Source organism: Amblyomma mixtum, chromosome 7 (genome assembly GCF_055824585.1).
Source record: "Amblyomma mixtum isolate Tamu chromosome 7, ASM5582458v1, whole genome shotgun sequence".
Classification (NCBI taxonomy): Eukaryota; Metazoa; Arthropoda; class Arachnida; order Ixodida; family Ixodidae; genus Amblyomma; species Amblyomma mixtum.
Genome location: NC_143018.1, coordinates 13,496,385 through 13,783,350, shown reverse-complemented (window position 1 = coordinate 13,783,350; position 286,966 = coordinate 13,496,385). Strand labels below are relative to the sequence as shown.

Below are 286,966 nucleotides of genomic sequence, written 5' to 3'. Positions count from 1 at the left end.
GCAAATAGTGATCGGAGGTTGTCAATGACTGCTGCCGAAGTCGTCTGTCCCATTTGCCTTATCTCAAGCCACTTTGTGTAGGCATCTACGACCACAAGGAAAGTGCAGCCCTCCATTGGTCCTGCAAAATCAATGTGCAGTGTGTGCCATGGTGTGTCTGGCTTTTCCCATTCTGGGACAGGAGCTTTCGGCGGGGCGCTCCGGCTGCTCTGGCAAGGCTTGCATTCTCGCACCACTGTTTCGATGTCGTTGTCAATGCCAGGCCACCACATGTAGCTTCTGGCACACTTTTTCATTGCAACGATGCCCCGATGTCCGGCGTGGATGAGAGACATAGCTTGTGCGCGTAGTTCTCTCGGCATCACAACTCGGGACCCAAATATGATGCAGCCGCGATGGGTGCTCAACTCTGTAGCTCGCCTGCGGTAAGCGTCGAAGTTGTCCCCTTTGAGTTTATGCACGTTGCCTTGTTGAACAGCTGTGTAAACTAGCCGGAGAGCTGCGCACTTCTGCGTAGATGCTGCAACTGTGCCTGCTGTAAGCGGAGGTTCTGGCAGTGCTTCGAACATCAGAACGTCTCCTGGTGGAAATGGTTCGTCAACAGTTGCGTCTAGTGGCAGACGGCTTAGCGCATCGGCGTTTTGATGTTTACTCCCATTGCGGTAGACCAGAGCGTAGTCGTACGCTGAGAGTTTGATGCACCAACGTGTCATTCGCGGAGACAAAGTTGGTGGCATAGGCCTTTGTGGTCCCAGAATGCCCAATAGCGGTCGGTGATCGGTTATAAAGGTCACCTTCCGGCCGGCAATGTACTGGTGAAAATGTGTCGCCGCGTAGACGATGGCTAGCCCTTCTTTGTCAAGTTGCGCGTAGTTGCGTTCTGCTTGCGACAACGTACGTGAGGCGAAGGCGATGGGAGCTTCCCTTCCTTGCTCGTCAGTTTGCGATAGAACCGCGCCGACTCCGTACGGTGATGCGTCGCAAGCCAAAAGCAGAGGCTTCCTTTCGTCGTAGTGGCGGAGGACTGTACATCTTCGAATCAGGTCTTTCAGGGCATCGAATGACTGCTGATGGCGTGGCGACCATGTCCATGTCACATCTTTCCGAAGGAGTTGGTATAAGTCGTTGGCCACGGTAGCTCTTTGTTCCAAGAACCGGTCGTAGAACGTCAAGAGTCCGAGAAAAGCTTGTAGCTCCTGCTTGTTTGTTGGAGCTCGTGCTTCTGTGATCGCTCGCACTTTGTCCTCGGTAGGGTGAATGCCTTCCGCATCAATTCGGTGTCCCAGAAATTGCACCTCTGGCACCGCAAAACAGCACTTCGATTTGCTTATGCACAAATTAGCGTTTGCTAGCCTTTCGAGAACGAGCTCTAGGCGCACTGCATGCTCTTCAGTGGAAGTGCCACTGATGATGACATCGTCAAGGTAGACACAAACTCCTGGGATGCCCTGAAGCACTGTCTCCATGAATTTTTGAAATATGGCCGGGGCTGCAGCTACGCCAAAAGGCAGTCGCTTGACTTTGTACAAGCCTTTCAGTGTGTTAATTGCCAATAATTCAGCAGTTGACTCGCTCACCTTCAGCTGCTGATACGCCTGGGTGAGGTCCAATGTGCTGAAGACTCTTGCGCCACGTAGTACACTGAATACTTCTTCAGGTGTCGGTAGCGGGTAAGAGGACGCTTTAGTCGCAAGATTGACGGTGCTCCGGTAGTCTCCGCAGAGGCGTATGGTTCCGTTCTTCTTGCGAACTACGACAAGTGGTGTGGCCCATTCTGAATGCTGCGTCGGCTCGATGACACCTTGCTGCTCCAGTTTGTCCAACTCTTTTTCAACTGAATCTCGGAGAGCAAACGGCACCGGCCTGGCCTTCAGAAATTTGGGTTGCGCGTTGTCCAACAACTCCAGTGTGACCGGGGGCCCTTCGTTTCCTGGAATCTCTTCCGAGAATACTCTTTCGTATTTCTCTTGCAGTTGCTCAACCATGTTCTGGCTCGGCGTCTGGTGTATGCCGCATATCATCACGCCTAGTGGAGAAAACCAGTTTCTCCCTAGAAGGCTTGATCCTGTGCCCTTCACAACAAGCAGAGGTAGCGTATGGGTCTGGCCGTTGTAGTTAACCTGCACGTTGGCAGAGCCCAATAGTGGCAGATTCTGTCCTGACCACGTTCGCAGGTGCGTGTCGTCTTGTTGCAGGGCGGGTGCGTCAGATGGCCATGAAGTTCGGAACGTGTCCTCACTGATCAGAGTACAGGCTGCGCCGGAGTCCACCTCGAACTTAATCAGCTGGTGATGTACGCTTACTTCTGTAAAAATCTTCGGTCGCGTGCCGAGATTCATGGTGTTCAGGTCGTACAACACAGATGGTGTTGCTGATGTTGCTCCATGGAGATCAGATAGCGGCGTATTCTCTGAGGCGTTGACGCTGTGATTAGGCTGGGAAGGTGACTTTATCTTGGCAAGTCTCCGTTTCGTAATGCATGCTCTTTCGATATGCCCTCGCTTGTGGCAAAAATTACACGTGGCTGACTGGAATCGACATCCCTGGGGGTTGTGTTGGTCGTCACACCGCCAGCAGCGTTGTGCCTTTTTGACCGATTTTACAACAACAGAAGGCTTGCGCACCTGGTTGCTTGTCTGGTGTACCGGCTCGGTGTTCCGGCGAATCCCTCTCTGCTGGTGACCGGCGCTCTCCGCTCGAACGGCGATGTCGTAAGCTTTGCTGAATGTGAGGTCCTTCTCAGCGAACAGGCGCTGCTGCAGTGACTCGTCACTCAGTCCGCACACAAATCTGTCGCGTAACATCACGTCCAAGGGAAGCATGGTGGTGTTAGCAGAAGAAGCTGCGTCTCCCTCCTGCCCGGTAGCTGTTGTCGACAGCGTTCCAAAATTGCAGTCGGCAGCGAGCTTCTTGAGCGCGGCTACGTAGGCGCTCACAGTTTCTCCTCCCAGTTGATCTCGTCGTTGGAAGCGAGCCCGGCTGTAGACCTCGGATGGCCTTGGGTCGTAGTGCTTTTGCAGCGCTTTTACGATGTCGTCGTAAGACACTGCCGCTGGTGTGCTTGGCTGAATAAGGGCGCAGACAGTATCGTAGGTCTGCTCCCCGCACAGCGTCAGCAGGTTGGCCCTCTTCAAGGCTGGGTCTGTGATGTTGTTAGCTTCAAAGTAGAACTGAAGGCGTCCAACCCACGATGACCACGATGAGCCGTTGAACTCTGGTATCTGATTGGGAAACCCTCGCGTAGCCATGGCTTGTCAATAGCGTTGCGTAGCGCGGGTCGAATCCACTTTCTCGTCGCCACTGTCGTGTCCGGTCGCTGTGTTGAATGCAGCGAAAGACGCACACGGTACTTTAAGACTTCGTTTATTTAAAGCCGATGAGGGTGCGACCAGCGTCGACCGAGGCAGGAGCCGAACTGGCCGCCCGAAGAAAGGAGGGAGCGGAGAAGCGTCCACGGGAGGGAGTGGCTTCCCAAAACAGGAGGAGGATGCGGGGGCGCACCATGGGGGGGGGCATCTGGCGACAGCGTGCGACGAGGGGCAAGTGGTCGTTAGGAGGAGGATGCGAGTGGTCGTTAGGAGGAGGATGCGGGGGCGCACACACACAAAAGCAATAAGGGGACACAACACATACTGAAAAAATTGCGCAGAAAGAACGAGGACAAAGCAAAGGCACGACAAGGACGAGCGCTATCCTATGATAGCGCTCGTCCTTGTCATGTCTTTGCTTTGTCCTCATTTTTTCTGCGCAATTTTTTCAGTATGCATATCAACCAACTTTGCAACTGGAAGTTTACTTCTAAAAACTGGGTTGTGATGCTGCTGTTGGGCTGTTGCACTGGGCTGAGTGAAAGGGCGAGACACCGCATGGTGTGTGTGCTGATCGCAGCCATATGGAACCGCCATTGAACTGTAACAGCAGCCAGAACATGACACTTTTTGGTAACATTTATTCATAGTTTCATGTCAGTGTCCTCATATGCAGTTCAAAAATCTGCTCAACTAAGTATCTGCCCTAAGCAGGCAATGACACTCGGCAAACAGCGCTACACTAGCAGACGACATATGGCGAGGAGATGAAACCAACCAGTTTGCTTGGGGGCAGCGGGACAATGCTGCAAAAAGCACCACTGCACAACCTAATTCAAAGGTACAAGGGTACAACCGTCTCACCACGCTCCCCGCTTTCAGTATTTTCATTTTCTCCTTCCACCGAGTATGACTCCTACTCAATAGCCAGCTAGCTATGGCACGGATTTGGTTAAAACTGAATTTAGTACAAATTTATTAGTATTTTTTTTTTCATACAGAAAAATCTAAACCTCAGTCAGAGTCCGTGCGTCAATTCAGGATGCCGAACTCATACACCGTACTGCAACATACCATACCAAGTATGCTGCCACCTAGAACTCAAAGAAACTGTAAATTTCGGAAATTAATGTCCCAAAGTGACACATGGGCTATTAAAAAACAAACTATATCAATGCGGATCTGCGTGGCCTTAAAGACATTTCCAGTGCCCACATGGGCTGAGGCCATTGCAATGACCTCGTTATCTTGGAAAGAAACTAGAGCAACTGTTATGTTCATCTAGGGTGGGTTTAATGTGAACTGAAACCAAACGCTATAATAGCAATGCTTCTTTACGTAGGAAGCCTCGGCGTAGCTACCACAGCCTACCTTTCTCACTTTTGTTTCTATTTTCACTGCTCACCCTACCACGCGGTTTCCACAAATAGTGCCACCAGCCAAACTCTCAAACCTTTTCCTGCTAAGGAAAAAATTTCACCAAATGAAGTAGCCATACATGTGGCATCCGACGTGTTCGCTTCGACACAGTTCCTGTGTGCTGCACTACGACAGATCTGCCATGTCCCCAGTGGAGACATACACTATTTATGCTTGCTTCCTTCCAATGATTCCAACAGCAAGGCCATCACAGTTGGAGCAGACAACGATAACTGTTTTCCTTTGGCTTTTTTGGCTTTCCTTTGGAAAATTGCTATCAAGCAATGCACTTTGTCAGCTGTATTATTCAGTTATTAATGCTTCGTTCCAAATGCACAAGCAGCAAGCACTGGTGTCTGACAGCTGCCAGCAAAGGTTTGACTTTTGAGGAACTAGTTCCTGTTCTTCGGGCCCCTTTCTGCATTTGAATCTGTACATCGAAAAGCTCCAATTTTGAAGAAACAACTCATGCTTAAACAGGTATGGCAGGGATTCTGGCAGCACTTTACACATTTCCGTGCACAGATATTAAAGAAACAAAACAAAAACCAACAATAGGAAAACACACTTCGTAGCGCAATCTTTGCGCTTTTCAAAAGCGCAAGCTCTGCTCTCTCAAAGTAATGCGACAAAAGTGCACAAGTCGCCGACGCAGGACCCTCCTTCCAGCTCACAGTGGCAATCAATGTCACAGGGAGCAAAGTACAAGTGCCGACACAAGTTTTCGGGACACGCAAATTACAACAAAATTTATTTTCTGAACAGTTTCAGCATGCATCCACGAACTGACGGATGAACTACGTGTTTTCCTTCGCGAACAACACGATGCACTTCTTAATGCCAGGCTGGGCCTCTACGTAGAGCGAAAATTGAGGCTCTTTGTGATTTCGGCATTCCGAAAACTTTCGTGGGCACATACACGTACATACTTCTCTTTCCACTTGGGTGCAACTTATGCCCCATCGAAGTCGCCTACGGCACTGGGACCGTGGCATGTGACGAGCATTGGCCACAGACGCACTCGCCTTACCATGTGACAGCGCAATGGAAGTGCCATTCGTGCATGGGGAGTGCACTTCGTGAAAGTATCACTAAAGTTGCCCGTGTGACAGGAGTATAAATCCCCGCACGCACGCGCACAAACACGGAAAATGGCACGGTTTCAAAAACAGCTTTGACTTGTGTGATCATACACGGTAAACCATTTCTGAAAAGTCACTAAATTGCATTTGAAAACTATCAAAATGTAGCAATTACTACTCAAACATGATGCCACTTCATTTTCAGAAATTAGGGTTTAAAACCGTGAATTATCGTCACGTATATACAAGTACGCTGGACGAAGTTCCTACGGTAAACTCAGATTTCTGGATTTCCTGCAGCGCACACAGACCCCCCACCCCGGCGGCGCAACATGTAGGCTCTCAGCCCTCATACTGCTGCCGAAAAAAAATCGACTAATTTCCGGGTGGACGGTCGCTTTTAGATAATGGGACTCTGTCAGCTAGGGGGATAGGGGAAATGAACAATAACGCCCCTGCAGACTGCTTTGTTTTCTTTCTCCACATGGACTCAACCAACGCACTCGCGCAAGGCTCGCAAGGCCTCGCGTATTTGTGTGTGTGTAGCTATTTTCGTCTTGTTATATGTCCGCAGCTGCATCCATGAGCAGGCATACCGGGGAGGCTAATAGCGCAGAGAGAAAAAAGGAAAAAAGCTGCTGTGTTGGTACTATCATGTCAGCAGTTCGGATACTCGAGCCTGTACTAACGGCTTACTTTATTGCATTATGCCAAGTTTTCCATTAGCGTACCCTCCTAGCGGCCGCCAGGCGGATCACATTTTATGTTAGGTTGGTTGGTTGGTTAGGGGTTCAACAGCGATACCAGACACTCACAGAGAAAAAGGCGTCGTACAAGGAGGCTCCTTCTGTGGGTCTTATCTTATTCTCTGTCAGTCCACTATAGATCAAGTCCACTCAACCCCTATGAATCAACTCCAGTAGCCCCATCTGCCGTTCTTCAGAAACGCGTTTGCAGGGTTGCCTGAACGCCCTTGAATGTTTTCTGCGAATATGCATTTATAATTGTGGGTGCAGGTGGTCTCCAGAGCAGTAACGGGCAGTGCTGGCTTCAATAGCCAGAAATGAAAGGGATGTGACAGAAGCCAACAGCCACAGAAACCAAGGGGCACAGGTTTTTTTTTTTAATTTATTTATTTTGTGGTGTTGATCAATTTAGAATATTACTGAATATGTTATCGCTTAAAGCTAATTGATTAGAAAAGCAGAAGAAAAACAACCACACGCCGCCGGTGGGATCCGAACCCACGACCTCCGAATTACGCGTCCGGTGCTCTACCTCTGAGCTACGGCGACGGCTGTCAAATCTTCTGCTTTCGGGGGTATTTGTGTTTACAAGTAACCTAACTTTGAGAGTGTTCATCAGCGCCACCCACGTTCATAAGCGGCGGACGTAGAACGTCCTGAGTTACCGCAGGTGTGACGTAAACGTCATCGAACGGAGAGGGTGGAAGCTGCGTGAGAACCCTCCACCCTCTCCGTTCGATGACGTTCTACATCACACCTGCGGTAACTCAGGACGTTCTACGTCCGCCGCTTATGAACGTGGGTGGCGCTGATGAACACTCTCAAGGTTAGGTTACTTGTAAACATAAATACCCCCGAAAGCAGAAGATTTGACAGCCGTCGCCGTAGCTCAGAGGTAGAGCACCGGACGCGTAATTCGGAGGTCGTGGGTTCGGATCCCACCGGCGGCGTGTGGTTGTTTTTTCTTCTGCTTTTCTAATCAATTAGCTTTAAGCGATAACATATTCAGTAATATTCTAAATTGATCAACACCACAAAATAAATAAATAAATTAAAAAAACCCTGTGCCCCTTGGTTTCTGTGGCTGTTGGCTTCTGTCATATTTATAACGATCCCCTCATCCCCCTTCCGTTGTTTGCAGAAATGAAAGGGGTGAGTCATCTGTGGACACGCCTTCCCCGGTGCACTTTACAAGGCTACGCTGGCGAACCTGACCGCGTCTTGTCGCTCGAGTCTGGTGACTGTCAGGACCACGCATGTAACTGCGAGCGCCTAAAGGCTACTGGCAGTGTACATTCCCCCCACCCCCCGCAGTTGTTGACCGAGCAAGCGTCGTTCCTGGAAAGAAACGCGGAACGCACCGCTTCACCACGACGGTGAGAGCAAGGGTTGGGTGCTGCGCTAAAGATTTTTATTACAAACCCCACTGCGCCCAGGGTGGGTGCGCCCTGACAACTTCTACCCACTCCCCGCAGCAGAGGCACACAGGTCTGTCTCCTCTTTCTATCCTGGCCTTGGCTGCAGAAGAAGTTTGGATTGGAACGGCCGCATTTCAATCGCCTTCGCAAAACATTAGCTTCGCGGAACTGTGAAACCCCTCCCTATTGTAAGCAGCATGACGTCAAAAAGTTGTGGCCCGGTGGGCAAAATTGACAACTTTTGGTTCTGAGCCGGTGTTGTTGGTCCCAAGGGCTGCTTCCCCGCCTTTCTACCCCGATTCGAGACGCCTCGCCGGCCCTCACAGGAAAGAAGAGGGGAAACGCTTGCGCTGAATGACTTAGGACGGGGGAAATTCCTGCCATGACTAACAACGAGGGACACCACCCCTTTTGAGCACCCGCGAGCAGGTTGGCACGTGCACATAGAGGAAGTTCCAGCGGTGCGAGCAGCAAGCGCACCATAGCAGACTTCCATATTTATGCAACTCACCTACTCCTATCTAGACTCTACACGCGCATTCGTGCAGCGCCATGCGCAGTAAATGTCGCTGTACTATTGCGGAGCAGCTCTTCCGGAAACCGCGCCATTTACAAGAGCTAGTTTTGAATCATAATACTCTGTAGCCGAGACTGACAACTAATTGCATTTCTAACGATTTCGGTATCCGTGGTTTGCACACCGCTGAGGGAAGGTACTGGTATTTCATGCAGTGCAAACAATGGCAAGAGATGCTGGCATTGTTTTTGCTGCATTGTGCGCATGCATATCACCAGCTACGCTCCCATATACCTTTCAAGAATGTTATCCGTGCATTCTATTTTTCTTGCAGTGTGTGATTGACATATAATTTTGGGGGCATGCTTTTGCATTCACTACAATGCTATGGGCTGCTGACCTGAAAGACGCGGGTTCGATCCCGGCCGCGGCGGTTGAATTTCTTTGGAGGAGAAATTCTAGAGGCCCGTGTACTGTGCGATGTCAGTGCACGTTAAAGAACCCCATGTGGTCGAAATTTCCGGAGCCCTCCACTACGGCGTCTCTCATAGCCTGAGTTGCTTTGGGACGTAAACCCCATAAACCTAACCTAACCTAACAATGCTAGTGAAATCACACTGTCCACACATGCACTTCGCCACTGGTAGAGGCAAAAGCGGGGCTTCATTCACTTCCATTGATGTGCATTTTCAAAAGACAAACGCATGTTCCTTATAAAAACAGGACCATTTTATTGCAACATCTGCTAAGCACGTTCAGATGCCTTGCACAACTCCCCCGCACATCTTGATGGCTGCCTGCAAGCAAACAAGTCCATACCAATGTCATATGCGAGTCTATTTTCAGGAAGTGACAGGAAATGTCAGTGCTCAAAAGCATCACAAGTTTTGCTTTCTGGCCCCTTTTCAACACTACAGTCAATAAAAAATGAGAAGTTGGGCTTCTCGACATCCCTGAATTGTACTTCACGATCGCAATAAACTGGGATGATTAACTGAAGAAGTATACACACAAGCAACTTATTCTTGCAGCGAAGTAGGAGAAGAAAAATTTACTTGCAGTGAATACGAAACAGAAGCATGCACTGACTAGCGCATTTCTCTAGCCACAGTTATGCAGTGAATTTCACGAGCACAATTATATTTCTTTAAAAGCACCGGCCTCCTAGCACGAAACTAGAAGATAATCAGCATCATAGGCGCGTGCTAGGTGCATGAATGAAGAAAATTGAACCTCCTCAGCAAAAAATTTCAAGTGCTAAGAACTACAGTTTTTCACCGGTACTAAGGTATCTGCAGTAGCTACGGCTCGCAGTGCGCTTGTACGATTTTTCATCACGCTTTGCCCCTCCCTCATCGTAATCTACACATAAGCTACCAAATGCCACTCGCATAGAAAGGTGTCCATCCCCCACAACGCAAACTGCCGCTTCCACGCACTGCGAGCTCCTAACAAACTCAGGAGGAATGCAAAACGCAAACGCGAAATATTTTGCGCAATACAGAATCAGCAGGTGATTTTATCGCCATAGATAAGCTGGAGTAGATTCTTTAGAAATGCCAACAGTTTATAGACTTACTTCAGAGCGGAGTGAAGAAAAAAATTCCATCTGCCACATCTGGGATCCAACCCGCGACGTGCGCATGCTGAGGACGAGAGTCGTCATATACATAAAATATCCCTCAATGCCCTCTGGGACTTTTAAAACTCATCGCTTATTTCGAAACACAAGCCCCTCAACTCTCCAATTTAGAGCCACTTCTACAGGCCCCCAGCTAAGGAACAAATAATTATGCAGCAGGTTTCTGCTCTCGCCTTACGAAATGTCACAGTGCCGTGACACTGGTAATCTTGCACACGCGTTCATGAAAAACCGCACTCGGTAACATACACTACGAGGTAGCTCACGCACGCGACACAGGTACAGTTGGGACTTCAATGCAGATTCTAATAACAAAATTGCGGTCCGAATGGCTCACCTGCGTTTGGCCCTGACATCAGGCATGCGCGTACGAAGCTTTGTCATCGTCGACCTTTTGCGCTGAAGGCATTTCCGCCGATTCCCCATTTGACACTTTTACACACACAAAAAAAATGGCAAGATAAAGTGATAAAAAACGGCGTTGCACACAAACACAAAAGCACATTAAAAAAAAAACACCAACAAGCAAAACAGCACGATACGCCGATGACAGCCTGCTGAGCAGCCGAAGAAACAACCGAAAGGTAGGACAGGTTTCAGCGAAGTCAGTCGTCTGTCTCGTAAGTCTTGCTTCAAAATGTTTGACAGCGCCACTGTCGTTGACCGGCGGAACTCCATTGTTGAGTCAAAACGCCCGCGAGATTCAAATGCAGCAGCCCCGTCGACCAACAAAGTGGCGAGTGCGAGCTAACATGAGTCGTTTATCATACCCAAATTTACATCACTGGCAGTATTAAGACCAGCCACTTCAGTTCCTGTGAAAAAAGCCTGGAATATAACAGTGATCTTTCGCGCTGGATGTATTTTGCGGAGGCTACGGCGCACCAAAAAATGGCGCAATTGAATGGCGCAGTACTACCGTTCTGTTTGTCATAGCGAAATGCCGCCTTGAGAGGATTTCGAATATTTTCTAAATATTTCGTGTGCCGAATTTGTTCCCTATACGACGTTTACTTGCTTCTAAATCTAAGATCAAAAAAGCGCAGTTTCTAGGTTACGACCAACTTTGAACAATGAAAACTAAAAAATTATGACATGTAGCTCAATGAAATTTTCAAGAATTAACAACATGGGTACTATCTACAATCCTTCTAAATATGTTTGTGATTTATGAACAGGACTAGGAGTTATTAATGCGTCATTCTTTTAAATTTCACACTTATTTATGGCACCAGTTCTAAATAACTACCCAATATAGCTCAATAACTTGCCTGCAAGGTTCTCGAGTCACACTTCATCTAAAAGCTGCAGAAGCAGTTTTCTTTTCGGAGCAGTAGTTTTCGTAAACAGCAAGGCAAACGCAGGAAAGTTGAGCAAAAATATCGTTTTATGCCCCTCGCTCTTTTGCTCACTGTTATTATACTAACGTGTATAGCTTTTAGCGACACACACCATCGCAAAGAAGATACAATTATCTTTACAATGCGCTCAATATCATTTTTCTAGCGCAAACGGATGAGCCACAACGCTCACACAAACATGACGAAAAACGGCTGCTGACCGCCGCTAGCGTCGTACCGCCGCCTTAACAGCCGTCGCTGCAAAAGGATCTCACACTTTTTTGAGCGCATGCAGCTCTTCGGCGTCCGTTCCCTGGCTGAGCGGCGTGCCTCAGCGCAACCAAGCGCAGGTAGCAGAGGATGAAAGACGGCGATAGCGAAGAGAGCACCAAGTGGAAACCGCTGGAGGGTACTGCGTTATCTTGAAGGCAAGTTGCGGGGCGGCGATCCGCGGCATCAGAGTAGCGCGCGTCGTCTACTTGCCGATGACGTCATCAGGAAGGTATGCGTCGCTCGCAAGAGATGGCGCTCTCTGTCGCACCAGTTCTTGCTTGACACTGAAGTAATGCATACAATTAGTGTCCTGATAAAGTTCTTGGTGCAACCTTACCGGAGATGGCTTCTCATAAGATTTTCGGTTTCTCATAGAGATTACACTGTATTGTTTCCAGGGGTCCTCACCCCAAGACACCGCCTTGAAGTGCCGTGAGTATTTTCGGTTCCTCATGTTTCTGTTCCTCGTGTTTTCTGCTCCACAAAAGCATGCCGAACTTTGCTCGCGCATCACGCGCATGAAAAGAAGAGCGGCTTGAAGAAAAAACATGCCAAACAATTTGTTGATTGCTGCACGGGGTCATGTATAAAATCCGATTGACCTGCGGAAAAGCCTACATAGACCAAATTAACCGCCAAATTAAATCCCGAAAAACGTACCAAAATTTGCAAAAATGTTTGAAGTACTAATTTTTTCTACGTAATTCTGACTCTGAAAATATATTTCATTACACCTGGTTTCAAGGAATCTGTGGCTCCATTTTAGGTATCTGCATCAAGGTAGAGAATTTACATTCATCTTCCTCCTCCGTGAGCACGCGGGCGCAGCGCCACGAGACGCGTGCAGCAAACCGATTGTTCGGAACGAGAAGACCCCTCCCGTGGTGCCATGAACAGCCCCGGCAGGAAGTGCGACACTAGCAGAAGCCAGTCGAGGAGTCGTCAGCCTTCCCGAGCATCGTCCGCAGCCCATGGTCACGCGATGCCTACGCGACCTGTCGAGGACGCTGCTCCGCCGAATCGCCAGGCTTCGGCACAACTCAGTTCCGAGTCTTCCAGAGCTTCAAGGTCTCCTACGAGCTCCCCTCGTGCCCGGAGCTTCAGATCCCCTGGAGGTGAGGTTTCCACCAGGAATTCGACTCTGTCGATGGGCCGCTTGTCGCCGAAAGGCTCGGCTGGTTCTCCTTCACCAGATGAAGCTTCGTCAAAGGCAACTGCAAGGGGTTACTCGCCATCAAAAAGACACGTGCGCCTGGGCGACGAGCACTCACGACTTGTACTGCCACAGAGCTCATCATCCCCGGGAGCTCTTCACTCTGAAAACACTAACCGCTCATCACCGTCAAGTAGCCACGGCGCGAAGAAATCCTCGACACCGAATAGCTCTGTCTCTTTTCGCGGCCGCGACGCCTCTCCCAGCAATGCACCTCCGCAGAAGGACTCCGCGTTATCAAATCGCCCAGTGCACTCTACCAGGAGCTCACTTATCAAGCAGGAGCGTGTATCACCCAGACATTCTACAGAAGCTAACGATGACTGTCCTGGCCCTGCGAAACCACCACCGCGGACAGGCCGCGTCCTCACGACAGATCCTCATACGTCAGACGTACCGGCGAGCTCACTGTCTCCGGGCCTGCGGCGGGGAAAAAGTCCTCAACTTCGACTGGGCGACAAAGATTCGCCCTCGAAGGAATCCACCTTAAACATAAATCGTGGCTTTCCGAGCGCCAGTGGCTCAATGGTCAACTCCCAATTGTCGAGGCGTTTCTCACCACCAAAGCGTCCCAGGAGCTCTCCGACACGCACAAACCGTCGCTCCGCAGACACCTCGAGGGGCTCACAGGGTTACCGAAGGCTTCTTTCTAGGATCCCCTCCAACCCAAAGAAGTTCCTCTCCCTTAGAGGTACCGTGCCTAGCGGTGGCAGACGCCGGCATCTGGCAGATGTCCCGAATGCGCGCAGCAGCCGACTGCCGTGGAGAGGAGAAGAGTTCGGGTCTGCAGAGCGGATCTCGGAAACCAGGACATCGCTCCGTGATGCTTGGTGGCCTTACCCGAGTCGAACCACCGCTTCGCTCAGGTGAGTTACAAGAGAGAATGGTTTGGTTTATTGGGGTTTAACGTCTCAAATCGACTCAGGCTATGAGAGACGCCGTACTGAAGGGCTCCGGAAATTTCGACCACCTGGGGTTCTTTAACGTGCACTGACATCGCACAGTACACGGGCCTCTAGAATTTCTCCTTCAAAGAAATTCAACCGCCGCGGCCGGGATCCACACCGCGTCTTTCGGGACAGCAGCCGAGCGCTATAACCACTGAGCCACCGCGGCGGGGCGTAACAACAGAGGAAGCTAGAGCGTGGGGAGCATTGCATCTCTGTAGAAAATTGATGAAGTCTGCTTACATCTTCTGGGGTGCATTGAATGATGCGCTCTACATCGAACACCCGCAACTCGAAGTTTTATCGTAAAATAGACCGCTTGCACCGTTCGGGACATAATTGCATGATCTACAACCTCCTTATCGCAACTCTATTGGCTCCCCCAGGCGTGTCTAGGATCACTGAAAATTCCAGCTGAGCAAGAAGTTACGTTGGTAACTTCCCGGCTCAGCCTTCACTCGATTACCATGCGCATAGTCCATTCCCTTCGCGTTTAGCCCGAACACTGGTATCGCTTTCCCATTGGGCTAGCACAAAATACACAAGCTGTCAAAAATGAATTTAAACTTTGCCATATCATATCATATCATGTCATATCTCGCTTCTCCCACATTTGCGACAGATGGACGAGCCTCAGTGTGTGCTGTTCTCCCGTTGCCGTTATAGTTTGCATTGCTGTTCTTTCACGGACAATTCGCTGCGGCGCGTGCAGGCGCCCATCCGAGAAGTCCCCGTCCAGCTCCGACGGTCTCTCGGGCACGTTGCATTCGCCTCGGATCCGGTCGGCCAGCGACGCTGTCCGTGGTCGGCAGACCTCGTACGCATCTCCCGGGACGTCGGCCGAAACTGCGCAGGCGGTGAGGAGTTTGCATCAGACATGAACGCGCGGCATGAAAGGAACGCACCCATTTCTCCTCGGGAGGGATCGAAGTATGGAAGTGGAGTGTATATTTCACGTAGGTTGTGTACTACCGTGGACTTAGCAGGTGGTGGTCACTACGTATCAGAGAATTTGTATCCCTACTGAAGAATTCCATACGAGTCGCTAGTATGGAATCATGGGAAAACGGAGTACAGGTGCGGACAAAAATAAACGGAGCACGCAACTGTCTTCGAATATTTTTCACGCGTTACCTAATTGAAATTTCCAGCAGTGGTACGCGCATGCTGGTAGCGGAGGTTGGTGGGCTTTCTTGAAGACAAACAACGCTTCTTCATTACCAATGGACAAAGCGTGATTGCACTTCGAACGCAATAGCGTGCTACGTTTACTTATGGCCGGGCCTGTACATGTGCTGCGAAGAAATATATGGACATCTATACTTTTTTTGTCTAGAGTCTATAAACTTTTCATAAGAATTCCATATACGAGGGGGTACCCAAAAGAAACCGGACTTATTTTTGTTTGAACTTATTTGTTCACATTTTCAGCACAGACCTTCAATATCCTTCAAAGTACTCTCCACTTACAATGATACGTTTGTCGAATCTTTCATTCCATTTTTCAAAACATTTTTTAAATTCATCTTTTGTGATGCTTGACAGTCCCTCCGTCGTTTTTTTCTTCACCTCAGCAACATCAGCGAAACGCTTTCCATTCACCTGTCTTTTCATTCTACGAAACAAAGAAAGTAGCACGTGGCAAGGTCGGGTGAGTATGAAGGTTGAGGAACAGAGGTCATGCCATCTTTGGTCGAATTTCTCGTAGAGACAGGGCTGTGTGAGCAGGGGCATTGCCATGGTGGAAAAACCAGTCACCCGTCTGCCACAAATCAGGCCGCTTCCATCAAACACTGTTGCCCAATCTTTTCAAAACATCCAAACAGAAAGCCTGGTTAACTGTCTGACCCTGTGGAACAAATTCTGAATGGACGACTCCTCTCAAGTCGAAAAAACAAATCAGCATTGTTTTGAGGTTTGGTTTCACCTGACGAGCTTTCTTGAGGCGAGGTGAATTTGAAGTTTTCCATTGGCATGGCTGTTGCTTGATTCAGGATTTAATTCAGGAACACTTGAGTTGTCCCCATAGCATCGTCCTTGAACGTCTTTTCTGAATATTTCAGGAGTTTCCGTTCCACTTTTTCCGAGAAAAAATCAGAATTTCACCGGCGCACGCTGTTCACGAAAATCAGCCATTGCAAAAACGACACTCACACAAAACAGTCGTCACTCTAAAACTCTGCCTAAACTAGTCTGACCTCCTTCGACGACGGCACTCGGCTTACTGACTCTGGAATGTTCGTTCTATGCGCTCCTAGCGGCAAAACGCGGTACCACAGAAGCTGTGCCGATTCAAAAAATCAGTCCGGTTTCTTTTGGGTACCCCCTCGTAACTTCCATAAATGTGCATGAAGTCACATGGAGTTCGTAAGTTCCTATACGCACTTTTTATAAAGCTTATACAGACTCCATGCACTTCATACTGACTCAATATAATCCACATGGAAATATGGGACTCGCCTTATGGAAACTTTCAGTAGGGTAGAAACCATTGCGGAGCTGGCACATTGTGCTCCTGCCATTTTTGTAGGGATGAAAGTACCCATGTCGCTCCATCCACGCCCAGTGGTTTACGAACCACTAGTGCACGGCACCGGTTCTTCAGTGCAGCTGGAATAGGCGCCTGTCCAAGCCAACAGAAAGCTACAGTAAAATACATGTTATGGATATATCTATACGCTGTCATTATAAAGGATTCGAAAGCGGTCGCCAGCAACAAAAACACATACTGCACTAATGGCTCTCATGCTTCGCGGAGTTGTCTTGCAGAGAAGTGGTTTCGTCGTCTTGGATATTAGCAACGTCCCGTTAGCGCCAAGGTTAAGCCTTCCGACGGCACCAGATGGTCAAGGCTAGGTCAGGTCAGAGGGATGCACTTGCCAAGAGAGAAAAAAGGTGAGGAGGAAGTGTTACATCAAGCGGCCGGCCTTCGCGAGCCAAGCTACCTTAAAGCCGCACCCTCTTCCGTTCTCTTAAGGCGGCAATGTCAGCCCGATGTCAAGACTGAGACGTGGCCCTGGCCAATAAAACGCGCTTCGCTCTGTAACGTGGGGGCCGACCCTACATCCATTTCAGTTTTTATGAATTTGCTTGAAAATTGCTACTTGACGCTCCCTTGTGGGCTCTTCTTCCTCGGTGGTTCTAAAGTTCACATTCCCATCGCCCACAGAATGCCAAGGCATAAAATCTTGCTCTAAGCGTCCAGAATTGAAAACTGTTTAGTGTCCACATGACACTCGTTGAGGACATCTTACATCGCTGCCACGGTATTTTTTTTGAAGAACTTTGTCTCCTTGCGTGGTTCCACAGGCGGCATTATCGTTCTGGTTGACTGGTTTGGACTACAGTGGTCAAAATCCCGGCTTGGTGGCGTAGATTTTAAACCATGGAGCGTCGCAGCAGCGATACAGAACGCTGCGCACCAGTCATTTCAAAAACCCGGCACGCCTGTCCTACAGCGATCACGGCTGCGCCAGAGTTCGTCGACAACTTCTGGTTACCCAGCCGTAAAAGTTGGAGCAGCTATTTAGAAGCACCAGTACTGGCCCAACTTGCAGCTTTCGCCGAAATCATGAGTGTAAATAGTGACCCGAGCAAATTGTTGGCACAATCTTACCAAAAACCATTTCGCACAAGAATTTAGATTTCTCATAAAGGTTACTCTGCACTGTTTCCAGGGGTCTTCCATCACCGCCTCACCCCAAGAAAGCGTCCCGAAGTCCCGAGCGGCCGTCGACAGGCGGTGGTTCGCGTGCGTGCTGGCCTGGACCACGATCGCCCTCCTGGCCGCAGCATCGTGGACTCTGGTCACTCGCCGCAGACCCTCTCGTCATCTGGCGGCGGAACCCTGCCATACTGCCTCCTGCATCTACTACACCAACCTGCAGCGCCTATCCGCGAACCACAAAGTCGACCCTTGCGACGACTACTACAACCACGTGTGCGGCTACTGGGGCATGACCGGAAGATTCACCGTGGCCAAGGCGATATGGCACCAGTTCCTCAGCAGGTCCATGCTTCGTATCGCCAGTCGTGCAGACCAGAGCTCTGGCACGGTCACCGGTATGGCCATCCGATACATCAAGGCTTGCCTGAAGCCGCTTGAACACGACAACGTCGCTGAGGTGAGACTGGTGCTCGACGCGGGTGGAATACACTGGCCGTCGCTGCCGAGTCGAGCCGACTTCCTGTTCGCCGTCTTCTACATGGCGCGACGTGTCCTATCCCCGGTATTCTTCGACGCCCACGCCGTGGAAGGCGGCACGCAGCGATTGATGACCATCACGCGAGACAAGACATTCGAGATGGTGGACGCCAAGCTGACCGAGTTATTGAACACCGCACACGCTGAACAGCACTACCGCGTCTGCTGTGAAGCGTTCGCCACCGTGCCCGAGAGCGCTCGCCGCTGCTCCGGACTCTACAAGGATTTCGTCGAGATGAAGGGCTTCCTCGACGATCACGCAAGTAATGTCAGGGAGGCAAAGGTTGAGCTCAACGCGACCCACCTGTTACGGCACACGCCCTCTGTATCCCGAGATCGCTGGGCGGCTGTGGTCCAACGCTACTTCAGTGCCAGCCTTACGAGCCTCAGATTTCGCTTGACCGCCAGCCTCAATAGGTTCAAGTCCGCGTTCCTTCTGCACAAACGCTTCGGTGAAGAGAAAGCGCTGGACCTAGTCGGATGGCTCGCCGTTCAAGTTCTGATCCACTACACGAACTCCACGTTGATTGAGAGCTTCTACCGCGACCCGGATGTCGCGATCGAAGAGCATCACCAGCGCTGCTTCACCACAGCGTATGTAGCATACGGCTACGCTGTGAACCGCCTCCTTATGCAAGACTCAGACGTTGCCGTCATAGATGTCATGCGTTTCGCAAGTAGGATTCGTGCAACGTTCAATAATGTGTTGCGGAACGGCACTCTGCTTCGAAGGGGCTCCTTTCCAGAGATCAGAGCGATGGGGGCCGACCAAACGTTCCAGATCTTGGAAGCGTCATTGGCGGCCTCTGACGACAACGTCAGCCTGCCGAAGTTGGGCAACCACCCTCTACACAGCAAAATGCGGCTGGGCGAACGCGACAAACGTGTGATCTTTGCTTACGGCGCCTCTGATCCGGCGGTGTTCGAAGGCTTCCAGATAAGCCCGCAACACCTGAACGCTCCGTGGAACGACCCCGATGCACCGCCAAGTGCCCTCCTCGGAGGACTCGGCATGAGGCTGGCCGGTTCGCTGTTCCTGGACCGCATCAAGGTCTCGCTTAAGTTTGAAGAAATCTACAAAGAGAACCAGAAGTGCCTCGACCCCGAAGGGGTGAGCGACAGTTTCGGCCTAGACCTGCAGGCGGCCACAGCGTCCGTTAACGTCGTGTTGAGTCTCCAACAAAATGAGAGCCGCCACAGTTCGGCGTCTGACCGGCATTTCAACGATCGTATCGCGCTGACGTTCGCCTGCTGGCTCTTGTGTGGCGACGAGGAGCGTGGCAGGGTCATGTGCAACACCCCCATGAAGCACAGTCCGCACTTCGCCCGAACCTTCGGCTGCGTCAGCGGATCACCTATGAACCCCAGCGTAAAATGTGTGATGAAGGTGTAGCCAGCGGGTTGCGTGGCAGTTTTCACGCAGTTTTTTTTTTGTATGACAGTAAAAACAGCTCGCAGCGCGACATCGTGCGAACAATTTCAACGCCTACGCGTTATTATGACTCGCTCTAAAATGCCTGTGTATTTAGCAATTTCTCAGTCCTATTTAATTTGTAGAGGTGGCACATCATTTCTCAGTCCTATTTAATTTGTAGAGGTGGCACATCATTGGCTACTGTGAGGTGAATACCGACGCAGGCGCTTAACATATCATCCCGATCTTAGCGGAGCTTGCACATATCATCGATGAACCGATGAGTCTGTGCGAGCAATCGAATATACATTAAAACAAGGTCAGTCTGGTTCAACAAGAACTGCGTTGAAACAACCACGCAAACTATGACAACAGAAATTACCTATCGCGGTATACAGAGCGTACGATTAACACAAGGGGAGTGTTTGCGTGACATTTGCAGCGCTGCTCGTCAGCGAATGTACAATGGATGTCGCGTTGAATGCTTATTTTGGGAAATTGGTTTTGGTGCCAAAACCGTGCGTGCACCTTAGGCGCACCTTAGATGCAACAAGGTGTACCGTGATTTACTGGACCATAAAAAATTTCTCGCTCCCTCATGTGTGGCAGGATAATTTTATACTGCTGAACATTAATAAAGCAGCTGATGAAAGATCTTGGGAATTGGACGTCTTGCCACGTCGGTTGTTACACCATCCATTGAGGTGAATGCCGAGGCAGCCAAGGTGATACAGGCTTTCAATTAACCAAACAACAAAGGATGCATGCATGAAAGCCCTAGGATCGCAAGACTGCAGCCGCTCACAGTGCTTTGATGGCGGCTGTGGACTAAGTCATGGCTTTGACTGCGGCTGCGTTATGTAGAGAGCACTTCGAAATGTGAACTATTAATTTGCCGGAGCCATTTCAGATTTCAAGCACTTTCTTCAGTGTGCGCAAACTGCACCAGAAAGGCTACCGTAGCTAAAGAGCAAACATGTTTTAATAATCGAAACTAAACTGGCGAATAAGACATGTTAACGCGGCTTTTCTTTTCTATAGTAGAGTACAATTGTCCTGGTAGAGTAAATTGGGCGATTTGATAACGCGGAGTCCTTCTGCGGAGGTGCATTGCTGGGAGAGGCGTCGCGGCCGCGAAAAGAGACAGAGCTATTCGGTGTCGAGGATTTCTTCGCGTCCTGGCTACTTGCCGGTGATGAGCGGTTGGTGTTTTCAACGTGAAGAACTCCAAGGGGTGATGAGCTCTGTGGCAGTACAAGTCGTGACTGCTCGTCGCCAAGGCGCTCGTGTCTCTTTGATGGCGAGTAACCCCTTGCAGTTGCCTTTGACGAAGCTTCATCTGGTGAAAGAGAATCAGCCGAGCCTTTCGGAGACAAGCGGCCCATCGACAGAGTCGAATTCCTGGTGGAAACCTCGCCTCCGGGGGACCTGAAGCTCCGGGCACGAGGGGAGCTCGTAGGGGACCTTGAAGCTCTGGAAGACTCGGAACTGCGTTGTGCCGAAGCCTGGCGATTCGGCGGAGCAGCATTCTCGACAAGTCGCGTAGGCATCGCGCGACCATGGGCTGCGGACGATGCTCGGGAAGGCTGAGGACTCCTCGACTGGCTTCTGCTGATGTCGCACTTCGTGCTGGGGCTGTTCATGGCATGATGGCCGAGTTCTTCTCGTTCCGAGCAATCGGTTAGCTGCACGCGTCTCGTGGCGCCGTGATGATGATGATGATGATGATGATGATGTCCTCAGGCTTAAGGGCACATATACTACGGCGGGGGATTGGCCAGGGTGCATAGCGGGTACAGACGCACTCATATAAAAGGAGTGGAGTATCTTGATAATTTTGGGACTTAGAGGTGCCCGCGCTCACTGAGGAAGAAGATGAATGTCAATTCCTTTCCGTAATGTGGATTCTTAGAATGTAGCAACTGGTTTATTGATTTTTTCATTTGGTTGTGTGCTATAGGAAGTAGCATAGGCATTTTTTTTTTTTTCAGTAACCTGAGCAAGCCCTTGCTCTTATTCTTGTCGGTCAGTCTCTTGTAGAAGTCTTCCTCCCTTGTTGTCGTGAGTCTCACTTCCTTGAATAGTCGTGTCCCTGCACAAGTCCAGAAAAGGCGGCTAACATACAGTTTTGCAGCCGGCGTGGAACACATCGGGCTGGGTCCTGCGTATCTTCAGAGCCACTGCTGTGCGCGACAGTTTTGATTATAATTACACCCACAGTGAAAGGTTCAGACCCAAGCACCTAACTTACATAATACAGTGCCGAAATATTCGCCGTAACTTACAACATATAGTGCATAAATAAAGATTTAGGAATGAGGGAAGGCGAGTAATGACTGGAGAGATTTTGACTTAGTAGGTATTTGCATCAAGGAAACGAAGATATTAAAAAAAAAACAGCGTTGGAGACGAAAGTAAAGAAAAAGAAGCGTTGATAGAAAAATATCCCGGTTACAGTAATATAACTATGAAGAAAGTCACACACCGGCTTTAGAAAATCTGAAGGTTGCAGCGAAAGAGTGGAAGACGGCAATAGTAAACGTCAGCCCTAATCGAGCGAAGGTAATTTGCAAACCCTTCATTCTGACTTCGGTTGGTCGTTGGGTTCGACTTGCCCTGCCACGGCCGGGCTGCATGCAGCGGAGCGCGCTCTCTCTTGCGGCCTGCGCATTCGCCTGAACGGCAAGGGAAAATATTCTCAGCGCCTCGCGCCCCCGCTCGCCGCGTGAGGGCGCGATCGGCCTACCCTCCGTCAGCTCCCCGGCCGCTAGCCGTCGGGCCTTTGTAGCAACAGAGGAACGCGAGGCTTGAGCGCACGCTTGTTTGTTGCAAATATCGAGCTTTTGAGCACTCCGAATGTGACTGGTTTGTGCGTCACGAGCTTGGTGTACATTGTCAATTACACAAAAAAGGTCACTGACCAGAATGATAGGACATGTACTTATGTTCACAAGCCTTCAAGGAAACATTTCAGGCTCTGATGCTGTGTAAGCGAGAGGTATTGCTGTTTCTGTGCTAGATGCTACAGCAATGTGCAGCTTAGTGTTATGAAAGCATTATTCGTACTTACTTTGACGGCAAATTTTTGAATCAGTAACAGAGTTTTTAGCATTTAAAAACGATAATGAGTCGTGATGTTTCGCCAGCAAGCTCGCATGTAATACCAGATTTGTTGTGTCTTGCTGTGAAATTTTTGGTACTGTAAATAAAAGGTATTTTGCATTTTGATCGGCGTACTTTACTTAGTGAAATGTCAGAGCTTATGTTATTTATTATTAATATTGAGCGCACTGCTACCGTTAACCGGTAGCTTTACCGTACAGCGATGCAGTGCAATCCTTCAATGACCGAGAATGAAAAATACTAACTCTCCAGAAATGCGTGGCGGAGTGGTTGTGTTGCTATTTTTGCGCTCGCCAGCTGCTCCTGTGCGATCCTAGAAAGCGAAAGTCGATCATGGTACATTTCTGCACGCCTGCTATCTCATGCCCGGCAATCCTACCGAGCCCGAAAAACCCGCAGCAAACGCGCGCATGCATTCCGAAGCGCGACGGCGCAAGCGGAGGGGCAGGGCAGCAGCGCCGCCTTCAAGCTGCGGCCGCAGGCGGCAACTGCCCCTGTTGCGCAGGCCGGAAAGAGAGAGCGCGCCGGTGCATTCAGTCCGGCCGTGGCCCTGCGCAATTAACGCAAGCAGTTGGCACCAGGAGGTGATGTATGAATGCGTTCGCGTGTATTTGCGCGTGCGCTCCTCAATGGCGAGTTGCCGGCTGCAGTGTTGAGAGAAACGGCTGCTATGTCCCAGCTGCTGTGTTTGCGGAGGCACCGGTCCCTTTTAGACTTGTGTCTATAAAGTCTATAGACACTCTTTAGACAAATACTAGAGAAGAGACAATAGATACAAATGCTATAGACAGTCTATGGATTTATGGCCATACACTTTTTGTAGACTTTTGTCTATAGACAGTCTACTGACTATGAATATGCAAAAAGAAATATCTATATGAGGGCAGTTTATAAGAAGTCTATAGACTGTCTACAGACCATTTTCATAAGGGGTGCGTCCAAGTACACCTGCAGAGCTTAGAAGCGTATCACAACCCTGGCCTAGCAACGCGCACACAGGGCACCAGCTCGTGTAATATTAGATATCCTAATGCGGCAGAAGCTGCATGAGGCTACTCATGAAACGGCTACCTACCCAAAGAACGGCGGCGGAGAAATGACGAAAGCATCGCCGGCATCACACGCTAGTTGGTTTACCGTTACCCGCCGGCTGGAAAACAGATACGCCGCTGAGGAAAAGGCCTACAGGCGCCTGCCAGGACGAACGGACACGCCGTGAGCGCGGTATTCAGTTTCGCAGCATGCACGAGAAATCGTGGATGCTTGTGGGAGGCTTATGGCGTGTGTGTGTGTGTCTACGTGCACAAGGCCCACACGCAGGGAATCGGGGGCGGGTCTCTATGGTGCCGCGTGAAAAAAGAATGGTTATTTGTGCTCTTCGGTTGGCCCGTGCCCAAGGACGACAGAGTCCTAGGTACTTAGTGGCATTGCATGGCTTAAATTCAGGGGTTTCAGCATTGCTTAGGGCTTTTCCCTTTTCTAACGGCTACGTCATGTAAAATAAATTGTCGGTTTCTTCTGACTAACCGTCTGTTCATTAACCTACACTTAACTCCAAACCCTTTTCCATAAAATGAGAAATTAAATTTGTGGAAACGGCTCCCTCATTATAGTGTTACGCCCTTAAGGTAGGTGGGTATAGGTAACAACTTTAACGATTCATGAGTGCAATTCCTTTTTATATACTTTGCACCTCTGGGGAGAGGTGCGTCATTTCCATACTATACGGCGTGCGTATATAGTTGCCGGTATCACCATATACAGCTACAACTATGTACATTTATGTATAGTATACAGCTGTGTATGCACACCGTTATGTACAGGCCACGGAGATAGAGTGGTACAGGCGTACCTATCCTGTACGCAACTGTACAGGCTCGTGGCCCATCGACAATAGCTTCCATACCAGGAGGGCACTTCTGAGAGTGACCGCGAGCTCTTTCACTGGATTACATGCTGTATGCACACGAACCTGTAAGGCGTGCATGAAGCCATATCTGCATGGGCAGTTTTCTCTGCTATTTTTACTGCCCAACTACGCCTACTGTGTACGGCCCTCGCGCACACAATAGGTGCAGAAAAGGACTCAACGCGGGCTTCCTTGTCCAGTTATCGACTGTCCTCTATTGTCTGCGCAGCAGTCGTCCGCGTGACCACCGGACGCGTGAGCACCTAGATGCCGTCGCCAGAAACGGCGCTTGCTGGTCGTTAAGTGCGTGCTGTCACGGACAGTAGATCCGTGTAGGCTCATCAATCCTGTCGAAAAGCTCCCTTTCGACAAGCTCCCTTGCTTGTCGAAAAGCTCCTGCCGAAATGAATAGAAGACTCCTGTGCTATCAGGATACAAGATAGCCTTCGGCTGCGAACCCCTGATGTACAACTATTGTGTTCCTGCTCAGCAGTTCCTGCGTGGGAACCTATGTTCAAAAATCCATATGCTTTTACGCAGGTTTATACGGGTTCTAGCTGGGCCAGATTCAGCGTATTAACGAAGGGCCGCCTCCATGGGTGTTCTGTCAAGCGAGAAATATAACTTGATAAATTATGCTTACATGTGTTCCTATGGGTTGCACAACCGCCCCGTACTCCCAGCGGCGGCAGACTCCCATCCGCACATTTCGCGGTGTTTTAAAAATACATCCTCCGAAATGACGTTTCATGCTTTGAGCACCTGTTCTAGGATGAATTGGTGAACTAGGATGAACTTCTCCTCGTGTCTCGTACTTTCAAACCTTTATTTCGCACGTTATTGCTTTTGCCGTTTTGTCTGTTTTTTTAATTTTGTTTTGTTCAGTTGTGTCTCGCTTATTTTTTCCTCAAATGCAATTGTTTTGTTAGTTGTTGTCAATATATGTAATTAAACAATTCTTGAAATCTTGTACCGGGGTGCCCGCGCTCAATCAAGCTCCAGTGAGAGCTTTTTGCCTGCGCCCCTAACATCTGGATGATGTAAATAAAGATTTGATTTGATTTGATTTGAAATAAACCAACTAGCCCACGCGGTTACCTTGCTACAGTTTATTTCTTCTTCAGTGGGCAACTTTCTATATGCTGGGTGTCCAGCGTTGTCCTGTGTTCTTCTCCTGGTGTCTCGTACTTTCGCTGGTGAAGTTATGTCTGAAATACATCAACTAACCCCCATGGTTACCTTGTTACGGAACATTATCAGCTTGAAGTGTCACTGAAATGTCTTACAAAGCTACTTAGGTGACACAGTTCAACACAGAAGACTGCATGGTTTAGGGGTTTTTTACGTCCCAAAGCGACTCAGGCTATGAGGGACGCCGTAGTGAAGGGCTCCAGTTAATTTCGTCCGCCTGGGGTTCTTTAACGTGCACTGACATCGCACAGCACACGGGCCTCTAGAATTTCACCTCCATTGAAATTTGACTGTCCTAACCGGGATCGAACCCGCGTGTTTGGGGTCAGCAGCCGAGTGCCTTACCGCTCAGCCACCGCAGCGGCTCAACGCAGAAGACACCACGGCCACGCGCCTTGTATACTTAGCCATGGCCGGCATGTGCTTTCTCCCCATTTACACACGCCATTTCAGTGAGGCCCATTTTTGATCCAGATGTGCTTAAGATCTGAGCTAAAATAATTCAGCTATTTCTCAACTTATGTGGTGAAAACCGCAGTCATCAAACGCATCAAACCTGCAAATATTTTTTAAAAGGACACTAAAAGGGAATACCAAGTCAGGCTAGACTAATAGGCCAGCATCACATGATAGCAAATACTTCATTTTTACCGAAAAAAAAACACGATTTTATAAGCCAGAAAATTGCCTAAGGGAGAGGTCACGTGGCGCCGCCACTTGAAGACTCGTGCAAGGGGCAACGGATGACACATTCATGAACTCTCTGGAGGAACGCTATTTCGCCGTCTGCACGGGCAATTACCATCGGGATACGAGGAAAGCAGCACGGCGAGGATAGCCGATAATGACAACTAGGGTTAATCAAAACAGCGCAGTAAAGACGACGGAGAGAAAGGTTCTTAAGGCGAAAGCCTTTAATGGCTCATACTGTCGTCTGTCAACAAAGCGTGTCACACGCGTTTAACTCGGGAACTAAAAAGATAGAAGAGAACCAACGGTTGCTTCAGATAGAGGAGGAAAAATGAACCTAGAAGCCAAGTTTGATGACTGCAGATTGATCAGTTAATTAATTATAGGAAAAAATGCCGAAATTGCGTTGAAATAGAGCGGACGTCGATAACCCACAGGAACGGTGTGACGTCACTTCCACCGGAAGTCGTCACGGCATAGTGAAAGTTATCACAGAATGGTCGGAAAAAGTTGATTTGTGTCAGATTAGGTGGAAAAAAATTGGTAAATTGGTTTTTGAGGGAAGGAAATGGCGCAGTATCTGCCTCACATATCTCGGCGGACACCTGAACCGCGCCGTAAGGGAAGCGAGGAAGGTAGGAGTGAAAGAAGAAAGAGAGAAAGAGGTGCCGTTGTGGAGGTCTCCGGAATAATTTCGACCACCTGGGGTTCTTTAACGTGCACTGACATCGCACAGCACACTGGGCGCCTCTTGCGTTTCGCCTCCATCGAAACGCGGCCGCCGCGGATGGGTTCGAACCCGGCCGCGACAGATACTGCGAGACAGATACTGCGCATTTGCTTTCCTCAGAAACCAATTTACCAATGTATAATTAAGCGTAATTAACACAAGATTCCCGAAAAATGAATAATTTGGGTATAGATATAGCCTCGGGAACGGTGTGACATCCCATCCACCGGAAGTCGTCACGGCATAGTGTCCTCAGCTTTCGCCTCTCAACACTTTAGTCGCCAAAGTGTCCTCGCAATTTTCGTTCTCACTGCTGCCCTCGAATGGGCTTCTTTGAAAAGGCTGCGGGCCATCTGAAATAGCGGCGCAACCCCCCCCCCCCCCCCAGCTGCTTCCATCCTACTAGGCAGTCCGGCTGAGGCCGAAGAGGCGGCCATAGCACCTGTCATCGCTCACTCGTTGACAACGGTCATCTTCAGCGACTGCGGTCAGACACTTTGCCATGGGAAGGACCTATACCCATCAACTATCCAAGTCCTCCTGTTGTGTCCCCTTATTGCTTTTGTGTGTGTGCGCCCCCGCGTCCTCCTCCTAACGACAGTTCGCATCCTCCTCCTAACGACCACTCAATCCTCCTCCTAACGACCGCTTGCCCCTCGTCGCACGCTTTCGCCGGATGCCCCCCCACGGTGCGCCCCCGCACCCTCCTCCTGTTCTGGGAAGCCACTCCCTGCCGTGGACGCTTCTCCACTCCCTCCTTTCTTCGGGCGGCCAGTTCGGCTCCTGCCTCGGTCGACGCTGGTCGCACCCTCATCGGCTTTAACTCTTTCGCTACCGCGCCATAGGCGATCGTTCGCATATGATCGATTCAAATCGCCCGCGCAAAAAAGCTAATTTTGGAGCGTTGTGGACGTGCTCCGCCATCTAGTTAGCGAGCTCAACAACTGCTCTTTCGATTGCAGCCTTGGTTTCAGTGTTTTGACATGAGGGGGCGCCGTGAAAAATAAAACTTTGAACGGCCGCAGCACCGTCAGCCGGAGAAAATGGCGTCCGCGTCGCCGCGCGCTCCTCGGAAGCGAAAGCTGACACCGAGCACGTCGGCCGGTTTCAGTTTCGTTTTTTGCGACGAAAGCAGCGGTTATTAGTCGGGAAACAATGTACAAACGTTGGATTTCGGTTTCGGCAGCAAGACTTCGCCTCGGGAGCCTGGAACGTCAGCGCGTACTTGCATGTAAGTTCTGTTTTCGTTCGCTGTGTGTTTTCTGCGGTGCTTACGGTTTGTAGTTGATGACAGTGGTTTATTTTTGTGCTTCAGGGTCTTGACAACGTATGACGAAGACAGTTTGCCAAATGCTCAAGGTCGCGCCGCGTTTTTCAACCAAGACGACAGCTAGGTGTCCATATCGGCACATCGCTGCGGAGCGGCGCTCGGAGATTCGCTCGAGTTCTCGACTTTTTTTTGATGCTCTTCACGGCGGAAATGATGAAGATCGTGTGCGGAAACACTAATAAGTATGCATGGATGAAGACTTTCAGCAAATTCGGCGTGACGGCTCATGGGAAGACGTGCATCTGTTGGAGATTCTGATGTTCATTGGAATCATCATATACATTGGAATTGTTGACCTGCCACGACTGTATCTCTACTGAAATACCAGAATAATCTATTCTGGCTCTCTGCCATCAAAAATCTTTTCTCAAAATTGGTTTTTCGCTTTTTTTGTTTTTGTTTTTTTGCACGTAACGGACCCGGATGATTCAGTGGCGGCAGCTTCTATTGGCAACACTTGAAAAGTGTCCTGGCTTTTGAACCACATCGATAAAACTTATTTCATCGATCCTGATGTTTTAGAGCGTGCCTAAAATGCCAAATTTTATCAGCTGGCTTTCAGGGAGCAGCTCATTCAAGAAATCTTCGGGTATGATGAGGGAAAAGAAGTCCACGCCCCCAATCCTCTCATAGAATCCATTCAACACCAACCGAAAAGAATGAAAAAAAGAAGAAACTACAAGCTCGGCTATCAGAGAACAAGGGAGGAACAAAGATAAAACCTTATGTGAAGCACTTGTCAGTCTACCTCTACTTCACATCTTCACCTCTGACTGCTCTTCACAGTGGCACCACAGTCATGACCCCTGACTTGACAAGCCATGGAAAGTGCAGTAAATTTTTCTCATAGCTGAAACTGTGAATAATGACAGCTATAAACATGTGCAACAGTTTGTATATTCCAGTTTTCCTCTAATCAAGTTCGGGCTTAGTGCAGCCGGTAATTTCTGTTTTTGCTATTTACTTTTTTTGTGTTTTTAGCAAATTTCACAAATAAATGTTCATTTACTTTTGCACACACAACTCTGGTGTTTGTTTCATTCAGAAGTGTAACTAATAAGCTACAATTTCATGCATTGCAATATGTGCTGGGTGTATTAGTTCTTGAGAAAAAAAATTTTCTTTCAATACGCTCCAAATCGTGCATTTTTCCGCGGTAGCGAAAGAGTTAAATAAACGAAGTCTTAAAGTACCGTGTGCGTCTTTCGCTGCATTCAACACAGCGACCGGACACGACAGTGGCGACGAGAAAGTGGATTCGACCCGCGCTACGCAACGCTATTGACAAGCCATGGCTACGCGAGGGTTTCCCAATCAGATACCAGAGTTCAACGGCTCATCGTGGTCATCGTGGGTTGGACGCCTTCAGTTCTACTTTGAAGCTAACAACATCACAGACCCAGCCTTGAAGAGGGCCAACCTGCTGACGCTGTGCGGGGAGCAGACCTACGATACTGTCTGCGCCCTTATTCAGCCAAGCACACCAGCGGCAGTGTCTTACGACGACATCGTAAAAGCGCTGCAAAAGCACTACGACCCAAGGCCATCCGAGGTCTACAGCCGGGCTCGCTTCCAACGACGAGATCAACTGGGAGGAGAAACTGTGAGCGCCTACGTAGCCGCGCTCAAGAAGCTCGCTGCCGACTGCAATTTTGGAACGCTGTCGACAACAGCTACCGGGCAGGAGGGAGACGCAGCTTCTTCTGCTAACACCACCATGCTTCCCTTGGACGTGATGTTACGCGACAGATTTGTGTGCGGACTGAGTGACGAGTCACTGCAGCAGCGCCTGTTCGCTGAGAAGGACCTCACATTCAGCAAAGCTTACGACATCGCCGTTCGAGCGGAGAGCGCCGGTCACCAGCAGAGAGGGATTCGCCGGAACACCGAGCCGGTACACCAGACAAGCAACCAGGTGCGCAAGCCTTCTGTTGTTGTAAAATCGGTCAAAAAGGCACAACGCTGCTGGCGGTGTGACGACCAACACAACCCCCAGGGATGTCGATTCCAGTCAGCCACGTGTAATTTTTGCCACAAGCGAGGGCATATCGAAAGAGCATGCATTACGAAACGGAGATTTGCCAAGATAAAGTCACCTTACCAGCCTAGTCACAGCGTCAACGCCTCAGAGAATACGCCGCTATCTGATCTCCATGGAACAACATCAGCAACACCATCTGTGTTGTACGACCTGAACACCATGAATCTCGGCACGCGACCGAAGATTTTTACAGAAGTAAGCGTACATCACCAGCTGATTAAGTTCGAGGTGGACTCCGGCGCAGCCTGTACTCTGATCAGTGAGGACACGTTCCGAACTTCATGGCCATCTGACGCACCCGCCCTGCAACAAGACGACACGCACCTGCGAACGTGGTCAGGACAGAATCTGCCACTATTGGGCTCTGCCAACGTGCAGGTTAACTACAACGGCCAGACCCGTACGCTACCTCTGCTTGTTGTGAAGGGCACAGGATCAAGCCTTCTAGGGAGAAATTGGTTTTCTCCACTAGGCGTGATGATATGCGGCATACACCAGACGCCGAGCCAGAACATGGTTGAGCAACTGCAAGAGAAATACGAAAGAGTATTCTCGGAAGAGATTCCAGGAAACGAAGGGCCCCCGGTCACACTGGAGTTGTTGGACAACGCGCAACCCAAATTTCTGAAGGCCAGGCCGGTGCCGTTTGCTCTCCGAGATTCAGTTGAAAAAGAGTTGGACAAACTGGAGCAGCAAGGTGTCATCGAGCCGACGCAGCATTCAGAATGGGCCACACCACTTGTCGTAGTTCGCAAGAAGAACGGAACCATACGCCTCTGCGGAGACTACCGGAGCACCGTCAATCTTGCGACTAAAGCGTCCTCTTACCCGCTACCGACACCTGAAGAAGTATTCAGTGTACTACGTGGCGCAAGAGTCTTCAGCACATTGGACCTCACCCAGGCGTATCAGCAGCTGAAGGTGAGCGAGTCAACTGCTGAATTATTGGCAATTAACACACTGAAAGGCTTGTACAAAGTCAAGCGACTGCCTTTTGGCGTAGCTGCAGCCCCGGCCATATTTCAAAAATTCATGGAGACAGTGCTTCAGGGCATCCCAGGAGTTTGTGTCTACCTTGACGATGTCATCATCAGTGGCACTTCCACTGAAGAGCATGCAGTGCGCCTAGAGCTCGTTCTCGAAAGGCTAGCAAACGCTAATTTGTGCATAAGCAAATCGAAGTGCTGTTTTGCGGTGCCAGAGGTGCAATTTCTGGGACACCGAATTGATGCGGAAGGCATTCACCCTACCGAGGACAAAGTGCGAGCGATCACAGAAGCACGAGCTCCAACAAACAAGCAGGAGCTACAGGCTTTTCTCGGACTCTTGACGTTCTACGACCGGTTCTTGGAACAAAGAGCTACCGTGGCCAACGACTTATACCAACTCCTTCGGAAAGATGTGACATGGACATGGTCGCCACGCCATCAGCAGTCATTCGATGCCCTGAAAGACCTGATTCGAAGATGTACAGTCCTCCGCCACTACGACGAAAGGAAGCCTCTGCTTTTGGCTTGCGACGCATCACCGTACGGAGTCGGCGCGGTTCTATCGCAAACTGACGAGCAAGGAAGGGAAGCTCCCATCGCCTTCGCCTCACGTACGTTGTCGCAAGCAGAACGCAACTACGCGCAACTTGACAAAGAAGGGCTAGCCATCGTCTACGCGGCGACACATTTTCACCAGTACATTGCCGGCCGGAAGGTGACCTTTATAACCGATCACCGACCGCTATTGGGCATTCTGGGACCACAAAGGCCTATGCCACCAACTTTGTCTCCGCGAATGACACGTTGGTGCATCAAACTCTCAGCGTACGACTACGCTCTGGTCTACCGCAATGGGAGTAAACATCAAAACGCCGATGCGCTAAGCCGTCTGCCACTAGACGCAACTGTTGACGAACCATTTCCACCAGGAGACGTTCTGATGTTCGAAGCACTGCCAGAACCTCCGCTTACAGCAGGCACAGTTGCAGCATCTACGCAGAAGTGCGCAGCTCTCCGGCTAGTTTACACAGCTGTTCAACAAGGCAACGTGCATAAACTCAAAGGGGACAACTTCGACGCTTACCGCAGGCGAGCTACAGAGTTGAGCATCCATCGCGGCTGCATCATATTTGGGTCCCGAGTTGTGATGCCGAGAGAACTACGCGCACAAGCTATGTCTCTCATCCACGCCGGACATCGGGGCATCGTTGAAATGAAAAAGTGTGCCAGAAGCTACATGTGGTGGCCTGGCATTGACAACGACATCGAAACAGTGGTGCGAGAATGCAAGCCTTGCCAGAGCAGCCGGAGCGCCCCGCCGAAAGCTCCTGTCCCAGAATGGGAAAAGCCAGACACACCATGGCACACACTGCACATTGATTTTGCAGGACCAATTGAGGGCTGCACTTTCCTTGTGGTCGTAGACGCCTACACAAAGTGGCTTGAGATAAGGCAAATGGGACAGACGACTTCGGCAGCAGTCATTGACAACCTCCGATCACTATTTGCAACGTTCGGCCTGCCGCGCAAGGTAGTGTCGGACAACGGAACACCGTTTGTGTCTGCGGAGATCCTCAAGTTTTATCGCGACAACGGGATCTCATCAGTTACATCTGCCCCCTACCACCCAGCGACAAACGGACAAGCCGAGCGCTACGTAGCCGAGCTAAAACGCGCCCTTGAAAGAGATCAGACAGGCTCGCTGCAGCGCCGCCTTGCGCGCTTTCTCTTCAAGCAGCACACGACGGTTCAGAGCACAACAGGCGAGACCCCCTCGAAAATGATGTTCGAGCGTGAAATGCGAACCCAGCTCACAGCCATCCTCCCCGAGCCAAAGGCAGAGACGTTCCGGGAAGAAAAAGCAATTCCGCGCTGCGGCACGCTTAATGAGGGGCAGCGCGTCCTCGCCCGACAGTTTCTGAAAAAGCCACGCTGGGAGGAAGCTACAATTGTCAGACGCATAGGCCTGCGCTCTTGGCTCGTCAACATACATGGCACAGTAGCACGCCGACATCTCAACCAGCTGCGTAGATTTACGACGCCGTCTGAGAGCTGTCCGCCAGCGGAGAGAACACGTGCACCATCTTCCCACATAGCCTGGCACCTTTTCCCGGAAGAAGAGACTTCGCCCAGGACAGACCTAGGAGACACAGCGAACAACAGCCAGCCTACAAGTGTTTCTCCCCCGAGCGCACAAAGCCAGCGCGCCTCCACGCGTGAGCGCCGACCCCCTGCACGATACCAGGCAACTTTCTAAGGGGGAAGGAAGTGTTGTGTCCCCTTATTGCTTTTGTGTGTGTGCGCCCCCGCGTCCTCCTCCTAACGACAGTTCGCATCCTCCTCCTAACGACCACTCAATCCTCCTCCTAACGACCGCTTGCCCCTCGTCGCACGCTGTCGCCGGATGCCCCCCCACGGTGCGCCCCCGCACCCTCCTCCTGTTCTGGGAAGCCACTCCCTGCCGTGGACGCTTCTCCACTCCCTCCTTTCTTCGGGCGGCCAGTTCGGCTCCTGCCTCGGTCGACGCTGGTCGCACCCTCATCGGCTTTAAATAAACGAAGTCTTAAAGTACCGTGTGCGTCTTTCGCTGCATTCAACACAGCGACCGGACACGACACCTCCGTAACATCTCCCACGAAAACCGCCAAATTCAAATTAACTGGGTTCCGGCGCATTCAGCCCGCAGTTTCGTCGACCGGGAGGTGAGCTGCCCTCACCTGCGGTCGGCGAGAGTGTATGGTATCTCACCACGAGACCACTTTACACAATCACAATGATAGATTATTCTACCCACTCCGACGAAAAGTTCTCACAAAACCTCGGCAGGTCAAAGAGTTGGGCGGAAAGCACCCTGATTTATTTCCGCTTACAACCACGGAAGGAATTCACCAACGCAGAGATCGTAATTGTGCATCATTTGAAAGAAGAAAACATGCAATAAAAGATTTGGTGCTTATGCTCCTTGAAGACCCCCTCTACACCAGAAACATCTTCTAGCAGATCCAGCATAATGCCTTTTCCTAATAGCGCATATGCATCGCCTCTGCAGCACCTCTTGTGCTGATGACAACCAGGAAACTCAATTCATCAGATCGTTCGGGCAGCTCGAATCAGCAGCTGGGTGATCGCCGCGACAAAGACTGCAAATAGTCGCATCAAACGAGCAGTGGTCTGAGGACTGCTTGTCTCCGCAAGATCAGCAACTCGTCGCTCATTTGCAAGCTTTGCTGCTGAGGTCAAAGCGCCCAATCCCCGCACAGCAGAGGTCGAGGATGTTGTGGGTCGACGCTGTACACTTTAAGCCCGGACGGGCATGAAGACCAGGCAAATGGCGATCACAAATTCAGCTGACCTACGAGAGTAATCAACATGTCTGCTACGGCCGAACACTGAGATGATACCCACAGCGGCGTCCTGGAAGTCATCAAGAATTTCCAGAGGAGAGGCAGATAGATCCACACCGCGGATGACGCTTTAAGTGCAAGCAAGTTTCAGCGGTGAAAGGTTTTACGGGTAAAGAGGCGAATAATGTGCATTGCAGCAAGCCCGATACACATTGCACAACCGACGATCTGCACAGAATGTTCGTCCCGCCGAGAAGACGAATCTCAGAAATTTCCAGGTGATGATAACAGCCTTCAGCTGCTCCTGGTTCATTCTGGGGCTTTTAAGTTTTAGGGCTCTAGCTCTAACAGGCACAAATGCCACTGGAATGGAATCACACTGACACTGTTTCTTCTGAAAGATTCCAGGGATAATCTTTGGGTCAGCAGACTGGCGAACCAGGATGCCGGACCCCCAGCAGGGGATGGCTAAAGACATAGCTCAATGCCTAAGGGGACATTGACCCCAACTTCCGCACACACAAAAAAAGAAAACATTTGGCAAAGCCTAAAAACTCATGGAACTGCTTCACAGGATATTGCAGAGGATGTCAGCACGCAACGGGATCGAAGGCAGCTTGTCCCCACGGGTGTTGTAGACTTCCTGCGCATTTCTCGAGTGTGAGAGAGAGAGAGAGGGAAAGGCAGGGATGTTAACCAGGATTCCGGTTGGCTACCCTGCACAGGGGAAGGGAATGAGGGGAATTAAAGAGGAAAGAGAGAAGTAACGGGAAATAATAACAGTCTGTCAATTAAGGCAGTCGCTCTCAAAAAGCGAAAGAGTGCCTTGTAAGCCTTGATGGCAGTTGACTGTTGTGGCCACGGACCGAGGATCTTGGCCTCTGTGAAAGGGCGAGGGTCCAGGCGGTCCAGAGCACATCGCAGCTTATGTCTTTCGGCTACAAAGGCAGGGCACTCACACAAGATATGGGTGATTGTCTCATCACAGGCGCAGTTCACACAAGAGGGGCTGACGGCCATCGCGATCCGGAAGGCATACTTATTCGTGAAGGCAACACCGAGCCATAGACGACACAGTAGTGTTGCTTCACGACGCGCTACATTACACGGAAGACGGAGGCGCAGTCCAGGGTCCAAAGTCCTGAGGCGACGGTTGCACAACACACCAGAGTTCCACGCTGAAAGTGTGAGCTCCAGCCTCAAGGAACGAAGCCCACACGCTGCGTCAGCTCTCGTTACGGGAATATTAACGGGGATTCCGTCATTGTGGGCAGAACGGGCAGCTTCGTCAGCCTGGTGATTGCCATGAATGACGCAGTGGCCCGGCAGCCACTGGAAAATTATGTTATGTCCTTTCAATGTGGCGTCATGGTAGAGCTTGCGGATTTCGGGCAACGAGTTGTTCGTGTGACCCACGGCGTAGTGCAGTTTGCAGGCCTTGAAGGGCTGCTTTAGAGTCGGTGAAAACTGTCCAGTCATGTGCAGATTCCTGACTAATGAACTGAACTGCAGCCCGTAGGGCAGCTAGTTCTGCACCAGTTGAAGAGGTGAGATAGGTAGTCCTCACCTTCATTAAAATAGACCTGGCCGGTATCACCACAGACCCAGCAGAGCTTGTTGAAGTCACTGAGCCATCTGTGTAGACATGTATGCGGTGTGTATGGTTAAAATGCAAATGATGCAGTGTCAGTTGCTTGAGAGCAGGCAATGATAAATCAGATTTCTTATTAATTCCAGGAATAGATAGGTGCACCCGGGGTTCATGGAGACTCCATATGGGTGAGCATGATCTTGATGGGTGGGCGAACTGCGAAGGAAGATAGGCACGGTGAGCTTGAATTACATTTGCAAATGCAGTATGTGGTCTGAGTACGGGAAGAGCTGCAAGATGATGACTCGGTACTCGCGTGAGGTGCCGAATGTGTGTTCTCATGGTTTCAACAGCAATGTGTGAAGTAACAGGATGCTCCCCAGCGACAAGAATAGTGGCTGCCGTTGAGGCACATTTAGGTAGCCCAAGGCAGATTCGTAGAGCTTGCGCTTGAACACTTTGAAGTGTCTGAAGGTTTGTCTTTCTGATATTGTTTAAAATGGGAAAGCTATACCGCATGTATCCCAGGAACAGCGAACGGTACAGTTGAAGCATCGAGCGTACAGATGCACCCCAGGACTTTCCCCCGAGGAAGGAGAGAATATGAACAATCGCTGTCAGTTTCTTTCGCATGTCGTAAAGATGGGGACTCCACGAGAGGTTCCTATCGATAACAACGCCAAGGAAGCGATGGTTTTTCTCATAGGGAATGGCGTTGCCATTAATATATATGGGGTAACTTGTCATTTTTTTTCGCGTGAACGCCACGAGGGAACATTTCTCGGTTGAAATATTTAGGCCCTGCTGACGAAGGTATAACGTCAGTATCGTTGCCGCCTTTTGTAGTCTCGCACGAACTTGGGGACGGGTCACGCTTGATGCCCAAATACAGATATCATCGGCGTATATTGAGATCTGGACTGATTGTGGCAATGAGTCAACCAGGCCGACGAGAGCTATGTTGAAAAGAGTTGGGCTCAGCACTCCACCCTGCGGGACTCCGCGCGAATTTAGATGCGAAGAGGTTGGTCCGTCTTCAGTCTGGACAAAACACGACCTCCCTGACAAATAGCTGCGTATCCAGCTGAACATGCGGCCTCCAATCTGAGCAGCTTCTAATGCGTCCAAAATGGCCTGATGCGTTACGTTGTCGTAGGCGCCCTTTATGTCCAAGAATAGTGCCGCAGTCAATCTTTTCAAGTTTTTTTGGTGCTGGACGGACGATACAAGGTCAACCACATTGTCAATGGAAGAGCGGCCACGTCGAAACCCAGACATAAATGCAGGGTAAATTTGGTATCGCTCTAGGTACCATTCCACGCGTGTTAACAACATTCTTTCCATGACTTTCCCGACACTGCTGGAGAGTGCAATTGGTCGGTATGCTGAAATGTCGAGTGGCGATTTTCCCGGTTTAAGGAGTGGTACGAGACGACTGGTCTTCCATGCATTAGGAACTATGCCCTCGCACCATGACTTGTTGTATGAGTCCAGAAGAACCCGTCGAGCCTCTTGGCCAAGGTTGGCGAGCGCGGAGTATGTCACACCATCGGGCCCCGGCGATGACGACCTTCTGCAACAAGCCAGCGCAGCGTCAAGTTCCTCCATGGAGAACAAGTTATCCATTCGTGAATCCCGCGAGGGTGGAACATCACTGCAGTGCAGCGTTGTGGATGGGTTCGGTTGGCCTGTTATCCTTGCGCAAAATTCTTCGGCTACCGCGACCTCGCTGCGTTTTTGGTGGAGCGCGAGGGATTTAAACGGGTGGCGCTGTTGAGGGGACGTACGAAGGCCACGGATCACATTCCAAACGCGTGACAAAGGCTTTCGTGGGTCAAGTGTCTCACAAAATGTTCTCCAACGTTGTGTCTGCAGGGCTTGAATTCTGCGCTGGATTTTCTTCTGCAGGCGTCTTGCATCTCTGAGGTCTAAGCGCGACTTTGTGCGTCGGTATCTGCGCTCTGCCCTGCGCCGTAGTGCCCGCAGTCGTTGTAATTCAATATCAAAGTCGGTGTACTTTGCGACGGGGTTGTAGCAACACGTTGCGCTCTCCATGACCTCCTTAATTTTTTGTTCAAGACCTGTCGAGAATCCTTCCATGCATGCATCCTCCATACGCGCTTTAAAAACTGTCCAATCAATGCGCTGCATACGTGTGGCAGAACGGGACGTACAATGGCCGGTAAAAATCAGGTAGGTTGGGATGTGGTCACTGCCATGGGTTTCTACATCCGAAAACCATTGGACGTTGTTGGTTAGGCATCGCGAAACGAAAGTCAAATCTAGGCAGCTGCTATAGGTCACCCCTCGAATATACGTCGGGGTTCCGTCATTTGGGCACTGGAGGCCGTGGTCAGAGGCGAAGGAGACGAGTTTCCTTCCACTAAGGTTCATCCTAACGCCTCCCCACATGGTGTGGTGAGCATTGAAGTCACCTATAATCACCCATGGACCGGAGGTGGCTTGCATCAAATCACTCAACCTTTTTTCGTCAAAGCGGCTTGACGGCGCCATGTACACAGCCAAAAGCGTAAACGTGAGGTCACGGCTCTTCACTGTGAGGCAAACATACTGGTTGTCATTGTGTGGGGGAACCGAATGATGCACATATGTAAGTTCACGTCGAATGTAGACGATGACTTTGCTGGTTCTGTTGCGCGTGGGGGAAGTAAAAGCTTCATAACCGGATAATCGCAAAATGTTGGGTAGATTCGGTTCACAGATAACAAGAATGGGGAAGCGGTTTTCATAAACATAATTTCGAATATCTGAAATCCGGGACTGGAGCCCGCGGGCATTCCACTGAAAAATAAAAGCTTGCTTGACTTTCTTCGTAAAAGATTGTTCCGGGGGAGCCATGGTGCCTTCTAATGAAGAGTGTGACGCTCTAGAACAGAACCGTACCTCACCACTTTCCCTTTAGTAGCATAGCGTACATATATCAAGGGCGAACACAATTTCTTTGTGTGTGTGTGTTAGCTCAAGTGAGAGATGGAAGCTTCGACTCCGGTCCAATCTTCCCAGGAGGAGCGTAAGGGGTGTAACGGAAGGCATACGATGAGCTGGTGCCCTACGTAGTCACAGGAATTGCGTCCATTAGAACACAGCGGCAGGAGTTATATTTTATTTATACGGCCTCCGGGGCCGTGCGACAGGCTGCTGCTGCTGCTCTGCGATCACCTTGGACGTTATATATGCTTTAACAGTTATTCACACATTTAGCTTTGTCCAGACCTAAAGAGTATTACTACGCATTGGTGTTTCCTGTGCGTGAAGACCTCTTCCTCGTTCAGTTACTCGTAATATAAAAAAAAAACTCAATTCCCTCACTTTGTCAAGTCCTTTTCCTGCTTTGAATTTCATCACAACAAAATCCATTTGAGCATTAGGTCATCACCGTCCAAGTCTTGGCCTATTCACAACAGTACAGGTATGTGCCATTTTCCAAAGATAGACACTTGCATGTGCCATGGCGGAAAAGAAGCAGAAGAGACATCTAGGTAAGTTCCGGCCTTTTTGAGCATCTATCTTGGTTTAATTGATGTATAGAGCAGAGTTAGCTATCATCTTTTACCGCTGCTGCCTGAACCACCGACCCCAAGAATTTTATTTTAATCTCTACCATAATTAAATATGGGACATCATTTTTCCCGGATCGGCCGAGCCAGTGATGACACCATGACGCACTGCTGTTATTGATCCCATAAATGAAATAGACCCAAGGTGTACCGATGACGCAGACGGAGAACATCCGCCTCATATTCCCGGTGCCACTGTGATTATCTGTGGCATACCAGACAGCTGAAAACGGGGTGTGGGATAAGGCACGTATCCAATGGGGCCTCATCAGGCCCTGTCTTCTTTTAAGCATGTGCCGCCCGCTAAGCAGCACCGTCCCCGCTCCCCTCCTGTTATTGATACAAACGTTCCCGCAGGCATTGGCAAGGTTGTGCCAGAAACGCGGCGCAGAAGCCATAGGCCGTCGGCGTTCATTGGTGATGTCAACGTTTTGCAGTACGATCATTTTAAGGAAAGGAAGGCGAGCGAGCGCGGCGAGGCACGCCAGCTGCGCGTAGTGACGTCACTTGCTCCTCGCGCATGCGCAGCACAGCTCTCCAGGAGCCACGCGAAACTGCTCAACCTCGGCCAGTGTAGCTCACGCTACAGAAAGAAAATGTCGCGTTGCGTCGTTCTCAGTGTACGACGCGATAGAGCAGGAGCTTCTTCACACGTGAGGAAGCGCACAAACGGCGAACAGCACGCGACGAGCACGGAATTTCGGCGCGTTGGACGAACGGAATTGAGGGAAGCGCGCATCGGTTTCAGAGCCTTGCAAACAAAAAAAATGTCCGCGACAATGCAGCTGTTCTAAACGGTGTGTAGCTCGGGTGGTTGACTGATTAGTGCAGCCGATAGCCGCCGCCACTCCGGGCCAGCGGCGAAGCTCCGAAAACGGAACTATGCGGTCGCCAGACCCTATCTGCCTATCGCCGACAGCCTGCCGATCGTCAATTAAAACACCTGCAGTTGCGCGCATGTCATAGGGGCGCCGGAAGCAATGTAACATGCAGTTCAGGCCTTGGGACAAATATTTGGACGATCGGTTTGTCGAACAGGTCATACCGCGACACGGCACCACTTCGGGGGCTCGTCCTAATTGATCGATGCCAGCCCCTGGGCGTCCGAATAAACGAGCTCCGGAGGCCATAACCTTACACTAGCGGGACTCTGGCGGCAATCCGGATTATCCGTATAACGGCGGTTAAGGACTAGGAATGAACATTTATTTAGTTGGGTCGAATTAAAGATGTTTCATTGTACAATGTTGCAGCTGCTGCTAATTTTACCATGACACATATTCCTCTCTCGTGGCGACGCAAGGTGTTTTTTTTTTGTTGTTGCGAAAGCAACACTACGCTAGTCGCAGAGCCATTTCGCGGAGCCGAGGAAAGACCATACTGCGCATGCGCGAGGAGCAGTGACGTCACATGGCGCACAGCCGGCACACCAGCTGTGCGTAGTGACGTCACTTGCTCCTCGCGCATGCGCAGTATGGTCATGCAAGAGCACGAGAAACGGCGAGGCTGTGGGCAGTGTAGCTCACGCAACAATATATGGCTACGCGCAGATGTTGCTTTCGCAATCCTCCAGGTTTAACCACAGCTAAACCACAAACAATTTTTTTTATAGAAGTTCAGACGGTTTTCGTAAAGAAAACTTATTTTCCATAAAATTTGAGGCAAGATTCTTAAAATCGTAGTACAGGTCCGAATTCGTAATTTTACAGAAAATTCGGACGAGTTGGCAGGTATGGGATCGGCAACTTTGGCGCAAAAGTAACGAATAAGCAGGCAAGCAGGAAATAACTAGGTCGTAGGAACAGCAGACAGAACTACTATAATTTGCAGGAAGGCATACTCTTAGGTCTGGTAAATATCTGATGCCTCACAAAAAGAAAGGTCAATCATCTTTTTATGAAAAGAAAAAAAACATGCTATTTGTCGGCTCCCACTGAAATCTACACACTTGACTTACGACATTCCCAATTATTTCATCTTTTCAGGAAAGTAGGCACAGCCAAAGGCAGTCAGATATGCATTGGCAATGATAAGAATAAGAATTTCTTGTCACCGAGCTCGGTTTCCAAGTCTGCAAGCAGGGACAAGTCAAACTGGGTCAAATCCCAAGAATAGGGGTTGAGGAAACCAATTTGAAGCCTAAGTGGTGCAATATTGCAACCGCAATAGTTGATCCATGAGCAGAACATTGCCTTGGACAACTCTTGTGTGCCACCTTTTGGATGTTGATAATCCTGCATGCCAGTACTTTACTAACACATGCAACGACCGAAAGAAGGCAATATCACGAGCTGATCAACACTGTCTCACTCAGTGCTGGAACAAAAACAACAAGGCAGAGAAGTCTGGGTGTTTCTTTTCAGTTTCTATATTCCCAAAAATAGGCTGTCTGCATCTCATGTACATTTCTATTAATAAGAGGTGCAAGCAGCCAGGCAGTGCACCCAGGTGACTAGCGGTGACCCTGAAAGGAAAATGCAAATGCACCCAAAAGCACAGGAAATGTGTGTCTAAGGCAGCAAAATAGTGCTCAACCACAAACAAATATGTTGGAGTCATGTGAAGAAAGCCTGCACCTCTGGGAATCCTGACTGTACACAGTGATACTTGTACAGACACCTAGATGAACAACGTCTGTGACAGTGAACTGGGAACTAATCCCGCCACAGATATGAAGACTCAAGAATTAAACCAGAATAAATGATTCAAGCCGGTCAGTTAATACACAAGTGCAGGAAAGAGTGAATGCATCACAGAAATAAAAATGGCAAGCTACCAAACTATCCACAATTCAAGTTCAAAACTGCAAAATGACAGCAAGTTTTCACACCATAATGATAAAAAAAAAGTTTCCAAAGCAGCGTCCAAGGAAAAATCCATCTGGTTTCATACTCTGTAAACTGATGCAGCCATTGCTAAGAATGAGTTGTATGTTCAACATGGGAACTTGCTTTCACGTTTTTGACTCCTGTTAATGCAGGATAACAGACTGATGATCTGCGACATTTGTTACTGATATACCTTTACGACGTTCATAGCTTCATCAATGACTGCTTCCTTTCTGCATCCTCCAGCAATCAAATCCTATCAGCTTCTTTATTGCTACTACACATCACAGAGCTACGAACACACAACTACTGGGTGTCAGAGACAGACTTGGGATGGCACGTATGCAATTTTAAGTGAAGCTGCTACTCAGCAAGTCCCCCTTCTGTGCAAAAACAATGATGAAATGGCTTCATTAAATGAGAAAAAAAAAGAAAATCTAGCAAAAATTTAGATGAAAGTGACTGCTGGACTAACAACACACATGTACCCAAAAGCTATGTGACAAGTGTGTACTAGGTAAGGCATCGTTAATATGCTAAGACATGAGGAGCATGCTCCTTTTCAAAAAAGTTACTTGATTGGCTAACATAATATTCTACTTTGATTGAATGCTCTGTGTTATATTTGTTCATGGCTCCACATGCAAACTAACACACTGACTAGTTTTGAGCTACTCTATGCATCCTTAAGCTGCCCAGCGATGCATCACTTTACAAATAACTTGTCATGTTAAAGAATATGCACATGTATTTAAAATCAAGCACTAAATAACGGACCCACATGGTACATAAAATAATGTCTGGTTGTGAATGTCACGACATGATGCAAAGCTGATGAAATTTAAGAGCACAACCCACATTGGTCTTTCAAAAGTGCAGTACAGAAAGCCTGACAAAGCACAAGTGTTCTTGAAGTACTAAGCACTAAAACGTGTTTACAATGACACTGTAACTGTATAAAAAGTGGCACTATTTAAAGGCAATCCACAAGTATGGCAGCTTGCTCTTCAAAACCAACAGGTGATGCAAAACTAACGCTGCATGAAGGTTATTTTTCACGGCACATGGCAATGTCCCATTGGCAGCGTGTAAGAAGTTTACAAAAGTGGCCTCTTTAAAAGAAGTATCTCCTACGTGTTTGTGCACAAAGACTTAGGCAATCTATAGACATACAAACTTATACCATGAATGCTTTGCGAAACATCTGTGCACTCTTGGGTAACCACTGTGCAGTTCTATGTTTTGCGTACATGAAAACTTTTTGGCAGACTGCATCACACGGATGTAAATTCTACACAACTATGTAGTCTTGCCACGGCAAGTAACTGCACGAGAAGTTGCAAGCCCAAATTCGGGAGCTTTAGTAACCGGTCAAGAGACATCACCTGCATTAACCTCTTTGGAATCAAGCTCTCTCTGCAATCTTCTGGGACTTTTATCATCCCGCAGCAAAGCTAGATCACAAACTCTATGCATATGCATTTGAGCAGTACGTGTAGCATATACTATATCTATACATGAAACCACATCCCGAAGTCATCACACTAATATAGTAGGGAGATTCTTGAAATGCTATGATTAAAGCTCAAAGTACATGCATTCACGCCGACAAGCAAATTAACCCATGCACTCCAAAACAGTAAACAAACAACAACTCCTTTGCTGCCAGACGGCTAAACCAGCATGCTGTTTGCATTATCAAATCTTTAAAAAATGACAATAAAATAGCTTCAACTAGCAATGAGGTTAGTGGTTTCATTATGCTCTCACACAACAAACTCAAACAAACGCGAAATAGTTGCACACCAGTAGTGTTCGCAGTCGACACTCTTCTTCAGAATAAAGAACACACTCAGCCTGAAGAAAGCAGAAGCCTGTCTACTTCTGGAACCTAGGCTGCAGTACCTTTCCTTGCACTAAATAAGCCCTTACCAGAGTCTGTACTTCAAATGATTCTTGTGAGGACTGATTCCAAAAAGTTTGCACTTCAATTGCTAAACATGTGGAAGTCGTCATTAGCGTTAGGTTGTAATGACAAGAGCAGCAGTATCATCAGCGATCATTTCCCTATGCAGCAGAAAAGCATGGATCTTCTCTAGCTGCATTTCTGAATTGAAAGCATGACACTTTCGAAAAGCAAATAACATGTCCTGACAAAATACATACGGAAACATATTCAAGATTATTAGTAAAAAGAAACATCTTTATGGTCATTGCTACTGGCTTCAGCTCATACACAACTCCAACTATGTTCTGGTACCCTATAAGGGCGCATTTATGGGTCACTATTGTTAAAGGGGGAAGGGGCACAGTCTGAACTATGGATTTCATGAACTTTCTTCATCAAAAGGAATGGAGTTTAGCACAGTTTCCCCATGTAAAAACCTCCCCCATTCAAATCCAACCCTGGTACTCTAAGCGCTGCTTTCATGTGTTCAGACAAACAAACGATTGTTCGAAAAATGACTTGTCCATGGTACTGCAAATCAGTAAAAAGTCTGCTGTGCCAGAAGAGGGAATAAAAAAAAACACACACTCTGCAACAGACCTGAGTGTTAAGCACATTTTGGTAGTGACATGAATGTCCGTTCCAACAACGCTTTGAGTTATGACCGAACGGCAAAACTTTTTCCACTGCTTCAGCCAATTGCAACACACTTCTGGAGGATCACTTCTCATAGGTACTGATGTCAGAATACGGGCCTAAGTTTACAAAGCATACAAAGGAGCAATTGACTGTAATTATCAACACATAGGAGATTCCCATTCTGTGCACTTCAACGAAAACAAGAGGCAGTGTTAACCAGTCATTTCAGACCAACACTCAGTTGAGGCGCTTCTATTTTGGCTTTTAGTTCAGCCACTTTGGTAATTGTATACGTAGCTATCAGAACCTCAGGACAATAAATCCAGGTTTGGTATAATACCCGTGCCACACAGACAGATTTAATGCCATTAAGTGCTTATTGCCTTAAGTTTTAATGGCATTCGTGCAGTGCCACACGCATAAATTTAATGGCATTAGCTTTACTGCCATTCGCGACCTACTGAGTTCACCTCAACTCATTCGCCCGTGCAATGCGTACTCTCGTTCCCATTCCACACGCAGAAGAGCACACAGCTTTGTTAGTAACAACATCTTAACCAGTAGTAAATGGTTAATTCTTAACTTTCAGTCAGGTGAGGCATCTATACCGCATTTTCGATGCGAAGAGCGCCATTTTAACCAGCCTTATTGACAGTTACTCTCGACTTGGGTGCTGACATGCGAGTTTAGGGCTACTTTTTCGACTTTTAAAGCAGGAACAGCCTTATTTTCTGGAAAATCGTTTTTATATTACATTTCAACAACATTCCCCATATATTGTGCTCATCAGCAGTGTTTATATTCAGATGAAACTTTTGACTACCTTGCAAGCGTTATCGTCATCGTCACTTTCGATAATGGCATTAAATGTGGACGTGTAGCACCAACTCCGAAAATAATGGCATTAGCAAACTTAAGGCCTTAAGTATTTACTGCCATTTCTTGTGAGCGTGTGGCACGGGTATAAGCTTGGTTGTTAACGTTGAGTGCATTCATGATGCCAGTCCAATGCTGCACTTGACCTGAATGCTTGTTATACCTATGCAAAATGGAGTTGTACTGATTCTGCAGGCTGTTACTCCAGCACACTGTTGGCACTACGTGGCTTAAACTCCTGGAACTGAAATATATCCACAGGCTAATCATGCTGTTTTTGCTACAACTATTTTACACGATACACGAGATGCGCTGGGCAATATCAGAGGAGCCCAGAGGCTTCTGCTCTATGCTTTGAGATCTTATGGTGCTATGACATTGTCCCCGGTACAAAGCATCTTTAACCAACACTCAGGCTTGCAACACTACCAAGTTGTTATGGTATCTAGGGCCCAGAGCATGTCCAAATTGCCGAAAGTGAATGACAACAAAAATCCATGCCTATAGAACAACAGTCATCGTAAATTTAAACTCTTACTCACCTAGGGAAACAAAACATAAAAGATGCTTGAGGAAGTACAGGAACCTTGTTTACAATGAAAATGAAGAAAAGGTGCCATGACTCATTTGCAATATAGACGACGTAATGATTGAGCTTAAATATTGGGAATATTTCCAGGTGTACGATTCATCTCGGGCCATAGATGCTGCTAATTTTTACATGTCCCTGATAATAGCCAAGTGCCACTCTATGTTATTGTAACCGGTGCTTTCATGGTGCACTTTTACAGGCTACTTGGCTGTGCAAGAGCTTGACCTTCATCCATTTCACTCACAAATCAAAGCACCTTTTGCTTGCTTTCAATGTTCGAAAAGGGGGCCGCAAGGGTCCTGAAATGTAACTTCCATATTTTTTTTCTCCCTCAGCGAGTGCTTGTTTACCTTTATGATTACTGTTCCTTTTCCCATCAACGTTTTACGGGGCCTTAGCATAAAATAGCTGTCACATACAAAACAACCTGCCATATCGATGAGGTATCTGCTACTGCAGTTCGTATTATTCCAAGATGAGGTCACATCCAACATAAAATGTGCCTCGACACCACATACAAGCAGCCGATAACCTTATATGACCGCATTCAGATCTGCTGAGGGTAGCCAACAAAGTTTTCAAAAAATGACTGCATACACACCAACACGGTACTGGCATTTGTACTTTTTTCTGTCATGCTCACCTTTTTTTAGCATAACAGACCATTCATTACCTGTTTACTGCTACCTTGTGTTGGTACTGCTGCAGAAAACAAAACACTGTGGCCTTGCCCGAAGACTTCCACAAACTATAACTGTAAAGCTATGTGCATTTCATCGCAGCAGTGTACACTATTTTCTCATAATTCAGCACTCGGTTCACAAACCGGAAAACTCCTAACTGCATACAGGCATTTGGGTTCTCACTAAAACACAGCAAACTCCGTTGCCTTTTCAGCACTCTCTGCACTATGTCAGACCATGCCCGAGTCACTAGCCGTGTGCCTTCCCCTCATACTCTGCACATCCACCAGCCCTGGAACACTCTTGCCTGCTGGTAGCGGTGGCGGATCAACATCCACCAGTATCTTTGTGTATAGTGGCCGCTCTTCGAGGGCTAGGACCTGGTACCGGAGGTTGTTGAGACCGTCCATATCGTGTCTCGACTCGGCACTCCCGAGAAGCTCCTCCCTCTGGGCGCTGGGCTCTGCTTTGGCGTGGGCCAGCATAGTGTAACGTGACACGGACGACGGCCACCGCACGATCGACATGCCCCGCGCTCGTATGCGTCGCTGCAAATCATCGTCCTCGCCGCCCCAGCCAAAGAATTCGTTCGAAAAACCGTTGAGCTCGCGGAACTGGTCCGCCCTGACGGCGACGGCGCCTCCGAAGAGGTCCGGATACGGAAGAACGAACCGGAAGACGTCGACGGCCGAGCTCAGGTGGCGAGGGAAGCGCTCGCACCGGTACAGGTTCCGCGCGTCGATGGGCAGAAGGTCGACGTCGTGGAAGACGAAGCAGCAGTAGCTGTCTCGAGCCAGCGCCTCGGTGAAGCCGATGTTGAACAGTTTGGCCCGGTTGAACGCGTGTCGTTCGCTCTGTTCGACGACGAAGACGCCGTACTGAACCATCTGCCGCTGAAGGAACGGGTGCATGTGCTGCAGAAACAGGTCGAGGTGTTCGCTCCGGTCTCGGTACGGGATGACGATTGCCACGAAGTGCTTGGAATTGCAGGAAGGCGGCGCCCAGCGACCGCCCGGCAGGATGCCCCACTTGGTCTCCAATTCCTTCAGAAACGTCCGGTTGACACTCCTCATCACGGGTAGAGTTTTGCGCGGCATCATGGATGGGCGCATGGTACAACTTATGCGCAAATCGACGTTCTGCCACGATAGCTGGTACCCTTCGCGGGGTGTCCAGGGACACTCGCTGGAGGCGCGGTCGATGTCGGCTTCCGAAAGCACGATGTGGTCGCCTGTCCGCCACGTAGGGCAACGCAGCGCACTCAACCAAATCACAGCGAGAAACAGGCCGACCAGCAAGCTTCCTGGGTTGTGCCGGTAGAAGCGAAACATAGTGTAACGCCTAGAAAGACGAAGGACGATCCGCCTGACCCCGTGCAAGAACACCATGGTTGACAAGAGGCGCGCCGCAGCAGGCGAGGCGACGACAGCGCTGAGCTCTTCGGTCTTTAGACCGTGAACGAGAGCCTTAACCCATGCCGTTGTCGCTGGCTTCAGCAGCGCACGTCGCAGCCGCGTGAGCAGGGGTCAAAGATAACATGGCCTCGTTTTGATAATCCGGAAGCTTGTGACTATGTTTGTTGCTAAACTCGTCCATGCAAGCGTCCCGACAGCGTCCCTTTCGCTCGCACGGTGAACGCGAGTAGATGCATCTCACCCGGTCATCGCTGTGTGTCGCACGCACCTTGCCACGAATTTCCCCGCGTTGCGTTCAGTTGCCCGCACGTTTACGCACCACCTGTTCCAAAATATAAAAACATCTGACAGAGCTGGCGAAGTACGGAACCAAAAGTGCAACGTTGCAGACATAACGGTCAGGAACGCGCCAGGAGCAGCAGCCGAATGTGCTGCAAATGCAAAACTTTCAAAACAATTTTTAAAATGCTTAAGTTATGATTCTGTAAAAATTATAAAAACTTCGAACTTAAAAACAATAAAAACAACAACTTAAGGTCGACATGAGCTACGTTGGCAAACTTGAAACTTATCGGCTTAACCCATCATCATCATTAGCGTCTTGTTTGAAACATGGCGGCGCCCACGCGGGAAGCATGCGACGAGCTCAATTCATCGGAACTTGGAACAAAAACATAGTAATAACTTCCGTACGCTATTTGCACTGAGAGAGCAGTCCCCGGCATAGTAATAGCTTTCGTTGCTGTTTAAACTGAGTGCATGACGCGTCATTTCCACTTAGAAGAGTGTAGAGCTGGGCCAGTTGCTGCATGTCGCTAGCCAAAGCGACTTAATTGCAGAGATTGAATGGAGAGGGCCAGCGTCGTCTTGTGTTATTGTCTGCGTCGGTGTCCCTTCCGCTGGTTTTATAGTGCTCCATCATTTGCACTGCACAGGTGTTCAATAGCCACGTATCTTCCAGACCTTGATGCTAAACCAAAAAAAAAAAAAGGAATGTCTGGCGGAGTCAAGAAAATGCATTAGGAATATTACTTTCAACACGTCTTTTAAGCGAGCATCAGTCGTTAACCGTTATTTGCGCTGCTCTTTTTCCTCCTTTATTTTTTACTTTCAAAAGCGTCCAAAGATCGACTCTGCTTTGATTAAATTGCCGCAAAGTACAAAGCGATGACACCTTTTGCATCCTTGCACCCTGCTGTGACTGTACTGTCGTCCACAGACCTGTCTACAACGCTCGAACTCCGTGCCGTGTGCGCTCCGCAGCGCGGAGAGCGACGTCTAGCGGCAGTGCCTGGTTCGAGATAGCGCAAGTCTGATGCTCAGACGATGCTCAAAGATGAAATGAAAATTGGTTTTTGAAGAAAGGAAATGGCACAGTAACTGTCCACACATATCTCGGTAGACATCCACCCGAACAGCGCCTTAAGGGAGGGATAAAGGAGGGAGTGAAAAAAGAAAGGAAGATATAGGTGCCTTAATGGTGGGCTCCGGAATAATTTCTAGCACCCGGGGATCTTTAACGTGCACCGACATCAAACTGCACACGGGTGTTTTGTGCGTTTCGCCTCCATCAAAACGCGACCGTCGCAGTCGGGTTCGAACCCGGTATACTCCGGCTCAGTAGTCGAGCGCCCTAACTGCTGCGGGTACTTAAAGATGCGCTGTCTCGAATCAGGCGCTGCCACTAGAGGTCACTCTGCGCGCTGGCACAGACTACATGGAGTTCTAGCGTTCTAGACAGGTCTGTGGACGACTGTACGTAGTGCGTACAACAGCAGCGGTACAGAGAACTTTGTTTTGTTTTCAGCTGGGAAGAAGCTTACCTAAACGAGCTGAACAACTTCACAGATCATGGCGACGTAGGTGAAGTGTGGTAAGCGCCATCTTCCTTAATGGGTACCTAAAACAGGAAACTGCACGGTGCCAAGCTTCTCTTGCATTTTATGTGCCATACCTGTGCTGCCACTTAGCTTTACATGCCAGTAGTTTAGGTTTTTCAGTTAGTCATACGTAGAGAAAGCTTCAGCTGGCATCTATATGGTTGCAGTGCCAGGGGTGATTGCGTGAATGGTTCTTTTAGTAATCCTTGCCAGCGAATACAGGAACCACGTAGAGTCTATCAAAAAACTTGCATGGCTTCCACATGTGTAATTGTGTCATTAAAATTTACTGAGTCAATGCAGTTTAAGTTAACGAATTGTCTATGTTGTTGCATACACACTCTTGCCATTGTCTTTTATCTACTCAAATATGTGGCATTGTTACTTCAGGTTCGGCAGCCAAAATGAGCATCGCGTCATCAAATGGATGCTGCAACATGCCGAAAAATCAAGCCATGTTTTGGACGTTGGCTCTGGAAATGGGCACCTTCTCATTCGGCTGGTTTGTCATTACTTTTTTATTAGTAATCCCACTGGCTAAGCCCTCCAGACTGTGAAGCTGGTCTGCTCAAGACCATCACCATCCTCATCAGCCTAACTACACCCACTGAAGGACAAAGGCCTCTTCCATATCTCTCCAATTAACCCTGTCCTATACCAGCTGTGGCCACCTTATCCCCGCAAACTTCCTGATCTTATCCACCCACCTGACCTTCTGCGTCCTCCTAGTATACGCTTGTCTTCCGTTGGAATCCACTCCATTACCCTTAACGACCATTGATTATCTTGCCTTCGTGTTACATGCCTTACACATACACATTCTTTTTGATTTCAACTGGGATGTCATTAGCTCATGTTTGTTCCCTGACCCACTCTGCTCCCTTCCCATCTTTTAACGTTGCACTTATCATTTTTTTTTCAACCGATTGCTGTTTTTCTCAATTTAAGTTCAACACTGCATGTATCGATGGCGTAGAGGCAGAGCTTGCGCCTCTTGTGCAGGAAGGCAGCAGTTTGAGTCCCTGTGCCGCACAATTCTTCAGGTGAAAAAAAAAAAATCAGAGTATCGATGGAATTGAATAACCAGGCCTGAAGACCAGACTCTCCGGAGACCATAGCAAGCAACGCACCCTCTGACCAGAAAAGGATTGAGCCACTCCGGTGTAGTAGTACTTGGACATTGCCTCCTATATGAAAACGCCAATTAATGCTGAAGATACGGTGAGGAAAAGGAGCAGCTGGATAAGTTGTGCTGACACATAAAAGTGGTTGCCATTTGAATGCTAATTGGTGCTTCAGAAGACCATGCTTTCCTTTCATTTTCTGACGTCTTGCATGGATTAATTCCGAGATGCAGCTGGATGTGTCGGCATTTGTTTTGGTAGTGCAACTGAGGCTACTGAAAGGTGGTGGAAGTGCAGCAGGCCTGCATTACTTGTAATTCTTTGAGCTCGCAGGTCACTGTGTGTAAACTACATTTTAGGGTAAAATTGTGGCTGTGAGCAAAGCAACTGCAAGATTTCTTTGCCTAAGAACCCATAGTTTAGCACTATTTCTTGAATGAAGCGCCAACTGTCCCTAGGTCGCATTTACGGGCTGAAATTGTTTGTTTTGTTTTCAAGATTCAAAAGGCTATTTCATAGTGTTTATTTTAGAACAGAATTTTCGGTTTCTTTCAGTAAATATTATTTTCCATGGTGAAATATGTGATGGTTCTGTGCGGTAATAAATGATGTAGAATTTACCTTGTTCTATTTTCTTTTTTTTTTAACACAAGCAGCTCAGGTACCAATAATTAACACACAAATGGTCTTATTAACAGCTGCTATCCTTGCAGAAAGAAATCGTAGTGCCATAAATGTAAAAATATCTGAGGTAAATGATCTATATATAAGATGAAAACATAAGTGGAAGTTTAGCTCTAAAAACTTGGTTTTTATGTTCTGCTTGTGCTCTGTTTGAGATTATTTTGCTGTGCTTCTAACTGGTGCTCTGTAATTGTACCTGTGCTCAGGCCAAGGAAGGCTTCACCAACCTGACTGGAACTGATTATGCAAAGAGTGCTGTGACCCTTGCAAAAGAACTGGCAGCCAAGGAAGCAGTCTCCGTAGCATTTGAGGTGAGCTTCTCCTGAAATATTGCATGAGTTTTCTTCTCATCCAAGTATGAGCTGAACAGTTATTTTCCTGACTGGCTGACAAGCCTTGACCTTTTAGTGACTTCAAGGCATAACTCGTGGTTTGCTGGAAGCATGCTCACTGTTTGTACAGATGAGCAACTTCACGTCTAAAAACACAAATACAAAATTTATTTGCAAGGGTGGGTCAGCACCTACTTGGGACGTATCATTTTTTGGTAAAATTCATTTTCCTTCTGAATTTTTTGCACCTCGAAAGAGTTTTGCAAAAATTGAGTCAAATTTGGTTCTTCCCAAACACTGTCTTGTAAAATTGTGCTTCTTGGCTGCAAGCGGTTGAACTGAGCCACTGTATCAAAGCTAAGAGCTGCCCCAAGCTGAACTGCAGTTTATTTTTACCATAGTTTGTCGTCACAAACAGATATGTCCCTCACATACGTAATGCTTTTGGGCCTTTAGGAAACAATAAATAAAATTAAGTGAAATATGGGAGCGGTCTCTGAAGTTAATAACTCGTGAGGTCAAAGTGTCCACCCTGAATGATACAGCTACTTCCCTGCTCATCTCATTTCGCTCTTTCTTCCTTGAATACACGATGCACAAGCACACAATAACCAAGATAGAAAAGAGTAGTGCCAGTAAAATCGTGCGACACGCTATGGCATTAATTGCTGAAAGCAAGAAAATTTGATGTAGTGGGAAAAGCTCTCTGAATAATAGTGCATTCAACAGCTCCTTTCTCTCGTCCTTCAAGCACTGCGACATCCTTGATGATGCTCCCTCAAGTCCCTGCCTTGCGAGGAAGTACGACTTTGTCTTGGATAAAGGTGGGAATTTTTCGTCTGTGTCTTAAATGGCCCCTCCCATGCCTTTAAGAGGGACATTGATGTCAGATTAAAGTTTGCCTGTATCTATACGTCACTGCAGTCTAATGACAAAGACACTACTTTTACTAAAAGCAGAGCTTTTATAAGCTAGAAAAGGACAGCAATTTAAAATACACAGGTTGCCATCACTGGCTGTCTTCATAACAAAACTGCAGTGTGTCGAGACTGTTCTTGGCACATGGATCCAAGAGGTTAGGCTGCACTGCAATTTCTTTCAAAAAGGAGTTCTTTTCACTGCAGACATCACGAGTTTAAATCGAGCAGCGGGAATATTTTTAAATAATTTTGTCACCATTTAATGCGTCTTTCGCTGTCGAGCGAACATCAGCTTACCTCGAAAGAGTAATAAAAATAAATTTTACTAAGAGTGAAGATTGTTTGCTGTAGTCTTCAGTGTCCCTTTCAGAGAAGCTTCATGATATTTTGGGAAAGGGCAGTTCCTCGCGAACCTTTTTCGAGAGCATTTTCTCTAGAGCAGTTTTTCGAGAAAAAAATTTTCTGGAGCATTTTCTGTTGTTGAACTTCATTTCTTCAGTGTTGCTCAATTTCGACATGTGATTTATTTCGACCGATGCTTTGACCTCTTTAGAATTGAGGGTATCAAAAAGGATATCCTTAATTCAACTTTGCACAGTTTGAACAAATTTTTGGCACATTTCTAGTTCCAACTGTCAAGAGCCAACCTTTCCACCAAAGTTACATAGTGGATATACTGTATTTACTTGCGTAGTTTGAGCACTTCTTTCCCTAAAATTAAGGCTTCAGAAAGGAGGTGTGCAAATTACACGGAGATTTCACTAATGCGGCCTAAAAAAAACTCTGCAAAGGTCTTAACGCGACCCTGCTGACCCCAAAGAAAAAATATGTTGACTCCAAATATAAGTCGACACACCCCGCACCCACCCGAGGCTCACGTTATGCAGTTCCCCGCGTAATCGCATGATCGTGTGTGCGCAGCGAAAAACAATAACACGGAACGATAAAATTGCAAAGCCAGCACTCAGAGGCCAGCGGAGATACAAGGCGCTAAAATGGCATTCTTGCATGCGGCCCTGGCCTAGTAGCAGTGAAGAGAACAGCCAACAGTTTGGTAGTTTCGGATTCTGGCTCAATGCACTCTCAAGAGGTTGCCGAAAGTGTGCTCTCGTAGCTATTCGTGAGAGAAAGTGACCGACGGTGTGAGTGAGCTGAGTAGACAGTGCGCAGTTGAGTTTACCGGAACCAATTTACGAACTGATTACCGAAATTTTTGGTACCACCCACTCGCCTTTCGCAGCCGTGCCGATCTTTCCAAGCCTGCCCTGTATGCATGCTGGTGTGCTTGCACTGCAGGGAATGCAAATTATGCGAGTGAAAGTTTATTTTTTATATAAATCCGGGTAATAATTAGGGGTGCACAAATTACGCTAGTCAATACTGTAGTTGTCTTTGGCCTTTTTTTGAACCATTTGTTTTCTTCTTGTCACTTTTCACCTGCTGGATACTGCGAGAGTGGTTGCAGTGATGTCCTCATGGTGTGCTTTATTTCTTCTTTTTTATTTACTTGCATGCGACTCCGTGTGCTCCACAGCTGCATGCAGTTAGGTTGGTTTTTCTCCGCTCACTAAACAGAGACAGCATTGTGGAGGCTGCACGCTGAATTCACACTGCCTCACAGAAGAACGCTACACACTTGAGAAGCGAGTAAATGGCACGAAAGAATGCAAAGGTAGAAATGACAAGGATCGGCACAGGTCTGCGTCGCTTGTCTTCACCATGTGTGACCTCGTGCTCAGCAGTTGTGTGCAGCACACTCAGCTCTAACCTCTACCGTATTCTACCACATAGCTGTTTGCATGCAAGAGCGCCTTGCAACTTTCCTACCGTTGGCTGCAGTGACTAGCGAGCACATGGATGCTGGAAAATGACAAGTAGTTCTCACGACCCAGGAGCTTTCTAAGCCTGGCCTCTAATTAGCTCTAAAAGCTTTACCTTTTGTAACGCTGCGCAGTTTTTTGTGAGGCCGAGTACTGCTCTGGTTTGTTCTTTTGAATTTTCTTTATTATTGCTTTCTCTACCACATCTTTCACTGTATTCCCTGCTATTTTGTGCTGGCATTGAATGTTAATAACACTTCAATGGCGTTATTGTTAAATTTTGTAGTTTTTATTAGTCGTTGACAATTATTTACACACAAATACATCAGTGTGCCATTTTTAGCATGATGCACACTTCAAAGGACAAGTCATGTCCTGAGTGAATTCGTTCATTCTCTGCTGCATATAGAGGCCTAATGCTAGGTAGTGATATTTTGGATATGATAGAACAGCTAGGTGGCTTCAGAAAGAGTGACAGGGCCCACAAGGAAGAAGTTCCGAGCAGCTGTCTTACTTTACTGAAGCTGTCCCGTGTTGTCTCCTTGTAATGACAGTGAGTGATTGCGGTAGTTTTGTGCAAAAATTGTGCAGTATGTGTGAAGTCTTCTGAAAAAAAAAAAAAAAGAAAAACAGTGGAAAAGCTGTTTTATGGCAAGGCACACCACTTGTAGCGATACCAGTACACAGACTTCTGCAATTTATCTTATCGTTATTTTTGCAGTGCAAGGTTGGTATGTCTGTTGGAGCCAGTTTTATTTTGTTTTAAGTGTTTCTAGTGCCATTTAAGTATAACAGTAGAGTTTCTGTTAGATTGCTTGTATGTGAGTGGCAAAAGTGGAGCACCTTGCTTTGTTTGATACTAATATGTATGGTTAAGCTTTGACCTAACAAAGTTCGACGGAGCTGCAAATTATTAGGAGAGATTGCAGTTGGCTTTCTTTTAAGTTGTGATGTAATTATCAGTATCAAAGGGAAAGTGCTGGAAAATGCAAGGCTTGTAGTGAACAGATGGCAAGTTTATTGTAGTATACACAGCAGAAAACACATTTATAAATATATTGCTTGGAAAGGTGTGCCACAATGGCTGAATGGCTAACATGTCCAGGTATGCTTATTATCCTCCCATTCTGTTCTGAAACAAAGCCTTGCACTACACGAGCCATCTGTTCATTTGCCTTTCTTTGCAGGAACGTACGATGCAATCAGCCTCTCTCCCGACAATGCAAAGGCTCAGCGCGAGCGCTACACTCATGCAGTCTCTGAACTCCTGGCAGTTGGAGGCCGATTTGTGATTGTGTCATGTAACTGGACACAACAGGAACTGACTGCACATTTCCAGCCAGGTTGGTATTGCAGGCATATGTCGCATGTGAAGGCGTGGCAACTTTTTTTTGCATCCGTACTCTGCAGGCGCAGGAAACAACATCGACTAATTAATGCCTTGAACACAGAGCTAACGGAATTTGCTGGGGTGCCATTCACCATTCAGTAACTTAGTAACACGTTTGATAACATAATGTGTACTGTTTCTCCTATTTATTATGGAGAATAAGATGTTCTGTTTTAAAAAGAATTTGCATCAGTTACTAAGCATTTAGTGGCTGCTGATTATATGAGCTATGTCTCTTGGAGTTTTGGTGCACCATTTTTACCAACTACCATGCTACCTCTCTGGCTTAATGTGCAGAAACAGTGCTATTATCTGTAGAATTATGCAGTTTGATTTAAACAATGTTTATTGCATCTGAAGCTTATGAATGTGGTTACATGAATAAATGAAAATTTTCAAGTATAGTTCCTTCACACGATCATTGCTGCAGCATAGTTTAAATCAGGATGCATGGCACTGGCTTCAAAAATACTGACCTGAGAAAACTTTAAGCATTTAGCACTCTTCACTTCTTGCTTCCATATAGCACGGGTACTGGAAAGGGCAGGAGCTGTTAGCTGTAATAGGCACGATTTTACTTTCTTGAAGGAAAATGCATGTAATAATAACATCAGTGCCTATTTGCTTTTGTTATGATGTTCCCTTCTAGTTATGGCAATTGTGCACAAGCACAAGAAAAATTATGTGCAAGACTTCTAACAGATAAGGGAATGATAGCAGGTTGCTGATAGTTGAGATTAAATTAAGAGGAAGAAATAGACTTGAGCAAGACATGTTATGTGTAGCACAGATAATTGTCGGACTCACTGAGTCACAGAATGGCTGTCAAAAGAACAAAAACTTAGTTGAGGATCGAGGTTTGTAAATTTGTAAGGATAGGTTAATACGAAGCAACATTACCTGGAAATGAAGAGATCTGTTGTGGAGTGGATCTGGCTGGGTTTACAATGTTGTTCTGACCTGTCTTGTCTCTCTGCAGAGCTCGTGCTTTTAGACGTCATACCAACACCGACTTTCACGTTTGGCGGCAGTCAAGGCAAATCTGTGACGGCGCTGGTCTTTGGGCGCAAGCCTCACACTGAAACGTCCTGACACAACACGCAGCTCGCGTCCCTTTGGTAAAGAGGCGTGAGCTTGTGTGGTGAAGACAAAAGAATTTTTCTACTTCAAAACTGGATACCCCTATTCTTTTACAAAATCCTCGCAGTCCCATAAACAATGGGAGTTGTATGTACCTGTTCTGAATAAAAGTGGTAATTTGGATTGGATTGTAAAACGTTTATTGCCAACAGTCTGAAGGGCATATAGGCCCCCCGCCTAAACGACGGCCAGAAGGTCTTGGCTCCTGGCAGCGTCTTCGGCCAGTTGGACGACTTTTGTTTGAGTCTCCGGATCGGAGCTGAGTAGGAGAGCCTCCCATTGTTCAAGTGACTTTATTTTTTGTCCCTCCAGGGGGGCAAAAGGGCATTTCCAGAGAATATGGTTGAGATTCGCTTTGGCCTTACATTGCTTACACTCGTTTGAATATTGTCCCGGATAATAACGACTACACATAACCGGGTTCGGAAACGTATAAGTTTGGAGACGGTGCCAAGAGGTGGCCTGACTCTTTGTCAATGATTTATCAGCAGCGGGGTACTTTGTTCGATTGAGCCTATAATGTTGTGTGATTTCTCTGTAACCTACAAGACGATCCCTGTCTGCGAAGCCCTCGGTATGGCCACTGGCTCGGAAAGCAAGACCTCGAGCCAGTTCGTGAGCTGCTTCATTTCCAGCCAGGGATGCGTGTGCAGGTGTCCAGACTATGCGAATTTTGCGGTCGTCCCTTGCAGTCCGCAGGATTCCGTTCGTCAGAGGGGAGACCCTCCCCTTGGCAAAGTTCATCACTGCTACCTTTGAGTCACTGACTATCATTGACGCATCCGTGCCCACTATTGCAAGTGCGATGGCGGCTTCTTCTGCAATTTCGGGACTGTCCGTCGTGATCGAAGCGCCGGCTCGGAGATATGTCTCGGCGCTAGCTACCGCTATCACCATTCTCCCCCTCCCGCAATTAGCTGCGTCCACGTAGGCCACGTCTTCTATCGGATAGTTTTTGAAACATTTGCCGAGGGCTTCAGCCCGTTTCTCTCTGCGATCCTTGTGGTGGACGGTATGCATGTTTTTCGGTAGTGGTGGGATCATCAGCCTATCGCGCACGCTCTTAAGCATGTCCACTTTCGGACCTCGCTGACTCTCGTAATTTATTCCTAGTTTCGCGAGGATTTGCCTGCCTGTAACGCTTCCCGACAGCCTTTCGTACTGCGAGACTGTCACGCCTTCCACAATTTCATCCAATGTGTTGTGAAGACCTAGTTCTAAAAGTTTTGCGGTGGGGGTCCGAATTGGTAAACCCAGCGCCTGCTTGACACTTCTGCGAATGATCCCTTCCAGCTTGGACTTCTCCGCTGCCTTGAGATTAAGGAAAGGAGCTACGTAAGCAATCTTACTTATTACAAAGGCTTCAACTAATCTGATTAGATTCGTTTCTTTCATGCCATAGCGCCTATTTGCGATTCTGCGGATGAGCCGCATAGTCTGTTGCGCGCATATCTCCAACTTCTTTATTGCTTCTCCATTGAAACCGTTGTTTTGAATGTACAGCCCTAAGACTCTAATCCTGTCCACCGTCGGGATATCGAGTCCCTGAGCCTTAAGAGATATCCGCGGGGGATCCGACCGTGATTTCCTCTTTGGTTGGTAAAAAAGCATTTCCGATTTTTGCGAGGAGCACCTAAGCCCCCTATCATTTACATACTTTTCAACTTCTCCTATGGCCATTTGGAGAGTCTCCTCTATTTGACCGTCAGTTCCTTTGCCAATCCACATAGTAATGTCATCCGCATACATGCAATGACTGAGACCTTCAATCGCTGCTAGTTTGCTAGGAAGCCCGATCATGGCCACGTTGAAAAGAAGCGGGGACAGTACAGATCCCTGCGGGGTCCCCTTGCTACCTAGCTCTATGTAGTCTGATTTACTTTCCCCGAAGTTAATTTGGGCCACTCTGTCGGAAAGGAAATTTTTAACATAGTTGTAGGTTTTCGGGCCTACTCCCAGGAGGCTGAGATTATCCAGGATCGCCTTGTGCGTGACGTTATCGAAAGCCTTCGCCAGGTCAAGACTCAGAATGACCTTCGCGTCCCGCGTTTGTGAGTCCAGAATTTCATGTTTTAGTTGCAGCATCACGTCCTGCGTTGAGAGATGAGACCTGAATCCCACCATGGAGATAGGATAAAGATGGTGGTCTTCCATGTAGTTGTTGAGACGTGTCTGCACTACATGCTCCATCAATTTCCCTGCACAGGAGGTTAGGGATATAGGCCTTAGATTCTCGATCGACAAAGGTTTCCCCGGTTTAGGAATAAGTACCACCTTAGCCGACTTCCACTGCTTAAGAATCTCACCCGCCTCCCAACATTTCTGCATGTAGGCAGTGAGTGCTGTTATAGAGTTGTCGTCGAGATTTCTGAGCAATTTGTTGCTTACCCCATCCGGTCCGGGCGCTGAATTAGTATTTAATCTAGCAAGCTCTGCTCGCACTTCGGATTCAGTAATGGGTTCGTCCAAGCGATCGTTGGGTATCCCACAGTAACCATGCAGAGGTACCTTCTCGGTGTCCCCTATGTACTTAGATCGAATCTCATCGAGCAGCTCTTGCTCTGTACCCTCATGTTTATGCTGGATCTTTTGGAGGTTTTGCCTCTGGGCCGTTTTACATCCGTCAGGGTCTAGGAGGTATCTGAGTAAACTCCATGTGCGAGCCAGACTTATATTCCCGTCCATTTTGTCGCATAGCGATTCCCAGTTTTGCCTAGAAAGTTTGAGCGCATATTCCTCTATCTCTTGGTAAGAATGCATTATGTATAGTATGCCAGTGAAGTATTCATGCAACGTTGTTAAAATACCCACTTAACTAGTGTTGCTTTAACGTGCAAAAACTTCCAATATTTGTGACGTTAAACCCCCATAAATCAAACCAGAATTAAGCAAGGCATGTTGCGCTTTTATCAAATTGAACAATCGGTCTCTATAAGCAAAAATTAATCATATCCTGAACCCTTTATGCATTGATTGCATGCTTTTTACAATGGTTAACTGAATAGCCCATCATAACTGGTAGAAGTTCATCACATCCTTAACCAGTGGTGCACAAAAAAAATTGGTTTTGAGTAAAGGTAACATATGCAACTGCCTCGCAAGGGTAGGGATGGAAGGAGTGGGGGCCCCGGAAAATTTCGACCACCTAGGGCTTGCACAGCACACAGGTGTCGTACATTTTGCCTGCACCGAAAAGTGGCTGGGACTGAACCCGCATCCTTGGGCTTGCAATTCTACTTTAATTCAGTGAAGTGGTCTATGTCCCATATGTGAAAGTGAACAGGTGGCAGCTTAGTGCGTTCATCATTCCATTTTTGCATTGAACTGCATTTCATACCAAGCATGCAATGCAATGGATGCTATGCAGGGAGTGTGCTCATAAATATACTTCATCGCATATTTCTCGTACAACACTTAGGCCTCTGCGAGTGGGCAGGACAAAGATATAGACATACAGATATAGATACAGATATAGTCTAGCCCGTTTATAACGAAGCCACTTATAGCGAAATAGCGGTTATAACGAAGGGATTTCAATTTCCCATTCCCATTTTTGCATTTTCAATACATTTTGGGTCCGGTTTTAACGAAGTAAATAAGAGTGCGTCAGCGGATATAACGAAGAGATTTAATACCAACCGAAAAATAATCTGCCAATCAACACATTTTTGCGTCCTTGAGGCGATTTTTTCCGCGAAAATAAGAGCAAAATTCGGCTGACAGCGTCCTTTCGTGGCGTCGTCTGCTCTCCTGCGAAGCGAAAGGTTGCTTCACTGCATCGCATGGCACGCCGGTCTCATGTTGCGCCGTCCTTGAACGGCGTCACGGCGTAGAGCGGTAGAGCACGCCGCGCAGGGGAAAAATGGGAAAAAGAACAGCGACGATTTTTTTTTTTCGATGACGTCGCAGAAAGCGGCCGTCTTGGCCAATCTCGGTTCTCTATTTCTCCCAGGCAGTCGGCACCACGGCTGGACTGCAGTCTGCAGGAGGTGTGGCAGCGCGCGCTTTGTTTTATGTCAGTGCCGCGGTGCGCAAGGCAGGGAGAAAGCGCGGCAGCATTGTGCATGTTGGAAGCGCGGCTCATTTTTATCGTTATCGCGGAGTTCGACCAGATCTTTGGTTCGAAGTTGGATGGTATGGAAGCCGCAATCCTGAAGTCCGCGCTCGCGAAACGTGTTCAGGGGACGCTGGACGACTTCTTTCAGCGGCAATAAATCGGTATGCCGATGTTTGCATTTTTTTTTCGTAGTCCACATATAACGAAATAGCGGATATAGCGAAGTGATTTCCGATTCCCGCCGACTTCGTTATAACCGGGCTAGACTGGATATGTGGCACTGTGCCTGCGCACAGTGGTGGGCTGCCCCCTTGCAAGGAAACAATTGCCTGCAAATGTGCAAGGCATAGTTTAGATCGATAGTGCCGATATTTTGAATTTTCTAAGTTGAATAACTTTTGTTCGCATTGTCCGATTTCAATAATTCTTTTTACACAGGTGTCGGGAACAAACGAGGAATCCAGCTAACACAATCGACAAGGAAAAAAAAAAACACCACAGCATCTCTTTAAAAGGAACGGAGCTGCTCTGCTCACTAGTCACATACTGTGGTGGCATCCATGTGACTTAAGTCATGTCCTCGAAATATAGACTCACGTGTTCTAGCGGGAAGTATAAAGAGACCAATGCATTTTTGAAACATGAATGAGCTTGAACTGTATCGCTCCTCTATATTCTTCTTGAGCAATGAAAAGCTTTGAGGGATGCTCATACTCTGCATGCTCAAAATGGTGCACAGAAGGACCACAGGCCTTTTCTCTAAGCAAGCAGTGATCAGAAAGTAAGCCCGACAAGAGGGTTGAGCACATACGAAAGAAATCTGTCTTTCTGTACAGTTTGCACCGCTATTTATTTATTACACGCTGACTCCCGCCGCCTTCTTTGCGGCCAGTGCAGCCTCCTTCTGCAGGGCCTCGTTGGCGCGCATCTTCTTCAGGCCCTTCTTGTTATGCCGCTTGGCAAACCGCATGTTCTTCACAAACTTAGCATCCACCTGGGGAGTGATAAACACACACGATAAGTGTCCCGACGCCAAACATCTGTTAAAACCCTTGCTCACTCACTAGCGGTTCATCACCGCATATGCATTATGGTTCAGTGCAAGACAATGCAGCAGTGGCCCATTTTACAATGTACAGCTACTCCAAAATAAGGAAATTTGCCATTCCCTTTCACACTGAAGCTAAATGTACAGCCCTTCCCCGCTCTACAGCCATCGCCAAGGCCCGGAGGCGGCGAGCAATGTGCCTGTCGGAAGTAGGCATAGCCACATTACACAGTGGGCTCTCCCGCAGCAAACCAAAGGCAATGCATCAGCTGTGGGCATGGCAGTCATAATGCTAACACCAGCATGCAAAAGTGCTTGCACCAAGGTTTGGCAAGCATGGATCTACAACAGGATTGAACCCCGCGGTTTCCCACTTTTGCCAGTAAGGTTTGTGCACACACTACAGTGTGCTGCACAACTAACTCATTGGTACAAATTTTGAACGAGATAAAGAAATCGATGGCTTAAGCATTAAGCAATGCACTTATTTCTGGCCCATGGATCACATCTGCCAGAAACTGTCACACCACTTGCCCTCCCCCTAGCACTGCTGCAAATACCAATGACTTGGAAACAGTAGCACTAATGATCTACTTCTAAGGGAAAGAACTGGCTCAATGCATGTCCTTGCAAGAAATGGGCCACCTCTGTCCAAAGCAATTAGCAGTAAAATACCTAAACACAGATGCTTAGAAATTACGCACCAACTTTTACAGCTGCTTCCAGCTTGAGCATGTTCATTCCGTACCTGAATTTTACAAGACAACCACTGAGGTGAACTCAGAGTGCACACAATTGACATGATCCAAGGCAGAGAATACAATGTTACCTAGAGTGTTACATGCCACTCATTACAACACATAAGCCTTCTACCATGCTCTGTTAACAAGTGCACTAACATGAACTAAGAACATGTTGTAGTTAGCGCAGGATGCCATGTCAGCTTCAAAATATGAAGGCATGGTACACCCAATGCCATGAAATGGAATGGTATGAGGGCTTTTAACACCTTGATGCGACAAACGGGCCCACTACCATCGAATGCCAGCTACAAAATCTGCTAACTGCTATGAGGTATAAGCATAATGTACTGCAGTCATGTGCCAAGTACAATGCCAGGCAAACATTTTATTCCTCATCCATATACACGTTTTGGCCGCATGTAATGCGCCCTACCCTGTGCACGCACAGCATGTTGGCACATCCTGACCCCACCAATGTCATGCAAGACTCCTGCTGGGAACGCCTTTGAACGTGCCTGCTTCAATTTAGCACCCAACAAATACGCCTAGTCCAAGGAATGCGGAGCTGAGCGTGGACACACATAAGGTGCAAAGCATCTTGTAGCAACATCCACTTGATGCAAAGTCACTTGACACAGCCTACTGAATCGCACTGGCTCCAAATGGGAAAGTGTGAGCGCGGCCTCTAGTTTCATTTGTGCACACCAGCAGCAAGGAATGTGCAGCCAAAACCAGCCTCTACAGCACTTGACAAACAATGTGCACTTCCAGCAAGTACAATACTTGCTACATCACTACTGTACAACTTCAACTAACTGATCATGCTGTCAAGTGCTGGTGGTAGCCAGCAACCAGTATCCGTTAAAAGATTAACAGATGAAAACATTAAACGGTGAGCCGCAAACTGTGTAGTGACCCTGACAATTCATCCGAAACATTGTTTCGAAGGTGTTTAGTCACTTTTATGCTGTCTTTCTGCCTACCCACCCTGTGCAAACAGGAGAGTAGCAATCGTCAGCCAGATAACCTTATCCAGGGCTTACTACTAAAGAGGAATCAGTTAAAGGCCTACTTGACCGAAGGATTACTTCGGCTAATTTTGCGCTCGATATAGTGTGCACGTTATACAAACAATGTGCACTTCCAGCAAGTACAATACTTGCTACATCACTACTGTACAACTTCAACTAACTGATCATGCTGTCAAGTGCTGGTGGTAGCCAGCAACCAGTATCCGTTAAAAGATTAACAGATGAAAACATTAAACGGTGAGCCGCAAACTGTGTAGTGACCCTGACAATTCATCCGAAACATTGTTTCGAAGGTGTTTGGTCACTTTTATGCTGTCTTTCTGCCTACCCACCCTGTGCAAACAGGAGAGTAGCAATCGTCAGCCAGATAACCTTATCCAGGGCTTACTACTAAAGAGGAATCAGTTAAAGGCCTACTTGACCGAAAGATTACTTCGGCTAATTTTGCGCTCGATATAGTGTGCACGTTATGAACAATATTTCTATTTAATATTAGGGCTGTGAAGCATCTAGAATTTTAGTTACAAGCGTTCAAAACCCTCTGTAGCAGACGACGCAGTCCCCTAGCGGTGTGCCGGACAACTAACAAACCTGACCGGAAATGACGCACAATTGAGACACCGGCATCGCCGGCTCGCCAGTTTCAGGCGTTCTGAAGTGAGTGTGCGCCCCTTGTAAGCTATTCTTCTGGCGCGTTTCTGGCTGTTTTCACCGCGAAGCTCGATGGTCTCCGAGAAAAATAAACTGCTGGCATCATGTCGACGAAGTGCGTCGCCGCGGAAGGGAATCGAGGAATGCGGAAAGCACCATACATATACCTCTCGGCCACTGCCCTTCACCCCCGATCTTGAAAGCTGGTGTCAGCTGTCTGGAGCTCAGGTTTTGACGTGAATTCCCCTCTCTTCTTCAAAAAAGATAATGGTGGGTGACTGACGTTTCTGCCTCGCGCTAAATCTTGAGCTCCCTTTTTAGACATGCAGCTGTTTTTATTGATTTACGCCGCATTCACAGCACCTGTTGCAAACTTCTATGCACAGGTAGGAATACCTTTCGACGGGGGAGACTAATTAGAAGGAAAAGAAAAAGGCAGGTCATTTCTTTTAAATCAAGATAACAACCATATTACATGCACAGCAGAGCGCGCATATGTCTGTTGACACGCGCGTGTCCACTCAAAAAAGCCGACTTGATAATACAAGCACTCCAACTTGGCCTCCATTTGAATATGCTTCCTTCCTGCGCTATGTCCGAACTTTGCACAAGCTGTAATCGAATACTGCCAGGCAAACAACGCCCACTAGCATTGCGGTGCGATCATCTTCGCTGAGGTTGAGCCAGGACTTTTCTAGTCTACTACAGCAAATAAAACACGTTTAGAACTTTTTCTAGGGCGTTTCATCCGTTTTAAGATGTTTGTTTTCACATATAACCAGTATTTATCGCACAAAGTGCTGCGCGCGCTACCGGTACCAGCGCTTTGCTCGAGCCGCAACAAGCAGACGCTCCGAACCTGTCCGGACTCCAGTCTCAAACACGTGTCACTTCCGGCGGGCGGCAATGGCGCCCGTTTTTCAGTTTCGGTATTGAAAACTCCGATTTTTGCGTGCCTTTGGCACCATAACTGCTTGAAACTGGAGCTTAATGTTTTGTGGGTCGCATAATACGGGGGTATACTATGAAAAAACAACCTTTTTACGGTTTGAAAAATTTCAGTCAAGTAGGCCTTTAAACGTAGTCCTCATGATCAGTTTGCCAATGCATGTTGTGGGCTTTCACTGTGAGATGCAGACAGTCGTAGCCACATCTGCTTTTGGATACGTGCAAAAGTGCAGCACTTACCCCTCGCATGGAAGGCTTCAAACCCTTCTTGGGCCGCTTGATGCCATTCCTGTGGTCCTTGCGGTCTGGAACACGTTGCACAGATGTTAAGTGGACTGTTTCTAAGCAGCGTGAAATTAGTACGCTGCAAACTACTTTAGCTGATGAGTGCGGAATGATATTAGTTGTCTTTCTACACTAACTTGCAAACCCTAGATGTATACTTCCATCTAGCCCAAGAGTTCGACTCGTTTGATCACGATCTTGAGGCATACTAAGTGGCCCATCAGTCCCATAAACTGGACGGGATCAAAAACATGAGCCTGTCGCTCAAGTAGCACTGACCTTATGATAAAGCATAGTTCAGTATACCACACTGCTAACAAGGCAAGCAAGCTTCTAGAAAGAAAACCTGCGCAAAGGACGGAGTTACAGAGCAGGAACATAGGATGACGCTCCCATGTAGCGACTCGCCCAGCTCTCCACTCTACTGAAGCGAGTAAGCTTGGTGGAAATGTGGTTCTTCTTTTTGGAAATGAGCCAAATCCAAAAACCGAAATTAATCAAAATTAAGCTATCTTGGTAAGTTAAGCCACTTAACGACCGACATAAAATGGGGAAATAAGTGTTTTAAGGTATTCCCCGCGCCTTGCAGTGCACTCATCCTTGTGCACTTTCAAGTGGCATACTCCCATGTGATAAACCTTGCCATTAGCACACAATGCATGTTGGCACATTCTGACCCCACCAATGTCTTGTCAGACATCTGCTGGGAACGCCTTTGAGTGTGCCTGGTTCGATTTAGCACCCAATCGATTTGCTCAGTCCTAGAGACATGGAACTGAACAAGGACACTTTTAAGGTGCAAAGCGAAGGAGGCCAAAGCATTTCCACAGTCGCTGCAGATAACAAACTTTCACATTATCTTCAATTCCTATCAAGATCAACTAGGCTCATTTCAGAGGAAAAAAAAAAGTGAAGTGCCACTTTTTAAAACTCACTCTGGTTGTGATTGGTGTGGTTCTTTGTCTTTGCCATTGTGGCACACCTTTAGCACGGCACCTGCAAAGAAACCGAGAACACTTTATTTCATGCTGCCACAGAAAAAAAAAAAAACGGCTAGCGTGTGATCACAAAATCAGTCACAAAAACTAACTTCGCGACTGCGCCGGATTGGCTGGCGTTCTCGTGCAAGTTCTCAAGCACCAATACAAACGCAATGAGCCAGCAATAAGTGCCCTAACAAAAAAGCGTGCGTGCGCAACGCTAATCTCGGAACTGAATACCGCACTGTTGCGTATTTTGCAACAAACAGGTATGGGCTCAGGCACCGAAAGCATGTAGGCACGTCGTGACCCCACCAACGTCGTGCAAGACATCTGCTGGGAACGCCTTTGAGCATGCCAGCGTCAATTTAGCACCCAATAAATTCGTTCAGCCCTGGAAATGCTGGGCTGAACGAGGACACAGGTGCAGTGTTACAGTAAGCATGTGCGTAGTCAACCAGTTTGTGAGCGTAAGCATTCGGTGACATTTAATTTTTCACTATTACCAGCCGCGAAACACAAATGTAGGTGTCATGCATTAAAGCAACGTAAGCGCTTTGACGTGTCGTTCCAAAATTTCAAATGGGCCGCCTAGAGAATACCGAGGGATGCATGTCGCTAAAGAATCTTTGGGATGAGTTTCCAACACCCAACAAAACAAAGAAAACACTACACAGCACTCTGAAATGCATCAATAACGCTCACCGCTACTTCTTTTTATTTAAAATAACGCACTAAAATGTTTGCAGACACGCAAAAGTTGCTTATTTTGTTAGAAGCGTCAACTGCAACCACGGCCGGAGCTACCAGGCCTGTATAAAGCACAGTAACATCAAAATTCAGAAATAACATGCTGTCCACACAGCAGAAACGTCATATATCTGCACTATTCAAATGATCGACGAAAATCTTGAGGTTAACAAAGATTAACTCCGATTACACACGGAAGGTACCGTACCTTGAGATGCCGCTCGCGAAATCCACACACGAAAAGGAGCGAAACTAGCGCACCTGACGGCGAAATCCTGTCAACGCTTAAACACAACTTTCAATACAGAACTTAAATAAAAGCAATAAAAGCATAACTTCTTAATATTATTTTACACCAAGCAAATTTTTTAAATGCGATATAGAGATTCATGCGACTCATATTTGTAATATTTTCCAGAACGACACGAACTACATATAAAAAATCAAGCAGCAACCATGGCAATACAAACAAGAATAAAGCAAAACTTGCAGAAAAAAAAAAGAAACAAAGAAAGGCGAAAACGTGAAAGTTGTGGTCACATTTCGCGTGGTTTCTAGCGGCATCGCTGAGAGTATTTCGCGTGTTCCAGAGACACTGCTCGAATCGTGCAGAAACGCTTGTCAAGCTTCAAGGGCGCATTGGGCTTGCGTTCTTAGCGATCTCTTGCTACAACTTCCGATTTTCACGACTGACTCCGTCCCGAAACCTGACGACGCTTCGCCATCACTGGCTTGAGATTGAATGAATTCTGCGAGGCGGCAGGTTCACGGACAGGACAAACAATGTTGACGCCTGCGTTCGAGCTAAGACAAGACGACGACTTCTTGGTGATTGAGATCAAGGCACCGTACTCTAAGGTGGATAATGTCAAATTCTCTCGTGGTCATTCGCCCGGCCCATTTTTCTTTCTTGGCGGAATGTTTGCGCCTGCCTCATGGTTCTCATGATAACGTCGATGCTTGCGATCATTGATAACAGTGGTGTTTATGCCTTTCTTCCCGCATATTCCTTGTTCCTGTTTTGAAGATTTCGGATGCGGAGATCTACTTTCACGAAGAGGAGTTCAAGTTCTATTCAAAGCCGTACTACCTAAGGTGACGTTGGTTTCCGAATTCCGCACTGAGCATTTATCCTACGCCTCGATTTTTCAGTGCTTAGAAATCGTAGGAAAAGTGGTTAACACCGTGACAAAGCATGGGCCAACTTTTGAGAATGGTTAAAATCGATTGAAAGCACAATGATATCTTTTGATTTCCAGTTAATTCAGACTGTCGTTTTGTGAGTGAACTCACGAGGTTTCATGTTTTTGCATTTGATAATGAAAAGAGCATGACAACAGAATGAAAACAGACACGGGCGCTTTTATCTGTTGACCTGCCCTTTCTCTCTAAATGAGGTGAATAATCAGACTACCAACTAGACCACCAGTTAACACTTGTGGCATTCACTGGCTTGCAAAGCTTACAGTAATAAGCTTGGACATTATGCAAACCAACATTCATACTACATCACGTACACGTATGTTGCTTGCTAGAAAGCTGTCTTTCTGAATGAGTCTAATTACGCATTCTCGCTAAGCGCCACAAGGGCAGCTTTGTGCAGCGTTCTCCACAAGTAGAGACCCACGTGCAACCTGGATACGTGAATGGGAAATGCATGTTCATTCCATTAAAAGTGTGTCAGTTCAAAATATGGGTGCAAAATATGTGCAGACTTCATCATGCAGTAATCACGAATGTCTGTGAATCGTTATGGGCTTGAATCTGTTAACTGTTATTCACAGAACTTAGTAAACTTGCCATGTAAGTACACCTTACAGACTTGAACAGCTATTTTATATGAAATCTGCTATATGCTAACGTGGTGTCAGCAGCATCTCAAAATGAGTTTTCTGCTGTGTTATTAAATGCGGAAACTTGGGCTAGTTGGAAAGTGTTTGGATTCATATTTGCTAGCGCTTAGTGAACACACGGGACAAGAACACAAATACACAGGACAGACGCTAGTCTTCAACACAAATACACAGGAAGACTAGCGTCTATCCTGTGTATTTGTGTTCTTGTCCCGTGTGTTCACTAAGGGCTAGCAAATATGAATCCAAACGTTTTCTGCTGTGCTTTGTGATCATTAGTGTAGCACCTAACATACATATTTTACTTGTGAATTTGTTTGTTTTCACTTCGCTTTGCATTTTTTCTTATTGTGCAAGGATTGCCTCCACTCCTGGAAAAGATTGGGGTTTTAAAGAAATATATGCCTTTGTCATCTTTTGGCTATTTTTCACCAGCTTGAGCAGCACAGACCTTTTTTATTTGTGCCAAGAAATTTATTGCATGTGTGTGCTGTGCTTCATTGTGCTGTTTGACATTGTTGCACATCACTCGTTAAGCTGCACTCTTGTGATTTTCCTGACACTTTATGTAGGTATACCAGTTGAAAAGCTTGCTTTTGGCAAAGTTATTAATCCGTTTTGAGCTGGTTTTAGTTTCTTGCCACCCTGTGTATCATTTATTCTTTTCGCTTGAAGGCACTGCTTATCATCACATTTATAGCCTCAAAACGTTTGTTCTTTTCTCTTTTTTTTGTGTGTGTGTTACAGACTGCATTTGCCTGGAAAAGTAGTGGAGAATGGGCTAGAGTCAGCAAAATATGAGTCTGACAATGGTGAGTTGGAAAAAAAAAAAGTTTGGGCTCTACTGGCATTGTGGTTGACATTGGTATTTTATTTTCTATGTTTGGGCTCACTTGTTAAAGTGAAAATTACAGAAAAAAATTTTCTAGTGCATATTGTAGGGAGGCATGGCTGCCTGTGTTTTAATCCTTGGGCATCTGACCTTTAATACTTGGTGCTAACTGACGCAGTGGGAAACAGCCCGTACTGGAATAGGAGTGTCATCTGTTGCTTGTGTGGGGCGTAGTCATGTATGTGTCGTTTGCTACTGTGCCAGTCGTCTCAAAGCATGTCCAACCAACTTCCCAAACGCTTACTCTTCTAACTTTTGAAGCCGTGTTCTTTCAGGCACATATATTATCCACATGCCCAAGCAAACTCCAGGGGAGGTCTTCACTGGTCTGGACCTCCTTACCAAGCTGCTGGCTCCAAACCCCAAGGCAGCATCTGCAAGGCCCCTGATTGAAGTTCTTGGTACGTACAAGCATGTAGGGCTGTCGCCAACCTGTAAAGGGAGCAAGGAGCATTGCAGCAACTTGGCCGTGTGCCTAGGCTCACTACTGCAGTGCTCAAAACTTGCGATTCATGCATGCGATCAATACCATGGGAGTGACAGAGCAGTGGAAATGACGTTGATTGACATAGAAGTAGACAAACATGACACTGCGTCTGTTTCTCTGACTTCTGTGTTTGTCCATGTCATTTGCATTGTTTATTACTATGGAGAACCAACTAGCCATCACTTTTACTCTTGTGGAAATTAAACGGGCTCTGAAACAACTTCTGAGGAGAGTATATATACTTGCTCACTCACTACATTCTCTTGTCATGAACACCTGAGCCAAATAATATGCTTCTACACGCAGCAGAGAACCCACAATCATGCGCGAAAGTTGACAAGTCTTTTCTGATGACATTTTCATGCTTACACCTTCCTCCGTCGTGCACTGCTGCGTAATTGTGTTCAGAAACGACTATTGGTTAGATTCTTTGAGGTGTCATGCAGCTACCATGCCCGCAGCCAATCAGCTGCTCCGGCGGGCTGGAAAGCTCCACTCATTTGGGGGAATTCCCACATGCATTGGCAGCCGGCGGAGGAGCGCCGACCTTTGAGCGTGTGAAGAAGTGACAAGATGAGAGGGAAAGGCGCGAAGACACTGAAATCCATATTTTGACTACAAACAACTTGGCCTCTACGAACCACATTTAAAAAATTCTTGCTGGAGGATATTCATGAAGCAATATCCTTCAACATCCCAGGAATACCATGCCTTTATTGAGAGTCCGCTTTTCAATGTCCAAGAGCCAATGTTGAGGCAAGAACGAGTCTTCCATGTGCTCCAAACATGAGCAACGAGATTTCCCTTGGAAAAAGTGCCTGCTTGAACTGGAAAAAGTTAAACCTTTTTGTATGTGCGTAGCAATAGGTGTCTTCTTATTGACAGACTTTTAATGCGACTGTCTGAAGTGTAGTTTGCATAGCCCTCGCTGCTTTGGCTAGTAGCTGGTCATCGGCTTCCTCCTTGAGAAGCTTCTTCAGCCTTTTGCGACGTAACGGTGTTCAAAGGGTAAGCAGCTCGCAAATAGTGCTTACTTGGCATCAGACCAATGTTTACACCATGGCGGACTGCTTTTCATTGGAAGGAAGTCTGGCTTTTGAAAGCAAAGTACCCCGCCAAGTGGCTCAGTGCTGTGCCAGAGGATACAGGTTCCGTCCTGGTCATAGCAGTTGCGTTTCGACAGAGGCTAAATGCAAAAGGCACCCGTATGCTTTGCAACATTAAAGAATTTAAAAGAGAATAAGTCTGGGTGTGTTGGTTGTTCATACTTAAAAAGAAATAATAGCGCACAAAAGAAAACAGAATGAACGAATTGAAAAGTTAGCACTTGTCCGTATCTTCTCATTCATCCTGTTTTCTTTCGTGCGCTGTTATTTCCCTCTAAAGAATTTGAGGTGATTGAAATTAATCCAGAGCCCTGCACTACTAATTCCCTCCTAGCCCATCTGTCACTTCGCGGTCTTAAGCCCCACAATTTACAATTCACAAAATGAAGGAACTGGTGACTCGCAGTGCAGGCTAATTGTTAAATTTCTGTCTTGGTGCTCTTTTTATCTTTTAAATGTACTTTGCTTACATTGGATGTTTACTGAACTGGTGCTTTGCACGCTGTCTGTGTAAGTCTGAAATTGAGACTGCGTGAGTTTGAGATTTTAATACAGGTGGGCCCAGTACTATTCTCTGGTCATCACAGGGCTGAACTTTGTGTGGGGGGCATGTCGGTAGGATGCGTCTCAGACCCAGTTTTACAGCATGGCACTTTTTGATGTGTCAAATTTTGCACGCTTTTTGGGGCCACATGCTCTCTCTGTTCTGAACATACTGAAGCTTTGCATGACATAATATAAACATGCATTTTTTCCACCTATGCAAGCGGCAACTTACATGTCACTGGATAGCTAGGGACATCAGAGCAGTTTGCTAATCAGCAGAAGTCATATTAAGTACCTTTTAGGAGTTGCAGGTAACATTGTGAGTGGATGATTCTTGTGTAATAAATCAGGGTTTGAGATGTTTATAGGTCTCCACCTTCTCTGTAGCTAAAGACTGTATTGTCAAAAACACAAGGTTGTTGCCTTCGAGTAATGGCAGCAAAACGGAACGAAAAGTTGGATTGTATTAGTACCCGGGTTCGAACCCGACCGCGGTGGCCGCGTTTTGATGAGGGCGAAACGCAAGAGGCGCCCGCGTGCTGTGCGACGTCAGTGCACGTTAAAGATCCCCGGGGGGTCGAAATCGTGCCGAAGACCTCCACTAAGGCACCTCTTTCTCTCTTTCTTCTTTGACTCCTACCTTCCTCCCTTCCCTTACATATGTGAGACAGATACTGCGCCATTTCCTTTCCTCAAAAAAAAAACAATTTACCAATTTATTTACTATGCTGTTGAATGATGCCGCTTTAGGAGGAGCCTCTGCTGACTTTAGTGATTCCTCTCCTCTCCCTCTCAGAAAACCATTCAGCAAGGGACGATGAGCTCCCCGAAGTGGAGGATGACGTGGACTGGCTCATGGAGCAGACACCCCGGACACCCCAGGATGAGGCCTCCCTGCTGGAAGGAAGCGTGCGCAAGTACGGCTTTGACCGCCAGAGGACGGGCGTCATCGCACGGATCAAGGTTGTGCCCGCGTTATCCTTACTGTGGCTTTGTGTTTCAGTACACATTGGGCTCGTTTTCAGGCATAAAGGCCGGGATACATGCGACGTTTTTTTCGACAACATTCGCGCGGCAGAAAACGTCGCGGCGGCGCGACGCCCGGCTGGAGATACATGAAGCGTTGAAGAGGCGGCGCGCCGCCGCGCATCCCTCGACGCGAAAGCAAATGTGATCAACAAGTGGTAAACACCACTGTGCAAGGAGGTCTGTGAGAACAGCGACGTTGACCATTCTGTTAAAATCAGGAAAGTTTCACTTCGACACCACTGTACAAAATTTAGCACGCGCGCTTAAGTATCTATAAAGATTTGCGTGCTCGAATGCATGCCGTCGCGTACACCAGCGGCTGCGGTTTTCTTCGACACATTCGCTTCAGCGAGGGAGCGCAGGCATTCCGATCCAAGATTCGGCCGTGTTCTCTAAAAAAAGCGACATTTCAAGTCTGACGAAGCGTTTATTTTCACGACAAAAACATTTGCGTGCCAAAAACACGGCGTAGCTCGACAGCCATGGCGGCCATGTTGGTGGCGGCAGGCAGAGGACCGGAAGAGTGGGCTTTCTGCGCTGCTATTGGCTCGCTTCAGCCGCCACTTCCGGTCTCACCGGACGCCGCGCGTCAAAATCTAGCCGGTCCTGATCGGTGGCGGCGGGCGTTTTTCTCGACGCCGGGCGTCAAATCTGCGCCGTCGGGCGAAAATCGATGACTCGCCGCGGTAAAAACGCTCCATGTATTCTGGCCTTAAGATTTGTTCCGCCGTCAAACAACTTTGCCTTGTGCAGTAAAGACTACTTGTGGTCACTTTTGGCAAAATTTTTGTTGCATTCTTTCTGTTTGCAGTGGTGGTTCACAAGGGATTATTATGTGTAGGTGATCGTGTGGAATTTGCGTATGTCCAGTAAATGATTCATTACTTAATTTCTTAATTCCTTCTCTTCTGTTGTTTTGGTTCCACTCTTAACAACCAGATGGTGGTGTTGACTTGTGAATGGACTTAAGATCACGTGAGGCACATACCAAACTGTGATGTAGTTGCTCCTTTGATATTTTAATGTGGTGCACCAATTATGTCACCCCGCCCCAAGAGCCAGGATCTCAATGAATGAGGAGGTAGCTCATCAGCATCATCATCATCAGCCTGACTATGCCCACTGTGAAACAAAAGCCTCGCCCATATCTCTCCAATTAACCCTGTCCTGTGCCAGTTGCAGCCACCCTTCAATTTCAAAGCAAGTTGTATTTATAAATCCAAAAGACTGAGGTATGGATACATACCTCAAAATTTATACTGCCCATAATAGCAGGTCAACCAAGAACGCTCCCCACTTAGTGATCCATGACCTTTCTTGAAGCCTGAGCTCACTAGGCAATGTGACTGATCTCAAAGCAAGCTTTCAGCACTTTCTGGTCACATCCACTGTGCTGAGTTCCACATTTTTGTTGACAAACTAGCGTTTCTACCGTACAGGAGGAAATTCCCGATCTGGTGGACATTGTCGATCCTGAGCACAAGACTGTCCAGGAGGCACGGCAAGAGCGGCTCAGGGCAGAGGACGATCACTTCAGTGCTGAACACTACCTGTGAGCTCCTTTTTTGTTCCCCATATTTTGGAGCCATTTTACAAAAGCGAATGATTCTAAGTAAACAACAGCCTGTCTTCATGTTTTCTCAGCTATCACCTGTGTTGTCTGTGTCTAACAATGTAGCCCTGCTATCTTTTTTTTTTCCTGTTTTTGTGGAAATGCCGTTTCTGTATGACCCTTGAGCGTAAAAGACTCAGCGGAACTTTACAGAGCAACCTATTTTCATGTTTCCATATATGATTGAGAAGCAATGTATGCCTGTACATGCGTATATCATGGTTATCGCTGTTCCTAATAATGGTAAATAACAATTTTTGGAATTCCCTTGAATATTCTTTAGGTATTGGTGCCCATAGAACTTTGCATTGGGCAGGGGAGTTGTCAAAATACTCCTTCTCTGGACTGTCGGAAACCAGTTCTGCTGCCGCTTCCACTGCGTTGGTGCGAGGTGCTCACGACAGTCCAGTGTGAACAATATGTCAGCACCCAGGGAGCTCTTATTGCAAAGGTCTCTACGATAGCAAAAAAAACAAACAAACAAACAAACAAAAGCATGTGTACACAAACCGGAGGACAGCGTAACAGCAGACAGGAGTGCTATGCGAGAAAAGGGAGGAATGAAAAATGCAGTTATAGGTACAATTGTTACGTCACATTTTCATTTCAGGGATCGTGTTGATAATAACACTCATATTTCTTTAGAGCTGCATCATTGTCTGCAGTGTGAACTCTGTAATTTCTTTGAGCTTGAGTGTGTTTCAGTGGTAATAAAAATGATAATTAAAATTGTGTCAGGGCTGACCGCTACGAACCAGCTGGTGTGGAGCAGATCCTGAGCTACATGGCACCTTGGTGGGACCTAGCCGCACGTCTCGATGGCAGTGGGGACTCTGCAACCACCGAAGACCTCTGTGAGTGCTTCGAGAATGCAGGGCGGTGGGCGTTCACAGGTGCTTTCGAACACAATGCGCGGCCCTGTATTCTAAATTCGTTCCCTGAAGGTCCCCTGAGGGACTCCAAGTGTTCTCCAATTGGTTGGAGCAGCGAAAGTGGTTGTGGCTCTCAGTAGCAATGAAAAGTACAATGATGCAGTGGTATCGCCTGTTTCTGTGCCATCTTTTGGTCAAAATTGCAGGTGTTATTAAGATTATCACCATCCTGATAAAATACCGTATAATCTCATCTATGGGCCGCATCCCCCATTTTGGACAAGATAATTGAGAGAAAGATACGGTTAAGGTTTTTTTTTTTTTTAATTTGTGTATTGGCCGCACAATCAAAATTCACGCTTGAATTTCAAGAAAAAAGTGTGACCCTTACACAAGTTTATGTGGTATGTTTGGCGGGGATCTCCCCACGGTGGGCGCCGGCAGATTTACCTCCCACCAGGCCAACAGGCTGCCCATGCCAGCATTTGATTAGGCTGTGGCTGGAAGCCAGATGGTGCCTAACTTGCCTGTGGATAATGCACAGAATTGTTCTGCTCAGCAGACTTGCTCACTGCTGGTTGAAACTGCCACACTGCCGGCTGTGGGGCATTCGGGGAAGTTTTTAAGTGCAGTTACATTATCGTTTGCACGACATGCAGGTGGCATTGTACAGAATGCAGTGGCGTGGGTTGGCTCTGAGGCTTTTGCTTCTTTTGTCCTCCCTTTTACTGTCCCTTGTGGCCTGGAAGAATTTCTTGATTCTATGAAACAGAAATTGGATTGAATTAAAGCAGACACTGAAAACAGCACAGAAGCTCACGTGTGCTGTGCCCTGCTCTACGGCCATCTGCTCCAGTGGGCATGGAGAGCCATTGCCAGGCGGTCACAACATTTTGCACACGCAGAAACCGCTGCAGTCGCAGGGGCTCGAAAATTCTTAGCAAGCGTGTTGCCGCTTGCAGTAAATAGTAATACAAAAAACTGCAGAAATCGATGTGCAGATTTCTCACGCACTGAGATGAAATTAACTTGTGTTCTATCTACCGATACAGCTTCTCTTTTCAGTGTGGTCGGCTATTGCATTTTGCAGCTTGTATACCTTTTTTTTTTTGCCTTGGTCCTGTGAAGAGCATAAAAGAGGGGTTTTACTCTACTATTGTCATTATTTTTAATAACAAATTGTTTCCATCTCCAAGCATATTTGACACACTGGTAAGGTGTGCATTTTTTGGGTCCAGCTTAAGAATAAGAGGTGATTCTCTCCTCTGGTAAACATATGTTCACCCCTCAAGAATGCCTAACGAGGACCTTGGCTTTGAAGGATAGTTTTGCTGGCTGACAAAAAGGAATGAAATTTTTGGCTGTTGGTTTTCAGCGCAGCACTTATGCAACTGTGTGTGGTTACGTCAAGTTTCTCAGACGCAACAAGTGATTGTTTCAGAACTGACATACCTCTGAGACAATCAGTATTGTAGCCTCAGCTGCAGTTTTAGAGGTGGGGTTTGGACTTTTCGGTTTAAACCGAAAAGAACTGCGAAAGCTATGCCGAATTCAATTTTCAAAGTTCAGTTTTGACCTTAAAAGGTATCTTTGAAATGCACGCCACAGCTAGCTCGCGGTTTCCTTCTGCATTATGCAATCAGTGACGGCTTTGGTGGCTTTGTGAAATGAACATTTGGCAGAACAAAAGAAATTTCATCTGCACCTTGTTGTTTTCTGTCTTCTTTCTTGGTTATTAAAATGTGGGCTGATTAATATCGGGGCCATTATGAAATTGACAACGTAGGTTTGGATACATGGTAAATATTGCAGTTGTTTTGGAAGCGAATATATTCAGTGCACAACTTTTATATTTGCACACATCGATTTATTACTCCGTTTCTTTTCAGTCACCTTTCAGGGACGTGCAGGTTATACGAAGCTGCCACTTGCATGTTGAACTCGTAAAAACTCATTTGTTGTTGTGTATTTTTCACTGATTAATTAGGGTGCAGCTTGAAAACGTAGGAAATGTGGTCTAGAAATGTGCCATCTCAGAGACGGATGCAAATGGGTTAATTGATGTATTTACTCATTGGTCATTGTTTATTTCGTAGCTGTGATCTTTGTCCTTTCTGTACTATAATTAATTCTCTGTCGATTTTTCTATCCCAGTCCGGTTCACAGAGGAAGAAAAGACCAAGATGCGAAACCTGCCACGCAAAGAATATATCCTTTGTTGCCTTTTTGCTGTAAGAGGATAGCCTTTTTTTTTTTTTTAGCTGTGCTGCAAGTGAATGCTGCAAACAATGCAAACATAAACATACAGTATGTACATCATCTGCATTACCTTGTTGCAGTAGCTAAATATTATTATCATTACAAAGTCTGAGGCTGTTTTGTGTGCCGCTGGCATTCGCTGAGGTAAATTTGGAGCTTTAAAAAGAAGACATGCCACTAACAGCTGAAAACGCAAATATAAACAGCCATGTTGCTGTTAATTTGGGGCTGGTACTCCTAAATAATCGCACTTACGTCATAAGCTTACGCCATGATTCTACCAATATTTCACAGTTACAAACAACTGTTCAATTCACTGTATTCATTGTTGAGCTTAGTGCATTGTGATTTCTGAGTGCAGTGAAATTATTAGTGCCTTCATTAGCATGTCATGCCTTGCTAGGTTGAGGCTTAGTACTGTTGTTTGCATAAAAGGTAACTTAAGTTGTGGGTAGCTGTCTAGAACATTAAATTAAGGGGAAATACAAATTTGTGTATGTGATTTCGAATGCAGTGCATTCGAAACACCCATGGGTAGGAAAGGAATGGAAAAGTGAGATTGCAAACACGTTTTGAAAACTTACTATCATGTATATGCACACATACACATAGTGCATACACATGCACTAGCATGTGTATGTGCATGTGTAGCATGTGTAGTGTGTGTGAAGAATGGCATTACTGGTTCACAGACTACTTGGAGAGAAAGAAAAAAAAAATATCATTGTTAAGTTCATTGTACTACAAGGGAGCAAATCAGAAGAAATCATTAGTAAGAGAGCTTGCGAATAACATGTATCTTTCCCTAGCGTCATTATGAATGTAACTGTCAAATGTAATGAGCAACTGAATTAAACTTGCTTTAGAATGATAGCTTCTTAAATGGAGAGCACGTAGTATCTTTTCAGGGACAGGCCATGCAACCAGTTGTCGCCACTTTAAACAATTTAAACAACATGTTGGCAGTTTTAAATGCACTGGCAAAAATCTTAGCTTTTCCATTAAAGAGCCTTCTCTCTCTGCTGTGTGCTAAACATTCAGTGCACGAAACCTTGCCGTATTCACTTTTCTCTCCCTCTATTTCTCATGTTTGACTTGAGGAGGCTTTGTTGCGCCATCTCTGCTGGTGCTGTATACAGACCCCTTGACTCTCTGCCGTGCACATCTGCTTGACAAGCAGCTGGAGCCATCTCTGCTTCTGGGGCTGGTGGACATCCTGTTTGCCTATGCCTACAACAAGCGGGTCACGGAAGGCGAGGACACGGTCTGTCGCGGGTTTCTCTCTCGCTACAGTCGACACCTTGTGTTTGCAGTGATAGCTTCACTGAAGAATTATCTGGTGTTCATATAGTCCATTTCATAGACGTGTTTGTTTAACTTGAATATCCCAGCAAAAGTACGTCTCCAGTTCTGAAAGGTTCCTTTCTTTTCGGATTCTATTTGTCTGCAGCAACCAAAGTTTACATTTCTTGCAACAGGAATTCGAGCAGTATGTGTGCCAGGAAGAATCGCTCTCAAGGACTGTGGCTGATTCTTTTAGGACAAGCAGCTGTCATAACTGTACTTTTGGGTGTCTTGGAGAACGTGATAATGAAAAGGGTTGAACTTTTGTTGTCGTGGACGAATAGAATCCGAAAAGAAAGGAACCTTTCAGAACTGGAGATGTACTTTTGCTGGGATATTCTAGTTAAACAAACACATCTGTGAAATGGACTGTACGAACACCAGATATTTGAACCGTTTGTGGTCTCTAGTCAGGGCCCTTCCCAACAACGCAACACATTCGTTCTGGCCTGCTGTCGGGCACCATACGGCAATATTTTGTGTGGTTGAAATGTGCGGTTTTTCTCACATGATGCGTCATCTTTTAAAGCACATGTTACCCGAATATCATTGAAAGTCTCGGGCACACTATGATACACCAAAAATAAACATTCTGGGAGTTTTTTCCTCGCACAGATGTTGTTTTCTTTCGCGTTGTTCAAAACTGGCGAAATAGTTTTGGACCGGAACGGCTGCAAAGTGGGCAAAAGTTTTGACTACAAAGGGATAATGGGAGGAATCCCTGGATCCCTGGTGTTGGTGTAGATGTCCGCAGAGCAACAAGGGTAGGAGAGGGTGTAGAGAGCGAAGCATATGTGACACAGGAGTGGGCGGAGCGCTGCATTGTAATGCAATGAGAATGAGATGGAAGCACTGCACTAAAGAGGCACAGCGTGGAGCATACTATCTGCGATGCAGCGCAGTGGGAGAGAATGAGGCGCTGCGGTATGACGCTATTGGGAACAGCGTAATAGCTGTCAGTGAGTTCTTGCATTGGGCAGCGTGGCCTAAACATTTTTTAGTTTTTTTCACTCCTTTATCTGCTGCCGTCACTGCTCGGTAGTTGTAAGGCCAGTGCTTAGCACTTTTTGTTATGGACCTCCGTTGTTCATTATAGCCTCGATAGGAATGTGTTGAAACCGGCATTTAAAAGATATTTTATCCGACTGGGGAGCCGGTCTGTCGAACTTATAATTGGGAGTCGGATGTATTACCTTTTGATTACTGCTGGTACAGGAAATGACCTGGTTTATGCGCTTTGTGGCGGGTTGGAGCAGATGTAAAATTATTCTGTGTCCCTGGGCAGAGATTGTGAATGCCCTAATAAAGTCGAGCATTTAGGATGCCTTTTGTGAGACACCGAATAAACAGCCGGTTTTGTATTATTTTCTTAAAATTTATTTGTGAAAAAGAAGAAAAGAAACAATGTTATATTTGTAAAATTGTAAAATGTTGCGTGTCCCATGTATTTTTCTTGGTACTAAGATCTGTTTGGTGCTTTAACGCATTCGCTTGATGAGCCCCCTTCAGGTTCCTTATTTCTTCATTCAGGGTTGAAGAGGATTGTACATGACATCAGTTTCTTATAAGTCATCTGAATGAGGAGTGTTCTTTTTTTTCTTTTTTCTTGAGATTGATGACGATGCATTTTGTTGCACCTCCTCACTGGTCCTTTTGATTTTTATTTCTTAGGTTGAATCTGGATGGAATATCAGCAAGCTCAGTGCCACCCTGTCATGGTTTGAGGTAAGCTGTACGTTCCTTCTTTTACTGCGCCTGACATTTCCAGTAAAAGCAAGGATTTCATTGGCTTGGATCACCTAGGTTTTTGCGCCCAAACATCACATTGATGCAATATCGATTAACTCCACTAGTAGCAGCTGTTCTGAGATGACTTTTTGGTTCTTTTGCTGCGAGTTGCCCCAAAGTGCCGAAGGTAAATTCAGGCAGTAAAAAGTACTTGCACAGACACGGTCACCAACTAATTTTTCAGATTCTGAGCAGTTGGACATCCCGACTTCTCCGACACGACACAAACCTGATGCGGTTGACATTGCAAGACAGGTGCCAGAATTTAATAAGGCGTGGCATATCAACCTTCGGCTCAAGCTCAGCTCATGAAAATTTGGACAATATGGCACAGGAGCAGTAGGACGTATGCAGTGGAATGCGCCAGTTTTGCATGAGATGTAACGAACAACACGAGGCGTGCCAACATCTTCGGAGCACCACGCTCTGCATCTGACTTTGGAAAATTGATGTTGATGAAGAAGGCAAATGTAGCAGGGGGCGGCAGATATAGTTAGGTGGGCGGATGAGATTAAGAAGTTTGCGGGGATACGTTGGCCATGACTGACAGAGGAAAGGGTTAATTGGAGAGTCATGGGAGAGGCCTTTGCCCTGCAGTGGGCGCAGTCAGGCTGATGATGATAATGAGTTGGAGAAATTTGAAAGCACAAACAGAAAGTGTGGTACATTTGTTTGTGGCACTTTTCGCGCGTAACAAGTAGTAGGAAGTTTTTGGCACCACTGCTCTCATGTCACTTGCAATTAGAAAGATGCCCGAGCCAAGCTCTCCTGAAGACTAAGTGGAGGAATGGGACTTGCCAAGTTGACTGTTCAAAGCAGTGGGTTTAAAGGGCCACTGCCCAGGGTCCGGACATTTTTGAAAAACAAGCCCACTGCATAGATGAGGCATCGAAGATAACCTCTGCAAAATACTAGAGCCATGCGCGCCCCGAAAAGCTGCGAAAATTCAAATCAAAGCCTGTTCGTTCTTTCCTTCCTTCAAAAACGGGCCCGGCCCACTACTCTGCACCCCGCTGACGTCAAGGGGGGCTACTTTCGCTAAAGGCACTCCATTGGTGCATCGTTCTGACTGACGGGAGAAGGTTGGGCGTAGCCTTGGCGTCGCGCCGTCTGCACAAGGCTTTCCGCAGCGCCTTCTGTTCTGGCTCATGCCTACAAACCCGCATGAAGGAACAAAAAAAAAAAAACTGCGGAGGGAGCGTGCGGCGACAGCCTTGAACCCTAGCCATAAAAAGTAAAAAAATAGTAAAACTGAGGGAGTTGGTTCGCCCCCCCCGCCGTGATCACGTCACGAGATGCTCTGCGTGCGCGCTCCCTTCTCAGTTTCTTTTCTTCTATGCGAGCCCCCCAAAACAAGGTTTTAATTAGTAGTGCAGCAGAGCCTTTCCCTCGCTCGCCCACTTCACCGCTCCGCACACACACCACTTATCTTTCGTGCATCTTGCGTACGCCTTGACTCCAATGAATGACATATGCTTTGGAGCGGAGAAAAGACACAAACACACAGAACACAAACACGCATGGAGAAAAGCAAACGGGCGGTTGCCGGGTCCGCGCTTCGCCGTGTGTTTCGAACACAACCGACTTCCGCCCCTCCGCTCGTGAAACGGTGGGGAGGCCTAAAAGAAAATGAAAAGGTGGCTCGTTAGCTGGGAATGACAAACAGATGTATGAAAGGATGCGCTCGCTAACAAGTCTAGGTGGTCGAGCCGATCGCGCCTCTCGATCGTTCAGTGTGCGGAGAAAATGCAAAAACCAAGAAAAGAATTCTATTGAAGGCGGGGCCATGACGTCGCCCTGTGACGCACTCCACAGACACCACGCCTCCGGCTTACACCGGAGAAGGAAGGGGTGATTTTGCCTTGCCGAGCCTACTCGACGAGGAGTGGGAGAGAAGAATTTCGAGGAGGGAATGGAAGGAGAGGAGGCTCGCTCAAAGAGAGGTAGAGAGTGTCTGCTGCGCTGGGGTGGGCACGGGCCCTTTAAGGGGGGACACTGGTCTTGGAAAAAAAATTTTTATTAATGAAGTCACAGTTACAAAATCTTCAGAGAATATGTATTTTTGTGTGCCGATTCTAAATGTGTCATTTAATTTCATGCAAAACAATTCCTTGAGCACTTATGCACTTTTTATGCTAGTATTTTGCGGAGAGTTTTGAAGAAAATTTGCTGCGGGAAACTTGCTGAAATGTATGCCATTGGGTTCTCTTGACACCAAGGAATACAATAAGGGTGAAATTGTCTTCCTGCCTACCATAGAACTTGAGTTATAGAGTTTTGAAGTTGTCGCTTCAGAAATGAGAAGGAAAGTGTGTATTCATGTTTCTGAAGTGGCAGCGTCAGTAAACTATTACTCCAGTTCTATGACAGCCAGGATGATAATTTTACCCTTACTGTATTCCTTGTTGTCAAGAGAACCCAATGGCATACATTTCAGCGAGTTTCCTGCAGCAAATTTTCTTCAAAACTCTCCGCAAAATACTTGTATAAAAAGTGCATAAGTGCTCAAGGAATTGTTTTACAGGAAATTAAATGACATACCTAGAATCAGCGCACAAAAATACATGTGCCCTGAAAATTTCATAACTATGACTTCATTAATAAAAATTTTCTTTTCAAGACCAGTGTCCCCCCTTAAAGGGGCACCGCGATGATTTCCTCGGTGCCAGTTAATATCATTAAATAGATTCATCATGCTTTCCAGAGACCAGAGCAAAAAGAATTATTGAAATCGGAGCATGCAAACGAAAGTTATTCCACTCTGAAAATTCGAAATGAAAAGCTCAGACGAAAACGCACTTCACTCGCCCATTTCACTCACCCAGTACCGAGATTGGGCGCTACCAATCAGAACCGCGCCTGGCGCACACGCAGCGGAAGCGTCCATGCAGTTGTTGCTTTAGCTGCATTCGATTCAGCCGTGGTTCTCTGCACCGCCGGAACCGGTTCACGGTGCGCTGCACCAAAGCGCTCGATTCACAGCGCCCCCTGCACCACCGTCCGCGATTGATTTTGGTGCAGTCGTGGTGCCGCTTCGGTGCAAAGAACCGCGGCACCGTCAGAGACGGAGGTGCAGGATAGTGGTGCACGTGTTTGGCGGCGTAAGCAGACGACGCGCGCAGCCGACGTTTTGTTTGTTAACATCAATGGCCAACTAAAGGAAGTTTTTCCCGTTCCTCGCGACAGCCTAAACAGCCTCTTGAATTCGAAGCTGAAATACCTAGCTACTACGCTTTCGTAGTAGTTGGGGATTCTGTTGCGGTCTGTCCGAACTGTGTTGCTGCAAAAGAAAGCACCACGTCTGCTTCCTCATCTTCGCTGTCTGACGACTCAGAAAATTCCATAAAAGTGGATTCGGCGATGTCGTAGTCCATGACTCCACAAGGCACGAAAAACAGACGCGACGCACCGCAACACAACACACCACGACGGACGAGAACCGGATAGCAGACGACAAGGCCTGTGCGTGCACGCGCTCGATTGAAAATCTCCGCACCAGTGATTTGTGACGCTGCTGACGCGCTGCACCTGCACCAAGAAACTGGAATTGCACCGCGCCGGCACCAACGGAACTTTTTCAGAATTAGTGCAGAGAACCAGTCCTCAATCGAACAGACCTTTTGTCGGGGCTGTAGACACCCGCGCATTTTGACGGCGTCTTCCCCCCGTGACGCCGTACTCAGGGCAGGCGTGACTAACAACAAAGGAAGCTCCCCGAAGTTTCTTTTTTAGTCGGACTGGAAGGCGGTGGGCAGTAGCCCCCCCCCCCCCCCCCCCCCCCCCCCCTAAACTCGACTCTGGTCTCCTGTCCGGCCTTTCTTGTCGACTGGCTTTTTTTTTTCGCTGCCGTCTTGGTATGGTCACGGCCGGTCTCGACGCGCGCGCTTTCTGGTTTGAGCCAAGGTTTTTTGAACAGCGCTGGCTGCCACGAAGGTTTGAAGCGGAATGGAAAGTGTCGCCCCTAGCTGTATTCTTGTTAGTTTTCATTCGCTTTCCCTGCTTCTTTCCAGTTTTTGTGGCATGCGAAAAGCTTTCAGTACTCAGAGACATAATATTTTGGATTCATTTCGCAAGTATAAAGGAACAATATGCAAACTGGACGCCCAACCAATGAGAAAGGCAGCGCCCTATCTGGATGCCTCCTCATTTCCGCTGCCGCAAATGGCCGCCGCGTTGCGACACCATCGGCTCGAAACAAGCATTTCTAGCGAAGATTAAAATATCAAATATTATGATTTCGGTGATCTCATTGCGCGTTCGGGACTCACAATGTCCCTTACTCTGCATACAAAGAATAAAGACCCCATGCTTTATCTACGTCGCAGGGCACCTTTAAGGCGACGCAAAGCTTTTTCTTTTTTTGTTTCACAGCGTGCCGTAATCCTCTCTCCTCTTTGCACCACCCAGGAGTTCTGGTCCCTGGAGCTGACGGTGCGGTGTTGCTTCCGCCGGAGCCTCATCTACCCACTCTACCGGCACTGGGGCCTGGCCTACGCTGTCCTCCGGGACGTCATTCAGATCCTGCGTCTGGGTAAGGAGCGGTCCACACTGCAGCCATCTCTTCCCATTGAGTAGCTTGAGCCTGCATGACAGCCACTTGGCATTTTCTAGGCCAGCATTTTTTTTTTTTCATTAATTGTGTTCAATAATCCTGTTCAATGAAAATTATGTTGGTAATTTGGCAGAACTTGCAAAAAACACCCATATTCCACAAACCAGAAATGAAGAAATGTGGCTAGGGGTGGTATTCTGCCGGTGTCGCCTTTTGCGACATGTCGCATATGGGCGGGGCCTAAAAAAGTGCTTACAGATGCTCGAAGAAACGGAAAAAGCCGCCGGCACTTTCGTCTGCGGTGCATTCATTCACTCCGAGAAGCGACAATTTACCACTGCTGATTCACTAGCAGCAGTAGTTTCGTATCTTGTATAGCAAGAATATTTGCCATCACATGACGTCTAATGTTCAGAAAAACATTTGCAAATTTAATATAAACTCGCTTTACTTCATTTAAGTCTATAAAACACCGCGAAAAAGCTCCAAATCTATTTTTCTTTCGTTCCGGACGGTTGTGCTAGGTTACGGCTGCGTTTCGGTCAGTTGCAGACGGTAGCAGTGTAGCTGGAGGTCCCATTAGGCTTGCGCGCTCCAGAATCGAGAGCGTATCTAAAAAACTAGGCTGAATTGCAGCTTAAACTTTATCGTCAAAGCAAGGTAAGTCATAGCGAAAAGTAACAACACCAGTAGTTGCCGGTAAACATGCCGACCGGAATCGCAAGGACTGCTGAATTGGCTGAAGTGGGCGGCTCTCGCTTGAAAGGACGTCGCCATGTTTTCACGCCAAGGGCGCAAAAGCCGCAACTGCCGATTGCGTTCGTACGCTAACGGTAGCCCGTCGCCCGCGCGAATCGCTTCAGCGCATTCCGTTGTTCGACTAAGCGTAGTAAATTGGGGCGACGTCACGACGACGTAGCAGGAAGGCGGATCCGTGTTGTCACGCCGCCGTCACCGCGGCTCGAGCCAATCAGCGAAGTGCGACTGCGACATGTCGCAAAAGGCGACACCGGGAGAATACCACCCTAGTTCCTACACCTAGAGCATATTACTCACAACAATCTATCTCGTATACGCTGCCAGTGCTATTAAATAACTTAAACAAAGAAATGTTTGACCCTTTCCAGCATTCAAATACCGTTATTAAGAAATTTTTTCTGAACAAGTTTGTGTCATGACGCTGCATGTATTTTTATGTTGGTACTTTTTGCTTTTTTTTTTCAAGGTGTGTTATTTTCTTTTTTGCTATAATGTATAGCGCAGAATTTATTGCCGCTTGTCTGTTGCAATGCCAGCGTGAAAAAAGGGGGCAGGACCTCTGTCAAGCTTTCGAGCTTTTAGTCCTGTCTCCTTCTCTAATATAGAGAAAATAAAAGGCTGATTGATTGATTAATATTTGTTTGTTTGTTTGTTTGTACAGTTGTCACTAGTCTTTATTAGTTATATAGTCATCGATCGTTTTTGAAACTTTTCCTAACTTGAAGGTAATAGGAAAAAGTCCAAATAATAGAGCAGTCCAAAAAGAAACAAACCCGAATGGTAACTGTATCGCGTCGCAAACTGTTCCATGACACATGCGACTGTGGAAATGAATACTTTCATGATTGGAGTGCTCTCTCAGTATGAAAATGCACGCTGCTGAGCAGCTCATGAATTAAACCGGTGCTTCTTTCATGTGGCTGAGTGAACAGAAATGAGGGCGGGGACGGGGAGGTATGTTGTGTTGCTTGTCGGTTCTCTGGTCCTGCCCTGTCTTCACACTTTTTGATCCAGCGGGAAAGGAGTTGTCTGTGTTCTTCAGGAACCACCTTGTCTTATCTGTTCGTGTTTCGTTTGCCATCATCTAAGGTCCTCGGTATGTCCTCCGGTGTCTCCTTCAAATCCACGATGCATTCAGCCACCACGACTCCAGGTACATCCTCAATGACCTGTACATCACTGACTACACAGTCTGGATACAGTCAGTCAGGTGAGACTTTTAAGCTTTTGTTATTCTTTTAGCTATTTATATTTCCTTAGTCTAGCTGCTGAAGAGTAGCAAGCAATGGCTTTCATACTGTCTATAAAAGACAATCTTGTTTTTTTTTTAAAGACAGGAGCTGACTGTCTTTAAAACTGACGATGTGAGTAGTTCAGTAAGGTGCACTCAGTGAAAAGTACACTCAGTGTTTTAATTAATTAGCGTTATAGCCCCCTTTTCGGAAAAATCGGTTCGTACATTCGTCTATGAAGCCTTCGTTGGTAGGTGGAGTATTTGAGAGAAGAAAATTCACCTCTTCATTTGCAGAGGAGAGGGAAGATGTGGGAGACGACAGGTGCCAGGTGGGGGAGATTGGAGAGGGGTAGGGTGTATCACAATGTGATTGCTGATTTGCATCCTGCCATATCAGTCGCATTGATTGCCGCTTTTTTTTTGTGATTTGTTCTTTTCTTCTTTCAGGCCAAAGTCTCTACACCGCCTGGCAGATGCTCTGAAACAGGTATATTTTTACTTACTGATGGGCCTGACTCACACTCGTCATTTCCTTGAGCAATATTAACCAAAAGTGGAGCACTATGGCATCTTTCTACATGTTCATCCTTACTCCAACTCTTACTCCTTTAAAGGGACATTGAACGGGAATACTAAGTCACGCTAGGCTGACATGTTGTCAAGCAATCACAGATAAACCATTCCTACCGAAAACAAAGCTTTTATGAGGCCGAAAATTGCATAAAAGCGAAGTACACTTGGCTCCACCACTTGGGGGTTCGTACAACAGTGGAATGTGACATATCTGTGACCTACCGCGAAGAACGCTATTTCACCGTCAATCGGCAGTCATCTTCGAATTGTAAGCAGAGCAGCGTGGCGATGACAGAGAGAATCAGTCATGTTTATTATCATTCATGCTTCCTGCCTTCTTTGCATGCCTGTTATCTTCAGTGTGTGTTTATTCTTTTGTTTCATAAATCCCCTGCTCCCAAGCTCATATAATGATTGCAAGGGCCCGCAGCATATCTTAAATAAGTAAAATAATAAATAACTTGTTGCGACCTTCCGGCGCGACGGTCAAGGGCGACCTTCCGGCGCGACGGTCAGGGACGGGCTGATCCTACCGCCCGTTAGTGTTTTGTGTGTGCCATCTCCCACTTGTCGTTTTCAGCCACATGTCCTTCTGGCCGGGGAGCGCCTGGGGGGGCGTTTGGATGCTCGCGCTCTGGTCTTCCGAAGTAATCAGTTATGAGCCGTGCCGGCTCACCCAAAGCGGAAGCTCTTTGTGTGAGCGCGGGCGCCGATGCCCCCTCAAAGGTGCCGCGGTTGGAAGGGGCTTTGGACAGCGTGGGGAGAAGCAGTTGTACTCCGGACGCCGAACGACGAGCAGCTAGCTTCGCTGACTGCTCGAGCGTTCCGGGAGATGTGCAGTTGCGTTGCATTTGATTCTTGTATTTAACTTATAAATAAATTCAACGAGTTAAGTTTCAACGACTGGATCAAGTCTGATCATTTGTGATTACGACAACGAATAGCGGCAGCTACGCATAGTTACAACAAAAGTTCTGGTGCCGAAACCCGGGAACGGATTTCTTACATCGACCGGACCCCAACGACAACGACAAGATGGAGGTGCTGAAGAAGAAGAGGAAGGCTGTCAGATCATCAGCGACGCGTCTTACTAAAGAAGCCGACGACATCTTGGCCGCCGAGACAGCACCCGACATCGAAAAGGTGAGCGTCCTTCTCGAGCGCTTACAATTGGTGCAACGGCAGCTCAACGATGTGGACTCCGCGATCGAGCCACATATCAAAGATGACGACGCAGACGCTGAGTTTGAACAGGTCCTTGAGTATACCGACAAGATTGCCATTAGCATCTGCAGATTAAAACTCAAGACAAATCCTGAAAGCCGGAAGGAATCAGCGACCACCTCTACGACTTCCGCACATCACAAGATAAAACTTCCGAAATTGGAACTATCGAAATTCGACGGAAGAAGAAAAAATTGGCAGCCGTTCTGGCAGCAGTTTGAGCCAGCTATCCATACGAATCCGGACCTCTCCCCTGTTGACCGCTTTAACTACCTAAAGTCGCTGCTTTCTGGACAAGCTGAAGCCGCCATCGCCGGGCTTCAAGCTACAGCTGAGTGCTATACTGATGCCATCGAAATCCTAAAGCAGCGATTCGGCGACCAAGCGGCCTTGATACAGGAACACATGCAGGGGCTCATCGATATCCGGGGTGTGATGTCTGCGGGAAAAGTGCGTGACTTAAGGCGGCTCTACGACGACGTGCAAGTGCGTATGCGAGGCTTGAGAGCGTTGGGTGTTGGCGACGACAGTTACAACGCGATGCTGTATCCCGTCCTGCTTCGTGCACTTCCAAGGGAGCTCGTCCTCGCCTATCACCGCGCGCACGCAGAGGACCAACATGCTCCGAGTACAACGTCATCTACAACGGCAGAAGATTGTGCCCGGTCCACGACATCCTCAGCAACAGCGACGGACAGCCGGACACCACTCATGTCCTTACTTCGGTTCTTCAGACTGGAGTTGGAGAGCCGCGAGAAAACCTTCGAACATCGACCTGACACTGCACCCGGTAAGCCAGCGTCTCATTTTCACGGGCCAAAAGGCGAATCAAGAGGGAGCATTCGACCCTCCTCGGCCGCAGCTTTGCTTGGCTCAGCATCGAACATCTGCCCAATCTGCGGATCAAGCAATCACGGAGGGGAAGATTGCAATTCAGATTTGGATGTAACGCAGAAGAAAGCAATTTTAACGTCCAAAGGCAGATGCTTTCGCTGCACAAAACAAGGTCACAGATCCAAGAATTGCAGAATGAGACTGATCTGTAAAAAATGCACACGAAGGCATGCGACCTCCATGTGCGATCCCGCCTTCATTAATAACTCATCGAAAGGAGAGGGAGCTGCCGAAAGAGCTGGAGGAGTCATCCTGCATGCTTCCGAAGCCGAGGAGAATCGCCCCAAACAAAATGTGCTAATGCCAACGGTGACCACTTGGAACAAAGGGACTAAAGCAAAACGAATGTCTCGAATATTATTTGACAGCGGAAGCCAAAGAAGCTTCATTTCCGAAGATTGCTCGCGGCGGCTCGGTTGCCGACTGCTAGGAACCGAAATACTCACTATTGGAGTTTTCGGAGGAGTACAGAAGCAGCGCACATTCCGACGCGTCGAAGTGCGTCTACTCGGAAAAGATGACCCCAAAGCAGAATGTAAAATTGAGGCCTTGGAGGTACCTACTATATGCGACCAAGCCATCCCTGGTCCCGACGAGCAGATCAGGAAGACTCTGCGCAAGCTCTCATTGTCACCGGGTGACGAATTTCAGCATCCCCACACTGCCCTCATCGATGTCCTGGTCGGTTCAGATCACTTCTGGGAATTTCTAACTGGCAGGATGGAGAAATTGGACGCTCGGCTAACGGCACTCGAAACAGTGTTTGGATGGGCAGTGCAAGGCAAAACTTCATTTTCCTGTCAGGAAGCGACTTGGGCTCATGCAGTCGTATTGAGAACGACGGTTGCAGATGAACAGGTAGAGCCTGTTTTGAACCTTTTCACACCTGTCGAGCTTGAAGAACAAAGGGGAGTAAAAGCCACGAAGCCCGTCTGCGGAGAAGAAAGCGAACTCCTAGACTTGAATCGATTCAACTCCGTAACTAACGTAAACCGGGTGACAGGTTGGATTCTGCGGTTTGTAAATAACCTGCAAACGAAACAAAGGCATACGGGACCCCTAACGGCTCTTGAATTGGAACGTGCACAACTTTATTGGCTGAAGCAGGCACAGAAATCGACATTCAGTACCGAGCTGCAGCGCGTAGCCAAAGGAGACAGGACGCCTTGTGATTCAACCCTCAACGACTTCGTTTTACGGAGAGATGACAACGGGTTGCTACGGATACGCAATCACCCCTGTTCAGCGGACAAGGACTACGACGAGCGGCAACCTATCGTCCTACCGAAGCAGTACCGATACACTGTCTTGTTAGTGCGTCAGGCTCACAAGAAGTTGTTGCATGCAGGAGTGCGGGACACGCACGTCCAACTGCGCGAAGGGTTTTGGATAGTGCGTGGGCGGCATTTGGTGAAAAGTGTAGTGCGCTCCTGTGTTGTGTGCCGGCGGCTGAGTGCCACCCGCGTCGAATTGGACACGGACCAACTCCCCCCCGGCAGAACTTCTCAAGCAGAGCCTTTCGAAGTCGTCGGAGAAGATTTTGCGGGCCCACTCCTACATTGTTCTGTTCACTTGTGCTGTGACGCGCGCTGTGCATTTAGAACTGGTGGAGGACATGAACACGAAGCCTGGGGACATTGTTTTGGTCCGCGAAAGCTTTCCTCGCCTCCTGTGGAAAAGCGGAGTCGTTGTAACGTGTGTTCCACGGACGCGACGGAAAGATAAGGTCTTGCGAAGTCCGGCTGCCGAAGGGCAAAGTGGTTAGACGGCCTGTACAGCTTTGTACCCGACTGAGCTGTCAGAAGCGTAGAATGAGTCATTGACCCATTCGGCGGGGGAGTGTTGCGACCTTCCGGCGCGACGGTCAAGGGCGACCTTCCGGCGCGACGGTCAGGGACGGGCTGATCCTACCGCCCGTTAGTGTTTTGTGTGTGCCATCTCCCACTTGTCGTTTTCAGCCACATGTCCTTCTGGCCGGGGAGCGCCTGGGGGGGCGTTTGGATGCTCGCGCTCTGGTCTTCCGAAGTAATCAGTTATGAGCCGTGCCGGCTCACCCAAAGCGGAAGCTCTTTGTGTGAGCGCGGGCGCCGATGCCCCCTCAAAGGTGCCGCGGTTGGAAGGGGCTTTGGACAGCGTGGGGAGAAGCAGTTGTACTCCGGACGCCGAACGACGAGCAGCTAGCTTCGCTGACTGCTCGAGCGTTCCGGGAGATGTGCAGTTGCGTTGCATTTGATTCTTGTATTTAACTTATAAATAAATTCAACGAGTTAAGTTTCAACGACTGGATCAAGTCTGATCATTTGTGATTACGACAACGAATAGCGGCAGCTACGCATAGTTACAACATAACTAGTAAGTGAATGACAGTGAACGAATGAAGTAACTAAGTTAGTGAACAGGCAAGTTAGAGAGTAAATAAGTAATGTAAGTATTATGTGAAACCTTTGCATGCATTGATGAAACAAATGGCATGGCTTGTGGAATGCACGTGCAGGTGAAAGTTCGAAAGGCAGACGTAGACCTGGACATTCCCGAACTTGAGCGGGGAGCCAAGCTCGCCATTGCAGAAGCCGCAGCGGAAGAAGCTTCATCGGCCGACAATGTCAGCGTGGCTCTGCAGGCACTTTGTATATCCAACCCCCTGGCCTCAGCCGCTAGCCGAGAAGGTGACGACGCAGCCAGTTCTTGTGACGCTGTTGTCGAGCCTGAACATGAGCTTAGCGACGACGACAGCACAAGCAGCGACGAGGACAGCTCCTCGTGGAGCGGCGACGAAAGCGGCTCGGACTCATCTGCGGACTCGACAAGTGACGACTCGAGCTCCGACTCGGCGTTGGACTCAGACGACGACGACGTTCCCGCGGCCGCCGCTGGCGCTGCAAAGCGGCGGAGTGGGGCGGTTGTCGATGGTGACAACGTGTCTGTCACGTCGAGCAGTGACTCTGATAGTGACGACGATGACGGTGGCAGCAGCTCTGAGGCTGACGGGGGCATTGACCAGTGCCTTCTCTTTGTGAAGGATGCTGAGCACGAGAAACGGCGCTGAGTGTTTGGAATTCACGTGTGCTTGTCTGAACCACCTGTTCCTCTTTCTTGCCACTGGTGAGAGGTTAGCACATCTTTGTATTTGGGACCTGGGCCAACCCTTGCATCGGGGACACTGCATGTCTGCAAGCAGATAGCATTAGAAACTGTCCTTCCTCTTAACCGTGAGGTGCTATCATTGAAGTGACTTTCGACACAAGGCATGAGATATAGGGCCTTGCATCACTGACTGTTGAAGGGATTGCTTGGATTGAGCTGGGTTGAAGGTTGTGCACTTCCTTGAAAAATGAATTTTGATAAAAAAATTTGCAAGGGAAATGCAGTTTTTGGAAGTAAAGACGTGTGCTGGCTTGTCTGAGTGCTCAAGCAGGGCTTTCGAGCTAAAGAAGTGAAGTTGTAGAGCAAGCGCCTTATTTCGGAGACAGTGCCTGCACTTGGGCAGAGCTGCATAGGCATGCAAGTGACAAAGGCATGAGTGGTGTGCCCGTGACAAGGCAGCTCTGTTGTAATTTAACTTCATCTGTTGCATGGCACAGTGCTGTGGCACTCCAGATAGGCCTGCTCATGTCTGTGCTGTGGAAAAGGCTCTGAATTACATCAGTGGGTGCTTGTTCAACACTGTGAGCACTTTGCAGCCTTCGCTGCACCATATCCAAAGCAGTACCTGCTCATCTGGTGCCCAAAAAGTACCTGGGGCCCAAAAAGTACCTGGTGCCCAAAAAGTACCTGCCCGTTGTTCAGCTGTATTGAGGGTTGGCTCAGGGATTTCCACACAGGCAGGGGGTGGTAGAGACACATCCGTGAGTAAAATTGAGGAACGGCAAAAGGGAAACAAGGGGTGAAGTTGACAGAGCATGGTAAATACGAGGGGGTACCCAAAAGAAACCGGACTTATTTTTGTTTGAACTTATTTGTTCACATTTTCAGCACAGACCTTCAATATCCTTCAAAGTACTCTCCACTTACAATGATACGTTTGTCGAAACTTTCATTCCATTTTTCAAAACATTGTTTAAATTCATCTTTTGTGATGCTTGACAGTCCCTCCGTTGTTTTTTTCTTCACCTCAGCAACATCAGCGAAACGCTTTCCATTCACCTATTTTTTCATTCTACGAAACAAAGAAAGTAGCACGTGGCAAGGTCGGGTGAGTATGAGGGTTGAGGAACAGAGGTCATGCGATTTTTGGTCCGAATTTGTCGTAGAGACAGGGCTGTGTGAACAGGGGAATTGCCATGGTGGAAAAACCAGTCACCCGTCTGTCACAAATCAGGCCGCTTCCACCGAACACTGTTGCCCAATCTTTTCAAAACATCCAAGCAGAAAGCCTGGTTAACTGTCTGACCCTGCGGAACAAATTCTGAATGGACGACTCCTCTCACGTCGAAAAAACAAATCAGCATTGTTTTGAGGTTTGGTTTCACCTGACGAGCTTTCTTGAGGCGAGGTGAATTTGAAGTTTTCCATTGGCATGACTGTTGCTTTAATTCAGGATTTAATTCAGGAACACTTGAGTTGTCCCCATAGCATCGTCCTTGAACGTCTTTCTGAATATTTCAAGAGTTTCCGTTCCACTTTTTCCAAGAAAAAATCAGAATTTCACCAGCGCACGCTGTTCACGAAAATCAGCCATTGCAAAAACGACACTCACACAAAACAGTCGTCACTCTAAAACTCTGCCTATACTAGTCTGACCTTCTTCAGCGACGGCACTCGGCTTACTGACTCTGAAATGTTCGTTCTATGCGCTCCTAGAGGCAAAACGCGGTACCACAGAAGCTGTGCCGATTAAAAAATTAGTCCGGTTTCTTTTGGGTACCCCCTCGTACATGATTTTTGCTTTGTGGCATTCGTAGAATGTGGCTCACTAAGCTGCAGTGACAGGGTAGAGTCTGAAAAGCGCAGTCTATGGGGCCAAAGAACACCTCGGATGTTGAGAGGGAAAGGCAGCTGTGTGGTAGTGCATTCTGTCAATGTCGGAGTGGTTTGGGTGCAAAGCGACCGCAGTTTTGCTTTGTACGCAAAGTGGGTGTCTTCTGCCATAAATTGTTTAAACTTAATAGACTGTGTGGTGGTGGCACATCTGTGTACAATTGAGCTTAAAGATCTAGAAGGGTAGTAAGTGAATATCTAATACTGTGGGTATTCTAAAGTAACTATGGTGAACCTAGCCTGGTGCTTCTTGACATTGTTAAGATTTTACAGTGTGAAGCAGTAGTAGGTTTTGTAGTGTGCTTACTACCAAAGCACATGGCAGGCATGTATAGTGACATAAGAAGTGTGTAGACACTGCCATTCTTCTGAGTTGATTCATCTATATTTTTTTTTTCTGACAGTACCGTGCAATGGCTATCATTATTTTTAAATTTTTTTAGTTGCCCGTGCAAGTATGAGGATATTTATCTGACGTGCTGTCGGCTAAATGCAGAGCTTATAGTTATTAAATTACCTTTTTCACATTGTCTACACACAACGACACAGAGTGATCTACGCTCAAAAGTTGCATTTGCTTTCAGGCAGTTTCCAAACATGCATTTAAAGGGCTGTGGTTCTTTTAAAAATATAGCCCAAACAGGCACATTGTTCTCAAGTTTCCGGTACGTTGTGAACCAGGGGCTTTTCACTTTCATGCTGTATGCTCAAGATGTAACTAAAAATGCCTCGGAGCCTGAGAAAGCTTATTGCGAGGTAGGCCTGTGTACTGTTTTGGGTGTGGACATGCCTTTGTTGTAGAATCTCGTGAAAGAGGCCTTGCAGGCATTTGTAGCTGGCGGCCTTGTTCTGAATGCCGGTCAGCTCAGTAGCCAAGGTGTTTTCAGGGGTGCCAACGGTAAACACTGGAACCAAAGATTTTCCATCTCTTTTCTTGCACGTGACACCCGCACGCAACGAACGCAAGATTTCTAAGCTCGACCTTCGCTTAAGTTTCTGTGCAAGCTGATCTTTCCAAAACTGCAGTCACCAGAACCACATGTGAAATGTTTTCAAAATATTTGGTGCCATGCCATTGATGACACGAAATATTCGGCGCCACACTTTTAAGTCACACGCAAGTTATAATGCAATTTAAAAGCGGTAACCTATTTGGATCAAAGTGCTTAATGCAGTTTTATTTTACAAGGTTCAGCGAAATATATGAGCTTAGCTACCGACGTTGTTCCTCATTTGCACCGTCATTGTTATTTTAGAATAAGTGACTATCACACCAGAAAGCTTTATTGATTTTCTTTGGCTGAAGCAAAACCAGTAGCCTTCAAATCTTGTTTGACTGAATGCCTGTTATCCTAACGTAAATTATCAGCTGGGTGGTGCTTAACCTTTTTGTGGTTAACATTTGACATGAACTAGTAATAATGCAGAGAACTATTATTAGGAATGGGGGCAACCTTAATGTGTGCAGTAGTGCTAACAGCTTTAAATTTGGCTTGCACATTACTGCTAGTGCACATTTTTTCAAGTGCACAGGGACTTTAAAAATTGAGATTTACTGCATGCATTGAAATTTCAGAAACCCCAGAGGCTGCAAAAGCATGGCTTGGTGATCTGAAGAAGTGTGAGTGTGATTAGGTAAGACTGATAAGCAGATGGAAATGGCTTTGATAAGTATTTGAAGGTTATCACAATCAGTTCGAAGTAATGGTGTTGAGTTTTTTATTGTATGTATGCGTGATGTCCTTTGTTAGATCATTTTAGAGTGACAGCATCAATAGGGTATATTCAAAATTCCGCAAGTGCGCTTTCCCGCATAACAATGTTGCCCCCAACAAGATGGCGGATCATGCGTTTCCAGCTGAAACAAAGCAAGAAAGACTTGTTTTTTGTTTGATTCTTCCAAAATACGTTTCTTACATTCTATCCACACCTTTAGCGCCTGTCCTGAAGCCCATGTAGTTCCTTTATAGCGAAGTCGGCCATCTTGTTAGGGGCAACATTGTTATGCGGGAAAGCGCACTTGCAGAATTTTGAATATTCCTAATTGTAGTGCAAGATACATTCACTATCAAAAGTTTATATAATGCTATATTATTTAAAACATTTTCATTACATCACCTTCTTTCCATGTAACCTAGAATAGGTATACGCAGCCTAATCTGAATACTTGAATTACACAGTGCATCATTAAATTGCAGTGTGCACTGCATGCAAAGATATTCACTGTTTTGCCAAATTTGTGTTCTATAAACTTTTGATGGTGGGTACTCATGCTCTTGGGTGTTTTGGAGTTTGTTTTTTGATTCCAACTTTACTGCAAGCACAAAGCTTGCTTGTAGCCTGATCCAGACATCTAGAATCTAAAGAACATTTTGTGTTCATCCTAGCGCAGCTTGCAGATGTTTTACATCTTGTGCTGTTATCATATATATAATTTACTTTTGTCATTGACACCACCTTCCCGACCTTTAGCACCTCATGAAGTATTCTTTATGAACTTGCATGGGTGAGACATGGAGCCAAGTTCATTCACCACTGTGTAGCATACTCATTTTTATTTATTGTTTTGTGTAGCCCTTATATTATGCAACCATGCGATCGTGCATTTCTTTGGCTCTTCTGGGAGATTCAGTGAGTTCGCTGTGTTAGTAGTTGACCAGGGCCCTATTGTGGATAGGCCTAGGTTCAATTCTTTACTGTTAGTTTCCAGGAGTGTTATTTAAATCATGTGCATAGTAGTGTGGTTAGCATTCGTAAGGATATGATGTGATGTTGAAGAGCTTGCGTGTACTTAAATGTAATAATACACGTGTCGCTGAAGAGTATATGACAGGGTGCAGTGTTTTGTCGTCGACTGTTCTTGTGCCTAGAATTCTTGCCTCTGTACTTGTGGTGGTTGCTGATTGGATGTGGTGCTAATGTGTCTCTCTGTAACCCTGGTGGTATGGTCTGAAACCGGGAAGGATAGCACACAGGTACTCTTTTTTCTTGGTGAGATCTTGGTGTACTGCCACATTGTTGCAGCAATAACTTTTACATGCGTGTTACGACGACCCAATACATCTTTGTTGTGTGGTTGCAGTCTGATGGAATAAACATGTCTCCTTCCCGCTTATTGCATACACAAACCAGGTGAGGGAGAGGCTGAACATATGCTTTAATAAGTGGTGCACCATCTTAATGCCATCAAGAATATCTATATCCGCATGTCTACATTGGCGGTTGACAAGTGTGTATGAAGTGGTCATTTAGTACTTGATTTAATTAAAAAAGGGCTGTCTAGGTAATCTAGGCTTGCGATAAGGCACTGGCATCGAAAAGTTGGGCAGCCCTGAATTAATGTGAAGCTTGTTTCCTGCTTGCACAAACAGTGACTGCAAAAGTGACGGCAATCAACTGTTTCATTCACCAAAATTGAAAATTTTCACTTTGTTCAGTTTGGAGTATGTACTGTACGATGTCGGTGCATGTTAAAGAACTCCGGGTGGTCGAAATTTGTGGAGCCTTTCACTACAGCATCCCTCACAGAAAGAGTTGCTTTGGAATGTTAAACCCTCATAAATCAAACTAAACCATAAAACTTGTAAATATTAAATAGTTTGCTCTGCATTGTATGCTAACGATTGTTTTAAGCTGGCAAAGCTATGTACTGGATGTATGAAACATGGAATGCGAGGTACAACATAAGCGGAGGGGGTCTTCAGTAACCCCAGCTAATGCATCTTTACCGATTACTTGTACGTGATTCTGGGGAACAAACGCGGGTTAATGACATCCTAGTCGAAATCAAGAGGAAGAAATGGGCTTGGGCATGCAATGCGAAGGCAAGATAACCGCTGGTCCTTAAGGGTAACTGAGTGGATTCCAAAAGAAGGCAAGCGTAGCAAGGGATGGCAGAAAGTTAGGCGGCCGGATGACGTTAACAATTTTGCAGGGATATGGTGGGCGCAGCTGGCAAAGGACAGGGTTAATGGGAGAGACCTGGGAGTGGCCTTTGCCCTGCAGTGGGCGTAGCCAAGCTGCTGCTGATGATTTTGGTGCAATATACATAGCTGAGGTTTGCACGTTGATAGTCTTCATTTTATTTTGTTTACAGCATGCTTTTTCGGGATTTCGTGTTGTGCACATCCCTGCAAAACCACGGCGCCCCTAGCAGTCATTACATGATCCACTGATTGAGGAGGCTTTACATAATAGTCGCTACAACTTTCCTGTCTTCATAACTACCTCCTTGCAATGCTGAGCACACCGCTGCACAGCTGCCTGAGTAAGTGGGGCCAAAACAGTGCAGCAACCAGCCACACTAGCATACAGAGACCGTGCTCGACATGAACCCCCTTTGGAAAAGCAGGCCCTCAAAGAAGTTCGCATAGCTGTCATCATACACACATCTAGAGCATACACATCCTCAGACATGCGACAGGACGTACGGATGTCTACTTACCTATCTGAACTTTCTACTTGATGTGCACACTCATGCACTTTGTAACATGTCCGTCTAACTGTGCACGCCAATGACCCCTTTGTTTTTTCTTTACGGCAGAAAATGTCTGGTCTCTTGATCTGATGACCTTAATAATATGCAACTTAAAGTCAATTGTGCTGCTGCCAGTCGCTGAGAGCAGATCACTGACAAAGCGTCGCAAAACTAATGTTCTGTTAGGCTGCATCTATTTGTATGCTGCATTCTAATGCATTAAATGATTGCACGATGCACAAAGCCCCAAATCTCATGTTCAGCCCACATCGTCAGTGCTTTGTAGGAGCCTACAAAGCACTGACAGTGGAAGGAGCAAGGTGAAAAGAAAGATCACAAACAGTAATTTCCCCAAAAATGTGAAAACAGCCTACCAAAGGAAGTAAATAGAACTTGGTTGCACCATCTAAACTAAACAGCTGTGAATCTTTGTTCCAGCCCTTAGCAGAAATTACTTATGCAATCTGCCAAGCCACATCGGCAAGAAACGTTGATTTTCGTCAAAGGTTCTACCTTTAAAAGTTTCGCATTATGCAACAGGCCATTAAGCGCTCTTTAAAATGTGACATGCTGCATATACTAGATGTTTATGCATACACCAAGTGCGAGTATACGCAGGATCTGCATACACTACTCGACGAAAAGGTATAGAGACCCCAGTCACGAACACCATGTTCCATTACGACATAGTGACAGCAATGGACTCAATGTAACCTACCCCTATATATAGCCTTCATTGATTACGAGAAAAGCATTTGAATCGGTGGAAACCTCAGCTGTCATGCAGGCATTGCGGAAACAGGGTGTAGAAGAGTGTTATGTGAAAATATTGGAAGATATTTATAATGATTGCACAGCTACCATAGCCCTCCATTAAGTCAGCAATAAAATTCTAATAAGGAAAGGTGTCGGGCAGGGAGACGCCATCTCGCCAATGCTTTGCACCGCCTGTTTACAGGAGATATTCCGGGTCCTGAAATGGGAACAGCTGGGGATAAGAGTTAAAGGAGAATACCTGAGTAATTTGCGATTCATTGATGACATTGCCTTGCTAAGTCACTCAGGACATGAACTGCAAAGCATGATCAATGAGTTAGACAGGCAGCGCAGAATGGTGGGGTTAAAAATTAGCACGCAGAAAACCAAAATAATGTTCAACAGTCTAGCAAGGTAACAGCAGTTCGCAATTGGTAGCCAGGTGCTGGAAGTAGTAGGAGAATACGTCTACTTAGGGTAGGTAGTGACAGCTGATCCGAATCATGAGATGGAAATAACTAGAAGAATGGGATGGAGCGCATATGGCAGGTTCTCTCGGATCATGAATGGCAGTTTGCCAATATCCCTCAAGAGAAAAGTATAGAACAGCTGTATCTTACCGGTACTCGCCTATGGGGCAGAAATGTGGAGGATAACAAAGAGGGTTCAGCATAAGTTAAAAACAACGCAGTAAGCTATGGAGAGAAAAATCATTGGTGTAACATTAAGAGATCGGAGCCGGGCAGAGTTTGTGAGGGAACAAACGCTGGTTAATGATATCCTAGTCGAAATCATGAGGAAGAAATGGGCTTGGGCAGGGCATGTAATGCGAAGGCAACATAACCGCTGGTCCATAAGGGTAACGGAGTGGATTCCAAGAGAAGGCAAGCATAGCAGGTGGCGGTAGAAAGTTAGGTGGGCGGATGAGATTAACAAGTTTGCGGGGATACGGTAGCCACAACTAGTAAAGGACAGGGTTAATTGGAGAGACATCGGAGAAGCCTTTGCCCTGCAGTGGGCATAGTCGGGCTGACGATGACGATGATGAATACTCAGACTGCAATCAAAAGCCAAGGCTCTTCATCCTCTCACTTCAGCATTTCTATCTGCAGGTCAGTGGGGAAAAATGTACACGATGTGCAACGCGCCATGTGTGACAAGCTTCTTCCCATCCAGAAACTTTCAATGTAAATGCACTCATTAATTATGCACAGTACCATCTGAAATGGTGTCACAGCACAAAAATAAATGTGTGGTGGAAAAACAGGCCAGCTGCAATAGTGAACTTGGAACAACAGATGGGCTACTTTTGAAAAACGACTTTTAATAGAAAAATAATGCCGACGGATTTTGATGCACATTCGTTCATTCACGTGGCATTTCCAGAGCAAGTTGCATGCGCATGCTTCAAGAAATGTGCATGCAGACACACCCCCCAACCCAAACATGGTCATTGCCTGTGACACCTCACTGCTAACCCGACGGGGCTGAGATCGAAGTTGCCTCAGAAGCCTTGCGACTTAAATATGACAATTAGTTCCACCGCTCGGCAATATTCTACCCACACCCTTCTCCCCTGCCCCAAATACCACTGACCTAGAGCAGCAAGTAATGCCACCACCAGGGGAGAATACTTACACAAATTAAAACAAGAGCATGACTTCGCATTTATAAAAGAAATTCAGAACAAGGAGTTCGCGCCAATCCCTTCATTTGTACCAAGGGCCGACGGATGCCTTCGTCCAGACGGCAGCTTGCGCTAGCCACATTACACTCCTCTTTTTTTCAAGTCCACAGAAGTCTTTCACAAGCCTGAGTGTGCAGCGGGACGTTCCAGTTGAAAGCCATCACTCTGCAGTGCCTACCAAAGTACAGCTCCACGTTCCACCATGTACAGTCTTCTAGAACTGCAGCAGCCATAACTAAAAAAAAAAAAAACCCATGCTTGTGAATCTTCTTGGCATTGGAAGTTTAGCCTTCCCCTTTAGTTAGGCCTAGCGACCCCACTCCTGAAAAGGCTAATGGGTCATCACCTCCAGTAGTCCATGAGTGTTGTTGCATTGCTCGTTCAGTCATCATCAGAGCCCTCACTTGCTGCCAAATCCGAGTCCTCCACTGCGCTGTCCTCTTCATCAGCCCTGTCCTCTTCGTCTTCAGAGATGTCCCACTGTGGGTGAGTCTCCTGTACCTTCTGTGCCGGCTTAACATCGAGCCGGAGGTTCTGCATGACATCCAGGTCGCGGTACGAGTCGCTACGCACGTGTAAAGTGTAATGGTAGATCCCTGTTCTTGATGGAGCTGTAAACTTGAGGACCACCTCCTCTGTGTCAACTAAGTTCGTTACCAAGAAGGGCACTGTGGATAGGCTCCTCTGCTTCTTGTCAACCAGGTACACCCACCAGAACTCCTGCTTGTCATCAGGAAACAGCGGGCAGTGCACACTGTGCGATCGCCGCGACTTCTTCTCAAGGTTCTTGTCCTTTTTGGAGACCTTGTGCTGGATGCTCTGCCAGTCATCCTCCTCCTCTGCTGGTGCTGAGCTCTGGCTGGTCACACTGTTTCGCTGTTGCCTAGTCGTCTGCTTCTCACTGTGCCTTTCATCATCGCTGTCATCGTAGTCACTGTCTTCGTCATTGTCAGCCCCGTCGTGGTGCTCTTCTTCCCGCGCTGGCTGTGGGTGTGCCTCCTCTTTCGTTTCTGTTGCTGCTGGTGCCGCCTGCTGCTTTTTGCCCTTTCCCTGTACAGCGTTCTTCTTCTTCCCTTTGCCGCCTTTCCCGCCTTTTTTCTTGCGAGACTTGTCCCAACTCTTGTGCTTGTTGTTGGCAGCGCTCCGCACATGCGGCGAATTGTCCTTGACTGCATCTCCCGCTGCAGTTTCGGCATCTTCAGCACCGGATGCCTCCTCTGCTTCCGGTTGCGCATTATCTTCTTTCGCGTTGGACAGCAGGGGCCTCCTGGTCAGTGTCGCCGTGACTGTCACAATCGACTCGGCCGTGATGACGCCTTCGTCCTCGTCGTCTAAGACCTCCGTGCTCACACTAAGTTCAATGAGAGGCAACCTCTCAAGGCAAGTGAGGATGTCCTCGTACTGTTCGTCGCTGAGGTTCCGGAACAGCGCACGCCTGTCGGCAGCAGGAAGTGCGCAGAGCTGGTGCAAACTACGGATTGACCTGCGCTTGCCGCTCAGGTGCTTCAACGATTCCTCCGTGACGTGTGGGAGCTGGAGGAATGGGTGACTGTGCTCCCACTGTGCCTGCACGAGCAACGCGCTCAGACGCATGGCAGCTTCCAGCGTCTCAAGACTGGGGACCCTCGAAATCCTGCCGGCCAAGCCCAGCATGGTCAGCTGAGAAGCGCAGTGCACGAACTCTGCAAGCAGCGCGGGGCACTTGCGCAGGATGTAGCACCTATCCTCGTCCAGGCCGGGACTCAGTGGGATGCGGAGCATGTGTGCATAGAGCAGCGCACGCGCCTTGATGCTGTACTCGTAGCAGAGCGGCCGCTCGCGGTTCTTCTCGTTGAAGTTTGGCAGCTGCTTGATGAGGGCAGGCAGCTCGACGTCGTCTGTGGGGCGCAGCACGATCTCCGGGTTGTGGCTTTTCTCGAATTCCAGTGAGGCGGCCAGGACCATGATAACGCGGCGCAGAATGAGCAGGTGACACTTGTTGATGAAGTACAGGTAAAGGTGTGAAGTGTCCAGCAGGACCTGGTCCTCGCCGTACTTAGCGGAGCGATACCACCACACGCCCACAGCGACCGGCAGCGCGATCATGAAGACAGCTGCGTACAGGCCGAGCACCCAGAGCGAGTTTTCCTTCTCGACAATCCACGACGGCAGGGCGATACCGAACGACGTGGCCCCAGGACCGTCGGGGTTGCCGTATGTCTCCCAGTTTTTGCGCGCCTCTTCGTCAGTGAGCGCTGCGTATGCCTTGGCAATCATCATGAACTTCTGCTCGTCGCCAGTGTCCTTGTCCGGGTGGTATACCAAGCTGAGCTTGTGGTACGCCTTGCGTATGGCCCGTTCCGACGACGACGGATCGATCTCAAGGATCTCGTACGGGTCCCACTTGACGAAGTCGTGCTCCAGGTGAGCCACCTTGTACGCGGTGGCCGCCATGGCCAACCAGCCGAGCACTATGAGCACGCGGACGACGTTATGCTTGGTGCGGCGCCACGGCTGGTTGACGCGCAGACGCCGGGTCTTGTCCAGGCACTGCGGGCAGCGACAGGAGCGGCGACCGCCGCTGCCGCCCTTCTTGTCGTCCGAGGCACGCTCCTCTTTGGGCCAAAAGTAGTAGGTGCAGGGGATCACGACCAGCGCGAGAAACGAGAGCAGAAAGTAGAAGAAAGTGCCGCCGCTCTCGTCATACTGAAATTTCGCACCGGCCATGTTGAGCCCACGACGAGGCCAGCCTCCGGCGACGACACAGAAGCCGAGCGAGCGAGGTGTACCACGTCTTCAGCGTTTCCGGCTCACGTCGGCTGTGACACGTGACACCAACAGCTTTGGTTCAGCAGCACGCTGTAAGGAGACGCCACCATCGTTGTAGCTATTCATAAATTATTTATTCTTTTCCAATTATTATCTCGTAAAATGAGTACAGAATGTCCACCTCAATATATAGCGCTTTTATGCGGTGCCTGTATGCAAAGCACGGTTATGCAAATTGTTATATTTTGTTCACTTGTTTTCGCAGTCCCCAACGTCCCCCAGCATCTCAATGTGTCCTTACAACCGAGAATACCACTGAAAATACATAAATAATTCGGCAGTACTTCCGGGAAGCAATATTATTGCGCATACAAATTTGTTTCTTTACCTGCAAACGTCCATGGGAAACATACAGGTACGCATCATCATCAGTGTTATCGTCTGCTTACCTTGCTGTTTACTTTAGCCGTCTTGTCACAGGCATAGGAAGCGAAAGTGCGTAACCTTCTCTACCCCAATTTTGGCTCCAACGTATCTTTTTTTTCCTTGATGCAGCCACTCGGACGAGAGTAGCCCGTAGGTACAGACGGGCACACTACGCCGTAAGCAAGACGTACGGACTCGCGTGTGCCAACTGACGAGCTGCGCAACTGTCGTGGTCAACGCGCCGCCGATACTTCGAACCTTCGGTAAGAACCTTTACTTGTCTGAACGCGACAAAACATAGGACGGTGAGTGGTATGCAACAAGGATAAAAGAAAAGGAAATGTAAAGAGCGAAGTTATCCGCTTCTACTTTTAGCGCTGTTCGCGATCAGGGTCGGTAGGTCAACGACATTCTGACAACTTCGCATTTATTCGCTACGTCGTGAGTTCGCATTGAGTGAAGAAAACGGAGATCACAGGATATCCATGCGTGTGAGGAGTGCTGTGGGTGGTTTTCACCAGCTCGGAGGCCTTTGCACCTTTCGACGATAGTACTTGCACATAGCTGGCAGGTTGTCAACCGATTGCTGAAGGCAAAAGAAAGTCCTGTCACATGTAAATACTCTCAGGGTCAGGCGGAGCTCAATGCGCAGTCACGGGAACAGATCAGTCTGCTTTGCCATGCAGAGTTTCTGTAGAATCGACTGTGGTTAAAAATTGTATTGTTTTCCTTTTTCATTATGTTCTAAACATCTCCAAGCCCTATGGCCGTATTCAGTTGCTCGTCTATATCGCAAAATTCAATTTGTTTCATTTGGTAAGATCGGTCGGTTATAATTTTGTCGTCACTGACTGGCCGATCGTTGGCTGATCCCTCAGTATGTCTCTTCTCATCAGAACAGGAAAAACTTTTGGCATTCGATTCTCGCGGCACGCTCCATCGCATCTCCAGTTTACGGTCGTCTTTAAGAGAAGGCTCATCACAACGTGTATAAAGGACGAAATCTTGTCGCACAGCTTCGCATATTCAACGAAAGGTCAACAGAAAAACGGATTTAATTTCTGGGGCCAGCTGTGCAGATATATATTCAGCTCAATGGCCTAAGCTCGACGTTCTGCCGTTTGTCACTGTCATCGAGATGGAGAGATCCTTTTCTTTAAACGTCCGTGACGGTGCTCTATCAACTAGCTCTGGATAAATTATGACCGGTAGTATATATACAGGTGTTGGAGGTGCTAGTGTATACGTACTACGTGGGACAGATCGCGCACGGTATAGGGCGTATAGGGGGATAATTAATTGGTTGCGAGTATACGGAGGCACTCACAGGCTTTTATGATTGCCTGTTTTGTTAGATCGTTTCCTCGGATTTTCCTCTATCGTAGAACTTTCGAGTTAAAAATTTCGCTGGGCTGAATAAAACAAAGCGAGCGCGTCTTCTTAGCGCACGGCGCTCCATATAATTTTCCGTTATTCGCAATGTTTCCGCTAACGTGCCTACTTTGCATGTACAGAACGTATGCGCAGCATTCGTGGTACGGGCGCGGGCGCGCGGTTATTTAGATGTTGTTCCCGCAAGTTGCCCAACGCATTTTCCTTGAATATAGTACATGACGTCCGCGGTTGCGAGGGGTTGGTACAATTAAAGGGCGCTTTTTTTTTTTTATCGTGCCCCGCGTTTTCCCTTTTGCTTGCGGGGCATTGTTTCCCCACACACAACGTTGGACGCGAACCAGCAATTTATTTATTTTTTTTTCCTCCGCCGTCTCGAAGCGTATGCGGCTGCTTTCCGTTTCCTTCATGTTGCAACACATACCTAGGTCGAGGGCAGGACATTTCAAGGGAAAAGAAACGTGTAATCGTCAACCACACGCACACAGTTATTTTGTCCTCACCCTGTGGTTTCGTGCATGATTCACTGCATGTGCATTATATAATGTTGAGCGACACAGAAGGAAATCCTTTCTTGAATCTGCACTGCCATTCGTAATTTTAACACTGATCAGACCTTGATTTTTTTTGTCAGAATGGCTACGCTTGAGTGGTGGCATGACAAAGTTGTTATTAAGGGCACATTTGTGACACATATAGCCGTCCAAGCTATATGGGTTATTTGCCAGGAGTGTACATACAAATACTTAGGTATTAGTCTGTTACAATTGGATGACTGTTAAAGAATGTACGTAGCTTAGTTCTATTGCAAAAGAAAGCAATACGAGCAATTGAAAATATTCCTTACTTGGAACACACTCAACCACTTTTCTATTAGATGCTACAAGCGAGCAGTTAAGCGAAAACTTGATACATTCCTAAGCCACGCAAACTTCGAGATCACACACAGCGTCTACCCCTTTTGTCATCAGGTACCCTGGAACATTCCTTTTTTGGCATATGTACTATGGTCAACAAAGAATTGCGCACACGTTACCAGGAATTCTTAAATGCTACCACTCGGGAGGCATAGATGTGAAAAGGCTTAAAAACAACCTCATTTTGCAGATATTCTTATGTCATAGTGAACATTTGTGATGCTAATGGCAATAATCAGTGTGGATAAGTTTTAACATAATTGTAATTATTAGTGTTCTAAGGGCACGATGAGGGACTATCTTATGGTACTACGTATGATGCTGCTGCCACTGAATAAACACAAAGAGCTGCAGTAGCCTCTGTGTGATTTGGCAGTTTCATAGTTGAGGAGAAGCGTACTCTGTATTGCAGTCTGGGTTTGGGCCTCCAGTTCGAATTCGGTTGCCCGAATTGACCTTCGCTGTATTGTGGAGACCAGGGTAGGCTGGCCTTAGGGTGGCCATGCATGAGCCGGCAGCTTTGTACACATTTATAATCACCATCTTCATCATCAGCCTAACTGCGCCCCTTACAGGGCAAAGGCCTCTCCCATATCTCCCCTATTAACCCTGTCCTGTGCCAGCTGTGGCCACCCTATCCCCGCAGACTACTTAATCCCATCCGCCCACCTAACTTTCTGGCGCCCCCTGCTACGCTTGCCTTCTCTTGGTATCCAGTCCGTTACTCCTAAGGATCATCGGTTATCTTGCCTTCACATTGAATGCCCTGCCCAAACCCATATATATATAGTCGTCTATCTTTCTTCTGTGGAATGGTGCATGTGAACGGATGACACTGACGGGGCAAAACCGGAAGAACCAGGCTAATACAGCTTGTGATATAAATGATGGGTGGCTGTCTGAAAAATAAAGTTGAAAGCATTCTGTGCTGTCGTTATTCTTGTTCTGTGCCCATATTCCCTTGTACTAGTGCCATGGCTCTTAATGAATACCCAGCTTGTCATTGTTACAGTCCTGTTTTGCAATTTTCAGTGTCAGTGCATGTCACTTATCGGTGTCTTTCTGTGTGCAATGTGTCACTTTCGCTGTGTATACTTTTTTAGCTCTTTTCTTTTGGCATAACTGCCTGCCGTAGTGCCCTTGCACATTACTTGTAGGTATGATAATAAATCAGTAATAAATGAACCATAAACTTGGATCTGCAGTGGTTTAATTCGGAGCGATTTTCTCCAGTATAGCATAAATTTTATGCAGTGTTATCTGAGTAAAAGTGATGGGCCATGTAGCATCAGTGAGAACAAGGGAACGAGTGCTACCAAAGGTGTCTATTTCATTGATGTGCCAGTTTTCTACTAGTTCTCCTATCCTACCCTTGATTATTTCTCATGCAGGTGCACATGTTGGTGCTTCGACATGCTTGACATATGTACTAGGTCATCATACATTGTGCTAGAGTTGTTTATTTCTTCACTTTCTTAAAGGAACTGTGGTGCCAAATTTTTTGTTTTGTGTTTTTCTTGCTTGGATTGGTGCATAAGACATAAGTATAAATACATCATCACATTCAATTCGCCCTATACCAAGTAAATAGTTTAGAACTAAATTTCTTTTGTTTTGTTTTGCTTTTGATTTAAACAGGCAAGTAGTAGCTATGAAATCAAGAGTTCAGTTTAGGATATGTGATGCGTTTAAAATAACACTGCAATAAATTGCTGCTTCACCGTTTTACTTCACTATTTTTTACACCAATTTGCCACCACGGTGGCTCAGTGGTTATGGCACTCGGCTGCTGACCCAAAAGACGTGGGTTTGATCCCGGCCATGGTAGTCGCATTTTGATGGAGGTGAAATGTGCGATGTCAATACACATTAAAAAACCCTAGGTGTTTGAAATTTCGGGAGCCCTTCGCTACGGCGTCCCTCATAGCCTGAGTTGCTTTGGGACGTTAAGCCCCCATAAACCATGATTCCATAAACCATCTTACACCAATTTGTTCCAAGAGTTATGATGACAACATATTAAGAAGCATCTGTAATATTTCTGCTTTGTATGCCTCACATAATCTGAACGGAACTTTCTATGCCTCACACAACCTGAACTGAACTTTGGCGTTATAGCTGTCTTGTTTTTTGAAAGCGAAACTAAAACAATGCGTGAAGAAATTCAGTTATAAATTATTTACAAGGTATAGGCAAATTCTACATCGCGATATATGCTTACTAATGCCTTGCACTTCATTACAAAGGTGTCTGTACTCCTTTAAACCGTGTGCTAATACTCCCACACTTACCCTGCTCACTTTCAAACTTAACAATTAACCATCTTTCCCTGAACAGAGTGCGGTTTTGTCGTGAACCGCTGGTTGGTGTCTTGGTGGTGGTTCTGCCATGTGGTTTGCCTTGGCGCGATCCTGTGCTCTGAGTCGATCAGCAGTCACGTTTAGGCTTGGTAGGTCTGCTGCCTTATATGACATGCACCATTTGTTTCTAAAATTCTGTGGAGCTGAGTGAGAGTGGAAGCCATGGCCAACTTTTTCTTGTGGCAGAAAACATCAGCAACTGTCGCTATCTGCTGCCTTGTGTGATGTACTTAATTCTTGCTCTTGCAAAAGCTTGCCTAAGGCAGTTTGGAATTTCTCGTGCGTGTAATATGAGCTTCGGCGTGTAGTGAGGGGAAAAGTTGCTGTCAGCAGTGTCAGCCATGCAGTGGGCATGCTCAGTAGCAGATGCAGCATTTTGTGCGGTTGAATTTCATGGTGTTCTGTTTGTGATCTATAAAGAGGGGATTTGTTCCACAATGGGGAACCCCAGCCAGATCCTTAGCTTTGTAATGCAGTTGTCTTTCCCAAATACTGATGATGCGAATAGTGCTGAATGAGAAAGAACAACTTTGTGAGCAGTTCCCAAAAAGGACACTTGCTCACCACTGTAACGATAGGAGGAGGAAGCTGAAAATGGGTTTGAAGCTTCAAAATAAACTGTGCCATTTACTGTTGTGTGCAGACGGTCACGCTGTGATTTGCAAAATGATTTATCTGTCGTGTATACTTTTTTGATTTGAAAATATCTCAGTCGGTGGCCAACCTGCCTCTTCCATTGCGTTAGCCTTATTCATTCATGCATCATTTTTCATGTTAACACAGTTTTGTGAATTTGGTCACCTGATGTTGGGTTTAGGAACATGAAGTTCACTGCATAGGAGCTGGCTGGTTCTTTCATTTTTCTATACTCATTATTACAGTGCTAGTTTTACAAGGGACGTCGGCTGGTTTCACGATGTTTGGTGTTTACACAGGTGCGTCTGTGCATATAGACCCCACCTCACGGCCACGACCTGTTGAAATCATACAGAGGCCAGTCCTGTCAATGTCCGTCCAGGTTTGGTGCCTTCAAGACAAGAAGGTGCTGAACTGTATGAGCTGTAGTGGCTTCATAGTTAGAATTCGTCCTTGTTGGTTAAAAGTGAATTCTAATTATGAAGCTCTTCAAGGCAGCCTGCGATAAAATAGTAGTAAACTTTGAGGTTAACTTGGGGAAACTTAGTGCTACTCGATGCATGCTGCCAGCAAAACACCATGATATGTCTTCAAGCCTGTGTTTATAGAAACAAAATTATAGGTGACTCAGTTCCGCTATTAAATGAAAAATTTAGCAATGGTAACAGACGTCCTTTCTTTTCTCATTGTTTCACACTTCTAGGTGTCATGGCCCAGGAACGCCTGAAAACGATCGTTGGCCACTTGAAAGGTGGTGGCATAAACAACGTCATCAGTATGTTTGAGGACAAAAACATTGTAAGTTCTCCTTGCTGTCTACCACACTTAAAAATCTTGCTACAAGGCAGCAAACGTAGCATAACCCCTTGCAGCAAGACGTCTATGTTTGTGGGGACCACCTTTCAACATTTTTTCTCGGAAGTGTGCAGCGTTGTTTGGGGGAAGTCAGTGATGCCGGCCACATGCAAACTCTCTTCTGTACAGAATGGAAAGGTCATTTCATGTTCAGAAATTAGAGACGCTTGTCCAAAGCAGGAAATAAGAGATGGATGTCGTCATGCTGCATGGCGCGCCCAGGAAGTGCTGTCTAATGGTGGTACTTTTCTTCTCTCACATAGTAGAGTGTTTTATTAAGGGACATGCAGCAGATCTTTTTTGTGGAAACAGCGTCGGATGATAAAGGAAATACTTAATTAGCCATAATTTTTTTTTTATATATATAAGCAAGGCTGCCAATCTGTGAGTGAGGAATTGTGTTGAATGCATGAATTTCCAAAATTTCTGGAGCCATTCATGTTATTTTTGTAAATAGGGGTCTTTCACGATACTAGAACATAATGTTCGTTTGAAAGGGATAAGGGATAAGGACAGTGCATTTAACTGGAAGTGATGTGTGGAGCCCCCTGGTGGGATGGTTGCCTTGCTGGACTTAAAGATGGACCTAGCGAGAGACTTTAAGTAAGACGTTAAGACATCAAAAGAGCAGAGTTCAAGTTGTTTAAATGCCAAGATGCGGATGATGATGGTTACAAACATGCAGGTTTTGTAACTGAAATATATTTTATTTATTTATTTTATTTATGTACATAATATTTATGTACATAAACAAACAAACAAACAAACAAACATACTGCAGACCATGGTTAGGTCCAAGCAGGAAGGGCAGGTGCACAAAAAGCAAAATTATAGCAACAAAAATACAACAATACAGCCAAGATAATGTAGTAAAAGAACAATACAGCAATGCAAGACAAAGCAGGAAAAATACATAATACGCAATATCAAAAAAGATGGCTGAGGAATGCGTCTGATTTTCAGGGTTGATTAGGTTCGGTTAATGAGTTCCAGTCGGATATGGTGCGTGTTCCAGTCGGATATGGTGCGTGTTATTGTTCAACAGGCTGGAAGGAGTCGAATGTGGCTGCGGTTATGAACTATTGGTACAGAAACAGTGTGAAGGACTTCTGAAAAATAGGTGCCTTTAAAAAAAATGGATGTTTCGGGATTCCATGGCTGTTGAAGGTTCAGAATGCACTGACTGGACGATGGCTTTCGGAATTTTGGACGTTGACAAAATGAAAGAAGATTTGCTTAAGAATTTGATGTGCTGGTTGCAGTGTAGAATTCAACAGCTCATTCAAACAGGCTGCGGCTGTCATATTGGAGGACATACCTCTTGTATCGTACTGATTGCTTCCCTCTATTCCGTGAAATGGCATTTTTTTTTCCTTGCCCCATGTTGAGGTGTTGCATTCCTGACCTTTCCTGCAGCTGGAGGAGGTCAACAAGAAGATCGAAGCGGCCCAGTCGAAAGGGGGCTTCCGCTTCACCCTCGACAGCTGTCGCCTCTCGGATGATCAGAGGCGCTTCTACGAGGACAATGGCTTCATCGTCATACGCAACCTGGTTCCTCAGCGAGACCTCGAAACCTACAAGTGTGTACTAGTCCTAACCTCCTGATGATTAGACTGCACCTTGTGTGACCTGTGTGTACCACATGGCATGTCTATTAAGGCAAAAGCCTTTAACGGCTCATACTGTAATTCGTTAACAAAGCATGTCACACGCGTTTAACTCGGGAACTGAAAAAGATAGGAGGAAAAAATTAACCTAGAAGCCAAGTTTGATAACTCTAGATTAATTAGTTAATTAGTTATAGGCAAAAATGTCGAAATTGCATCAAAATAGCGTGGACTTCGATATAGCCTTGAGAACGGTGTGACATCACATCCACCGGAAGTCGTCGTAGCATAGTGAAAATTGTCACAGAATGGTCGGAAGAACGACGGATTTTTGTCAAATTAGATGGAAAAATGTGTAATTAAGGGTAATTAACACTTAGGATCCCCGAAAGATGTATAATTTGGGTACCGATATAGCCACGGGAACGGTGTGACGTCCCATTCACCGGAAGTCGTCACGGCATAGTGTCCTCGGCTTTTGCCTTTGAACACTTTAGTTGCCAAAGTGTCCTCGCAATTTTTTTTCTTAGTCTGAGTGGTTTTGGTCAACAGACACCACTACCGAGTTTGAGCATGCAAAAACTTCACACCTGCCACTGCGCTTAGCAATGTGCAGTGCAGAGATTTATGCTGTTGTGTGAACTGTAGTGCTTTAAACTGCAGTAACCTGCCTTGTAAATACCTCTTTGTGCATGGCGTTTAACATAACGGTCAAGTTTTTTTTTTTTTTTTTCAGCCTCATAAGAGCATTGATACTTTTCATGCTTCATGTAATGACATCACTCTTAGGTTGTGTTTTCCTGGCTTGCTGTGAAATTCAGCCATTCTTTTATTTCAGTAATTTTATTCAAACAGTATAGGTAGCACATTTAACACGTGAATGTGGGTGGCTGTTTAGGTAAGTTGTGGGGCTTTTCTTTTCTTTGTTGTATTTTGTATTGTGCCCTTCCTGTGATGACCCCGACTGGGACTGGTAGTATTTCTAAATAAATAAATAAAGACATCTTTTTGTTGGAAATTGGTCCTTTTACTACACTAGCTCTAGGGGTTGTAGCTATATGTCATTTTGATGCCAAGTAGATCTCGGTGTCTGATCAGAGTTGTGCCTTGGTAACGCATGCATAAACAGTATGGGCAACTCCGAGGAATATGTTTCAGTTATTTGCCCTTATGCCATGTGGGTAACCAAGAAGTGCTCAACTGTAATGGTATTGCTCATACTTGGCAGCCTGATGCAGAACCTTGCTCACACATTGGGCATATTGTTTTCAGACTTTGTTGCATTGGTGTAAACTTATCATGTCTGGTTGGATGAATAGTACAAATTTGTAAATTGAGGATTTCACTTTTGTAGCCTTTTCAGAGGCAAATGGGCAAAAGCTTACCGATTCAGCAAACAAACAACATGTGGCCTTTACCACATGAGTTTAGCCATGACACAGCTGGACCACCGCTTCTGTTTTTAAGGTTTACCTACGGTCACTCTCAGGACATTAGCCAATGATGTAATTAAAGGCAGAGAAGCGAAAAAGTGTACATATTAAGTATACTTTCTGCCTGAGCATGCATTGTGTCATTCTACAATAATTTTTACAAAGTTTTTCTGCAACTTGCTAATCTACTTTCTCTCTGGCTCAATAGTGTTGCCTGTTTCTTAGAAGCCCTTAGTGGCTAATTACTGTGAGCAGATACTGAGATCTGTGGCAGTTCATTGAAGTTTCATATTCTGGTATTAAAGATGGAATTTTAAGGCAGCAAATGCAATGCTTATATATAGCAAGACAAGGCCTGGAAAAGGCACAGCTAATTGCCAGCTAATTTGCTAATTAATTAGAAAACTGCCCTGTATTGTATGTACAGTCTCAATGTGCAATGTTTTCACATTGTTTTTGAGGTGTGTAAAGCTCTTGCCAATGATCCACTATGAACTCAGTGTCATTGAGCCACCACACTATTGTCCATGGAGGCTAACGAAGAATTTTGAAAATAAATTCAGGACAGTGTAGATAGCTATTAAAGGAATAATGCTAGTGGTCGAGAGCAATGTGAATTAGGGAAAACATTTGAGGTAATAGTATTCTGACAGAAATAAAGTGGGGGGGGAGGTGGACCTATGTGGGACAGGTAATACGAAGAACAGGTAACCACCGATCAGTGGTTTGCCAGGGTAACTGAGTAGCTTTCAAGGGAAGAATGACATAGCAGGGGTCAACCGAAAGTCAAATGGAGTGACGTAGTTGGGAGGCCTGCTGGAATAGGGTGGCTGCAGCCTTTGTGGGCCGAGGATAATTGGAGAGCATTGGGAGAGGTTTTTATCTTGCCGTGGGTATAATCTGTCTGATGATTACTACTGTCCATCCCATCCAGGGCGCGGTTCCAGGAAATTGCTGACGGAAAGGTGAAGGTGCCAGGGCTGGTGGTGATGAAAGACATCACCAAGAGAGAGGCAGACCACAGCGAGTACGTGGTCAACAAGCTGCAGGAACTGTACATGGATGACGTGCTTTTCAGCTACTGCACATTGCCTCAGGTCAGTGATGAGGTCCCCACTGTTATGTCCACATTTGGCACCAATGCATCTAGCACCTTGGTACAGAAAGCATTCCTGTCCAGGCATTTATGCTTGTTTAGAACTGCCAGACATAGAGATTGTCTTCAATGTGCTGGCAATTTGGTGCTCCTTTTCGCTAAATGGCAGTTAGTAATAAATCTGTTTAGCATCTCAGTACCGCGCGTTTAATTTTCTTTTCTTCCAGAGTTTGTCCTGTGGAATCATTTTCTTTTAAAATGTTGTTTATTGCTGTGGGGGCAGCAGAACAGCCCTGCTATCTGCAGGACTCTTGTAGTTAGTACTTGGTATAGATGCTGTACCTCATTATGGTACCGCTCATGAGCAATGGACAGTACTGGAGCCTGTTTGGATATAGTCGTTGAACAACTGTTGCAGAATGGCTGCGACTATTGTACCTTGAACCTTTGGCATGCGCATGTGGCCCTGAATAAGTGTTTCTCCTGTAGATCCTGGACTATGCCAACTCATTCTGTGGGCCCAACTTGACTGCAGTGCACACCATGCTTATCAACAAGCCACCGGATACGGGTAAGCTTTACTTACACTGTGGCACCTATCAGTGGCGCAGGTGGAACTACAGCAAAGATTAACCGACAGTGCCAGATCTGTGCAGCCATATGAATTAACCTAAATGCATGTTGTTGCCCCATGCCCATGGGCGTCCGGAGGGGGGGGCAAGGGGGGGCGGCTGCACCCCCCTGGAAAATCACTCACTCGAACCGTGAGTGATGGCCGCACGCCAGGGGCGGTGGTGCGCTCAGTCAAAAGGGTAAAAGCAGCCCCGCATGGTCACATCTGCGAAATGCCGCGTCCGGGCGTGCGTCGTTCCGCCGTTTTCAAACCACGCCATCGTTAGCTCTACTGAAGGGCGACCTGTTCCAGACATACAGCGGCACCGGCGAGCATGTGTTTCGAGCCGCCTTGAGATGGGTGTCTGTTTCTTTGATCTCTAGAGAGATAGCGACACGGAGGCAGACAGTGCACGGGGCATCTTGTTTTCGCCTATCGTTACGCCGGTCACCGATGAATTCTTAAGGAGGGAAGGTAAAATCAGCCGTGTCCACCCCCGCTTTGTCGGGCTGCTCAGGGGCAAGCGGGCGATGAGTTGGCGCCGCCGCCGCTCGCTGTCTCCTCCGATCCACGGGTAGCGCAGTTCGGTAGAAGCGCCGCTTTCAGAATCTCCGGCAAAGGGGATTAGCTGCTTTTGTTCACGGCGACGCAGTCTCCCGAGGCGCCCCCACACCAGCGTTCTTTGCGTCTTCTGCGAAAACCAGCGCCTTTGGTCAACGCAGCCCGATGGCGCCTGCCTGGCTCGCCTGTCACCTCTGGCTGGGCCTCAAACCACAACAGCGCCCATGTACTGTGCGTGTCAGTGCATGGTAAAGAGACCCAGGTGGTCGACATTACCCGGAACTCTGTACTACTCCATCCCTCATAGCCTGAGTCGTTTTGGGGCTCTGAACCCCATAAAAACACAAAAACAAATTTTCCGACTGGAGTGGCGAGTGTCCCTTCCCCTCGGAAGTTGCGCGGCGTTCCTTTCACCCCCAAAGTGCGCATTCGGGGATACTGCGGCAAGTAAGCCCTTGCACGTGTGCGCGCCTCTGTGTTTGTGCTTGGGTGTTTTTAGCGGCCGGTTGTCAGCGAAGCTGAGAACAACCAAGACAGCGGACGAGAAAACGACGAGCGGAGAGCAGTGTGTGTGCGGTTGCTCGACTGTGCGGATGCGCAAGCAAGATGGAGCGAGGTGTATGAAGCTGCGAGCGTGAATTTATCTTGTAAATAAGTTTTCGTTGTATATATAGTCATCTTTTGTTTTCAACGTACGCGTTCAACAGTTTTTCCAATCAATGTGTATGATGAGTGTGCACCGAGAGCGTGTAATGAAGCACAGAAGTGAATTTATCACACGTGTAATTACGCAATTCGCCCAGAAAAATCCGAGGCGCCTACAGTTGCTGTTCAAGGAAGACTGACTGAGTGACTGTAGTTGCGTGTTTGTGAACATATTGTGCTGTGTGCTGGTCATCAATCCGGGTGAGTCGAGAACCCGTATGCAGCAAGACTGAGCACTCTTCTCCACGAAGTGATATAGCATCTTTTTGCATTTTTATTAATTTTAGTTGTTTCTTCGTTGATAAACTCCAATGTACCTCTCCTAGCCGCGCTTTAATTTGCTGTTTGTAATTTTTCTTTCATGTGTGCATTTTGTTTAATTTTTATTTATATATAAATAAATAAATTTACTCCGCAAATAGCGCCTTTCTGCTACGAACATACCCCCCCGGGGCACCAACGGGGCCCCCCCCTGCAAAAAATTCTGCGGACGCCCTTGCCCATGCCCACTTTTATGACACAGTGGCCGTCGCGGTGACCCGAAAGACGCGGGTTCGATCCCGGCAGCGGCGGCTGAATTTCAGTAGAGGCGAAATTCTAGAGGCCCGTGTATATACTGTGCGATGTTAGTGCACGTTAAAGAACCCCAGGTGGTCGTAATTTCCGGAGCCCTTCACTACGGCGTCCCTCATAGCCTGAGTCACTTTGGGATGTTGCACCCCCATAAACTAAACTAAATTGAACTTTTATGACACAAAAAGGAAAGGAGGTCCTGAAATAGGTACTTCTTTGTTGATCATAAGAATGGAACTGGTAGGACACTTTGCAAAGGGTGTCATTCTGAAAGAATTGTTCTCTGAGTGTGCAAAAGAAAATGGAAAAAATAAAATCGCTGCTTATAACATTACTATCAGCTTCCCTGAACACAAATCCTGCCCTTGATATTTGGTGGCACCAACTAAATAGTATTTCCTTGTATTTAAAGTGGGATACAGCTTTAAAATTCCCCCAAAATGGCCAAGAAATTGATTTTTTGATTGTATGGCACCTCTTCTACGCTGTCCTGAAGTTTCATTGCTGAAATCGACTGGAAAGTACTCTGAAATGTTTCATGAGCCGTGGCGGCCCAGCATTGCAGGGAACTGCTCAAACAATGGCTGTTTTTCTCTGTTACGGTTTTCTGCCCAGATACCCAGCTTTCAGAACAGATTTCTCCACTAATCTTGATCCATTTTGATGCCGTTTGTTCAGGATTCCCTAGTTGGTCATCAGACCCAGTGAGTGGGATTAGGTTTGGGTTGTACATATGGGATAGCTTAGCACCACCAGCCAGAGTGGAGTGATCGCCGCAGTGCAGGCGTTATGGAAGTGGAATGAGAAAAGTGCTAGTTTTAGAATGAAGAAGAAATGGAGTGCAAGCTTTGTTTGTCGCTTCCAAGAGGCAGCTCACCTATTTGCTGCCCTCACCACTGTCTCTTAGTTAATATGGGAACTGAACTGCTAACTTGTCCCTTCGTGCAGGTGCTCTCACGTCGCGTCACCCACTGCACCAGGACCTGTACTACTTTCCATTCCGGCCAGCAGACCGCATTGTGTGTGCATGGACAGCATTGGAAAAGGTGACACGTGAGAACGGCTGCCTCGTGGCTATCCCTGGATCACACCATGGAGAGCTGTTGGAGCACGGCTACCCCGAATGGGAGGTATGCTGCCACGAGTGCCCACTTGATCATTTTCTTTTGTGGTGGATGGTTATAACTGTTTCAAGGAGTTGGCTTGATACGTGCTTGTCGGATGCTTGTTCGTTTGGTCAGTACGTTAAGGAAAACAAATCAGTTTCTATGCCTACCTCGCCAAGAGTAGGGTACTTTTAAGAGTGCTAAGTTGCCCAGTTCCATTTCATTGTGACTGGGTCAGCATTGCACATTGTTGACTCATTTTCAACCCTTTCCATGAAATAGCAAGCAAGAAATATGCCACATGGTGGTGTATAGGAAAATATGCCAGAGAGGTTGAGAGCTTTCTTGATCTGTTTTAAACTTGATGTGTCATCCTGTTGAAAATCTTTTCCTTCGTAATTTTGCGGCCGCACATGCTGTCAACATGTCTAGCCAACCCTTGTTTAACGTTTTCACTAACCCTAGGGAACATTTTGGTGTTGCTGATGACGCGGCATAAATCTGAAGATTGAGAGCATTCCAGTATAGCATCTTATGGCATTTAATGGCTGCTTTTCAGCATACTAAATAAACACCTGAGTGAATCTTTGAGCTGCTCTCGGTTTATGTAATCATCTTGCATTGTAAGTGTCTGCCTTCAGTGTGTGCTGTTCAGGTGGGCAGATGTATCGTTGCCCGCCTGCCCTACGCACGGCCGCGCCGCGCTTTACTTCGGTTTTCATACCCCATTTCTTTGTTGTTGAGGCATGTTAAAACTGGTTACACTGCTGGTCAACAATGATAACCGCAGCGCTGAGCCAATGTACAGAGAACATATTTTCCATGGTTTGATTCACACATACATCCTTCTCATTACTTTCTGTCTAAAAGAGATATTTTTCAAAATACGCTATATATCCATGCTACAGCATTCCGTAAAATACAGATGTGTGCCGACACACCAGAGGTGTTAGGTTTCTCTTAAACGATGCAGCTGACATTTTCAGCACATCATTTTGATGCATCATTCACGCAATACATGTGCGATCATTCCGTGCATACTGTTCGCGCATTAAATAAGGATCATTCTGTGCACAGTGAGGGCACGCAATTGAATGCATGCACAATGCGCCTTACAGTCGTAGATAATTGCAAAAAATTGTTTAGTGTTTATGTGACAACGTAAAAGCAAACTACTGTAACGCAATGGCCTTCACTGTTCATGCTAATATATGTGACACCAATAGAATTCAGTCAACATAAGGTTGCGTAATCGGTTCCCACGATGTGCTGACTCTTCTGCAGACCAAACATGATGACTGCTTCGTCAACAGCAGTGGCTAAACTATAGTTCATGATCCACAGGGTTGAAATGAGTGGTGGTGCCCGAGAAAGCTAGCGCAGATAGAAGTTCCCGTTGTATCCGTGTGGGTCTCGCTGCACTCTTCGCTATTTCAAAGGTCATGAGCGCGTAACCAAACACCACCGTAGCTGTTGCAGCACTGACATCACTAACACACGAAGGAACATGACGCCATAGTGTCTGTGACCAGCGCTGCAAAGCAGGCGACAGTGCCTGAGATAACGCGATTGATGGTGTTCGCGAAACTTGATTTAGGTTTGGTTTATTGGGGTTTAACATCCCAAAGCAACTCAGGCTATGAGGGACGCCGTAGTGAAGGGCTCCAGAAATTCATTCGCGAATTCGTGTGCGAAACTTGCAAACGATGAGCAGCGGATACAACGGCTGCGCGGGTCAGAAATTCAAAAGCAATAGAGAAAGATCTTTTCTCCTTTCAGAAACTTCTTGCGGTTAGATCTTGTTTTTATCACAGACGCTAGCGTCAATTTTTCCTTCAGTTACGTTCATACCGGATGGCGGACCAGTTACGGCTAGAGCGGAGGTTTCTCGAATCAGCTGGGATAGAAGTTGCTCATGCTTTCTCCCCCTTGGTTACAACCTAGGTTCCGTACCGCTATAATGAAGCAGTAGCTTTAGCAAAGAAATCATGGGGCCCCTTTGACTTCATTTATTCTATGATTCAGCAGTGTATGTATACGAAAACTACACAGTATTAGTAATGGCAGAGAAAAACGGAAGGGCGTGGCTGTATACCTTACAACATCTCACAATCTTTAATTTTTTCTTTTTCCTTTCTTTCGCTGTTTACTAGGGTGGTGTGAACAAGATGTACCATGGAGTCAAAGGCCTGGCAGACAGCGTATTCGACAAGCGTGTCTACTTGGAAATGGAGGCTGGTGACACAGTCTTTTTCCATCCAGTTCTCATCCATGGGTCAGGTGCTAACAGGACCCAGGGATTTCGCAAGGTGCGTATTCTGGGATTCTGCATTTCAATGCATTTGCAATTTCGTTTTCCTCTCTGCAAGGCTCGTGACAAACAGTGTGTGCAATGCGAATTGGGAGTTTCCAAGCCTAGTACAGTTTGGACGTGATCGTGACACTTCGATCTTGGTTCTAAACACTGAATTTCTCGTTGGTGGCCATCCGGGTCTCTCACTGCATGGATGAGACAGCATGTCAGTTTAACCCCTTTTTATGGTACAAGCTGTGTGCATGTCTCACATGTGTACTAATAGTAAAATTTCACTCAGAATGACTGTAGGGATTGAATGACATCACTTTCAAGCCAGTTCGACTACTGGTTTTGTAGAAAAAAGGGGTATGCACAAAAAAAACCTTGAAAAGGACCTCAATTGTGGTACGTATTCATACCTCAGACTTTTGAACGTATTAGACAAATTATATTAGAATTGAAAATTGCTTCAAGAAGTATTATGGAAAAGAATCAAAATCTCAACACTTTTAAAAATTTTTTTTTCTCCTAACATGGGTCTTGTTGAATTGTACACCCAAGCTTGTAAAAACACACAGAACACCTAGGAGGCCTAATAGTGAAATACAAAAACATACTCAATGGCTTGTTTGATAGTTCGCTAGTTTTTCCTATGCTAAAATATGGCATCTAGGTGGGTAAACTGTACTTTTTCTATGCAGTCGGCCAGGTAAGCCTGCATTGAAAGGTCTCCGTTGTGAAGTATATGCTACAAAAAACAGTTTATTGTTTTTGCCACTAATTACTAGCTGGCAGGAGTTCTGATGGAAAGCCAACCTTTTCCGAAAGCAGAAATGGCAAGAACACATAATGTTGCTCTTGTGATGGGTGCATTTAATGCCCCCACTTTTCTCACTGAAATGTAGTTGAGAGTAGTAGTTAGAACTGCATCATCATACCTGAGAACCAACGAAGGGTGGAAGCAGTTATGAAGTTTGTGGTGCTACGTATTTTTTTGTTGTTGTTGTCATGTCTGATGCATGCAGTTTCTTGTATACTTGGTGCATTCACAATGCCCCCTTTTTTTCTTTAATTTACTCCCGTCATCAGGCCATCTCGTGTCACTATGCTGCCTCAGAGTGCCACTACATTGACGTCGAAGGCTCTGTCCAGGATCCCATCGCTGAGGAAGTGCTTGAAATATTCCGCAAGCGTTTTCCGAATATCGCTGTCAAGAACTACGCAGTGAGTACAAGACTGCAGCGTACAATGGATTGAACGCGGAGTGCACTATTGAAATCATGTCCTGTCTAGACAGGAATGTAATTGAGCTGTTGTAGATGCATTAGGCCGTTCTACAAGTACCTTGTGATGCCTTGTTTGTCGGTGAAAGTAGCTGGAGTGATTTGCCCATTTTCACTTTTGTCAGCGCAAAAGAAATAAGCAAGGTCTTTGCATTACCTGAAGTGTGACAGAGATTAGAAGATTCAAGTGAGGTCAAGATCTAGAGAAGAGAAGCTGTTCTACCCCGATAAGTTTCGCTTTGCAAGGAACTTTAGTTATATCTCAATGAAATTGAACGTGTGGTCATGCAGCTAAGGCCACATGCTGGAGAGTTCCTATGGACTTTCATTGCGATAGCTGGCCACTCTTATTATGCAGCTGACAGGTGTGCGTGTTGTATGTCATCATGCAGCAATCAAGGTGGTGTCAATGTCACCATGTGTTTGCTGCGGACTGCAGAGCTTGATGATTAGGCTGGCTTTTTTCCACTGTGGTGATCTGTTGGTGAATCCAAGTTCACAAGGTTGAATCACCTTGTCATATTTTGTGAATAAAAGAGTAGTTTTTGACTGTTACGTGCATTATTTTGCCAGGCACTTCAGATGCTTGCACAAACTGTGATTGGTACAATGATAACATCATGCCTTTCATAATCTACCGTTATTACCGGTACACAGTCTGCCCCCTGTGCACAGTCTGCAGGGCTCATTCTGGCTGGGGAAAGAATTTTTCGCTACATTGGTTGCACTCGCTGTATAGTTTGCACTCGCTGTACATAAAATCGCACTGGGCATTTTAGGCTATATTGGGCAATGTTTAAAAAGAAAATGCTGTTTTCTCAGGCAAAAAGATCAACAAATTGACATAACTGGTACTGAACAGTCAACGTCATACATTTTGCACTGGGATTGGACTTTCAGTAATGCAGCACAACATGTTTAGCCTGTGGGCTATACAAAGGAACTTATAGTACACATGCGGTCACTTGAAACCGTGTGCAGGAATCTGAACTTTTCTGGTTCTTTTTTTTTTCCAGGATGTGTGGAAGCTGAGGGCACGCCATGTTCGAGGCAAGGAAGGAAACCTCTGACTGTCTGGAAGTTGAATACACAGTAGTTTTGGCGTTCCTCATCGCAAAGACAGAAGAAAAAGGCTGCTCAACAACTTGCACTCAAAGAAGCAGTTCGGTTTAGCTTATTTAATTTCGTACACTATTCACAACTAACGAGATTTTATCGTATTTTGGAACATTTATGAGGATGGAACTGGCTTTGTGTATGTTTTTTTTTATATCTCATGTTGTTCTCTCTCTGAATTTAATGTTACAAGCACCCCGAAATAATTTATTTTTCGATTGAGTGTCGTGTTTACCTGTCCACCTACTATCAAACATCTCAGATAAATAGTTTTGCTTCAATGGCTATGTACAAGAAGTTACTTTGTCGAGTTGTATGTGTTGGTGTAGCATTTGTGACAGTACCTACCCAAATTTTCAAACAATTCACTGCCTTTAAAAAAAGATAAGTAAAAAGATCAACAGATCCATATAATTGTTATTGAACAGCAATGCCATACATTTTGGACTGGGATTGAACATTCACTAATGCAGCATAACACTGCATTTCCAGGTGTTTTCAAGGGCCTCTTCCAATTTGTATATTAAGTCAGATAACTTCATAACAGAGCATCACGCAAACTGAAAGAGCTCCTTCGATAATGTGAAGGCAGGTAAAGCAGGCTAAGAGTATCATCTTGTGCGAGATGTTTTGCTTAAGTTTCATTTCTGGTTGTTGAACTTTGAAAAAAGCGCAGGTGTGCAAGTCCTATTCGTAACAAGAAAGGTAGTGACATTTCTGACATGGGAATCTTGGCACAGCAGCCTGAATGACGCAGCCAGCTTGCTTTAGGTTCTGTTGTTGTTTTAACAGAGGTTGGACTGCAACATGGGAACGTTCAGGTGGACGAGGAAGTACATGCTACTTACTGAACATGTGTGTGCACCACATGAAAGAGCACACCTAAAAATATTGCTTAATGTGATGAGACAAGCACTGTTGCCAATGTGCCTTTTTCTTTCAGTTTTACTGGTGTCCACTTGAGAGGTGTGAAAGCGTATTCAAAGCCACAAAAATGTGATTGTGGTAAAATTCCGTGGCTTGTTGTGCAATTTCATATGTTATGTTCTGTCAGGTAAGCAGTTTGCAGAAATTTCTTGCACCGCGAAAGATTTGCAGTACAATGTATCGAGGTAAAGAAATGACCAGCTTTAGGAAAGTCTACATTTATGCAATGCGCTACATTTTGAGAGTGTAGTAGTCCACTACTGGGCGTTTTTCATGGCAGGATGTGCGAGTGTCTCAGAACGTGTGCAAGAGTATTAAGGCCAGGCTATAGGAACACACCACTCCAAATGATGTGCAAATTGCAGCAGGGCTTTGTGCAGTGGTTTCTTGCATGTCACAAATCTCCTCGCAAGCGGTGATGTTCGATGCTGTGACCAAAATTTCCCTAGTTCAAGCCCTTTTTCCTTGCAACCGACAATTTTGGCTCCCAAAATTCCCTGTAACTTCATATAAATTCCCTTTCTGCCAAATTGTACCCATCAAATTCCCTGAAGGGAAAATTTCCTAAATGGAACATTGGTGCATACTAATAACCTGGTCCCATTTTACGAAAACTCATATCACGAACTCTGCCAAGTAAGTGCAGTGTGTTTTGTGAGCTCATTGCGGTGCATTTTGCTGTCGGCAAGACTCTTAAACATTGCACATCAGTCAAGGCAAAGGCAAACTGTGAAATTAAAAATGGTAGCTAGTTTAGCAAATCTGCCCAAAGCATAAATCTTTACATTTGCTCTGCAACAGCTTAGGATGCCAGTTTTAAACTGCATGAATTCCTCTCGGTTTTAGTTTTCTGTTTTATGGTACAATTCTTGCAGTACAATGGTAGGTATTGTACTAGGCTTTTTTTTTCAAGTTATATGTGACGTCAAAGCATTATTTTACGCTGGCACAATCTGAATTTTAACATTTTACAGACTAACCTTAAGCTTATGCTGTCCACTAGAGAGTATTAAAAACTGAGCTTGGTGCCACATTTATGCCATGCTGAGAAGTTGTCGGTAGGCAAGATGTGTTCTTTCACGACTGTGGGCTGACAGTTTTTATGCAAGTTCCTCAAGAAGTTCTTGAGTATGTATGCGCAATGAAGTGAAGTAAGCATATTTACTGCTTTAAACAGCAATAAAGGATTTTATTTTTTCATGTTTACTTCTTCTTACGTTCGGGCCATCTACATCAACCTGAAAAAGAAAAAAATGCGCATTGTGCTTGATGTTGTTTGCAACAAATGCAGCACTTATCAACGTTGCTTTTCCAACAGTCAGCTCCAATGGTTGTACAAAGACATCATAGTCACTTAAAGGGGAATAAGGACCAGATTTTTGCTTCTAAGTTACCTACTTTCAAATGATGTGCTAGACATTAGTATGCACGGATCACCTCACAATATTTCCCTACGGCCATTAAATAATTTATCAATGAATTTCTTCTTCATGCTGTTTTGGTTTGAACAAATGAGCAACGGCTATGACATACAAGGAGTGTTTAGGTCATGTGAGGCATGAAAATAACTGCATACAGCCGCTGAAGAGTACTTTAATTCATTTTTAATTCATTACAATGCTTAAGTCTGCCTACTTCAAGAGCTGGAATGATGACAAATGACTTATCAGCAGTTATGCAGCAGTTTATTTCATGCTTCCCGTGACCTAACACCACCTTTGACATAATCATCATTCGGTTGATGAAACTGGAACAGCATGAGAGAAGAAATTAAATTATAAACTGAATTAGTATTTGTAGGCAAATACCACATGGTGATCGTTGAATTCTAATGTCTTGTGCATCATTACAGAGAAGAAAACAGGCAACTAAAGTTAGGTGTCTATATAGTCATTTAAGGTTAAAATAAACCTGCAATAAGTAATAAAGCAGTGATACTGTTTTGTTTACCCACATCTCGTAACAACCTATAGACTATCAGCGATATAGTCATTACGTAGAACACAAATGCTGCAAAGGAGCATTTTGCATGTGTTTTTGCACAACAAGAACTGGTCTTTAAATCGCGCGTCGTTGTAAAAACCAACATGCGGACATCCCTCTGCATATTTGAAGGTAGTATAAATTCAGTTGCCTGGAATATACAGAACCCTATCTGAGTGGACAACTCGCACGCACGTTACAATCTTCTCTTTATGCCGTGACAAGACCGTTCACTATTTGTTTGGAGTTGCAGCATTATGACCTTGCCCAGCAAGACATTTGCGAGCATGTGCACAGGTCCAGAACTAGAGGAAATTGCCGTGCTGAAATTAAGGTACTTTTCGTGCATTCTTAAGTTTCCCATGAGCTCATTACTTAAAACTCTCAGTACTGCTCCAGAGTGACAGAACGAGGTAATACTTCTACTGCCAAGCGGCAATTATGTCATAAGAAGCCTAAACAGTCGTGAAGCTGATGTGAAACCACCCCCTCCCCCTTACAACCGCAAGAGAGCAGCTGACCCGCTCAGCTCCTCGGAGCGGGCTATCGCATTCTTGCGCGCTGCGCTCTAGCCGCTCACCTAGTGTCTCCTACGTCCTACACGACGGCTGCGGCAGCCGCGACTTGGACATATCAGCGTGGATGTCGTAGAAGCTGTACGGGTTGTGCTCGAAGTATTCTTTAACCTTGTAACCTTGTGTCGCCCCGCTCACATTCGCCGTCTGCTGCGGGGAGGCTGCAGAGGGAGCTTTGGCCGCCGGTGGTGGCGACGGCGGGGACGGTTGTTTTGCGCCCTGCGTGTTTTTAGGGCCTTGTCCCGCCGACGACAGGAATCGCGTGCCGTTCGAAGCGACGCCGCTCAAATTCGCGGGTTGAAACCGCAAGAGGCAGAAAAATTTCTGACCGGTGAAGGCCGCCATTTTGACCGTGAACGACTTCGACTGGCTGAAGCTGCTGAAGCTTCGGCTACTTCGGCTCCTCATTAGTTTTTTTCTTCTATATAATTTGACAAAATGTTGTAATTATAACGTTTATTTTAACCTAAAAATTACTGCAAGTTTTTATTTGCAAACATATATTATGCTTTGTTGACAAGCACTGGCGTTTACATGAGCAACTAGTGTTATTAGAATTGCTAGCGTGCTGAGCAATAGTATGTCGCAAACCAATGCAGCATTATTTTTTTTTTATGTCCTTATTTTGTTGCACTGCTTCACGCGGAGCGCGTGTTTTGACGGCGATAACGCGTTTCCGAGGCGCGTTCTTACACGAATCATTGCTTTGCTCCGTGAGTATTCGCTTGTTTTGCGTTCGTTTGTGCCTACGGAGTAGCTGAATGAGCTGGCCTGAGTAATGTGGGCGACGCGGGCTAGCGAAAATAAGGAAGTTTAATCAGTGCCAGCCGTGTGCTGCCTTTGCTTTCTCAGCGCTTTTGCTATACTACAGCCAAGCAAGCTATCAGTGCTTGTAATGCACCTGGCCGATACCTTGGGCGAGTTGGTTCAGGGCGCCTTTGCGTCTGTGAACGCAAAGTGGGTTTGTGGGAAGAGGGAGTATGTGGCTAAGGAAAGAAGCTTGGCGCACTAAATTCAATGAAGTCATTTACATTTTGATGTCTTCCTCAACCGATCGTTGCGCCGACGGCATCTCTGGAGTCACATATAAGCTCTGCGTTCTTGTGCATTGTAACGGCCTGCAGTTTACTAACTGATCAAAGGAGTATTTTGGAGGTAGCCAGCCGCTGTCTGCGCATGCGGTAGCGGTATGCACTATGCTAAAGCCCATACTTCTCCAATGCCTAATTCCACCATCTCTTTTGTTTTGTTACAGCTTCTCGCGTTGCTCCTGCTTTGAACATCGTGTGCCCACAGAGCGCATGGATTTTATTTTGAAATTTGACGAAAGCGTGCGTCGGGAACACCTCTAAGCGCGTCCCTGCACGGACTTTTGACAACCACGATCATGTCTGGCGTTAAACACGACCCAGATGACCGTGCTCGACGACACAACGAGTTGGAGCTTAATTTGGCTCGCTTTGGAGCACCACCTAACCAAGATCATCGGACAGGAAAACTGGTGAAATCGCATAGCGTCGCTAACCAGAAAGGAGAGTGCGCTGAAGAGAAGCCATTCACTTTACGGCTCCGCAGCAGCGTCTCCAAGCAACTGAGCCGCTCGGAAATGCGATTAAAGGACGCCGTTAAAGACGAGTTCCAGACATGTGATCCTGATCCGGAAGAGTCATGCAGCATGCCCGGACTACGGAAACCAAGAGATTCTTGCAGCTACGCTGACCAGAAACCGCTTGCCAACGCTCTTTGCGATGACTCCTCGAATCAAGCTGGGTTAGGTCGGCCACTTGGACCACCCACGCACCTTAGTCACTCTTGCATGGAAACTCGGCCGCGTTCGTGGACGCACTACGAGCGAAGTTTTTTATGCGTACTCTGCCCTGAGGTGTTCAATTCCGAAGACCTTGCTGAACATTCTCGGACGCACATCAACCGCCCACTGTTCATATGCGAACGTTGTTCCATAACCTTCCCTAACAAGGCCCACTTCGATCGGCACTTTGAGGAACACGAGATCAAACAGCTGCACAGCTGCCGTCTATGCCCAGAGGAGTTCGATGACGAGCTCAAGCTGCGGGTTCATATTAATGCTCACATTCGTGAAAGCTCCCTCTACGACAGCGACCAAGTACCGGTAGTTGACAACGTCCAGTTGTCCAACTGCTTTGCTCTGCAAGATAACGCTGATGTAAGCCACGACGAAGACGTCTCCACAGCTCGCGAATACTGTCACTTATGTGCCCAGACATTTGACTGCGAAACCGGCTTCAAGGAGCACGTCCGGAGCAAGCATTCCGGCGAGCTCTCCATCTACAGTTTGGAAGATAAGAAACCGTTCATTAGCCAGGGCTTCTTGGACAGCGCTGCCGCGTCAGCAGAGGCCGGTGAGCTCGCGGACGAATCGACCTCCTCGAAGGACTGCAGTTTCCTGCAAAGCTTCAAGGATGAAGCTGACTTCGGAGACCACTTGGGAACACGATTGCACTGTGACAGGCAAGCCCAAAAAGCGGAACCTTTGACAGAGGGTTCCACCATGGAAATGGCCTCCAGCGCTGGAGAGCAGGTTCCTCACGCATGCCACCTCTGTCCCGAAGAGTTTGACGACGACGCCGACTTGCGTCGGCACATCCGAACAGAGCACAATTCCGGCAAGAAGCGCGCGGGAAGCAAGGACACCCGTGCGGAAAAACGTTTTGCCTGCGAGCACTGTTCCAAGCGCTTCCGACTCAAGGGCCACCTGAATCGTCACCAGCTGACGCACACGGGCGAGACGCCGTTCCAGTGCCACCTCTGCCCAGCGACTTTCTCCCAGAACGGCGACCTCAAGCGCCACCTGCAGAGGCACGTCGGATACAAGCGGTTCCCGTGCCCGCTCTGTCCCAAGCAGTTTGTCGTCAAGGCCGATATGGAGACCCACCGGCGCACACACACGGGCGAGCGGCCGTTCGCGTGTGACCGCTGCCCGGCCTCGTTCTCGGCACGCGACAACCTCAGGAAGCACCTGCAAAGCCACACCGGTGTCAGACCGCATGCGTGCCAGAGGTGTCCCAGGTCCTTCACCAGGCTCTCGGACCTCAAGCGCCACGAACGGAGGCACACGGGCGAGCGCCCCTACTCGTGCACTTCTTGCTCGAAGACCTTCACTCGTGGCCACCTGCTCCATGACCACTTCGTAGCCGCCCATCCTTCGTGAACCCCCTTGCTCCGGCGGGGGAAACCCCTGACTGACTGCGGGAATCTTGGCTGTGATTACTTATTCGTCGCTTGTGTCAGCTTGCGTCTGGGAATGCACTGATAATCAGTGCCAGGCTTTTCGCATTCTTCGCACGGTTGGCTGGCAGCATTTGCAGCTAATAAAACTTAGTGCTCCACATCAGTTGCAATCTTTGTGATTCCGGGATATCTTCATAGAGATGTTTCTCTATGATATCTTTGCTATCGCCTACCCACAGCATGCTGGCGGTGGAAGGAATGGTCGATGCATATATACCTTCGTCAATACATGTTTTCTGACGTAATGTAATACTGTAGTTACACGGATACAGTTAACCGCGGTTAGGCGTAACCACGGTTACCAACGTTAACAACGGTTAACGCGAACCTAAGTCACTGTACAGTGTTCTAGTAAAAAGGCGTCCATAGGTCTAAACTAATCAGCATATGCAATCTGCATAACGTACAGGTAGCCCAAAATTTAAACGGGAGATGCTACGTAGTGTGAAGCAGGCATATTCGGGAGTGTCTTTGCAGGAATGAATTCCCGTAACTTGCTCGAATGCAGTCGTGATGCTTTCACACACGGGCACGCAGGCAACGCAGGCACTCAAAACTGCGTAGTCACGCGCCACTACTCGAAGCAACCACAGGATCTCTGCTGCTTCTCAGCTACAACCCCGTGTTGTTTCACCTTGGAGCAGCTTGTACAGTAGCGCTCTGTATGACCTGCAACACTGGGACAACGGCATAAGTGATGCTAGTGAAGTTGTGCCCGCATTCAGCCTTTGCGCACAAAATTCCTGCACGACGAAAAAGTAGTCCGCTGCTTAAACGCTTCGTGTTTCGTAAACAAGAAGCTTATGACAAGAAAAGAATTATGAGCTCTAGAATTTTTATGCACGAATTGTTTGATATATAGTCAAACACTAAAAAGCTGATTTCGTTTACAGTTGCGATTGGCCAGCGGAGTAATACAGGACCCCGTGACCGCGGCCCAGTGTTAGCAACTGCTGTTTTTTTTTTTACATTGTATCCTACTATAACCGAGCGCACATTTATCCAGATCTTTACAACCCAAACTGTAAACACTGTGGCCAACGAGCCACCTACGATCACATCCTGTGGAACTGCAAAATAGAGCCACCTACGGGTGATCTAGTTACCGCTCCTTCTCTCGAGCGGTGGGAGACCGTGCTGGCTAGCTCTAACCCTCTAGTTCTAACCGGCTAGCTCTAACCCTCTAGCTCTAGTTTTGGCGGTGGAGTGGGCTGACAAAGTCGTCGAGGGCTGCGTACTCTCGACCACTTAACGCGACCTCTTACCAAGCTCTTTCCGGCGAATAAAATGTTTTACAATAAATCACCACCTGACTGCGTTTGGGGAGCTTATTGCTTTGTAGGAAAACCGAGAGCAATTTCCCGGATGTAATTTTTACTTATAAGCCGGGTTTTACTCTGCTCATTTAGCTATAATTAGCAGGTTATGTAATTGTGTTCTTTTCGAGTTTTTTTTCGGAACTTTTTTTTTTATTCCGACAGTGCGCCTGCTGGCATAAAGCAATTTTACAAATATAGGCACTTTCTTTCGTTTTTTTTTCTTGCAACGTTATAAAAAAATTATTTGAATGTAGAATTTGTTTACACGACAAGTCCGGTTAATCAAGTTTACAGTTTATTTTAATAAATGCGCCATTGCTCGTTTACACCTCCCTGCTTTTCTGTTCCTTTATTGTAATGTACAGTAAGAAGACATTTTGATTGAAACGTTCCCAAGGAATTTTTTCCTTGCCAGCTTTCCTCTAGGTAACATTTAGAAACTGTATAGTGCTACTCGTTAATCGTGAGCATGGTTGGTGAATAGAGCTTTAAAATTTATGCCTTCTATTTATCCGACGGCGATGAGCGCGCGAGCTTTGAACACCTGATCCCGCTGATAACGAGGCAGCGGCATCCGTTAATTGGTTATCAGGAAAGGAAAGGCGCGCTATCTATCTCACTTCAGTGGACACCTCAACCGCTCTCTGAGGGAGGAAGGTGGTAGTGAAAAAAGGAAAGGGAGAAAGATTTGCTGTAGTGGAGGGCTCCGGAATGATTTTGGACCAGGTGCGCTGACATCGCACAGCACAGGGGCGCCGTTTGCGTTTCGCCTCCATCAAAACGTGGCCGCAGTAGTGTTCGAACACGGGTACTCCGGCTCAGCAGCTGATTGCCCTAACCACTGAGCCACCGTGGCGGGTCGCTGTTTAGTAGTTTTGAGGTAAGGAAATGGCGCAGTAACCGAGTAACTGTCTCTTCTTTTGATGAACGCCTCAACCAATGGAAATGACGCAGTCCTTAAGGGTAACTGAGTGGATTCCAAGAGAAGGCAAGTGTAGCAGGGTGGCCGCCGCTGGCAAAGGACAATTGAGAGACATGTGAGAGGCATTTGCCCTGCAGTGGGTGTAGTCAGGCTGATGAGATCAAATGTTAAATAATGGAACTTGCTAAATAATTCTAATTGCATGCGTTTGCAATCTTCTGATAGAATTAATATAAGTAGTGCAATTCCAGCTCCAGGGTTCTAAAAAATATGACAGTTAAGTGAATGCTGATAAATGCTAAGTACCTGTAAAGATGCGCTCTAAGTATACGCTCATTAACGCTGAGGAAAATTTCATGTTGACCGGTATCGATAGAATTTCAGCTCCTGATCACAAAAAGACCTCTTTTAATTAGTGAAAGCTAAGCCCTAGTAAGGCAGAAAATAACAGAACTGAAATACAGGTGTCGCTAACAAGGATCCCGGAGGCTGACAAATGTGCATAAAGGTAACGCACTTGGTTTTGAATCAAGTTTTGCTTCCAATCTGCTAGTGTGTTTTTATAAGTATACACGAGAAAGATGGTAAAAAGACAAACTAAATGTTGGAAGCCAAAGAAAACCTATACATGGCGGCGCTACAGGCGGCCAGCCTCGTTCCGACACTTCGTACATGCCCAACTACGCATGTCTGCGTGGTTTCGGTTTTGACGCACCTCGATTCACAAGTGCGGAGCAGCAGATGAAATCCAAGTGCCCCTCTGAGTGCTCTTCGGACGAAGTTTACGCCTCGGAACGCACACGCAACGCTAATTTTGTTGGCTTCTGTCGCAGTTAACCCTACGCTAGAGCCACTAGGGCACTGCGCGCCACTTCGTGCCTGCGTGTGCGCCGCTCACAGCCAATGTACGCCATACTACGTCTTCAGTTCTTTTCATCGATAGCCGAACATGGAGGCTGCTGCTGCTGCAAAAGAAGAGCCGGACAAGGTGGCATCGTAGGGCAGTGCCAAGCAGCTGCAGGGAAGTAGCATTTTCGGTAGGTTGGTGTATCATTATATAATGCCACCAGATGAGCATCGGCGGACCACTTGTTTGAATGCGAAGTGAAAGCCAAGGTATCGCTGCATGCGCGAGTGCGTTCTCTGCTGCATTTTCGTCCTGGAAACTGCTCGCTCAATACATCCGTTTGGAATTCCTTGGAAGCTCCGTTAACTATCCTGATACAAAGTGCACACGTACCTGCAGCCTTCACTGCAGCGTGTGTCCGCGTTTCGGCGTCACTACTCAAAAAAAAAAAAAAAAACTGTGTCGAGGCTGCGAATCGAACCAGGGCCTTTGGCATTTGAAGTCATTAACTACTTTGACATTTGAACTAGTCATTAACCACTCATGACTAGTTAGTCATGATTGGTTAATGACTAGGCAATTTCCTCACTGGCGTCCCAGAACCCTCCTCGCAGCGCCGCCCCTCCTCCTCCGCTCCCCTCCTGTTTTTCTCCCTTCTCTTTTTTTCTTTCACGGCTGTTGCGCTCTTCGGTCTATTCCTCCGGCGAGTCTGCCTCCGCGCACCGCCGCCGCGAATCTGCGCGTCTTCTGGACCGCGGCCTGGTCAGCGCGCCTCTCAATGTGCTGACGCATGAACACGTAGGTGGTGGTGGAAACGTTTATTGCCAATGATGTAAATCGTAGGGGCGCCTGGTTTGCCGCAAAAGTTTGCATGATGACGAGAATTGGTCTGGGTATCACGGAAGGAGACCAGGTAGTGCGCGGGCCGCGGGCGAACGGACCGTCGTGTGAATCGCCCTTTAACGCCATTTTAAGTACGTGCGCAGTCGCCTTCTTTGCGCGAGTACATGGCTCGAAGGGCAACGCGAAAATCGCGAGCCGGCCGCCCTAGAAGCTCGCCAGGAGCAGAACAGCTGTGAAAGAAAATGCGAGCAGAATCGCTTTATTAAGGCAAAAGCCTTTAATGCCTCATACTGTCGTGAGCAGGGAATGCTAGAAAACATAAAAAAATGCAAATATGAAAAGAAACAAAATGATAAAGAAATTAAACTATAAAACATGAAAAATATTAAAGAACACAGACCGCGTAGTCCAGAAAACGCGCAGATTCGCGGCGGCGGTGCGCAGAGGCAGACTCGCCGGAGGAATAGACCAAAGAGCGCAACAGCCGTGAAAGAAAAAAGAGGAGAAGAGAGAAAAACAGGAGGGGAGCGGAGGAGGAGGGGCGGCGCTGCGAGGAGGGTTCTGGGACGCCAGTGAGGAAATTGCCAATGACTAACTAGTGATGACTGGTAAGTCATTAATCACGCATGACTAGTTAGTCATGATTGGCTAGTCATTAACCAGTCATGACTGGTTAGTCATTAGTCATAGAACCATGACTGACTAACGACTGATTAGTCATTAACCAGTCATGACTGGTTATTTTATTATATTTTTTTTATTTATTTTTTTATTTACATGATACTGCAGACCTTTTTGGTCCAAGCAGGAAGGGCAAAAGCAAATTTCACAAGAAATGGTTACAGAACATCTTACGTACATACATATGTTTAAAATTCATGCATGCAGATATAAAAGCACTCCGATATACATCTTCGTCACATATAAAATAGTCATAAATTCACGTATCAGAAGGGCATTTTCAGGGGTTAAAAGACATTTGTAATGGCCTCTTTGAAGTTAGGACAAGTAAAAACCTCTTCCGGTAGTTTGTTCCAATCACTGATTGTTTTCGGAAAAAATGAAAACTTATGGGAGTTTGTTTTTGCGAAGTGAGGAGTTAAGCTGTAGTTGTGTGTGTGTCGCGTTTTTCGAGCTGATGATGGAGTAACATAAGGACTTGCCGAGATGCCAAACTTTCCCTGAATTAAGCAGTACAAAAATTCTATTCTTGCTATCTTTCTTCGGATGCTGAGAGGTTTTATCTGGTTTGTTTGCATAAGGAGAGATGGAGATTCGGAGGTTTTATATTTATTATAAATGAAGCGCACAGCACGCCTTTGAACTTTTTCTACCTGCGCAATGTCCTTTTTCGTGTGAGGGTCCCATACCACGGCAGCGTACTCGAGTTTTGGCCTAACAATGGATTCGTAAGCTAATTTCTTTACATTGCTTGGTGTTCCCCTTAACTTATGTCTTAAATATCCCAGTTTTTTCATTGCAGAAGAAGTTATATGACTAATGTGGTCACTCCATGTGAGCTGGTCATTAATGATTACGCCTAAGTATTTGTACTTGGTTACCTGAGTCACAGTTGTAGAATTGAGGGTGTAGTTAAACATTTGAGGCACCTTCTTCCTTGTGATACGCATAAATACAGTTTTTTTAGGGTTTAGTGACATTCCCCATTTCGTACACCAGGATGAAACATCATTTAAAGCAGTATTAAGCAGGGCTTGGTCCGAAACCGAACGTATTTCTTTAAATAGCATACAGTCATCAGCAAACAGATTAACCTTTACATTTTCGTCAATGGCAGAAACTAAATCATTTATATAAACCAAAAACAGTAGGGGACCCAACACACTCCCTTGCGGAACACCTGAGGTGACCTCGAGAGGAGGGGAACTAAAACCGTCAATCTCCACATACTGTTTTCTATGCCGTAAGTAAGCAGCAATCCATTTTATGAGTGGTGGAGGAACTCCTATTATTTTAAGTTTGAGTAGTAGTTCATTGTGCACAACCTTATCAAATGCTTTACTGAAATCGAGGTAAATGACGTCTACTTGTCCGGACTTATCTAATACGGCACTAAAGGTATGGATAGCTGTGACTAATTGTGTAACAGTTGAAAATCCCTTTCTAAAACCATGCTGACATGGACTAAGCGCTGAATTTGTATTTAGAATCTGCATTATATGATTTGCAACCATGTGTTCAATGAGCTTACATGAAGAACAAGTTAAGGAGATAGGACGGTAGTTCCCCACCGAAAAACGGTCCCCGTTTTTGTGAATAGGCACGACTCTGGCTGTGAGCCAATCAGGAGGTAATGAAGCTAACATTAGTGATTCACGGAAGATTTTGCATAAGAAATTGGCTAGGGATTCTGCATAACGTCTTAAGAATGCATTTGGAATACCATCAGGACCAGTAGAACACTTTGGATCAAGTCTGAGAAGCATCTCCACGATGCCCTCATAAGATACCAAGATAACAGGCTCAAATGAGGAATTAGGAACAATGTTCAGATTATTAACGTCATCGTCATCATCGTTAATGGAAAACACAGAATGGAAATATGAATTAAAATGCGCTGCCATTTGTTGAGGACATGTTATGACCTCATCATTCACAATTATCTGCTGAACAGGCTGAGTGGAATCCCGGAGGTGGTTCCAAAATTTACTAGGATTTTTTTGCATAAACTGCGGAAGGGTTTCAGTGAAATAACGTTGCCTGGCCGACTGGATGCTAGAGGACAAATCCACCATCAACGCGTTTAAGGAACTTGATTTGGGGGACTTAGTTCTTTTTAGGCGTTTAATCCTCCTCTTCAAATGAATAATATACCGGCTAATCCATGGATTTGTTTTCTTCAAGCGTATCTTTTTATCTGGAATAAAGTTATTAATGCAATACTGACAAAGCTCTTTCAGTTTTGCCCATAATTTTGGCACGTTCTCGGCTGAGAACGTTTCAAATGCCAGTTCTAAGTGGTCCAGTACAGACTCGTCTCTTGCCTTTGAATAATCTTTAATGATTTTGTGTTTGATTGTTTTTGTTTGATGGCCTTTCGATAGAGCGAAAGATACAACTACTATCTTATGGTCAGATATGCCATTGTATACTACGGTTGAAGAATCAGAAATCGAGCGGTTTAAAAACACTAGGTCGAGAATAGAGCTGGCAGATCCGCTTACCCTAGTTGGTTCCAAGACGACTTGTTTCAGATTATGAGCAAACATAATATCGCAAAGAAGGCCTGAGTCATGCATTGATTCGAAATTTTCAGTACACCAATCGATGCTTGGAACATTAAAGTCACCAGCAAGAATTATGCTCTTCTTGCCAAACAATGAAAGGTGATCCTGCAGCCTGCCCAGGTAATCAGCGTCAGAATTTGGTGGCCTATACAATGCGCATAGTATGAAGGTACGGCAGTTGTACGTGATTTCTAGAAATAGGCTTTCATGATTTTCGATTTGTTGTAGAAGTGTAGCTTTAATGTTTTGTTTTAGTAACACTGCGATGCCGCCTCCACGTGATGCCCTATCACGTCTGAAAACAGAGTACGACGGAGGAAAGATACAGCCACTACTAATATCAGGGCAGAGCAAGGTCTCTGTTATGATGGCTACGTGCGGATTATGATTAAGCAAGGCTATTTCGAGGGGTTCAGTTTTATTAACTAAGCTTTGAGCATTCGTGTTCAGAATAATAAAGTGGGGAAGATATGGTTCTCTGGAGGTTGAGCGTCAATCTGAGGTCCTAGCGTCCGAGGAAAGAAACTGAATTCGCTTGCATGTAGCGTCGTTCCATACATATGTCTGATTATTGACTGTCAGCTTGTCATTAATAAGCTTTACTTTGAGACCGTTTTTTCTCTCCGCTTCAGTTGATTCCCATAGTAACTTACGTTTTCTCAATGTTTCCCGAGAATAGTCATTCTGTATGAAAAAATCGGACCCCTTTAGTTTACTTACATTCGAAAATACATTTTTCTTCTCTACATAGTCCTGAAAGTAAACTATAACTGGGCGCTCCTTATCACTCTTTTTTCCAAGCCTATGAATGCGGGTCACTGAGGACGTTTGGACGCCTAAAATGGTCTGAAATATATCAATGAGTACCTTGTATTTGAGCGATTTTTCATTTTCCTTTTCGTCTTCAGTAATTCCGTGAACAATCAGATTTGAGCGACGGCTACGGTCTTCGATATTGGTAACCGTTCTCTGTTGTATGTCGAATGACTGGTGAACAGATTCCACGTGCTGCTCAATTTGCGGTATCTTGTCAATACTGATTTTAAAATTGGCAATACTATTCTCTACTCCCTCGAGTGTAGCCTGACTTGCTAGTAATTAACCAGTCATCAATTAACTAGTCATGACTAGTTAGTCAATGACCAATCATGACTAGTAAGTCATGGGTCATGACTGATTAGTCATGGCTAGCCAAACCAAGTCGCCCCATAGCCGCTTCGTGTGTGCCAACGGCCGTGTGGCCAAAGTTGCGTGGAAAGGTTTTATTTAGCCTCGCGCACTTTAGATCGCCTAAGTGGCCCCTGAATTTTCGTATCTCTTCCGGTAACACAAAATGCCCTCAAGGAAAATAATGAACGTCAGAATGTCAACACTTCGATGATGCGGATTAATTATCGGCTAGGTTTCCTCTGCTGTGTATTCGTCTCAGTCAACACTTCTCACTATGCGCGCTTTGATAAAAATGTACCTAAAATAAGACTCCTCTCGTCCAAGGATTGGGAACAGTGCAAATGTAGCGACATCTGATAAAACACGCGGCTGGCGGTAACTGTCATATCGGCTGTTGGTAGACCGCACTACTCGCCACCAGCAATCACGGAATCCGTGCTTCTGTAATTTTTCAGAGATTACGTCACCACAGAGCCCCCAAGTTTGAATCGGAGGGACGAGAAAAACTTAACTTTTTATCCAAATGCGTCTTGCTGCCGAAGCAGCGACCACAAATTAAAGCCACGAAATGCCAAACTCTTGGATTTCGCAAATAACAAAAATTTGACAGAGTTGTCTTCAGTGTCCGTTTGAAAAAACCCTGAAATTATTTTGCTGGTTATTTTCTATCGCAGCAGATCTGTTCAGGTGGTTTTTTTGAGTAATCTAGTCAAATTTCAAAGATCAGCATGGATACTATGGTTTACAAATAAAAAAAAGGGCGACATATCAATGCGCATTCTTAGCCGCCCCTCTCTCTCTGACGTAGAGTGGGAAACCTGGGCGCTCACTGGGTGGAGTCTCATAGAGTCCCAGCCTGTTTTCTTTATTTTTTTTTTGGTGCATTGGCCTGTATGAGTTGAGTGGGGAGAAAAGGAGCACCATTTTTAGTTGCCCTTATTAACGTGAAAACATTAAGGAGCTCGTGTAGCAGAAAATCCGGCCTTGCCGTCGTCGGTGAACGTGAAAAATAGACGAAAGGTCCCCAGAGAATCGAACTAAGAGGCAGGCGGGCCACCTAGGTCACATGACTTTGTGGCATCATCACTACCTTCCCACCGGATAGTGAGCAAACTGACCACCATGGCAGGTGGCAGTTAAATTGGTCGCTCGGGAAGAGCAACCTGGGTCGCACAAGGCCTACCGGTGACAGCACCTGACATCGCAGAGCAGTGGCGCATCGCTTAACCACTGCACCACTGCAGATTGCAGGATAAGAAAGCATTTTATGTGTGAAGTTATAAGAAGGTGAAACCAATATTCAGTGTATTTTCATGAGCAGAGAAGTTCAGTGAATATGTGGCCAGTGCATTAAATATGGAGCATTTATAATGCCAATCTTAGTAGTTTTCTTATGCTTGATGTAGACTCAATGGAACACAGTGTTGTTCAGGTGGATCTGAAGAAAGTGGAAGGGGACAAAAAAAAGAAACATGAGGGAACATTTAAGCTCTGGCTTGTTTATCGGCTCCTGCAGTGACCCGAGACCTCTTTTCGTATCATTCGCAAACACAGTCATTCTCTACTTTATACTCCATCAAATGGGCATTCTGAAGGCTCTTGAGTCAATAGTCTGTCGAGGCAATGGAGCAGCACGGAACTCTGCCGAGATTTCGAGGGCCTTCAAGCATTGCCCAAGGTAGTGTTGCTTCGGGCGGCATTAACGCACACTTTCATGCACGATACGTTTACGATACAAAAGCAGCTTACATTATTCTCTCTAACTTTAATGCAAACAGTAAAATATTAGTCTGTATAACAGTTTAAAGACTATTTCAGTCTGGTTTAAAGTGCATTAATTTTATACTCTCCATTGTAGAAGACTGAAATGCCAGTGGTATCAATGGTTCTACAGCGTTACAAAACTGAAATAGCAAATAGTGCTAAAGGCATTGTCTTTCAAGGCAACGTAACTGGCATTTAATAATAACTAAACATCTCCTATGACTCCAAAAAAGTGTATTTCAATATTTAGTTTAGATTTATAAAAATATTTTTGTTATTTGCACAAAACTGAAAGTAGCGATTGTGGCACCATACAAGATTACCATGAGACACGAGTACCATTTCAGTGGCCATTGATATTTGCTGTGCAGCAGCAACACCACTTCTTCGAGTTTGATAGTGATTGAGAATCTCAAAGGCTCTTGACTTGATGGCCATTGAAACTGGCCGTGTGACAGGGGTATTACATTCATAGATCACAGGAAGTCTTCTTGCCACTCGTTGTGCAGTGGTGCAGCGGTTAAGCAATGAGCCACTGTCCACGCAGGTGTGGCTTTTCAAATATAGCCACCAGTGGGGCGGCAACTACTATAAATGCCACCAAGTCATTCAAAAGCTCAGTAACACATTTGCTTCAACTTTCGAAACTGCTCATACGATAAGTTGATCATGGTTCTTGTTATATTTTCATTTATTTTTATTGGAATATGGGCCACAGTATAATTTATTACTGCACAGTCTGCTTGTTTTAATTCCAGCACAGCAAGTAGCCTATGGACAGTCAAGTTTTCTAGACTGGCTGTTCTCCACAAATCTACCCTACCTGTTACACATACCATGAATAAACTGTTTTGAAGCATTTTCTCTTTAGTGACACTTGTGCTGGAGGCAGCAAGGATGACAAGTTGCATTCAGTGTTGTCAGCTAACCTAAATTTAAGCTGGCAGAAGTAATTTTTGCCCAAATGCATATGGGATTCCCATGACTTTACTACATCCATGTCCTTCAATCTGTCCAGACGTGTCTTCTTCAATAGAACCTCTTAGCTTGTACTTGGTTCATGCTTTTGTATGAGTTGCTTAATCTAATACGCAGAACAAATAAACATCATTTTTGTTACACAGAAATCTCCAAAGAAGTAGATAAAGTCCCGTTTGCAGCGTAAAGCTTACTTTCATTTCTGCACACCTACGCCATTGGATATTTAGCAATGGGTACCTAGTGCACATCGTAAGCAGGTACAAACTATTTTAGCAAGAGTAAATGCTCTTGAATTCGACTAGATTTATTCTTAACTTGAGAAACACTAAAGATGCGCAGTGCTGATGTAAACTGCTTACACATAGGGGCTAACACTATGGAACTAGTGCAAGGCTACTGCATGTCAGGAATTGTTCTGTCTTTCCAGACATTTGATAACTATGTTTAAGACTTCAAGGCTGCCACATCTACACCTACGGCTATTAAAGACGGCATGACAAAGAAGGCACACAGTGGGTGAACAGGAAGGCCAAGTCACCACGGCATTTGAGGGTGACATGGGTTTGCCATATCAAATGCTTATGTGCACTGATAGTAGCGCTTTATTGATCATGATCAAACTCATGCACGGTGACATCTGCTAATGAAAGGGCGATACACAACGGTACTTGTGAAAGCACAAAATGTACAACACAGTACAGACGCACAAGCAATGGCTAGGGTCTTTCTGACCTCAGTTAACAGTAAATCCTTCATAAAAGCCAACGATTTATAGCTGATTTGCGAGATCATAACAGTATGCACCAGTAAGATTTCTTCTTTTCTATCGCTACATTTTGAGAATTAATGATACGAAAATTTTTGCGCACAAATAAAAAGCTGCAAAATTCTTAAAAGACTGGGTGTGCTTCTGACAAGCGTTAGAAGAGACTCTTTTTTCAGAATTTAAAGCCAGTTGTTGCTGCATCTTCTCATATTCCAAAATCATAAAACAAATAATACAGAACTCGGTACACAGGCTGGCTGCAGTAAAATTGTTACAAGGCTTCAGAATTGGGTAGATGGGTCGAATATGCCCAGAAAGATGCTTTGAGGCTGTGCTTATGTCTAATGTAGACTAAAACGCAGACCTGCCATTACTGAGGTAACCTAAGTGTTACCTCGAACACTACTGATGGGGAGACTAGTTAGCATGCAGTGAAAAAAAAAAAAGTAATGAATCTACAGACACTTATGCCTGTGCCTTGTGTTTTTTATTGCAAAGAAATATTGTGAAAGGTTTCAGCAGAAAGTGCCAGGATAATGGAACGAAGGTAAAAACTGCATGGATGACTTTGTGATCGCTAATTTCCCGGAGTTGAGGCTGTCGGGCTGGCTCGAAAGTTATCAGGAAGAATGTTAGCGGAATATCCAGTGATGTATAAAGGCCACATTATTAATTGGGCAAGGTTGAAATTTAAGCAAATATCTACAAACTCCCAGGATTCTTCCTTTCTAAAATTAGGCTGATGAGGGGTATTCCAATCTATGCCAGTATAGTTAAAAACTCCAAAAAAAGGAGGATGTGTGCTTCAGGGTGTTTTGTTCTAAGTTTGTTAAAATGTTGGGGAGTTTTCGGGAGAATTCGGGGTTACTGTGGAGAGTGAGGTGGCTATAACAAACTCCAATTAGTATAGATACTGGTGTCGCACAACAAAGGAGCCTCAATATTTCGAGGTGTGATTGGATGTTAATATGGGAACATTGCAGCTGATTGCTTGCAGCGATACGACGCTGCCCCCTTAGGAGCCTTTGCAATCAGCACGGAAAAAATTTAAATTTGGTAAGTTGGACAGAGCTTCAGTATCGCTCACATCACCGGTCAGCCAAGTCTTTGTCAGCACAAGCAGGACTGCCTGTTTATGAGACTGGACACACTATCACACTTAGAAAGCAGACTGCGTATGTTACAGAAGGAACCCTGCATCAAGATTCCTTTGAACTAACCTGACAGAAGTGTCCTTCTGTCATGGATGTCAGGACATTACACCTAAAACAATGAAATGATAACTGAGCAGCAAAAAAGAAAACACGTCCTGAGCTTGTAGACACACCTTGAGCACTAGTGAAGCCTGTTTGTAGCAACTACCTTGTTTAGAACGCTGCAAGAACAACTGAATTGACTCTTAAAATATAGTGCAATGGTTAGGGTTGGGAAGAGAAATTTACAGGCACAATTTAGGGGACGGTTCTTTGAAAGCAAGCTTGGGCTCATAGAGCGGCTCCGAGCAGAACCATCTTTATGAAGCCAGTTGTGCCCCGAGTAAATTAATCTGACCCAAGTTTAATGGCTTTTCTCTACGCATGTCCTCCGAACGCAGTGCAGGCAGCAATTATCACCGATTTTGAGGAGAAATGCTTAAAACGTACGCTCACAATTGCTCCCACAGCGTGGAAAAACACAGTGGGGACAACAAAAATGCGTTACTACTGCGCGCACAAGTGATATCTTCCCACCTGACTTGGTAGCGTCGATTCGCGCGCCTCCGAAAGCTTTTTGCTTGCATGTGCAGAATTTGCTATCCCATTTGCGGCTACACGCAAACGACTGGTATCTCAAACAAGCTGTGACTCCCCAGCATTTGTAGCGCGGTGCAGTCTGAAGGGTGCAAGACTTGTGCACCGACGAGACGATCGATGACGCGATGATGCACCTTCATCCTACCGATTATCCGAGAGGGGCTGAAAAGCACCGTTTAGGTCAGCGGAGATGGGTCACAGAACCACATGCGGCATTGCCTACACATGACATGCCGTTCTAGCCGTTTCAGCGCACGCGGCGTACGCTGCGTTTGATTGAGACAGGGAGGTAGATCGTGAAACGTTGGACGAGTCCATCAATTATCTATCCATCGGTCCAGCCCTCCGTCTTCGTTTTTCGCCAACATTTCTTTTTGCCACACTCGTAATGTAGGTAATGAACGTGTGTACAAAGAAAAGAGGTAATCAGTTTTTTGCATGGCGCATTTTTTTCGTTTCACATTTTTTTCCCTCTTGCTTAACTAGCTATTAGAGATGGCGCTGCGTATCGCCCAACACGCCGTACATATTTTACAATCTCTCTACCTAAAAGTAGCAACCTTGTTGTAAGAGTTCTATGTTCTATATTACACCACAAAGAACATTGTTTTGATAAAAAAAAGCCGTACTATTATCAATTTGAACTTAAAGCTAACTGTAAACAACAAAACTGAAGATTCTGAATAAATAAATTGAAAAAATGTTGCAGTATTAAAGAATAAACGCAACAAATATACGCTGCGTACCTGGAACAAAATATTGCGTCCGTTTAGCAAGGGTCACGTTAACAGCGATTGCATCGTCAGCTTTGCGCAGAGGCGGTGTCGTACCCAATGAAGTGCAAACTGAGGGGCGACTATTGCTAGTTGAAAACTTTTCCCAATACCCCGCCGGGACGACGTGAAATACCGTCGGTCAAGGCAATTTTTGGCAGGCCCTACGGGGCTTTTTTGCGAATCCAAAATAAGAATAGTAGGAATACATACACCTATCTAGTCTACCTGCATTGCACTCACGTAATTTCGCTTAAAATTCTATCGCTGGTTCGAGTCCGCGTCTTTCGGATCAGCAGCCGAGCGTTATTCCTATAGGTGAGTAAAACACGTTTTTGGGCAAGTTGGTAACATTCTTGATTCATATTGCAGCGAAGAAGCACGAACACAAGTAGAAGGAACACGCAAAAAACACGGACGAACGCTGCTACGAATTCCTATAGGTTTTAGGTGGGCTGGAGAAATTTTTTAAGTAAAAATTTAGGCGCACTTTGGCTGTCTAAAGTGTTTTGAGGCTTTCGAAAGCGTTTTCCGCACTACTTCGACTGCCTCTGTAGCACTGGGCGACATCACTAAAAATTAATGACTAATTATTAAGCAATGACAAATTACTAATTAACGACTAAGTACTAAACTGCTAATTAATGACGCGTAAGCTTCGCCTTTACAAGTGGTGCGCGGCAGCGCGTTGTATTCCACGGAACGGGCGTTCCACCCGTTCGGCGCGATGCCTTGCCCGTTGGAAACACCTTTGAACGCAAGGCTTTTTGAGGAAAGGAAATGGCGCAGTAATTCTCTGTCATCTCGGTGGACACCCGAACCGCACTGTTGAGGAAGGAAGTGAAAGAAGAGGGGCCGTAATGAAAATTAAAACTGCATTTGAGGAAAGGAAATTAAGCAGTAACTGTCTCACATATCTCGGTGGACACCCGTCATCCAGGCGCTGGATGTAACGCAGGACGGACGGGAGAATGAGCCATTAAAGGCTTTCGCCTAATTTTTTTTAGAGGGCAGCTCTATGGCGCCCATTTCTGCGTTTCGCGGCTTCGCCGTTGTCCGTTGCAACCAGCAGTGGACACCTTAGTCGCGCTTTAAGCTGCGAAACCAACGGAGCAGGAGCTTGGAAAGCAGAGGGAAGGCGCATAACTGCCCTCTTGGAACAGTGGACGCCTCGGTCATGCTTTAAGCTACCATGCTACCAGAAACGCGGCGCTGAAGCCATAGGCCTTTGGCGTTCATTGCGTTCATTGGCGCTGACGTTTCACACTCCGATCATTTTAAGGAAAAAAAAAGTGCCCATAACTGGCTCCCTGGGTCAGTGGGCTCCTGAATAGCGCTGCACGCCTGAATAGCGCTGAAAGGTAGTACGTGGGGTGATAGAGAAAAATGTGGGCTGCAGGCGTTGACAACGTTGTGCCAGAAACGCGGCGCTGAAGCCATAGCCCGTCGGCGTTCATTGTGTTCATTGGTTGTTGTTGGTAAACATTTATTAAAACAGTCAAGGGGCCGAAGGCCCAGATCTAGGGGTCGGCCAAGACTCCTTGGAATCTGGCAGCCTCTAGAGCGAGACCGATGAGCGTTCGTTGGTCGTCTAGGGTAGAGGTGCGTGGTGGTGGTGGTGAAAACATTTATTACGAATGAACAGGAGGTATGTTTGGATCAGCCCGTAAGGGACCGATCCTTACAAACACTAGGTGGAGGTCCCTAGTATGGGACCCCAGTGGCGGTTGCCGCCGCCCGGGCGCGCCCGACTAAGGCTTGTTGGGCCTGTAAGTCGTGGCAGCCGAGCAGGGTCGCCTCCCAGTCCTCCCGGGTTGGGTTGGGGATGGGGGGAATAGCGGGGTTGGAGGGGCAGGCCCACACCATGTGATAGGTGTCAGAAGATACTGCACTACAGTGTGGGCAGCTGCCGCTAAAGGAGGCGTCAAAATGTTTCAGCGCTGCCGGGCACAGCAAAGTATTGGTGAGAAGGCGGAGAAGGAGCCGCTCATCCGCCTTCTTCAGGCCTTTACATGGGCTAGGGTAAAGGCGATGACAATTTTGATAATATGTTGTAATATCTTTGAATGTATAGACCGGATTAAAATCGGGTTCCTGATCGGATGGGGAGGAGAAAACAGCCAGGTGAGAGCTGCGTAGACGAGCCTCCCAGGTATCTTGTGTGGGTGTTGGCATGTGTTGTCGTGGACAAGTCCAGACCATATGAAGGAGGTCTGCTGGGATATTGCAGTGTTTACACATCGGCATGTACCGTTCAGGAAATATGGAATCTTTTGGGACTGGGGAAAGTGTCCGTCTGGAGTTGGCGCCATGTGACGGCCTCTGTCTTTGTAAGTTCTTGGTGCGGACCTGGATAGAGTTGACGAGAAAGACGATATTTCTGGAGCAGATCGCGTGAAGTGATTATGGTGTCCTTCCTGACCAAGGCGGGCATGTTGGGGGCGGGGTGATAAGCTGCTCGGAAAGTGAGCCCTCGAGCTATCTCATTGGCGTTGGGTTGGCAACGGCGTACACGTCGATCATTTTAAGGAAAGGAAGTGCGCATAACTGGCTCCCTGTGTCAGTGGACTCCTGAATCGCTCTTATGGTACGTGGGGTGACGAGAGAGAGATGTGGGCTAGCCGTATGCGTTAGCGCTGACAACGGTGAGCGCTCTCTCGCGATCAACGATTAACTGTCACCTGCCAGGATGGCAGGTTGGGTGGGGACTTTAATGTGGATATAAATACAAACAGAAATTTCTTACCACTTATGCGGGAGAACATCCCGTTCCTCTCGCTCGTAACGCCTCCCGCGGCTGTGACAACCTCGTGAAATACTTGCCCAGACTTCCTCTTTGAGAACCAGGCTTTGGTGCAGCAAGTCGAGCATATACCTATTTCTCCCTCCACAGAGCTTCCTTCATGACAATCAATAACTGTTAGTGGAGTGTTTCTTGAAGAAGGAATATGTGTGAAAAATAACAAGTTGTCTGTAATTGTACATACATGTCTTGCTCGAATTCTGTGACAGTCTATCGAAAAGCTGAAACAGCTGATGAGCTGCGCTCATATTTCGCATTAGGAAGTAACGTGATCGTCGGCAATTTTTTAAAAGCGCCTCTGCAGCCGGGCGCAGGTTCATATGCATGGGGTAGAAGTTTTGACAAATGCCATTCGTTCGCAGTTGACTTTGTTGTAGAGCAGAAGCTTTTGTGTTGTTGTATATTATGTGAAAATATTGTAAATATCCGCGATATTTGGTACGAGTGTTTTTGTAAGAAAATAAATGTTTTTTACAAATAAAGTCATCGGAGCCCTGTGTGCACTCGTACTACGAAACGACTAACCTTTCGCCTTTATTACAGCAGAGAAAGTGATTAAAATATTGTTTGGGCGCAGGCTCTCTTAATTTTTTTACCGGCAGCGTTTTTTTTTTACGCGAGCGAAACAGTTTACGAAGCATACCGCACTTATATATATGCACTAGCAGTCCACATGTAATCAAACGCACCTCGAACCGCAGCCTCAAAAGTAACACACATTTAAGGAAGACAGTACATAATTTACGAGCTTTTAATTCCCCGTAATTAAATCCTCTTAACGGGTCAGTACCAAACAGCTCCCGGCTCGTTGCACATTTTTGTAAACCGCGAATTCAACATCACGGAATCAAGGATTGCAACCTAGAAGTCGGCGCACATCCAGGGAAGATTAACAGTTTGCGGACTCCGAATTTATATAACAAAAGTGGGAAAGTATTTTAATAGGGAACTCCAAATTCTGTCTTTGGCATTCAAAACTGCAGCGCTAACCCATTGCGCCGCATAACGGTTGAGGAGCTTTATATCCGTTCTCATTAATTTTCTATTCTCTACATGGTGCTGCTTAGCCTGAAGTTGATAGTGTACCGTTGAGAGAACGGAGTCTTACTTCATGAGCTCACAATATACGTCGAAAACCTGTTGGTTGTCCCAAGCGCAGATACTATACGACATCCGCTTTTAAACACAAGCAACAATGACATCGTTTCTATCACTTGGAATTGTCATTCACGGCGGTACAGGTTCTAGAAGTTCACATCGACAGCGTCTACCCAAAAGAACTAAAAATATTCGCTGCCGCGACGAATAACGGCCAGATTCAGTGCTTATAGAGCGGCGTTGAGGAAATAACACGCTATCAGGCTCCATCTGGCGAAAATGTCAACAAAATAGAACTAAGTCCAATTAAATGGGCGCCAAGTACGCTTCCGCGCTACGAACATGCACCGCGATAACTGCGTCCGACATATGCAGCATAAACGCTGCTGTGAAACAGCGCATTGCAAAACGAGTTCCTAATTGCCCACATTGAAGACTTGGACGTGCTTCAGCTTTGGATCTCTTTTTTCGGAGCGAGACACCGAGTCTAAGAACAGTGTGTCTTGAATAACTCGTGTGGGAAGGTGTAGTCGCACCTTCCCCCACAAAATACGCCGTGATCAAGACACGGGGCAGTCCGCCAGTGCATTAGTCAGCTGGTGGAATTGGTATGCCAACGCACGGACCAAGTAGGTCATGGTGCCAAAGGCACCACTGGGCGTCGAGTCGTAGAAGCGCTCGCAAATGCCCACCATCGCCTCGCAGGGGACGAGAGGCGGCGACACGCAGCAGCAGAGCGTCGCGTCGCCCCCCCCCCCCCCCCCCCCCCCCCCCCACTGGCGCTGGTCTTCGAGGAACAGGGTGTGGGCCCGCTGCACGATGCGCTCGACGTCCACCGGCTCCTGGAACTTTTCCATGGTCCCGCTATCCACGGCCATGCTGAGGACCACGAGCGTCTCCACCAGCAGCTGCCGGTACTCGGGCTCGGGGATCCTGTTCAGCATCTCCTCGACTCGGAGCGCAAACCTGAACTCCCCGGCCGTCATCTCTCTGGTTAGGCCCCACGGCAAGCACTGGCCGCGGATCCGCACTCCTGGGCAGCGCTCGAGGATGACCCAGACGCTCGAGTAGAAGCCGACGGTTACGCGGTTTAAGGCGCCATCCAGGCGCCTTCTCCGCCGCCACAGGCCGTGCTGGTTATCGGCCGGTGCCTCTGATGCGCCTTCGCTGACCTCTGCGCTGTGCACAAACGTGTGCGCCATGCTGTGCTTGTACGTGTCGAAGCTGGTGTGCATGGTGTTCGCGCCGAGATGGTTCGCAGGCCGGTGAGTTCGCGGCCGCTCAGGATGATTAGCAGCAGGGACTGCATCCCATACGGGCTCAGACTCAGCAGCAGTACGGCACTGTCCTGGTCCTTGTTCCTAGCAGTTCGCGCCAGTTCAGACGCCATCACCTGTATGATGAGCCGGACACGCAGACGAAGCATCTCGCGGAATAGGTAGGCCAGCAACTCCTGCGTGAGCATGGCCATGTTTTGGTCTCCCCTGTGCACTTCGCTGATGATGTTACGTAGCTCTTTGTTGGAGAGTGGTCGCGTGATGACCTGCTCGTTATGCGGAGGCATGCCCACCGTGACCTGTTTTTGCCGCACGAGCAGGCCAGTCACGGACTTGGCAAGATCCTCGATTCGCTTGGCCAGGGCCCCAGCGAAGTGACGAACGAGGCCCCATTAGTGCTCGTGGCAGGCGCACGAACGAGGCCCCATTAGTGCTCGTGGCAGGCGCACTCGTAGAAGTCCTGAAAAAGGTTCCACACGGTGATTACCGTCTGAGGGTGTCCCAAGCCGGTGTCCCAGTTGAAGCCCTTGTGAATGGACAGGTAGTGCAGGATATCGCCCCGCTCCTCCATAGATTCCGTGTCGCGAAGGGTGGTGAGCAGCACGAAGTCGGTGACCTGGTCAAGCTGGAATTAGGAGACAGCACGGAATGGCACCGGCTGATCCTCGTCGTACGAAGAACTGTGCGAGACCAGACGGGAAGGCAGCAGAGAGGCCTGCGCCGACGCTTGAAAACTGGCAAGCGTCGTGAAAGGGTAATCACTGCCAGGACTGTCTTGGCCTGTCAGGGACCGGGACCGCCGGATGAGACCCGAGGCGACCGATTTCACCTGGCCAGGAGTGACAGAGGTACCTGCACCACTGGTGCACTGTTGCGGTGGGCTTCTCTGCGGTGCCAGTGATACCCTTCCCGGACTGCGGCTAGGAAGGCAACGAGACACCTCGCTCTCAAGGTAGTCGTGGACCAGGGTAGGCAGTGCGTCTGGCTCGCCATACTCATAGTTCCTAAGGAAGTCCAGGCTGGCCACGGACGACGTCCTGATGAACTCGTGAATGCTGTTTAGGGAGACACGCGTGCCATGTACGTAGCCACCGACGAGCTTCTTCAGAGTCTGGCGGAGGCTGATGGGCACTTTGTCATCTATCAGATGCCGCGAGCTGATGGTCACTACCATGGTAGGCCGTCCGGGCACGTTCCAGTGGGCACGAAGCATAGCAACGTCTGAGCGAAGCGTGCTAGCAAAGAGGCCCACATCATTTACTAAGTGGTACTCCTCGCTGTCAAGACCCTGCGGTGTGAAGACGCAAGTCCTGTTCTTCACCTGGTATATCTTGCTGGTAGCCACCAGTCCGACGTCCTTAAGCGCCCGGAGAGCACCATCTTATTATGCCGTCCACTGGTGTGAGTACAGCTCGCCAAGCACGCGGGCTGGGTGAACTTCGAAGGGGTAAACTTCCGCCACTGTCTGAATTTCCGGGTAAATTCTGGAGATCTTTTCTTTCACTTTATTTTCCTCAGCCAATAGAACCTCTTGGACGACCAGTTCGGGCCTCTTAAGGGATCGGAAACGCCTGTTAAGTGGGTGCAGTTCTCCAGGAGCCAAGAATTTTCCCCAAGAAGCTTACCCATAGTACATATAGCGACTGGGCGCACATGAAAGGGATCTCTCCGATAGGTACCCGTACCTGAGTGTGGGGCTGTTCGCATTCGTGGTTCACAGCGTCTGCGGGAACAGCATACATTTCGGGCACTAGCTTAAGGCCATCGTCGGTCTTGATCAGCACTCGGTCAAGAAGCTCAGAGCACTCGTCCACAACGTTCCTCTCTTCGCGGAAGTAGGCGTCGATGCCAAGGTAACAAAAGAAGAGGGGCCATTCGCACTCGATACCTTCGAACACTTGCAGCTTCCACGGTTCGTAGTGCAACCTTCTGGAGTCCTTGCGAGCTGTCTTGTATCCGTACCGAAGAAACCGCTTGCAGCCATATGGCACTTGAAGCTTACCCACTATGGTCGCGCGGACTTCGCATATGAGCTCAGGGTCATCGAGTGCGAACGCGGGAAATCCCACCACCGCCAGGAGAGCCGCGTCCACTTCCTTGGAATTGGACTTCCTGGGCAGCATGGAGCGAAGCACCGCGTCACACTTCTGCGTCTCGTCTGAAAGGACGTGGATGACGGAGGCCGGTCCGCCCCGGCATCCGAACAGATCCAGCTCACTCATGGCCTCGAGCGCTGCCTTGGCCGCGCCCACAGAACTCGCGTTGAGTTCGCGGATTCCCTGGTTGGTCTTGTCGCCACGCTCCCACATGCCAAAGTCTGGCACGCAGTACGCGTTCTCGATGTAGAAAACCAGGTTCTGTATGAAGGCCACTTCGTCCAGATTGAAAATGACCTGCACTCCCGAGGCGGTGAGCTGGGCAAGGACGAGCAGGTACAGTGATGTGGCGTCGATCTGCAGGTGCCCCCAGTCCTGATCGCCGACGCACGGGCCGCCAGTGGCGGAGTTTCCGCTACAGGCGTGCAGGGAAAAGTCCACGATAGGGGCTCGGCAAGCTACGACGCAGGCCTAAAATGGAAACGCGTCTGCGGGTCTGTGGTCCAGATTGCTCGCGCTTGCACGGACAGGTTGCCTTGGCACGAGACACAGTTGTAACCTTTTCTTCTCCGCTTGCCCAAAGCACGTTCCCGCGAGAGTCAAAGACCCGATGAGCATCGTAGAGCTGATGATAGTGGTCGCTGTCGTGTTGCCGTAATTAAGCACATACACATGCATGAAATTTACCATGCTTAAAGGAGTATAGACACGTAATTTTAGTGGCATGTGCTCTTCTCTAAAACGATGCAGAAGACACTATTATGCACGAATAACCTTGTCGTATTCGCCTACGGCGGCTAAATAGTTTATAATGAAATTTTCTGTCACGCTGTTTCGGTTTCAACAGCCGAATGAGGACTGTGACGTAAACGTGTCCTTTTGGGTCACGTGAGGCGTGAAAAAACTGCAAGATAATTGCTGCTTTTATATTAGTTGTTATTCCGGCTCTTGAGGCAGGCTGGCTTCAGCATTGTAGGAGGCTTTAGCATTGCAAGTACCGTACTTTTTTCCTTTTTACATTGCGCTGATGAGCTACAAAATGACTTCTCCTGAGCTTCAAAACGTGTTCAAATCCCCTTGTGTGTGTGTGGCATTTTTTTAGAGCACGACCACAAGAAGAGCCATAAAATGAAAAGTCACTCTCCGTTCATTCAAGGTAATAATTTTAGTCGATGCGGTATGGTATGGTATGCTGTGCTATGCTATGACACGTTATACACAGTCAGCGAAAACAAGGAATATAGATTTTTTGAAAGTTTGTGGTGCTAATGCGAGATTAAGAGGGTAATTATTTTTAAAGAAAACCGACTAGAAAGCAGAAGAAAAACAGCCACATGTCGCCGGTGGGATCCGAACCCACACCCTCCGAATTTCTCGTCTGGTGCTCTATGTTAGGTTATGTGGATTTAACGTACTAAAGCGGCACATACGGACTATGATAGAGGTTGCAATGGAGGATTCCAGATTACTTCGACCACCTTAGATTCTTTAACATGCCGCGGCATCGCACACTGCAGGGACGTGCTCGAATTTCGCCTCCATCGAAATGCGACCGCAGCGGCCTGAATTCCATTCCGTTTACTTGGGCTCAGGAGCCGAAAGCCGAAGGCACTGAACTGCCGTGGCGGGTTCCAGGCGGTGTAGCCCAGAACAAGAATTAGCACAAAAGTCGGAGTCCGCTGCCCGCCGTCTCTTAGGAAGATGTTTTGACGCGTCACCGAATTGCATTTCGATGCTGCGTCATCGTTGTCTACACATCTGGGCATGGCCACCATGCGTTGCTTGGACATGTGGATCAAGACTTTCGCCTGCCAGCGTTTGATCCTTCGCACTGCCTGCGACATCATTCTACGTCATCATGCGCAGAGTGCTGTGCACCGGGACTGCAGGTGGCGACACAATGTAATGAAGCTGTAGATGCGCCTCGCACTGGCTTCGCAGTCACTGGGCACGGCAGCATCGGAAGCATGCGGAATCTACCTTGATGCGACTGTAAATTACAGGCTGCATTGTCTTGCAAGCTCTGCTTGCTAGACACTGGCCTGTAGTTTTCTACCGAATTTCTCGGCCACAAATCAGCACAAATAGATCAAAATAATAAAGGCCATTTCTTTTTGCTTTACTTATTTTCAGTTACTTTTGGGAACGCATGGAGGAGTGTAACTCACTGCGCCAAAGCACTGAGGAGTACATGAGTTGGATGCTTCGCTAAAAGAGTCATCTGAAAACACTGAAATTGATAATTTGAAATCCCTGAAATTGATATTGAAAACCCTTTTCACTATTTTACGGCCAGAACGTTGCCATTCTGTAAAACAGTCCGGAGAGCATCAAGTGATGCGCTGCACTAAAAATGGCTCTCGCGGAGTTGTGAAAATTCACGGCATGCAGGTTACTTTCGATATTTCATTGTCTCTTCAAGCTAAGCTCAGCGGATTGACGCGTTATGGCTAAACATATGAGAATCCTGGCTCACTGGTACATAAAAATAAGTTCACTGAAAGCGCACACAAATGGAGATTGATGCTTAATAAACACCAATACGGCGCTTCCAGTGGTCGCACACAAGTTCCACAAGCGCGCGCGCTGCCACTCAATCAGAAAAACGAACACTTGTGTTCCGGGTTCATCTTGGCACCCGCGTTGCAGTTGAAGGCGTGGGCGAAAGGCGCAAAGTTGGACACCGCTTTGTTGCAGTCACCGAACGAGCGACTCTTGACTCCACGCCTCGTGCACATGAAGTAGCAGAGCGCCATGAAGAAGATCTGCTGGTCGGTGAACTGCCGCACTATTTGCGGGCTCTGGCCTGTGGCGGCTAGGACCTTCTCGAGTGCCGCGTACGTTACCTCCAGGGCAACGCCGTCCGGGAACAGGTCGTCGTAGCCCAGATCGCGACAGGCGGTCCGGCGTGCAAGGGCGGCTCTGAAGGTATCCGCGAACGTGGCGGAGCCGTTGCCGAGTTCCGCGCCTTCGGGCGCGAAGCTGCCATCCGGCATCACTCCGCGCCCCAGCTTGTCTACGGAACGCACCAGCTGTTGAGCGAACAAGAACCCGACTCCCGCGTACCGCATGGTCTCGGTACCGTCGGCAGCGTACAGCGGCTCCTGAATTGCGCTCGCCGACACCGCGAGCTCGTTTAGCGCGTGGTCGTAGTTTAACAGGTCCATGGACGTGCTAGGTGGTATGGCGAGGAGTTCCTCGAGTTCGTTTGGGCCACTTTCTTCCAGGGTAGCGATACCGCGAGCCGAACGCTCTTTGTACGAAAGGATGGACGAATTGCCCTCTGGAAAGCCCGAAAAGACGCGATCGAGAACCCTCGCTTGTTTCAGTAACCACGAAGGTTTCCACAACACCGTCCGCACGCTCCTGATCTTATCGCGAGCCGTCGCCTTTGTGGCATCGTCAAGCCACACAGCGTCCCGGACCATGGCATCTGCCGTCAGTGCGATGCTACTAAGAACTGCCATGAGGTCTTCCTCAGATCCTTGGTCCAGCTGCTTGGCTAGATAAATCGTCGAGCCCACACCCAGAAAAGTTGCTTCGACTTCGGCGGCGCAGACGTGGGAGGCTAGTTCCGGGGCTGCTCCGGGATCGTACTTGGCGGCTAAGAGCTCGGAGTCGGTGAGAGGCGCGAATATCTGCGCAACGCTCCAGCCAAGGTGTTCCATGATTTCGCGTCTGGTGTAGGCGGCAAAAATAGTGCCGATGGCTTTGAGGATGGACAAGCTGCTCACGCTGACCTTATCTTCGTCAGTTATCTTCGCGAACCGCAAGACGGCTATCAGCTCGTTCTTCCATTGTGACGAAGAGAGGTTCTTTGTGTACGTGTCTAAGGAGCCAATGGACAGGCAGGCGGGCCCTTCGCTCGTGGTGCTGTTGCCAGCCGCGAAGAGTGTCTCGAGAACGAAGCTGTTCACCTCGGCCGTCCGAACGATAAAATCTTCGCTTGGTGGTTTGCCGGTCTTGTCTCGCCTCAAGGCTCCGTAGAACTGCCGCCAGTAGGCGACGTAGACGCCCGACCTTGTCAGCCTGCTGTGGTCTTCCAGGGACGTCGCCACGACGTCGCTAGCCTGGATGTGAACGATCTGGTGGCAGCCTAGTCCGATTTCTCGGCGCAGAGTACGTATGCGGAACCAGAGCGGTAGCTGGAAGTTGTACGCGAGCTTCAGCAGTACTCGCAGTGGGCTAAAGGGTTGCTCTGGGACATCGGGCCAAGGGATGCCGAGGTTGGCCATGAACTTTTGAAGGTCTGCGACGCTGGTGACTGAGCTGGATATGCAAGCTTGGTACATGTTCACCGCATGCTTGGCAGCGGATACATTTGGCGAGATTTCAAGGAGCAGTTCCTCGAGTCCGTCGAGCCAGAGGTGGAGCAGATCGGCCTTTTTGGACGGGATGTAGTTGGACAGGCGGTGGTGCGGCGTCCAGGCCGAGCAGACGAACGTGCTAAAGTCCTCGCAAGGGTCCGCAGACATGTTAACCTGGGCAGAATAAGCGTGATTTTCCGGCTCTATGTACAGTCTTTGCCAAAAGTAACCAGGGCGCACGGTTTGCTTCTCAGTCCTATATTAAAGCTATTATGCCAGCTCTAAATCTCTGTATGGTAAGGAGAACCCCTGTACTCACCTTCAAATAACTTTTTGATCATAATGGAAGCCGTAAGGGCTCTATACTCTACGAATTAGAAGCAAACCATGCAGCTTGGTTACTTCTGGCAAAGACTGTACACCGCCAAAACGGTGCGTGAACTTGCGATAGCTTTCTCTATCAACGAAGCTAAATGTTACAAGCGTGGGTCGCATACATACAAACCAGAGTTGGCTTTCGAGGCAGCGAGAAAAGCAGAATTTTAGAAGCCGTTGTCTCGCCTCCGTAGGTTCAGCTAAAGAGATCTGTTGCTGAATCTAAATGGTACATAAGAAATAACAAAAAACAACAAGTGAACTACAGCAAAGTCAGGTGTGGACACTACACACGCTAGGCCTATGCACATCCCTTTTCAAAGTCAGGTGTGGACACTACACACGCTAGGCCTATGCACATCCCTTTTGTCTGTTTTAAGCATGAAATGCTTTTAGCTCCCGTTGTCGGCAGTGTGGTGACGTCACGCCGAGACCGAGAGCCAACATCCGGGCACTGAATTCCACTCATCCGGGCACTGAAACGAGAACATCCGGGCACCGTACGAGATTTAACGAGACTCTCTAAGCCCGCCTACAGGACCGGCATACAAGCGCCGGTAGCTTCGAGCCGAACGGGTGGTGGCGTTCCTCCCTTCCTGTACGGTGCGGTTCGGGTGTCCATCGAGATGACAGAGAATTACTGCGCTGTTTCCTTTCCTCAAAAAGAGTTGCGTTCAAAGGGCAAGGCATCGCGCCGTACGGGTAGTGGCGTTCCGCGGACTGCCTGGCAGCGCTACAACACGCTGTTGCGTTCCACTCCTAAAGGCGAAGCTTAAGCGTCGTTAATTAGCAGTTAATTATTATTAAGTCATTAATCAGTAATTAGTCACAAATTAGTAATATGTTATTACTTCGTCATCAATTATGTGTGACGTAATCCAGTGGTGACGGCACCACTGTCACATAGGCAAAGTGGTGCGGAAAACGGTTTCGCCTCTACGCACTTTTAGACAGTTTCGAACGCGCTGCATTACATTCTTGTCAGGCCTGCGTCTCGCCGTGTCCGCGTACGCTTCGTGTTATGCCCGTAAACATTTCATGCTTACTCTACTCTCGGTTATGGGAGAGGCAGATATTTTCAGCCAGCGTCTTCGCATCGGCGGGCGCGGTTGTTGCGACGCGCGTCTTTTCTTTCACTCTTTCATCTGATCTTTCAACTCTCCTCTATCTGCACGTGGCATTTGTGGTGGCTCGGTTCGAGCCAATCGGCAGGCCTGGGCACTTTCCTTTTCCTCATTCTAAAACAACAGCAGCAGCAGCGGTGGCGGCCCAGCGACGGTCCTGCCGCCTGGTGGAGCGCGACTGAAACGGTTGCTATGGCAACGGCGCTCCATCTGTTTGACCTCGGCCACCGCTGGGAGCTACGCGATGGCCCGAAACCTGGCGCAGTATTGCTTACGCAATAAAAGAGGACCGGACGGCCAACCGCACTTGTAGGTAGCGTAGTCGTATGCATAAACGTCCATGTATGTGCCTTGTCAGAACTTCGTGATAAATTGCATTCATGGCGATATAGCAAAAATTACGAGAAACTTTAGCGGCTAAAGTGGTTAAAGGCGAAAGCCTGAGTGCTGCATTCTGCTACGCGATTGTTCACATTTTGTTGGTGCGTTAATTAACTGCCAATTAATGACGCTTAAGCTTCGCCTTTAGGAATGGAACGCGACAGCGTGTTGTAGCGCTGCCAGGGAGTCCACGGAATGCCACCACCCGTTCGGCGCGATGCGTTGCCCTTTGAACGCAACGCTTTTTAAGGAAAGGAAATGGGGCTGTAATTCTCTGTCGTCTCGGTGGACACCTGAGCCGCATGGTACAGGAAGGGAGGAAGTGTGAGTGAAAGAAGAAAGAGGGGCAGTAGTGAAGAAAATGAAAATTGTATTTGAGGAAAGGAAGTTGCGCAGTAACTGTCTCACATATTTCGGTGGACACCCGTCAAAATTCGCGCGTGGTGACGTCACGACAATTTGGACCAATCTGGAACGCGGACAAATACGCCTTGCTCGTCGGTAAATTGGTTTTTGAGGAAAGGAAATGTATCTGTCTCTCATATCTCGGTGGACACCTAAACCTCGCCGTAACGGGAAGGGAGGAAGATGGGAGTGGACGAAGACACCGTATTCGCTAGACGCACCTTTGTTCATTCCAAACCATCGAGCTGGCATGGCGGAGTGGTAGCGTGCTCGACTCGCACTCCGGAGACCGGGGTTCGATTCCCAAGCACGGCCAATTTCTTACTCGGTTTTATTTATTTATCTGGTCTGACTAGAAAGGTTAATTGGACTAATTGGTTAAGTAAGCAATTAACTAAACTCAGTCAAACTTACTTGGAGCATCACTATACGATCCCTTTAATTGGTTGCATGGTTAGTAGCCAAAGTACAATAGGTGAGGTGCGTTTCCGCTGTCAACGCAAAGAGTCATGGGAAAATCGTCTGCTAGCTACTTCCGGTTCCAAATTGCTCAACTGATTGCATGTATTGCCCTATTCAACGCGTAAGTTGACATCGTTTATGCGATAAATAACTCTTGGTACTAGTCACTGATTGCACTGAAGCATCGAAAGAGAAGCCCGTACTACATATCTGCATGACCTGAGCGCAGAAATGGACAATCTAGAGAGGTAAGAGTATATTTTCATGGTTGATATATGCCGGCCGCCGTAGTCCACGTCTGTTGTGCATATGCGTTGAGGGTGATTTCGTGTGCGTTTCGACATGTTTAGCGCATAAGTCATTATACAGCCGTTTTTTTGCCGCACTTTGGTAAACTGCAATCTGTGCAGCTGATTAGACGATGCTCGTATTTTCCTGACAGCGTGTAGAGCCGCCAGTGTGCTAGCAGACGACCCATATATGCCACTGCGCGAGGCACGCGTCTCAGCACATCACATGGTGCAGTAATAAATCGCCTTGTCGCCTTTTTGTTATTCCAGATGAAGTGCAGGCGGCATTTCATGTGAGAACACTCAGGAACACGCCGCAAAGGAGAGTAGAGGCGTTAGATTATATATCCTACGCTGTGTTGTACGGAGCTGCTTGAATAAAATGAAATGGCTTGCCCGCGTGTTGTGGAGCAGAAATATTTTATCGAGTACTTACTGCTTTCAGTGATCCGTTGGAAATACGTTGCATGAAGTCAAGGTCACCACGTTACTTACTTCAATCGCATGTGTGATTAGCCCTGCGCTGCGCAACGTACCATATTAGAGCTAAAAGTGCGTTAGGTACCAGGCTCCTTTCGTCACCCTAAAATCACAACTGCAGCAGGCTACAAGGCGAATCAACTTGCAGACTGCTCATGAGGCGAAGTTGAATTTCTCTTTCGATGCTTCAGTGCAATCAGTGACTAGTACCAAGAGTTATTTATCGCATAAACGATGTCAACTTACGCGGTGAATAGGGCGATGCATGCAATCAGTTGAGCAATTTGGAACCGGAAGTAGCTAGCAGACGATTTTCCCATGACTCTTTGCGTTGACGGCGGAAACGCAGCTCACCTATTGGCCTCGTTTGAAATTCGCGCACTGTGACGTGACGACTGTTTCGAGCAACTGAAAAGCGTGACATTTTCTGTCGGCAGCTGCTGCTTACAACGATGAGGCATTAAAGGCTTCCGCCTTAAAAAGGCGTACAGCTCCTCCAACATGTAACTATCTGAGACTGCGAGAGAGCCGCTCACAGTTGCATTTGGAACCAGAAGCTCATCGCAACTAACTTCAAGCCGTCATTCGGAACTCAAGAAGAGAGACTGGTTTCCTGCTAGAGATACCTCTCTAGAATTTTCTAAGATGTGGTTTTGTCGTGTGTTTTCGCATTTCTGGAATGCCCGCCCTAGTTTTCGTGAGGCTTTTAAACAAATTTTGTTTCAATCTTTAGTGCTGCATTAAACGAAGGATAAACGTAGTAAATTTCTCACTTCACGAAGAAAACAGAAAAGTGGCTTGGACTACCGAGCCTGAGCACCAGGTTTCGAGCCCGACCGCGGCGGCCGCGTTTCGACGGAACGCTAACGGAGCCCGTGTGCTGTGCGATGTCAGTGCCCGTTAAAGAACCCCAGGGGGTCGAAATGATTTTTTTCTGCGTTTGTTAAGGTTCACCAGAAGCATTGCACCAGAATTTGCATTCCCGATTAGTAAAATGAAGCCCTGCTAGTGTCTGGGCAGGTTTATTGACACCTGCGTAGAAAACCATTTTGCGTTAACCAACCGTGTCGCACAGACACTTGACAGCCAAGAAAGCGACGCCGTTCGCACCAGCGTTTTGTTTTCGTCGCTCACGTTTAGCGCAGGCAAGCGTTCGTGTTTGTGGTGCATTCCTCCTGTGGTCGTCTTTTTTGCGCTACCTTTTTATTCAAGTATGCGTCACCAACTAGCCCAGCAACAAGTTTTATTGAAGCTACACATCATCCATTTTCTAATTTTCTAAACTAACGGCAATTTAAGCCAGCAGATGATGCAACTTACTTGAAAATGACACATATGTCGTTCACTACATCATAACTTTTAAAGCATCGTAATTGGACCAGGCTGACTGTGACGACACTGGCAAGCTAAAAACACAGACAAACGACGATCTGGCAAGTGAACAGCGCAGTGAACATGACGAATGAAAGACACACAAGTGCTGTCGTATCCTTCGCTCTTCGTTTAATTCGTTGCATTGTTCACTTACCTCAGATACGACTTACAATCCAGCAGAAGTATCTGCCATTTCAGCAGTGAGGCACTTGATTCCGCGATTTTGTGAGCGACTGCCACGTACAGATATAGGAGAGTTCGTGACCCTCACCAAGTGAGAAAGTAACAGCCTTTATGACTGGAAACAAAGAACTCTTGTGCGGTATCTGATATACTTGCTTCCTATTCAGATTCTTTTTTCTTTTGTTAGCGCAAATTCTTTTGATAACTCAACGTAACAACTTTTTTGACTGCTTCTATTGCAATCATATGGTTTTATACGAGTATTGTTTGCGTCAATGCTGCTTAGCCATGCAGTAATGCTCATGTTGTCCGTACGGTTAGTTTGAAACGACGTCGTTGGGCACTTTACAGCCTTTTGCTGCGGCTGTTGAGACAGTTTTGCATGAAATTGTGTGAAATAATTTCAGAAGGAAGAGAGAAACAGAAAAAGAAAGGAAGAAATAAAGAAGGGAGGAAATTCAGCGAAGGACAGGCGCTCACCTTAAGCGGAATGAGCTCCGCGTAGCGGACACAGGCAGCCGTTTTACAGAGGGTGGCTGCGTCCCTCTTCGTAGGAGGCCCCAGCTGCTTGGAGAGCACCGCCGCGGCCACCAGAATAAGGACGACGGCCAGAGCCAGGCAAACGGCGGGGCGCGTGACCCAGTGCCAGTACCGCGAGCCTGACGGCGAGTCGTTCGCCTGGAGAATGGGCGTCGTGAGTGGTGAAAGTTAGCGCATCTTGTTAGTTTGGGTTTTTTTAGCGAGAGCTACATTGACCGTATTCTCGCCGTTTTGCTGTGGCCGGTGGCCACACCGCGAGCTGAGCCGTTGCCTAGCAACCGCTGCAGCTGGCAGCGCCGCTCGCCACGCCATCTGGCATGACGTCAGAGCAGGAGCCAATGAAACCGCGTTGCAACAACAGAGGAGCCGGCGTTGCATCGTATATATAGAAGGGGCGGCTTGGTGGGATTCGTCGGCAGATATGGAAAGTGAGTCGGAGACTGAGAGAAGCCAGACTTCGTAGGAGCCATTAAGACGGCTGCTTGCTACTTCACCCACCATCGGGCCGTCTTAGTGGTAATTGAGAAACAACAAGATGACATTGAAAATAAATGCGTTACACTTTGAAAATCTCTAGTCTTTAACGTAACCATAACTTAACGATAGGTAACGACAAAACCTAAACACTGCTAAGCTAAACGATAAAGATGTAACCGTAGAGAGAACCAAGCTAAACAGTAAGATTAACAATACCTCTCGCTACGCACATCCAGGCATAACTGAGTTAAGCCACAACCAATTTTTTTTGGAGCGAGAAGCTCCACTTCTCGAATGAAAAGCTGAAGGTCAAATGGCGCTTGGATTTGACCTCTAACTGGAGGCTAGCCGCAGGTGGGGCTGTGACGTCATACCACATGACTTGTCGCAGCTGTTACCACTCGTTCCGCCGCTGCGCCGACGGCTCGCTCTCGCCAGTTGTGTCACGTGACTGACCACGTGATTCGCCCTTGCTGACTAAACTAGAGTCACTGGAAAAAATTTCAGAGTACCGCATTTCTTTTCCCCGCGCCGCCGACGCGGTCATTGGCCCAATCGTACCACGTGATCTTGGGGTGCCATATACCTTCCAAGCGCCGCTCGGGCCGGCTGAGAAGAGCGCAGGTTCCCGACGTTTCTCGTGTTGCAACTGTCGCTCTCGTGTTTGATACTGAAGAAATCATGCCTGGCTGCTGCGCCTTCGGATGCAGCAACCGAACCGAGTCCGGAAAGACTTTTTTCTCGATTCCGACCGGGAAAAATGACCGAGAGCGTCGTTCTGCGTGGTTGCACAGAATCGGCCGGTGCCTTTGCGTGCTTGTGGCACGCAAAGGCACATTTGCCGCGCGAGAATTCCGCGTCCTAACGTGCACCAAGCACTCGCACGATTTTTCCGCGCCTCGAGTCATTCGACCCATGGCACTTGTTTTTCGCGGACCGTGACGATCGCAGTCAATAAAAACATGGTCGGGCATGTCTTACGTCCACATAACGGCCGCCTTCTGTGCAGTTGTGTTGGGACTGGTAGAAAAATATAAATGGGTCAAATGTTAGCAATCCTTGAAGCTGCGTGTTGCGGCCACATGCGTGTTTACATCCCAAATGAGCTATTTTAAGTGTCACTGCGTAAACTTAGAAACCTTTATAACGTATTCTTTTATTCGCCTCTTTATTTGGGTGTTTCAGCTTATTATTACAGCTATCTCCCATGTTTTCCTTGTTCCACATATTTGAAACAGGGCTTCACTCGAAAAAGCCCTGGGAGCCTCCTTGGGCAGCCCAGCATTCGGGTGACCAGCATCACTCTTCTAACTGCACAACAAACATTTGCAGGACCACTTTTTTGCTGAAGACTTCGAGAAGCCTAGAGTGGATGGGAAGGAGAAGCTAATGTCAAGTAGTTTTGTCCTGCTTGAACGAGACAGCGGCCCCATGGCGGTCCACGATGCTCACTGCCCAAAAGCACGAGCTTGTCTCTTTGCTGCTCGGAGTGGCGAAATGTTTCCTTCGTAGCTTCCTCCGCGGAAGGGGAATAAGGCGTGCACAAGCTCACGATAGCAGCGCTAAGATGCTCACAATCATAGCACAGTTCCTGCAGTAAACGCAACCGCGGAGTAAAACAACCGCCGGTTGCATTACTTCGCACAAAATAACAATATCTTTTTCTCTTGAGTAACCATTGTTTCCGAGCACGAAATATTTGCGCTTCAGTGAACACTCAACCCGATATGTCACCGAATATCAAGCTCTTCCAACACGGCGACCTTCCTGCGGCGCAGTCGGCTTGGAAGGTAAATGGCAGTGGCCGCTCAGTGTTGCCAGTCAAATTCCGACCTTTGCGGTACTCTGAAATTTTTTCCAGTGACTCTAGACTAAACGCCAGCGCTCGCCGCCTGGAGCCAGAACCGGTCACCGGGGCGTGTTCTTCGACTGAGCACTGGAGGTGCTGGGCTGCTTCTAGTGATCCCTACGCTTTAAACGTTAATACGCCCATATGGGAGTGAAAAGGGAGTAAAATGTCCTTTAGCGCACTCCTCTTGTTACTCCTTTTCTGTTTAGAGTGTACGACAGAGAGCTTCACGAATCCGTGTTCGCTAGAGATATGTCGCGAGAACGGGCTCGTCTAGTTGTTGAAGCCGATGAACAACGGGAGGTAGTCGGAGAAGCAGCGGCACAGGAAACAAGGGTATCTCAACTAATGAAATTAAATCTACTCTAGTTAGTAAAGCGCTTACAGGTGTTTTCCGGAAGGCGTTGCATATGAAACGAACGGCCCTTTTTTGCACAGTTTCTGTTTCATTGATATCAGTTTGTTTATTTATTATTATTTTTTAAAAGTTCGCGGGTATTTGTCCAAGCAATGACTTCACCGAATAACTTTCCCGATATTATTATTATATAAAAGAAATAGATGGGTTCCAAAGAACGAGCCCTTGGGAACGCCATAGTCAACCGAGGGCGCACTATAGTGTGTTCGTTACTGAATACAAAAAACTGATGGCGATCGTTCATAATATCCAAATTATGAGGTGAAAATTTCTGAGGATTTGATTCCATTTAAACAATAGTTCTTTGTGAGAAACCTTATCGAATGCTTTTGACAATTCCATGAAAATGGCGTCAGTTTGTTGCCGTTTTCTATCGATATAGCAAAATCGTGGACGCTTTCGACTAATTGTGTGCATGCTGAATATCCTCTTCTGAATCCGTGTTGAAATTTAATCTGCACATTATTTTTATCTAAATGTTCTGAAATGTGTTTATGTATAATAAGCTCGAGCATTTTACAAACTGTAGGAGTGGATTCGGATGATAATTAACATTTTTTTTTCTATTTTTATAAAGCGGTATGACTCTCAGCGGCCCTCGACTCTCAGAATTAGTCCTTTATGCTGTGATTTAGAAAGCAACCAATCTCAGGGCCGTCGCCGGGGGGGGGGGGGGGGGGGGGGGGGAGTTCGGTGTCAGAACACCCCTCAAAATTTTCTGAGCACTGCATTTCTCTTCCTTGCCTCCTTTCGGCCTTTTTTTCGTCCGTTCTATTCACACTGCATCGATATATTAAAATGTAAAAACGAATAAAAAGAGTGGGTTTCCTGACAAAAATGGTTCCTCTTCTAATAGGAGGCGGAAGTTATTGCAGAAAATAGTCACTCTTCCTCGCCATCACACGACCTATGGCACTCATTTTAACTGTAGGCACAGTTCACCCCAATAAAACGTACAGTCTTTGTCAAAAGTAACCAGGCTGCATGGATTGCTTCTCAATCGTATAATAGAGCCCTCACGGCTTCCCTAAAGATGAAAAAGTTCTTTAAGGTGAGAACAGGGGTTCTTCTTACCATACAGAGATTTAGAGCTTGAGAGCTGGTATAATAGCTTTAATATACGACTGAGAAGAAAAACGTGCAGCCTGGTTACTTTTGACAAAGGCTGTACCTTTTCACGTCAGCCTACTTTTCATCATTTGCATTGGCCTCAAACGATCATAAACTATAGCGATATTAAAAAGTGCTTTTTTTAAGCGCCTCTGCAGCCGGGCGCAGGTTCTCATGGATGGGGTAGAAGTTTTGAGAAATACCATTCGTTCGCAGTTGCTACTTTGTTGCAAAGCAAAAGCTTCTATGTTGTATATTAGGTAAAAATATCTGCGATTTTGCTTACGAGTTGGTTTGGTTTATGGGGTTTAACGTCCCAAAGCGACCAAGGCTATGAGAGACGCCGTAGTGGAGGGCTCCGGAAATTTCGGCCACCTGGGGTTCTTTAACGTGCACTGACATCGCACAGTACACGGGCCTCTAGAATTTCTCCTCCAAAGAAATTCAACCGCCGCAACCGGAATCGAACCCGCGTCTTTCGGGTCAGCAGCCGAGCACCATAACCACTGAGCCACCGCGGCGGCTTTTGCTTACGAGTGTTTGTTTGTGAGAAAATTTTCTTTACGAATAAAGTGCTCGGAGTCGTTTGTGCACTCGTATTACGTAGATATTACAGTGAACGAAACAGCTAACCTTTCGCCTTTATTACAGCAGAATGACTGAGATATTGTTTGAGCGCAGGCTCTCTCTTCTGATTTTTACCGGCGGCGTATAAAGCCCCCCGAAAAATACTTCTGGCCAAGCCACTGACCGATCTTGAATACCTTTTCATTATGTCTGTATTTCACCCGGCTGTTCCAGAAGTCTCTTAATGAAACCGACTTGCCTGCTGATTGGAGGGTAGCGCGTGTCGTGCCCATACATAAGATTGGTATGCGAAACTCCGTTCAGAACTACAGACCCGTTTCCTTAACCAGCATAACCTGTAAAATTATGGAGCATGTAATATATAGTTGCGTTATGGCCCATCTCACCAAACACAATCTCCTATGCAGTAGTCAACATTGTTTCAGGCGTGGATTTTCCTGCAGTACGCAGCTGGTAGAGTTCGTTCATGATTTGGCATCGGCAATCGATAAGCAACAAGTCGTGGACTGCGTTTTCTTGGATTTCCGCAAAGCATTTGATGTTGTCGCGCACAGTCTTCTCTCCAAATTGAAAGCGTATAACCTGGATTGTAAAGTAATTGCGTGGATTGCAGAATATCTATCGTTACGAAAACAGGCTGTTGTTCTGAACGGTATTTCTTCACAGTATGCACCAGTTACGTCGGGAGTTCCCCAAGGCTCAGTATTGGGACCACTTTTGTTTTTGCTGTATATTAATGATATTTCAGTTGGCATACAGTCTTCACTCAGGATGTTTGCCGATGATTGTGTTGTTTACAGAGTAGTAAATTCCACTTCTGATTCGCAAATCCTGCAAACTGATTTAGATACTGTAGCAGACTGGTGTGTACGTTGGGACACGTCCTTAAATATAAACAAAAGTGTTCACGTCACCTTCACAAGAAAACGTGCTTATCATCCGTATAGGTATAGAATTAATGATTTTACTCTAAACATAAGCAAGTCATTTAAATATCTAGGCGTCTTTTTTACATCGGACTTACGATGGAATAAGCACATTAATTATATTGCGAATAAGGCAGCATCACATTTGGGTTTTCTACGGCGGAATTTTAGCCATTTACCAAGTAACTTAAAAACACAGCTGTATTTCAGTCATGTACGCTCCATACTTGAATATGGATGTGTTTGCTGGGACCCACACACATCTGAGTGTGTAGGAAAATTAGAGAAAATTCAGAATAGGGCAGTTAGATTTGTTCTTGGTAATTATAATCGGCAAGTTAATATGACGGAAAGCAAACGAAAACTTAACTGGCAAGAGTTGAAGGACCGTAGAAGGTACATTAGATTGAAATTTTTCCATGAGATTTATTATTCAAAAACTGGCATAAACCGCGAACAATATATCCAGGCACCTCATTATATATCAAAGCGACTGGACCACTGCTTGAAGGTCAGGGAATTTTCTTGCAAGGGTGACGTCTTGCGTTATTCTTTTTTTGTTAGAACTGTTCGGGACTGGAACAGTTTGCCATCGAGCATTGTATGTTTCCATGCACTGCAATAATTGTTTTATACCTATAATGAAGTGTGTACCCCCCTGCTGTAATGCCCTGCGGGGCGATGCAGGTAACTAATAAATAAATAAATAATTAAATAAAATAAATAAAAGCGTAGGGAATGTCATCATCATCAGAAGACTCTTTCGTACCCATGTTCAAAAGCACATTCGGAATTCCTGTTTGTTCTCTAATCACAAACTTTGGTATTGGCGGTAAACCTGAAGCAAAATTGGGTAACATGTATTGTTACCAGCGCAAGAGACGTAAGTGCATCTTGCTACTGGGCACCGCCAAATAATTAGCAGTAATCTGGGGGAATTAACTGCGAACTCAGGCTCATTGCCAGGTTTGGGTGCTGACGCATGCCGACGTCTGTGGGTGCCTTGCAGGTGACGTCACAAAGACATGGTGATGAATCGAACACAGCTTTCGGCCGCCGCGGCGGCTCAGTGGTTATGATGCTCGGCTGCTGACCCGAAAGACGCGGGTTCGATCCCGGCCGCGGTGGTCGAATTTCGATGGAGCCGAAATTCTAGAGGCTCATGTACTGTGCGATGTCAGTGCACGTTAAAGAAACCCAGGTGGTCTAAACTTCCGGAGCCCTTCACCACGGCGTCTCTCATAGCCTGAGTCGCTTTGAGACGTTAAACCCCATAAACCAAACCAAAGCGAACACAGCTTTCACAGTGCATGTCGGAGCAGGTTGCGATAAGCGGACTTAATAAACGCGCGTGCTCGACTCCAACATGGCGGCTGCTATTTAATTAGTGCAACCATGGAGGAACCGTGAGTGCAACCTATCTATGCACAGTCGCAAGAAAAGGTGGGAGAGCAGCATCAAGTTATCGCCGCGCCCTCGACAGACGGCGCGGGAAGCTGTCTAACGCGGCCTGTGAAATGCAGCTAGGGCTGCGCGCGTGATAGACGACTAGCCGCTTTGGAGCGCTTCAGAATGCGTTAGCCTTCGCGACTTTTCGGCGTGACCTCCCATATTAAGGCGAAAGCCTTTAATGGCTCATAATGACGTCCGTTGACAGAGGGTGTCACCCATTGGCAGCGTTTAACTCCAGTTAACGCGGGAACTAAAAGAGATAGTAGAAAACGAATGGTTCCTTCAGATAGAGGAAGAAAAAATGACCCTAGAAGCCAAGTTTGATGAGTGTAGATTAATTAGTTCATTAATTATAGGCAAAAATGTCGAAATTGCGTCGAAATAGCGCGGACGTTGATATAGCCACGGGAATGGTGTGACATCACATCCACCGGAAGTCGTCACGGCACAGTGAAAATTGTCACAGAATGGTCGGAAAAACGTAGGATTTGTATCAAATTAGATGGAAAAATGTGTCATTAAGCGTAATTAACACTTAAGATCCCCGAAAGATGTATACTTTGGGTATCGATATAGCCATGGGAACGGTGTGACGTCACAGCCACCGGAAGTCGTCATGGCATAGTGTTCTCTGCTTTCGCCTCTCAACACTTTAGTTGCCAAAGTGTCCTCGCAATTTTCGAAAGAGTGCAGTGCCTCTCAGCCCCAGTTCTCGTCTGAGCGTACTTTGTCCAGTTTGAAGGAGTGCAGGCCGTACGAAATGAGGGCGGTCGTGGCGAAGATGGTGGACCTGCGCGACGTCTTGCTTGCTTTGCGCACCATGCTGCCACTGCGTCGAGTAGCCGGGGGCCGTCCAGCGTCTGTTGTGACGTTTGTCGCATTGCTGTCCGATGAAATCGGAAGGACCTGCACGAAAAACGAAGCTTCATCGTAGACGAGGTCTGACATCGACCAGACAAATTGCGAACGCGCTTGAGGAGGTGTTTGAGAATCGGGCAAGCTGTATTAGCGTAGCAAAAAAAACAAAACAAAACATTGTGGCGGAGATAATATAAAAAATATCAAAACAGTCCTCACTTTCGTTTCACCCACCGTTCGCGTTGGTTGAAGCTATGACCATGTCTCCGTTTTTGTTAGGTTTGAGCCAAAAACGTAGGTCGGAAGCTACAAAACTGGAAGGAATGGGCACAGAACCGTTTCGTATACCGACCCGGATACTTTCCAACCTGCTGAAAAACGGATGCGTCAGTTAACTTTCGCAGTTGCGATAGCGCAGAGATAGACGCAGGAGAACACCACAGCATCTAGCTGAATTACTCATTTGGTGCAGTGGCCACAGCGTGTCGTTGCTCCGCCTTGATTATGATGACGTCATTTTTTTCTAGGGGATAAGCCTCCATTGTCCAATCTCGATGCAGAAACTCGATTGTACTGCAAAAAAGTCCTAATTCAACAATCCCACACTATAGTGCACTTCGTGCGCCGTGATGTAGGTGTGACACACAAGAAAAGCATAATAAATTTCGCCGATAACTGGCTGGTTATTACATTGGCGAGGGAAAAAAAAATCACAGGGACATCTAATTACATTGTTTTTACAGTGAAATACCTTCAACGGACGTAACGTCAATTTCCGTCTGGTGACGCAACTTCCCTCCAGTCAATGGGGCGCCAGTCTGATGACGTAATTTACCAATAGGCAATGATAATGCTGCGGTCAGGTGCCGACACTTCCAGCCAATGAGCAAATTTCATGACCGTCGACGCATTTTGATCCTGTGGGGCTTATCACATTAAAACATACACTCCTCCTTGCTCGTGACGACTCCCATTGACACTGCCGCAATTTCATCTCCAGAGATCGCCGCGTTTTTCTTTCGTTAACCTTTGCCCTCGGCAACATTAGATGCCCCGAATATACTGAACTCTAGACTCAATTAGCAGACAGTGGTTAGCAGTCCTGCGCTATTAACCTTTCTCAATGTCAGGCTTTTCTTTTTGCGCTGTATTAACCACGCAAGATTAAATTCGAGCTGCAATACTGGATATTAGAAATTCCGCAAGTGCGCTTTCCCACATAACTATGTTGCCAAAGACAAGATGGCCGACTTCTCTATAAAAAACTACGAGGGCTACAGGACAGGCGCTAAGGGTGTGGACAGAATGTAAGAAACTAATTTTAGAGCAATCAAACAAAAAAACTAGTCCTTGTTTCAGCTGGAAAAAACGCATGATCAGCCATCTCGTCTTGGGCAACATTGTTACTTGCGGAACTCTGAATCCCTATTGTGTTGAAGGCACACACGAGCGCGTTCAGGGAGAGATTATGGTGGTGTACTTCTGAGCACAAGACCATAGATCTCAGCGGTGAAACACAAGTTCACCCAACGACGTGCCCAGCGGTGAAGATAGCGAAGACGACCTTTCGGTTGCTGAGAAATTGAGTTTCACTTGCGTGATGCGGTTTTAGTGCATAGCTTAAGGACCGCAAGTGGCCATACAGCAGATTACAGCGTCGTCCCCCACGACCACAAACATGTCGTGAAGTGTCTCGTTTCCTTAAATCTTTTGTATACAGGGCGTTATTTTTAATGTTCACAGATTTTGTTTCGATACAGAGAGATATGTCGATGCGCTCTGTGAAGGAGGATTGTGCAGCAATGCAGCCATTATGTACACCCGTGCGCAAAAGTGGAGAGACCACGCGAACTGACAGAACTGCGCGCCAGCGCTTTCTCACGGCGCAGCGCCTACTTTCGAGATATGCATAGGGTGCCTGACCAAATAAGTTTACCCGTCTTTCTACCCATTTCTTCCAGACACGCCTTTATACACAGACAAATCGCAACCACCGCCACTCCCGTGGTCTATGCACTTGTGCGCACGACTGTACGTGATATACCTAAGGAATTAAACGATTAAATAACAAAAATAAGCTAAGAAACATTTTTATTTCAGGGGGCAAGATGATATTACGAAATTAAAGACCGTCAAAATTGAAGGTGAGCCCATATATTCAATTTTCTGATTTAATAATGTGGTTCATCGAACGTCATAAATGCACATTTGAAAGCTAGTTTATAGCTGGCCTTGCCCATTTTGCCACTCGCATTTTTATTGCAGCAAGTACAGGCACCGTTCGGGTATTTTATGACGTAGAAGCAGTTAACGCCCTTTCGGCAGTGATACTAAGCGCTGCGACAACTTTTTATAAATGTGCAACGTGAGAAAGGCAACTGAAACGACATTTGAACCACATTGGCGATAGATAAAACTAAAAAAAATGGATCGCCTTGGGTGTTGACGACTTGTAATTTCGCTATTTAATCTTTCCTTTAAAATGATAAATAAAAAGGTTGATTAGGTCATTTTTGTTGATAACTATCCACGTGCACGGATCGCACGGACGTATCTCTCGCCTTCTTTGAAATAAAAATATGTAAAATTAAAAAAAGTCAACATGTATAGAAAACATGCAATTGAGGACGTGTCTTTAGGGAATCCCCAGTGAGCTTTCAGACCTTCAAGAGGCAGTACAGAAGCACGTGCGTTTTATGATCGCCTATTCTGCGCTTTGGTCCCAAGCCGATCTCAGACCAAGTACTACACTCCTTTCATTTACGTTTCACAATGATTCACCTGATCGAAAATAAAGTGCGTTTTGTGCGGTACAATTATTTTTACACTGCTAATAAAACTTGAGTAATTTGCGTCTATACTTAGCGTTACTGAATTCATTCCGCGCAACAGTATTCCGATGAATATATTTTATTCGGGGTTTCACTCTAAAACCCAAGGTTTACGCAGCTGCTTAGACAGTAAGGCAATGTAATGTCCATTATGGACATTTTGAGGAAGAAAAAATTACGCACACACATTTAAATCTGCTTACATTGTGAGAATGCGAAAACATTTACAAGTTCTCGTCATTCAACGTTGCAGAATGACTGAGACATGTCATGACTGAGTAGGAGGCATGGATATGCATGCTTTGTACAAACTCTATACACCATACCTCAAGTTATTGTAAAGTACTGAGTCATATGCTGTGCTACAAAAATAAAGTGCTAAGTCATGACTACGCATACTTTGTACAAAATCTATACACCTTACCTTAAGTTATTTGTAAAGTGCTCAGTCATGCTACGTTGCAGAAGTGCTGAGTCAAATGGTGCATAATAACTATGAGTGATGACTTTGACTAAGAGTTATGACCTTCGTAGCTCACAGTACGTTACGTTTCGTCATTCATGCCTACTTATGTTCGCTTGCATGTGTTGCGACATCGTACACCGGCGTTCTGACATGCTCCGAATTCCGTCCCATAGACAGCGGACGCCGGCTTTTGGGCTAATGGTGAATATAATGCTTTCACATTAATAATTAGACACTGGAATCATATGGACCCGGATGAAATGCGTCACATTTTTCGACACACTGCAACCTGGAGACGCGTCTCATGACGCTGGCCTCACCTGGAGTCTTTCAGGCACTCGGCCTCCCGCGCCACTCCTTCCACTGCCTGCAGCACCTAAGCTCGCGGCTTGATTCTCCAATGGAGGGCTCTTTGAGAGAGAGGCGGCCTTTCCCGACACCTGCAACTTTTCCGGTTGCTTGAGCTCCACATGCTGCGGCTTTCCATGTCTGCCAGCACCTTTAGTGCCCACAGCTTCCTCGGCTGCAGGCTGGAGCCCAGCATCCAAGCGTGTGGCCTTCGAAGCGATGGGCAGGGATCGCGAAGTCGCTTTAGATTTCTCGGAGTCTTTGGGCTGTTCATGCGGACTTTTTGGCCTCGCTGTCTCAGTGTGCTTGGAGTTGGGTCTGCCCTGGTCTCCTGGGTCCCGTTCCGGAAGCTCTGCCGGTTTTCGGCGCGCTTCTGGATTTTGAGTTATGGCGCACTTCTGTGCGCCGGCAGCTTCGGTTTGTTTGGATCGGTCCGTCTTGTGTTGACTATTTACGGAGAATTTCTTCGACGCCTCATTGGAAGGTGCAACCAAACGTTCATCACCAGCAGGAGGCGACGCTCCGGTAGACTGTGCCCCGGTGCCCTTCGCGTCGTCAACGTGTCCTCTTCGTTGCTTGGCCCGTTTCTCTCCTTTGCCTTGCTTCTGAGTTGTGGTGGGGCGACTCTTTCCAGCGGGCTCGATGTGCTCTTTCTCTCCTGATGGCTTCCTCTCTGGACCCGGCTGCTCAGTCGCTGCGGTCGTCTTCGTGAGTGACAATTTCTTTTCTTTCGGACACCCACTGACAACAGCCTTCGCTGGTGGAGACTTCCCTGTTGTGCTCCCGCTTGATTTTCGCTGTTCTAAACTGGGGGGGATCGGCCTGCCTGCGTTATCTAGAAAGCAAGAAAACGCAGGTATCTTCGGTTGCTAATGCACCGCTGCGCGATAAGCACTGACGTTTTGCCTCACGGCGCATCAGATGGTGTGAGAGTAGAAGCTTGGGCGAGTTGGTGATGGTTTACTTGCCACATAGCGCTAAAAAGACACGGACACAAGGGAGACACACAGGACGGGCGCTAACTTACAACTGTTGTAAGTTAGCGCCCGTCCTGTGTGTCTCCCTTGTGTCCGTGTTTTTTTTAGCGCTATGTTGCAAGAGATGGTGTGAGTTTATCGTTATACGGCTATAACTTGTTCGATTAATTAGTACCAGCGCTTTTCTTGATTATACGGGCAGAACGAATGTGCCAATGTTTTTGTTGCAAGACATTAGCTGAAAGAAATTGATAGGATGGTTACCACTATGTAATGCGAGATTCAGGGACAGTTAAGGTATTTTTAAGGTTGGGAAGGTAGCGGTTAAGTATATATTACGGTGCGCTGAAGTAGAGGTGTGAGAGCGACTTCATATCTGTATAATTCTAGAACGCTATATTCAGCTTTCCCCAGACACTCGTTTTTCGACTAGCTGCCCTCTGCAGTCCGCTGCTGTAGGCGCGGCGCCACTACCTTCTAGGGTGGCGCGTTTCGCAGCATCTACCGCAGATGTACCGTGTATACACTCGTACGCTCTCGCCATAGCCTCCCACCTCATTAAACTGCAGCCATGCACCCTCCGGATGGTTCTTGTGGTAACCATCTTCTGGTTACGCATTCCTGCACTCTCGCCATACCCTCCTCCTCCTTCCAGGGTAACTACCTTTAGAGTGGTTCCCGTAGCAACCACCCTCCACTTGCGCCTCACGGCCTCGCCATACCGTCGTCCTTCTACGACAACCACCACCTTCCGGTTATGCTTCGCTGTGCTCTTGCCATACCCTAGTTCTTCCGCGGCAGCCATTCTCTGGTTGGACATTTCTCCGCTGTCACCCCACCCTCTTTCTTTAACGGCAACCGCCTTCCGATGGTTCTCGTGGTAACCATCTTCCGGTTGCGCTGTCGGACCCTCTCGCCATACCTTCGTTTCACGGCCACCTTCCTCTTCCTTGCAGGGAAACTACAACTTCCCTCCGGATGGTTCCCATGGCAACTACTAACCGGTCGCGCCTTCCTGCGCTCTCGACATAACCTCCTTCTATGGTAACCATCCTCCTCCTTCCAGCGTGACTACCCTCCTGGTGGTTCTCATGGCAACCATCATTGGCTGCGCCTTCGGAAGCCTGTTGCCACACCCTCCGCCTTCCAAGGTCACCATCCTCCAGTTGAAGATTCCTTTACTCTTGTCGCACCCTCCTCCTTCCACGGTAATTGTCATCCGGGTGATTCCCATGGTAACCACTCTCTGGCTACCTTCCCTGCGCTGTCGCCATACCCTTCTCTTTACACGTTATCTTCCTCCTTCTTCTGGGGTAACTACCTACTGGCTGGTTCCCGTGGCAACCACACGCCGAGTTGCTCCATTATACGCTGTCTCCATACCCTCTGACTTCCACGGTAATTGTCATCCGGGTGATTCCCATGGTAACCACTCTCTGGCTACCTTCCCTGCGCTGTCGCCATACCCTTCTCTTTACACGTTATCTTCCTCCTTCTTCTGGGGTAACTACCTACTGGCTGGTTCCCGTGGCAACCACACGCCGAGTTGCTCCATTATACGCTGTCTCCATACCCTCTGACTTCCACGGTAATTGTCATCCGGGTGATTCCCATGGTAACCACTCTCTGGCTACCTTCCCTGCGCTGTCGCCATACCCTTCTCTTTACACGTTATCTTCCTCCTTCTTCTGGGGTAACTACCTACTGGCTGGTTCCCGTGGCAACCACACGCCGAGTTGCTCCATTATACGCTGTCTCCATACCCTCTGACTTCCACGGTAATTGTCATCCGGGTGATTCCCATGGTAACCACTCTCTGGCTACCTTCCCTGCGCTCTCGCCATACCCTTCTCTTTACACGTTATCTTCCTCCTCCTTCTGGGGTAACTACCTACTGGCTGGTTCCCGTGGCAACCACACGCCGAGTTGCTCCATTATACGCTGTCTCCATACCCTCTGACTTCCACGGTAATTGTCATCCGGGTGATTCCCATGGTAACCACTCTCTGGCTACCTTCCCTGCGCTCTCGCCATACCCTTCTCTTTACACGTTATCTTCCTCCTCCTTCTGGGGTAACTACCTACTGGCTGGTTCCCGTGGCAACCACACGCCGAGTTGCTCCATTATACGCTGTCTCCATACCCTCTGACTTCCACGGTAATTGTCATCCGGGTGATTCCCATGGTAACCACTCTCTGGCTACCTTCCCTGCGCTGTCGCCATACCCTTCTCTTTACACGTTATCTTCCTCCTTCTTCTGGGGTAACTACCTACTGGCTGGTTCCCGTGGCAACCACACGCCGAGTTGCTCCATTATACGCTGTCTCCATACCCTCTGACTTCCACGGTAATTGTCATCCGGGTGATTCCCATGGTAACCACTCTCTGGCTACCTTCCCTGCGCTCTCGCCATACCCTTCTCTTTACACGTTATCTTCCTCCTCCTTCTGGGGTAACTACCTACTGGCTGGTTCCCGTGGCAACCACACGCCGAGTTGCTCCATTATACGCTGTCTCCATACCCTCTGACTTCCACGGTAATTGTCATCCGGGTGATTCCCATGGTAACCACTCTCTGGCTACCTTCCCTGCGCTCTCGCCATACCCTTCTCTTTACACGTTATCTTCCTCCTCCTTCTGGGGTAACTACCTACTGGCTGGTTCCCGTGGCAACCACACGCCGAGTTGCTCCATTATACGCTGTCTCCATACCCTCTGACTTCCACGGTAATTGTCATCCGGGTGATTCCCATGGTAACCACTCTCTGGCTACCTTCCCTGCGCTGTCGCCATACCCTTCTATTTACACGTTATCTTCCTCCTTCTTCTGGGGTAACTACCTACTGGCTGGTTCCCGTGGCAACCACACGCCGAGTTGCTCCATTATACGCTGTCTCCATACCCTCTGACTTCCACGGTAATTGTCATCCGGGTGATTCCCATGGTAACCACTCTCTGGCTACCTTCCCTGCGCTCTCGCCATACCCTTCTCTTTACACGTTATCTTCCTCCTCCTTCTGGGGTAACTACCTACTGGCTGGTTCCCGTGGCAACCGCACGCCGAGTTGCTCCATTATACGCTGTCTCCATACCCTCTGACTTCCACGGTAAACAACCTCCGGGTGGGGATTTGTCCGCTCTCGTGATGCCTTACTCCTACCACGGTACCCACCTACCAGTTACGCATTCCTTCACTCACGTGGCACCCTATTCCTTCCACGGCGACCACCGCCAGAGTGGTTCCCATGGCAACGCAACCACCGCTTACGCCGCCGCTGACGACGTGAAACGCAGCCGTCGCTGCAAAATACAGTGGTAATATTTAAACAAAAACTTGGGGGCCCTCTATACCGTATTCTTAAAGAAGAAAATGCGATAGCATTTAAGTCGCCTGTTACGATGTCTACAATAAGTGTCTAACGTTGATCTTGCTGTTTTCCCGCCAAAACACCTGTTGGAACCGGTTCAATTGCCCTTATTTCGTATGCATGAGTCAATAGCACATAGAATGTTCGAGTAGCTTAGACTGAACTATCATATGGAATTGTACTGATCCGACCCACTAATCCATCTTAGCTCACTCAACCTATAATCTGTTTTTTCGGGTGGGCGTAGTTCCAAAATTTTGCTGGTCCTTCGGAAATTTTTGGGATGTTTGAGATTTTGGTAGATGGCCGCCGCGACCACATGTCACGGTGGGCAGGTTACTCACAAACCGGTGGCCAAGTTTCCACCTGCCGAGGCGGACAGGTTGTGATGACGTCACAAGGACTTGTGGCCTATCTCGACCAACCAGGAAATTTCGTGGCAGAGAAGGTCGAAATTTTTTGTGAGATAACTTATAAATGCTATCGCATTAAAAAATTCTCTACCATTGTCTTTTCAACCTCCTACTTGCGTGATGTTGATTGATAGAATTGTTGAGTAATCCGTGTGCATGCATGGGCTTGTGTCACGCTGTTCGCAAGGCTGGGAGGAATTAGTCCGAAGTCTTGCACTATATATGGCACCTATCACAGCTCATAGTGGGATTTGTTATTGGGGACTGGAGGTTATCCCATAGGGCGCCAGGATTCGCTTGACACATCTCTGCATTGGAATTTGTATGTGATGCGTGTTCAAAAAAATTAAAAGCTAATTCACATATGCCAGTGTTCGCCTGACTTACCTAGGCATCGGAAATGGTAAAATATAACACGGGAAGACCAACTAGCTATATTAGTGCGAAAGCACTTTACACTTACCAACACAGACCAAGAATCTTGTCGCCGTGCGTACGTTCACAATACATTCACCATACATACGTATGTATACGATCTTGTGCAGTTGCCTAGGAACCCGAATTACTGCCCGAGCTTACCCAAGTGGCTCGGGTAGTAACTCGGGTAAGTTAGGAGGAGCATCTCGCCAGCTGCGCGAGAGGTCGCTCGGGAAGAGCAACATGGATCGCACAATCTCTACCGGTGGCTGTGATAGAAACAGCCACCTGCCAGTGCAGTGGCACGGATGGATGGATGGATGGATGGATAGGAGCGCCCCCTTTGAGACGGGGTGGTGGCAATTGCCACCATGCTCAGCTTTTCTTTCTTTATTTTTGTTCAACTGTGTCGTTAATTCTCTTTCCCTACGGTTTCCTACACTTCTAACCTTATGTCACATCTCTGCTTTTCAGCCACCAATCCTCCGATCGCTTTTTGCTAACTTCAACTCCAGACTTATTTACGTGACCGTTGTTATCTTTAAACTCTAGGGCCTCCGGAAGAGTGGCTGCGCCTGCATTGACATCCGGATGGATACCATCACATTTGAGTATGAGGTGTTCAACTGTGTCCTCAGATCTACCACACACTGCACATGTGTCATCGTTAAATTTCTTTTTGTAGCTGCGCGTTCCAAGACACCCTGACGTAGCTTCAAAAAGTAAGGCACTGCCTCATGAGTTATCATAGAAAAATTCTTTCCTGATCTGCCTTTTCCAGTATCGATATAGTTCTACACTATGCTTCTTTTCCATTGAACTAATTCAATTTTTAACTTTCGCACATCTCAACCGCTGCGCCACTGGGCTGGTAGTGGTATGAGGACTCGTCGCAATCTACGAATGTCAAGTAGGGAATGACCAATTCTGCATATATGGGCATTAACCCACTAAAGAAAACACGTCATACCCTTAAGGCGTAGCTAAGGTGCCCTGTCCAATCGAAGAATAAACACCATTTTTCGCACGTCTACTCCATTGCCTTAAACTCCTACCAATTTTTACTGCTCATTTTCAAGAATCAATATCGGCGCCTCGTTGGATTCACCTGGCTGAGGTCAGTTTTTTTTTATTCGAGCTGTTTGCCATTAGGCATAATAAAAAGGGAAAGAAAGTTATAAAAAGGAGTGTAAACAAGAATCGCTTAAAAAGCGGCAAAAGATCGCGATAAAGCGATTATCATGAGTCCACTTGCGATAGTCGCCTGCAACATCCCATCGCAGGCCTACCTTCTTTAGGAATCGTCGTCTCACGGAAGCCCTAGCCGGGCAAGTCCACAGCAAGTATTTTTCGTCACACTGGTCGGGCGCAGTTGCCACACTTACCATGCGGATCATGAAGAAGGCCCATTATTTCGTGAAGCTGGGCCCAGCCTGAGCTGCCGGAGGGGTGGGTGAAAGCGTACTTCTTGCTCGTCGATGCTCCTGACGCACCCGGTCCGTGCGCTGCGAGCTGAGGAAGCGCGGCGGTGCCACCACCACCTCTTCCCACGGGGTGATGCGACAGCGTCTGGCCGCCGGTGGGATGGGCAGAAGTGGCGGGAAGTCCCGAAGCAGGGCCTCCTGGGCGTCGCTGCTCCATCGGCGCTTCTCTGATCAGCCAAACCCTGCAGCAGTAAGCTACTCTTCTTCTTTGTCTTCTTCTTCTATGTGTGGCACGTGATCTGTGTTCTTCATGCCACGCGCCTAACTGGCGGCCAATCCCCAGCAGAGGGTACGAGCTTCTTTAGGTCAAGGACAACAAGTTCGTTATTCGTTTTGCTGGATTCCACAATTTTTATTTATGAGACGTAACAAAGAGGGTTCAGCTTAAGTTAAGGACAACGCAGCGAGCTATGGAAAGAAAAATGATAGGTGTGACGTTAAGAGATCGGAAGAGGGCGGAGTGGGTGAGAGAACACACACGCGTTAATGATATCCTAGTTGAAATCAAGAGGAAGAAGTGGGCTTGGGCAGGGCATGTAATGCGGAGGCAAGATAACCGCTGGTCCTTAAGGTTAACGGAGTGGATTCCAAGAGAAGGCAAGCGTAGCAGGGGGCGGCATAAAATTAGGTGGGCGGATGAGATTAAGAAATTTGCGGGAATATGGTGGCCGCGGCTGGCGAAGGACAAGGTTAATTGGAGAGACATGGGAGAAGCCTTTGCTCTGAAGTGGGCGTAGTCAGGCTGATGATGATGATGATGGTCATCATCATTATCAAAATAAATCATCAGCAAAATAAATGCAGTGATGTCTGCATTTATTTTTCTCCTGCTTGGATCTGCACCAAACCCTGGCCAATCCCCCACCGTGGGTATGTGCCATTGCTTCAGAGGCAACAAAAACACAAACTAGCCGCTGACATACGAGCGACCTTTTTTCGGCTAGCCTCAAAATAAAAATGGCTGGCACTCATGGCGATTTCGTCCCAAAAATCTGGTGATTATGGCGCACTGCACGAAAAGAAGGGCTTATAATTCGAAAATAGAAATTGAACCGCGTGCCAGAGACGGCCTGCTTATTAGCCCGAGTCAAAGAAGAAGCAGACTGTCGGTGCGGCGGGGCAGCCATTTTCTTCCTGAGGGAACGGCTCCTTGGACATCCAGAAACGGGGACGAGCTGAAACTCGAGTACTTCATGGCAGCGACTGTGAGAGCCGTCCGTATGGCGCAAAAGGTGGGTCAACTGCAGGCCTGTCGGCTTTCTATGCGCTTTCCCGTTTAGAGGGTGAGGGAGCTCGACTCACGTGGTCAGCCTATTGCTGTACTACATTCTCTATGTTGTTCTAACTTTGGGACAATTCGCAGTGATTTACCGGCACTCTACAATTATCTGTTGTTTGCTAGCGTCAGCCATTGCAGACTATTAATGGCTATAGGTATGCGCCGACCAATGAGTGCGTGCCAATTGTGAACGACCTTCCGGTGCCCGTTTAGCTGACACCAGTTTCAGCCTCCACAAATTTCACATGCATCACGGAACGTTATGTAATACTCTTGGTTCAGCTTGGTGAGGCGTGAGTGGTTACGGAGGACTAACCAAGGCGCTACTCCTAAACATCCCAACATTCGCTAATACATCAATGGTAGAATGTTTGCCTCTGTAATACTTAATTGGCTTATGTTGCAAATACGAACGTCAGCGACGCGCGCTGGTAAACAGTGAGTGATGTCTCCTTCTTGATCGATAACCAATGAGAATGCATCGACGAATCACCGCAGCTGTCGCAAACGTCCGACAATTAAATAGCGCACGAAGAAATCCTTGAATTCGGAACTCTCACAAAATCGAGCTCGAGTTTCCCGTTAATCATTTCAGGAAGCTTGTGGGTTTCTACGTGGACAAAGGCCACCACCCACCGCGGGTTCGAGCTTCACGCGAGCCAAGGGCCCCGATCAGGCGTCACCACACACACACTGGGACACCGTTGCAGCGCACTCAACCTCCGCTGGGAGGAGAGCGATTCGCCGCAAAGAAATAGGCCTCCAAGTTCACAAAGGAGACGTTTATTCACGTCGTCCTTCAGCAGGTACACAAACACTCAATAGTCACCCCGTCCCGGGGGCGCGCGAGGAGCAAGGCTCCGCTGCGCGCACGAAGCGACCAGAGTAATGCGCGCCGCTAACACGCCGCTGCAGGAGAATGTCCCCGCGGCAGTGCTGTGATCTCTCTCGTGTCGACCGTTGGGCCGGTTGCGAGAGAGAGTGGGCAATCAACGCAAGGTACGCCTGTCGGAGGTCGCTGGACCCCGCTGGACAGGCTCGAGCCGCCGCAGGTCAGAGGACACGTGCGGGCGAGCTCGAGTAAGCACTGATCCGAACGGCAAAGGCCGGCACGGACAAAACAGTAACGTACGCACCTTACGCTGTCTCGGAGGGATCTCTCTCTCTGGGCCCCGCTCGGACGGTCGCGCCGTGCGCGGCCGCCCGTAGCGAGTCCCGATTTCCCGCCAAAAGGCGCCAATGGCAAAGGCCGTTGGGGAGCCGGGGCGGAGCTGTGGCCAAATGACAGTGATTAGTCACCTAGCCGCCTCTCCACCGCCTGAGGCGGGAGCAAGGGAAAGAGGAGAAACAACGCGGGAGGCCGGCTAGCCGCGCAAAGGCGACGGCGGAAAGCCAGATTCCCACATCCCCCTCTCCTTAAATGCCCTCCTACCCATCGGCAAAGCACGCGGCCAAAAATAAAGAAATCAATACACAAAAACTACACTTCAGTTCCAAAATAAAGAAATGAATACACACACACAAAAAAAACTAGCTACACTTCAGTTCCAGCCAGAACAATGTAAAAAAAAAACAAAGGAAAAACAAGGCAAACAACACTTGCATACGCTTCAGTAAATCAAAACAGCTTGCAGATTATATACACGCTACACAAGAAGATGTGAATACAACTGTACAACTATGTTACAGGTGGATGCCAGCCTCAAAGTTCGGTGGCGCGGCCCAGTGGGCCTGTCGGCGACTCACCGCTCGCAGACTTCAAGTTGAACGCGTTGGGAGGGCCGACGACTGATGGCGGTCTTCTTTCCGTTGATGTAGGGTGCGTTGATGACGACGGGGCCGCGGCAGAGCACTGCCCTCGCGCCCTTGGACACGACATCACGTTCGGGCACAAGACAGTTAGTACACCCCCCCCCCCCCCCCCCTTCACGCCGGCTGAAACGGGCGAGGACGTTCGGCGGCGTCCTGATGTGTAACCTTGGCCACAGCGAGGGGTCCTTCTCATCCTCGCGCTCACGCAGAAGGAGACAACGGCACAACTCACAGGCGTCGCCTTGGCTCATGGTTACGCGCGCACACAGCCACAGCCACAAACACGCATACACCGGCACGTGCGCGGACGCTGGTCGGCGACAACGACCCCCCCATCAGAAGCGTCCAGAGGCGCCGCGGCGAGGGTCAAAGGGTGCACTTTCCGCCCCCCCCCATCGCCCAAAACGTCCCGGCAACTTCCCCTCCATACGGGCCGCACAAAACTCGCACCGCGACACACGGCTCCTTAACGAGCCCACCACCCACAGTCAGGCCGGAAATGAGAAAAGGCTCGCTGTACAAACGACACCTAATCCAATCTATTCCTTCTAGAAGATAAGAGCAAGCACGAGCGGCTGAAGTTTACATATGTACAAGTCTGGTTAAAAAACTGAACGCCAACGCAGACGCATGTTACCTATGTACATCTCGGTACGTTAGAACGAAAACAGACGAACAAGCTGGAAACGAAAGTGGCTAGAAACTGACTCAAGCAAAACAAATAAATAAATAGATAAACACACAAGGCTGGAACTGAGCATGCTGCAAAAACAACAAAAAAAAAGTAACACACCGTGCTTCGCCTAGGTAGGGCCTGACGAGAAAGCTCGCCAGCTAGCTGAGGCTGCGTGCCTTCGGTTGCGGAAAAGTCCGCCGTCCGGCATTAATCACACCGGTGACCGTCGCCTCAGATTGTACCGGTGCTCCGTACGCTTGCGTTCCGCAGCACCAGTTGTGCCTTTGCGCTTGCCTTTGATACCAATGGGTACCGGCGCAAGCTCGTCAGACCGTGACGCGTAGGCCTTCAGGTCTGCGATGTGGGCACGGCTGGTTTTCCCCGTAAGGGGATCCTCCAGCAGGTACGCGAGTGGCGACCAGACTCTGACCACTCGGTACGGACCAAGCCACTTAGGAGCGAGCGAGGCTGAGAACCCCTTGCTCGCATCGCTAAGAACGTGGTTGCGCTTCAGGACAAGGTCACCCACCTGAAAAGTCAGGCGGCGGTGCTTGCGGTCATATTGAGCCTTCTGTTGGGCTCTCGCTGCCGCCAAACTCTGCCTTGCTCTGTTGAGAGCCCGACCAAGCCGGTCCCGAAGCGTCGACGCATAAGCAGAGCAGTCTGCCCGCGTCTGCTCATCCCCGAGCTGGCTCTGCACGACGTTTGACATCGGATTCGCCAGCTCCCTCCCGAAATTGAGGAAGGCGGGAGAGAAACCAGTTGAGCGATTCTCAGCTGTTCGGATGGCGAACGCAAACTCGCTCAAATGGTCTGCCCAATCCTTTTGACACTCGGCAAAGGCCGCCAGCATTGGCTTGAGCGTTCGGTTGATTCGCTCGGTCAAGTTGGACTGGGGGTGGTAGGGTGAAGTGGTGTAGTGCTCGATTCCGAGGGAACGGCACGTGTTACCGAACACCCGAGCGGTGAAATAGGACGCATTGTCCGTGATCAGTCTTTCCGGAAAGCCGAACCGACAGAACACTTCCTGGAGTTTATCCAGCACCGCTCGTGCTGACACTTTCCGAAGGGGGTACAACTCAACCCATTTGGAAAAGTGGTCAGCGACTACCATCAGGTAAATGAACCCCTGCTTGCTCCTGGGGAAAGGCCCCATCAAATCGCAGGTGGCCATCTGCCACGGACGCACACTGTCAATTGGTTTCATCATTCCAGGCGGCTTGCCGCCCCGTGACTTCACCGCTTGACAGACATGGCAGGAACGGCAATAGCGGAAAATGTCACGCTTCATGCCGGGCCACGTCACCGATTGACTCAGTTTTGCAAAAACTTTGGAGCCACTCAGATGACCGGCCAGTGGTTCGTCATGAGAGAATCGCAAAAGTGCGCCTCTCAGACTTTTGGGGATAACCACCTTGAACGGGTCGATGGACTCGTCATCGGTGGCTATGTACTTCAGCACGAGCCCGTCATTGTCCAGCAAATATGAATCCCCGGGGTTCGCCGCGACACACGCTGGCTTCTGCCCCCCTGCGCCCGCTACAATACCAGTAGCGTCACGGCGCTCCGTCTCCCTGAGACCGTCGCTCATTACGCGACAAAAGGGGTCATTTTGCTGGGCTTTCAGTAGCTCTTTACGGCTGAAAACGATTCCAGTCATCCCAGGGGGGAGCATGGTCTCGTCCCCACTCAGGTTTGCAGCCAAAATTTCCGTTCGCGTCGGCACTTCCGAGGCGCTCACGAAGAGCTTTGCCTCTCGTCCGCTTTGCGAAGCGCTGCTTGCCTGGTTAGCGGAATGGGTTAACCCGTTTGCGGGCTCCCCCTCCTTGCCGCCCGGCGGCTCGTCCGCTGTTTCGCCCCCTCCGCCTACAGGCGTCAAGGCGCCGCTGGCGAGTGGGGCACGGGATAGCGCGTCAGCTACCACGTTTGTGCTCCCCTTTCGATACTGCACGGAAAAGTCGTAATGCTGTATCAGGAGAGCCCAGCGCGCCAGCCGACCCGCAGGCTCGCGGAGCCGCATCAGCCAACTGAGCGCACTGTGGTCTGTCTGCACCACGAATTGCGTTCCATCAAGGTAGACGTCAAATTTGCGCAGTGCAAACACGATGGCGAGGCACTCCTTCTCGGTCACGGAATAATTCCTCTCCGAGGGCAGCAAGGAGCGGCTGGCAAAGGCCAGCGGTTGCAGCACGCCATCGAATTCCTGTAGGAGAACTGCTCCTAAACCCAGATCGCTCGCGTCAGTCTGGACTACGAACTGTCTGGTCAGGTCGGGTAGCCTGAGCTGCGCTGTCTCGGCAATGGCACTAGACAGGAGGCGAAAGGATCGCTCTTGCTCGGGCCCCCATCGCCACGCTGCAGTCTTTCCCAAGAGCTTGGTCAAGGGTGCCTGCACGCGGGCACAGGACGGGATGAACGACCGATAAAAATTGGCCATTCCCAGAAAGCGGCGGAGGCCGCGTACGTCCTTGGGCGCGGGAAATTCGAGTATGGCTCGAAGTTTCTCCGCATCAGGCTCAATGGAGCCCTCGCCCAGCGTGAACCCTAGTAACTGAACCCGGGTCCGCGCTATTTGGGCTTTCGCAGGATTCAAAGTCATCCCAGCAGCCCGTACCCTCTCGAGCACGTCGGCAATGTGGCCTAAGTGCTCATCGAAGGTTCGTGAATAAATCACGATATCGTCCAGGTAGCACATGGCGTGGGACCATTTCGCTTCCCCCAGGACGCGGTCCATGAGCCTCTGAAAAGTCGCAGGACCATTGCAGAGACCAAAGGGCATACGAGTGAACTCAAACAGCCCTCTGTGACACGTGAACGCGGTCTTAGACCGGTCAGTGTCAGCCATCTGGACCTGTAGGTAACCTTTGGAGGCATCTAGCGTGGAAAAGTACCGCGCGCTGCCCAGGTTTCCTACGATTGAGCTGATCGTCGGGAGCGGATAGGCATCCTTGCGAGTCAGCGCATTTAGACGGCGATAATCCACACACAAACGGTGGCTGCCATCTTTCTTAGGCACCAACACCACCGGAGACGCCCAGGCGCTGGACGAGCGGCGGATAATGTCCGCCGACAGCATCTCATCCAGCAACCCATCAATCACCTGCCTTTTCGCAAGGCTGACGGGTCTAGGGTTGCACTTCAAAGGAAGCGCGTCTCCAGTGTGGATCTTGTGGCTCACTAAAGTGGTACAGCCAGGTTGATCCGTGAAGAGCTCATCGTACTGACGCAATAGCGCTGTCAAACGAGCCTTCTGTGTGTCATCCAATGTTACCGCGCAGGTGGCCAGCGGATGTGGTGCCTGGTCGTGCCGCGCCGCTCGGTCCCAAAGGGGAGGCTGAACGACGGAACGCTCGACACAAGGGCGTGGCCCTGTCCGCTGAGCGTGGCACTCTCCGAACGCCTTCACTGCGCAGGCAGATACTGACGCCGGTGGGCTAATGAACGGCTTAAGCTGGGAAAATGGTCCGTCGCGATAGCCGCCATTCGCAATGTCCACCACGATCCCGGTTTTCAGGAGAAAGTCCCGTCCGAGAATCATGGGCACACTGAGCCCTGGGAGATGGATGAAACGCGTGCGTCTCGTCCGCTCTCCCCACCTGACAGTCAGCCTCGCGGCGCCAGCCGAATGGGCTACGCCTTTCGCAAGGTTGAATGCCGTACGGCAGTCCCGCAAGCGCACAGAGTGCTTTTGCAAGTGGGACAAAACCTCTTCACCGAACAAGGAAGCGCTGGCTCCCGTATCCAGTAACGCCGAAAATTCGCGGCCAGCAATGGTGACCGGAATAAACGGCACGTGCGCATTAGCAAGGCAGCTTGCTCTGTACGCAGAGGGAATTAGCAGAGATTGGGCCGGTGGTCCCTTTACGACCGACCCCCGCCGCCGTTTCCCTGCCTCGCAGGAGGCCTGGCTACGGTGCATTCTCTTGCTAAGTGGCCCCTCTCTTGGCAGCGGAAACAACGCACACCGCCGCGAGCTTGGTCGCGGGACAATGGCGCCTCTCCCTGCCTGGGTCCGCCCGCTGCACGACCAAAGGGTCGGCCGAGTCGGGTTTCCCCCTCCGCTGTGCGTTGGAGCGCTTGGCGCCCCTCAGCACGCGCTTCAGAAAACGGTGCAGCGCAGGCTGCCCGTCTCCCGTACGAGTAGGGATCGAGAGCTCTTTCGCTCAACTCCCATGCCTCGTTTCGCCCGCTAACAGCTGCAAAGGCAGGTTGTGCGGGTGGTCGCCGGTTGGGTAAGGGCAAGGCCCCTCTCCATGCACAGCGTGGCTCAAGGGCCTCGCTTGCCGGCGGTGGCGGACGATAGGCGCGCGCGGCGAGAATGTCGCCTTGAATGCGCTTTGCCTCGGCGGCCAGCTCCTCCAAATCTCGGAATCGGCCGCCGCGCAGGTAAGCCGAAAAGGTCGGATGTGCCTGCCTGATCGTCCTTTCGACACGCTCCTCGTTCGAGGCTCTGGGCTCGGCGATTGAGAAAAGGTCTTCCATCGCACGAACATACTCTTGCAGCGACTCATCCGGAGCCTGAGTACGGAGCTCCAGCTCTCGCCGCATCCTACGCTCGTAGTCAGCGGGCAGGAATTCGCGCAGGAATGCTGCACGGAACTCCTCGAGAGTCGCTGCCCGGTGGCCGGAAAGCCGATGCCACCGAGCTGCCGTGTCAGTCAGCGCTGCGGGGATGATGTGTGCAAGCACCACCTGCTCAGTGAGACCCATAGTTCTCTGATAATGGGTGAGGGACTGAAGGAAATCCCGGGCACTGAGTAGGTCATCATAACCGCGGTATGTTGGCATGGGCAACTTGACCGCGGGGTGAGACAACTTCGGCGTGGCCAAAAGCGTCCCAACAGCCCCTGACAGCGACTGGATCATCTGGGCAGCACTGGCTAGCAGCGCCTGCGCCCCGGCCTCAGTGGAGGCTTGGGCGGGCTGCACGAACGAGGGAGGCAAGGCTCCTAGTTCGATGAGCGGCGCGGTTTCCGCAGGGAACCGGGCCAGCGCCTCGCCGTTCCCAGAGCAGAATTGACTGCTCGCGGGGCACGGCTGCTGCTGTTCGAAACTGCCGGTTGCGGCAGCGTGACACGAACTGCTTTCGCACTGGGCGGAAAGCGTGCACAGCTGAGGCATGTGACCAGCGGATGCACCGCAGGGTGCTTCCGATACAGCTCCAATGGGAGCCGCGTGGTCGACATTTTGGGTTGTGGCGCCGTAAACCCCAACGGGGGCCGCGGCCAACCACGGTGTCTGGCTATTCGAAGGAACAGCAGCCAGCGGATCAAACGACGCTACAACTCCGTAGGGAGCCGACATGTAGCTACCGAGTGCCCCGCTGGGGGTAGACATGGTGCGCAAGCGTGATCGGCAAGGCGACCTGCTCGGCTAATGTGTCATCACAGGCGTAAGCGCCAATGACTTATCACGTTGGGCGCCAGTTGTGGGTTTCTACGTGGACAAAGGCCACCACCCACCGCGGGTTCGAGCTTCACGCGAGCCAAGGGCCCCGATCAGGCGTCACCACACACACACTGGGACACCGTTGCAGCGCACTCAACCTCCGCTGGGAGGAGAGCGATTCGCCGCAAAGAAATAGGCCTCCAAGTTCACAAAGGAGACGTTTATTCACGTCGTCCTTCAGCAGGTACACAAACACTCAATAGTCACCCCGTCCCGGGGGCGCGCGAGGAGCAAGGCTCCGCTGCGCGCACGAAGCGACCAGAGTAATGCGCGCCGCTAACACGCCGCTGCAGGAGAATGTCCCCGCGGCAGTGCTGTGATCTCTCTCGTGTCGACCGTTGGGCCGGTTGCGAGAGAGAGTGGGCAATCAACGCAAGGTACGCCTGTCGGAGGTCGCTGGACCCCGCTGGACAGGCTCGAGCCGCCGCAGGTCAGAGGACACGTGCGGGCGAGCTCGAGTAAGCACTGATCCGAACGGCAAAGGCCGGCACGGACAAAACAGTAACGTACGCACCTTACGCTGTCTCGGAGGGATCTCTCTCTCTGGGCCCCGCTCGGACGGTCGCGCCGTGCGCGGCCGCCCGTAGCGAGTCCCGATTTCCCGCCAAAAGGCGCCAATGGCAAAGGCCGTTGGGGAGCCGGGGCGGAGCTGTGGCCAAATGACAGTGATTAGTCACCTAGCCGCCTCTCCACCGCCTGAGGCGGGAGCAAGGGAAAGAGGAGAAACAACGCGGGAGGCCGGCTAGCCGCGCAAAGGCGACGGCGGAAAGCCAGATTCCCACAAGCTAGCGGTCGTGAACCCTAAGAAGTGAAATGTATCCCTCATTTTTCATGTTAACATGAAGAAAAAGGCTTGCTGATAGAAATGTATTGGTGATGTCCGATGCTTCTTGCAATGTGAAACGTTGGAAATGTGTGTCGGTGAGGCTCCTTGCGTTATTGTCTGGGTCCTTATGACTGGACGTGCAGGGAGACAGGGCAAAGGCGAGGACTACTCGACATGGCGTTCCTTTCCCGTCAACGCCGAACCGCAGGCAAGCTTCCAGCACGAAGTCCTTCGAGCTGTGCGAGGTACGACAGCATGGAGATATTTGAACTGCCGACACTACGTGTTATAGTAGTTGGATAGAGCAAGAAGCTGTCGAAACTAACGTTTCTATGCGCACCTGCCGTCTTCTTGCCCGCTTTATGATTAGGCGTTACTTAAGCTGCTATAGTGCAAGGGGTCAGCATTATCTAACAGAATAGATCACCGATTTACTTGTCCACTGCTTTTCCCGTCGTTCTCAAATCATTCTTTGCAGCTTAACTTCACAAAGAATATAATCTATCAATACGTGTTTTCATATTCGTGCTCTTTACCTTGTTTATTAACGTTACATCCCCATTACATGTAATAACTTTAGCTAGAGCGTTACAGTCATGGTACCTTAGTGCGCTCTTTCCTTGTCGGCTGCATGTATCTTTTTGTCTACGCTGTCTTGAACCAAATTAGAGTCCGTCGTACACTGCGTAAAATTATTATCTTCATATCTACCACTGAAATCGGAGAATAAATGACTCATATTTTATTGCGCAGATAACAGTGATACGCAATTTCTTTCAGGTGATATATGAACCAGGTAACCACGATAATTACGATTAGGGTGAAATAGAATAGAATGAAATGACTAAAAGGAAGGAAAAGAACATGGAAAGGAACTGGCGCATATTTGTCAGGCACCTCAGCTGTGGCCGATGGAAATGAAAGGAATAGTGTGATAGGAAATAAAAAATATGGAAGAAACTGTGGTAGGGAAAGGTAGAAACTATATAAAACCGTGAAAAACTAAATACATTCACAAAAACGCACATAGGCAAATAAGAAAGGAAGACCCACTAGCATATTTTTGTGCACTGTAAAAGCAATGACTGAGCGGTCTGAGGTGGTTCATGGTGGTAGAAAAACGTCAGCTTGCATCATTTTCTTTTGGTCTATGACGGGGCGTTCTGCGGGATCATGTGAAGTTTGGTCCAGCGCCGGGACGCTCCCTTGTGCGACATGCTAGTGCTGAGCTCGCCCTTTACTTCTTTGGTCCAGACGACAGGGAGCAGCTCGAGGAGCGCGCCACAGGACACCGTGACCGTCGACGTCCCGCAGCACTTGGTGCGTCTGTTTGGTTTGGTTTATGGGGGTTTAACGTCCCAAAGTGACTCAGGCTATGAGGGACGTCGTAGTGAAGGGCTCCGGAAATTTCGACCACAGAATTTCGCCTCCATCGAAATTCGGCCGCCGCGGCCGGGATCGCACCCGCGTCTTTCGGGTCAGCAGCCGAGCGCCGTAACCGCTGAGCCACCGCGGCGCGGCGCGGCGTTCCGTTTCATTTCTCCATAACCCGCAGCAGTCATGTTCAGAGCCCATTCAGAATAATTACTATAGCTCGAGAAAGGAAGCGGGCGTGACAGCACAAATGCTTTGAAAACAAAACTAAAAGCGCATTAGTCCTGTGTCCTGTCTGAGACGCTGCGCGGATTCCTTACCTCGTCAAGGGCGTTACTGGGAGTAAGGGGCGAGCGAACGCTTCCAGCGTATTCCTGACTTCACCTTGCCCAGAAGACCACGATGTGTGCCTAGTAAACCAACTTCTTGCACAAAATTTTTACGGCATGAGCCGCACGGAGCCCACCTCGAGCCGTAACGTGGTTAAAGTCCGTCCAAGGTCATCCATAAAAGTAGCCAGGAGAGAAATACAACGAATGGCGGGGCAGTGATGGAAGAAAAAAGGGAAGATAGTTGTGGGGTTTAACGTCCCAAAGCAACTCAGGCTATAAGGGACGCCGTAGTGAAGGGCTCCGGAAATTTCGACCATCTGGGATTATTTAACGTGCACTGACATCGCACAGTACATGGCCTTCTAGAATTTCGCCTCCATCGAAATTCGGACACCGCGGCCGGGATCGAACCCGCGTCTTTCGGGTCAACAGCCGAGCACCATAATCACTGAGCCACAGCGGTGGGCAAAAAAAAAAAAAAGGGAAGGAGGCAGGATGAGAAAATGGAGGTACGCTGCTGCCGTCAGATAGATTGAAAGAAGAGAGAAACGCCGCCGCTCGCTATCCGAGCCGTGAAGGCCATCGGCCACGTCAACCGGTCTAATCGGCTCTGTGTTTGTCTTTCCTTCCGAGCGGCGGCAACTTGGAAGCGGGCTGCTTTCCAGTGACTCTAGGGCTGCTTGGTGGGAGGGAGCTCAGCTAAGATTTTTTCTGCGGGCGGCCGGAGAAACAATTACCAAAATATGAAACCAGTGCATGCCGATAGCACAGCAGCTACCCTTTCATTACTTTTTATCTGTCCTGTCAAGATAAGCATTAAAGAAGAAATGTAAATGAAGGAGAGAAGCCCGGACCAGAAGAACTTTTCCGGGCTTAAAGCCAGTAGAAAATAAATGACAAGGACGCTCGTCGCTCCCGGGCTGGCGAAGCTCGACGTCGACAAACTCCAACTGCAGAAGTAACACTGTCTTAGCAGTAAAACGTCTGAGGAGGAAAGTTCAAGACCCGCGAAGAACGATCCAGGCCCTTCCTTCCTTCCTTCCTTCCTTCCTTCCTTCCTTGCTTGCTTGCTTGCTTGCTTCCTTCCTTCCTTCCTTCCTTCCTTCCTTCCTTCCTTCCTTCCTTCCTTCCTTCCTTCCTTCCTTCCTTCCTTCCTTCCTTCCTTCCTTCCTTCCTCTCTCTCTCTCTCTCTTTCTTTCCTTCCTTCCTTCCTTCCTTCCTTCCTTCCTTCCTTCCTTCCTTCCTTCCTTCCTTCCTTCCTTCCTTCCTTCCTTCTTCCTTTCTTTCTTTCTTTCTTTCTTTCTTTCTTTCTTTCTTTCTTCCTGTCTTCCTTCCTTCCTTTCTGAGTCGACGTGGTGGCTCAGTAGTTATGGCGCTCGGCTGGTGACCCGAAAGACGTCGGTTCCATGCCGGCCGCGGCGGTGGTCGAAATTTTCCGGAGCCCTCCACTAGGCGCCCGCCATAGCCCAAGTCGCTTTGGGACGTTGTAGCGCATGGACCAACCCAAATCATCAAAAATTTCTTTCTTTCTTTACTTTTAAACGCTTCAATCACATCTCCGGCCACATCTCACGTGCTGCAAGTCATAACGTACGCAACCTATACATCAGGTCTCAGCATGAAATAAAACAGGTGCAGAGACAAGTGCAAGAAAGAGAGCGAGAGACCTCTCCTCCATCACTGTCGTGCAGGTGCAGTCGCCTCCCGATCGCCGCCTTTGGTCGAACGAGCTGCAGCTGATCCTGTCGTGCACCGCCATCGCCATCGGCATGGCCAACGTCTGGCGCTTCCCCAAGGTGCTCTACGAGAACGGAGGAGGTGGGCCACCACGTTATTCTTCCTCTCTATCTCTTTGACGAAAAGGGAGAGGAATAGGAGGGCCAAATAGGGCGCCATATGTAAGGCACTCAGCGAACCAAACGACATTGTTAGCTCGCACCTTTCCTGCCATGCCACACGATTCTTCTAATATGGAAGATCTGATGGCAACTGGCATGTATGACACTGAAACTGCTGGTGGTTTACCATCATAACACCCAAAGGTGCATACGCTTTCACAGCCTAGCACTGTCCCGGCCTGTGTTTCTATACACTTCCTTTGGGAGCACAATCTGGTTGCTTCAGTTTATTTCGGCTTCGGGGAAATTATGATCGGTAGTCTGGGCAAGGAAGAGGAGAACGTTATGAAAATTGAAAGGCGCCGTTCTAGACGGACACCTGCGACCTCTAGAGCACGGCGTGACGGAAGGAATGAAAGGAATGAGAAAAGAGGGAGGGGGTACTTAAACTGCTTGTGAACTTGACGAGGCTTTGGATGCACAACACTAAGGTACTTAGGGATACATTATCAAGAGGTCACAGAAGGCTCTACAAGGGTATAAAATAAAATCAATGCCAACAGAGTTACAGAAAGCATAAGTCATTAACGCTATAGAAGGTGCTTTGGGAAAAGTCTTGATGAAGATAAAAGCAAGGTCATTGTGATCATAATGATGCGCAACAGAAAATTTCTTTAGGAAAATACAGCGTAGTGAGGAAGACCAGTCATGTGTGCAAAAAGAACACCAATTGCTTGACAAATATCGCCAAATATTATGGCGCCCCTTTTAGACCTGCCGCCTTCACCCCCCCCCCCCCCCCTCTGCCTCCTATCTCCGCTCCTGCATCCACCAGGAAACATACACATCCTTCTGTACCCAATGCACCCACCCCTTCGCTATTCTTAAATGCTTGGCGGATCCTTCACCGCGGGACCCGGAGCTACTGACCACCCGGGAGGACTGGGAGACCCTACTGCGCTCGATGGACCCGGACAGGCAGATGATCGCCATTGACCGGGTCGCCCACGTCTTGGAACTCAACGTATATATTTTCGCGTAGTGGTGACTGCAGTCCGGACAGCAGGAAGACGGCGAAATTGGTTTCTAAACGGAACTCTTTATTTGGGCTGACTCGCTGCCGTAGAGAACTTAATGCGCCAGCGGCGGCGTAGCAACAAGCGTGCTCGGTGGTCGTCGAACCGAATGCCCGCCGCTCTCGGCCGTGCTCTTTTGAAAGCTGATAGCGAACTTTCCGGATAAAGCGTGCGAAGTTACTAGAACACTCTGGAACAACGTAGAATCGGCTCCACCTGGAGGCGATCAATCGAGATAAACCTGGTTGCTTCCTGCATCAACGTTACTAGAACCTAAACGAGTTTGTTCTAGTAACGTTGTCCTGCATCGCAAACACAGTGATGAAGCGGCGCGTCGTTAGCTTTGAAGAATGAACAAACACTACAGAGAGTCGCGGCAATATGAACACGCAGTACAGTGCAAGTCCTTTTGTAAAATAAAGTTATTTCTTTCTCTATATAAGATATTGATGGAACACGTGCCTCTTCCTTCTTGGCAGCCCGTACATTTTGCCTTGACGCTCTCGCCGCTGTATCTGCCTGCTCTATATACCTGCCTGCTCTATATATTTGCCTCCTATATGTGTACCTTCTGCTATACCTCGCTGGTTCGGGCTTCCTCAAATATTTTTAAGGCGGAAGCCTTTAATGTCTCATCCTTGTAAGCAGCAGTTGTCGACAGAAAATGTCACGCTTTTCAATTGGTGGAAACGGTCGTGACGTCACAGTGCGCGAATTTCAAACGGGGCCAATTGCACTTTGGCTAGTAACCATGCAACCAATTGAAGAGATCGTATTAGTGATGCTCCAAGTAAGTGGGACTGAGCTTAGTTAATTGCTTAATTACGCAATTAGCCTAATTAGCTTTACTAGTCAGCCATATAAATAAATAAAACCGATTAAGAAATTGGTCGAGCTCAGGAATCTAACCCCGGTCTTCGGCGTGAGAGACGAGCATGCTATCCACTCCGCCATGCCAGCTCGATGGTTTGGAATGAACAAAGGCGCGTCTAGTGAATACGGTGTCTTCACTCACTCTCATCCTCCTCCATTCCCTTCCGGCGAGGTTTAGGTGTCCACCGACAAATGAGAGACAGATACATTTCCTTTCCTCAAAAACCAATTTACCGACGAGCGAGGCGTAGAACCGAATGGGTGATGGCGTTCTATGGACTCCTTGGCAGTGTTGCAAGACGCTGTCGCGTTCCACTCTTAGGGGCGAACCTTAACATCTTAACCACACATCAGTGACCACACTTCAGGTCAAAAAAGTGACCCCCTGAATTTTGACGGGTGTCCACCGAGATATGTGAGTTACTGCGTAATTTCCTTTCCTCAAATACAATTTTCATTTTCTTCATTACGGCTCCTCTTTATCTATCTTCTTTCACTCCCACTTCCTCCCTTCCTCTACGGTGCGGTTCAGGTGTCCACCGAGATGACAGAGAATTACTGCGCCATTTCCTTTCCTCAAAAGCGTTGCGTTCAAAGGGCAAGTAGTAGTAGTAGTAGAAAACTTTTATTTAGATCTTTTAAGAGATTCGCGGATTCGAAGCCTCCGTCGTCTTTCGTGGCGCCGGCGACTTGAGGCTTCTCTTCAGCAAGGTTGGGCCCCTAGTCCAGGGCTCCACTGAGTCGCGCTGCATCAGTAGCGTGCCGCACTAAGGCCCTTTGGGCCGCGAGCTCGCTGCTGGTGAGCCGGCTCTCCCATTGCTCCGCACTCGGGAATTCGTGTTGGTGGAATGCTTTATTTCGTTCGCACTCCCATGTGATGTGGTATAGTGTGGGTGTGTCGCCGCACCAGGGGCAGTTTGCTCTGTATTGTGTTGGTGACATCTTGTTATAGATGTACAAGTTGGGGAAGGAGTTTGTTTGTAGCCTACGCCAGCCGACTGCTTCCTCCCTCGTGAGGGCTTTGTGTGGTGGTGGGTACTTGAATCTAGTCCCTCTGTATAGTTGTAATGTCTCTGTGTATCCCCCCTCGCATGCTAGTAGCTGAAGCTCCAGAACATCTGACATGCCTGCTCGGTATGTAAGCCCTCGAGCTAGGCTGTCTGCTGTTTCGTTCCCCGCTACGCCTGCGTGGCCTGGGACCCAGATTATGTGTTGTATGGGTGTCTTCTCAGCAGAGGCTGCTGCCCCACTGATTATCCTGAGGGCCATGCCGCTAATTCTGCCCTTCGTATAGTTTTTACACGTGTCTTTCGAGTCTGTTAAGATGTTTAGGGATCGGCCTTTCCTATAGCCTTCTGCTACCGCCAGCGCGACGGCAATTTCCTCGGCCTCCGTTATGCCCACGACCTCCACTGAGGCGCATGTGGCCATGTCTCCTGTGCTATTAACTACCACCGTAGCGGCTAAGCGCTTCCCTGCATGTACGTACATGGAGGCGTCAGTATAGACTGTCTAGCCTCCTTTCTATCTGCTCGGCCCTTGCTTTTCGTCTGTCCTCGTGTAGGTTAGGATCCATGTTTTTAGGCAGGGGTCCTACATTAAAGGTCTTTCTAAGGTCGTCCGGTACGTCCGCGTATCTGTCTATGAGTCCGCACGTGTTCCGACCCAACCTTCTCAGGAGCGCCCTTCCCGTAGAGGAGCCTCTGAGTCTGATGAGTTGTGCCCCCAATTGAGCCTCGGCAAGCTCATCGAAGGTATTGCTGATTCCGAGTTGGAGTAGCTTCTCGTTTGATGCGTTTCTGGGCAGGTGTAGAGCAATCTTGTATGCCTTCCTGAGAATACAGTCGGCTTGCTCTCGCTCCGCCTTTGTTGTTGCGTGGTAGGGCAAGGAGTACATAACTCTGCTAACGATTAGGCTGTTGACGAGTTTGAGGGTATCTTCTTCTTTCATCCCGTACCTTCTCTGAGAGACTCTACTGATCATTCTGCCAACCTGCTCCGCGGCTCTTCTCAACAGGCTGATGGTATGGCTGCATTGTCGGCTGCTCTGCAGCCACATGCCTAGGATTCGTACCATGTTCTGTTCTTGGATCAGTTGCCCCTCTAGAACTACTTCCAGCGAGGCTTTGGTAGGATTTCTTCCGATCTTGATGATTTCCGACTTCTCCGTCGAACATCTGAGGCCTCTCTCCCAGACGTAGGTCTCTACGCAGGTCGCAGCTTCTTGTAGTCTGTCTTGCTTCTCCCCTAACGATCCTTGGGTGACCCACACCGTGATGTCGTCGGCATATATCGCATGTTGGATGCCCGGGATTTCCTTGAGTCGCCTTGCTAGCCCGATCATCGCCATATTGAACAGGACGGGCGATATCACGGAGCCTTGGGGTGTTCCTTTGCAAGGCGTGGTGAAGACGTCGCTTCTCAGCTCGCCTAGTCCCACGGTCGCTGTTCTGTCGCTCAGGAAGGCCCTGATGTAGTCGTGGGTTCTTCCCCCGCAGTTGGTGTTGTTGATGCCTTCCATGATGGCGGCGTGGCTCACGTTGTCGAAGGCTCCCTTTATGTCGAGGGCCATGACAACGTTTTCGCCACTTCTCGGCATTTTCTCGAGTACTTCCTCCTTGAGTTGGAGTAGTACGTCCTGCGTAGACAGGTGGGCTCTGAACCCGTACATGCTGTCTGGGTACAGTTGGTTCTTCTCTAGGTGCGACTGGATCCTTTTTGTGATTACTTTCTCGTACATCTTGCCCAGGCACGACGTGAGGGAGATCGGCCTGAGGTTCTCGACCTGGAGTTTCTTGCCTGGCTTCGGGATCATTACCACTACCGCGTGTTTCCACTCGGCCGGCACTGTTCCTTCTTGCCAGAGCTTGTTGAAGTAGGCTGTGAGCTGATCTATGGCTCCATCGCTGAGGTTTCTTATGAGCGAGTTCTTGATTCTGTCCGCCCCCGCTGCTGTGTTTTTTGTTGCCGACCTGATCGCCTCGACGACTTCCTCTTTCGTTATGGGCCGATCCATGGTTGGATTCTCTTCGCCCTGGTACTCTTCTTGGTAGCTTTCGACCTGGTCTCTGCCGTAGCATTTGACCCGGACTTCCTCGAGTAGCTGTTCGTCCGTGCCCGTGTACTGGTGCACCAGCCTCTGAATCGATTTGCCGCTTTCTGATTTGTTCTTGCTCGGGTCCATGAGGGACCTGAGGATCTGCCACGTTCTGGCCGTGCTGAGGGTGCCGTTCAGCGCGTTGCTGAATTGCTGCCATCCTTGCCTAGCCAGCTGCGTTGCATACTCCTCCGCTTGTTTAGTTATTTCGGCTATTTTAATCTTTAGCTTCCTATTGAACTTCTGTCTTTTCCAATGCTTGGTGAGCCCGCGTCTCGCCTCCCATAGCTTGAGGAGCCGCTTGTCCACCACCGGAGTTTGTTCGGTTCTATCCACCTCTTTAGTATAGAGTTCTTGAATCTGTCTGAGTTGCTGGCTCCACTCCTCCGCAGATACAATGTCGCCCTTGATCTGCTTGCAGTGTGCTCTGAAGGCGTCCCAGTCCGTTAGGCGGACCTTGCCTATTTTCCGCTTGATATTGTTTGCGGTTGTGCTGATCCTTATTATGTGGTGGTCGCTTCCAAGGTTCTCGAGCAGGTTCTCCCATTCTGCTTGTCTGGCGCCCCTTACGAAGGTTAAGTCAGGGCACGTGTCTGGACTGACGCTGTTCCCCTGTCTAGTTGGGTGATGTTCGTCGGTTAGCAATTCGCACTCTGCCTGTTCTGCTGCAGCGCAAATGCCACGTCCCTTCTTGTCGTCTTTATTGTAGCCCCACCTCGGGCTCTTGGCGTTGAAATCACCTGCTATTACTAGGGTGTTGTTCCCCGCTAACTTTTTCGCCTCCGTAAAGAGCCTAATAAAGTCCCCATCTTTCTGTCTGGGCGGGCTGTATAGGTTTATAATATAAGTGCTTTTAGATCGTGCTTTCTTTTTGGGGATTATCTCCGTGATCACGTGTTCGATCCGGGTGTCCTCTATTTCGTTATGTGCTATGGCTACTACTTGTTTGCTAATGAGAGTTGCCGTACGGCCATTTTCCTGACACGTGTAGCCCCTAAGCGTAGGGGTGCAGTTTGTTTCCTGTAGCATAATTACGTCTGGTGAGGTTCCTCTGGCATAGATGAATTGCTGCAGGAGGCCTTGTTTTTGCCTGTACCCCCTGCAGTTCCACTGCCACAGCTCTAATTGTTGGAGGCGTTCTGCCATGATGGGTTACCATTATTTGCGTTGGGGGTTTCTGTGCCGAACCTGCGTTCGTTAAGTAGTCTGTCTCTAGCATCATTGGTTATTCTCTGTGTGTTTTGGCTCTTGATGTGCGTCCTGACATTCTGTTCTAACAGGGCAAACTTTTGTTGTCCCTGCTGCATTTCGCTTTTTAACTGCTGCATCTGCTCTTGCATCTGCCTCTGCATGTTCATCATGAAGGTTTTAAGCTCATCGTTGGAGGTCCCTCCCTCGTGGTGTTGTTGCCCCGTCTCCATCGCCCTAGGCGGTGGGGTCTGAGTCCTAGGCGGTGAATAGCCTGTCCTCGATTCACGTAGTTCTCTGATTACCTCGCTTAGCTGCTTCCTAAGCTGCTCAAGTTCACGTTTAAGTGTCTTATTTTCCTCCGCTAGCTGTTTCTCGCGTGCGGTTTGTGTGTTGTTTGTGTTCGAGTGCTGAGCAAAGAGTGATTTGGGAGGGCCGTCTCCCCAGCTCACCTTAACGCCGCCGCTCTTCTTTTGCTGTTGCTGCCCTTGCGTCTGCTTCTGCTGTTGCTTGCCGTTGCCGCCCAAGGGTGGGAAGGACTCGTCCCTTTCGGATCCCCGGCTCTGGCTCCGGTTCCGGCTGCCCCCGCGGCTGCTCCGGCCCGACTCCTGACTCTCGTCACGGAACCATCTTGGTTTTCTTCCCCGGCTGCGGCCCCGGCTACGGCGTTGCTGCTGCAGGGGGCCCCACCGCAGCTCGCTCGCCGACTTGAGTCGCTGTTTGCAGTCTCTCGTGCCCGCCACGTGGTCGCCGCCACACAGCAGGCATTTGGGTGTGCATTGGTGGTCTGCCGCCGGGTTCTGGAGTCCGCACTGTCTGCAGGCCCTAGTCTCCGGATTCGGGCAGACGTCCATTCGGTGCCCCTGTTGGCCGCAGGTGTAGCATACCTGCCTCGTGGGCCGGTACGGGTAGCACCAAAATTCTCCGCTGTGGTAGAGAACTTGCTTCGGGAGGGTGGGGCCGTCGAAGGTGATGATGGCCGTGCTGGATCTCCCGAGCATTCTGGCTGTTAGGATCTTCACGCCTTGCGTGCGAACTCTGAGGCTTGCCTTGAGTTCCTCGGGCGAAGTCTCCGGATCCACTCCGTGGATCACCCCACGTAGCGTGCCTTCCGGCGCCGCCACGTGTGCGTTTACGGCGTAGTTCTTGCCTCCGAAGCTCAGCTGCTTGATGCGCATAATCTTCTTGGCCGCTTCTTCGTTGCTGGTGCTCACAATTATGATGTTTGATCCATTGCGCAGCCGGATGATCAGGTCTTCTTCCTTACATCCCCGCTCGGTAGCCGCGACTACCGCCCGCGCCACGTGGTGTTGGTGCAAGTCTCTGACTGCGAGTCCTCTCGGCCGGAGGACGATTTTAAAGTCGTCTCTGGGGAGCGGAGGCAAAGCATCGCGCCGAACGGGTGGTGGCGTTCCGTGGACTCCCTGGCAGCGCTACAACGCGCTGTCGCGTTCCATTCCTAAAGGCGGAGCTTAAGCGTCATTAATTAGCAGTTAATTAGTATACAGGCATTAATCAGCAATTAACAATTAATTAGTGATTTGCCATCACTTAGTAATTAGTACTCAATTATATGTGACGCCACCAGTGCCACAGAAACAGCGAAGGTTGTGCGGAAAACGCTTCCGCCTCTACCCACTTTAGACAGTCAAAGTGCCCCTGAAGTTTTGTTTTGTTTCTTTTTGAGTTGGGAGGATAAAACACGATACAGAACAACCTTTATTATTCTTAAGGGTATAGCAAATACAGTTGGCAGACCTGCCAAAGCTTCAAAGGACTCGACTGGCTGTGTCCGCCAGTCAGGTCAAAGAAAAAGTGCACATAGCTTTTAGCGGATTATTAAGTTTAAAATTATGCACAGAACTTTATGTTCAAAGTGATTTCTTCAGCTTGCGTATTATGCTTGTGTTTAGTACAGGCGCTAGTAATTAACAGAGTAGGGCGGTATTCTATACCGCCTCATGCAGGCTCGTTTCTGCTGGCGTACACGGTGGCGCTGGTACTTGTCGGCTACCCGCTCTTCTACCTCGAGCTCATCCTGGGACAGTACACGCGGCTCGGACCGGGGGCCTTCACCAGATGCGTGCCCATGGCCAGAGGCAAGGCAGCCTCTCTCTCATATCCTTACGTATCTCTGCCTTTATTTAATATCAGGGCTGAACAGTAATGTGTGGAAAGAAAAATGATACGTGTATCGCTGAGACCGAAACAGAGCTGTGTTTATTAACAGAGTTAATAAAATCCTGGGTAATATAGAGAACAAATGGGTGTGGGCAGCGCATGTAATGCTAATGAAAAATAACTGATGGTCCCTTAGGGTAACGCAGTCGATTCCGGGATAATGCAAAGCCAGCTGGGGCGGCATAGAACCAGGCGGGCGTGTGAGATAAGGCAGTTTTCAGGAATAATATGGCCGCAGCTGGCACAGGACATGATTAATTAAAAGGGTATGGGAGATAACTCTTGCCTCCAGCGAAAGTAGTTAGGCTAATGAGGATGACATGTACGAGTAGCGAGTGCGCGAGAGCTCCGATGCTCGAAAATCCTGTAGCAGGCCCATCAGCGCCACCGCTGGCAGTGGAATAACGTCGAGGCACAAACTTAAGTGCAATAGGTACGGCATCTGCAGCAAGCGCATCAGGTTCATAAATTGACAAAGAAGTTTATATTGGTCAAATGGTTTAGGGGAATCACTCAAGGTGGAGTATATTTACAATAAGGGAGTAATTACTCATTGACATCCACCCAAGCGCAGCCATACGGCTACAAAGGAAAACTATACCGCTTTCTCAAACTTCGTAGTTAAAGAAAAATTCATCCTGGTCCGGGGTTCGAACCCGGGACCACTGCTTCACCGTAGCAGTCGCTCTACCAATTGAGCTGACCGGCACGGCAAGCTTTTGGTAGGGCGAGAGCGAACTGATCAATAACTCGAACTGTGTTGCAAAATATATCCTTGCAAATATATTGCAAATATATTGCAAAATATATCATTGGACAAGCAGCTCAGACATGCCCAGGGCTGAACAACATCAGGTGGTATTGTACGAACGTCTCGAGTAAAGTCTCTAGAATTTTTCAGTGTGCCGCGTCCCTTCTCTCCACGCCACCTGAATTTGGAAATATGGCGGCAGCCGCATAACGTTCCTAGCACAACAGGCACCTTTTGTGGCGCTCTGCGTATCCGCCTTAGTAGCGTCTTCAATTTAAATGCTGATAACTTTAAAACCTTGTCAATATTTTTAACTTTACTCAGAAGAAACGGGAAAAAGAACCTTAGAAACTCCTTTGAGCTGCACCCTGAGCATGTACGGATGTCCCAGAGGACAGCCTGGAGGCATTGGAAGGGCGCTGCTTTTAGCAAATCCCTGCGAGAGTTGGTGCTCGCTACTCTGGCAACCTTAAGCTGCGGCATTCACGTAGTTTCCATGCCTGGTTGCGCGAGGGAAATGAATGCGGTACTTCTTGAAATCCTTTAATGCGATATAGGATTAGATCTGTCCTCACACCAAAGCCCGCCGTATGTGAGGAAGTTCTCCGATTCCGGAATGGGACCCAGGATAGCCCGCCGAAAGAATTTGATGGCGGGAATATCCTGACTGGACTGGATTTTGGCTGGAAAAGGTGTATATAACGGCAGCGCGATGATGCGAGCGACAGTCGCACGCTGCTCTCGGTCGAGAGAGAACGTGCCACAGGGTGCTGTGGAACAGCCTCCAACGAAGCGGGTTCTTTCTCCTACAAAAGAGTAATGGAGCTGGGTGGTCGCCATCAAGTGGGACCGCGACTGCACGGGTACCTGCGGAAACTTTCTAGCTCTTGTGCATGCGTTACATTTTCGTTAAAAAAGCTCTGTCGATGGTTGAACTCAAATGAACTTGTATTAGCTGTGATCAAAACTAGATATGTTATATTCAGGACCAAAAATAAAAATGTTGACAAAATCTTCCGTCTTATTTTCGAAGATTGTTGTCATATTCAGGAATGTTTCTTGAAATTACTAGGTATCATTTGTAAGAACATCTTCTCTGGACTTAGCATATAGACTATGTTCGCAGAAAGGTTTGTCATTCAGTAAGCATCGCTAATAGACGTAGAAGCGCTTTACCAGTGGCAGTTAGAAAACAACTGCAAATATTCCTAATGCACTCACATCTGCATTACTACCTCTCGGGGTGGGAACATAGTAGTTGGGTAGACATTACACGTTCCCTTTTATACTGTACCCGACTGTATGTACAAACGAACCGTGTGCCCACTTGCTTCCAGGCGTGGAGGTGTGCGCCGGTCTGCTGAGCCTCCTTATCAGCGGCTACCTGCACACGCTTCTCGCCCAGTCGCTGCTGCAGCTCCTCCTCTCCTTCGCCGACATCAGCCTCGTGCCGCTGTCCGGATGCCACGGCTTCTGGGAGCAGCAGGTCGAGACCTGCTACCGGAGCGAGAGGGTGGGTGCGCATGCGCGAGCCATTTCTTCCTGCCTCCTTTTCCTTGGAAGCATGTGCCAAGTTGTCATTAAAATCTGGCCATCGTTCTTTTCGACCTGTGTTCGGTAGCTGCTGACGCATGCCTGTGATGCTAGTAATTGGTACCCAATAACACGCGATGTTAATGGTCTGAAATAGAAGTGGAAACATTTTTGTGCTGGCAAGAGACACGACAGTTTGTAGGCGTCCAATTCTAGTCCAGTGAGGTCGAACTTTGTAAAACGCGAAGCCTTTGTAGAGTTCTATAGTTGGTCGGCACTAGAGAGAGAGAGAAAAGTGGTAGAGTGAAAGCAGGGAGGTTAACTAGAAGAATTTTCCGGTTGGCTACCCTGCACTGGGGGAAAGGGACGGGGGGGGGGGGGCGTAAAAGAATAAGAGGAAGTAGAGCAATGCGGTCGGTAGCAAACGCTACAGGCAATGACATGCGCGCTGAAAATCACAGGCTGCCGCAGCTGTAGCCTGAGCGCCTTGAGGGCTGCCGAGCGCTGCGACCTGAACTGGACACATAGACCGTCCTCCATCATTAACACAAGGCACTCAGGCAGCGCAGACGTTCCACTGTGAAGAAAGGCTGCTTGCCGTTGCTGTGGATAACGTGGTTGACAACGTAAGACATCCCGCCTTTATTTTTGAACGATAAGGCATTGTGCCAGCTGCTGGAGCGCTTCAAGGGCTGGACTGAACAAATACAGCACCTGCAGTGCATTCTGTGCAGCTGGTGTGTGCAAGCTAGAAGACAGCTCACGCACGGTGGTCACGAATGTCCTCAGCATTGCAATTACTTGATCGCCTTCGACTTGGATCGGTTCCTGATCGGCTGGCCGACCAGCAGTAGGCTCAGAACACTGGGTGTACGCGGTGTCTGTTCCGTCACTGAGAGGTGACAAAGCCCGAAAATCAGGGCACCGTTGAATTCTACGGTGGGTCTCCGTTTTTCTGGTTGCTGTGGTTCACATTGCGGAGTATTTCCTGCTCCTCAAACAATGATTAAAACGCGCAGCGAGAACAACAAGCGCAGGAACGAGAACAAGGCGCAGCGAAAACACCAGTTATGAACCATCTTTTCCGCAATGACGTTCTATAGATCAAAGATGCTTGACCATGTTAACGCTTTAAGGCAGGGTAGTTGGCTAGTCTTGGAGGCGTGGGTACGAACCTCCAAATGCGTACGTGGAGTATTGAGACAGGGGGCAACCCTCATCTGCACGCAGCGGGTGTGCGGCCAGCACTCGGCGCGTCACGCGGGCCAGCGGGTCCCCCACAACGTGTCCGGACTGCCGTTGCACGTGAGGCCCTTCAAGTACGACGACGTCGTAATGGACTGCGTCAACGTCACCGAGACCATGAGCGAGCACTTCTTGTGAGTGGCTACGCGCTCTCCACCCGCACGGTGAACACATTGACGAGCAGCTGGCCTTTGTCACCCGGCCTTTGTGTGTGTTCGTGTGCTTAAGGTTAGCGTGAGTTGAGAAAGAAGGCGAAGAAAGAACAAATAATGCTGCAGTTCTGTTTGTGTAGTGTTGGTTTCCAGGCTGTCTAAAGCGAACGGGCGAATGTCTCCTCAAGATCTGTTTTGAATGGCTTTTCTTTTGTATTATTTCGGTTGTATAGAGAATGAACGAATGAATGAGTGAGTCTCCAACTCGCGTACATCGCAGCCACACGTCCGTGGGCCTGCGGTCTCACGCGCAGTCGTGGCGCGTGGGCAACGTCCAGCTGGAGTTGGTCCTCTGCTTGGGCCTCATGTGGGCCCTGCTGTACGTGTGCCTGGCCTCCGGTCTGCGAACGCCGGTACACCGACAATGGTTCTCATTCCGCGCTATTTTCTACACTACACTGTAGATGAGGGCCTAGCGAGCAGCTTCCCCTGCTAACGGTGTCGTGTCGAATGGACGCCTGTCCAGCGGACACTTGTACGCTTTTTCCGGACCTCGCGGTTCGGAAAAAGCGTACGACAATTGGTATTGGTGCAGATCACCATTGAACGTGTCTCTGGAACAGAAAAATCTGGAAGGCACAGTTTTACTTTGTACCTTTTTTGAAGCGTGACGTGTGGCCTCCGGCTGAATCATCGCTTCAGAGCACGAGAATGGAGCTGTCGAATTTTGTGTAAGTAGGCAAGAAAGATAGCAAACGCCGTTATTTCTTGTCACTGTCTTTGTAGCGCTGTTACATAAGTGAACATGCACCAACTCTCCCAGTTGTCAGTTTTATCGCGCATGCTACCTGTCTCGTCTTCCTGTTCTGTGGTGTAAGCTTTTGTGTTTGAGTACAGCGCGCCAACCCCTTAATGTTTATATCGTCACTTGGAAATGCGACGAACGCAAGTTACCAAGTCACGTAGTTCAGTGTAATACGCGAACAAACATGGCAGACTTGACTAGAGCGCTGACAGAGTAGAAAGAAGCGGTATTACGCACACATACTGTAACAATATCACTTAATATGATATATGCTCGTCTGTGATACCGATGAAACTGATATCAATGACATTTTTGTTTCGTGAACACTGAAATATAGATCAAACTTTCTTCTCTGTCAGACCGCGCAGTACCTTGCACTGCGCTTTATATGATGGCGCCTGACGATGTGTAACGTTAGCTATTTGACCATTGTCCCTTTGTTTCTCACCTAGGTATAAACGCGCATGCCTGCGTCTGAAGGCCTCAGTGCGCACGTTATAGCGCAAGGGTGTTCGAAGTCAATGGTTTTTTCAGCCCTTATGCGAGAGTGAGCCGCAGTGCGAAGTGTCGTTTTGCGCCACCCAGCGGCTGTCTTCCGTGACTCTGCTCCCCATCGGGCTGACGGTGGTGCTCGTGATCGAGACGCTGTGGAGAGAGGGCGCCAGCCTCGGCATATGGTTCATGCTGGTGCCTCGCTGGCGGGAACTCCTGCAGATAACGGTAAGCACCCCATCTCGCTTTTCCCTCTCGCCTTTTCTTCCCAAACGAGGGTAATGCTTGCTAGGTTTATGCTGCTGTATTGCACCCACTCAGTGCTTGCAATAGATTACGTGCTGTGACTCATTCAGTGATCGAGCGAGGATACCTTCATTACATTTCTGATGTTTATGCTCTCTCCTAGTTTCTTGCTCATGAGAGGGGAATAAACACGTTGAATGTGGAGCAGCGCCACCTGCAGTCTGAACAGAAAGGGGTAAAAAGGGAGTAAGCTATCCTACAGCGCACTCCCTTTTATAAAACGGAGTGAGCTAGAAGACAGCTTACCCCTTATTGGCCTATATTGGTGTTTGGAGTGTATAGATGCTGGTTGGGAGGTGCGAGGAGCATCTCAAAGTGAACATATCACTGGTGCGTTTTGTGCCACACCAAGACCAACATGCCGACACACCGATGTATGCTGTAGCTTTCTGTGCGTCCTCATTTGCTTCGTCGAGAATACCTCCAAGCTAGCTTCTAAGGACAACGCCAAGTAATTAACCCTACCTCAAGCACTCTAGCAAATAACCCCACGCTTCAGTATTCCGTCAAAGACGCTTTGGAAACAGTCCTCACTGTTCTGCTAAATACTCTTGTTGAGAGTTTAGTCCACCTTTATGTTTCAGCATTCGCAAGAATTGTATTACAATTAAACCTTGTTATAACGAAGTTGTATGGGCCCGACGATTACTTCGTTATAGACGTAGCTTCGTCATAGCCCGCGTTGGCTAAGCTTCCGAGGGAAATCGTCATACCTTCGTTATATCTATTATTTCGTTATATCCGTCTCGTTATAACAGGGTTTCGACTGTTAATAACATTTCATGCTGACGGATTCATTGCACCTCGTGAATCAGGTATGGACCCGCGCCGTGGAGCAGGTGCTGTTCACGTTTGGCGTCTCCTACGGCCCAGTGATCACCTTCGGTAGCTTCTGCCGCCGCTTCGAGAACGTGCACAGGTATACACAATGTCTTCTGCTCGTCATGGCCGTTAGCTTTGTGTGCTCTATGCTGGATATTCTGTAAGCTTAGTAACTATGATGAATTTATAATGTAGCTGAATAGTGATTTCCCTCGTACTCTCGTATAAGTCTATCCACTTGCCCAGTATTGCTTTTAAAGAACTGTTGCTGTCTACACCTGCGCATTTGTAATGTTATAGCGCACGATGTAACATGCACGCAATTTTAACAGACATTTGTTCCGTTTCTCGCCTCCCTGTGCATGAAATCATGCATGCGTTTTTTAGGGTATCGGTGCTCAAGGCATGTAGAGAGCATGAAGGCGTCGTGCCGCCATCATTTCTGGCGAAACATTGGAACATGCGCGAACATGGGACTCTATGATAGTCATTTGGACTAGTTGGTAGTGAATCATAGTAAGGGATACACAGTGAGGGGAGACGCTCAATTACACATCTTCTAGTGTCTTGGAAAAAAAAAGCGTGATGGCTGAAAGCTCTAGGGAACCATGGGGACGTCTCCGAACGCGTGGATAGTTCATAACATCTGAAGAAAGGAATTTCGCCGGAAATCACAAGTTTAGCCATTTGTGCTGAAAACTCATTTTCTTTGTTTCTTTGAAAATATGCGATATTCCTGCGAACTTGACTGCGTTGAGTACAGCGCTTTTTAGTGACCTACGCGGTTGGTAGCAGTTGTGCAGGTCACAGTTCGTTCACTTTTATTGACAACCTATACATAATTTGAAACTTAACGTCCCGGAGAAATGTTTCTGAACCTTTTTTTTACGACTTCTGCAAAACTGTTTGCATAGAGTCCCTGCCCACTATATCACTGAATGCGGCGGAGGATTTCGTGCACACTCCCTTGCTACTTTGATAGTGGCATGGAGGTTACTAGAATTCTGCTACGTGGCTTAGAAGCGAACCCGCTGGTCTGGGAGCCTTGTGAAAGGACAGTACATTCCGTTTTTTTTTGTCATCTCTTTTCCGCGCCAACGATGACGTTAATGTCTGATGAAAAAAGGTCTTTCTGAAGCAAAACTACGCGTCGTGACATAGTTTTACATGTGACACTTGCTCAAGTTTTATGGGGCCACAGACTAATAGAAGAAATAATAAACTTTAAATCTGCCCAACAGTTTGAAATCTGAGGCGTGTCGCGTTGCTTTTGGTGATTAGGTGAACTAACTACCACGCCAGGTTATAAGCTTGAAGCAGGCAGTGACTTGCTCACAGCCGACCCATGCATCATAGACTTGAGCGCCGAGATCGCCAGATACAGAAGTGTAGATTTTAAGTTCAACATTTAAAGATAAAAGCGAACGATGGTGTTTGCATGACCTGGGTGTAATTCCGCGGCGCAGGGTGGTGTTCCTGGTGGCGCTGCTGACGCTGGCCTCCAGCCTGATGTACTCCATCATCGTGTTCTCGTCGCTGGGAAGCTTGTCACTCAGTCTCAACATCCCCGTCAAGGACATCGTGCACGGAGGTATATGTGCAGACACGCTTAAGCGCGGGAGGTCACCAGGACCCGTTTACTCACTCTAAAAGTACAACCGGACGAAGTGCACCAGGGAGAATACACGAGAGGCGGTGTTATCAGTCGTCTTAGTGCTGAGAAAACGCTGCTGTCTGTTTTGGCTTTCCACACCCTTTTACATCTCGTTCTGCGATCGAAGCCGCACCGCACGGATTCAATAAAAGACTATGCTTATCACAATTTATACACGCGATCACCATAACTGTCTACTGCTCCATTGCTGGGTCGCGACTCTCTCCCATTCAGCTTGATTGTTGTCCCTGGCGATAAGGACATACCAGACAAAGCCACAAGATCACATGAACTCGCACCCTCCGCACAGTGCGAAGGGTAACTATTGACAACGCGCGATAGCGGCGAGTTTCCTCCCGCTGTTGCTCTAAGAATAAGGAGACGTGCCTCAACTCATCGGCAGCTGCTTTACGATTTCTGAAGCCTTGATGAGGTTTCAAATTAGCTGGTTCTGTGACGAAGAAGACCGGCAGATCGCTCAATGGTTCGGTCCTCGTCGCAGGTCAGAGCGTCATCTTTGTGGCGATGAGCAAGTACTCCGTGCATTGGATTCCTTCGTGCCTCTTCTTCCTGCTGACCCTCATCGCCGGCACAAACTCGCAGGTGAGGAGGCACCGCCGAACAGTATGGGGCGTGTTCTCGTATCAGGAGAAGCGTGTACTACGGCTCCAATCGTTGCTGCTTAGTTGTGTTCTGAATAATCCTTCAACCTTAAATGACTCTATTTTGAAAATACTGCAGGCCAGAGTAGGGCCCAAACAGGAGAGGCAGATGTAGCACAACAAAATAATGCATAGCAATAGAGAAAAGCTATGGAGTCAAATTTAGAAATGCCTTTTTGTGCATGGGCCTTCTTAAACCTTGCCAGTATTTTGCAGATCGTAAGTCACGACAAAGCACTCCTGGTTGTGTCTATGAAGTGCGAAGGTCAATCCTAACTGATTCGTACGAGACCTTCAACTCCTAACATTGCCCTCCATGTGCACGCCAGAAGTTATTCGTAACCTTTAAAGAGAATGAGAGAGGCTTGGAACACGATCTCTTTCCCGACGTCTCCCGCTTTCCGCTATCGTAGCTGTGCCTTGCGGACGTGGCACTGACGCACTGGGGCGACAGCTTCAGTCTGGTGCAGCGGTACCGACGCCACTTCACGGTGCTTTACTGTGCCGCAGCCTTCATGCTGGGCCTTCCTTTCGTCACCGAGGTAGGTACATGGGCGACTTGGCCATTGAACACAGTATTGAAAAACTCAACGACAAGCCCTGGTTTCTATACGCCGAAGCGACAACTCAGGTGGTCCGTGGCGCGTCAGTTTGAAAAAGGGTGTAATGTAGGCAGGCACTGGTTAACAAGAGTGAGAAACACAGAACGAACGCTGAACAACAGATTTAGTTCCCTTATCGAAGCTGCGGTCAGTGGGTGGGGAACCTTCTTCCGCCCCCTTGTTTTGTTCAAGTCATTATTGGACGGAATCGGGGGTCGGCAACAATATTTATTGCTTGCTCTTGCGTGCGTAACTCGTTTGGAGACTTAGTAATGGGGAACTATTGGCACTGAGAGTATTTCTTGAAAGCTGAAACAAAATGTAAGCTGGTCGAGCGCCGACGTTCGGCCTAGAGGTGGCACATTAAGTAGATGCAGCATCTATGTGACAGTTAGGTCAGTACGTGCATATTTGGATAATATAAATAGATCTGCTCATTTTTGTGCGCTTTCATTTTTTCTTAATCCACTTTCTATCATATCTGTTATAACGATAGCATATTTTAATGTTGGTCACACATAAGTTAAATAGGCAGTTAATTTTAAAGATTTTGAGGTGAATTTTAATCTTTGATTCCAAAATCACAGTTTCTTTGAAGCAGCTTAACACATTTTCAGATGGTCACTCGGTCTTCGCAATCATAATGATTCCAACATAAGTGCTCTCATTTTCCACCGGCAAGTGTTCAAAGTTTCGACAGCAGGCGCCACATGTGACAGTCTGATGTGCGCTTGCTGGACCGCAGGCCGGCCTGTACTTGGTGCAGCTGGTTGATAGCCAGGTGGTGGGCTTCCTACTCAGCTACGTGGCCTTCTTCGAGCTGCTGGCCGTCATGTGGATCTACGGTGGGCTAATGTCTTACGCTTTACAGATCGCGGTCACCGATATACACGCACGCCCAGCGGAAAGCTTTGGCGGGCCTTCGCCCAGTCAAAAAGCACAACATGAAATTTTAAGTCGTCAGAACAGATTTTTGTAGTATTTTTGGCCCTGAATTTGTATTACCGACAAAATCTTTTCTTGTAACTTTTGAATTTCGTGCAATATTGTGCTGTCTCATGTTGCAACAAGAGAACGACGCAAAAATACTACAGTACTACAGAAAAATCTGCTATTAGGACATAACATTTCGGCATATTTTGGTCACGATTCTGTAGTTCTCCTCGACCGGCCGCTATAAACTGTTCTGACCGCGAAGGGAGTAAAGCACGGAAATTTTACTTATAGACGTAGAGGAGTAAAGGAGGATGTTTTTTTAGTCCAGTGTACTAACGCCTTACTTCAGTGTGATCCAGCAATGTTTAGTCTTACATCTTGGATAAATTTTAAATAACCTCTTTGTTGAAAAACTGTAGCGCTCGAGACAGGGACACAACGAAGACAACAACACATGTTCTACACATCCGTCTTCGTTGTGTCCCTGTCTCGAGTGCTACAGTTTTTATCATGAGCAACCAACATGCCCAAACATCCACCCTGATCGACCTCTGTGTTTATCGTTGTACAAGCGATTTGTTGATTATGCGTGTCTTTCCTTACCGGCTGAAGCCCAAGTTGTGTTTAGGAGTCAGTGCTGTTGTGCTGGCGAAGGCAAGTTTGTTATCGATACTCTGGATACACGCTGACGATACGGTACTCAGATTTTTCCAAGCACCGTGTCGTGGCATACACATCTTCACCAGCGCATGCCGTCAGCAGAGCACGTAAAGTGCGCAACCACGCTGCGGCCCTTCGCTGCAGGCCTGGAGCACCTCAAGCTGGACGTGATGCTGATGCACGGCGAGCTGTCGGCCATCAAGCTGGAGGCGGCATGGTGCATCCTCGTTCCCGCCGCCCTGGCCGTGAGTGCTTCGCGCTTTTTCGGTTGGTCGGACCTCTTCAGGGAGCTCCTCGATCATCCGCAGGTGAGCATGGCTACGAGCCTGGTGTCCGGCTGCAGCTCCCTCCGCCTGGGCCCCATCCAGTTCCCGGTGCACGTGTGCTACGTCGGCTGGAGCCTCGTCATCGTCGCAGCCCTGCAGGTTCCTCTGTGGGCGGTGCTCGAGGCCATCCGGAACCAGGCGGTGCGTTGTTTGGCTAGCCACCTCCCTCGCGGGGTTTGTTAGGCGCGGGTTGAATGTGCTATTTCACATTTTTTTCCCCCAATGCGGGTCTGTTGTGTGCACGTGCAGTGTGCTTTTGTGCAGACTTTTCGGCTTACGCACATTTCCACTGACAGGATTTTCGGGACTGGGCAGGCTTATTTAGAGAACGTTATCATTAATGAACCTTTACGTGCCATTAGTTATGCAGGCATTACGGAATCAGTGTGTTGAAGAGGCACATATAAATGTACTGAAAATTGTCTATAGCGTCTGCACAGCCACCATTGTTCTCCACAGAGAAAGAAAAAGCTCAATACAGAAGGGCGTCAGGCCGAGACTAGAGCACTACACGAGGTTAGCGCCGGCCCGGCTTGTGGGCCGGGCCAGAAAATAGAGAGTTATACCATAGCACAATCAGCGATCCGCTTCCGTGATTCGCTTCCGCGAGGCGCCACCGAGCGTGCGCAGAGCGTCATGGGGGCGACAGATGGCGCCACGTTCCCGTCACCGCGTGCGCGCCGGCCGCTTCGGGATCCAATCAGCGCGTACATAGTGGTGCTCCGCGGAAGCGGATGACGGATGCTATAACTCTCTAATGTGCTATTTCGCCGGGCCGGACACTGTCTTCAGGTTGCGGGCCGGGCTAGGCTTGTGCTTGGCAGGCCGGGCTCGGGCCCGTACATAGACAGGCTTTGTACGCTTTTGATACATTACAGCAGGGTGAAATACACATGGGGCATCCCCGCAGCGACACCGATGAAATAGGACCGTGCTGTTGGCTGTGAAAAAATACTACTTAGTGCTTAGTTACTTAATTTAGGTGTCCGCTCTGCTGGATTTTCCTCACGCGAGAAAAATGATTAACGATACTCATCTTTCTTTAAAGCGAAAGCTTTACTACTTGCACTTTAAGCCTTTGCCGTGGCGCAACGGTGCCACCATTGACCTTTAGTTGACCTCTGTGTGACGTCATGTGTGACATCACGCCGAAGAGAAGGGCGACCGACTCGCGCCGTCGCAAGCCGCGGCGGTGCCACCACCGGCGCCTAACTCCTGCGCTCTCCGCTAGGAGCGCAACAGCTGCTTTGTGACGTCACGCCGAAGAGAAGAGCGACCGACTCGTGCCGTCGCAAGCCGCGGCGGTGCCACCACCGCGTGGCCTCCGCGATCGAAGCGCGCTTTTGCAGATCGCGGCGGCCACGACCACCGGCGCCTAACTCCTGCGCTCTCCGCCAGGAGCGCGATTGTGGCGTTACGCTGAAGAGATTAGGCTCGACTCACGTCGCTAGAAAGCAGTAGCTGTGCCAACCACCAGCGGCTTAACATTGCTTCGCGATCTCGCGCCGTCCGTGTGCGACAGCGGTGCACATGAACGGCGGCCTGACTGGACTGGATTGTACTGGACTGGATTGGATTGGATTAGAATAGATTAGATTAGATTACATTATATTACATTGGATTGGATTTGATTGGATTGGCTTGTATAACAGATGCATCGCCACAAGTCTAACCACAAGCACCACCACCAGCTACACTACCAGCTGAACCATCTCGTAGGTACGGATATTGCTTTCGCAATTACCGGGCTTAACCAAGCTAAGCCACAGCGAATTTTTTTTGCGACCGCTGTCCGGAACATCTCGGAAATGAAGAAATCCTGGCGCTAAAACGTTTCCACCGATTTATTCATGCTACCATATCTTTATTGGTGCGGAATGAGGGAAAGCTCATCTGTAGATCTAATTAAATCAGCGGCACTCACAGCTTTGTCCCAGTAACGCCGCAATAAAGTATCGCAAAATGATAACACTGAGTGTTGAATATTAACAAACAACATGGGAAAGCAAGCTTTACAAACTTCGCAGCAAACTAACATACAATGTGTTTACGTCGCATTTAATGGCATAGGTAAATAAACTGCACGATATAAGCGTGGCATGGTATATGCTGTGCGTCGATTAGGACCAATAAAATCATTTGCTATTAGAACACCTGCCCTCGTTGTATCTGTGCCTCTCCAAACTGGGCGGAAGGGCGCTGGACTTGATGTCATAATAGAAGGGCTTTCTGTGACCGTCTTGGGAATTAGTCGGGGGTTCTCACACGTTCTTTCCGATCGCTGTTTTACATCCTTAGAAACTGGACCGGTGCCTCGTTCCCGCCTCCACGATGGAACTGGGTCTGGCGGCCATGTCCAGCTCGGAGCAGCCGCCGGTCGCCGCGCACCACAGCTTCTGACGCTTGATACCGGCGCCGAAATGTGCGACGGTGGCAGGCGGGGCCCAAGAGCTCGGTTCCTTTGACGTATACGTCGATGTTTCCCGTTTATTTCTTATACAGGAAAAGACTTCCCAGCAAACCAAGGAATACGAAGTGAATATTCATTCAATATTCTTCTAAGAAATTTCGAAGGAATAGAATGGTCTTCCTGATGAAATTGTATCTATTACTGACGTAAATAACTTTCGCAAAGCTTTGGCTGGTGTTGTGTAAACTCTGACGATTTTGTTCTGCACTAATGTATTTTTTGTCTTCGCTAACATTGTATACACAGGATTAATCTTTTATGTATCCGTTTCCTCTTTCTCCATTCTTTGTCCTATTTCTGACCACTCCCCTCTGCAATGACTGCAAGGCCCTGAGGGTAAAATAAAATAAAATATATAAATAAGTATCCTGCACAAGATATAAGATGCCCATATGACGTTGAGAAAAGTTTATAGTATATATGTATGATATGCATATAGCGTCCGTATAACACACATATCATGCCCACATATGATGGTTTAGAGGATGAATTCATCAGATATTCAGCCAATCTATTTTAAGGTTGGGAGGGGGGGGTGCCATTTATTTAATGTGCTTTATAGCTGATAATAAAACACATGATGCAAAAGACAACAAAGAGTTGGAGATGAAAGAAACAACATCTTATTACACAGGAAACTTCAACCTTCTGTACATGATCACGGAATGACAATTCAGATAACAGATGCATAGCGAGAAAATTACACATTGGTCGCCATGTTCAATGCATATTTATGATTCACTGGGTTTTATCACGCCCGACGCCAATCATGTTCTTTTTGCCCGCTAACGACGCGAGACTTTCGGTGAGGCCCAACAAGTTGCGGGAAAACGCGAGACGTATGGAGCTTTCTAAATCTCGTTCGATTAGTTAGACCGCGGTGGGCGTAACGAAGAGGCAACATCTTCTGTTTTCGCGTGAATACTGACGAGAGCGGACACGTTGTGTCGCAAGGAGCGTGCAACCGACCTTTGTGTCCTCGGCAGATTACAATAAAGCGCACAATGTGAAGCGGGCTCTGCTTGATTTTGAACTTTACTGTGTACTATTGTGAGACATTCCAGCGGCTAAAAAGATACGGAGGAATGTAGAGGAGACAGGACGAACGCCGGATGTCTCGTCTCGTCTACCTTCGTCCGTGTCTCTTTAGCCGCTGGAATGTCTCACAATAGTACTAGCAACCAACTAGCCCAGCTTTCTACGCTTAATACCCTACTGCGTGTCGCGCAGAATTTAAGAAATTTTGATCAGTGAAGTGTTACCGTGCTGCTAAAGCGAGAGGGATTAATAGCGCAAGAAAAAAAAAAAAACGTTTAGATTTCTTTCGGAAGAATAGAGATAAAATGCAATTGCAAACAGTGTATGAAGCTCTCCTCTGTCCTCTCACTCGCTATCGCTGCCCCGTGCACTTCCTGCTGTATTCTCCCTTGCCCCCTTTAAGGCGAAATCCTTACCATTCCCATTAGACGAAATTCCGCCGGCGACCGGCGTTGGGGCCGAGAGGTGGTCCCAAAAAGATGGCATCGCATGGCCGCTGAAGCTGCGAGTGCAGAAACGGCGTGCACAACAGACACGAGGAGAAGCCACCAGCAGCAGCTGTTCTGGCGGCAGAATCACCTGGCTGAAATTTTACCGGTAGTTTCCTCCTACTGGCGGCTTAGTTCAGAACAATTTATTTTTTTTCACGATAGCTTACTCTCCTACACTTTGGAGTACTGGAGTAACAAATTCGGCAGATACTTTTAGGGCTGCTTACTTGCGAGAATGCGAAAGCATCATATGCAGAACGTCACAAGGGAGTAGAACAGAGCATGGTTAATTCAGCACGCTTCCGATCCCGCTGCGCCCACTGACCGCGAGGCCAGCGTGAGACACATTTATAGCTCGATCGCACTGGGTCGTCAGTCGTAGTCCTGGCGCACAAACTGTTCGGATGTTGAAGTAGAATGATGTTGCAGGCACTTCCGAGGTGGAAAACGTTTATTTCCTCTAGTTTACAGTATTCTTTTGCGGCTTCAAATGGAGTCTTCCATCTTCTCTTCAGGGTCGGTTCCCGTAGTCCAGGGCTCCGCTGAGGGTAGCTGCCCTGAGTGCACGCCTTACTAGTCCTTCTCGGACTTTCAGGATGTCGCTGGATAGCATCCTCTCCCACTGTTCCGCACTCAGGTTTCCTATTATGGCTAGCTCGTCTATTTTCTGGCAAGCCCATGTGGTATGGTATAGGGTTGGTTTGTCTCCACACCACGGGCACTCGCTCTTGTACTGCGTGGGGTAGATTTTACTTAGGATGTTAGGCACGGGAATGATCCCGTTTGTAACTGTCGCCATGCTACGGCGTCTTCTCTATTGAGTTTGTGTGGGGGGTGGGTATTTTCGTCTGATCCCTCTGTAGTAGTTAAGATTCTCTGTATAGCTTTGGGCTACCGGCTCGGGTTCCTCAGCGGGGTCGGGATTGTTGGATGCTCGGTTTGTTGCGTACCCTCGAGTTATCCTATCCGCCTCCTGACTTCCCGTAATGATGGTATGTCCCGGCACCCAAACTATCGTGTGTTTGGCCTGGTTGTTTTCGGTTTTGCCACTATGCGGAGCGCGCTGTGGCTGATTCTGCCGTTTAGGTAGTTGCGGCATGCAGCTCGTGAGTCGGTGAGTATGGATAAGGACCTGTCCGAGAGTCGGACTCTGGCGGGCAAAAATCTTGATCCACATATCAATGCAATGCATGGTGGTCATGCGCAGATGCATTGGCCAGGATGACGCGGCGCCGAAATGAACTTCCGTGCCGAGTCAAAAGATGTTCTGATATCTTCCGAATTTAAAATTGGAAGGTGATGAGTGGAAAGTGATGAGTGGCTGAGCCCGGGTGCGTGCATGCAGAGCGCCTACTTTTATGCGTAGCATATTGCAGTCACTCAGTTCAGCCCTTGGGCGCGGCCGGGCAGCCACCAAACCACGTGACGTGACGTCACGTGGTTTGGTGACGTCACGTGAAAAAAGAACCAAACCACGTGAAAAAAGAAAAAAAAAGGAAAAAAGAAGAAAAAGAAAGAAAAACGGCTGAGCATGGTGTTGGTTGCCACCGCCCCGTTTCAAAGGGGGCGCTCCCGTCCGTCCGTCCGTCCGTCCGTCCGTCCATCCATCCATCCATCCATTTAGCATTCTTAATTCCCTTGATGCCATGGAAATTTAACTGCCGCGGCCGGGATCGAACCCGCGTCTTTCGGGTCAGCAGCCGAGCACCATAACCACTGAGCCACCGCGGCGGATGTAGGGTATTATTTCCGGGCTTGAATATTTCTTGCTGTTCGCGGTTTTATGCATGAAATGCTTTTAGCTCCCGTTGTCGGCCGTGTGGTGACGTCACGCCGAGACCGAGAGCCAGCATCCGGAGACTGAATTCCACACATCCGGGAGCTGAAACAAGGGCATCCGGGCACCGTACGATATTTTACGAGACTCATACGTGATCTGTTAAGGGCTTTGAGAGAGGGCCGCTTAGAGCAAGAGGGGAGCTCCAGGGCGAGAAGGGCTTTGGGCGGAAAAACTGCTTCCGCGCCGTCCCCAAGGATGGCGCTGCGGTCCCACACTCGCGCATGTAAAAGACCGGCCGCTGGGCCTTCAGCTCATGACGTTTCCCCCTTTGGCAGGCAGATGTATACACGCTCGCGGAGTATTCGAACGCGGTGCATATACATTCTTGTCAGGCCTGCGTCTCGTCGTGTCCGCGTACGCTTCTGCATCGTCCTGCATTTCAATGCCGCCACCGTCACAGCTGCTTAAGCCGAGCAATGGAGCCTGATGAAAGGAGAGGTAGGAAGTGCCTTGCGGAAAGCGATCGCTTTGCGAGTGATACGCGACAGCAGAAGACTGCTGTGGCGTAGAAGACTATTGCAGGCGATCGCTTCGACGCAACAAGAAGAGTGTGGTGTGGTGTGTTGAACACTAGACCCATTTCAAGATTTTGATTAGTACCATCTACAACCAATGTGTTATGCCCGTAAACATTTCATGCTTACTCTACTCTCGGTTACGGGAGAGGCAGAAATTTTTTTGTTTTGCCCGCTGGCTTGAAATTTTTTTAGCAGGGACTGCTTCGCGGCGAGTGCGAGCGACGTGCGGAAACTTTTCTGCAGGCTAGAGACGACGCAAAACTTGCGTGCATTGTATGGTGATAGAATTTAATGAATGCGGACCAAATGCGCTTAGATGCGACATTCCTTTTAATAGACTTTGAATGTTTGAAATGATACACAGCAAACCTTTCTTTGCTCGCGGACAGCATAACGAGTAAACATGACAAGGATGACGCCAAAAAGTTGGCGGGGGCTTCGCTTCGGTTAAGCCTGGTAGGTTGCGAAAGCGAGCGCAGCGCCCCTAACGGAAGGAACGCGGCGCGCCGCGTCTAAAGAAGGAACGCAGTGCGCCGCGTCTACAGGTCACGCGTGGCTACCAGCCGCCGCTGCGCGACGACTCGACTCGGTAGCCCATCTCTAACCCTTTTATGACGTCACGCTATGACGTCAATAGGCATGGCATGACGTCATAGGGCATTCTAAATGTCACGCGTGGCTACCGGCCGCCGCTGCGCGACGACTCGACTTGGTAGCTCATCTCTCACCGTAGTATGACGTCAGAGGTCATTATAATGGTCAAAAGTGGCTACCGGCAGCCACTACGCGAAAGGCCGTTCATGAGCGTAGTATTGATTTCACAATAAAAATTGAAGTTGGTTATGACTGATAGGAAGTTCGTCAGTGAAGGTGAATCTCATGACATTGCGACCAAGTGCGTGTCACCAATAGCGCCGCCATAAAAAAATTGCTGCCCCTTCAAAGCACGAGGTAATCATCTGCATATCGGAACATGTGCACAATTTGATCGGTGCCAATTACTTACTCAAGGAGCGGTCAGTTTCAGACTAATACAGGTTTCAGGTAAAAAAGAAAAGGATGACATAACTATAAAGACGCTGAAGTAGACATTCTCACTCACGCCACCCGTGGTTCTGCCGAAGGGGCTCCGCTCATTTGAGACGCAGGGCCAGACGCCGATTACGATGACCCTGAGGTGATAGCGTCGATCTCGCGTCTAATAGTTACGGATAACCAGCATACATCCAGTCCTGCATTGATGACCGCTAGAAGGCACAAGTTCTTAAGCGTCGGTACTAAATGCAACACATACAGATCCGTCAGCACCTTTTCCTCCTCAGTAGCGTTGTCCATATGCTCTCCGTCCACACTGTTGGGTGCAGGCCCGAATCCACCGAAGACGAACACCCGTTGTCCAAGCACGCAGCAGCCATGACAGTACCTGGCGGATGGTCCTAATCCGCTTGGCGTCACTTCCGTCCAGCACGACTTCTCGAGATCAAAGTTGTGCATGTCTGCAAAGCAGGTGTCTAGCCGTCCGTTGTAACCTCCAAAGATGTAAAGCTCTCCGTCATACACAAAGGCAGCGTGATGCTTGCGACCTTTGGGACGCACGCCTTCCACTTGCGGGCGCACCCACACTAAGGTGGTAGTTTCTAGATAGTACAAACAATTGTCGTGGCAGTCGTTGTCCTCTGCGTCAACTACCTGGCCACCCCAGATGTACATGCGGGTTCCGATAGCGGACGCCGCGTGGAAGTAACGCCGAGCCGGGGCCTCTCCACTGGTCGTGACGCGATGCCACTTCATGCTTTCCAGGTCTAGAAAACATACATGTTGCGAGGAATCCATGCCGAAGCCATCAAAGACGTACATCCGCTGACCCAACAGGCATGCCGAGTGGGCGATGTACGGTCTAGGCGCTTGCCCGTGCATATATGGACGGCTCCATGCCATGGCATGGGTGTCGAAGCGGTATATGCCGTTAATCCATGGCCTGATGTTCGATTTGCCCCACACGTAGGCGCAGTGGCCGTAGGCTACAACGCTGTGGATTACGAAGTCAACCGGCCCACCGTCAGGGGGCGACTTGGTCCGCAGCATATCCCACCGGTACGATGCGGGGTCAAATATGCCGACGTCGATGAGGTAGCCCGAGATTCCATCCAAGACCGCGTGGTGGCTGTCGAATGAGTAGACCTTCCCGTCGATGGTGACAGACTTGCGGTTGACGCAGTTTGGAATGGAGCTTAGCCGCACCGTCCACATAGTGCGATAGGAGCCACTGTTTTCCGATGGTGCGTCCGCGCACGCATGCACTGGGTTCCAGCAAGTCGGGTAATGCCCGTTTCACATGATGCGATTCTTGCCACAGCGCACTGCGATTTCAGCCGCACTGCGACAGAAGGGCACGCCGCTCCCGTCGCAGAGCGGCTGCGGCAGGCTTCAAACCAGTTGGTCGCACGCCGCACAGTCGCAGCGATCGTTGCGAACGAAGCGGCCGTCAGCCAATAGAATTCAGAGGTGTGACATCACAGGAAACGACGTAGCGGAAGCCTCATTGTAGTTGCCTGCAAAAGCAAAAAATTAAAAATACCTTCTTTGCATAAAGTACTTGATATTTTAATAAAAATACATTAATTCAATAAAAAGTAAAATTTAAGCGTGTTCTACGTTTATTATTGGTAAATTATGCCGGTGCCGCTCGTGCCGCACCAACAGAAATCGCAGGCGCCGCAAGCATGTGGAAGGGCTGTCGCGACTGGCGCCGCTGCGACACTGCGACTGCACCGAAGTTTTTCGTGCGCGCCGCATCATGTGAAACGGCCATTAGTGTTGTCTTGCGTTCCTCAAGCCTTTCTTAGCTTTAGTGTGGTAGCTGCTAATGCACCATTGGACGCTACCACGGCGTGGCATCTGTTCCTGGGTTCACGCGCAGGAGAAGGAAAGCGCGTTAGAAGGCTGTAATGGTGAGAGGGAAAAGGCGAGAAAGGGAACACGCTGAGCACTTGGTGCGTGCGAGGGGAGACTTTTTTTCTTCAGCGCTGCTGAACGCATCGTTTCATGTAAGTGTTTGACGCGCTAGAAATAACTTGCCGCTTGACTGATAAACAGTTTTAAGGCGAAAGCCTTTAATGCCTCATCGTTGTAAGCAGCAGTTGTCGACAGAAAATGTCACGCTTTTCAATTGGTCGAAACGGCCGTGACGTCACAGTGCGCGAATTTCAAACGGGCCAATTGTATACTTTGCCTATACTCCGTTTCATACATCAGGTGCAACGCTTTCAAAGCTAGCGCTCTTTTTTGCGCAGTCTTTATCCGTGACAGAAAATAGTGCGTTGCTTGTGGTGAGCGAAAAATAACAAATGCTTTGCCGACAGGCTTCCTGGATAATACATTTGTCATCAGCGTGACAAAAAATTACCGACGATTACGTTACTTCCTAATGCGAAATTTGAGCGCAGCAAATAAGCTGTTTCACCTTTTCGATAGATTGAGGCAAAGGAATCGAGCAACACATGTATGCGCTATCACAGAATTTTTTTTTTATTTTTCACACGTATTCCTTTAACAAAGACTGCACTAACAGTTCTTGACAGTCATGAAGGAAGCTTTGTGGTCGGAGAAATAGAGTGATATATGTTCGAATTGGTACACCAATGCTTGATTCTCAAAGACGAGATCTATACAAGTGCCTCGCGAGGTTGTCACAGCCGTGGGACGCGTTACGAGCGAGAGGAACGGGATGTTCTCCCGCATAAGTGTTAGGAAATTGCTGTTTGTCTTTATGTCAACATTAAAGTCCCCCACTACTAACATCGGTGTGGATCGATGGACGGTTAATGCGAGTTGCAGGAAGTGCACGACGTCTTTCGTGAGTGCGGTAGGGGCGAAGTAGGCAGCTACTACCAGCAAGCCGTTGGGCAACTTTGCGGCGCACAGTTCGCCAACTTCATGTGACGTGCCAAACATTTCGACTGGTATTGCAGAGAGACCTGTGCGCAAGTAGATAGCGACTCCCGCCGCTCTGTTGTGGTCTCTGCGAGCACCACAGCAGTATAGGAAATCTATGATTTCGAGAGGCTCTTCGGGATCCATCCAGGTTTCAGCAAAGCAAAGTACAGAGGAATGGCGCAGAATGTGATCGTGGTGTACGTCCTTGGCATGTGCGGCAAGGGAGCGTACGTTAAGAATGTGGTTGTGAATGATGAATCAATTGCTGCCAGCGAATGACGCGTCCATTGGCTGTCTGCGTGTGTTACTGATGTGTGGTTAACATGTTAAGCTTCGCCTGTAAGAGTGGAACGCGACAGCGTCTTGCAACGCTGCCAGGGAGTCCACAGAACGCCATCGCCAATTCGGCTGTACGCCTTGCTGGACGGTAAATTTATTTTTTGAGGAAAGGAAATGTTCTCTCGCATATCTGGGTGGACACCTGCACCTCGCCGTACGGGAAAGGGGGAAGATGGGAGTGAACGAAGACGCCGTATTAGCTAGACGCGCCTTTGTTCATTCCAAACCATTCAGCTGGCATTACGGAGTGGCTAGCGTGCTCGTATCGCACTCCGGAGACCCTGGTTCGATTCCCCAACTCGACCAATTTCGTTCTCGGTTTTATTGATTTATGCGGTCTAACTAGAAAGGTTAATTAGGCTATTTCATATTTATATTATTGTATTTCTATCCATCGTGTTCTGTCATTAACCTGTCAATTGTTGGAACTGTCTAGGATGTTCGACACAACGTATATGAAACGAGCAACGTCTTACTGAGTGGGGAAGTGCGTGGTGGTGGAGGGAACGCGGCTTCGTACTTATCTGTTTTTTTCAGCAGCGTCTCCTTCCGCGGTCGCTGCGGCGCGCGTCTTTCTTTTCTTTTCTTCTGACCTCTTCATTCTCCTGTATATTAATTAGGCTAATTGATTAATTAAGCAATTAACTAAACTCAGTCCAACTTAGCTGCAGCATCACTATACGATCCCTTTGATTGGTTGCATGGTTACTAGCCAAAGTACAATTGACCCCATTTGAAATTCGCGCACTGTGACGTCACGAGCATTTCGACCAATTGAAAAGCGAGACATTGGGGGCGGAGCTGGTTACGAGGCCGACGCCGACGCCGACGACGACGCGAAACCCAGGAACGGACGCCAAAGAGCTGCGCTCTAAAAACGATCTTATTGCGAGCGAATCGGTCCAGATCTGTGATTTTGTATTTTGCGTTTGTCTTCTTTTTCCGCTTCACGTTTTCGCTGTCCCCGCTGGCTGCCGTGTTTACTCTTTCCGTCCGCTTCCCTTTCACTTTTGAGAAAATGGCGTCCAGCTCAGTGGCCGCGGCCAGCCCTCCTGTACGCATTTTCCCGAAGGTTCGTGCACGCCAAGCAAGTAATTGCGAATGTGTTCTGCCGCACCACGATCCGTTTTCCGGTGAAGTCTGTTCGAGAAGTGCTGAGTTCTGTGAGCGAGGACACCGGAGTATCTCCCAGTAGCGTTGCCAAAATCAAGGCGGAGCGTCTGTGCGGGCCTGTGGCGTCTCCGAAGACAAGACCTCTTGACGTGAAGAGTTCAAGCTCGCGAATAGTCAAGAATGACAGCTTCACAGTACGTGCCATCCGTCTGAAAGTGTACAGTATGTACGCGAAGAGGGAAGTCCCAACACTGGGCAGTGTGCTAAAGGCTGGCAATGAGGACGACGACCTGCCGAACTTCAACAAAACCACATTGTGGAGGTTGATGAAGGACATCGAACGCGCTGTAATATTCAAGCGATTCTGAACAAAACGCGTTTTCTCATTCAAGTCACGCGAAATTCAACTTGCGATGAAAAAAAAAATGTGCGAAAAAAAAAGTTTCACCATTCGGAATTCGAACCCGCGCACCCCCATTGCCTGTCGACTCTCGGGAGCGACGCGTTAGACCACACGGCCACAAAACAGTGCGGAGTGATACACCTCTCTTTATTTTTTTGTGCGGACTACTTCCGTAGCCTTAACAACGATGCACATGATGTATGAAACGGAGTATAGTAACCGTGCTACCAATTGAAGGGATCGTATAGTGATGCTCCAAGTGAGACTGAGCTTAGTTAATTGCTTAATTACCCAATTAGCCTAATTAACTGTTCTAGTCAGGCCATATAAATAAATAAAAACGAGTAGGAAATTGGTCGAGCTCGGGAATCGAACCCCGGTCTTCGGCGTGCGAGACGAGCATGCTATCCACTACGCCATGCCAGCTCGACGGTTTGGAATGAACAAAGGCGCGTGTAGTGAATACGGTGTCTTCGCTCACTCTCATCCTCCTCCCTTCCCTTCCGGAGAGGTTTAGGTGTCCACCGAGGTATGAGAGACAGATACATTTCCTTTCCTCAAAAACCAATTTACCGATGAGCGAGGCGTAGAACCGAACAAGCAATGGCTTTCTATGGACTCCCTGGCAGCGTTGCAAGATGCTGTCGCGTTCCACTCTTAGAGGCGAAGCTTAACATCTTAACCACACATCAGTTACCATGCTTTAGGTAAAAAAAGTGTCCCCCCCCCCCTGAATTTTGACGGGTGTTCACCGAGATATGTGAGACAGTTACTGCGTAATTCCCTTTCCTCAAATACAATTTTCATTTCCTTCATTACGGGCCCTCTCTGTCTTCTTTCACTCCCACTTCCTCCCTTCCTCTACGGTGCGGTTCAGGTGTCCACCCAGATGACAGAGAATTACTGCGCCATTTTCTTTCCTCAAAAAGCGCTGCATTCAAACGGCAAGGCATCGCGCCGAACGGGTGGTGGCGTTCCGTGGACTCCCTGGCAGCGCTACAACACGCTGTCGCGTTCCACTCCTAAAGGCGAAGCTTAAGCGTCATTAATTAGCAGTTAATTAGTATTCCGGCATTAATCAGTAAATTAACAATTAATTAGTGATTTCTCGTCACTTAGTAATTAGTACTCAATTATATGTGACGCCACCAGTGCCACAGAAGCAGCGAAAGTGGTTCGGAAAACGCTTTCGCCTCTACGCACTTTAGACAGTCAAAGTGCCCCTGAATTTTTATGACTGTTTCAGAAGACACGGACATTTCGGGCGCTGTGTACGACTAAATATGAGGCGGCTACAATAGTGCGATCGCCAGCACAGAGTTGGCGAGACCGGAAGAAAATGCGAACATATGCGGCAAGCTGCAACCGATGCCGCCGAGAGGTAGCGTCGTGCTAGGGACGCGGATGACGGGTAACGTGGCAGCAGGCGAGTTAGCTCGAGGGTTACGTCAATCGAGCATACTCAACACTGCACCACGGGAACCTTTGACTCAGTTACCCCCACGTACTCGGACATAATTGATCATTACAGGGGTCAGCGGAAACGCTACCCAGCAGCACACAAAAGGCTTGCCAAAGAGGAGGCGGTCGACTGGCGCAGACTACAAACCGGTACTTACCCGCACCTGCACAAACTACACAAGATTTTCCCTACACAATATGCAGACGAATGTCCGTGGTGTCAGGGTAAACCTACACTAGAACATGTCACATGGACCTGCCCTAAGGCAGACTTAGAGCCAAGAATAAACAACCCGAGTGTGATGCAGTGGGAGCACTTGCTGGCCAGCGAGGACGAGGAAGCGCAACGATTCCTTGTGCGCCGAGCCACGATGGCAGCAGTCAAGTGCGGCATCCTGGACCAACAATCGACCACGGCGCCCAGTGTCCCGTATGGGTGAACACTAAATTTATCAGCAATAAAGTTTTTCTATACATGCATCCATCCTGCACGTCAGCAGTAGGCCAGAGTACCTTTGGAAAAAATTCAGGGGCACTTTGACTGTCTAAAGTGGGTAGAGGCGGAAGCGTTTTCCGCACCACCTTCGCTGTTTCTGTGGCACTGGTGGCGTCACATATAATTGAGTACTAATTACTAAGTGATGACAAATCACTAATTAATGGTTAATTACTGATTAATGCATAGATACTAATTACCTGCTAATTAATGACGCTTAATCTTCGCCTTTAGGAGTGGAACGCGACAGCGCGTTGTAGCGCTGCCAGGGAGTCCACGGAACGCCACCACCCGTTCGGCGCGATGCCTTGCCCTTTGAACGCAACGCTTTTTGAGGAAAGGAAATTACGCAGTAACTGTCTCACAAAATTCAGGGGGGCACTTTTTTGACCTAAAGTGTGGTCACTGATGTGTGGTTAAGATGTTAAGCTTCGCCCCTAAGAGTGGAACGCGACAGCGTCTTGCAATGCTGCCAAGGAGTCCATAGAACGCCATCGCCCATTCGGTTCTACGCCTCGCTCGTCGGTGAATTGGTTTTTGAGGAAAGGAAATGTATCTGTCTCTCATTTGTCGGTGGACACCTAAACCTCGCCGGAAGGGAATGGAGGAGGATGAGAGTGAGTGAAGACACCGTATTCACTAGACGCGCCATTGTTCATTCCAAACCATCGAGCTGGCATGGCGGAGTGGATAGCACGCTCGTATCTCACGCCGAAGACCGGGGTTCGATTCCTGAGCTCGACCAATTTCTTAATCGGTTTTATTTATTTATATGGCCTGACTAGTAAAGCTAATTAGGCTAATTGGATAATTAAGCAATTAACTAAGCTCAGTCCCACTTACTTGGAGCATCAATTGGTTGCATGGTTACTAGCCAAAGTACAATTGGCCCCGTTTGAAATTCGCGCACTGTGACGTCACGACGGTTTCCACCAATTGAAAAGCGTGACATTTTCTGTCGACAACTGCTGCTTACAACGATGAGACATTAAAGGCTTCCGCCTTAATACAGGAATCCCGCGCTAGTCTACTGAGCCGCACCCGGCTTCGAACCCGACTGCGGCTGCCGCCTTTCGATGGAGGCGAAACGCAAAAGGCGCCCGTGTGTTGTTGTTGCGACTGAGAGAAATGTGAAAAGGAAATTGCACGGGCCTGCCAACTGGCTCCAGCCGAGCCACCACCGCTGCCACGTGCAGATACAGGAGAGTGAAAAGATGGGGAAAGAGTGCAAGAAAAGAAAAATTACGAGGAACTTTAGCGACTAAAGTGCTGAAAGGCGAAAGCCTGAGTGCTGCATTCTGCTACACGATTGTTCACTTCACATTTTGTTGGTGTATTAATTAACTACCAATTAATGACGCTTAAGCTTCGCCTTTAGGAGTGGAACGCGACAGCGTGTTGTAGCGCTGCCACGGAGTCCATTGAACGCCACTACCCGTTCGGCGAGATGCCTTGCCCTTTGAACGCAACGCTTTTTAAGGAAAGTAAATGGAGCAGTAATTCTCTGTCGTCTCGGTGGACACCTGAGCCGCACTGTACAGGAAGGGAGGAAGTGGAGTGAAAGAAGAAAGAGGGGCCGTAATGAAGAAAATGAAAATTGTATTTGAGAAAAGGAAATTACGCATTAACTGTCTCGCATATCTCAGTAGACACTAGTCGAAAATTGTATTTGACGAAAGAAAGTTGCGCAGTAACTGTCTCACATATTTTGGTGGACACCCGTCAAAATTCGAGCGTAGTGACATCCCGACTATTTGGACCAGTCTGAAACGCGGACAAATACGCCTTGCTCGTCAGTAAATTGTTTTTTGAGGAAAGGAAATGTATCTGTCTCGCATATCTTGGTGCACACCTGAACCTCGCCGTAACGGGAAGGGAGGAAGATGGGAGTGAACGAAGAGACCGTATTCACTAGACGCACCTTTGTTCATTCCAAACCATCGAGCTGGCATAGCGGAGCTGCTTTTTGGATTGCAAGAAATCAGTCCATGCTTTCCCGAAAATAAATTCGGGCCGGTCGTGCGTCTTTGTCACAATGGTAGCCTGCCATTCTGGAGCGCCATATACAGTGGAGGCCCAAGAGCATTATGAGATCAAAAGGTGCCCCATCCTCATTATCAGTGCTTAAATAGCGAATTCCGTGCGCGTCAAGTGGTAGCTCTTTCTTTATGGTCCTTTGTAACACATCCCAAAAATAAACCCCTTCCCAGCAGTGCAAAAAAACATGGTCTATTGTTTCAGGCTGTTTACAAATTAAGCAGTTCGATCCCCACGGTAAAAAGAAATCCTTTCCCTCTAGAAACTTTTTAACTGGTAACGTCCCGGTATGCAACTTAAAAAAGAAAGTCTTTACTCCTGGTGGCACCTGCATTTTCTTCACCCTTTTTAAAACATCCCCTCCCGGGCCTCCACTGTACAAGGCCCTGTACATGGGCTCTGGGAAAACAATATCACAAAGATCATTGTACAACTTTTTCCTTTTGCTTTTCCACAAATAATCGGTGGAAAAACGTGCCGAAAGAAACCGAACGCTTGCTACAATCTCTTTGTAGTAACCAAAAGTTCCACCAGAGAGCTCTTCTGTGGATACCACAAACTCCGGCAGCAATCGCCGCAGCTTCACTTGGCACACGGTGCGCAAGAACGGGTCTGTGACGTCGCGAAAAAACAAAAAACGGTTCACCAGCTGCCTCAAAAAGAGGTGCCCTAGCCCTAGCCCCCCATCTTTTACCCTCCGGAACAGGTTCGTTCTGCTACAACGTTCCCATTCGGACGCCCATATGAAAACTGCAAAAATCCTGTGTAGCTTCTGAACGTTCACACGCGAGCAATGCAAAACCTGCATCACATACCAGAGTTTGCTAATAAAAAAAAGATTGCAGACTGTAGCTCTGGCGAAAATTGAAAGACTGGTGCCTTTCCATTTCCCAGCTCGGTCACGTGCGTCTTTAGTTTGCTCTTTCCAATAGTCCTCGCTATCGCGATAAGCATCGAGCGGAACGCCCAAATACTTGCCCGGGGTCGTCGCCCACGGTACGTTGGCGAAATGGTCCGGGTGGGATGGCCACCATCCATGCCAGAGGCCAAGGCACTTGGACCAGTTAACCCCGCTACCTGTGACTTCGCTGAACGCGCGTACACACCCGACAGCTTCACTTATGCTCCCCTGATCAACCGTAAATACTGCAACGTCATCTGCATAGGCCAGCAGCTTAACTTCAGCTGCTTGTAACCTAAAGCCATTAATACTATTGTTTTCTATGATTTTCATGCACAGCGTTTCGATGTAAATACAAAACAAGAGAGGGCTGAGGGGGCAGCCCTGACGCACCGAACGCTGCACGCTAATGGGGGCCCCCAAACTCTTGTTAACAATCAGTCTCGTCGTGCAGTTTCGATACGCCAGGGCTACACCCTTACTGATAACTGAACCGACGTTCACATGGTCTAAAACGGTGAACAAAATTTCATGAGAAACTGTTGTGTCCCCTTATCGCTTTTGTGTGTGTGCGCCCCCTCCTAACGACCACTCGCATTCCCCTCCTAACGACAGTTCGCATCCTCCTCCTAACGACCACTCAATCCTCCTCCTAACGACACTTGCCCCTCGTCGCACGCTGTCACCAGATGCCCCCCCACGGTGCGCCCCCGCACCCTCCTCCTGTTCTGGGAAGCCACTCCCTCCCGTGGACGCTTCTCAGCTCCCTCCTTTCTTCGGGCGGCCAGTTCGGCTCCTGCCTCGGTCGACGCTGGTCGCACCCTCATCGGCTTTAAATAAACGAAGTCTTAAAGTACCGTGTGCGTCTTTCGCTGCATTCAACACAGCGACCGGACACGACAGTGGCGACGAGAAAGTGGATTCGACCCGCGCTACGCAACGCTATTGACAAGCCATGGCTACGCGAGGGTTTCCCAATCAGATACCAGAGTTCAACGGCTCATCGTGGTCATCGTGGGTTGGACGCCTTCAGTTCTACTTTGAAGCTAACAACATCACAGACCCAGCCTTGAAGAGGGCCAACCTGCTGACGCTGTGCGGGGAGCAGACCTACGATACTGTCTGCGCCCTTATTCAGCCAAGCACACCAGCGGCAGTGTCTTACGACGACATCGTAAAAGCGCTGCAAAAGCACTACGACCCAAGGCCATCCGAGGTCTACAGCCGGGCTCGCTTCCAACGACGAGATCAACTGGGAGGAGAAACTGTGAGCGCCTACGTAGCCGCGCTCAAGAAGCTCGCTGCCGACTGCAATTTTGGAACGCTGTCGACAACAGCTACCGGGCAGGAGGGAGACGCAGCTTCTTCTGCTAACACCACCATGCTTCCCTTGGACGTGATGTTACGCGACAGATTTGTGTGCGGACTGAGTGACGAGTCACTGCAGCAGCGCCTGTTCGCTGAGAAGGACCTCACATTCAGCAAAGCTTACGACATCGCCGTTCGAGCGGAGAGCGCCGGTCACCAGCAGAGAGGGATTCGCCGGAACACCGAGCCGGTACACCAGACAAGCAACCAGGTGCGCAAGCCTTCTGTTGTTGTAAAATCGGTCAAAAAGGCACAACGCTGCTGGCGGTGTGACGACCAACACAACCCCCAGGGATGTCGATTCCAGTCAGCCACGTGTAATTTTTGCCACAAGCGAGGGCATATCGAAAGAGCATGCATTACGAAACGGAGACTTGCCAAGATAAAGTCACCTTCCCAGCCTAATCACAGCGTCAACGCCTCAGAGAATACGCCGCTATCTGATCTCCATGGAACAACATCAGCAACACCATCTGTGTTGTACGACCTGAACACCATGAATCTCGGCACGCGACCGAAGATTTTTACAGAAGTAAGCGTACATCACCAGCTGATTAAGTTCGAGGTGGACTCCGGCGCAGCCTGTACTCTGATCAGTGAGGACACGTTCCGAACTTCATGGCCATCTGACGCACCCGCCCTGCAACAAGACGACACGCACCTGCGAACGTGGTCAGGACAGAATCTGCCACTATTGGGCTCTGCCAACGTGCAGGTTAACTACAACGGCCAGACCCATACGCTACCTCTGCTTGTTGTGAAGGGCACAGGATCAAGCCTTCTAGGGAGAAACTGGTTCTCTCCACTAGGCGTGATGATATGCGGCATACACCAGACGCCGAGCCACAACGTGGTTGAGCAACTGCAAGAGAAATACGAAAGAGTATTCTCGGAAGAGATTCCAGGAAACGAAGGGCCCCCGGTCACACTGGAGTTGTTGGACAACGCGCAACCCAAATTTCTGAAGGCCAGGCCGGTGCCGTTTGCTCTCCGAGATTCAGTTGAAAAAGAGTTGGACAAACTGGAGCAGCAAGGTGTCATCGAGCCGACGCAGCATTGCATCAAACTCTCAGCGTACGACTACGCTCTGGTCTACCGCAATGGGAGTAAACATCAAAACGCCGATGCGCTAAGCCGTCTGCCACTAGACGCAACTGTTGACGAACCATTTCCACCAGGAGACGTTCTGATGTTCGAAGCACTGCCAGAACCTCCGCTTACAGCAGGCACAGTTGCAGCATCTACGCAGAAGTGCGCAGCTCTCCGGCTAGTTTACACAGCTGTTCAACAAGGCAACGTGCATAAACTCAAAGGGGACAACTTCGACGCTTACCGCAGGCGAGCTACAGAGTTGAGCACCCATCGCGGCTGCATCATATTTGGGTCCCGAGTTGTGATGCCGAGAGAACTACGCGCACAAGCTATGTCTCTCATCCACGCCGGACATCGGGGCATCGTTGCAATGAAAAAGTGTGCCAGAAGCTACATGTGGTGGCCTGGCATTGACAACGACATCGAAACAGTGGTGCGAGAATGCAAGCCTTGCCAGAGCAGCCGGAGCGCCCCGCCGAAAGCTCCTGTCCCAGAATGGGAAAAGCCAGACACACCATGGCACACACTGCACATTGATTTTGCAGGACCAATTGAGGGCTGCACTTTCCTTGTGGTCGTAGATGCCTACACAAAGTGGCTTGAGATAAGGCAAATGGGACAGACGACTTCGGCAGCAGTCATTGACAACCTCCGATCACTATTTGCAACGTTCGGCCTGCCGCGCAAGGTAGTGTCGGACAACGGAACACCGTTTGTGTCTGCGGAGATCCTCAAGTTTTATCGTGACAACGGGATCTCATCAGTTACATCGGCCCCCTACCACCCAGCGACAAACGGACAAGCCGAGCGCTACGTAGCCGAGCTAAAACGCGCCCTTGAAAGAGATCAGACAGGCTCGCTGCAGCGCCGCCTTGCGCGCTTTCTCTTCAAGCAGCACACGACGGTTCAGAGCACAACAGGCGAGACCCCCTCGAAAATGATGTTCGAGCGTGAAATGCGAACCCAGCTCACAGCCATCCTCCCCGAGCCAAAGGCAGAGACGTTCCGGGAAGAAAAAGCAATTCCGCGCTGCGGCACGCTTAATGAGGGGCAGCGCGTCCTCGCCCGACAGTTTCTGAAAAAGCCACGCTGGGAGGAAGCTACAATTGTCAGACGCATAGGCCTGCGCTCTTGGCTCGTCAACATACATGGCACAGTAGCACGCCGACATCTCAACCAGCTGCGTAGATTTACGACGCCGTCTGAGAGCTGTCCGCCAGCGGAGAGAACACGTGCACCATTTTCCCACATAGCCTGGCACCCCTTCCCGGAAGAAGAGACTTCGCCCAGGACAGACCTAGGAGACACAGCGAACAACAGCCAGCCTACAAGTGTTTCTCCCCCGAGCGCACAAAGCCAGCGCGCCTCCACGCGTGAGCGCCGACCCCCTGCACGATACCAGGCAACTTTCTAAGGGGGAAGGAAGTGTTGTGTCCCCTTATCGCTTTTGTGTGTGTGCGCCCCCTCCTAACGACCACTCGCATTCCCCTCCTAACGACAGTTCGCATCCTCCTCCTAACGACCACTCAATCCTCCTCCTAACGACACTTGCCCCTCGTCGCACGCTGTCACCAGATGCCCCCCCACGGTGCGCCCCCGCACCCTCCTCCTGTTCTGGGAAGCCACTCCCTCCCGTGGACGCTTCTCAGCTCCCTCCTTTCTTCGGGCGGCCAGTTCGGCTCCTGCCTCGGTCGACGCTGGTCGCACCCTCATCGGCTTTAAATAAACGAAGTCTTAAAGTACCGTGTGCGTCTTTCGCTGCATTCAACACAGCGACCGGACACGACAGAAACACAATCAAATGCCTTTTCAAGGTCAATCTGAAGCATCGCTACTCGCCCATTGATGTCGTCACAGCTTTCAAGCACACTGCGCGCTTTGTGAATGTTGGAAAAAATTGAGCGCCCTTTGATTCCACATGTCTGGTGGGGTCCAACAATATCCGATATCACTGTCTGCAGTCTACGCGCCAATACCTTCATAAAAATTTTGTAGTCCACATTAGTGAGTGCTATGGGTCGATACGCTGTAACCAATTGTAATTTCTCTATATCATCCTCCAGAGTGGCCTCCAGAGGAGCCTCCAGAGTGGCTCTCAAGACTAGAGCCGTTGTGTATGTTGCGGGAATTTTAAGCTGACGAAGCCAGTCTCGTGCTGGGGTGGTATTCTCCCGGTGTCGCCTTTTGCGACATGTCGCATTCGCTCTTCGCTGATTGGCTCCAGCCGCGGTGACGGCGGCGTGACGACACGGACCCGCCTTCCTGCTACGTCATCGTGACGTCGCCCCAATTTACTACGCTTAGTCGAACAACGGAATGCGCTGAAGCGATTCGCGCGGGCTACGGGCTACCGTTAGCGCACGAACGCAATCGGCAGTTGCGGCTTTTGCGCCCTTGGCGTGAAAACATGGCGACGTCCTTTCAAGCGAGAGCCGCCCGCTTCAGCCAATTCAGCAGTCCTTGCGATTCCGGTCGGCATGTTTACCGGCAACTACTGGTGTTGTTACTTTTCGCTATGACTTACCTTGCTTTGACGATAAAGTTTAAGCTGCAATTCAGCCTAGTTTTTTAGATACGCTCTCGATTCTGGAGCGCGCAAGCCTAATGGGACCTCCAGCTACACTGCTACCGTCTGCAACTGCCCGAAACGCAGCCGAAACCTAGCACAACCGTCCAGAACGAAAGAAAAATAGATTTGGAGCTTTTTCGCGGTGTTTTATAGACTTAAATGAAGTAAAGCGAGTTTATATTAAATTTGCAAATGTTTTTTTGAACATTAGACGTCATGTGATGGCAAATATTCTTGCTATAAAAGATACGAAACTACTGCTGCTAGTGAATCAGCAGTGGTAAATTGTCGCTTCTCGGAGTGAATGAATGCACCGCAGACGAAAGTGCCGGCGGCTTTTTCCGTTTCTTCGAGCATCTCTAAGCACTTTTTTTAGGCCCCGCCCATATGCGACATGTCGCAAAAGGCGACACCGGCAGAATACCACCCCTGGTTGACCACGACAGTGTCGTATGTATATAGCGTTATGTGTATTTTCGTTGTGCAAAGTCATGAGCCAAAGACAGGCAATAAAGAAAAAAAAAAAAGCTGGCATAGCGGAGTGGTAGCGTGCTCGACTCGCACTCCGGAGACCGGGGTTCGATTTCCAAGCTCGGCCAATTTTTTACTCGGTTTTATTTATTTATCTGGTGTGACTAGAAAGGTTAATTGGACTAATTGGTTAAGTAAGCAATTAACTAAACTCAAACTTACTTGGAGCATCACTATACGATCCCTTTAATTGGTTGCATGGTTAGTAGCCGAAGTACAATTGGCCCCGTTTGAAATTCGCGCACTGTGACGTTACGACCGTTTCGACCAACTGAAAAGCGTGACATTTCTTGTCGACAGCTCCTGCTTACAACGATGAGGCAATAAAGGCTTCCGCCTTAAAAGAAAATAAAAGAAAAGGAAAGACGCGCGTCGCAGCCAGAACCGCGTCCGCCGAAGCGGACGCTGGCTGAACGTGTGCTGTGGTGGTGGTGGTGGTGAAAAACTTTAATCAAAGAGAGCTTGAGGGTTAAAAAAAAAAAAAAACCCTGCTGCATGGTCGGTATCCTTAGTCCGGGACACCGCATGACGAGGCCCCGTCTAGCGCCCGCTTGACCAGAGCCCTTTGGGACTCCAATGTGGAGCAGTTGAGGAGGGCAGTCTCCCATGCCTCTCGGATGGGGGTGGGGGAGGGGGGAAGGTGAGGATTCTGAGTACATGCCCACACCATGTGAAAGATATCGCAGATCTCTCCACAGTGCGGGCAGCGCCCATCTGTGTTCGGATCGAAGTGTTTTACTATTGCAGGACAGAGAAGGGTTCCTGTCTGCAGGCGCCGCAGAGTTCGCTCCTCCGCCTTATTCAACCCCTTGGCAGGTGCCGGGTAGAGACGGTGGCTGTCGCAATAATAAATTAGGATTTCACGGAACCGCAGAAGCGGTTTATGAGCTTCTGAGCCATGAGAGCTAGGATGAGGAGCCCGGTGTGTGAGCGCTCGGGCGGCCGCATCAGCGGCCTCATTGCCTCGTAGACCCTGGTGGCCAGGAGCCCAGATCACTTTTGTGCGAGTTGGATCGGCGAGAGCGCGTCTTAGAATTTGCGAGGCAAGAGGTGATATTTCGCCTGCAAGATAATGTTCACAGGCCCGGCGAGAGTCTGTGATAACCGTTTTCGATTTTGGATCGGCGGCAGCGAGAGCTATTGCGACTTCCTCCGCTCGTGTTGAATTTGGGGCCCGAAAAGATAGCCCATCGACATTCATTCCCCGGTGGACTACGGCAGCCGTGAAGAATCCCGCGGGCGACGGCCCTGTGATGTCAACGTAATAGACGCCTTCTTTATAGCCATATTGCCTCTCAAGCGTGCGAACCCGCGCTTGTCGTCTACCTTCATGTGAAGCCATGTCCATGTTACGCGGGAGCGGAGCGACCAAGAGCATGTGGCGCCACAGCACCGGGATGTTCTCCGTCCCCTCTGGTATGCATGTGTGTTGGATGTGTAAGCGGTTTAGCAGGCGGCGCCCAGGCACCGTCTGCGATAGCCGCGTATATTGGTTCACGAGGTGGGCCTCCCGCAACTCCTGATAGGAGTTTACCACTCCCAACGCCTTCAGTTTGGCGTTGGAGGTAGCCACCGGGAGGTCCAGTGCTCGCTTTGTTGCCTTCCTGATGATGGCGTCAATGCGCTCGTCTTGTTGTTTGGTGGTGCGTAGGTACGGCACGGCGTAGAGGATCCGGCTGGTCACGAAGGCATAGGCGAGCCGTAGCGCGTCCCTGCCCCGCAGACCACCCCGCTTGTTGGAAACACGGCGGATCATGCGCCCTACCTGTTCACCTATGCTCTTGAGTTTCGCTATGGTAGAGTCCGGCCTAAGTTTGTTATTGATGAACAGACCCAGGATCCGGAGCTCCGCCACTTCTCTGATGGGACCGCCCGACAGAGATATGTGTACAGACGTGTTGTCCTTGTGGTTTGTCCTGACGTGTAGAAGCTCTGATTTGGCGGGAGCACATTGGAGACCACAGTCGGCAGCATATGCTTCGACTATGGAGGCGGCCTGCTGAAGGCGGTCCTCCATCTCCCCAAGGCTCCCCTCGGTGGTCCAGATTGTAATGTCGTCTGCGTAGAGTGCGTGTTTTATGCCATCCACCTGAGCCAGTCGGCCGGGCAGGTGCATCATGGCGATGTTGCTGTGAGATGTCAGTGCACATTCAAGATCCCCACGGAGTCGAAACTATTCCGGAAACCTCCACTACGACACCTCTTTCTTCCTTTCTTCTTTCACTGCCACCTTCCTTCCTTCCCTTGCGCGGTTCGGGTGTCCAAAGTGATATTACTGCTTCATTTCCTTTCCTCAAAAACCAATTCTCAGATTTTACGCGCTTAGAACGCTGGCCGCAAATGCGCTGTTGTTGTGTTGTTGTGACTGAGAGAAGGATGAAAAGGAAATTGCACGGGCCTGCCTACTGGCTCGAGCCAAGCCACCACCGCTGCCATGTGCAGATAGAGGAGAGTTAAACGATCAGAGGAAAGAGAAAAAGGGAAGAAAAGACGCGCGTCGCAGCAACAACTGCGTTCACCGGAGCGGACGCTGCTGAAAAAAAAAAACAGATAAGCGGCCGAAGCCGCACTCGCCGGAGCAAGGACAGATAGCCGCCGCAAATACGCTGTGCAACAAGTACTTTTACATCCCGAGGTCCGGGTGCACGTGCCACTGGTATCGAGTACTTCATATCCGCATCCTGCCGAATTTGTCGCTGCATTTTTCGTTGCAGGTGGTAATCCTGTCAGTTTTAATGCAGAATGACTCCACGTTGAGAGTCTTGGTTGCTGCAAAATTCTCTGCGACATCGAAAGCATTCGAACCAGTACTTATTCTCTTAATTTCAAGGCATACTATCGAACCACGAGCATGGCTGCCCGTTCTCAGGAACCCTATAAGACTTCCTGCGACACTACCAGGACGAGCGTCCCTTCCGTGCCGTCGAATGTCCACGGTGGGGTGACAGTGTCCAGCACGCTGACCTGGCAGCTTATTGCAGTCGCGGATGCAGCGTGAACGAGAGCGCTTCTGACGACAACCAGAGCCACCATGAGAGGGCAGCGCCTTCTGTCTTCGTGAAGTCAACGCCACTCTGGAAGAGATTAAGGCGCCCCCGAGGGAACCTTACCAGGACCAGCTCCTGGCTTTGCAGAGACGGATGAACCGACTCTCGGAGCACGTGAGGAACCATGGTTGCTTCCTTCGGGAAATGGACAAAAAGTTGCGGCAAATGTTTCCGGAAGAAGAGAATGGGGGCTGTGGTATCACCCGCATTCCCTGGTATCAGGAGCAGCGGCACATCCTTCGGAGATTGGGCGTCTTGGCTACTGAATCGTCAGCGCCCGCGATGATGATGATGAAAATATTTTAATGAAATTTTTTAGGAGGTTGTAGCGGCAAGTGGAGCTCTCAGTCCGGAACCCCATTGGCGTAGGCTGCTGTCCGCGCTCTTTCGATGAGTTCTTTTTGACTCGTTTCGTCTGAGCTGGTCAGAGCTGCCTCCCACCCCTCCTGCGTTGGCTGGTTATTGACAGTGACCGCCTGATTTCGTTGGCAGGCCCATACCATATGGTACAGGTCCGCCTTCTCCCCGCAGAATTTGCAGTGTGAGTCAAATGACTCCGGGTCTATTGCGTGTAGTCTTCGTGCTTTGTTGTAAGTGTTGGTCTGTAGCTTTCGGAGGTGAGTTGCTCCCCTTTGTACAGTGTCTTAGCCGGCGGAGGGTAGAGCCGACGGGATAATCTCAAGTGCTGAAGTATGTCGTTATAAGTTAGTAGTGGGTAGGAGGTTCCACGGCATCCGCAATGGGTGCCCGGGGGAGAAATGCTCGGGCTGAGGCATGTGTGCTCTCGTTCCCTGGGATGCCCTGGTGACCTGGTACCCATATTAAGTGTTTGTGTCTGGGTTGGTAGCCACGGCTGTAGCTACCTTGCAGGATTTTAGCTGCTAGTGGTGCGATCCTGCCCCTGAGGTAATTGCGATACGCTGTCTGAATCTGTACGAATGTATTCCGATCTAGTGTGTGTTGCAGCTAAAGCAATCGCCACTTCTTCCGCAGCCATTATGTCCTGGCTAGCCAGTACTAGTCCGTCCATTGTTTTATTTTGGTGCACTACCGCGACGGCTGTTATTCCCTGCTCGGGACCCGCAGCATCGACATAGAACACGCCCTCGCGCCCGCCGTAGTGCCTTTTCATAGCTTCAGCTCGTGCTTGTCGTCTTGACTGGTGAAAATCGGGGTGCATATTCCTGGGTAGTGGAGCTGCCTTGAATTGTCCTCTCCATGAGGCTGGAATGCCGTTTTTAGCGTGTAGCTGTCGGGGGCAATTGATGTGTAAATCAGTGAGGACTTGTCGGCCAGTCCGACTAGTGGAGAGCCGTACTACCTACGCCGTGAGGTGTGCCTCTATTAGCTCGTCTATCGTGTTGTGCACTCCCAGTCGTAAGAGCCGGTCCGTCGATGTCGCAAGAGGGAGGCCCAGTGCCTTCTTGTAGGCTGCTCTGATTACGACGTCTAGGTTCCTGATGTCACGCTTCTTGAGGCGGAGGTAGGGTGCTGCGTAGACGACGCGGCTTACGACGAAAGCCTGCACCAGTCGCAGGGTATCTTCTTCTCGCATCCCTGATTTCCGCGTTGTTATCCTGGTGATCATCCTGGCGACTTGCTCGCTCACGAGCCGTAGTTTCTGGAGGGTGAGTAGGTTGTTGCCGTTGTTATTTATGTACAGACCTAGTATCTCGAGGGTCTGAACTTCCTTGATGGACGAGTTGTCAATGCGGATGTTGATGGTGTCCTGATTATTGCGTTGACGGAAGACTATGAGTTCAGATTTTTCGGGAGAGCAGGTTAGTCCACATGCCCGTGCATGATTTTGAACTATTGTTGCCGCTTTTTGTAGTTTTTCTTCAATCATTCCCATACTTCCCGTGGTTGTCTAGATGGTTATATCATCAGCGTACAGGGCGTGGCGTATGCCCTGTACCTGACTGAGAAAGGGTGGGAGATTTAGGAGTGCATTGTTGAAGAGAAGTGGGGATAGTACTGCCCCTTGCGGAGTGCCTCTCGTGCCCATCTTCACTTGCGTTTGTTTTGTGCCGGTGCTGATGTTTACGGTTCTGTCCGTAAGGAGATTGCAGATGTATGAGTAAACGCGCTGGCCACAGTTCGTGCTGTGGAGGTTGTTTAGGATCGTGGAGTGCTTGACGTTGTCAAATGCTCCTTTGAGGTCGAGAGTTAGAAGCGCTCGGTCACTGTTTGTGCGTGCGGGATCAATGACTTCGCGTTTGAGTTGCAGAAGCACATGCGAAGCATGCGCGCCAAGCAACCGCCCCTTATGTGGAAGATCCGTCATCTTGTGTCACTATACAAACGGAAAACACTGGAGGGAAGTATCCGACGGCTCGCCCCTCGTTGGCCTTGCGTACAAGCAGGACAATATTGTGCATTATGAATTTGCTGTCAAAAATGCGCAGAAAATTGCCGACCGTGCTTTTGGCCATCGTATTGTGGTTGCCGAGGTCACTGAGTGGCACTAAAGGGATGGTGCATTTCACCATGGCTTTGATCACTCACAAGGACAAGGACAGGTTGTAAGTCGCTTCTGATTTGGTGGCACTTTGAGATGGGCTTGTTGGAACTCGTCTGCCTTGAGCGTAGCTGTACAAAATGAAAATGAGCAGCAGTGCGAAATGCTGAAGGCAGTTAAGGATCACCCACGACCAGATGATATGTGTTGGCAACACACTTTCTGGAACAGACTGTCTGAAAAAAAATTCAGCGGGCACTTTAACTGTCTAAAGTGCGTAGAAGTGAAAGCGTTTTCCGTACCACTTTGACTGCCTCTGTGGCACTGGTGACGTCGCCACTGGATAACGTTACTCGTAATTAATGACGAAGTAATGACAAATCACTCATTAATGACTAATCACTGATTAATGACTAATGCTGATTAACTGCTAATTAATGACGCTTAGGCTTCGCCTTTAGGAGTGGAACGCGACAGCGTGTTGTAGCGCTGGCAGGGAGTCCACCGAACGCCACCACCCGTTCGGCGCGATGCCTTGCCCTTTGAACGCGAAAGGAAATGGAGCAGTAATTCTCTGTCATCTCGGTGAACACCCGAACCGCACCGCACAGGAAGGGAGGAAGTGGGAGTGAAAGAAGAAATAGAAAGAGGGGCCGCAACGAGGAAAATGAAAATTGTATTTGAGGAAAGGAAATTACGCACTAACTGTCTCATATACCTCGGTGGACACCCGTCATCCATTTGAAGAGGAAAGGAGGAAGCGGGAGTGAAAGAAGAAAGGGAAAGAGGGGCCGTAATGAAGAAAATGAAAATTGTATTTGAGGTAAGTAAATTAAGCAGTAATTGTCTCACATACCTCGGTACATAACCGTCCTCGTCGATGACACCCCAGGGGCTGTATGTAACGTGGACGGACGGGTATGAGCCATTAAAGGCTTTCGCCTTAAAATGTGCGTGCAATGTGCTCAGCCTTTATTTCTCTTAAATAAATATACGCATGGACTCTTTGCTTTCGCCGATCGCTACGTATCATTCCGCCGATGAGAGAGCGCCAAGCTGCCACGCAGCTGGCTGAAAGGCGTAGTCGTCACATCTGACAGGATAGAGTGAGGTGCTGAAGATGACGTAGCCTCATGCCACGGAGTAAGCATTGTGCTGTGGAGGTTGCCAGAGAGAATAAACTTTATTTATAGAGTCTTTGAAGAGGTGGTGGTGGTGAAAAGCATTTATTACAGGTTACACAGAGAGGTAGTTTGGGAGGTGGCCCCTAGTGCGCCACCCCCCTCACAGTACTAGGTTGGGTCCCTATTCCGGGACCCCATTTGACTCTACCGCCGCTCGGGTACGCCGGACCATGGCCTGTTGGGCCGGAAGGTCGTGGCAGCCGAGCAGGGCCGCCTCCCAGTCCTCTCGGGTTGGGTTGGGGTGGGGGGTGAGGGAAGGATTTTTCTGGCATGCCCACACCATATGGTAGGTGTCAGCCACCTCCGTACAGTATGGGCCGAGGCCAGAAAAGGAGGGGTCGAAGTGTTTCATGACTGCCGGGCACAGCAATGTATTCGTAAAAAGTCTTATCAGAAGACGCCCACCTGCTTTTCCCAGCCCCTTGAGGGGGGTCGGGTACTTGCGGTGAGAGTCTTGATAGTGATTGACTATATCTTTAAATTTTAAAAGTGTTCGTTGTCCAGATCCGAATCGGTAAGGTCATCGCCAGGGGCCCGGGAAGTGAGTGCGCGGGCGGCTGCGTCTGCAGCCTCGTTACCTGGTAGGCCTTGGTGGCCCGGAGTCCAGACTAAGTAGCGGAGCGTAGGATCTCGGTCCCGTGCCGCGTTCCGAAGTATTCGATAAGCTGTGACGGAGACCCAACCCAGCTCGTAATTTCGACAAGCTCCTTGCGAGTCTGAGAGGATATATTGCGCCTGAGGGTGAGAGGCCGCCAGGGCGATGGCTACCTCCTCAGCGTGAGTTGCGCTGGGAGCTTTGAAAGTGAGCCCGTCCACCTGTATTTGTTGGTGTATGACAGCGGCCGTGTACCATCCCCCCCTAGAGCGGTGCGGGCCGGTCACGTCGTTATAAAATACACCGTATTTGTTGCCATAATGGCGGTGGAGGGCATCCGCCCGCGCATGCCGCCGGCCATTATGGTCTTCTTTGGACATTTTCGTAGGAAGGGGTCGAACGTGGATGGCGCATCTCCACATTTCGGGCACTCGTACCCTTTCCTCTGTGTGGTGGTTGTGTTGAATGTGTAGTCGGTCCAAAAGGCGACGACCGGACACGGTCTGGGCAAGACGCGTGTATTGCTTGGTGAGGTGCGATTCTTGCAGCTCCCGATAGCTGTTCACCACTCCCAGCGCGAGGAGCCTCGCGTTGGAGGTGGAGATCGGAAGGTACGTCGAGCGCCCTTTTGATGATCTTACGGAGGGTAACCTCCAAGACATCTTCGTCCTGCTTGCGTAAGTGAAGGTAGGGGGTCGAATAGAGTATTCGACTCGTAACGAAAGCATGTGCGAGTCGCAACGCATGTGTGCTTCGTAGACCTCCGCGTTTGTTGGAGACCCGACGGACCATGCGGCCCACCTGGTCTCCAACCTTACGCAGCTTGGCCAGTGTTGTGTCTGCGCGACGTGTTCTACTAATAAAGAGTCCGAGAACTCTGATCTCCGATGCCTCACGGATGGGGCCGCTGGCGAGGGAGAGGGAAACGGGGATTGAACACTTCGGCGATGGCCGAATATGCACGAATTCTGATTTCTGTGGGGAGCACTGGAGGCCGCAGTACGCGGCATAGTTGTCTACTATGTCAGCGGCTGCTTGCGGGCATTCCTCCATGTGACCCACATTACCTTGGGTGGCCCAAATAGTGATGTCGTCGGCATACAGCGCATGCTGGATGCCTTCGACATCGGCCAATTTAGAGGGTAGGTGAAGCATTGCTAAGTTAAAGAGCAGAGGGGACAGTACAGCGCCTTGTAGTGTACCCCGTGCTCTTCGTCCTGGATGCGGACGAAGGCCTGCCGATCCGTGAGGAAGTGTTTAATATAATTGAAGGTGTTAGTGCCGCAGTCAGTCTCCCTGAGGTTGGCGAGAATGACGCTGTGCTTAACATTATCAAATGCTCCTTTAAGGTACAAGGCCAGGACTATCTTGTCGTTATGGGGGCACTCGACAGGAGTAAGCACTTCATGTTTTAGTTGGAGGAGTATGTCTTGAGATGACCTATGCGGCCTAAAATCGAGCATGGTATCCGCGAAGGTGTTGCGATTTTCTAAGTATTCTGAGAGTTGATCTCGAACCATAGTTTCCAAGAGTTTGCCCACTTAAGATGTTAAGGAAATGGGTCGGAGGTTGTCTGTATTGATTGGTTTGCCGGCCTTCGGGATGAAGGTGACTAGCGCAGTTTTCTACTCTATGGGTAGAGGATGGTACCCTTCCCAGACGGCATTTATGTATTCTAAGAGTGCTTCGTACGCCGGATCCCGTAGGTTGGCCAGAAGTTTGACCGTTACCTTGTCCCGACCCGGAGCCGTGCCTCGTTTCATTTTGGCAAGAGCCGCCCGTAGGTCATGGAGTTGAAATCGCCGATCGAGATCAGGATTTTCTCTGCCTGCATAGAGATGCTCCGACCCCCGGGGTCTTGTGTCTGGCACAGATATCGATCCCGCAATGTCTGTGCCAGCTGGTCCGTATTGCCCTTAAAGTTGTGAATAGCTCTTTGAAGGTGTTTTTGGGTTTCGGTGCTTGTTTGGGTGGGATCGATCAGACTACGGAAAAGTCTCCATGTGTTTCGACTAGACATTTGCCTAGCGGCCAAATTGCAGCGATCCACCCAGTTGGAGTCGGCAAGCTGGGCAGCGTAGTCCGCCGCCTGCTCGGCGACCTGGTCAGCTCTCTCTGTGAGCAACGTTTGTTGCCACAGATCCGAGCTGCACAGCGCGGTCTCCCGCTGCTCCTCTGTGGTTATTCCGCTTAAAGGGTTTTTACATGATGTGGTTAAGGTTAGCATACTCTCTGGAGCTTTTGTATTCTGCAGAGTGAATATCTGGATGAATTTTGGCTAGTATTGCGTGGCACGGGAATGCGTGTGTTTGGAGCTGCCTGAGAGTGGTTGCTTGCTCTTGCGTGAGCGTGGGGTTGGGTGGGGGATATTCCAATCTGCTTCTTTGATCGAAAGTCGTGACTGCACTAAGAGTGAGTAGATGGTCCCTTGCTGAGCTGGCCCCGTGGTTTGGGAACGTGCCTGGTCCTGCCCGGATAGTTAGTTCTCGGGCTATGTTGTTGACCTTTTCGTTTCCTGGGAGGCCTGAGTGTGCGGGGGTCCATATTATTTTGACTCGAGTTTCTGGGCGGTATTTGCTAATTAGTTTTGCTGCCGGTAACAGCTGAAGACGCGATAAGTAAAACGTTCCCTTCTCTAAGACCGAAGCCTTTTACTATCTCGCTCGAGAAGGGTACAGGGAACGCGGCAGCGTATCGCGTCTGTCAGACGTGTGGCGCTTCGGCTCCGTCATTTTTTGACAGGAGCCACGACTCAAGTCGTTGGACCTCATCAATTTTGCTCACTTTGGATTCGGCAAGCTGATCGGCATCCGTGGACACCAATTTCATTCAGGTGGGCCCAGTTTTTCAAATTTTAAAGCGGGTTTTCCTTCCCGCCTCCGGCGCCGACGCTAAGCCTACCGGCTGCGCCGGCGTTCGGCTGCGAGGGAGCTCCTGCTTTCAGCAAGATGACGGAGACGCCCGTTTAACGCGGTTATGACCCGGACGCCATGTCTTGGTCGACCGTTCCCGTCACTGTGGAACCCAAATCGGCACCCGCGGACCCGATCCGCAATGAATCTCTCCTCCGTCTACTTGAGTGTCGCTCCAGACGAGAGGCCAAAATAGCGGCGGACGCCTCGGCAACCGCCGAAAATGCTACCCACCAAGCTCCCGCCTCGCAAGCGGCGAAGGACTCCGGCCGAAAGGGCCGCAACCCAGTGACCAAGTGGAGGCCCAAGCCTTTACCAAAGTTTCAAAAGAACGACTTTGTCATCGTGATCAAGCCCCGGAAATCGTTGGCCATCCGGGACACCTTTCAACACGGCGAGCTCGGTGCCGCGTTCGGCGCTTTCTCTCGCCTCAGGCAGCTGAGTTGAGCCTCCTTTTAAGCAAGGAACAAAATTTGATCCTCGCCAGCACCCGGAACGCTCACGTCGCAGACCGTCTGCTAGGCGACTTTTCTATCAAATCGACCATAGGAGATGTGCCTCTCGACGGCCATCTCAAAGAACACGAAGCGGACGTCTGCTATGGGGTCATTACGGTGGCCAACCAAGAGACGTCTGAGTCTCTCCAACCTTGCGTGCAGTGGAGGAGCGGCACTTTACTCGATATCCGCAAATTCGGCTCCTCAAACAAGGCTCGGCTCACTTTTGCCGGCACGGTGAGGCCTCGATACGCACACTACAACTCCGAGATTGTCACAGTGCACCAATATTTGCGCAATATTCCGGCCTGCAGTTTGTGTGGAACTGTCGGCCATCGGGCGGACTCATGTCCCAACCCAACACAAGACAAGTGGGGCCTGTGTGGACAGCAGGCACCCATAAAAGAGGGGGTGCGGGCCCCTCACCAGTGTATGCCAAAATGTGCGGTTTGTGGTGGTGGCCATGCCACGAACTCGAGGGACTGCAGTGCTAAATATCGGCATACCAAGCCAGCCGCCCCTAAGGGCGGGAAATCCAGCGGGACGGGCAGGCAGCCACGTCACCCAAGCAGCGATGCTTCAAAACGAGAGACGCCTACTAGCGGGAAGGACGTCAAGAGCTGTCCAGTGCAACCACCGCCTCCACACGGCGGCCAGGAGAAGCAAGCCGCTCTCAGGACAAGAATGGCGCGGCCGGTTCCTGGGCCAGCGTCGTCAAAAATGGCAAACAGGTGAGCGGTTCAGGCAGGGTTGCCTCCTCCTCCCACCCCTCTCCCCTCCCCCTCGCTCGGCGGCTGACGCTGAGCTCCACAACCTTGTAGCTTCTCTCCGGGCACAAAACGAGATGCTACTTGCCAAAATTGAAGCCTTAGAAGCTAAAACAACTCCCCCTCCCCCTAGTACCCCCGACGCGGACGCTATGGAGAGCGAGACGGCGGTGGCGCCGGCTCTGGAACCTTCCCTTGCCGAACTCGAAGCCCGTCTTAATGCGAAATTTGACACCCTGTTGGAAACTGCGATGGAACGCCTCATCGCTAAAGTCATGGAGGCCATCCCCTCTATGATCGCTCAACACGTCGCGACTAATACCCGCCTTTCTCGCAGAACCGGTCCTCTTAAGGACGTATCTGGTCGGCCCTCCAGATTGTCCCGCCGAGTAAATGACCTTGACGATGACGAAGACAGCTGCCCCCTTCCAGTTGCTGAGCTTCAGCCCCTGGTATCTGGCTCGGGGGCAACCTCACTTCCACCTCTCACCTCTAAATCTGATCATGGCGGGTCACCACCGGTGTAGGCGCTCCCGTCTTTCCAAATCGGCTTCCCCCATTAAGATTACTCAATGGAACTGTTGGGGGCTCCGGTCCCGTTCCAAGCGGGCCGACCTCCGACTTTTCCTTTCAACCTTTCAGCATTTGCCTGCCGTAGTTGCCCTCCAAGAGCCAGGGAAAGGCGCCGTACTAACAAATTATACGACGTTCCAGCAGGATCCCTCGTCTTGTCTATTAGTCCATAGAAATTATACAGCCAACCAGGTCGACTTAGACATGCAACTTGAATACTCCTATGTAATGGTGACCCTCCTCCCACTCCGCAAACAGGACCCACCGCTACACATACTCAATGTATACTGCAATCCGAAATTGCCGAATGTATCATTTGCGGACCTCTTTAGCCGCGCACTCAGAGTTGCGGGTCGAGACCCGCTCCTGATTATGGGCGATTTCAACGCTCCCGCTCGGATGTGGGGTTACTGCCGTGAAGAGAAGCGGGGACGCAAGTTGGCGGAGCTTGCGTCAACGCTGGGCCTCACTCTTCACACTGACCCAGTCCACCCAACTCGTATAGGCAACTCCGTGACTAGGGATACATGCCTCACTCTTCACACTGACCCAGTCCACCCAACTCGTATAGGCAACTCCGTGACTAGGGATACATGTCCGGACTTGATCTTCACCCGCAACATTCAATATGCAGACTGGGTCAACACCGAGGAAACCCTCGGCAGCGACCATTGCCTCCTGAATACTACGATTAGGACCCTTCCTTTCGCGTGACCAACAACACAAGCCCGACTCCCAGATTGGACCAAATTCAGGCAGAATTATAACAATGTCACACCCATACATGAGCAGGGCTACCAGTCTTGGTCACAACAATTGGTCTCTGGCCTTCGCTCCTCCGAAACTCAAATTCAGCTCTCAGAGGCGGTCTCGGACGTGGACAACCACCTGATCCATCTCTGGGAGGCCCGGCATTGCCTCGTCCGTCGGTGGCGCCGGCAGAAGCACAACCGGAAACTTAAAGCTCGCATCGCCGAGCTCACTCAACGAGTGGCTGAGTATGCGGCCCAACTCGCCGACTCCAACTGGGTGGCCCGATGCAATACGGCCGCGCGGCAAATGTCGAGGCGGAACACATGGCGACTCTTTCGCGCCCTAATTGAACAACGCAAACACGCACGGAAACTCAAAAACACCTCCAAAGAGCAATACACAGCTTTCAGGGCAACACAAATCAATTGGCGCACAAGCTCCGGGACCAGTACTTGTGCACCACCCAGGACTCCCGCGGGCCGGCGTACTCTTATGCAGGTTCTGAGAACGTTGAGCTGGATCAACCGTTCCAGCTCCATGACCTGAGGGCGGCCCTGGCAAAAATGAAACGTGGCACCGCTCCGGGTCGGGACAAAATTAGTCAAATTGTTAGCCAACCTCCCTGACCCAGCATACCTGTCTTTATTGAATTACATTAACTCAATCTGGCTTGGGGAAGTGCCACTACCCATCGAGTGGAAGACCGCCCTGGTTACCTTCATTCCTAAAGCTGGCAAGGTCATCAACACGGACAACCTCCGCCCCATCTCTCTGACATCCTGTGTGGGCAAACTCATGGAGACGATGGCACGTGACAGGTTGTCCGGGTTCATGGAATCCAAACACCTTTTTGCAGACACCATGTGCGGGTTTCGCCCACACAGATCTGCACAAGATGTCCTGCTACAACTCAATCGGGCTGTCCTCGACCCCGTGGAATACCCTCACAATGACAAGGTCGTACTCGCCTTGGATTTGAAGGGTGCATTCGACAACGTTACCCACGAGATCATTCTCACCCACCTCTCTCAAACTAACTGCGGCAGAAATGCCTTTCAACACATTCGGCAATTTTTAACCGACAGACAATCTTACATTCGGATCCAGGATAAAGAACATGGCCCTTTTCATTTAGGAACCAGGGGTACACCCCAGGGCGCGGTGCTCTCTCCGCTCTTATTCAATTTGGCTATGATGCGCCTACCGGCCCAGCTGGACGCTGTCGCCGGTGTGCAGCATGCGCTGTATGCTGATGACATCACCCTGTGGGCCACGCAGGGTTCCCTTGCAGACATTGAGGCTAACCTGCAGGAGGCGGCGACCATAGTGAACCGTTATGCTCGCCGCTGCGGCCTCCAATGCTCCACCCAAAAGTCTGAATTTGTGCACATACGCCCCTCACCAAAGTGCACAGCCAAAATTTCATTGTCTCTCGAGACAGGTCCAATCCCTGAAAATATCGAAGTCCGGGTACTGGGGCTCTTTATACATCAAGACAGACGGTCAGAAACAACATTAGCCAAACTCCGTCAGGTGCGGGACCAGGTGGGCCGCTTGGTCCGCCGGGTTTCTAACAAGCGCGGGGGGTTACGATGTAAGGACGCCTTGCGGCTGGCGCATGCATTTGTAACCAGTCGAATTCTATATTCGACTCCATACCTCCACCTGCGGAAGCAAGACGAGGATTCATTCGATGTCATCCTCCGCAAAATTATTAAGCGGGCTCTAGGCCTCCCCGTGACCACCTCCAACAAGCGCCTCCTGGGGCTAGGCATGGTGAACACATTTAGGGAGCTCCGGGAAGCCCACTTGACTAACCAATACACACGTCTTTCAAAGACATCGTCGGGTCGCCGCCTCCTTGCCCGACTACACATCCAACATACCACTCTCATGGAAGAGCGCGTACGTATTCCATCCCAGTGGAGATGCGCCCTCCACGTGCGCCCTCTTCCCGCGAACATGAACCGTGAGGACATAATGGCCGGCGCCTGGCGCGGGCGGAAGCCCTGGCCCGTCACTATGGATCGAAACCCGGCGTATTCTACGTGGATGCCTCAAGCCCCCACCATGGGGGACGGTACACAGCCGCAGTCATCCACCATTCCAAAACAGTGAACGGCCTTACTTTCCGAGCCCGTGACATAACACACGCGGAGGAGGTCGCCATTGCGTTGGCTGCATCTGATTCCAATTCAAAAACAATTATTTCCGACTTGCGAGGGGCATGTCGGAACGTCGAGCAGGGCTGGGTACCGTATCTAGCCTACCGCATTCTTCAAAACAGCGTCTACACCGGTGACCCCGCGCACCGGCGTATCGTTTAGGCTCCCGCTCACATGCGCCTTGAGGGAAATGAGGCAGCTGACGCCGCCGCCCGCGCGCTCTCTTACCGGACATTCCCCTCCGACCCTGACGATCAGGAACTCGAATTTATTCCAGCTTCCACCTTCAAAGACATCGTTTTACTCTATCAATCTGGCCATGGTATTTATCCCCGCCCGTGTAAAGGTCTGTCAAAGGCGGAGGAGCGGCTTCTGCTCCGCCTGTATACTAATACTTTGCTGTGCCCGGCAGCTCTGAAACACTTCGACCCTTCTTTCTCGGGCAGCTGTCCGCACTGTGCGGAGAAGTCTTCGGACATCTACCACATGGTGTGGGCCTGCCCCTCCAACCCTGCTATCCCCCCTCACCCCAACCCAACCCGGGAGGACTGGGAGGCGACCCTGCTCGGCTGCTCTGACCTGCAGGCCCAACGGGCCTTGGTCGGGCGAGCCTGGGCGGCGGCCGATGCCACTGGGGTCCCGAACTAGGGACCTCCACCTAGTATTTGTAAGGGCTGGCCCCCTCTGGGTCAGCTCATGCATAACCTCCTGTATTATACCTGTACATAAATGTTTTCCACCACCACGAGAAGGGTACTTCGAGCCGGCCCTCAAACGGCTGCAAAATGGCAAGAAGCAAAAAAACTCCTTTTGAGAAAAGGAAATGGCACAATAATTGTCTGACATCTGGGTGGACAGCTCAACCGCGCCCTGAGGGAAGGGAGGAAAGTGGGAATGAAAGAAGAAAGAGAAAGAGGTGCCGTAGTGGATTGCCGCGGAATAATATCGACCATCTGGAGATCTTTAACGTGCACTGACATCGCACAACAAGGTAACCTGGGCCACATGGAATCCTGCCTGCAAGCAGCGGCGACCCTAGTCGACGACTACGCGGCCTACTGCGGAATCCAGTGCGCCCCATCTAAACCAGAATTTGTGCACATACGTCCCTCCCCTCGGGACACAACTCCGCTTCGCATCAGTCTCCCCTCGGGACAGATCCGGGAGTCCAAGGAGATCCGCGTCCTTGGTCTCTTCATACACCATCAACGCAGGGTCGACACCACCCTAGCCAAACTTCGCACGGTGGGAGACCAGGTGGGCCGCATGGTCCGCCGGGTCTCCAACAAGCGGGGCGGATTAGGAAGCAAGGATGCACTGCGGCTTGCCCATGCTTTCGTAACGAGTAGAATCCTCTACTCAACCCCCCACTTGCACCTGTGCAAACACGATGATGACCAACTGGAGGTCATACACCGGAAAGTCATCAAGCGGGCTCTCGACCTCCCGGTCGCCACGTCCAACCAGCGACTTCTGGCCTTGGGCGTGGTGAACACATTCCGGGAGCTTCGAGAAGCCCACTTAGTCAACCAATACACGCGTCTTGCACAGACCACGTCCGGTCGCCGCCTCTTGGACCGGCTACACATCAAACATGACTACCATATTGAGGAAAGGGAGAGAGTGCCAGAACCCTGGAGACGCGCCCTCCGGGTCCGACCCCTTCCCCGCAACATGTCCAGAGAAGACCATAGCGGTCGTCGCCAGGCGCACGCGGAAGCGTTGGCGCGATACTATGGTAACCAACATGTGTATTACGTGGACGTTGCCGGCCCACACCACGGGGTGTGGTACACGGCCGCAGTCGTACACAACACAAACACAGTTAACGGGCTCACTTTCAAAGCCTACAACGCAACACACGCGGAGGATATTGCCATTGCTCTGGCTCTCACTAATCCCAAGTCGAAAGACATCATCACCGACTTGCGAGGGGCCTGTCGGAAGTATGAGTTGGGCAGGGCTACCCCGCTTGCCTGGCGCATACTAGAATATAGCTGCCGATGCGAAGATTCAACTCCACGTAACCTGATTTGGGCCCCCAGTCACCAGGGACTCCAAGGAAACGATCAGGCCGATCAGGCCGCCCGCGCACTCTCTCCCCGGGCTATCTCCCTGTCCTTGGAAGCCTACTCCCAATCAGACAATCTGGCCATTACATTTAAACACATTACCGATTACTACAAGGAGGAGCACCGGCGCTACCCGGCCCCTTGTAAGGGACTGAATCGCGCTGACGAGCGCCTCCTCATCAAAATTATAATAATCAGTTAGCAATAGTTGGTGATTTCAATATTGACTTATCAAAGGATGACTGTCCAGATTATATTTTCTTACTGGAATCGTTCAACCTCAAGAACGTTATCAATGTGCCCACTAGAATTACACATCAGTCTGCAACAATTATTGATCACATCTTACGTAGCCGTGATATGGATGCCTGTGCTGGTGTTTGTAACCAAAACATTGCTGATCACTGTTCAACTTTTCTGTTCCTGCCACGGTCGGGTATCGATTGTACTTGCCCTACCCATACCAATGTATTTTCACGGGTGGACTACGCGCATGTCAGGCGTTTGCTCGAATCTATTCATTTCGAAAATCTGTGTCACAGTGACGTTCACACAGAATTTGCTAACTTCGTATCTGCTGTTTCTGATGCAATTATTAAGTCAACGCTGAAGTTTTCTCGGCGCAACTATAAACATGCCATATGTCCTTGGATTACTGAGGAAATACTCACAGTATTGAAAAAAAAAAAGGATTCATACTACAATAAGCTCAAAAACAACAGAACAAATGCTTATTACATGAAACAGTTTAAGTATTACAGAAACAAATCCGTGGCGCTGTTGAGAAAATCAAAGAAATTGTATTATACTAATTTGGTTAATCGTCAAGGAAATGACACTAAGCAAGTATGGAAGATTGTAGGAGAAGTTACGGGAACAGTTAAAAGAAAACAGATCGTTCCTGACAACTTGTCAATAGAGACTGCAGACCAGTTTAATCAGTTCTTCACAACCTACTGTCAGAACAGTGCGCAACCTACTTCCTTAGCTTCAGTGACATCCGGCATATCTCGATGTATTAATAATGAATTCAGTTTCTCGAACATTATTAGCGATAAAGTTGCAAGTGTTGTGGCGAACATGCCCACGAATAAAGCGGCCGGGCCAGATGGTATGATGGCTAAGGTAATCAAGGACAACATTGATTTGTTTTGTGTTCCTTTGTGCAGAATATTCAATCACGCGATACACTCTAGCTTATACCCCGATACTTTAAAAGTTGCAAAAGTTGTTCCGATATTTAAAACTGGTGACCCTAACAACCCGTCTAGTTACAGGCCAATATCTGTACTGAGTGTCGTCAATACCATTTTTGAAAAATTAATTGCTTTCCAACTGAAAACCTTTCTTGATGCTAATCATATTATTTGTCCTCAGCAACACGGATTTGTTTCTAGCAGGTCCACGTCCACGGCTGTAGTTACTCTATCACAGCTTATCCTATCTGCTCTTCATAACCATAATGTTGCTGCAAGCGTATTTATAGACATCAAAAAAGCTTTCGACACAGTCTCACACTCCATTCTTTTAATGAAACTGGAAGCATATGGTGTGCGTAGCGGGGCACTTGAATTCTTTAAAAGTGATCTTTCTTCACGACAGCAGCAAGTTGTCCTCAAACAGTTCAAGTCTGCATACCAAACTCTTACGTGTGGTGTACCCCAGGGGTCAGTTCTGGGACCGCTTTTATTTTCACTCTTTATTAATGACCTCCCCAATGCAATACAGTGTTCTCAAATTTTGATGTATGCGGATAACACTGCAATTATCATTACTGGCAACTCACTTGAGTCAATAGAAAATCTTATTAACAGTGAACTCCAACGTATCTCGACTTGGTTTCTTAATAATCATCTAACTTTAAACACTGAAAAAAACTAAATATGTTATTTTTCGTTCAAAACAAAAGTATATTGAATCAAGTGATTTTTCTATATGTGTTGACAACAATGTTATTGATAGTGTGTCTTCTTTTAAATATTTAGGGGTCATGTTTGACTGCCACTTGTCTTGGAAGGAACAGGTGCACAGTGTGTGTAAAAAGGTTGCGTACGGTTGTTTTACCTTGGCAAAGGCACGGCGGCACTTTGCACCTGCTATTCTTAGATCACTGTATTTTTCATTACGTCACAGTCATCTCAGTTATTGCAGTGAATCGTGGGGAATCACATACAAAGCGTATTTATCACCATTGCTAAGACTACAAAAACGTGCCTTGAAAACCATGAGATTACCTTCTTCGAATAGTTCTAACAATAACATTTTTGACGCAATGCAAATCATGTGATTCACAACCTTACGCGATTACAAAACAGCTCTTATGGTTAATAATATTACAAATACCAACTACCCCTTACCTCTTGGTGCATTCAGTATTCCCGTCCGCAACACTAGACAAGCCAGCAATGGCAATTTTAATCTTCCTATTTGCCATAATGCGTACGGAGAAAGACGAATAGAATTTACAGGAGCGAAAATTTGGAACTCGTTGCCAATTGAAATAAAGCAAGCTAGGAATTTCAAACTGACATGCAAGAAACATTTTTTGGGAATGGAAGCAAGGCTACAAAGTTAGTTTTTCTTCAATGTGTTTGTGATTGCTGTCCTATATGTTATTTTGTATTGGACCGCTGACTAGCCTCATTGGCTATCGGTCCAAATATCTGTGTATACATTTTGTTTGTGTTACTCAATAAAGACTTCTTGATTCTTAACACTGTACTGTGCCCGGCGGTACTTAAACATTTGAATGCATCCTCTGATGGCACGTGCCAGTTCTGTGGGAGGTGGCTGACACCTCCCACATGGTTTGGGCGTGTCAATCAAACCCATCTATCCCCCCCAACCCCAACCCCACCAGAGAGGACTGGGAGGCGGCCCTGCTCGGCTGTCAAGACCTAAAGACCCAAAAGGCCTTGGTTCACCGGACGCGGGCGGCGTTGCTTGCCAATGGGGCCCCGGAACAGGGGCTCCACCTAGTATTGTTAGGGGAAAGGGCCAACAGGGCCTACCCCAATCACCTCTCTGTAAAAAATTTAATGCACGCTAAATGTTTTTCACCACCATCTCCTGCACTCAATTCGGCCGCGGCCGTCCGGTTTGGACTAGCGCAATCCGGCGTTCTATCCGAGCACTAAAACGAAGAAAACTATCACCACGCTATCGCTTTGGGTTAAAGTGCGTGAGGTTCGCTAGAACCTATCAGTTGGCTTCGATAGGGACAGGCCGCGGCCGCGGGGAGAGTGACCACGTAGGCGGTTTCAGATATCCGCAAACTTCTCGGCGCACTCAGTGAGAGGAGCGGCTCGGTCTCTGCCATGGCGGACCCTGGAGCAGCAAGGCTGCTCCGGCTCAGCGCCGGAAGCCTCGCTGGAGTCAAATGGAGACCGACCCGGTTTGCAGATGACAGCGCGCAGAGTTATGCTTGCTGCTTATGCGGGGTGATTCCCGAAAGCACTGTGATGCTTCCTTGCCGACACGTTCTGTGTGAGATTTGCAGAATCGGCTGTGGCCAAGATGGCGCCGGCGGAGTCTGTCCGCTGGACCAGGAACGCTTCGATGAAGACGAGTGCGCCAAGGTTCCTTTGCACTTGAGAAAAGTCGCAGAACTGAAAGTGAGTATGCAGCGCTTTATTATTCTTTCACAAATGTGATTTAACTTTTCGTTTACGAAGGCTTTCTTCATAATAGTGCGGAAAAGTATGGGTGTGGGCATGCTTGGATTCATTTACTGTTTTGTGCACAAAGCTAGCAACCATGAGATAAGCTGTTTCTTGTTAAATTTTTGCTTTTCAATTAGGCTCGTTGTAGATCAGCGAGAGAGCTTCAGAATACAGCAGCATTGTGACGTAGAGTCTTTTGCACCAACGTTAAACTCGCCCTCATGTTGCTAAGCAGGACCTCTGAGATAAGTTGCATGTTTGCCTGACCCTCTTATCGTCACATGCTCCAATGTGGATAGCGGAAGCTATGCTTGTTTAGCATCGTGACATACTTGAGATTAAATGGAATCCATCTACTGGTGGATTCATCCATTTACTTTGTTTCTCGCACGTATGCAGCCCAACTAATGTGTGCGCAACAGTGGAGTTGTGTTTAGGGGGTTAATTTTTAATGCGGAAGCATTTGTGGGCTATGTCGGCGGGGTCGTGTCACCAAAACGTTTCCGAAAAGCGGGTCCGCAGCAGTTGTGACGTTCTGAAAAGAGATAGCATCAAACGAGTGGCTGCAGTCGAAAGAGGATGATGTGAGGATGCAGCGCAAAAAAAAAAAAAAATATGTCGATTGGATGATTAGTTATTTAGAGCCAAAAAGGTCGAAAAAACTTCGAAACAGCGCGGACGTCGATATAGTGAGTGGACAAGGAAACAGCCGTGGACGGCAAAATAGTGCGAAAAAAGGCAAGGGAGTGAAAATAAAGTTTGAAATAAATTGAGATGTATTTGATGAGTGTTAATTAATCGAAAAAGTTTTATTGACATACATTAATTACTTATCAGCAAAGACCATTAGACGGTTGAATTGGCTGGACGGGGACATAGTAAGTGGACGGGAAAGCAACCACGGCGCCCAGTTTGAAAAACCAAAATGCTTCATTGAGATAAAAGGAGGTATAATCAGAGTAAATAAGTCAATCTTTAAATAAAGCATAATTACGCTAATTTAGTAGTTAAATTAACACTCAAAAGAAAATGATAAAGAGAGGCAAAGAGAGGAGACGAGTGCCGAGGAGGAGTCAGCGCTTTGGCATTCTCTCAGTGTGGGTCGCCGCAGTGATCTCTATTTTTTTAAAAAATATTTTCTTATAGGGCCCAATGGTAAGGCAGGTTATTAAGGCATATTAGCCCGACCTCTCCCTTGTTGGTTGTACTTATAAAGGACACCAGCAGTCCGTGAAACGAAGGAAAGAGGAGGAATTGAAGAAGCGTAGCTTGATGGGTCATTTGGTGCATGACTACGAAAAAAAAACAGCAAAAAAAAAAGACGCATTCATGAGAAGGAGTGGGTTGATTGTTGATCGGGTTAGGGGTGCGGAGGGGTGAGGGGGGGTGGTGAGTTCGAGAGAAGGTGCTGGGTTGCTTGTGTCAGAAATGCTTCACAGCGCGAGAGAATGGGCGCCGCCATATTTGTTCACGTGACCTTTCATTTATCGCCAGCCTTGGGGAATTCTGGCTTCAGCGGCTGCCGGCGCGCTGGCGTCCTGCCAAAAGACGTCTGTCCCGGTTCTCACTGTGGATAACGAGCTCGAGGAGGCGCAAAAGCTTCATCTAAAGGCGCGTAGTATCTATTGGCGCTGCAAAATGTTTGGTTCAGCCCCCTGATTTATTCTTCAGACCGCGACAAACCGTGCAGCGTTCTGCGAGTTTTTTTTTTATTTTCATCCAGTGCAGCGTCCAATGACCTTTGTTAACCACATAGCTTTTTGTCAAACTGCACAGATTACAAAATCAGAGTTATCTGCGAGCCTCCTTTCAAGGGAATGGCATTTTTGCCGAAAGGAGAAATGATTGCACTATCTGTTTATCGCTTAACAATGTACAGTTATAAAACTGCACTTACACATGTGGGTGGCCGCCCGTAAATACCCAGATACTTTGTATTCCATGAATGTTGGGGCGTCCAAAGTAAATCTATGTACAGTCTTTGTCAAAAGTAACCAGGCTGCATGGTTTGCTTCCCATCCGCATAGTAGAGCCCTCACGGCTTCCCTAAAGATCAAAAAGTTCTTTGAAGGTGAGGACAGGGGTCCTCCTTACAGTACAGAGATTTAGAGCTTGAGGGCTGGAATAATAGCTTTACTATACGACTGAGAAGCAAACCATGCACCCTGGTTACTTTTGACAAAGACTGTACACTGCTCAAAGGCCGGTTCAGGCACACAGCGACATTCGGCTGTTCCCTTGAGAAAATCAGACTGAAACCTGCGTCGACCTGAGTCCAGGTGTCGCAGATGTAGTCAGCTATAAAGAATTCAGATATGGAAAACTATACAATGAGAAACCTTGCCGCTGTTCTATACATATACGTAGACCAAATGCGTCGATTATTCGTCATATTGGAACAGTGTAGTCGAAAGTGATCGAAGTTAGAGGCATGCACACAGCGACTTGCCTTCTTCGCAAGATAACTTCATGTATTACACTAATTCCACAGTACAACGGCACAACAGATGACTGCTGTAAAGGTCACCAGTTCGTTCTCGTATTCCCGCTTCAGTAGCCGGGCTGAAATTTGCCGCGACCTCGGGTTTGTGATAATTGTTTTTTTTTGGTGCGGCATGTCATGCACGTACTGTACTCATACAAGCAAGCATGAAGATAAGCTCTCAGAAAACGTCGGCCTGTGCCACGAAGTGCCCCGTATATAAAGACCTCATGAATCCCCCCCGTAGACCACAAGAACATTAGGGGACATTAGAACACTTTGTTTCAGAAATACACTTCACGTTCGCATCAAAGCAGCGGTGATAAAAGCTCGCTTAACAGTCTTACAACAGTTGGGCATAACGGTTTTTACCGCACACCAATGCTGTTAACGGCGGCTCCGGAAGCCAGGGATGACGGCCGTCCGAGTGGCGCCATCTGTTAGGCAGAGTGTGAACTGCCCTCAGCAAACGGTTCATAGTCGGATGCAACTCAAGAACGAAGTGGAAAACCCGTTGTCATCCAGAACGGAAGTGCCTCGCGCTTTCCTCACACTGATAAAATTTGTGGTTTTGAGGAAAGAAAATGCCGAAGTAACTATCTCACTTCTCGGTGGACATCTGAGCCGTGTCGTGAGGGAAGGGAGGAAGGTGGGAGTGGAAGATAAAAGAGCGAAAAAGAGACCATAGTGGAGGGCTCCGGAATGATTTCTACCACTTGGGCATCTTTAACGTGCACTGACATCGCGCATCACACAGGCGCCTTTTTCGTTTTGTATCCATCGAAATGAGGCCGGGTTCGAGGAGCCCTGCTATTGTCTCATCATGCCTGTACCAATGCTAGCGTCCCCGCTTGCTTCACTGGCTGCTTAATCACTTCCTTCATAGAACTCTCCCATGGCCAACCATGACCTCTGGTAGCAACTGCCCCAGATTTAATTCAGCGCTCGAGGGGGAAGGCACATTTTGACTCTCCTCTGAAAATTTCTCTCGCAAACTGTTTTCCTATGACTTAAGAACACAGGTCTGCACAGATGCATTCCTGCAGTAGGGTAATCTAGGCGTATCACAGAAGGGTATACAGAATGGAAGCGAAGGTGTGAAGGCGGGCAGAACATGTGGCGTATTGACACTACAAACTACTACAAATGCCATGAGCGAAAGCTCATGACATTCCTATTTAAGATGCACCGCAAGTTTTTCTTTGAAGGCAATTGAGATTTTTTTAAAAACTTTTTCTTGCCTCACGTCTTAATAACGATTTGGGGTAGTGTCGATAGGTTCTACTGTCTGAACAATGCCCTTTTCTTTCCATTTCCAGGTTCACTGCTGGAACGAAGTCCATGGCTGTTGGCACGTGGGTTCTCTGGCAAGTATACTCCAACATTACGAGGATGAGTGCGGCTTCCACGCAGTTCAATGTCCGCGCTGTGGCAACACAGTCCTGCGTGCGGCCATGCCGACGCACTACGCAACCGAATGCCGTGACATCGAAAGCTCTGTTGCATCAACCAACCGTCCAGAATCAAGAGAGGACCGCGCCATAAGAACGGGGGACGTCTACGCTGCTCTGGAAGAATTCAAGGCGCTGCTGAGGGAACCGTACGAGAACCAGCTGCCAGCGATGGAGAGCCAGGTTAACCGACTCACGGAGAGCGTGACAAACCACGGTGCCCACCTGCGGGAAATCATGGAAACACTCACAAATACAAATCAGTATTTGAGGAGCGCTCTTACACAAACTTCCGAAGAACCCTCATTGCCAGTAAGGGAGGAAGTACGGTCGCAGGCCGGAGAGCTCACCCCTCAACAGAGACACAGATCACACGCGGAGGAACACCAGGAGAGCCCAGTGCCCTTGCCGTGGAGTGTGGAGAAGAAGCACATCCTTCGAAAGCTGAAAGTGCTGATCGGCGAATCGCTCGCTTACCTCGAAGACGTGCGCCAGATATCCGTCCAGCATGTGGAGCGTCCTATGGGTCGATGGGAGCACGGCCCTACTTGTCGCTCTCGAAACTATACCCACGTGCCCGTCTACTCCTTTCAGACACGCCGTGGAAGGCACGCGCCTGTCCATTATCTCTTGAACGTAAGAAGCTTTCGAGCTCTCCGCAGAAGCAAACCTTCATGGGATGAGGCGGTCCTCTCTGCCAACTTGTGGTACTGGAAGGACGCCTATTTCAGAGTTGCTATCGCAGCCTCGGCTGAACTCGTGGCCGTTCGCTTTCGCTTTGAAGGCACTCTCGATGTGTCTTGTTTAGAGTCTGAAGTCTACAGCGTAACAATTTGGGATAAAGACCGGATAAAGAAAATTGAGATGAAGGAGAACCTTCCTTGGATGGCCCCTCCAGGGTGGCAGAAAGAGTTCTTGACTAGGTGGCAGCCCGAGTTGGATAACTTCCGCAGAGAGAGTGAGATCATCTTCGATATTGCCGTGGTTGACCTTTAACAACTGCTATTTTGTTGCCCTTGTTTCCTCTGTCGATGTTCAAACACCTTGTATACATATGTGTCTGCCTTAACCTGTGTTCATGGTGCTTATACGTACAGAGACTTCATGGGATGCGACACTGCCTCTGCACGTACAGGACTTACGCGTGGTACTGCGTACTGCTGTAATCAGATTTGTCTTGTGCAGGCGGTAGTCGCCCAGAAGTGTTTAATGTGTGTTCTGCCCAACTCTACGCCGCTATGCCCATCTCCTGGAAGCAACAAAACGCGAAGAATTCGGCGAGAACAAGGAGGCGAGAATTTTTTTTTTTTTTATGGGGTTTAACGTCCCAAAGCGACCAAGTCTATGAGAGACGCCGTAGTGGAGGGCTCCGTGAATTTCGACCACCTGGGGTTCTTTAACGTGCACTGACATCGCACAGTACACGGGCCTCGAATTTCTCCTCCAAAGAAATTCAGCCGCCGCGGCCGGGATCGAACCCGCGTCTTTCGGGCCAGTAGCCGAGCACCATAGCCACTGAGCCACCGCGGCGGCTAGGAGGCGAGAAATATGTGAGTTATTGAGACTCCGAGCGTTGGAAGTCAGTGCATGCATGACCGTTGGTAACGTTATTGTATAAAGCGTGCGCAAGTATTCACGTTCATTATGTTTTACGTGCAGTGAAATCTTAGTTTTTTTTTTTGTATCGTTAGGGACTAACGTATTCAGTGCAAGTGCGGAAGTTTTCTATTTTACTGAAAGAAAAAAATTGATGTTGCTTCTTCTTTTCCGAACTGTGCTTCTGTGCGCAGTGTTGTTTTATTTAGGTGGTATGAGTGGTCACTTTCTAGCTTGCACTTTTTGTCCTCCCCCCCCCCCCCCCCCCGTATCTTTTATCGTGCCCCAGATGCGGGAAAATCACGCAGTTCGCGCATGGAAAAAGTACACGTTTGGCTTGGTTGTGGGAAAAGAAGACAAAGTGGCGCCTCCTGGGGTGTTTGAAAAGCAACAACAGCCCGTGCACTCCTCAACGATTCTAAGCGTGGATGAAAGCCTCGGTGATTCCCGCAGAAGGCACTGTCGAAAATAGCTCTTTTAGCGAGTTGTTAGCACTTCCCAACCACAAGGAACTTTGCTACCCGCAGAGCGTCATACATAAGTGGAGAAGCGAAGTCTTGAGCAGTCTGCTATCGAGGATGCTCCCCTACGACTCATCTGCAGTTGAAAACCCAGAACGAGCAGAAATCCCCAGCGACCAGCAGACCATGGTGTTGGCGGAAGAGAGCCCTGCCACCACCACGGAGGCACCTACTGCAATCGTCATGGAGAACCACCGCACGGGCGCAACCTTCACACCAAGCGCAAACGCAGCCCTAGAAATAGGAACAAGTTCAACAGAAACGAGGGCTTCTCCAGAAACTGAGTCCCGCTCGTCAAAGCCCGTCTGATTTCTCAGCGAAGAACAAGAACGCGGCGCACTTCCCAAAGAACTGCCATCCAGGCGCTAGCAATTCTGACAGCGACGACAGCGCGAACGCAGCTGAAGAACAGCGCGGGTACTGGTCGAGGGACACCTGTGGTTGCTGTGTAATGTTGGGCTCCTCTCCCGGAGCCAACGATGTGAAAGCGGAGAGAGTTACTGCGCCTTTTCCTTCCGTCAAAACCACGACCACCGCCGAAAGTTGGAGCAGCTGGAGCCAGCTGTCAGTATCACAGGGCTGGTGCACATTAAGTAAGAGTAAAAAAGAAACACAACCAAGTTGAATGCAGATCTTTTAGAAATTTTGGTCAGGTCGAGCTTTGACCCAACCGGGTAATGAGAGCGCGACGCATTGCCGGTGTGCCGTGCACGTCCTCGCGGGAACAAGCTCGATAGGCGGGAACAAACTCGAACAAGCCCTTACTCCACAGTACAACTACCGACCTGGGCCGTTGGAGCCGTCGGGTGTAGTGGAATTTAAGACAACTATGCACCGTTTATCCTTAGCTTGCTCATTTATTGAACTTTGCTTTTGTGCAACTAATGTTTAAATCCTTAGCACAGACCCCTTCTGACCACGCGGTCGTCGTAACGTGCCATGCATAATTTTCATTGCACTTGTATATCATATGAGTTGATGCGTCCTTGAAATGTAATAAAAAGCATAAAAACTGATGTGCAATTATTTTGTAGCTGTTTTTATGTTTCAGGTTTCTTAGTGAACTCCATGTTATGCATATTTGTTTAGAAAAATTCATAGCTATTTTAACGTGACGCAGGGGCTCATTAAAAAGTTTCATAGTGCTCAACTTAATGCCAATAACGCAGTAAGGTAGCACAGTGGAATTCGTTAGTGAAGGCAGAATGAAACGCTGTGTGTGTCTGACTCCTTCATAGTTGTCGCGTAATAAAGGGTGCTACAAACAATTAGCAAAAACATGTTCATAGGAGTGGTTGACTTACTGAGTAATGATGGATATTGCAGAAGAGCCATCACTTTCATTTGTTAATTTTGTCTTTCTTTGGCACAATGTATCTTCTTAGTCGTTGTTTTCATATTGACACATCTGAAGAATTTAAACGCAGTAAAACTGTATGAAATACATTGGTTCTCATGACATCATGCTTTTGGCCCAGTTTGATGTGTTCAAGACTGCGCGGGCTCGTTGAGAATTGGTGGCCTCCGCGATCGACTCCGGCGGCGCGCCGCGCTCTGCTCTATCGTGGAGGCCGCGGAGATTTTTAAAAGGTTTCAGAAGTGAGCAGTAGATAGCGCCGCTAACCCGCCAATAAGATCAGGGGGCTTAACCAATAGCCACAGCAATCTAGGCACAGTGTGGAGCAGTGTAGAGCAAGTCTGGAACATTAAGGGAAAAAGACCGTAGAAAAAAATTGTAGAATGCCCTCGAAGTTGTTTCCTTACTCAGGAGAGGGCGTTACATTCCCACAAGCTTTAGGGGATCTCGATGGGCCAGCGGCCAAGGCCTCTTACACGATGGGACTGAGCTGTCGCCAGCTAGATGTTGTGTCCCACTCCCTTGTTCGGCTGCACTGAGCGCAATGTGACGGCAAACCATTTAGACTGTTCGGAAATTTGGCATCGTATTCGATTCGTTTCGAATAACTTTGAATGTGCTCTATTTGATTTGTTCCGCAAATCTAATGCAAAGTTATTCAGTCGCTAAAATTGGTGAGGCACGTGCGGTGGGCCTCAGCGGTGAGAAAGCAAATTGGTTGAAATTGATTTTTGTAGCGAAAGCTACGTTGGCCACGAACTTGCGATTTCGCTGTGGCGGTGCTCCAAGGAGGCACAGAGACCGACCTTGAGCCGTTGCCTAGCAAAAGCCGCAGCTGGCGGACGCCGCGCGCTCGCCGCGTCATCTGGCATGACAGTACACCGCGCCCCTCGCCGCGGAGCCGACGCCGCCGTTTGGTATGACATCACACAGCTTGCCTCGCCGTAGAGCTCGCCTCCGCTCGCTTCGCCAGCCGAAATGCGACGTCGCTACCGAAATGTCATCAGACAAAACTGCGTCCGCTAAATATATCCTGGCTTAGCTGAGCTAAGTCACTGCCATTTTTGAGGAAGGAAATGGCGCAGGAATCGTCTCACATCTCGCTGGACACCCGAACCGCGTCTTAAAGTAAGGGAGGAAGGTGGGAGGGAAAGAAGAAAGAGAGTAGTGAAGATCGGAATTATTTCGTCGACCTGAGTACCTTTAACGTGCATTGACATCGCACAGCACACGGGTGCCTTTTGCGTTTCGCCACCTCCGAAACACGCTGTTCTCGTTTACGCCTACGTGACGACAGGTTTATCGAGAAGTGGAGTTGACGAATTTGTGCCTTAAGACGGCATCTTGATGAGATGACTTTCGTTGATTGTGGAGGTTTTAAAGCCGTTGCTGTCACCCTCAGGGCGAAGACAGATGTTTGGGGACGCTACTGCCTCGTCAAAAATGGTCGAAGGCGTTCAGTCTCCCTATGGTTGTTGAGCCTCAGGTGCTGACCATGAGATCAGAAACAAGTCTTTAGTCTGTGTGTTCGCAGCGACAAAAGTAGCTTTCGAGATGGTGATATACGTTTCCTGCTCAAGTTATCACATACGCTTCAGTTTTTCAAGCAGCAGATTTAATTGCAGTGAAAAAAAAAGGATAAAATGTCAACTAAAATGCCTGAATATAAATTCCTTACCACCAGAATGGCCCTTCATTGGCATTTTTCACCAATGGTGCTGCCGATGCAGAGTCAGCCCAAACCGTTGCCATTATTAGTGCCTCAAGGCGTTAGGTTCGGTGAGGGAAAGGAGCGAAGCTTCGCAGATTGTTCACACGAAGCGCAGCGTTTCACAAAGCGTCGCCTATCTCGTGGAAGATATTGCCACATTGCGTTTCTGCATGAGTAGGCTCCATCGCAGCGCAGATGCGTGTCTTTTTAACCGGAAAGTTCATAAACCATGCCACGGAACCGATATCATCTGTTGAACCTATTTATAACGAAGTTGGAGGGGCGCGACGATTAATTCGTTATATCATCATTCGTTCGTTATATCCATCATTCGTGATTAACCGATTCGTTATAACGAGGTTCGTTGGTATAATATCCTATAAGTAATAGTTGCCTCCGGAAAAATTGTCCGAGATCTTTATCCCCTGCGACCCACTTTGCTCAGTAGAGCAACAAGAACGTGATTGAAATGATCATACAGAGAAATTAGCCTGTCACAAGGGGCGGTTACGAGAGCTATTGACGACGGCACGGAAAGGGGTGTTGAGTTGAAAATGAATGTCGCCACTAATCTAGCAACGGGATTATCACTCCTCTACTGACCCATGTGCACGCATCTATTTTCCTGGCTGCGAGAAACGGCCACAGCTGCAGAGGAAATAGCGCAAAAACAATTCAGCATTTACTGCAATTTTATCCACTGTTAAATACAGATCCCGTCCTTGCTGTGCCACAAACATGCCGAGCTTCAGCGAACGATAAAAGAAATTTTCTATAAAAACAACTACAATGGCTTCCTTTCCGGCGATCATCAATCGTGAATGGTTTCAACCCTTCTTATATCGCACTTTGAGTGGTGGGCGGTCCTCATTACATAGAACTTGTTTTCAGGCTCCATGAAACAATGCATTTTTTGCAGCGCTCAAAATAATGCTCGTACTACGTCATTACGGAATGCTCTTAATGCTCTCTCTAGTAATGCTCGTACTACGTCATTACGTAATGCTCGCTCTAGTAATGCTCGTACCGAGACATTGAGCGCTCCACGCAGACAACACATCGATGCTGCGTCACCGCATTTTCCCTGTGACTGCTCAAGAAAAATGCAGAATAAGGTAGTTGCATGCTTAAAAAAAATGGCTGTGGCTTAGCTTGGTTAAGCCCGGTAATTGCGAAAGCAATATCCGTAGCTACGCTATGGTTCAGCTGGTAGTGTAGCTGGTGGTGGTGCTTCTGGTTAGACTTGTGGCGATGCATCGGTTATCTAATCCAATCCAATCCAATCCAATATGCTAAGGTCATTGGCAGCTACCGGCCTTGCTACGCGACGGGCTGAAAGTGCAACCAGTATTGCTTTCGCAATAAAAGCTAATTTGCCAATGGGAATAAACAGCAACCAGACGCAAGAGCGACGAAAGCACCGAACACAGCCTCCACACCTTATGCCATGACCTGCGAGCAAAACGTTCATTCTTCAAACATGTACAATTCAAAAAGCTACGTGCTGATAGAGAGCGGTCCATTCGAGTCTGCTGTTTCAGGCCCCCTTGCCAATACTTCACGAATATATGGGAGATGCTTTGCTTCGAAGATTCAAATATTTTGGCGCTCATGTGGCTGCGCCATGCTTTTAACAGCAAATACAAAAAAAAAGTCCTAAGACACAATTATACGGGTTTGAAACGATTACCATGAAATTATTACATGGACGTCTTCATTTAAATTGGTAAATTGGTTTTTGAGGAAAGTGAATGGGGCAGTATCTGTCTCACATATCTCGGCGGACACCCGAACCGCGCCGTAAGGGAAGGGAGGAAGGTAGGAGTAAAAGAAAAAAATTGGCAGAGGCTTAGCTTGGTTAAGCCCGGTAAGTTGCGAAAGCAATAGCCCTGGCTGCGCCTGGTTTGGCTGATGGTGTGTCTTGGTAGTGCTCTTAGTAAAGCTTATGTTTATCAAAGTTTTGCCCATTTGTTTTACATGGCATTATACTCACCACATGAGGGCCCCCACGTGCTGGGAGATTTATGCGTGCCTCGGTCGCCAAAACGAGCGGCTGACGCTAACGATGATTGTCTAGAAGCTCCGAGCTACGCAGCCTAAGCCGGCGGCCGAGGTTGCGGATAACCGCTGGACGGACGGACGGACGGACGGACGGACGGACGGACGGACGGACGGACGGACGGACGGACGGACGGACGGATGGATGGATAGATGGATGGATGGATGGATGGATGGATGGACGGACGGACGGACGGACGGACGGACGGACGGACGGACGGACGGACGGACGGATGGATGGATGGATAGGAGCGCCCCCTTTGAAACGGGGTGGTGGCAATTGGCACCATGCTCAGCTTTTGTTTCTTTTTTTATTTCTTTTTATTTCTTACTTTTTGTTTCTCTTTTTTCTTTTTTAATTTTTTTTATTTCTTTTTTTGCACGCCCCAGGGGTCGTGCGGGGACCCTGCGGCGTACCCCGAATTCCTGTGTGAATAAAGTTTTTTCTCTCTCTCTTAAAGATCCCCAGGTGGTCGACATTATTCCTGAGACCTCCACTACGGCACCTCTTTCTCTCTTTCTTCCTTCCCTTCCCTTACGGCGCGGTTCAGGTGTCCGCCGAGATATGTGAGACAAATAGTGCGCCATTTCCTTCCCTGAAAACCAATTTACCAATTTATTTAGCCCTCAGTGCGCGATTATGGTAAGCACGCTAGTTACTACACACAGCTGCAATGATGGAAAAGCCTCTGTTGTTTTATTCGATATAAAATAACTCGGATGCTACCGCTGTGCCAGACAAAGGCTTTCATTTTTTCTTATTATCAGCTGCCAGCCTCACCCGCCATTTATTCTAATGTTTTACTACCCGTTGTATTGGAGCTTTTACATCGATAAAAGCAGAATTAATTATTCCATTAGCCAGTGTGTGTGCATATGGCACCGCGAAGTCGCCAGTTACGCACGTTTATTACCGCGTGCGAGTCGGTTCCTCTCTGGCGATGGCGGTGTCGGTCAGAAGCAGATAGCTCGTGGATGTCGCCATGCCAACGCAGGATCATGTATTAAGGCGGAAGCCTTTAATGCCTCATCGTTGTAAGCAGCAGTTGTCGACAGAGGATGTCACGCTTTTCAGTTGGTCGAAACGGTCGTCACGTCACAGTGCGCGAATTTCAATCGGGGCCAATTGTACTTTGGCTACTAACCATGCAACCAATTAAAGGGGTCGTATAGTGATGCTCCAAATAAGTTTGAGTTTAGTTAATTGCTTACTTAACCAATTAGTCTAATTAACCTTTCTAGTCCGACCAGATAAATAAATAAAACCAAGTAAGAAATTTGCCGAGCTTGGGAATCGAACCCCGGTCTCCGGAGTGCGAGTCGAGCACGCTACCACTGCGCCATGCCAGCACGATGGTTTGGAATGAACAAAGGTGCGTCTAGTGAATACGGTGTCTTCGTTCACTCCCATCTTCCTCCCTTCCCGTTACGGTGAGGTTTAGGTGTCCACTGAGATATGAGAGACAGATACATTTCCTTTCCTCAGAAACCAATTTACCGCGAGCAAGGCGTAATTGTCCGCGTTTCAGATTGGTCCAAATTGTCGTGACGTCACCGCGCGCGAATTTTGACGGGTGTACACCGAAATATGTGAGACAGTTACTGCGCAACTTCCTTTCCTCAAATACAATTTTCGACTAGTCTCTACTGAGATATGTGAGACAGTTAATGCGTAATTTCCTTTTCTCAAATACAATTTTCATTTTCTTCATTACGGCCCTTCTTTCTTCTTTCACTCACACTTCCTCCCTTCCTGTACGGTGCGGCTCAGGTGTCCACCGAGATGACAGAGAATTACAGCCCCATTTCCTTTCCTCAAAAAGCGTTGCGTTCAAAGGGCAACGCATCGCGCCGAACGGGTGGTGGCGTTCCTTGGACTCCGTGGCAGCGCTACAACACGCTGTCGCGTTCCACTCCTAAAGGCGAAGCTTAAGCGTCATTAATTGGCAGTTAATTAATGCACCAACAAAATGTGCAGTGAATAATCACGTAGCAGAATGCAGCACTCAGGCTTTCGCCTTTCAGCACTTTAGCCGCTAAAGTTCCTCGTAATTTTTTTTCATTTTTTATTGCGATTATTATTTTTTATACAACAAAAGCCTCTAGCCCTCTTGGTTGGCCTGTGCACAGTTTCAACAAAGTTGTTTATGCCTCTGCTAAGACGCCGTTACTGGCGGCAATAGAATGAGGAGCCAGGAAGTTTTTCGATGAAAAGATGCATTTCGCCATTTTACTCCTGCTGCAAATCTATGCCGCTGATTTAATCGAGCTGATCGCTTCGTCATCTTGAATGAATGTCCCAGGGGTCCATATTTCACTTCGAGGGATGTTTATCGATTGACGCTGAATCTTCACCCCGACATCGTAGTAAAAATGCTTCTGTATAATTGCTTTTCTATTTATTTGTTTATTTATTAAGTTAATCCTAATATGCCTCTTGAAGTGTAGAATTTTGTCTGCGTACAATTCTCTTTTCTAGACCAACGTTCTAACTTGTTCAACCGATCTGCAGCTATATTAATTCATTTTTACCTAACCTATCTGGCAGTCATTCAAGCTTGTCGTAGCGTTAATCATCGACAGAATCACCGAATCATAGAAGGAACATTTACTTGCATGCGCCGGTTAGGCTGCATACGACATTGCCACCAAAGGACGTTTATCACTCCACGCATATACATTGCTCTCTAACGATAGAGGCATTGAAGATTAGTTTTAGTCCTCGCCGCGCCAACGCAGCTCCATCCGTCATGGTTTAGATTAATGCTAGACTAACTACCTATCTAGTTCCTAGTCAAGCTTGTTTCATTACTTTTTAGAGCTTTTCAAGTCCTTTTCTGTATTCACGTCCATTTCAGGCTATTAATCCTGTTATTCGCGTCATTCGAGTATTATTTAGTCTATTTTATCTCGTGTTAGTTTTTCTGCCGGAAACATCCTTCTGTTACTTTTGATCTGTTTACTGTCGGTGTTTTCACTGGTGATGTCTGAACGCCGGTTTTCACGTGAGCCTACATATTATTGATAAGCCGCGTTCTGGCAGCTTTTAACTGTTTTCTTCCATCTGTGGTGTACTTAATGGAAATGAGGATTTAAAATGATTGCGTCTTGTTACTTTATCGGTCATTTTTTCTGATTGTGGAATAACAGTTACGTAGTGTTCAATTTGATTTGAAACATGATATTGCCACAACCCTATCTAGAATCGCACTTTGTTCAGTAATGAGGGTAAATAATTAGGGCCGATGTGATTACTTATTGCTCAGGTAGCACAGAAATGCTTCACAAATAATTTGCACAACTACAGCTGACAAAACGTAAAGATAATATATGGGGTTCTACAGGAGGAAGTTAGGCCATGGAAATGAACTAGAGAAAGATGAAGGCGATATCAGAGAATAATGACTGAAACTTGCTATTGTTTGGCCTTGCAGCGCCAGAACGACAGCTAAAATTAAACGAACGTATTCCCGAAGTCCTCACTCGAGTGTGAGCTACAAAAACCGGAATCCTTTGCGCGCGAGCTCAGTCCGGTGAATGGAGCCAAATGCGGAGGCAGACGTCATGCTGAAACGGGGGTTCTCCGGCAGCGATCAACTTCAGGTGCAGAAAATGCAAAGGGCCACCGCAGTGTTGTTCCATCCCAACTCGTTTGTTGGAGGCCTAGACGTGCCTCAGAAAACATATTTGAAAACTTTAAAAGGGCGCAAATGAACCAACTTGCCCAAAAAGAAGTGTTAATGAAGTATCTCAGAAAACATGCCGGGCGGCGAACGCCTTATATATTGATAGATGCCTTCGAAGAGACAGTAGTAGTGCATGCGCTAGTAGAGGAAGAAGTTGGTTGTCTCTCGCGCGCGCGCTCGAACCACTGAGGGACCACCGCAGGTTTTTCCTCTCTGCGCCGGTGTTCTATTCGCGTTGAACGCTACAGTTTGGTGGAGGTGCTGGGTACGCTTCCCGACCCACGCACTCCGTAGAGCGTCACTACGGACCTCACACCGGCGCGGCAATTGGCACGCCTGCGAATTAACCGCCAACAGGAGACTGACGCCGCTAGGTACAACCTTGGACGCCGTTTCGTCAGTTACACGCCCGGCGACCTTGTGTGGATTCGGACACCTGTTCGTCGCCGTGGGCTTTCTGAAAAGTTGCTGCGCCGATACTTCGGCCCTTACGAAGTAGTGCGCCGCATCAGTGAAGTGACTTACGCAGTTGCTCCCTCCCCGACAGCTTCTTCATCGCGCCGGTCGCACCGAACTGAAGTCGTGCACGTTGTTCGCATGAAGCCTTATCACGACCGGGTACCTGACTGAACTGCGGTTCCCTGCAGCTGTGTTCTACCCTCTCGCTGTCTTTTCTCTTCTAGCCGCATCGTGTCGATGCTGCAGAAGAGGGGATGCTCTGCAGATGCTCTCGCGCGCGCGCTCGAACCACTGAGGGACCGCCGCAGGTTTTTCCTCTCTGCGCCGGTGTTCTATTCGCGTTGCACGCTACAATATTATCCCCTTTCTATCGGAATACGATATGAAATTTCCACTTCAGGCAAGCCCGAAAAATGGGGCCATGTTTGCATGTGCACGCATACTGTTTATCGTCTTCGCTGCACACGAGACCCTTCACCGTCAGGATGAGGAAATCCTACCATAACCGACAGCAGCCGCAGCTGTCATAAAGGCGCACCGTTAGAGAAACAAGAACAGCTCACAGGCGGCGCTTAAGGAAAGTGCGGAGCGAGAAATGCTTCAGAGCTTTAGCAACGCTTACTTAACCACTTTCACCAAATGTCCAACCTCTATAGACGATCACGTTTAAGTTGAAGAGCATAACGTTTAAGGAACGCATTGACGGCGAAAAATTGCGCTCGGTAAGTTCTGCCCCAGTGCGCGAAAACGTTGCGCCTAGCGGGTAATAGGCAAATATTTTGCTCAGACAACTTTGCTGTTGACGTACAGAACCGACTTTAGAGGAACCGCGTTGATCAAAGAAATACCCTACTCCGCGGTTATATATGTCGTCCAGAATCTTTTAAAACTTCTAGGATTTTTATTTACGCACCACGCCAGTGGGTCTTGAGGCATGTTTTGTTGCACTTCCCTGCGACAAAAACGCTCTCGATATAGCTATCTACAGTGCCTGGACATTAACCGCAAATGTTACAATAGTTGAGTTCATTGTTCGAAGACCGTTAGATAAGATTTGGGCTTAAACTCCTAAAAGCTGGAGTTTCCTGTCATGTTTGTCGCAATGGTTTCGCTAACGGAATGAGCAACTGAATGGACCGAGATGACAAAATTGCACTCGATCTATTACAAAATCTGCGCCGCCGCGGTGGCTCAGCGGTTATGGTGCTCGGCTGCTGACCCAAAAGACGCGGGTTCGATCGCGGCTGCGGGGGCTAGAATTTCTTTGGAGGAGAAATTCTAGAGGCCCGTGTACTGTGCGATGTCAGTGCACGTTAAAGAACCCCAGATGGTCGAAATTTCCGGAGCCCTCCACTACGGCGTCTCTCATAGCCTTAGTCGCTTTGGGACGTTAAACCCCATAAACCAAACCAAATCTGCAAAGAACCGGCCTTTCACTCTTTTAATTTATTACTCGTGTCGTACTAGGGGGGTTAATGTACTCAAAGTGTGGGACATTGATTTAATAGTTATTTAAAGTTCTCGTGTTTTGTAGACAACGGAAATGGTTTATTGGGGTTTAACGTCCCGAAGCAACTCGGGCTATGAGAGACGCCGTAGTGAAGGGCTCCGGAGATTTCGACCACCTGGGGTTCTTTAACGTGCACTGACATCGCACAGTACACGGGCCTCTAGAATTTCGCCTTCATAGAAATTCGGCCACCACGGCTGGGATCGAACCCGCGTCTTTCAGGCCGTAACCACTGAGCCACCGCGGCGGGGCAGGCAAAGGAAATGTCTCGTACCTGTCGGAATGGTATGGTAGTACATGCCATTGCCGATTCATGAAGCCAAAGGAATGAAAACACATTTGAATTTGGTTGCATAAAAAGACGATTCGGCAGCCACGGGCAGGCAACAGCGACAACTTTCACAGCATCTCTGCGTTAAATTGGCCACGGACTCGACAATGAAAGAAAAAGGCTGCGGAGTACGACAGCGGCACATTAACAAAATGTAGCAGTATTATACTTTATACCGACATTACAACGCATAGACGGTCCATATAGAGTTATTAGCGACATCTATTGAAGCCTTCCTTTCAAAAATGCAAGCTTTTTTTCGTTTTTTTTAAACTTTTTTCAAAAGTTTTTTTTTTTGTAAAGCCTAGAGGAAGGAACCCAAATCCAAGTATCGGGATTGTTTTCAACTCAGTGCCATCTGGGATACAAGCAGAGGCTGGCACTGATGTCAGTAATAGTATTCCTAACGTTTGATTAACAGCAGCTCCGCAAGACCTAACCAGCAGAAGAAAGCGTTTTTTTTTAATCATCCCTTTGTGTTGCGTCGTGTTCAGTTTTACGGCTCATTGGCAACTAAGGCCATTATGTGGAAAACATAGCATGGTGATCTGCGTGTGTTACAACTTAAAATTTTTTCGGCAACCCACAAAGCAGATAAACAAAAGCACTTAAATTGAAAGCCTGGAAGTGGCTAATTCGCTACTTACTATGCCTCTTCTACACCTGTGCAAAGTTCACAGAACTTTACCATTTCGCGTAAAAGAGAAGAAATCCTCTCAAACCTTCCAAATCTGAAACATAGTTTTCTTGTTTTGGCGATAGTAATTACGATCGGCGGTGGGTAATCATGCCTTATCGGAAAACGCTTGCACGCGGGCGCAAATTCCAGAGGGGGGGGGGGGGGGGGGGTACCTGGCCTCGTTTCCTTATCAGCCCAGGGCTGGGCGCCTCATGCATATTACACAGGTTATGCAGGCATTACAAAGTTCAGCTTGGTGGAGATAAGAGTGACGGATTTTGCTTCTCAGTAAATCACTCCAGGCTAGCCCTCAATATAGATCAAGCGATTGCAAGTCTTCAACGTGCTTACGGGCTTTCTTGTTGTTATTGCTTCTCTTGCGTGGCTTTGTCAAGCACGCAGCCTAAATTTAACATAAGAATAGCGGTGTACTAATGGCACGCTACGTGATAGCATTGTCATTTTCCCTTCTTGTTTAGTTTATTTCCTGATCCCGCCAATCTTTTTAAAACGCTTGTTCTGCTTGTTTTGAAGGCGTATGTTACTGCTTTTTGAGCGTTATATTTTTGTTTGCATAAGTTGTACGGTTGTACTCATGCCTTGTATGCTTATCTGGTTATTTTTTTCGCACTATATATATATTGTGAGACAGGAGACAGAGCGCAGGATGGAGCGAGCTTTAATGGCACCCGCAAGTATGGCGACCAACCCTTCGAAGAAGAAGATGATCGATGATGATGGATATGTACAGATGAAGACGAAGGTCGCATGTTGTGCTTTGAGCGATGATGATGGATATGTACAGATGAAGACGAAGGTCGCATGTTGTGCTTACACTTTCTCCCCTCGCGTACGAAAGCGACCGGCCCGGGCATAGATTAGAGCACAGTAGGGCGACGGGCAAAGGGTTTGAGGCGGGAAACATGAACAATCTCGGCACCTCGGCAACGACGATCATTAACAGGATGAACAGGGGCAACGCGATAGTTCACCGGGGACGTTTGTTCGTGTACAGTATACGGACCAATATAACGGCTCAAAAATTGAAAAAATATGGCACGGTGGGAGAGATCATAGGTGTTTTTCCGGGAGGCTTGGGAGGCGTCGGTATTCAGGCGGGCAATGGCACGGCAGTAGGTAAGACGAGAAGTAAACTGTTCGTGAGAGAGTCTGGAAGAGGTTGAGGGGGCGGAGAAGAAAGACGCTTCGAGGGTGAAGGTAGGTTGACGTCCATACACAAGGAAGAATGGGGAGAAGTTGGTGGTTCTTTGCACGGCACTATTGTATGCAAAGGTAACGAAGGGAAGCATGGTGTCCCAGTTGGTGTGGTCGGGCTGGATGTAGGTAGCTAGCATATCGGACAGCGTACGATGAAAGCGCTCTGTGAGTCCATTGGTCTGAGGGTGATAAGCTGAAGAGGTTTTGTGCACGGTTCTGGAGGCGTGAAGAACTTCGGCAAGGATGCTGGAGAGGAAGGACTTGCCGCGGTCACTAATAAGGACACGAGGAGCTCCATGGCGCAGAAGGATGGCGTTCAGGAAGAAGTGGGCGATCTCTGAAGCAGAGCCGGAAGGAACAGGGGCCGTTTCAGCGTATCTAGTTAAGTGGTCGATGGCAGTGACGATCCAACGGTTGCCCGTTGGTGTTAATGGTAAGGGACCGTAGAGGTCAATCCCAACGACTTCAAAAGGGGAGAAAGGACAGGGGAGAGGCTGTAGAAGGCCCGCAGGGGCAGACGTGCTCCGTTTACGACGTTGGCAAGAGATGCAAGACGCAATATATTTTCCAACAGTGGTTGAGAGGCCAGGCCAAAAGAAACGGCGCTTGATGCGGTCATAAGTTTTCTGAAAGCCTAAGTGGCCAGCCGGGGGGTCATCATGAAAGGCCTGCAAAACTTCTCGGCGAAGAGAACGGGGTACGACAGGCACCCATGAGTCACCGAAGGGGCTGTAATTGTGCCAAAGAAGGATGTTGTCGACTAGCTTGAAAGAGTTAAGTTGGCGACGTAGGCGGGCATTCGGTGGCCGCGTAGCACCGCTCAGACGGTCGATAAGAGTCCGGCAGTAAGGGTCGGCCCGCTGCGCTGAGGCGAGATCGCCAAGACTGGGAGCTGGCATCAAGTCAATGGGTGCGGCGGTCAAGGTTGAAATAGCCGTCGAAGGGGTAGTTTGGCAGTTTGAGGATGCGGAGGACACGGGTTGCGGATGCGGAGGTTGGGTTTGGGCGAGGGGACAACGAGATAGCGCATCGGCGTCCTGGTGTTTCTTGCCCGATTTATAGGTGACGGTAAAGTCATATTCCTGGAGACGGAGAATCCAGCGGCCGAGGCGGCCGGACAAGTTTTTCTGCGAGGACAACCAGCACAGGGCATGATGGTCAGTGACAACTGTGAACTGGCGGCCGTACAAATAAGGGCGAAATTTCTGAATGGCCCAGACAACAGCGAGGCACTCTTGCTCAGTTATCGTGTAGTTCTGCTCCGCTGCAGTCAGTGTACGACTGGCGTAGGCGATGACTTGCTCGCACGAAGAGTGCTGCCGCTGCAGAAGAACTGCACCAATGCCGTGTCCACTGGCGTCCGTGTGTAAAATCGTTGGAGCATTGTCGTCGAAATGTGCCAGTATCGGATCAGATGTGAGAGCCTTCTGTAAGGTAGTAAAAGCGACCTCACAGGCCTCAGACCAAACAAACGGCTGGTCAGCGCAGAGGAGCTTATGCAAAGGGGCCGCAATAGAGGCAAAGTTGCGTATGAAGCGCCGGAAGTATGACGCTAGCCCCAGAAAACTGCGCAGGTCTTTGACGCGCGATGGGCGAGGAAAATGCAAAACTGCAGCCACTTTGTCGGGATCAGGCTTTACACCCTTCTGGCTAACGACGTGACCGAGTACCTTGATAGAAGTGGAAGCAAAGCAACATTTCTTGGTGTTTAACTGTAGGCCGGCATCAGAAAGTGCGCTTAATACTTCATCGAGACGAACAAGGTGTTCAGAAAAAGTCGAAGAAAAAATGACTATGTCGTCGAGGTAGCATAGGCACGTTTTCCACTTCAGGCCTCGGAGAACGGTGTCGATCATGCGCTCGAACGTGGCCGGAGCATTGCATAGGCCGAACGGCATAACGTTGAATTCGTATAATCCGTCGGGAGTGGCGAAAGCAGTTTTTTCCTTGTCGGCCTCATGCATTGGTATCTGCCATGATCCGGATCTTAGGTCGAGACTAGAGAAAAATTGTGCACCTTGGAGACAGTCGAGGGCGTCATCAATCCGAGGCAGCGGATAAACATCTTTTCTAGTGATCTTGTTAAGGGCTCGATAGTCAACACAAAAGCGTACTGAGCCATCCTTCTTTTGAACGAGCACAACAGGCGAAGACCAAGGACTCGAAGAAGGGCGTATGATGTGGCGCTTGAGCATGTCGGCTACGTTATCTTGAATAACCTTGCGCTCACTAGAAGACACACGATACGGGCGACGGCGAATGATGCCCGAACCATCTGTGTAGATGCGATGCTTAGCTGCGGTGGTTTGGCGTAAGGTTGTTGCCTGGGTATCGAAGGAAGCGGCATGCTTGGCCAAGACGGCAAGCAATTCATCTTTTTGAGTCGGAGTGAGACCGGGGCTGATAGCAGCTGAAATAGATGCAGAGGCAGAGGCAGGGGTCGAAAGAGCGAAGCTTGATGGGGCAGAGGAAAGAACGGCCACAGGTTGACGGGTATCCACAGAAGCGATGGCTGTGCCTTGACGCAGAAGAATGGGTTCCGGCGTAGTGTTGAAGGCAGTCAGTAGTGAAGACCCATTGGTGAAGCGGAGCAGGGACGCGACGAGAAAGATGCCCCTTGAGAGAAGACGGGGGCTTGGTGTGACGAAAACGTCCCCAGCGTTGACGTGGGCAGAAGCAACAGAGAGGACATCTTCGCAGCCGGGGTAAAGTACATGATCAGCGGTGGTAACCAGAGTATGAGAAGGCAGGACAGAAACGGCTGAAAGGTCGTATCCAGAAGCCTGTAGAGTAGGGGGACAGCAGGTAATTACAGCTTGCGCAGAGTGGAGGAAGTCCCAGCCGAGGATGAGGGGATAAGCACAGGAGGGAAGCACAGCAAATACTATGTAGTGCAGGATGCCGTCGATAGTGACTCGTGCCGTACACAATCCGGAAGGACGCATTGATACATCATTGGCAGCACGGAGAGAAGGACCACTGTAAGGGGTGCGCACCTTGCGAAGACGAGAACATAAATCAGAACTAATTATAGAAATGGCGGCGCCCGTATCGATCAATGCTTCTACTACAGTGCCTTCAATGTCAACGGTTAACATGTTCGATGGCTGTGCAGGAGGAATTGAGAGGGCGGCGTGCGGTGCAGTTTTACCTCCGGAAACTGCACAATTTAGTTTTCCGTGTGGCCAGTTGTCTGGGAGGATGGTGGACGTAGAGGCGACGACGAGCGGCGGAAAGGCGATGGGGAGCGGCGGCGAGACGGATGTCGGTCGAGGAGCGGTCCGGAGAGGTAGAGGAATAGGAGGGACGATAATTGGTAGGGTCAGCAAACGGTGGACGGTAAGCGTACGACGAGTGCGGAGCGTCTTGGGAGAAGTCCCCGTACGATGGGCGACGAGGAGGACTGGAGGCAAACGCCGGACGGTAAGCAGGTGACGAGTACGTAGCTCCGTTGCGAAAGTCTGGGTACCACTCGCGCTCGTCGCGCTGACGCCGACGGCACACACGGGCAACATGCCCGCGAATTCCGCAGTAGTGACATACCGGCCGACGTGCAGGCGGACTCCAAACAGGACACATAGCGGGGCTCGGGGACACAGAGACCGGAGTTTGCTGGACGGGCTGTGGATGCGACGGGTAAACAGCAGCAGGAGGCGTCGCAGCAACCTGGGCATAGGTAGGCACAAAACGCGGTACAGGTGGTTCCGCAGCCAAGGGGCGAGTGACCGAAGCGAGCTCGTCTTTGATGAGATCACGCAAAGGCGAGGACGACGGGGCTGGAGGCGGGTGGGAATCAGCTGGCGGTAAGGTGGAGCCGTGCAGTTCCTCCCGGATAATGGAGCGAATGAGGGAGCGTAAGTCCACGTCAGGTGAAAGTGGGGTGTCCCAGGTGTCTTTTAATCGAAGCGACTGAAGGTCGTCAAGACGATGGCAAGTTGTTCGGATGTCTTGGACTGACGTTGGATTCTGAGCAGCAAGCGTGTTGAAGGCAAATGACCCAAGCCCTTTCAGAAGATGACGTACCCGATCGTTCTCTGACATAGCGCTGTTGACACGTCGACACAGGGCAAGCACGTCTTCAATGTAGGATGTGTAGGACTCACCGGGTAGCTGAACGCGCGTATCTAGCTTTTTTTTGTAGACAGCGGGGCTTGCACCAGATGTGCCAAAAATTTGTCGTATCTGTGCCGAGAAGTGAGCCCAGTCCGGGATGGCATCTTTGTGGTTGACGAACCAAGTCTTGGCCACGGCAGTGAGGTAGAACGACACGTTTACAAGTTTCATCGCTGAGTCCCAACGATTATAGGCACTGACCTGGTTATATTGGTCGAGCCAGTCCTCGACATCGTCCCCACGAAGACCAGCAAAAATGGGAGGCTCGCGCTGGAGTGTGGTGATGGTCCAAGTGGGGTGTCCAGAAGATTGGGAAGAACCGGGTTGGCTCATCGTTGCTGGCTCCAGACGGTTCGAATCGAGAGGAAGAAGAACGGGGGGCCCACCGGGAGTACGAGTGGTGTTGTCGCTGACGGTAGCCATCGGTGCGGATGGTACGAGCAGGTGGCGACCGGAACGTAGCTGCAGTCTGGCGGCGGAGAGGACGCAGGGATCGAGAGCACACTCCACCACTTGTGAGACAGGAGACAGAGCGCAGGATGGAGCGAGCTTTAATGGCACCCGCAAGTATGGCGACCAACCCTTCGAAGAAGAAGATGATCGATGATGATGGATATGTACAGATGAAGACGAAGGTCGCATGTTGTGCTTTGAGCGATGATGATGGATATGTACAGATGAAGACGAAGGTCGCATGTTGTGCTTACAATATATATATATATATATATATATATATATATATATATATATATATATATATATATATATATATATATATATATATATATATATATATATATATATATATATATGTAGAAGAAGGGGTCACAACATTGCAATTATCTTCTTTTAATACTGACAGTTTCGGACGGAGGACCGTCCTTCCTCAGGGTATACACACGAATATATATATATATATATAGCCGGACTCTAAAGGCAATTAAAGAAATGCTGCTCTAGCGTGCGCAGCAAGGATTTACAATATAAAGCAAAATTAGTAGATAGAGGCTGACGGCTCAGCTTCACTCTAAAATTTGTAGTCCAATTTTAGTTACGTGTAATATAGCAACTGTTAGTACCAGATTAAGGTAAGGTTTTCAATGTTCTTTAAGTCGGATTCACAATGTGCGTTGCTCTTATATGTATTCAAATGGAGATTGGCTGGAAAGAGTGTAAAAGAATACTACAAAACACAACAGTCTTGCTTTCCTACTTTACGCTGTTGAAATATTTTTGGAAAACCTAAATGACAAAGACCTCTTTTGCTGGCTTCATAAGGACCTGCACTGCAACATCAGAACTCAAATCGAAGTGCAGTTCTCCATCCTCTCCTAGGGAAGTACAAAGCGGAAAAGACAGAGTGAAAAGTGCAACGCTTATTCAGCCTTGCAGGTAGAGGGCGCTGAATAAGCCGTTTCTCAAGTATGCTCTCGGTAATTATCACCTAGCAACTCTTATAGTAAACACCCGGAAATATTGTGGCCATCTTCTAATTTGAGGACTGACAAAGATGGTTTGTGGTTTATGGGGGTTTTACGTCCCAAGGCGGCTGAGGCTATGAGAGACGCCGTAGTGAAGGGCTCCGGAAATTTCGACCACCCGGGGTTCCTTAACGTGCAGTTACGTCGCACAGTACATGGGCCTCTAGCATTTCGCCTCCATCGAAACGCGACTGACAAAGAGGTCAGAGCAAAATACTGCGTTGCTTTTAGCGCAGCCACGCCGCTCTCCTACACACATTCTGGGACTTGGCCGGGCATTTAAGCGCCAGTAGCAACACCACAAGGAAGGGAGCTCGCGGACGGGCTCCTTCGTCTAGACATTAGGTAGACACTGTAAACATAGCCACATTATCCTGAATGGGAGTGTAGGTTAAAACAATATGGAAGATAACACGCGAGCCCTTAGTGATGCAGGCAGATCCAGGGCTTTTAGCTGTTCCAAACAGTGGAGCCCCTGTACGGCTGCTTTAGAAAGCCGTGTGCCAGCTATGGACATCAATATGCTCATTCAGCGCATATTCCGCTTTTGAAATACTCTTCCTAGAATTCCGAGTCTCCCAAAAACTGGGCCGGTCTGCCTCCCTTCTGTGTGAAGGAGGTGTCTCTAATTTTTAGAACTGCAATAGGCGTGCGATCGACCCGGATCGCCACTGGCTGACATGTTCCTTTTCATATTGCTTCTAGTTGTGTGCATCGTAATTCCATGCACTGCAAAAAAACAACAACAAAAAAACAAAACAGAAGGCCAATCTGACAGTCTCAGCATTATTTATTATTATTTATTTGTGACGCTGAGTGTGCCGCGCGGCATAAAACGTGGTGTTAGTGACGAACGGTAGGATACGTTACAAAAACGCATGAAGCCCCGTTGCGTGTAAAAAGTCACATAAGCTCTGGGCGTAAATGTTTTTGTTACCCACACGTGCAAACTAGAGTCATTGTTTGCAAACAGGCCTGTCTCTTGAAGAACTCGAGCGCGCACCAGTGAAGTTTCTGGACATGTTCACAGTAGGTGGTGGACATTGGTGTGGGAAGCGGGTGCTTCGCAGTGAGGGCATTTTTGCGGCGCAGGAATCTTGTCACTTTGCCACTGGTTGCGAACTGCAGGCGTAAGGGCCACTCCGACACCCAGCCGCCTCAGAGAGACCTCCTCCATCCGTGATAGGTTGGGGGGAAGGGGGTAGGTACAAGGGGGAATAAGAGCACGTGAACGCTGCCTGAGGGAGGCTGAAGATGTAGGATCTGTCAGAAGTGGATCTGGTGGCAAAGAGGCAGGTGGAGTTTGTGGAATGTCAGCCACACCAGATATCATGTCAGGTGAGATGCTGTGGACATCTGTGCGAGCTTGAACCCACTGAATGAGCATAGGCACCGGGTAAGATATACAAGCAGCATGTATGGCCTGGGAAACCCGAAGGGTACCGCGGACTTTCTTTAGATGCTTCATTTATTTATTTATTTACAATACCCCTAAGGGCCCTCGTGCGAGGGTATTATATTGGGGGGGGATACAGGCATGAAAATAAAATACGGCACAGGCACTTGAAATAAAGTACATGTAATAAAGAAGTATGAAATAAAGTACAAGAATAAATGAACGGTGGACGAGAGCGCAATGGACCAGTGAAACCAAGTCAGTTTTTAAACAGAATTTTCTTTGCTTCTCGAGCAATATTTTTCTCCCGCGGCCAGCGTAATTTTGCTTTCTTATTATGACTTGAAGACTGAAGCAACAGTAGGAAGGGCTCGCGAAGTAGGCATTACCGGAAATGCGCTAAAAAGTAGGAATGGGGCACCGCATCCAACGTCTCTTCCACTTTCGTAGTAGTGAAGATTAAGCGCGAGAGACGGGCGACCACGAGCAGCTTCATGTCGCGCAAAATTGTTTGGACAAGGCTTGTGGAAACGAGACCGCGTGCGAAAATTCGCCTCACTTTAAAGCACTAAGCCATGGAGTCAGAAAGGAGCAACGGTGTGACGAAGCGCGAATATTTTATCGCCACGAAAAAAAAAGAGAAACAGCCACTAAAACAAAAGCGGATGAACTAGATATCGCTTCTACATCTTTATCAGCTTATTAACGAAAACATCCCAGCAGCAGTCTTGAGATGTTACCCTGCAAGGGACGCCTATGCTGAGAAGAGGATGAGCTAGAGAAGATATTTACAGGACGGGAAGAGTAGGGAGAGGAGGAAATGATTAAGATACACGCGGCAGATAAAGCAAGAATCCTTTCACTAAAGAAAAGCAGTGCGGATGTTACTTTTTATTGATGCTTTTGAAAACAGATGAATAGGGTAAGAAAATGTGTAATCATTTTTATGCAGTAGAACTGCCCAGAAGGTACCAGAGATGACAGTCATGCCACAGGTGGGATCTGAATCATGACCTTCTCATGTCGCCTGCAGTGCTTTACCGACCGCGCTACGGTTCAAAAGTTTTTCAGTAACACGTTACCTGATCGCGAGAGTGACCACCATAACTATACCCGACTATTGATGCGGTAGCCGAGAACCGTGATGGTTGCCACAGAAATAGTGCTAATCGAGAAGTTGTGACAAATTGCATAACATGATTCTCACATTGTTTACAAGTGTTCACTAGAAGACGCGGACAACCAAGAATGATGTCATCCACAGAGGTTGTGTATGAATGTGGTCGGCGCTGTTGTGAGGTACAAACAAGCACGAAACTGTCTGGTCGAGAGTAACAGGGAAAGTGGCCGTGGTCTGCTGAATGAGGGCGAAGAAATAAACATTTCAACCAATTGCCTGTCTGGTTTGAGTTTGATACTCATGATAACCTATGACCCGCCTCCAACCAAAACTTTTTAATTTGAATACCCAACGTTTTGAAGCCGGCTCGACTTCTTCTGTAGTTATTGCAGGGTTGTGGCTAGCGTATTTAAGTACATGGTAAGCAGCAAGGGGCCGAAAGAAGGAATACGGCGATGTGAAGGGTGCGCGGGGAGGGAGAACGTTGACGGAGAAAGAAATTGAACGCAGCCCTAAGCCCATAAAGAGGCTTCACTCGGAGAACGCAGTCCGGTGCAGAATGTAAAGCAGGGTGATGTATTACGGGACGCGCAAGGGAGCTCAAGCCAGGAGGCCCTTAAGAGTGATGATGATGATGATGATGTCCTCGGGCTTTCCTGGGCATACACAAAGAAAGAAATAGCCATTTCAGGTTTTCCGAGTTACGCCGATACCTTGCTGAAACGAAGCTATAAGAGAAGGTAAGGCTGAGTTGGTAAAGACGGCTAGCGGCAAGCTTGAATCCGAAGCAAGGCCATATAACCAGTAACGAAGATAATGGAGTCGAGGCTACGTACGAAGACGTCAGAAAATCGGCTTGTGATGTGCAGACGGCGAGAAGGAAAAGGGGGTTGATCGTAGATGGTTGCAGTGTTGTGGGGCGAAGGAATTTATTGTTTTCGGATGTACTGAAGGCAGAATTGCGATCACTAGCCCTGTGTTGAGGGCGTCCCTAATAACAAAATTAAGGGACAAAACAGAATGAAAACATAATGTAATGTACCTGCTTTTCATTTCCGCTGCCGACATCCTGAGTAAGTAAAACATATGCGGACGCAAAGAAATAAAAAAGGTCACCCTGAAGAAAACAAATAGCGAGAAGATGCGCGCAAAGTGTTTCCCGAAAATTCCCAGGACACACGGCCGGAGTAAGAGAGGTTGTCACTCTATGCGGTGATGCTGGCGCCATCCCGTGGGCTTAAGGTCTGCGCCATACGTAACAAAACGAACCAAATAAGAAAATTTCCGCATACTTCACTGACTGCTATGCGGACGCGTTACATTCCATAAACACTTTTGGAAATCATGGTACTGGACCGAATATACGTATGACGCCTGTATATCATGTACAAATACTTGAGGCTCAAATAAAAGTGAGCAACATCGCATGCATTTGCCTGCCGCAGTAAAACAATAGCTGTCTCGACGTACTGTCTTTTTGCGCGACCTGCAGCTTTCTAGCTTCAAGTGGAATTGGGAGAATGAAATCTCGAGAACATCGCGTAAGCCGAGTAGGAATGAACGAAAAAAATCGAGCAAGAGAAGGTGGCTGTCTCGACGGGGGCGAAGGCAAATCGAAGAATTTCTAGTGTGCACGAGTTTGACCTTTAAAGAGAGGAAAAAATAACAAGTACGTCTCCGCTCAAAGATTATAAGAGATGGTTCCCAGATGCCGATTTTAAAGCTGAGCGGATCCTGTGCGTCGACAGCCGTGT

At 48.4% G+C, this 286,966-nt stretch overlaps 9 protein-coding genes, 1 non-coding gene and 2 pseudogenes across 13 annotated transcripts; 6 read left to right on the top strand and 6 right to left on the bottom strand.

Annotated features, from left to right (window-relative positions):
* Positions 1–42,391: 42,391 nt before the first annotated feature.
* On the bottom strand, positions 42,392–49,440 carry LOC149335074 (beta1,4-N-acetylgalactosaminyltransferase B pseudogene; annotated as a pseudogene).
* Positions 49,441–49,621: 181 nt separating this feature from the next.
* On the top strand, positions 49,622–58,433 carry LOC149335073 (EEF1A lysine methyltransferase 2). Its single transcript, XM_089551758.1, has 7 exons — positions 49,622–49,697; positions 50,828–50,893; positions 51,291–51,402; positions 52,915–53,019; positions 53,792–53,864; positions 56,968–57,123; positions 58,150–58,433. Exons 1-7 carry the CDS (start codon positions 49,633–49,635, stop codon positions 58,260–58,262), a joined length of 690 nt encoding a protein of 229 aa, XP_089407884.1. The 5' UTR covers positions 49,622–49,632; the 3' UTR covers positions 58,263–58,433.
* A 4,733-nt stretch (positions 58,434–63,166) lies between these two features.
* RpL29 (ribosomal protein L29) lies at positions 63,167–69,098 on the bottom strand. The gene is made up of 4 exons (XM_089551757.1): positions 69,012–69,098; positions 68,009–68,069; positions 67,029–67,093; positions 63,167–63,361 (listed from the first exon to the last, which is right to left on the bottom strand). The coding sequence occupies exons 2-4, from the start codon at positions 68,043–68,045 to the stop codon at positions 63,224–63,226; spliced, it is 240 nt and encodes a 79-aa protein (XP_089407883.1). The 5' UTR covers positions 68,046–68,069; positions 69,012–69,098; the 3' UTR covers positions 63,167–63,223.
* Positions 69,099–69,324: 226 nt separating this feature from the next.
* On the top strand, positions 69,325–94,887 carry LOC149335071 (protein SHQ1 homolog). 2 transcript variants are annotated; one of them, XM_089551755.1, is made up of 14 exons: positions 69,325–69,661; positions 69,831–69,898; positions 71,404–71,468; positions 71,824–71,949; positions 74,484–74,650; positions 76,156–76,268; positions 77,067–77,182; positions 79,355–79,410; positions 80,625–80,723; positions 82,475–82,528; positions 86,999–87,122; positions 88,992–89,112; positions 89,584–89,623; positions 94,322–94,887. In XM_089551755.1, exons 1-14 carry the CDS (start codon positions 69,587–69,589, stop codon positions 94,871–94,873), a joined length of 1,776 nt encoding a protein of 591 aa, XP_089407881.1. In that variant the 5' UTR covers positions 69,325–69,586; the 3' UTR covers positions 94,874–94,887. The 2 variants fall into 2 exon arrangements, with proteins under 2 accessions (XP_089407881.1, XP_089407882.1); XM_089551756.1 differs by lacking the exon at positions 79,355–79,410 and having other exon boundaries at positions 80,599–80,723.
* An 8,454-nt stretch (positions 94,888–103,341) lies between these two features.
* On the bottom strand, positions 103,342–106,535 carry Sec63 (translocation protein Sec63). The gene has a single exon (XM_089551750.1). It carries the CDS (start codon positions 106,428–106,430, stop codon positions 104,106–104,108), a length of 2,325 nt encoding a protein of 774 aa, XP_089407876.1. The 5' UTR covers positions 106,431–106,535; the 3' UTR covers positions 103,342–104,105.
* Positions 106,536–106,895: 360 nt separating this feature from the next.
* Positions 106,896–127,574, top strand: LOC149335069 (putative phytanoyl-CoA dioxygenase). Of its 2 annotated transcripts, XM_089551752.1 has the most exons (11): positions 106,896–106,967; positions 107,028–107,161; positions 111,545–111,656; positions 112,907–113,001; positions 114,475–114,638; positions 117,033–117,195; positions 117,684–117,765; positions 120,595–120,776; positions 122,906–123,061; positions 124,138–124,272; positions 125,348–127,574. In XM_089551752.1, the coding sequence occupies exons 3-11, from the start codon at positions 111,596–111,598 to the stop codon at positions 125,399–125,401; spliced, it is 1,092 nt and encodes a 363-aa protein (XP_089407878.1). In that variant the 5' UTR covers positions 106,896–106,967; positions 107,028–107,161; positions 111,545–111,595; the 3' UTR covers positions 125,402–127,574. The 2 variants fall into 2 exon arrangements, with proteins under 2 accessions (XP_089407878.1, XP_089407879.1); XM_089551753.1 differs by lacking the exon at positions 111,545–111,656 and having other exon boundaries at positions 106,916–107,161.
* On the bottom strand, positions 127,535–129,291 carry NdufV3 (NADH:ubiquinone oxidoreductase subunit V3). The gene is made up of 2 exons (XM_089551754.1): positions 128,938–129,291; positions 127,535–127,612 (listed from the first exon to the last, which is right to left on the bottom strand). The coding sequence occupies exon 1, from the start codon at positions 129,275–129,277 to the stop codon at positions 128,948–128,950; it is 330 nt and encodes a 109-aa protein (XP_089407880.1). The 5' UTR covers positions 129,278–129,291; the 3' UTR covers positions 127,535–127,612; positions 128,938–128,947.
* A 242-nt stretch (positions 129,292–129,533) lies between these two features.
* LOC149335067 (uncharacterized) lies at positions 129,534–132,302 on the top strand. The gene is made up of 2 exons (XM_089551749.1): positions 129,534–129,645; positions 130,188–132,302. The coding sequence occupies exon 2, from the start codon at positions 130,320–130,322 to the stop codon at positions 132,120–132,122; it is 1,803 nt and encodes a 600-aa protein (XP_089407875.1). The 5' UTR covers positions 129,534–129,645; positions 130,188–130,319; the 3' UTR covers positions 132,123–132,302.
* Positions 132,303–146,659: 14,357 nt separating this feature from the next.
* On the top strand, positions 146,660–146,801 carry LOC149335066 (U4 spliceosomal RNA). The gene has a single exon (XR_016284697.1). It is a non-coding gene; the product is annotated as a U4 spliceosomal RNA (small nuclear RNA).
* A 4,288-nt stretch (positions 146,802–151,089) lies between these two features.
* Positions 151,090–155,692, bottom strand: LOC149335065 (putative phosphorylase b kinase regulatory subunit alpha pseudogene; annotated as a pseudogene).
* Positions 155,693–156,277: 585 nt separating this feature from the next.
* LOC149335063 (endothelin-converting enzyme 2-like) lies at positions 156,278–223,392 on the bottom strand. Of its 2 annotated transcripts, none has more exons than XM_089551747.1 (3): positions 222,418–223,392; positions 163,764–163,961; positions 156,278–158,383 (listed from the first exon to the last, which is right to left on the bottom strand). In XM_089551747.1, exons 1-3 carry the CDS (start codon positions 223,357–223,359, stop codon positions 156,500–156,502), a joined length of 3,024 nt encoding a protein of 1,007 aa, XP_089407873.1. In that variant the 5' UTR covers positions 223,360–223,392; the 3' UTR covers positions 156,278–156,499. The 2 variants fall into 2 exon arrangements, with proteins under 2 accessions (XP_089407873.1, XP_089407874.1); XM_089551748.1 differs by lacking the exon at positions 222,418–223,392 and adding an exon at positions 171,370–171,544.
* Positions 175,808–217,600, top strand: LOC149335064 (sodium-dependent nutrient amino acid transporter 1-like). Its single transcript, XM_089553589.1, has 20 exons — positions 175,808–175,854; positions 177,190–177,358; positions 179,740–179,819; positions 182,969–183,038; positions 191,991–192,092; positions 193,102–193,167; positions 195,245–195,371; positions 203,593–203,729; positions 205,816–206,070; positions 207,321–207,469; positions 207,768–207,900; positions 208,878–209,012; positions 209,906–210,009; positions 211,379–211,503; positions 212,069–212,169; positions 212,642–212,770; positions 213,576–213,675; positions 214,571–214,671; positions 214,735–214,893; positions 217,051–217,600. The coding sequence occupies exons 1-20, from the start codon at positions 175,808–175,810 to the stop codon at positions 217,150–217,152; spliced, it is 2,391 nt and encodes a 796-aa protein (XP_089409715.1). The 3' UTR covers positions 217,153–217,600.
* Positions 223,393–286,966: the final 63,574 nt, after the last annotated feature.

Coding starts and splice junctions, on each gene's coding strand:
- LOC149335073 (XM_089551758.1), top strand. CDS start 49,633: ATGGCGGCGCCCACGCGGGAAGCATGCGACGAGCTCAATTCATCGGAA. Junction 50,894..51,290: donor GGCGACGTAGGTGAAGTGTG/GTAAGCGCCATC, acceptor TTGTTACTTCAG/GTTCGGCAGCCAAAATGAGC. Junction 53,865..56,967: donor CGACTTTGTCTTGGATAAAG/GTGGGAATTTTT, acceptor CTTTCTTTGCAG/GAACGTACGATGCAATCAGC.
- RpL29 (XM_089551757.1), bottom strand. CDS start 68,045: ATGGCAAAGACAAAGAACCACACCAATCACAACCAGA. Junction 67,094..68,008: donor CCACACCAATCACAACCAGA/GTGAGTTTTAAA, acceptor AACGTGTTCCAG/ACCGCAAGGACCACAGGAAT. Junction 63,362..67,028: donor TGAAGCCTTCCATGCGAGGG/GTAAGTGCTGCA, acceptor ATCACTCCCCAG/GTGGATGCTAAGTTTGTGAA.
- LOC149335071 (XM_089551755.1), top strand. CDS start 69,587: ATGTTGACGCCTGCGTTCGAGCTAAGACAAGACGACGACTTCTTGGTG. Junction 79,411..80,624: donor ACCTGCCACGCAAAGAATAT/ATCCTTTGTTGC, acceptor TGCCGTGCACAT/CTGCTTGACAAGCAGCTGGA. Junction 89,113..89,583: donor GTCTGGATACAGTCAGTCAG/GTGAGACTTTTA, acceptor TTCTTCTTTCAG/GCCAAAGTCTCTACACCGCC.
- Sec63 (XM_089551750.1), bottom strand. CDS start 106,430: ATGGCCGGTGCGAAATTTCAGTATGACGAGAGCGGCGGCACTTTCTTC.
- LOC149335069 (XM_089551752.1), top strand. CDS start 111,596: ATGTGGTTTGCCTTGGCGCGATCCTGTGCTCTGAGTCGATCAGCAGTC. Junction 114,639..117,032: donor CGAGACCTCGAAACCTACAA/GTGTGTACTAGT, acceptor CATCCCATCCAG/GGCGCGGTTCCAGGAAATTG. Junction 124,273..125,347: donor TCGCTGTCAAGAACTACGCA/GTGAGTACAAGA, acceptor TTTTTTTTCCAG/GATGTGTGGAAGCTGAGGGC.
- NdufV3 (XM_089551754.1), bottom strand. CDS start 129,277: ATGGCGGCCTTCACCGGTCAGAAATTTTTCTGCCTCTTGCGGTTTCAA.
- LOC149335067 (XM_089551749.1), top strand. CDS start 130,320: ATGTCTGGCGTTAAACACGACCCAGATGACCGTGCTCGACGACACAAC.
- LOC149335064 (XM_089553589.1), top strand. CDS start 175,808: ATGGCTTCCTCTCTGGACCCGGCTGCTCAGTCGCTGCGGTCGTCTTC. Junction 193,168..195,244: donor TCGACGTCCCGCAGCACTTG/GTGCGTCTGTTT, acceptor ACTGTCGTGCAG/GTGCAGTCGCCTCCCGATCG. Junction 212,771..213,575: donor GCCTTCCTTTCGTCACCGAG/GTAGGTACATGG, acceptor GCTGGACCGCAG/GCCGGCCTGTACTTGGTGCA.
- LOC149335063 (XM_089551747.1), bottom strand. CDS start 223,359: ATGTGGACGGTGCGGCTAAGCTCCATTCCAAACTGCGTCAACCGCAAG. Junction 163,962..222,417: donor ACGCTACTGAGGAGGAAAAG/GTGCTGACGGAT, acceptor CCCATTCTCCAG/GCGAACGACTCGCCGTCAGG. Junction 158,384..163,763: donor CGGAGCTCATTCCGCTTAAG/GTGAGCGCCTGT, acceptor TATTCTGCCCAG/GTTAACATGTCTGCGGACCC.